The 288358-nt window shown below is 41.8% G+C and overlaps 4 protein-coding genes across 15 annotated transcripts; 1 reads left to right on the forward strand and 3 right to left on the reverse strand.

The window, feature by feature from the left end:
* Positions 1 to 389: 389 nt before the first annotated feature.
* On the forward strand, positions 390 to 200172 carry FOCAD (focadhesin). 4 transcript variants are annotated; one of them, XM_084627726.1, is made up of 44 exons: positions 390 to 503; positions 13082 to 13171; positions 16339 to 16413; positions 18879 to 19033; positions 25630 to 25734; positions 41804 to 41905; positions 46108 to 46312; positions 54728 to 54934; positions 56290 to 56377; positions 57111 to 57319; positions 62750 to 63007; positions 88484 to 88588; positions 89006 to 89107; positions 92006 to 92136; positions 94552 to 94678; positions 115533 to 115667; positions 118401 to 118451; positions 119056 to 119139; positions 121103 to 121232; positions 124959 to 125147; positions 125617 to 125738; positions 142757 to 142849; positions 146155 to 146243; positions 149034 to 149075; positions 152558 to 152666; positions 156505 to 156621; positions 158997 to 159235; positions 161042 to 161131; positions 167549 to 167696; positions 170525 to 170644; positions 174650 to 174772; positions 179201 to 179278; positions 179686 to 179757; positions 179948 to 180050; positions 182317 to 182397; positions 183345 to 183473; positions 187043 to 187158; positions 189116 to 189376; positions 190189 to 190278; positions 191664 to 191841; positions 194332 to 194429; positions 195968 to 196219; positions 198673 to 198748; positions 199742 to 200172. In XM_084627726.1, exons 2-44 carry the CDS (start codon positions 13115 to 13117, stop codon positions 199813 to 199815), a joined length of 5415 nt encoding a protein of 1804 aa, XP_084483852.1. In that variant the 5' UTR covers positions 390 to 503; positions 13082 to 13114; the 3' UTR covers positions 199816 to 200172. The 4 variants fall into 4 exon arrangements, with proteins under 4 accessions (XP_084483852.1, XP_084483854.1, XP_084483853.1 ...); XM_084627728.1 differs by having other exon boundaries at positions 391 to 503; positions 57111 to 57313; XM_084627727.1 differs by lacking the exon at positions 390 to 503 and adding an exon at positions 518 to 616.
* A 27-nt stretch (positions 200173 to 200199) lies between these two features.
* Positions 200200 to 225906, reverse strand: HACD4 (3-hydroxyacyl-CoA dehydratase 4). 9 transcript variants are annotated; one of them, XM_084627734.1, is made up of 10 exons: positions 225685 to 225873; positions 224172 to 224199; positions 220559 to 220736; positions 218239 to 218496; positions 216075 to 216178; positions 215184 to 215311; positions 210975 to 211084; positions 207056 to 207162; positions 206235 to 206366; positions 200200 to 204843 (listed from the first exon to the last, which is right to left on the reverse strand). In XM_084627734.1, exons 4-10 carry the CDS (start codon positions 218370 to 218372, stop codon positions 204761 to 204763), a joined length of 798 nt encoding a protein of 265 aa, XP_084483860.1. In that variant the 5' UTR covers positions 218373 to 218496; positions 220559 to 220736; positions 224172 to 224199; positions 225685 to 225873; the 3' UTR covers positions 200200 to 204760. The 9 variants fall into 9 exon arrangements, with proteins under 9 accessions (XP_084483860.1, XP_084483856.1, XP_084483863.1 ...); XM_084627730.1 differs by lacking the exon at positions 200200 to 204843 and having other exon boundaries at positions 204850 to 206366; positions 225685 to 225896; XM_084627737.1 differs by lacking the exons at positions 200200 to 204843; positions 218239 to 218496 and having other exon boundaries at positions 204850 to 206366; positions 225685 to 225900.
* A 4910-nt stretch (positions 225907 to 230816) lies between these two features.
* Positions 230817 to 231380, reverse strand: LOC311521316 (interferon kappa-like; the record flags this gene model as incomplete). The annotated part of the gene is made up of 1 exon (XM_084629603.1): positions 230817 to 231380. One exon carries the CDS (start codon positions 231378 to 231380, stop codon positions 230817 to 230819), a length of 564 nt encoding a protein of 187 aa, XP_084485729.1.
* A 50439-nt stretch (positions 231381 to 281819) lies between these two features.
* Positions 281820 to 282389, reverse strand: LOC311520591 (interferon epsilon-like; the record flags this gene model as incomplete). Its single annotated transcript, XM_084628145.1, has 1 exon — positions 281820 to 282389. The coding sequence occupies one exon, from the start codon at positions 282387 to 282389 to the stop codon at positions 281820 to 281822; it is 570 nt and encodes a 189-aa protein (XP_084484271.1).
* Positions 282390 to 288358: the final 5969 nt, after the last annotated feature.

A 288358-nucleotide genomic window follows, 5' to 3' on the forward strand; every position in this document is an offset into this window, starting at 1 on the left:
CTGGACCCAAACTTTATGGTCAGGCAGAGACTTATTTTTAGATTAGAGATGGACTAAATTCTATTCTTGGTAACACCTGTCAAATCCATCAAAAGCAGTGGGGTTGCAAGAGTGTGAACAACAGAAGTTGGCCCCGAACCTCTAATAACAACACAAGGCACACCGGTGGGGCAGTGCAGAGCACGGGACATGCCGCGTGCTCTGGGCTAGACCAGCTCTTGGTTTTGCTTTCAGCAGCAGTACAGAGACACACTGCCCTGGGCGCTGTCTCTTTTGCGCTGGATCAGAGGGTGAGGGCAGAGCGAGGGCAGCGGCTTCATGGCTGCAAGTGCGCATGTTGGGATCTCTGGTCGGCGGCCTCGCGCCCAGGGGAGCACAATCTCACGCTACAGTCTCTCCTTGGCCCGGCAGCTGGGGGAGGGAATTGACGCGGCTGCGTAACGCCCCGGTGGCACGTGGGCGGGGAACGTAGCTGCAGCTTGCGGGGCGGGTGGCTAAGTCAGGTAAGCGGCGCAGTGGGGTTTCCAGAATGCCGGGGGAACGGCTGCCCTCTCTCAGCCCGCTGGGCGGTGTCCGTTGGAGCGCCGGCGGCTGCAGCGTTCCTGAGGCCCGGCAGGTCAGCCGCGTAGGCCGGGGGGCCGCCAGGCTGCGCTGGGCAGGGCGGCGAGGCGCCTGGAACGGACGCATCGCCCCGCTTTCGAGCCCGTGATGCGGGCTGGGTCTGGGGCGTCCTCTGGGCTGTGCGAACGTCTGCCCTGGAAACAGAGCCCCGGAGGCGTCGCCGCGGGCGCAGAAGTGCTCGGTGTCAGGGATACGGCGGGTAGCTGCCCCCGCCGGCGGCTCGGACTGTGGGGGGCTGGAGAAGGACAGCGCCCCACCCCCGGCCCCCGTGCTGTGGGAGCGCCTTTGTAAACATCGAGGTGCACCAGCAGCAGGGCTGTTTTTCTCCCGTTAGGATTGGGGCGAGCCCCCCCCCCACACACACACACTTCGGGCGTGTGTGTGTGTATGTGCGGGTCTAAAAGCCTCTCGGGCTGCGGAGGATAGAGTTTGCTGCGTGCCGTCTTCCTCCTTCAGGTGGCCGCATCCGTAGACACCACTCAAGCAAGGGGGTTGCATCCGAGTGAGTGCCCTAGCCTGAACAGTTGCCTTGAGGCCTCAAGTCCTGTTGATTTCAGTGGGAGTTGAGAGTGAGCACCCCATCTCACAGGCCTGGGTTGCAAATCCGGTTTTTGCAAACTCTCTGTCACACGAATAATGCACATTCAGCCTAACAAGTAGAAAGTATTACTACTCCCTATGACTCTAGAGTTCCCAACTCTGCCTGAAGTTGTTCCGGGAGATTTTTTCCCCCAACATGACATAATGTCATTTTCTTTAAATATCCTATTAAAAACTCCTGGATTGCTTTCAGTAGTCACCGGGAGATCGATGCCAGTTCCAGGAGACTCCAGGCCAAACCTGGAGGGTTGACAACCCTACCTGTTCTCTAAGCCTTTCTGATGCTGTAGTCCTCTCTTCCCGCCCCACTGCCCTTTTCAGGGCAGGCTGTCAAAGTCAGGACTATTGTCAATCTAATAGCTGCTGTGGGAAACACAGTGAGCCATTAAAGACAGGTTTCAGAGTAACAGCCGTGTTAGTCTGTATTCACAAAAAGAAAAGGAGTACTTGTGGCACCTTAGAGACTAACCAATTTGTTGCATCCGATGAGTGAGCTGTAGTTCACGAAAGCTTATGCTCAAATAAATTGGTTAGTCTCTAAGGTGCCACAAGTACTCCTTTTCTTTGAGCCATTAAAAGCATTCTACAAATTTATAAATAAATCTGATCATTCACAATGTTTTCTGCATTTTTCCCTCTCAATTTGTATTGCTGTGGACATGGGACCTCTTTGTTTTTTGAAAAATTCACTTGTTCCTGTTACTTATTCTCCATCCTACTCTTGTATTTGTGATATAGTCATTTCCATAGCAATTCTGACATAGAATTGTGATTGTGACTTGGAGTGAGGAGTGGGTGGTAGGAGCAGATAAACTTTTAACCTCTGTATTCTAAGAGTATGTCTACACTACCCACATTACAGTGCAACCGCGGCAGTGTAGACATGCTTTATCGCTGGGAGAGAGCTTTCCTGGTGATTTAAAAAAAAACCCCAACACTCTGAACAAGGGGTGGTAGCTTTATCGCTCCCGGTGCTTTTCAGTGCTAAAACTTTTGTCACTCGGGTGTGTTTTTTCACACCCCTGAACACGACAGAAGTTTTAGTGCTGGAAGTGGCAGTGTAGACACAGCCTAAGAAGTCAACCTGTTAAATGGCTCTCAATAATGGGTCCCATTCAGCTGGAGTTGAAAATGCCTTAACTGAAGTGTAGACAGGATAAAAAAATATGTTCAGCACTGTGTGTGAAAGAAACCATGACTGAGACTTAAAGATGAATCCTCCACTGTGATCTGGCTGCTTTGTGCTCCTCTGCTGGTAAACCAGTTTAAACTAGCTACCTGGGGATTTCCCTAGTATGAGAATTCATCCCTGTCATAGAACTAGCATAGTGTCTCTACGCTCCTCACACCCACAGGCCCTTTAGCATAGGGAGTCTTCATACCGAAGAGGGATGTGGCTGGAACACACTTGCATTCTTGGGGAATTCCCACTTGCAATATTTTTTTAAAGCACTAATTTTTTTTAAAGCCTTAAACAGATGGGCACAATTTTGTACAGCCCTTGGCCACCCCTAGGATTGGGGATCAGTAAGAATGCTCTAAAGCCACCTTTGTGCTCCGCACTCTCCCCGCCCCCACCAGCTGGCCAAGTGTTTCCCTAGCATGTCTAAGGGTTGGATTTTTGGAGTGTGATAGTGTGACTGACACTAGTTCAGCTGTGAGGTATGGCCCTATACCAAGGGTAATCAATTATTTTTTGTCAAGGTCCAGATTTCTTGGACAAGATACAGTCAAGGTCCAAACTCCAGAGAAAATAATACAGAAATAATAACAATAATGATAATAAGTAAAAAAATAAAGATTTCGTGGTCCATTCAAAAGCATCTGATGGTCTGGATTTGGCCCGTGGTCCGCTTAATGACTACCCCTTCCCTATACTGTTAATGGCTAATGGAATGCTGCTTTAGCTCAACAAAGCATGATTCACTTTTTAACTGTGTAAAATGATTTTATTCTGCCTATATTGGTAATTAAAGGGATATTGTAAATTTACGAATCTTATTTATAACAAGAATAGGTTCACTTTTTCAAGAATCACCTGAGATCACTATAACTGCAAAGGATTAGGAAAGAGTCGTTTCTCTAATTTTTCTATTATGTTTATTTTGTGCATTTGATAACATGTAGTGTGTACAGTCATTTCTCCTGGTTTTCTTCGTGTGTGTGTGTGTGTTTTGGGGGGGATGAGATGTGGTCTTGCTCACAGGAACAGAAGATACAAGCACATTTTCCCATTTTTGAAATTTTTTCTAGGATCACAAATAGTCTGGAAGAACTCAGGTGCCTATGTAGTATCCAAAACTACTTTAAACTAATTTATTTTTAGATTGACTACTTTTCAGGTTGATGGTTTTGTCACTGACTCAGTGGAACAAATCATTGTCATTATTGTAGAGTAGACCTATAACTTCTTTGGAAGTAGGGTGACCAGATGTCCCGATTTTATAGGGACAATCATGATATAGGGGGTTTTGTCTTTTATAGGCCCCTATTATCCCCCCATCCTGATTTTTCACACTTGCTGTCTGGTCACCCTATCTGGAAGTCAAATTGGACTTCCTGTTGCTTAAAGAATGCAGGACTGAACCTTTAAGAAACAAAGACCTTGATTCTGATTTTATTCAAATGCTCCCAGTAAGTAGAAAGCAGTATGAGGAGTATAGGAACTACTATTGGAATGATCCAAATAGAATGTTTTCTGTGATGTCATTTAGTCTGGTTTAACTTATATACTGTGGTGGTTTTTTTACTTATTTTTCTGCAAACTGTCACAATACAAGTCCTAGGTCTGGATGGCAGAACTGTCCTTTCTGCTAGAATTGACCTAGTCTTGGCCATCCCTCACAGCTTTACCAATTTGTTGATGTATTATGTATCAGGATACTTCTCATGCAAGTTGGCGTTGTTAGGAAAAACAAATAGAGGAGTCTTTCCTATAGCTTGTGTTCTTTATTTATCCTTTGCTCTTGTGGGTTTTCTTTTTATTCTGCTCTTTAGCTGCTTGATGTGTGTAAAGTGCCTCTTCACCAATCAGACTAGGAAAAATCTTATTGTCCAGTAGCTGAGGACAAACAAAAACCCAGTCAGGACAATTGAAATTTAATTACTTACTGCTAACAAGGCAGGCTGCTGACCTACCACTTAGGAGGCTTGAGGGTGTATTTAGTGCCCCATGTGTCCAAACTGAGACAAACAATTTTGGGTCTAAACTTCTTTCCCTGCTTTTATTTAGTAAATGAATGTCAGTTATTTAAAATTACCTAGTATTATAATAGTATTAGGAAGGGGAATAATTGTCTTCCTGTGAAAAATATGATGGCACTTTTGCTTCTATTTTCTGGAAGAAAAGCATGGGGGGAAAATAACTTCCAGCTCAGTCTGAATTTTTATTGGGAGTGAAAAGAAAAGGAGTACTTGTGGCACCTTAGAGACTAACCAATTTATTTGAGCATAAGCTTTCGTGAGCTACAGCTCACTTCATCGGATGCATACTGTGGAAACTGCAGAAGACATTATATACACAGAGACAATAAAACAATACCTCCTCCCACCCCACTCTCCTGCTGGTAATAGCTTATCTAAAGTGATCACTCTCCTTACAATAAGAAAAGGAGTACTTGTGGCACCTTAGAGACTAACCAATTTATTTGAGCATGAGCTTTCGTGAGCTACAGCTCACTTCATCGGATGCATACCGTGGAAACTGCAGAAGACATTATATATACACAGACACCATGAAACAATACCTCCTCCTGCCCCACTGTCCTGCTGGTAATAGCTTATCTAAAGTGATCATCAAGTTGGGCCATTTCCAGCACAAATCCAGGTTTTCTCACCCTCCGCCCTTCCCCCCCAAACTCACTCTCCTGCTGGTAATAGCCCATCCAAAGTGACCACTCTCTATCATACACATTGTGAAATCAAGGTGGGCCATTTCCTGCACAAATCCAGGTTTTCTCACCCTCCGCCCCCCCCCCCCAAACTCACTCTCCTGCTGGTAATTAATTACCAGTGAGTTTGTGTGCGTGTGTGGTGGGGGGGGGGGGGCGGAGGGTGAGAAAACCTGGATTTGTGCTGGAAATGGCCCAACTTGATTATCATACACATTGTAAGGAGAGTGATCACTTTAGATAAGCTATTACCAGCAGGAGAGTGGGTTGGGAGGGGGTATTGTTTCATGGTCTCTGTGTATATAATGTCTTCTGCAGTTTCCACAGTATGCATCCGATGAAGTGAGCTGTAGCTCACGAAAGCTTATGCTCAAATAAATTGGTTAGTCTCTAAGGTGCCACAAGTACTCCTTTTCTTTTTGCGAATACAGACTAACACGGCTGTTACTCTGAAACCTACTGGGAGTGAGGTGGATTTGTTTTAAAGGACTACTGCTCTATTTTCTTTGGCATTTTATAAAATATTACCTATGCAAGAGTTCAGCATCTGATGTGGTGGGATAGTAAATTACATAGCATTCATGGCATTTTAAAGATTGAAACAACTTGATCATTTCTTATTTGTTTGAGGCCAAATCCTCCCCCCAGTGCACAGTCTGAGAACCTGGAATGTGTGTTAGGGCAGAGGTTCTTGAACTGTGTTTCATAGTGGTTTGCAAAGCACTTGTTGGTTCATAGAAACCTGACGGCTCACATGGTGCTGGCTCTCTAGCTGTGTTCTAATGTGGAAACAAGGAAAAATATATTAAATACTTTTCTAATGTTACTTGTCCATATAAGCAATTGCTATAGTTGCCATGTGGCTGTTACATTATTGGGAAAGGGGGAGGAAGTGCTCCGTATGCTCCAAAAGGGGAGGGGAGTTAGTCTATGAGTCAATCTTTCTGTGGAATAAGGTACATGCTATGAAAATGCTGATGAATCCCTGTGCTAAAGTGATGTGTGAGTGGGAGGAAATCCTTTCCCTAGGCCATGCAGTGGCAGTGCAACTGTTCTGTAGCTTGAGAGTTGCCATCACGCCCTGGCTGCAGTATGCCCTCTTGACTAGCAGGTGAGTATGCAAAATAACTCTGATGCACATAGTTGCTGCTTAACCACAAAGTACCTTGGGGTTCCCAGTTGGAATAAGGGACAACGTTGGCTTTGGCATCATAGAATAAGGCAGTGTTTGGGACAGTACAGTGTATTTTAGTGGCTGCATTTTTAAAATTATGTCAACAAATGGCTTTGAATTAAGTATTAAACTAAGGTTGTTTTGTAAACTGAAGTAGAAACACAACAAACATTGGTTCTTTTGACTTCTTTCTGATTGGCTCAGTTTTGACTCAACAGGTGCAATTTTCATGAAGTCAGTGCAGTTGGATAAGAAAATGACTGAAATGAAAACATACTTGAACTCAGCCTTGTGAATGGTAGCATGATTTCTTTTTCTCTTTTTTGCACACTAAGGGAAGGGACTTACAAGGACATTGTATATTTTTTCATGTTCATTGGCCCCTTGAGGTCAATGGTTTAGTTTGAATGACTGCAGTATTGGTAGATGACTTATTTTTAAGCAAAAAGTGCATAATAATGTTAGTGATCTATACGCAGAACGAAAGTATGTGTTTATATTGTATAAATTCCAGTATGAGGTCACCTACCTTTAGCAGTTAAACTGCTAGAAGCTCTGCTTCTGTTCCTAGACTTTGCCTTCACTCTCCATCCTTCTGTCTCATGTTGCATAGGCCCCAGAGAGGTCCATCAAATGATTGTCACAATGTTTCCACCATATGTGGCATTATCTGTACATGGGAAGACCAGAAATGGAATAAATTAACATACTGAAAGTCAGGATGTGAATGGGTTGGCTGCATGGTTGGAGGTTTGCCTGCATAAGGCTGTGCTTAGGCTCTCCTTTTAATGGGCCTTAACTTCAGTGACTGTTGTCTGAAACCTCTTCCACTCAACCTTCCCATGAGAGTAAAAGTTTAATAGAACTTCAGTAATGCTGTCTATAATACGTATTTAAACCAGTGTTAGGCCTGTAAATGTAAATAATGCTCCCGTCAGTTTAGTGTTCTGGGGATTAATAGTCTTCGTTCTGATGCACTTTGCATGGATGGGCAAATGTGAAAACATACTGCTGTGTGTTTGGAGAATATGAAGCTTTCCTCAAAACTGAATAGCCGTACATACGTGGCTAAGGGGAAGATAGTCAAAGCACAAATGGGACTTGAGCATATATCTAGATGCCCTTTGTGCCTTTGAAAAATCTCTCTTTGAGAATTTCTGACTGGAATATTTTATTTTACTTTTTCTATTTATAATACTATATTTAAGCTTTGCCAAAAAATGTTTCATCCTTACTATCAGATATTTCTATTTCTGGTATTTTTTTTAAGAGAAGAGCTCTTTTGCGCCTCTTTAAGTGCTTTGCTGAATTGGAAGGGACTTAAAGCGAAGCATGTGTTTATGTGCTTTGCTGAAATGAGATCTACATAGATGGCACTCATCTTTTCAAGTTATTACTGAACAGACGCTCTTAGCATCTTGCATAGGGGACTCTATTTCAGAAGGGTTATAAGTCAGATTGACCATTTCTACTTTTTGAAAATTTTTTGCAAGTTTAGGAGTGACAGATTGCTTTCATAACCAAATTCCAGGTGGAGAAGATAAATGCATATTTAGGAGACCAAAATGTAGTTTCTATCAGATATGAGATTGTTCCAATTCATCTGCACGATGAGTAGTTTTACTACGTGGTATTACACTGATCCTGCTTTCTGTCTCAGAGGAGGCTGCCTTTCAGTTGTAGGGAGTTGATTGCTGTATTTGTGCAACGCAAGGTATCATTGAAATTTAAGGTAGTATTATACTGTAATCTGGGTGCAGCTGCAGCAAAGTTGCTTTGATCTAGTTCAGTGGTGGGCAAACTGTGGCTCCTGGGGCACACATGAACCATCAGGGTAATCTGCTGGCAGACCACGAGACAGTTTGTTTACATTAGCACAGCCGCCCGCAGCTCTCAGTGGCCGCGGTTTGCCATTCCTGGACAATGGGAGCTGCGGGAAGCAGCGCGGGCCACAGGGACATGCTGGCCGCCACTTCCCGCAGCTCCCATTGACTGGGAAAGGCGAACCACGGCCATTGGGAGCTGTGGGCGGCCATGCCAATGTAAACAAACTGTCTCGCGGCCCGCCAGCAGATTACCCTGTTTGTTTACATTGGCACGGCCGTTCGCAGCTCCCAGTGGCCATGGTTCGCCATTCCCAGTCAATGGGAGCTGCGGGAAGTGGCGGCCAGCATGTCCCTGCGGCCCGCGCTGCTTTCCGCAGCTCACATTGTCCAGGAATGGCAAACCGCGGCCACTGAGAGGTTATTCACCACTGATCTAGTGGCTTGCTAGAACAAACTTCAAAACTGAATTAATGGAAGTATCTGTCCTTAACTGGAAAGAATGTTGCTTTCTACTTCATTCTAGTGTGGTGTTCAATTATCCCCTTGCATCGCTATTTGTATTCTGATAGTGCCCAGAATGTGCAAAGCACTGTTTACAGACACACATGAATAAGGAATCTGGGTCTCAGTGAGTTTATATTCAGGTCTAATTCCCTGATTCTGAAAAGCACTTAAGTGCATGCTTACATTTCACCTTTACTGCTGTAAAAGTTAATGCAGAGTGCATGAGGGGGAAATATTGCTGCCCTTGTTCTCATGACTCCCATTGAAGATGATGGATGAGCAATTTGACCTAAAATGTATAAATACTTGCCTAGTTCATACGTTGTACATTTAATGTCACTGATAGATTCACAAAATACTTACTACAGCGGAAGACATACTACGTTGGAGGGTTATTGTAGAAAAGGCAATAGTTGCTTACGTCAAATAATAGACTTCTGGTTTATCTATAAACTGGGACATCTGATTCCAGTTGTGTGTAGAAGATTCAACACTTTTAATGATCCTGTATTGTTACTTCTTTTTAACGTGAATAATAAAAAGTAGCTCACTGACAAGTTGTAGTCAGAAATGAATCTGTCTGCAAGACTAGTTCCTCTGTTGATCTGCCGTGTGAATGAATATCTGCTTTGTGCAATAAAATAAAATGTATTTTTATACAATAGGGATTTAATACTGGAAACGCTGATCTGAATAGTCCTTACTCTCACAATAGTTCCATTGAAGTTAATGAATTACTCTTGTGAGTAAGTTTGTAGAAATGTAACTCTCAAATACTGGGAGACATGACCCTGATTTTAGCTAACAGGGGTTTGGGTTAATTGAGGTTGTAACAATTATCCTGTGATTGGTGGATGTGATTCTCCTTCTATTGTGAGTTGTACCATAAGACATAACAGGCGCCAGGGCCTGATTCTGCTCCAGTCAAAATCAGTAGAGAAATTCTCATAGATTTCAGTAGAGGCAGGAATGGGCCATCCATGTGTCGTGAAGCACAGATCTGAAACATGTGCATATATATATTTTTTGTATGAGTGCTTTTGCACATGTAGAATTATTTTTTAAAATTTCAGTGCATACTAGATTTTTTTTTAATCTGTTCCTGTGTTACAAAGGACATATTATTAAACTGGATCCAAACTTATTGCTTGATATTTATACTGTTCACACTTCATTTTGAACGGTGAGCCAAGGCAAGTCAGATTCTAATTATTTTCAAGTTCTGGTTCTTGTGCACTGGCACAATGTTGCTATTGTGTTTGGGAGCTCAACCTGGCTTGGTCCATTCCAAAAACAAATCAAAATTATTTTTTAAGATATAAACAATTTCTTAAGAATATTTTATACATTTTTAAAACAAAATCTAAATGTGTCTGTCTTAGGTGAGAAATTATTTGAATTGTTTTTTCTTTTTAAATGTAAAAGGATGCTGTGAATAAATAGCCTATATTTGGAGAATTCAGAAAACAAATGTTCAAATAGCCATAAGTAACTATTCAATTTGGTTCATTCTGAGATGTCGCTTTTTGAAATCAACAGTGCATGGATTGATGATCCTGCAGCCAAACTTGTTATTTAAAGAAACGTTTGACCTTATGTTGTATTGTTGGGGCGCTACATCTTGACTTTAGTAAAGTTTTTGATATTGTCTCGCATGACCTTCTCATAAACAAACTAGGGAAATGCAACCTAGATGGAGCTACTAAAAGGTGGGTGCAAAATTGATTGGAAAACCATTCCCAGAGAGTAGTTATCAGTGGTTCACAGTCATATTGGAAGGGCATAAGAGTGGGGTCCTGCAGAGGTCAGTTCTGGGTCCGGTTCTGTTCAATATCTTCATCAGTGATTCAGATAATGGTATGGAGAATACCCTTACAAAGTTTGTGGACGATACCAAGCTGGGAGGGGTTGCAAGTGCTTTGGAGGATAGGATTAAAATTCAAAATGATCTGGACAAACTGGAGAACTGGTCTGAAGTAAATAGGATGAAATTCAATAAGGACAAATGCAAAGTACTCCACTTAGGAAGGAACAATCGGTTCCACACATACAAAATGGAAAATGACTGGCTAGGAAGGAGTACTGCGGAAAGAGATCTGGGTGTCATAGTGGACCACAAGCTAAATATGAGTCAACAGTGTCACACTGTTGTGCAAAAAAAAAAAAAAAAGCAAACATCTTTGGGATGTATTAGCAGGACTGTTGTAAGCAAGACATGAGAAGTAATTCTTCCGCTTTACTCTGTGCTGATTAGCCCTCAACTGGAGTATTGTGTCCAGTTCTGGGCTCCACATTTCAGGAAATATGTGGACAAATTGGAGAAAGTCCAGAGAAGAGCAACAAAAATGATTAAAGGTCTAGAAAACATGACCTCTGAGGGAAGATTGAAAAAATTGCGTTTGTTTAGTCTGGAAAAGAGAAGACAGAAGCTACGTCTACACTAGAAACTTCAAAGTGCTCCCATGGCAGCACTTTGAAGTGTGAGTGTGGTCACGTGTGAGCACTGGGAGAGAGGTCTCCCAGTGCTCCTGGTAATCCACCTCCACGAGGGGAATAGCTCCAAGCGCTGGAAGCGCGGCTCCCAGCACTCAGTCTGTCCACACTAGTGCTTTAAAGCGTTCAAACTTGCTGCGCTCAGGGGGGTGATTTTTCACAAGTTTGGTGTAACTGTTACCTTCAAAGTATGCAGTGACTGTACGGGGCAGTGTAGACAAGGCCTCATTTTGTTATTTCTGTATCTGCAGCTTGGCAGTGATTATAGTGCTGCATTCTTCTGTTGATTTTTCTAGTGTGCCCCTCCTTTCAGTTACTTTCCCTGCTTGGGGTCCTAAGATCACCAATGGGTTTTATACTCACATTTTGGAAAAAGAATACATTTTTTGGCAGTGTAGGATACTAGATCTCCACCCTTCACACGGGGTATTGTGAAGAAGAATACATTAAAAATTGTGAGGTACAGATACTACAGTAGTGGGAGCCATATAAGTATCTTCGACAGAAATTCACTTCACAGGCATGGCCTGATTCTGAGAGTTGCTGAGCAGCTACACTTCTCATTGCAAGAGTGGTAAGTGCTCAGCACTTCTCAGGGTCAGGACCTTTGGGGCTTTGCAACATGCAGATGCTTGTGATGATGACACATCAAGGATTAGTCTGCAGGTAACTACATTGTAGTTCATCCAGGGGATAGAGACCTGGGACATCTTGCCTCAGTTACTCACTCTATCCATTCATGTGACCTTGGGAAAGTTACTTAACCTTGTGCTGCTTCTTACCTCGTGTCAAATGAATAGAATCCGACCAAGTTCATGGTCCATTTTGGTCAATTTCACGGTCATAGGCTTTTAAAAATCCTCAATCTCATGGTTTGAGATATTTACATGTGAAATTTCACAGTGTTATAACTATGGGGGTCCCAGCCTAAAAGAGGATTGAGCGGGGTGGTGGTGTTGCAAGGCTATTGTAGAAGGGTTGTGGTATTACCACTCTTATTTCTGCACTGCTGCTGTTGGAAGTACTGTCTTCAGAGTTGGGCAACCGGAGAGCAGAAGGCAGTGCAGATATGAGGGTTTCATGGTATGGGGGGGTCATTACTTTTTGGGAAGGCGGGACTGGCCTCATGGGGGGCAATGGCAAGGGTGCCGGAACCTTTGTAGAAGTGGGGGGCCACCAGTGCCAGAACTGGGGAGACTGGGAGCCATGCCCCCTCTTTTTAACATGGGCAGCAGTTTGGGAGCCAGGGGCAGCATTGTCTCCCCCCCCCCCCCAAACTGCAAGCCTTGGGCAGCTGTGGAGCGGTGCCAGCTGGGGCTGCGCTTTGCAGTGGAGGAGCTGATAACAGTGCCCCCCACAGCGGTGGTATCCCTAGCTTCTGTTTGCCAGAAGCTGGGAATGAGTGACAGGGGATGGATCACTTTGTGATTACCTGTTCATTCCCTCTGGGGCACCTGGCATTGGCCACTGTCGGAAGACAGGATACTGGGCTAGATGGACCTTTGGTCTGACCTAGTAGGCCGTTCTTATGACCCCTCCTCCCGTGGCTGGGGAATGATGGGGCAGGAAACGTGGCGGGGTTGTGGAGCTGCCTGCAGCTGTGGGAGGTTCCCAGAGGTTGGGTTGAATTAGCCCCATGAGTGGCCCCTGCAGGGGAAGAGGAAATCACATCCCTCCCCAGCCATGCCAGGACTAGCAGCTGGAGTCTGGTGCATGGTAGGAGCCGTGGCTGGGGCGCCCTAGCCCTGCCCCTCACCAGCAGATTTCACAGGGCTCTGATGCATTTTTCACGGTCATGAATTTGATAGGGCCCTACAAATAAAGCTACTTATGGTCGATGCTTGTAATCCTAAGTGATCCTTAGATCTTGCTCTCTAAGTGCAATGTAATACATCTTTAGTACTGTTTATTCCTCGTGTGTAATATGCCTTCTTTCCTAGTCCTAAACAGCATATTTTTAATCTGTGTTGCAGAACCTAAATTAATATCATGTGAAAGAACCAGAAATGTCAGACGATATCAAGAAGCGGCTGGAATTTCCTAACACGCTTATTCAGTCACAGGTAATTAACTTTTTAATACTAACCTGGTGAATTGTCACATTCAGAACTTTTCATTTTATACACATACCTTTCCACAAAGCCTTCTGCACCCCTGCAGTAAAGAGACAAAAAGAACATTTCCCCCCCTCTGCCATTATAGCTGTAAAATCAAAGCCAGCAGAGCTTTCTCATATAATAAACATTGGCTAATCAGCCTGACTGCACAATCCAAACATCAAATCCATTCACCCACCGCTGCAAATAGCTCTCATCTTACTTTGCAGAATAGATCAACTGAATATGACAGGAACTCTCCAAGTCTGCAAACTCTAAATGAGGCCGGATGGCATTAACCACCCAACTGCCTTGACAGAGTTTGACCCTTGTGGATGCCTTGTAGCTCTGGAAGTCCTTGGGAATATTTAAGCTACCACCTACTAAAAACAGATCCTTGCTACACACACCTGGCAAGATGGAGCCAGTAGAGAGCAGCTGCACCCATCAGAGAATGGCTGAGGGTGCTGACTGTTGAAAGTTACATTCTGATTGGCTGGCTAAGCCTCTCTTATGATGTCACAGCCATAAACCAACTCACAGCGATAGAGTTGGAATCTCATCACGCAAATAAAAGTGTATCCCTACGCCCATTATTTTTAATGGGTCAGAGAAGAATAATAGAATATGGATAAAAATATGTCGTCCCTACACCTATGATTATTTTTCAGTCATTAAAAAAAAAAAAGAATATATCCATACTGTATTTAGCTGCACAGACCATTAAACCTATAACTAGCTTCCACCTTTCCCTTTGCTTTTCTCTTCTTCCTGCTGCTCTGCCTTAAAAATTGAAATGCCATGCAAAACTCATAATTTTTGTGGCAACCTTCTTCCTCAACAGGACAGGTCACTGTGAATGCAGTCTGTATAACTTGGAGCCTTTGCATTGCTTCCACATTTAGCCCCAGCTACACTGATTTACTAGTAAATCCTGTCTGTCGAAGATGTACGTAGAGCAGTGTGGCTAGATCCTTGTGTTGTGGGAATGGGTGGAGTTTCCAAAAAAGCTGGAGGTAGAAGGAAAGTATTTTTCATCACTGATGAAACCAGATCACTGAGACCGAATGAGAAGTCAAACAGGACCCTGACGCTTTGAACCACTTGATAAACCAGTATCAGATTCCTTCAGTGGAAAAGGACAGTATCCTGGCTAGTTCTTTGTAGCATTTACTCCTTTGAAACAGTGAGATTTGGCATTCTCTCCTGCTATCCATTGCCGTGGGTGGTTATCTTTTAAGGTCGCTAGTTTTGTGTTTGTGCTTTGATTACTCCACTAGCTCCCACTCCCCCCCCCCCCCCCTGAAATCTGCACTCTGGGACAATGTGGCTTACAAAGCTCAGGATAAAGATGTGAGGGCAATGTTCTTGGCCAAGGCGGTTTGCCTGTGAAATGATGTCCCAGAGGAGGCTAGGTTGATCCCAGAGTATTACCACCTTTATTGTACACTGCAAAGCCCTCTATTGATGAAGCTTTCCCACCCTAACCAGAGTGTCTGTAAGGATGGGGTTGTGAATGTATATCTGAAGAACAGCTGCTTATAATCAGGAAAGAGATGAACAGAAGGCTCACTGAAGTCCACCAGGACAGTGTCATGCAGATCTAAGCAGTTAACTAGTGTGGGGCTCTCCATAGAAAATCTTAGATATCTGACTTTTTGCCATTCTCTCTCTTGGTTTACATAATAACTAGACACACAGATAATAACCCATCTATTTTTTTCTTTTTTTGTTAAAACATGTTAAAATACTTAAAACAGTGAATTGAATAACCTCCTTCTTGTAATATTGGACAGAGTGAACTGGTTATAATTTGCGGTTGTGTTTTCTGGAAATGTGAACTGTTAACTAGAAGTATTATTGCTGGTTTACATTTATAAAATCATGGCATGCTATCAACTAGTGTCTGAAGGAAGATGTAATTAAACTATAAAAGGAGGAAGAGGGAGCTTGGAAATGTTTAAAACAATCTGCATTCCTGTTCCTTCATCATTTCTTTACACACTAATGAAATAGATGTGCTGTTTTTTCTTTTAGTTGGCATCCCAGTTTTTCCTCTCAGACACTAATGATCTGCCCTAGCCAGTGATAAATAAATTCGGCTGTTCTTTTGGATACAGTAATACTCCTAAGCATCTTTATATTTTTATTGTGAAAGGATCTCTCACAAAGGCTTTCTGTTTCGAGACAGCAACACAAATGAAACAAGAAAGAGCAAAGAATTAGATATGAGCCAAAACTGTGGCTCCAAACACCTGTACATGTGCAGTTATTTAAAATCTGAGCTGGAATTGAGAATTTCAAGCAGTCTAGGGGACTTCGACACATCTTCCATTAAATTAAAATCTCAACCCTCTTTCTAAATTTTACTAATGAACCTTATTATTGTAATGGATATAAACAAAATGCCAGATCTGAAAAATCCCTGAACTTCGGAGGTTTTTGAAATTCAGATATGAATTTGTTTCATGAGCCCATCTCTACAAAAGATACAAGTTAAGTTGAATACAAGGGTTAAAGATAACTAAGCATACTTGGCATTAACTACTCTGTGCAGTGTGGCTTTTAGAAGCAGTGGGCCTCATTTAGGGCTGGAAGTCAGGAGGCTATGGCCCTGTTCCCAGCTCTGCCACTAATTTGCTGTTTGACTTTGAGCAAGTCACTTAATTGCCCCTTGCCTCAGTTTCCTCACCTGTCTGGGTGGGGGCGTATAATGGTGTGTCTGTAAAACACTTCAAGATCTGTGGACAAACAGAGCTGTATACGTGTCTGTTGTTAGAGCTGATGTTCTAAAGTATCAACAACTTCTGCTTAGGCCTGATTAGGGTTTAGGTCTTAAACATGCAAGTTGTTCCATGTGGACGGACCCTCATGTCTATGCAGAACTCTACTGAGGGTAGTTTCTGATAGGATAATAGTACAAGGTGATATCGCTGGAGTTTGGTGGTTCTATGATATATTTCAACTTCTCTAACAAATTGTTGTTTGGCATCTCTTTTTATCCAGATGTTGCATTAACAAGTTCTTCGGCTGTCCTAGCAGTGCAGCTGCAGCTTTGATCTTGGTCTCCTTTTTAAACAATAGTGCAGAGTGCTTCTTTCGTTGCATATTTTAATTACTTCTGTCTTTTGTAGGCGGTGGGACATCTTATTGCTGCAGTGCTAAAAGAAAATGTTTTAGTCGACAAGATCAGTCAGTCTACTAACCAGGTCTGTATTTGTTTTCAGCTTCTCTCCTACATCAGATTCCAAGCTTCTTCTGTGGTCTCCCATATTCTCTGGTTCATGTTTAATAAAGTTGCAAATACTGTGTTATGTTTCAGAGCATACAGCTGGGGATAGTAAATCTCTGTGATCTGAAGGGTAACTTTTTTTTCCATTTTGAGACCTAGTGGCTAATAGTAACTGACAATAGAGTGATAATGTTTAACTGGCTGCTAGACTCAGGCTGATGACAGTTTTGTATTCTAAAATTTGCGTCACTGCAGACAAGAATTTCATTGATGCTAATGAACTGTTTGTATATTAAAATCTTGCAAGTTAGACCTCAGAGTTAAAATTGCAGGACATATTTAATTTCAAATCTCTGTAGCTAAATGTGTCCTTTTGTATTAGAAAATTAGGGTTCATATTTCCTTATGAGACAACGTGACTCAAGGCCATAATTTACTTTTCAGTTTGTCCAACCTTTGTTAGTTGAGTGGCGTAGAAAATGCCAGTCATGATGTGTGTCACAGAGCACTATAGGAGAGGGCTCAGGGTTGGCATTTCCTTTTCTCTAAAGGTGACCTGTAAAAGGGGAGAAGGAAGGAATGGTTTTGTGGCTTTGTTTGTTTTTGGATAGATAAAGACCTGAAAGATATAATTTAAAAAGGTGGGGTTTTATGTGTTTTCCTTTAAGATATCAGGCATACTAAGTCTTGTTTTTTTGTTTTGAAGTTCTTGAATGACTAAAATGTTTCAGAGTTTGTCTACACTGGCAATTAACAGTGCTGCAACTTTCTTGCTCGGGGTGTGAAAAAACACCCCCCTGAGCGCAGCAAGTTGCAGCACTATAAAGCGCCAGTGTAAACAGTGCCCCAGCGTGAGTACTGTGTGCTTGGCACTTCTTAGGAATGTGTATATATAATTTATGGATTACACCAAGGTGGGAGGAGTTACAAGCACTTTGGAGGACAGGATTAGAATTCAAAATGATGAATTGGTCTGAAATCAACGAGATGAAATGCAATAAAGGACACGCAGGAACGAAAAATCAAATGCCCAGCTACAAAACGGGGGATAGTTGTTTAGGCAGTAATACTGGTGAAAAGGATCTGGATCAGAAATTAAATATGAGTCAGCAATCTGATGCTGTTGTGAAAATGGCTAATATAATTCTGGGTTTATTAGCCAGGGTGTCATATGCAAGATATGGGAGGTAATTGTCCTGCTCTGCTTGGCACTGGTGAGGCCTCCTTTTATGAAAGATATGGACAAATTTGAGAGAGTCCAGAGGAGAGCAGCAGAAGTAACAAAAGGTTTAGAAAACCTGACCTATGAGGAAAGGTTGAAAAAACTGGGTATGTTTAATCCTGAGAAATGAAGACTGAGGGAGGACCTGGTAAGTCTTCAAATATGTTAAGGGCTATTACAGAGGATGGTGATTAGTTGTTCTCCAGGTCTGCTGAAGATAGGACGAGAAGCAGTGGATTTAATTTGCAGCAAGGGTTAAGTATTAGGAAAACTTTCTAACTATAAGGATAGTTCTAGTTACATATTCCGTGTTCTCATTGTAAAGGTTTCAGAGTGTTGATTTGTTAGAGTTTAAAAACATGTGTTATCCTTGTACCTCTGCTCACAAATCAAATAGTAAATCAACCAATTAACAGATGTGTAGCATGAAAATAACAAAGGGCCTGATCCATAACACAATGAAGTCAGTGGATTTTGGATCAAGCTTCCCTGTATTCACAACTCCAGGTTAAGAACACATTTTGCTTAAGGTTGAAAGAATTTTAAGTCACTTCAGTTCTACAGAGAGATTATTGCCTGTCTATAGCAAATTCAGGCATTTGGAAATGCAGCAATTCTTAAAGCAGTGGTCCCCAAACTTTTTCCATCATTTCCCCCCACTCCCTCCTTATCCATAATGGAACCTGTCCATGGCCCCCGCCTGGGAACCGAACTGAAACTTTTCATGGGAAAATATTGCTTCCAACAATAAATTTTGAACAGAGATTATTAATTTGAAATTTCTCATGGGAAAACAAACTGCATTGGTAGCAAAAAGTATCTCAGACTATCAAAACTTTCAGATTTAGTAATCTAAGGTAGTAGTAATAACGTAGGTAAGGAAAATGTTTAAGACATTAACATGACAATGTTGCTTTGAAGTTTGAAGTTTTTGTGTGTTTTTTAACAGAAAGTAAGAGATTTTTATAAATGACCTGCTTTGGCAGCTTCATTGGATAACAGAGGTTTGGTTGGTTTTGTCTTGCCTTTGTGTTTACTAAATACAGTAATGCCCAAAGAAAGCAGAGAACCTGATCTTAGTTTCACCTACTCTCTACTTTAAGCTACAGCTCTGGGAAAAGGATTTCAGGCAGGGTTTTGTCTAATAGAATACTTAGAGTGAACAGTATTTAACTTCTGTCAGCATCCTAAACGCTTGTTCCCCATGCTTTTTATTTCAGACTCCTGCTTTGAACTTGCTCTGGGAGAAGTGCTGCAGTGAGAATGTGGTTGTGCGGATGGCCTGCTGCGAAGGCCTGGTGGCCCTTGTTGCACAGGATTATGCAGAGTTCAGTTATGTTCTCAATACAGCTCTCAACCTGATTCCCTCTGCCAGGTAACATTCATTTACAGTATTTGGGGCCTTTTGTTTGTGAGTACTTTATGCACTTGAAGTAGTTGCACGGATTTATTGGGACTTCAGTGCATAAAGCTGAGCCCATAGTAACACTCTGCAGGTTTGGAGCCTTGCTTATTGATGTAAAAAGACTGATTTTTTTTTTAATCACCATCTAATTAAACATAGTACACATACTTTCCCCTCCCATTTCAGCTTTTATTCAACTGAATTTCAAATATAGAGAATCCGCATGTCTTGTAGCATTTTAATAAACAGATTAATTAAAAGTAGGAAAAACAATTGCAAAGACGTGATTTCTTGATGTGGGAACTACAAATCAGGATGAGGTCAAGGTAGGGTAGAAAACAAGGAAAGGGATATCTGACAGGTTTTTTCTTAGAGATGTCTAATGCAGCAGTTCTGCAAACAATAACGCTCCTATGTAATTTGACCCATGTGGGTAGTCCCATTTATTTCATGTATGAGAGTAATTTTGTGTATATGAATAGTCCCACTGGAATGTTTAGGATCTTGTCTGAAAATATTGATGGGGATGCAGGAGAGCTGGTTTCTGGTCCCAGTGCTGCTGCAGATTCACTGTGCAACTAAGGGCAAATCAATTAACCTCATTGTGTTACTTGCTCTGTAAAATGGGAATAATAACACTTAGCATCTCTCAAGGGTGTTCGGGGATAAATGTGTTGTGTAGTGCATAGATATTATACTGCTGAGCATCATAAAAAGCCTACACATAAAAACATCTGAATGTAGTCAAGTACATGAGTGTAATAATGTTTGAAGATGTATTTTGTTAGTCTTCTTACGAAGGAGACTAAAGTCGCATTGCCAAACTCAGTGAGATACTATTCTGTCTGCTGACTTATGGCAAGTGTTTGGTTTTTAGCACTAAACCTTTCTGCATAGAAAACACTAGTATATTTTCTTGCTCAGAGCTGCTAATTGATGCTACACCTGTGCTGTATTATGGGGTCATGGTAGTGACCCCATAGTCAAGGTTGCAGGAACTATGCCATTCAAAACATATTTGTAACTAACCCCTTCTAACTTTCACTAAATTAGGTCTAGGATGAAATTTCTTGTGCTTAACTTCAGCCAAAGGTGATTTTAAGTTCGTGTAAACTCAGCTGAACCATTTTTGAGTAATTCAGCTGATTTAAAAAAAATGCAGTTTTGTTTTTAAAAATTACATTTCAGTCATTCCCAGCAGATAATTCAAAATCAGATTACTCTGAAAACTTGCTACGAGGATGCCTGCTTTAGACCAGGTTTACAATATTTTGATTGGAATTCCCGGACAAAAGTATTGTAAATCTGTATTGCAGGAAACTGGCTAGTGTGTGCACATGTTGCCCTCTACAGGATAGAAGCAGAACAGTTCAGCTATGTGTCATAGCTAATAAGCCGTAGGTGTGCTTTTGGAGCATGAGGATCTCAGTCCTATCCCTGCTGCTGCTATGAAGTTTTCATTAGTTGTGGTTAGCAGGCTAGTGACAACTGTGAAATTCCTATATGGCTGTGAGTTTGCTACAGTACTAATAATTTAAGGAGAATATAATTGTAATCAAATTTTGTACTTTAGAAAATGTGTGTAAACCAGGACATTCAAAGTCAAGGTTAACGTTAAAAACAAATGTGTGAGAAAGTTGAGTTAGGGTATTTCAAACGACTTTAACTGTGCTATCGTTTTCACACCACTCTGTTCACCCTGCCTGTGAAACAGATCCATGCCTGTGACTTGTATCTCAGATGATTGATATGTTAACCACTGGCTATGTTGGCAGTTTACCCATGAAACCCATATAATATATAAAAATCTAGTATATTTTTACATTTTCCCTCTGACTCCAAGAATTCAAACCACATCCACTATGATTTGCAAAACAGTATATGTTTTGCCGAACCACAAGGGGTATATGGGTTTAAAATGTTTTCAGCCACAGGGAGTAATGACTGACTAACCTAGCCTTTTCATCCTGGTTCATTTTAACATTAATCTCTTTTTGACCCTCCCAGGACCATGGCAAGCCGTTCCTTCATCCTGTTCCCTGCCAGTTTTTTATTCAGATTTGTTGTGGGGCTTGAGTGCACTGTGTCTTTAAAGGCATGTAAATACGAAGTTGACCGTCAGTGGCAGCACAGCAGAAAGGTCATTAAAACTGCTGGGCTCCTTCCACTTCTGTTTAAAGCAGGTGTGTGTTGTGACAGTGGAGAAGACTACGTTCTGCCCTCAGCAACTCTCTGCATCTTCTACAACAGTGGTTCTCAAACTTTTGCATTGGTGACCCCTTTCACACAGAAAACCTCTCAGTGCGACCCCCCCTTAAAATTTTTTTTTTTTAATGTTTAACACTATTATAAATGCTGGAGACAAAGCGAGATTTGGGGGCATAAGCTGACAACTCGCGATCCCCCACATAATAACCTCGTGATTTCCTGAGGGGTAATGATCCCCAGTTCGAGAACCCCTGTTCTACAATGACCTTGGCGGGGGGTTTAGCATACCTGCTCATCTTTCTGCTGTGCTACCTATTTCATATGCCATGAAGGACAACCTGTATTCTGGGTTGGCACTCCAGAACTCACATGATTTAATATTTTGCATGTGACACCTAATCATTTCACATTCAAATTATCATCCTCGCTTCCCCATAAGTTTCCCTGTCAGTCAGTTTTAAAGCTCTGCTGATTTCCTCTGATCCTTTAAGACTACCTCCCTTACAGAATACTCCTATGGAATTTCATCTCATGGGGTTTTTTAACAGTACTTTTTACATAGAAATCTAAAACGGGCAGTTTTTTCTTTAGAAAACACTCTTGAGAGAGACTGATTAATGCTTCACAGAACAATCATTAGGAATTAGACCCTTTGATATTACATAGTACTATTTAGAAAAAGATAATATTTACTTCATGGACTGTCCTGAAGTATCTTTAACTTTCCTAAGAATATCACTCTTACAAGGAATATTTGTTATCGCAGGCTTCCATGCCCTGTTTCTCAGCATAAAGACAATGGCGCAGCTCCTTAACTGGTGCAAATTGTCATAGCTCCATTAACTTCAGTGGAGTTGCATTAATTTACACCATCTGAGGATCTGCCCCAATAATGGATGAAATTCGATGGCTTGTATAGTGCAGGAGGTCAGACTAGATGATCGTAATGGTCCCTTCTGGCCTTAAAGTCTATGAATCTTTGCCATTATTGTTACATATTTTGGAAATTATTGTAAATAAACACTTGTTTGCAGAGGAAAAGTCTTTTAAATGATTTTTCTCACATTAGGATTAATGCAGACAGTGAGAACAGAACCTTCCTCCTTGCATAATTTAGTGAGGAGATCTTTTGGCTTAGTTCATCAGTTACATACACACCTAACACACGTCCCTCCCCCAATTCCAGGTGGGAGCTAGGACTGGATATTGATATTTTGTTATGAAGAGTGAGGCTTGCTGTTTTGTTTTGCTCAATCACTTCATAGTTACTCTTCTTTGATTGAATGACATGCGTTAGACATGCGTTAGACACCAGAGGCTCGTTCACCTGCACATCTACCAATGTGATATATGCCATCATGTGCCAGCAATGCCCCTCTGCCATGTACATTGGCCAAACCGGACAGTCTCTACGCAAAAGAATAAATGGACACAAATCTGATATCAGGAATCCTAACATTCAAAAACCTGTAGGAGAACACTTCAACCTCTCTGGCCACTCAGTAAAAGATTTAAGGGTGGCAATTTTGCAATAGAAAAGCTTCAAAAACAGCTTCAAAAGCTTCCAGTGAGAAACTGCTGAGCTTGAATTAATATGCAAACTAGATACTATTAACTTGGGTTTGAATAGAGACTGGGAGTGGCTGGGTCATTCCACATATTGAATCTATTTCCCCATGTTAAGTATTGTCACACCTTATTGTCAACTGTCTAAATGGGCCATCTTGATTATCACTACAAAAGTTTTTTTTTCTTCTGCTGATAATAGCTCATCTTAATTAATTAGCCTCTTACAATTTGTATGGCAACTTCCTCGTTCTGTGTGTGTATGTATATATATATATATATACACACATACACACTTACTATATGTTCCATTCTATGCAGCTGATGAAGTGGGCTGTAGCCCACAAAAGCTTATGCTCTAATAAATTAGTTAGTCTCTAAGGTGCCACAAGTACTCCTGTTCTTTATGCGTTAGTAAGTTAACCATGCTGAATTTTCCCTAAGGCCAAACGTTCCAAAAATTGACCCTCCCTCCACCCCATATCTGCCAGCTAGTATACCAACTTCCAGAAGCCTACTGCAGTCATCTCTTTCTGTTGCCTGGCAACAGGATTGTGAATAAAGCTGTAACCTCTCCTATAGTAAGGTTTTCAATGTTTTGATGCTGAGGAGTCATGACAGCCTGTAATTTTAATGATTACAAACATCTTAGAACTGGACCATTTACTTTAAAAAAAAAACCAAACCAAACCAAAATACCTAGCAACAGCAGTCTATCAATAATGAACTGCGCAACGTTTAATAGTACCTTTTGCAGGAGTGCAGAAGACACATCTGTGGGAAGAGATGGACTACTCACTGTACTTTGCATCTTGGAGATCAGTGTAAATTCTTGGGTAAGGAATCCACTCTGGAGAGTCTGAAATTTTAGAACCTCATGCCAGTGACTCCCACCAATTGTTGTATAAACTTATGCTGAGCATTCATTTTGAAATGGTTGTCCGTGTTGATGAAAATAATAAAGATGTAGCAATCAAGTGATTTTGCATGTTTCTGATTTCTTCTTCGGAATGACATGGATTTAGGATTATTGCATTGTAGAGATGATGATAGTTTGTCCTTAATATAACTCCTTTTATTGATGAATCTCAAAGCCTTTGTATATATTAATCAAGCCCATAAATTCCCTGTAAGATAAGTTGTATTATCCCATCAGTGGAGGCTGATTATGTTTTGAGGTCTTGCCAACATGAGAAAGATGTACCGATTTAGTTAAATAGATAGCTATGTATGTTCAACTTTCTTGTGTACGCAAGTCCTGTGGGTGTCAATGAAACTGATGTGCAAAGGTCCATTAAGAGCCAATTTACAGTAGCAAGTGTAGAGCATAATGTTCCTTGTACAAGTCACTTCATGTTACTGTACCTCAGTTTCCACATCTGTAAAATAAGAATAGTAGTGTTTACTTGCCTTCTTCAAGGCACCTTTGAGAGCTATGCATGAGCACTGTATAAATGTGATCAGAATCAAATGAGGTAAATCTGCCTGATGATTAGGTGCTTCTACTGGTTCGTATTTCACAGACTGGGAAATTGAGATACAGATTAAGTGACTTGCTTAGATATACTGCTCCCAGTGAAAAAAGGAGAAAGACCATCATAAAATATGTGGCTGTTGGTTTTCTTTTCCTGCCCACCCCATTTGTTGTTTAAAGGAATTTCTCCCCATGTCTTAATGTCATTTTATTCCTTTTCTCTTTCTGTTAGGCTTTTCATTCATGTAATGAGTTGCTATCCCTTCTCTTTCTGCCAGTGGATATGTACTCATTTTGTAATAACTGAAATAAAGTTGGGGCAAACCCAATGCGAAGCTTTTAAGGTGTATTTAGAGCACCCTGAAGTGTTGCTTATTCATTTTTAAAAATAATGGCATCTTTTTCTCCTCTACTTTATTTTAACCAAGGACTTAAAATTCATGCTATTTACCTGAGGTGGAATCAGGTTGTTCCTAGTATGTTCTGGTTTTGGAAGCTCTGGAACAAAAAATTAATTACAAGGTATTAATTACAAAGAAGTAAACAAAACACTCAGGACTGCCCCTCTGCAGAACTCCGCCAATGGACTATTGAAATCATGGTCTAGCAAAAATTTCTGATTGCCCAGCCAGTGTATTTGTTTTTCCTCTGTCTGGACTGCAGTAGCTTCTGTTAGAGCCTCTCAAGAGGCTTTTGAAGATTATAGGGAATCCTATAAAACTTCCAGAAATCCTATTGCTGCTCCTAGGTTTTCATGAATAGTAAATGAGGTAAGGTGGGAAGAAGGAGATAAAGCAATTTCATGGAAGGGCCCCCTTTCTGCTCCAGTCAAAAGTCAGAAGAGCAAACCCATTGTCCTGAGATTCTCTTTGTAGTTAATTTTCAGTGTGGGGGATTTAGATGTATGACACTTGATAATCAGAGTTGCATGGTAAAATCTGTGCATATTTACCTTTTTTATTCTTGCAGTCAGGAACCTGTGTTGGTTTTAATATGATAAAAATACTGCATTAGAGTAAATTAGTAATAGTAAATTAGTGCATTTGGAAGGGTTTTCATCTTCAAACTGCTTCACAGACATGGATTGATCTGTTATCTGTTATTGATCTCGATTATAGGTAAGTAATATCTCTATTTTGCTCATAGGTTAAGTGACTTGCCTTCGAGGCAGTAACTGTCAGCTCAGGGAGTAGAACTCAGGAGATCTGAGATCTCAGTTTTGTGCTTGGATAACTAGATCATACTTCTCATGGAAGGGTCAATCAATCCACTGTCCTTTAGATGATGATAACGTTATATATTCATTGTGTTTCAACAGAAATGTACATGGTTTGGTAAAAATTATTGGGAAATTACTACAGATGCAGGCCATTACGGTGGGAAAAAGTGGAGATGAAGCTGTTCGGGATTTGTATGCAGTCAGGTGAGTTTCATGTGTGCGGAGTGTATGTGTTTTAATAATCATTGTTTTGAAATGACAAAAACTTGCACATATAAGTATTTACTAACCCTCTGATACAAAAAACAGTCATTCTGCCACTGGGGCTAAAGGAGAATTTACATTAGCTAATGAGTAGTAGTCATCCTAAAAGCAAAGGTTTCAACCCTTGGTCAAAATGTTTCAATAACATCAGCCCCTTCCTTTAAATGGAGAAAGCAGAATAGAAGACTTGACTGAGCTTAATGGAAGAAATGCATAGTAATCCCTGAAAGAATAGGAGGTACTTAAAAGAGGAGACATTGGATGCCTGGGAGAGAATCCTAGAGAGTTACTCATTTTATACTCACTAGTCCACAAAAGATATAGAGCTAGCATCTGTGTGCTGTAGTGCTTCCAGAACTGGGGATCTGTAGAGCCCCTGGAATATGGTCCCACAATAATAATAGTTGCATGCAGTTACTAGAGCCTTTACCAAGACTCAGCTTTTCTGATACATGCATAAAATGCTTGCTGCCATTAAGGTGTAATAATATGATTGACAAAAACTGGATTTTTTTTATGGTAACTATAGAGCTTTTGCCATTTGTTTAAATTCATATACAATGCTATTTATCAGGGTTATGTTATTTTGTTATATTTAATTTTGTAATAAGTGAATAATTGTTTTCCAGGCAACATAGTGCTCTCTTGGTGAGTTTTGCAACAATACTTTACATATATAGAGTCTTTCAGATTCCCAAAGCACTTTTAGTCTGCACCTTCCTCTTGACCAGAGGAAAATTTCCTTTCTTGCCAACATGTGACAGTGGTAGGATACGAAATGAAGAATGCTGTGAAATAGTTGAAATTACCGGGAAATCTAGGTTGGCAGAACGTAACTGTCTGAAGTGGTGATGAATCAGGATCCCAGTGGTAATGCCCATGTAACATAGCTATGGGGTACAGAAGAGCCCTATGCCATTTTAAATGTTAGTCATCAGATGACACTGATTCACTTAGACCACATAGATTTTCATACCTGGACTGTAGTTTACCTGTGAGAGAGAGAGAATAATTTTGAGGGTCCTTCTTACTACAAGAAAGATGTTTACCCAGTCCATCCAGTTGTACCACTGGAAGTTAGATTAGAAAAAATGGTCAGTACAGCTAAGAAGGAAGTGGTTCTGGGTGAAGCAACCAAAAGAAGTGTTGGAATTGATACCTTCCTCTCTGATACCTGCCTTTTGTTACTCACGTTTGCAGTCTAGGGCAGTGGTCCTCAAAGCTGGTTCGCCGCTTGTTCAGGGAAAGCCCCTGGCGGGCCGGACCAGTTTGTTTACCTGCCGCTTCTGCAGGTTCGGCCGATCGCGGCTCCCACTGGTTGCGGTTCGCCGCTCCAGGCCAATGGGGGCTGCGGGAAGGGCGGCCAGCGTGTCCCCTGGCCCACACCGCTTCCCACAGCTCCCATTGGCCTGGAGCGGCGAATCGCGGCCAGTGGGAGCCGTGATCGGCTGAACCTGCGGACACGGCAGGTAAACAAACCAGTCCGGCCCGCCAGGGGCTTTCCCTGAACAAGCGGCGGACCGGTTTTGAGAACCACTGGTTTAGGGGACCTGTTGGTTCATCAGCTGTTCCAGATGGTCTAGATAGCAGCAATACTAGAGTGATTTTTGTTGTTGTTCTGCACTTTCATATAGCCAGAATATTGAAATGTTATCACAGTCATAACACAGTTGTCACTTATTGGTTGGCCTACTGCAGCGTATTTTTGTCTGGGTCTGATGGCAAAGGCTAGAAGCTGCATATGACAGGTTCCCCCCAGGGTTCCACCCGGAACTGGAGTACCGCTGAGCCTGCCTGACCCATCAGCCTGGGCTCCCTTTCCCACTGTGGTGCTGTGATAAGTTGCAAAGCTCTCCAGACTTGCTCTTTCACCAGCATACACATAGATAGGGACACACCCAGCTGCAGCTTCACACAGGTGCTGAGATCAGCTCTGCATGGGAAAGCTCAGCTAAGGCATCTCCCAGTTGCTAAGGCACGCTCCCCCCTCTGGAGTGTAAAACCAGAATTATACCATCTTGCACTGCACAAGGAATTGTACAGCGTAAGCTCATAAAATTCGCCCCCTCCCTCAATGTGGAGAGAGATATGCAACAGCTTTCTGCCGCAAGTTATAATTTCCACACACTGATTTTAGACAAAACAAAAGCAAATTTATTAAATACAAAAGGATAGATTTTAAGTGATTATAAGTGATGGCAAACAGATCAAAGCAGATTACCTTAGTAAATAAACAAAACCGCAAACTGAGCTCAACACACTAGATAGGTAGGATATGAATTAGCAAATTCTCACCCTGTGTGACAAACAGGCTGGCAGTTTCCTAAGGCACAAGCTGCCTTGGCTCTGCAGCTTGGGTTTTCCAGGTTTTCATACACAGGCTAGAAATCCCTCTAGCCTGGGACCATCACTTCCCACAGTTCAGTCCTTGCCCCTCAGGTGTTTCCAGGTGTGTTGTTGTAGGGAGAGTGAAGTCCCATCATGATGTCATTGTCCCCCTTTTATGTCTTTTTTCCACTTGCTAGAAAGCTCTTTTGCTGTGACCTGGGTCAAACAGTTCCCATTGTGTAGTGCTATCTCTGAGAGGTTTCTGTTGTACACATTTCCTGGGCTAATCCTTGTGCTTGTGTGCATTTCCTCGATAAGCCATTAACATTGTTTGGCCTTTTTACTGTTGTACCTGAAAGGCTGCTTGTGGGTGTTTTCAGCCTCACAACATGTTTCAGTAACACATACATAGCCAAACTTCATAGCTTCACATACGATGATAGCACATACAATCCAATGAGATATTACTGTCTAGCAGATCAAGACATTTAGAATGATACCTCACAAGGCATACGTTGTACAAAACGTATCCTAATTGACAGTGGTGAGTATTGGGGTCTGAGGGTATCACACTGCAGTTGATATATTACATAACATCTCATCTCATCAGTAGGGCATATAAACAAGTTTATGGCTTCAGTGCTCAGCAGTCTTCAGTAGCTCCTAATATAATTCTGGAATTATTTCAAGGTCTTGGTGATGATATTTTAAAACCTTGAATATGCTAGAAGTGGAATATCTCTCAGCCCATCTCTCTCTCCATGACATGTCACAACAACTACAATCAACAGAGATGGTGAAGCTGAGACTGATCATCTTAGGGGAAACTCCAGTTAACCTGGGACTGGGCATTTTTGATGGAAGCTCCTAGGTCATGGAATCACTTACCACTGGAGATCTGTGACCAAGTCTTGCTGCTTTTAGAATACAGTGTCAAGCCTTCTTTGCGCAGGACTTCCCTTAGTAGTAGAACTGAACTGTGGCTGGCCAGGCATTGGGCTCTTTGAAGTCTATCATCAAACTGATCCCACCTAGGAAAACATATCAAGAACGCAGTGTGGGGAGCATTTTGGTCCTAATTTGTGTGTGTGAATACACTGAAACTTTATTATGCACCTGGATACTATGGTGAGATCCCCTTTAGTGATGATTAGCTGAATACAAACTAGATGGCCTTTCTCTCACTTGTGACCCTAAACCGCTGGACACAGCTTTGTTTTTTCTATCTAATTATGTTTCCTTTCTATCTCCTTCTCTTGATAAATTGGGTGTCACATAAAAATAGTCCATATGTCCCCAAAATTACTACACAGAGGTATCTGCAATGCTGTAATATTAGCACAGGGAAATGCTTTAAGATTTCAGCTAGCTCTATAGTAACACTGAGTAAATGTTGACTTGCTAGTGGCCACCACTATATCTGCTTTCCCAGACATGGATCTTGGTCTTGTAAAATCCCATAATACTACGGAAACTCCTTTTTATGACCAAGAAAGAAAACTGTTGACATAGTAGTTTTCATCAGGAGAGAGCTATATAGGGATAGATGTGGCTGAACTTTGGAAAATTAATTAGCAGCTTAGCAGTAGTTAGGATTTTTGTATGCAGATGGAGAACACTTAATTCCCAGTTTCTTTGTCCCTAGCCAGCTATAGTGGTGTTGTCCAGCTCTGAAACCTCTTTGGCTAAAATTATGATGATGTAAATTAGTGTGAGATGGGATGGTTAGAACTGCTACAAGAATGTAGAGCTTCCCTCTCCTCAGGGGAGAGAAGGACTTCCAAAGAATTATAGGTGCTGACAGAGTGTGGAAGGTGATGTTTAACAGTAATTTTAAAGCTGTTTAAACTAATTAAGAACTGAAACTAGGCATCATGACAAATCAAGTCTTGTAGACTCAGCCAGTGTATTGCAGCAGGCTTTTGTTGCTGCTGGTTAATTTCTTGAAGAGGTAGATTCAAATGGAAAAAAATGGATCTAAATTTTGAATACATAGGAGTTCAGTGTGTTGAGATTCTGGGTTTTGGCTTAAAGCCCTTCTGTACATGAGGAACGAACGCTTTTTAAAAAAAATTCAAAGACTTGTCAGTTTTTAGTTTACATTTTTAGTTGCACAATTTTATCAACTCCTATACTATATTTCCAGCTTGTAACTACTGTGTTGCACTTGAGGTTAATGTGAAACTGTCACAAGACTTTCTTTCCTAAAGAAAAGTGAGAGTGTATCCAATAACTCCTGGTGGGTAACCTTATTTTAACAATACTCATGTAGTGCGCTGTCAGGTATGCAAAAATGTTCAATGCAAAAATCATTGGAGGATTGATGAAGCACCAAAATGTGAAATAAACAATTATTGTCATCTTTTCTGGCATCTTTTAAAAATTATAGTACAGGTTAAATAAACTTTAGGGCTTAGTGATATTTTCTATTGACTAAAACCAACTTATTATGGCCTATCTATTGTGGTAACATCACACTATGAAGAATTCTTAGAAGGAAATTGAAGATCCTGATGTCTTGCAATTGTTTTTGTTTTTTGTTTCTTTAACGTTTGACACTCTCACCAATTATTTCTTTGTCTCCAATTTTGTCGTCTTTTGAGGAAAATTATTAGGGAGGTTGTGGCAATGTAGCTATGGCTCTATTAATTTCCTATAGTCTAGTCTACTGCTATAAACTAATCAGCCTGTTTCTCCTGAAACAGATGAAAGAAAAATGAATGAGATTTTTCTGTTTTTAAATCATAGAATCCTAGACATGTAGGGTTGGAAGGGACCTCAAGAAATCATCTAGTCCCCCTTCTCCCCTAACCCGCCCTGTGCTGAGGCAGGATTAGGTATGCTGCACTGTCCTTAACATCTGTATTCTGACAGATGCATAAAAGCTGTTCATTTGATCTCCATGATAATATGTAAGTACTTACATTTTTATACCCTACCCTTCCCTCTGGTATTGGAGTTAGGAGTTCCTTGACCCTTTTCAGTATGGTTTTAAACATGATTATGTAGACTTCACTAGTCTCTTTGGTCAATGAAGTCCTTCTGATGATGGTTAAAGACCAAAGCAAAGATTTTTTTTTTTAAAGGTGCTTAAAGTTCATTGTCCATATTTAAAATGCTTAAGTATGTGTTTTGACTTTAAAATCAGTTGGCGCTTCAGGATGCTCAGCACTGTTCAACAGTTCATAAATTGGAATCGGCTTTGGCACTTTAGTTGGATGTCCTAGATTGGCATGTCCATGGTCTGGGATCAGGCATTCCCCGAGGAGGGCCTTCAATTCTGAAACAGAGCCTGGTTTTGATGACTTTCAGGTCATATTGTAAAACCTATATGTTAACTCAGGCCTGAATGGATGAATTTTAGTGGCAGGTGAGGATTTTTTGGGGCAGCGTTGTAGACGTTGTCAATGTGGATCAGTGGTCTCCAACCTTTTTACCCCCAAGATCACTTTTTTGAATTTAAGGGCAACCCAGGATCTACCCCGCTCCTTCCATGAGACCCCGCCCCGCTCACTCCATCCCCCCGCCTCTGTCGCTTACTCTCCCCCCCTCACTCACTTTCACCGTGCTGGGGCAGGAGGTTGGGGTTTGGGAGGGGTTGCGGGCTCTGGTCTGTGTCAGAGGGTTGTGGTGCAGGACGGGGTGAGGCAAGTAGACTCTGGGAGGGAGATTGGGTGCAGGAGGGGACTCTGGGCTGGGGCGGAGTGTTAGGATGCAGGAGGGGGGTATGGGGTGCTGGCTCTGAGATGGTCAGGGCTGGGGCAGGAGGTATGGAGTGAAGGAAGGGGTATGGGATGCCGGCTCCAGGACGGGGGTTGGAGTGAGGGCTTCTGCCAGGCGGCACTTACCTTGGGCAGCTCCCAGTTGGTGGTGCAGTGGGGCTAAGGCAGGCTTCCTGCCTGCCCCAGCCCCATGCTGCTCCTGGAAGGGGCCAAAGTCTCCCTGTGGCCCTTGGGGGGGGGCACGTGGCTCCTCGCACTGCCCCCGGAGCTCCCATTGGCCACAGTTCCCCGTTCCCAGCCAATGGGAGCTGCGGGGGAGGTGCTCGCAGAGAGGAACAGCGCACGGAGACCTCTACTCCTCCCACGGGGCATGCTGGCTGCTTCTGGTTATGGTGTGGGGCTGGGGCAGGCCCTGCTGCACCACCAGAGATTGCGATTGACTTGGAGAGTCTCCAGGATCGACCAGTCGATCATGATTGACTAGTTGGTGACCACTGATTTAGATAGAAATACATCTTTCCCATGTATCTGATGACTGATTACATCCCTATTTGTGAATGTTTCACTGTAAGTGCAAATGTACATCAGAATCTAAGATATATATTCTTTGGAATAGCTTACAACAAAATTTAAGTGTTTCATGTTTTTGTTATGGAAATGAACAATTTGTATTTCTGTATTGGTAACCTGTATGATAAAGCTAGGATATATAAATGCATGAAGGGTGTATTTAAGAGTAATTTTATTATTCTTGGGATTGAGAGAACACCTGTGGTGATAACACATTTTGAAAGTTTATCAAGCTTTATATATTGTGCATCTCATATTGCAGCCAGATGGCTTACTGGCCCGAGTTTATATAGCTTATCTTGGATGGATGTATACAGTCTAGTTTTCTGACCACTAAATAAACTAGAATAAATAAACAAACACAAATAAAATTTTTTTCATTGTGGGTTTATTCTGTTTGATTTATATTTCACCAGATCGCTGCTAAACCTTATGAGACTGGGAAAAGTGCAGTAGTAGTAAGGGTGTTCAATATTAAAGGGTGTTCAATATAAAAAGAATATTTTAAAATTAAGTGGAACAGAATTTCAGCAACAAAGTCAACAGAATAGAGGAAAGAAATTGGCTATAAAATTTTGAGATCAATGTCACTTTTGCAAGTCGTCTTAAAAAGCCTGGGGTGGAAACAACGAAAGAGCTTATTTATCGTTGTATGTGTCAGTACTTTCTGATATGTTAATTTTTTTTCCTCCTTAGCCTCCTTAATTTCTTTTCAGTGAATGATTTGACTCTTCTGTATTTTCCATAACTATTCACCATTTTTGTTTTTATTGTGTTAAAATGTTGAAAAGCTGTTCCCCCCCATCCCTTCCAATCAGCAGTCTGAAATAAAAATTCAGAACAGGTAGAAAAAAGCTTTTAAAATGCATATTTGATGTAGTAAAGTGCTGTGCTTTGTTTCTGAAAGAGTCAGAATCACAGCTGCATACATGTCAATTCATGGTGAATGCAACATTGTTTCCTCGAACAGAAAAAGCAATCTGTCCGTCACTGAATTTATGACGTAAATTGAATTGTAGATCTCCTATGTTCAAAGATGTAACAAAAGGGTTGAGGTGACCTAAAGGTTACAAATAACTTTTGATTTCATTGTTGCCTACCATAAGACTAATCTTTGATTGTCTTTAGATGGATGTATTTACACTTGGATAGTTGGAGCTGGTTGCATGTCTTGCCTTATCCTAGGTTCCTCCCAATAGGATCAAGAACATTGCATTTTCATTTTTTCAGTTAAAGTGCAGATGTTACAGCACTTTGCTAGCAAAGCTGAATTTAAGATTGAAAAGAGATTTCCACCCGCAACCTGTCTTTTCTACTATTTATAACTTTTCCAAGTTGAATTATTTGGGGCTGAATCTTTTCATGTTTCATTTTAAAATCACTCTGATTGACCACAATATTTTATTCTGTTTTTAATTTGATGAAATTTGGTCCAGATGTCTGACCTTTAAGAGCCCACAGAATCAGAATCCTTCTAAATTTAAAATGTTTTCTGTGTTCTGACTTGAAACCAGCTTAACTTTATAACCTGATGCCTGGCATACCATTAGTCCTTGAGGGCCCCATTGGCTTCAGTATAGAAACAAGACCTGGTAGAAGCAAGATCAGGAACTTAACGAAGACTAATTATTTTACCTAATTAGAAGAAAATGTATTTAAAATATAATTGAATATGCAGCTGCCTTAGGCCAGAATGTACACAGCCCTGCTTTTTCAGAGGCTCCACATCATGTAAATCATACACCTAATCTGACAGTGAGAGAGTCATCTCATATTCCCGGGTTTGTGATCCTGTCTGATTAATGCCAGCATAGGGAATTAATTTCTAACTCGCCTTTCACACTACCCTTTGGAAACTTGCATTTCAGCACTGTATTTTGCCCTCCCAGTCCATCTAAGGAAGTCACTGGGACCAAAGCTTCACTAAAAGGGGGTGCAGGAAGGAAGGAGTTAGACAGGGTGGGTGTATTGTGGGTCTGCACAGGGATGTGTGTGTATGGGAAACAGTTACAGGCAAGGAAGGGAGAGGGTGGAGTTATGCCCTTTACTTCTATTAGGTCCCTAAAAATCTGGGGCCAAACCTGGGCAAGGCATGTACCATTGGTCATTTTTCATTACATCCATATCAATAGGAATTCTCTGAACATCCTACAAATATCCCATCACATCAGCCAGCTTGACATTTGAACAGCTGTCATTTTTGATAGTGAAGAAACTTTGTTTTCCCCACTGTTCTGTATATTCATGAGAATTGCTTTCGATGGCATAGTAGGGAAACCTATTTTGTTCAGTTGACTTGAGATTTACAAGGCTAGTACGAGGGTTTTTTCCTTCTGGTATCTGTATGCATGACAGTTAATGTCCTGGAAGTTGGTTGCTTTACAGCCATGGATGTAGAAAGATCCTGAGGAAACTTATACAAAACCGACAGTAGAGAAATGGAAATGTCACTCGTGGTGAACACTGATTACTACCCCTGTCCAGCCATTATGTAACTTGATAATAAAACTTTACATTTACCTAATGCCTCCATCTGAGGAACAAAACATGCTCAGTCATTACAAACGTTAATTAATCTAGCATCCTGCTAAGTGGATATTACTTCTGTTTTATTGATGAAGAAACTGAGGCACATAGAATCATAGAATATCACGGTTGGAAGGGACCTCAGGAGTCATCTAGTCCAACCTCCTGCTCAAAGCAGGACCAATCCCCAACTAAATCATCCCAGCCAGGGCTTTGTCAAGCCTGACCTTAAAAACCTCAAAGGAGGGAGATTCCAGCACCTCCCTTGGTAATGCATTCCAGTGTTTCACCACCCTCCTAGTGAAAAAACTTTTCCTAATATCCAACCTAAACCTCCCCCACTGCAACTTGAGACCATTACTCCTCATTCTGTCATCTGGTACCACTGAGAACAGTCTAGATCCATCCTCTTTGGAACCCCCTTTCAGGTTGAAAGCAGCTGTCAAATCCCCCCTCATTCTTCTCTTTCGCAGACTAAACAATCCCAGTTCCCTCAGCCTCTCCTCCTAAGTCATGTGTTCCAGGCCAGTAATCATTTTTGTTGCCCTCCGCTGGACACTTTCCAGTTTTTCCACATCCTTCTTGTAGTGTGGGGCCCAAAACTGGACACAGTACTCCGGATGAGGCCTCACCAGTGTCCAATAGAGGGGAACGATCACGTCCCTTGATCTGCTGGCAATGCCCTTATTTATACAGCCCAAAATGCCGTTTGCCTTCTTGGCAACAGGGGCACACTGTTGACTCGTATCCAGTTTCTTGTCCACTGTAACCCCTAGGTCCTTTTCTGCCAAACTGCTGCCGAGCCATTCGGTCCCTAGTCTGTAGCGGTGCATGGGATTCTTCCGTCCTAAGTGCAGGACTCTGCACTTGTCCTTGTTGAACTTCATCAGATTTCTTTTGGCCCAATCCTCTAATTTGTCTAGGTCCCTCTGTATCCTATCCCTATCCTCCAGCGTATCTACCACTCCTCCCAGTTTAGTGTCATCTGCAAACTAGCTGAGGGTGCAATCCACGCCATCCTCCAGATCATTAATGAAGATACTGAACAAAACCGGCCCCAGGACTGACCCTTGGGGCACTCCACTTGATACCGACTGCCAACTAGACATGGAGCCATTGATCACTACCTGTTGAGCCTGACGATCTAGCCAGCTTTCTATTCACCTTATAGTCCATTCATCCAGCCGATACTACTTTAACTTGCTGGCAAGAATACTGTGGGAGATCGTATGAAAAGCTTTGCTAAAGTCAAGGAATAACATGTCCACTGTTTTCCCCTCATCCACAGAGCCAGTTATCTCATCATAGAAGGCAATTAGATTAGTCAGGCATGACTTGCCCTTGGTGAATCCATGCTGACTGTTCTTGATCACTTTCTTCTCCTCTAAGTGCTTCAGAATTGATTCCTTGAGGACCTACTCCCTGATTTTTCCAGGGACTGAGGTGAGGCTGACTGACCTGTAGTTCCCAGGATCCTCCTCCTTCCCTTTTTTAAAGATGAGCACTACATTAGCCTTTTTCCAGTCGTCCGGGACCTCCCCCAAGAGACTTAGTGACTTGGCCATGACATAGACTTTCTCTGTGACATTGATCTCCTGATGCAGATCTCCTGACTTTTGGTCCCACATGCCTTTCTATCTGCTTGTTAAATTTCATTTGTCCTCCAATTACAAAACTGACAGTAAATCAAACCAAAATAAGTAGTGGATGGATAAGTACATTCTAAGATGAATTAGGGATGCAAGGGTAGCAGCTTTATTTCAAAGTTGTATTGGGTGTTGCAGTTAAAGCAGGACTAAAATCCCTCTGTTTTAGTTGTTGAGTTTCTCCTCCAAATATAACACACCAACTGTCATAGTTTGCTGGCTGTAAGTCTTAGTTTGCCTAACACACGATAGCAATAGAACCTTTGATGTTTTTGGTTTGCTGTTCTGTACGCAGTCCAATTCTAGGATTACTGTACTGTTGAGTAAGATGAGACTCTTGAGACCAGATGGTGGAATTGTCATGGTCTTTTTAACATGAACTTCCTTGCTCCAAAGAGACTTGTCACTGTTGATTATTTCTTGAGCCCACTCTGTTTTTACAGCTGAACTCAGGGCAATAGAACAACAAAGGAGCCTGGCATGCAAGGTGTACAGGGTCTGTTGCTCTCTGTAAGACATGTTTTCTAATCCTTTGCTCATTCTTGTGGCTCTTCTCTGACCCCAATCCAATTTTTCAACATCCTTCTTGGATTGAGGAGAGCTGAATGCAGTAGTCCAGTAGTGGTTGTACCTGTGCCACATACTGTATATTTCAGAGTTAAGTGGTACTTAGATAAAGTTTCTGATTTTAGAGATATAATGGCAGTAAGTTACTATCTGCAATTCTAAATTTTTCCAGAGAAGCCCATCATATTTGTTTAAAGAGGAAAATTGTCTTCATGTCCAAATGCAATGGAGGGTATTGCAGCCTCCTTACACCTTTTTTAACATGTACTCCCAGGCTTAGCAGCCTGGTTCTATCTATCTGCAGAAGCAAGCAAGCACTAACTTTTTGGGGGCACCCTAAAGAACGTTAACAAAATGCAAGTAATTTATGATGATGATAAAATTATTAATCTGACATTTATACAGCTGCATCACAAACACTCTTATATAGCAAATAGTGCTCACAAGTCAGATCAGGATCCATTTTCTTGGCAAGAAACAATACACTGGAACTTGCTTTCACTTTAGATGCCACAGAATTTTTATTAAGAGTAGGATATTGCAGATCTTAAAAACCCTGCAGTTATGCAGTATGAGCTGAACTCCAAGCCTGCAGAGTTCAGGGAGTCGTGTTCCACTGTAACCTCTTACTAGAGTAGAGACAATAATATTTGCAATTTTCTTGGCTGTTAGCTTTCCTCTGACAAACTCCTAAAGAAACAAGGAGCATTAGGTATGAAAGATCATTCTGCAGTCAGCTTATGTAACCCATCAGCCATTTCATTTGGATAATGGTGACATTTATTACTCTTTAAGTAAACTGAAATCCAGTCAGTTACCCAGTATTCTAATAAGGTCAGAGAGAATGAAGTACCATAATATGGAGCACCTCCTTTTGTTTTAAGAAAATGTATCTTTTAGTTTATTTTTCAGAAATGTGTTACTGGGCACAGCATTTTTGTATTCAGGGTCATATTTACAGCATATGGGTATGGTCTCACTAGTTCAATGACAGCCTGAAGGCACCGTCATACTATTTAGTCAAACTATGATGTATAATAGAGAAAAGAAATTATACCTTGTTTTTTCAAAGTGCAGAACTCCTGCATATACCATGGGCTGCATTTGGAGCTGGGATTACTCAGCACTGCTGAAAATCAGGCCATAAATATTTCTGTGTAATGTGAAATAATGTAAGAATGTCTGAATTTGTTTATATTTTTAGTGTTTTACAATGAGAGACCATCCCAGGCTTGGGCTCTCCTAACAATATTTATTTAAAAAAAGAATACAGACTCCATCTAATATCCTGGTAAACAGACTCCATCAAATACCCTGACAACAGAAATACAACTTAATTTAAATTTCCTAACAGTGTCTCCATCAGAGTCCACCATGCACTGCTAGCCAGCTTTGCCCGTCACCAGTCTCCTTATGGGCCAGAGAGGAAAGATGTTTAGAAGTTTAGAAAACTTTGGGCAATTATGTGGAAAGGGGGTTGGCTAGTGAATTCAGAAGGTATAATGGAACTCCAGCTCAGGCGCCCCCACTGACTATGGCATTATCTCCTGGGCAGAGAGGTGGCCTCTTAGCTTGGTAGGTCTCAGGTTATTTAGTGCTTTATAGCTCAAAACCAGCACTCTAAGATCCACCTAGGAACAATTGGCAGCCAGTGCCGATGTTGGAGCATAGACTTGATGTGCTTGTGAAGAGAAACACTTTAACAAACTGAGGGCAGAATTCTGGACCAGTTGCAAGTTTCCAGAATTAAGATGTAGTCCTATCAAGACTGCTAAGTGTCATGTATTGGATGTGCACTCCCACATTCCCTGCTTCTCATTCATTTCTGCAGCCCTGTTTAAATCTCATGTTTCCAGCAGGACTTTTCCTGCAACTTCCCTTGTTGGTCACTGGGGGGAAATTATGGCACCAGGTGTCAATATTGAGGTCAGGGAGACAGTCCTGTGTTCTTAATGTGCCCCTTGCTGGCAGCAGTGGCACCAGTCTGTCTTGTTTGCAGTCGGTGAGGAGCAGAATGGGGTTTGGATGGGCCTGGTGAGAGCAGGGTGGAAGGAGCAAGGGCAGGCACCGGAAACAGAAACTGGAAAGGGCTGGTTAAGAACAGAAGGGGCAGCAGGTAGTGGTGAGCTGGGGCAGGATTGGGGAGCTGCACTCCACTTCCAACAACTGTCATCATAACAAGCTCCCCGCCACCAAAATTCCGCAGGTGGATTTCATGTTTAGGCTCCCATTCCTTTCCCCTCTCCACAAACAAGCTCCCATGCCACATTTTTTCATACTCCCTCCAATAACGTTTGTCCCCCCTGGCTTATCCAGGCTCCCAGTGCTCACCAAAGCTGGTTTTGATTTTGCTTCTGCAGGGTGCAAGGGATAGGCTTCAGTCTCCAATCCCTCCCCCGGTTCACACACCTGTCCACTGCTGAGGGGCACCCTAGGGAGAAATCCATGACTATTTTTCCCTGGTGAGAAATGTGTCACGTGGAGTATCACAAAACTTACCTGTTGTAGATATATCCCAGTGTATTGTAATAGTTTAGTTCTGGTGGCAAAGGTGTTGACTAGAGGGCTGCATCAGAACGAAACAGTTGCAACCTCTTGGCTGTGTAAATGTGGCTTAGCTACAGTAGCAATCCAGACACTTGTAATGAAAGTAGACCTGCCCTGTTCTAAAATATCACCCGTGCACTCATGTTCCTCTCGTGGTGTCCTCCTCAACCACTATATGGCAGTTATCTACCCTGATAGTTGTTTCCATACTCTTGTTTCCTTGTGTGTAGTCCGAGAGAGGGTGCAGGAGAACACATACTGAACATGATATGCAGGCCCCTCCTCTTGCAGCTGGACCCACTTCTCCTTCATGGAGATGAAAGCTGATTTCTCTTTGATTCCTGATTCCAAGCTGGTTTAGTGATGTGTGCTGGCCTTGGACCACAATTAAAATCCCCTTGCTTGGCATTGGGAACACTTCAGCATCCACGAAGCACATGGAATAAAGAGGAGAGCCTGGAAGTGGGGAAGGATGGTGGTGGTGCATGAATGTCCCACAGGGAACTAAATTTATAAAAGCTAGTAATGGGAGGGGGAGAAAGAAGTGGAGCAGACCAACAACAGAGCCAGTGCAGGGGTGACTCCATGGAGACAGCTGCATGAGGAACTGCTTCTGTTCCAGACAGACTGGAGATAGAGTATATGCAACCTGCAGTAGGTGAAGGCACACCTCCAAAAAGCAAACACTTCTGCAAAAGAGCCATTTCAAGGGCTGGCCACCTTTGGGAAGCTTAGGTGGGCTCTGGGTGTTTTGGTTTTTGCTGGGAATGGGTGGCTGTAAAATCATTGGTTTCAGAGTAGCAGCCGTGTTAGTCTGTATTCGCAAAAAGAAAAGGAGTACTTGTGGCACCTTAGAGATAAATTGGTTAGTCTCTAAGGTGCCACAAGTACTCCTTTTCTTTTTGTAAAATCATTTACTCTCCAGCCATCAAAGGCCCTTTGAAAAGCTACAACTGACCCTGTTATGGGCTGGAGAAAAAAGAAAAATATTAATACACTAATAGTCATCCGGTCTGGTAATATGTCAAACAGCAAAAGTGGTGGCAGACTTTAAAGACCAGGTTTGAGAAGCTGCAACTTCTGCTTCAGTGGACCAGCCACTATGGGCAGCTTCTCCCGCTGAAGAGATGTATCTGTAGTTGAAAGACTCCAAAGAGTTGGGTGATGTGCAGATCAGAACTTTTGTCTGGGTACTACTTATAAGCTAATAGGTATAGGTTATGTGCTTTATACCTCCTCTCCTCCTTTTTTTTTGTTGTCTTTAAATAATTATTCCAAAGATTTTTCCCCTCCTATTTGTGTTAAGTGATTTATGTTTTCTTCTTTAATAATTAGTCTTGTCATCTGTAGCTTATTGAGGTACCTGAAGCATTTCAGAGTATTTTGGGCTAGTATCTTAATTTTGGGGAGGCCTCCCCTTAATTGGGGAGAGGTTTAATACCCCCCATACATTGTGAGCTCCTTTGTTTTATTTGGTAATAAAATATGTTTTAATATTCTGCGGTATGTGTGATGCTTATTGTTGAGCAGATAATGGCTCCTTTTATGGGTTAATCAGTTGATGCACTTCTGGTATCCAAGTCCATTGCTTTAGACAGTGTTTAAGAATCCCTTAAGTATGAAAGGTGCTCTATGACAATAAAGACGAAGCATTTAAAATATGAGATCCTAAAGACAAGATTGTGGAGGGAGACTTTCAAAGACACAAAGGGCAGTTCGGCATCCAACTTCCACTGAACAGCAATGAGTGTTAGGCACCTAACATACCTGTGTGTTTCTGAAAATCTCCCCATCTGTCTGTATTTAAATAAATTACGTGATTTTTAGGCACCTATTTATGGGCATATTAATTTAACTATAAGCACTCTGTGGAAAAAGTCTTTGCCTAAATCTGTATCTAAAAACAGTTCATTTGAATATTGTTTCCAGGGGATCCCAAAAATTATACTAGTTCGATGTATAGTATCTTGATGAAACTCGTGAAGGAAGTTGGTAAAGGCAGGGGTTAAATTTTGTACATCTACAGCTGTTATCTTGAAGATAGTTACCTCACATGTTTGCCTCCTGCATTACAGATCCAAACACGATTTCTCTGTGTTTCAGGTATCCTCCTCATCCACTGATCACTGTACTTGAAAACAGACCTGATTGCTGGCCAGTTCTCTTGCAGCAGATAACAGTATTTTTCCAGCAATGTCCAGAGAGGTAAAAAACAAATACAGTTCAGTTGTTTGTTTATATCTGTAGAACACGTACTAATTCCACAAAGAAGTGCTTGCTGAAGTTACAGGGTAAAGTATGTGGTTGTATGTTTTTAAAAAAGAACAGCAAAACCCTCTTAGGGTATGTTTAAACAGCAAAGAAAATCCCTATGGGGTGGAGGGTTCCCAGAGCCCAGGCTCCAGCCCGAGGCTGGAATTTTACACAGCAATGAAACAGCCCCGCGAGCCTGAGCTGGCTGGCATGGGCCAGCTGCAGGTTTTTCTTTGCTGTGTAGACATACTCTTACATTTCTTCAAATAATACATACTGTCAGTTAGAGCTGGTTGAAAAAATGGTTATTTTTTAGCCAAAAATTGTATTTCAAAGTTTTTTTGTTTCCGAGTGTTGGAAAATTTCTAAATATCTAAAATTGCTAAAGTTCTTAATCAAAATAGTTATTGTAAAAGTTATTCAAAATGCTGTGGAAATGGTATCTGAATTTTTGATAACAATTTTGATGTTTTAGATGATGCCTTTGATTTGAAAAAGTCACTAATTTTTCATTAAAAATGTAGTTTCTGAAAAAAGGTCATTGTTGGATGAAAACTTTGAATTCAAAAATTTAATTCTCTTTTGTTATAGACCATGTAGTTATGAAACCAAATATTAAATATAACTTTGGAAGATTGTCACAGAAATGGTCTAGCCCAGGCAGAAAATCCACTACAGTGAGGATGTTAATGGAAACACTAACCGTTCACTAAACCAACCAAAAAATTATTTCCCTGTGTTAATTGGCCAGTTGGCTTTTGAATGGATACAAAATTTGCATTTTGGAGGATTGGGACTGCTTAGTTTGGAAAGGAGACAAGCTGGGACGTCAGTTAAACGAAATAGTGAATGATTTAGAGAAGGTAAACCAGAAGTTCCTATGTACCTTTCTCATAACATAAGCACAGGAGGATGTTCAGTTCATTCACATTTAAATCTGATCATAGCAATTATGTTTTTGTTTTACACAACACATAATAAATCTGTGGAACTTGCTGTCCATGACATTGTCATTGAGTCCAAGAGCTCAGGCAGACTTAGAAAAAGAGTAGCTATTTACATGGGCAATGAGAAAATCCTCTATGTTAAATACCTAAGTAAAAAGTCGGAGTATTAACCCTTAAGCCACCTGCCCAATAATGAGGCATGAATACATATGGGCAGGTTACTCTGTTATTGTCCACGGTGGGTTTCAGGTACTTTCCTTTGAGGCGTCTGGTACTGTTGCTGTTAGACAGGATACTGGAATAGATGGACAGTTGGTGTGTTCTGGTGTGGCAATTCATGTGTTTCTAGGAGTTTTCTGCTTTCTTCAGTGTTGATATTTTTCTTACTACAACTCTGTTCTTTTGGGAAAGACTATGCTGAACAGAAGGCCATTTAAAAGTCAACATTTGCAAAGCATTACCACAGAAGTATCAGAGGTGCCTGCTAATATGTGGCTGGGGAAACTGTGTTAATCTCAAATGTCACTGTGTGATAACTTGGCAATTGCTGACATTTTAATGGCTAAAGCTGTATAATAGCACAGTCTGTCCAATGACAAGGTCCATGAATATCTTTTATACAACATGACTTCATTGCAGGTAAAATGAGAGCTTTTCTTCTGGGATTGTGCAGCAACCTAGTACCATAGCTACAAGCCATTTTTCCTGTTAAGTTTAAATGATAGCGATTTTAAATGGTGGCTTTTGAAGATGCTTGTTTTTTTATTTAAAAAATTGAATTGCAAAGCCGCCGCCTTTATAAAAATTGTCTGTTTAAAAAAACAGACCCATACCATTTACGTATACATGAAGAGCTAAAAGGTCACTGTCAAATAGAAATCTAATCTTGAGAAATGAGTTTAAAGCACTATCAAGTATTATACCAGCCACTGCGCTACTGATCATTAGTTTTACAGAACATATTTCCCTATATTTTTAAAAATGTCTTTTCTCTGTTGTTTTGTGAAAGACTCACAAACAGGGGAACTGACTGTAGTAATACAGTGAAATTAACTACATATATAGTGCTCTGTTTCATAAAGTAGACAACTGGGGTAAGAGAAATATTTTTCAATATAAATATTTTTCTCTTTATTCTCTTTATGAATTTAGGTGTTACTTGTAATGATAGAAGTTAAGGAATCTTCAAACAGAAGTTTGAGTTTTAAGTTGATGTCAAATTAAAAAAGGTAGATTCATTTTAAAACAAAATATTAGAAAGACAGATCCTCCAGTCACTTTACAATTCTGGAATTCACTATTCATAAAGAATTCTGTCATAAGTGGATGTGATATAATCTGTTGTTGAATGGGCAGCAGAAAAAGTGTGAAACCTTGACCTTATTGAAGTCTATGGCAAAACTCCCATTGACTTCAGTGGGACCAGGATTTCACTCTTAAGGTATAAGGCCTGTCTTTTTCCTTAAGCGTGATCCTGCATACACTTACTGAAGTCAGCAGGACTAGTCACATACATAAAGTTGAGTAGATGAATAAGAGTTTGCAGAATCAGGGTCTTAGTGTTTTGTTTTAGTTGTTTTTCCCCCCCCCTCTCAGGGGATGACCTGATGGTGATGTGGGTGTGACTGGAGGAGATAGTATGGCTGTTTGGGAATTGTTATTGATCTATTAAAATGTTAATGACCGTTGTTATTCAAGGAGCTCAGAAAACAGGGAGGCATTGTGAAAATTTGACATTACGTTTTTCTGTTTTTCATGGGAAAGTTTTTATTTGAAATTTTCTGAACTACTGTAATAACACCTAGAGCTGGAGCTAGAGATTTATAATGAGTTAAAATAAAAAAATTTGTTTCTTGCAGATAACTACAGAAGATTTTAAAATGTATTTCATTTTTGGTCTAATCCCACAATCTTTACTGAGGCAAAACTCTCACTGAAGTCAATGAGTAATGCCTGAGTAATGAATGTGTTCTGTCACGAATACATGCATTCTCCAGTACTGAAATCATAATAGAGTATTTTAAAATGTATGCAGAAGGGGAAAGCCACAGATAGCTTTTCATAACCTCTCAGGGAGTTGAGTCCTGATTCAAATTACTTGGAAGTCAGTGGAGAAATTCTGATTAACTTCAGTAGGGTTTAGATTGAATGCATAATTATTATGGCCCTGATCCTCCCACTGAAATCAATGATAAAATTTGCAGCGACATTGGAGGGTGCCAGAAAAACTTTATTTTATATGGTATTTAGTATATATTTAGGTGTATAGTAGGTATTTTGTGTGATGAATGGGAATATGAAGCGACAACTGGTTAATTTTTTTTTTGAAAATAGCTGCATTCTTTGGAAGAACCCACTTATCCTGTTGTTCTTCCTGCCACTTTTTATCCAAAGGCTTTTATAGCATAAAATCCTAGATCTAGAATATAGTGATCCAGATGTATTACTGATTTTTTTAAGACATGAATGGGAGAAGATGAAAGGTTTCTGGAGGTACTTAATTATTTAACAATATCTGGGCATTGTAACCAGTATTGTGATTCCCAGTTTTGAGACCATGAGTCATAAATGGATCAACAATTGGATATTTTTTTAAAATGTGTAGTTGTGAGTTTCTAGCAAAGTGAATCCAATAAAACAGTACAGTGATACACTCTTTGCCCGGCAGCAACCCTTGTTGAAGCAGTACTTTGTTTTGATCACTGTTGGTGTGGTAACTTTCAAACAATAAGTTATTTTGTGTTTGATTTATAGTGATGGACAGTCAGATTTTATAATTGTATTTCTGAACAACATTATCCAGATACCACATAATTTGGTACAACAATATCTATGATGACATTTAGCACAGAAAACAGCTTTCTAAATTGTTGAGGAAAAAAATCAAATATAAAATGCCATTGCAATATCTAAGAGTATAAAGTGAGGTGTTATTCATGCAGCAGTACAGAGTAAGTATATTGGCAATGCACTTTAATTGCACCTTTACTATACAAGAGCTCATTATATTGTTCTGTGCCAGTAAATCAAATTGTTACTGCTTATTGTGAGATTTAGCAATGACTGTCATGGTGTCTTCTCATAATTAGTATACATCCTGCACAATGTTGATACCTATAGAGGCTGTGAATGTTATGTTGTTTGGGTTTCACTGTTCGCTGACTTTTACTAGTAAGTGGTCTCAGAAAACTTATTTTTGAAATGCAGGGCACAGAGTTCATGCGTCTGTATAATGACCCCATTTTTAAGATACCTGTATTGTGAACCGTCCCAATTGGGGGAGAATGCGGAACTGCGAATGGGTCTACTTAAAATCTTACTTCAGCCACATGGTCCTGAGAACAAAGAGGCACCTTCTACACTAGAACACCTTATTCTTCAGCTGCTTTGTGACTTGATTCCACATTTTCAGGTAAAAGTTAATTTAGTGCTTGGCGCTGCCTTCTGCAAATAAACTTAGTTAAAGCAGCTTTGTTATTGTATTACTCTTTTGTATGTTCACATGCAGTGCTGCATTCCAACTCCCACAAACTAGATTTGATCAGCAGCTTGGAAATCCAGAACTGATATGTCTGGTTTTCTTGGGGAAGGTAATATAATTTTTTTAAGAGATCAAATCTGACCATGCAAGGTCTAACTGGAAACAAGCGTTGTGTGTGATAGTAACTAATGATGCTGATGGCCTTATATACAGTTTAAGCTGGGAGAGCAGCATGTGAGAGACAGAATGTTATTGTCCCGAACCAATCACAATCTGCTGTTCTTCTTCGAGTGTTTGCTCATGTCGATTCCATCTAGGTGTGCATGTGTCCACGTGCACGTCCGTCAGAGATATTTGCCTTAGCGGTACCCGTAGGGCTGGCTGTCGCATCCTCTGGAGTGCCACGCTCATTAGGCGGTATATCAGGCACCACCGGCCCTGTGTCCTCTCAGTTCCTTCTTACTGCCCGTGGTGGTCGGTCGGAGCGCCTTTATTGCTTAGCAAGCGCTAGCAGTTTCTACCATTCTGAACTTCACGCCTTAGAGCCATTGTACATAGTTTGCATTTGATAGTTAAGTGTTAGTTAGCAGTTAGGGTCCAAGTGGGACTTTGCCCCAGGCAGAGCATGCCCTGGTCTCCCAGGTTTAAGCCCTGCTCAGACTGCAGCAGGCCTATGCCTGCGAGTGACCCCAATGGCAGCTGCCTTAAGTTCTTCGGGGAGTCAAGTGTTAAGGAGTGGTGCTGGATCTGCAAAAACTTTCAGCCCTGCACCCAAAAGGAGCAGGATGTCGGTCTCAGGGCTATCCTAATGGAGTCCGCCCTCTGCCCGGCTTCTAAGCCATCCAGACAAGTTGCACCGAGTGCCTCAGCCTCCATGCACAGTGCTTCACTGGCACCAAGCTCCTCCTGGCATTGTTCGTTGTGGCTGAAGAAGAAGCCAAGAAGTGCTCCCTGGCACTGAACAAGAAGGCCCTGGGGTCATTTGGCAAGGGACCTGGGCCTGCCAGTCAGGCTACTCCGGGGCCACGTGATCATGCCTCCCCAGCTGGGGCTCCGAGCCCTCTTAAAGATCCGCCACCGACTCCTGGGAGCAGTATGGGACCCACACTCCTGCCTGCATCTTCATCGTCCCAGGCTCCCCAGGCACAGAGAGAGCACAGGTCTCCACCTGCTCCGATGAAGACCCCGGTGCTGCAGAACCCGGCTAAGGTTTCCCACGAGGGCAAGCCCCCCCTTAAAACCCCTCAGGAGCAGGAGAACAATGCTCGTTGCCGGACAGAAGATGTTCTCCGCTGTGTCTGGAATCCAGGGGCAGATCCCAGTCGCATTGTTGATTGCCCAGGCAAACTTCCAGATCCCCTCGGCGCTACTCACCGGCACGGGGTTGATGCTCCCCTTACTATTCCTGGCACTGCTCACTCTCTTGATGATCATCCTCTAGGCATCAGGCCCGATCACCAACACAGTGGGAAAGTTCCCCGTCCTGGTACTGGTCTCTGCAGCACGGGTCTCCCCAGCACCGGAACCGCTCTCCACGGTACAGTTATTGTTCAGTTACACCTGTGCAATGGTCGTTGGTAGCCACGACCCACAGTAAACAAACACAGGCATTGTCGGATCCTCCCTGGTCTTCAGAAGGTGGTTCCTCTGGTACGGAGGGCCAGTTCAGCCCATCGTCAAGGTCTCATCGGTGTGATTGGGCACTGGAGCCCACTCCCTTGTCTCCGGCACCAGAATGGCAACACGGCCAGTGGCCTTATTGAAGCGCATGAGGCATACTGGTTGTGACGATGCCTCCTTTGCAGCACTCCTTGGTGGCTGTGGTGGAGCATTGGTTGGTGGCCCCACTGGCACTGGGCCCGGTACTGAAAGCCGGGGTGGAGGAACCTGTGCCCACCCCAAAGCCACCTTCTATGACGGTGGTTGAGACCTCAGCACTCCCACCGGCAGTCCAGTCTTCCTTGTCATCCCCAGACAAGGCAGTCTTGGGACCTTCCAGAGCTAGCCCGCTGGATGACTTTAGGGAACATCAAGCCCTTCTCTGGCATATGGCCGAGAACTTGGGGCTCGAGGTATAGGAAATGGCAGAGCAGGAGGACGCTCTCTTCAACGTCCTCTCGGCCTTCACGCCTGCCAGGGTTGCCTTGCCTGTACATGATCCTCGAGATAGCCACGGCCTTGTGGCAGACTCCGCCCTCTTCATTCCGCTCACCTCAAAACGGGCTGAGAAAAAGTGCTTTGTGCAGGCCAAAGGTTTTGAATACCTTTATACCCACCCACCCTGAGGTTCTCTGGTTGTATCTGCCACCAATGAAAAAGACAAACAGGTCCCCACCTCCTCGACTCCCAAAAACAAAGAGGCTAAGAAACTATTTATTTATTCAACCGCCAGCCTGCAATTTTGGGTGGCGAACCATCAGGCCCTGCTGGGCTGGTACAGTTTTAATCTCTAGGACGGCTGCAGAAAGTCCCAGGAATCCGTCCCTCTGAGACTGGCCCAAGAGTTTGGCACTGTGGTGGAGGAGGGTACTGCGGCAGCCAGATGTTCTCTGCAAATGGCATAGGATGCGTCAGACTCGGCAGCAAGGGTGGTCACATCGGCGGTGGTCATGCGAAGCAGCTCCTGGCTCCAGACAGCAAGCCTCTCCGAGGAGATGCAGGCCTCGATCCAGGACCTCCCCTTTGATGGAGTTGGTCTGTTCTCGGATCTGACGGATGCCAGGCTGCATGGGTTGAAGGACACGAGGGCTACCCTTCGCTCGTTGGGCATGCACACGCCACAATCAGCCAGAAAGCCCTTCCGACCACTGCCACTGCCAAGACCCTGCCAGCCTCGTCCGGGATCTATGAGAAGAGATGCTAATTTTGGTCATCATCACCCTTCTTCCTTATGTTTACCAGCCCAGCCTGGGGCCGCCAAGCACCCAGGGGGCCAGAAGCGATGCCCCGCTCAGTTGACCGGATCCTACCCACCTTTTCCTCAGCCGCCTCTCTCCCTACCGCTTGGCCTGGTTGCGGGTTATGTCGGACCGCTGGGTCCTGGACCTAGTGACTTGGAATTATACCCTGCAGTTCTTGGGCACCCCTTCTTCCTGCCCCCACACCTTCATTCCCTCATTTCCCTATCCCTCTTCAGGGACCCTTCTCAAGAGCAATCGTTCAAGAGGTCAAGAAGCTCCTGGGCTTGGGGGCTGTGGAGGATGTTCCTTGGGACATGGAAGAAAAAGGATTCTACTCCCGCTACTTCCTAATCCCGAAGGCCAAAGGGGGCCTCAGACCCATCCTGGACCTGTGTGGCCTCAACAAGTCTCTCAAGAAGTTGAAGTTCCTCATGGTCTCCCTGGCCTCCATCATTCCTTCCCTGGATCCGGGGGATTGGTACACCACTCTCAACTTAAAGGACACTTACTTTCATGTCTCCATACTGCCGGGCCACATGCGTTTCCTGTGTTTCATAGTGGCTGGGCATCACTTCCAATTCACGGCGCTACCCTTTGGCCTGTCCTCGGCCACCAGGGTCTTCACAAAATGTATGGCACTGGTCGCGGCTTACCTGAGATGTCGGAGGGTCCCGATCTTCCCATATCTCGATGACTGGCTTAAAAAGGGCAGGTCTCGGGAGCAGGTGCAACATAGACTCAATCTGGTGCGGTCCATCTGTCCAACGAGCTGGACATGTTAACACCAGTCCAATGTATAGAGTTTATCGGAGCATTTCTCAACTCCATGCGAGGTGGGGCCTTCCTTCCAAAAGTGCGCTTCCAGGCCATGTCAGACTTGATTGCTCACATAAAGAGCCATCCGCTCACCACAACCCATGCGTGCCTTTGACTAATGGACCATATGGCCACGTGCACGTACGCGATCATCCATGCCTGACTTCATCTACGGCCTCTGCAGGCGTGGCTTGTCCTGGTCTATATCCCCACCAGGCACGCCCTAGCCCGAGTGGTCATGGTGCTGAGCTACATCCTCTTGGACTGGTGGCTGGATCCCGAGTCAGTGCTCCAGGGGGTTCCCTTTGTGACCCCATCTCCGTCACTTACCCTGGTCTCAGATGTGTCGGACCTGGGCTGGGGAGCCCATCTGGGCGAGCTCAACACCCAGGTTCACCGGCTACCCAGTGATCTGGCTCTTCATATGAACGTCATGGAGCTCAGAGCAGATTTCCTGGCCTACCAGGCGTTCTTGCCCCACTTGGCAGGAAGGTTCAAGTCCTGAGGGACAGTACAGCCGTGATGTATTACATCAACAGGCAGGGTGATGCTAGGTTTTTGGTCGTTTGTCAGGAGACGCTCAGCCTCTGGGACTTTTGTGTGTAGCATGCCATTTATCTGGTGGCCGCCCACCTGCCTAGAACTAGGAACTTCCTGGCAGATCACCTCAGCAGGTCCTTCTTGTATCACCACGAATGGTCGCTTCCTCCGGCGGTGGTCTGCTTGATCTTTCGCAGGTGGGGGACTCCCAGGGTGGACCTATTTACGTCCAGGCATAACAGAAAGTGTCACCTGTTCTGTTGTCTGTGGGGCAGGGACAAGGGTTCCCTGTTGGATGCCTTCCTGATTCTGTGGTCGGGAGCGCTGATGTACGCCTTCTCGCCCGTACCATTGATCCACAAGGTATTGCTGAAGGTGAAACAAGACAGAACGTCTGTTATCCTCATAGCCCCAGCGTGGCCTTGTCAACACTGGTTCGCCATGCTGCTGAGTCTCTCAGCAGCCACCCCATTGCAGCTACCTCTTTGGCCAGATCTGCTGTCCCACAACCATGGCAACCTGCTGCACCTGAACTTGGCACCGTTGCACTTGACGGCTTGGCTGCTGCATGGCTAAGTATGAATGAACAGGAGTGTTCCACTGGTGTCCAACAGGTTTTGCTGGGCAGCAGAAAACCATCCACCATGGCTACCTATGTGGCAAAGTGGAAGCGGTTCACATGTTGGGCCTCGGACCGACACATTCGTGTGGAAGAGGCCCAGCTGCAGGACATCTGGGACTATTTATTGCACCTTAAGCTTCAGGGTCTGTCACCATCTTTGATCAAGGTACACCTAGAGACCATTACGGCATTCCACCCTTGGTTTCAAGGCCACTTGGTCTTCTCCCATCCCATGATAGCGCACTTCTTAAAAGGTCTAGCGTGCCTTTACCCGCATGTCCAGGACCTGGTCCTCTCTTGGGACCTGAATCTTGTGCTGTCGAGGCTCACGGGTCCTCCCTTGGAACCCTTCCAGCCACCAGTCCAAGAGGATGTAGCTTCCTGCTGCCTTTCTCCTGGAAGGTCTCCTTCTTGGTCGCTATAACTTCAACCTGTGGAGTGTCCGAGATCAGGACGCTAATGTTGGAACCACCCAATATGGTCTTCAATAAGGACAAGTATAGCTGCATCTGCACCCTACCTTTCTGCCCAAGGTCATCTCCCAGTTCCACACTGGTCAAGACATTTACTTACCAGTCCTTTATCCAAAGCCTGCTGTCACTGACAGGATGAAAGGTTGCCCAGTGTCAGCCCAGAGAATCTCATCTTGGATCACGGCCTATATCTGCTTTTGCTATGAGCTGGCAAAGGTGTCCCCACCGGCGATCGTGACAGCTCATTCAACTAGGATGCAGGCATTATCATCAGCCTTCCTGGCGCAGGTGCTGATCCAAGAGATCTGTCGGGCCACGACCTGGTCGTCCGTCTACACTTTCGCGTCTCACTATGCAGTGACTCAGCAGGGTCAAGATGATGCTGGCTTTGGCAGAGCAGTGCTGCAAGCTGCAAGACTGTGAACTCCGAGCCCACCTCCATTGATTCTGCTTGTGAGTCACCTAGAATGGAATCGACATGAGCAAGTATTCGAAGAAGAAAAAATGGTTACCTACCTTTCGTAACTGTTATTCTTCGAGATGTGTTGCTCATGATCATTCCATTTCCCGCCCTCCTGCCCCTCCGTAGGAGTTGTCAGCAAGAAGGAACAGAGAGGGTGTAGGGCTGGCGGTGCTTGATATTCCGAGGCATGAGTGCAGTACTCCACGGGGCGCCACAGCCGGCCCTACTGGTACCGCTAAGGCAGAAATCTCAGACGGCTGCACACGTGGGCACACATATATCTAGAGTGTAATGAACATGAGCAAAACATCTTGAAGAATAACAGTTATGAAAGGTAGGTAACCGTTTTTTACAGCCAGTTCTTAACATCACAAACTGTCTTGAGAAAACTCGTAACACTTGAAATTGGATGGGTTGGTTTTAAAGTGTGAAATGGGGTATACAAAGTTCTTGTGTTTTAATAAGAACACAAATTCTCCCCTTACGTGAATAAGTGTGACATTCTCTGAAGCCAGTGGGACTGTGTACTGGAAGGCACAACTGTACTCTGTGTAGGCTGGGATTGTCAGAGGGGCCTACCTCTCACTGAAATTCAGTGCAAAGTAGGGTGCCTAATTGTCTTGGGCCTCTTTCAAAATCTCAGCCATAGCTCATTGAGGAGAAGAGGGGAAGAATGGTCCAGTGTTTAGGTTGCAAGCCTGAGACTCAGGCGATGCGGGAGGGACTTCCCTGCTTCATCACAGACTTCCTGGGAGAGCTTTGGCAACTCCCTTAGGTCTGGTCTGTGCTTCATGGTTAGGTCAACGTAAGCTGCCTTGCATCGACCTAGCTGTGGAAGTGTTTTCTTGTAAATTTGGATCCCACCCATGTAAGTGCCTCTCTGTGCCTACGTAGTAACACCCCCTCCCCGAGTGGTGTAGAGTCACTGTCAATATAATTGGATTGACACTGTGTCAGTGTAGACACTGCATTGTTTATGTTGACTGTTACCGGTTTTCAGGAGCCATCCCATAATCCCCAGACTGACAATACAATTGATACAAGTGCTCCTCGTGAGGACACGCACCACTAACACAAGGAGCCAAGTGGGTACACACAATAATTTAATAACTGTGGTGACTGTATGATGACATAAATAATTTTGTAGTGTAGACATGGCCGTAGCCTCTTTCTGCCTTAGTTTCCTGTCTGCAAAATGGGAATATTAGGTGTAGTGAAGATAAACACATTAAAGATTGTAGGATGGTAATAGACTTCAAAAGGGACACAGAAAACTTCTCAGAAAAATAGTTATGAACCTGCTTTATTCCCCCAAAACCAAAACACACAACTATAGGAGTAAACTCTGTTTTGCTAGAAATCACTTATATTTTCTTAAATGTATACTAAGCTTAACATTCTTTTCACTGTCCCCTTGTCCACAGTGTGTCTTTCACTGCAGCTAGGAAAATCTTTGGCCCAAGAACTCATAAGCTTGTTTTCATAACCTGTCCTTTCTTCCTTCTACGATCCCCAAGCCCTTTTTATCCTTTCTTTATCTAGCCCCTCGTTTAGTCCTGCTACTGTGTATTGCATAAATGCTGAAAGCTTAGTAATCATTTTGTTGTCTTATGGTGGCAACCACTGGTGAAGGGTTCAGCTGGTCACCTGCAGACTTTCCTTTTGATGAATTCAGCAGACACAAGGCTCCTGATTAGAGCAGATGGTTCATTGTTCTTAATCCTTTGCAATAAATGCCAATGTGGGTGAGATCAAAACCTTATTCATAACAGCAGCTCCAGAATTTTGATTAGAACAGCTGGGTTTGGTTGGAATTGGAATTTGCAAGAGCAGAACATCTTTCCTATCTAACACATTAACCTATTGAGAAACCCTGCCATTTGAATCCTCTTCTGCACTGCTTCCAAATATAGAATGACACTTTTGGTCAAGACACTAGAATACAATTTTTTTCTGTAGATAAACTTACTTGGTGCTTCAGGGGAATAAGATACTGACTTGCTACCTCTGGAGACTGAAGTTGGAATCAAGATTAGATAATAAGAAAAGTGATGGGGGGGGGGGAGAATCTCAATAATAAGAAAATTTCAGCATTAGAAAACCTCTGCACCACTTGTTCTATTTGGCAATCACTAACCCAGAGAAGCTCAGGAACTGAATTGCATGCAGTAGCAAATCAGGAATGAAGGACCCAAAACCAAGGATGTCTGCCTGTTGTCCCTCTTAAGGAAAAGGGCAGTGCTTGTTAATTCTTTAAGTTTCTGTCTGATTTTACTGCTGAGTTTCAAACTGCAGATAGGCTTGTCTGTTCCAAGGCTGATCCTGCCATCAGGCATAGAATGTTTGGGTTGGTAGTTTATCTCTGAATATGTTTTTTGCAAGGTTCTTAGAAAAGTTTGCAATGAAAAAGTTATACAACTCTTAGAGCCAGCTATAGAAATTGAAACTCTTTCACACATCATGTAAGGGAGAAGGAAAATAAATAAAAAAGTGTGTGTGTATGTGTTGTAAGCTATCTCTTTTTCTCGACAGATAAAGGACTTGCCACAAATAACGGAAGCATTGTTCTTTCTAGAAGAATTATTCTGCAGTCTGCTTCGGTACCCTGTTTTTTGGAAAGTCCAGTTATCCCAGCTTTGTCTGCAGATTCTGTGCTTCTGTGAGATTTGTCTGAATGTGACAGGGGAATGTTCATCTACAATTTGCTTAATAGAGCAAAATGTTGAGCTCTTGCAAGAGGTAAGACTGGGAGAAGATACAAAAAGCTACATTAAATGGAAAGATTGTTGCCATTTTAAAGGTGGTCTTTCAAAGTGGGTCTATATATGCAGTTATTTTTTTCTTGCTAAGAATCTTTGTTTAAAATGCTCATCTGTGCTGAAAAAGTCAATCGAAGGTTCTCATTATCCTCCCTGTGAGACCAACACAAAGTTAATAGAAAATTCATAAGCAAATAGCATGTCCTGTATTTGCAACAAGCACCATCTTCCAATATATTGAATTTTTACAAGTTAAGAAATCTGAAATGTTTTGATCAGGCTGTAATCCTCAATCAGGGTTTGCAGTTTCAAATCACTGGGACTTGTGCTCCTAAGTTGTATAGGTGTTTTTTAAATCTCAGCCTTCGGTGTCTAAATATAGCCTTAGGAGCCTAATGCATTTTTGAAAAGATTGGGCTATATGTCTAAAACAGTTCACAATAACTTTTAGCGTATTGGAAGTCTAAATAACTTTTCATTATTAATGTTGAAGTAGCTTTATTTTGAAGTGACAAAAGTTTTTTGCTACCTAGAGAAAATCGCTCCACCCTATTAGAAACATGATCTAGGAGCAGAGTTTGACCATTGTAGAGTTCAGATTGCCGCTGTCTGTGAATTTCACTGCTTCAGGCCCAGTATTTTCACAGAAATTTGTATATTATGGATAAAATTGCCAGCACAGGTTTTTAAAAAATGCAGATTACCCAGAAGATCCTACTGACACCAACAGAGGATGCTTAGCACTTTAGACATCCAGGTACTTATTTAGGTCCCTAGAATATGGTTTTAGGAGCCTAATTTTAGGCACCCATTTTTGAAGATTTCTAGGCCTATGTCGAGTACATAGACATTGAACTGTTTTATCTAAACTAATAAGGCTTTTACCATAGTGTTTGCTTATGGTAGATATATGAAGCCTGGGTTTAATTTTGTTGTTATTGTTTCTTCGCTGCAAAACTAAAAAGCCAGAAAATTTAAAATTATGAAGTCCCCATATCTCAACTACTATGTTTTAGTGCTGACTGGTTAGATTCAATGTAGACTGTTGTGTAGGGAGCTGGCCAGTATAGGTTAAACCAAATTATAGAGAAACTAATCAGAATCTTGTGGCTATTTAATAAAAGGCTTGAATTGTATTGGACCTCATGCTTCCAGTTGATTACCTTTATTGAAAGGTTGCTGCTTTTAAATTGCAAGGTTTGAACAGGTACACTGTGTTCAGTATATACTGTGTGCATAAAAAAGGCATGCAATATTGACATGTTTGTTTATTTCACACCCAATCTGGCTCAAAACTGAAGTCTTCAAACAACACTTTTTTTTCTGCCTCTTCAGGACTTTCCAGTTGAACAGGCCATAATTGGATTAGGTTTACTTCTGCTACAGTCTCCAGCGTGTCAGCAGAAACCTATCTTAAACCTAGGTAAAGTTCTACTTGGAATATCCAGTTTCCAAGATCATGGTTTCCTGTTTGTTTTGTTTCCTTAAATTTAAGACATTTTCTTTTTGTAGTCAGTCTTCTTTGAAGTTAGATGCAGTGATTGGAATGCTCATTGTATTAAGCTGTAATTTTTTGTTGTTAAAAAATAAAAGTTTGATCTGGTGGAGCCAAAGGCGAAAACAGATTTTTTTCTCCCCTCCTTTTTCCTGTCATGGATGTTAGCATCTGCTGGCTTGTTCTTCCTTTGTATTGGGGTTTAAATTTTTCTAGCCAGCAGCAGGATAGCCTTAGCACAGGGTTCAGGCCTCCTGAACCTGTTACTTCTGACAGTTCTTCTGATCTCACATTTGACAATCTTGAGGGCACAGCGTATAGCTTATTTGTTTGGCTGGGCTTTTGACTTATTGGTTTAGTAATAGAGAATAGACTTTTCCTGCTGATACATTAACAAGCAGGGGTTTCTGTTCTATTCCATTTCTGTGTTTATTAATGTAAGGTGCTCAGGTGGCTTGGTATAAAGGGCATGAAATGTAAATTTGGTGATGTGGTCCTTATCAGGAAAGTAGTTTGCACTGTGGCAGTATAATGTATATATATTGCAACTCTTTTGGGGACTGTTACTGTGCTTGACCAGAGTGTTTGCTAGAAAATATGTATGTCATACTGAAACGTATAACTCTCTTTTCCACCTAATTTTTTTCTCTTGCTCAAATAGCTTGCAAGCTCCTTTCCTGTACAGAAACTCAGAAAATTCCAGCCACAGCCATCATCTTGGTGATGCCTGTGTTGCAGATCTTATCTTCAACAGCAGTTGAGGACTGCATATCGGAGGAAGATTCTGACCCCACTAGGCAACAGCTGGCTATAAATCTTTTGGAAATGGTACAGCAGGAGGGCATAAAGGATAAAAAGAAATTGGTAAAGGTTTAATTGAGGCTTTTCCCTCCTTTTGGGGCAGATTGGGTTAGGGGGAATATAACAGTTTCTCTGCGTTGTTACATGCAGTAATTTACATTCGAGACTTCTAAAGGTGATGTGTGTGTTTGTGTTCTTTTTAAACTTGACATGGAAACTGTCAACACGTGTATTAAAGATGAGTAAAATGGGAAGTACTGGGAAGGCAGCAAAAACTAATTTTGCTCTTGGGCATCACTTCTACCTGTATGGTTGTTTGTTTGTTTTTACAGCCTTATATCAGCTCATACAGATGTAAAGGTATAAATACATCTTCATCCTGTGCTGTTAGCCAAATAGCAGCGCTCAATAGAACGCAAAACTTTTGCCTCCTTCAGACTCTTGCTTATGGTACTCTTATTCATCCCTTTCCTTGTAACAGTATAGTCTCATCAACCACTATTCTTTTCTTCTCTTTCCACTTTGTTGGGGAAGGGAGGGAGAACAAAGGCAAAGGGGGCATAAAAGTACCACCTATTATGGTGTCAACTGATCATCTTGGAATCTTTTTGTACGTACTTGTTGCTCCCCTCTTATTTACTGATACATGATCTTGAGCCTGAGAACTCTCCCTCCCTCCCACACAGAATCATAGAAATGTAGGTCTGGAAGGGACCTTGAGAAGTTATCAAGTTCAGCCTCCTGCACTGAGACAGGACCAAGTAAACCTAGATCGTCCCTGACAAGTATTTGTCCAGCCTGTTCTTAAAAACTTCCAGTGCTGAGGATTTCCACCATCTCCCTTGGAAACCTATTCCAGTGCTTAGCTACTCTTATAGCTAGAAAGTTTTTCCTGATATTTAACCTAAAGCTCCCTTCCTGTAGATTAAGCCTATTACTTCTTGTCCTACCTTCAGTGGACATGGAGGGCAACTGACCACCATCCTCTTTATAATAGCCCTTAACAGACCTGATTGCTGTTTTCAGGTTCACCCTCAGTATTCTTTTGTCAAGACTAAACATGCCTGTTTCTTTTAACCTTTCCTCATGAGTCAGGTTTTCAAAATCCTTTGTCATTATTGTTGCTCTCCTCTAGACTCCATCCATATGTTCATAGAATCATAGGGTTAGAAGGGACCACAAAGGTCATCAAGTCTAACCCCCTGCCAAGATGCAGGATTTGTTGTCTAAATCATCCGAGACAGATGACTATCCAGCCTTCTTTTGAAAATCTCCATCCAAATGTTCTGCGGATAGGTGAGAGCTGCCTGCCACATCCTTAGCACTGTAGAAGTTAGGCTCCATTTGCCTCTTTACAGCTGTTTTCAACTGTTTCTGGAGATTAGTCAGGTTGGTGGTGCATTTGAGACAGCAAAACGTACCATTTCTTCTGGTTTCTGCATCTAATATCCATTTATCCTAGAGGATAGCTCCCTAGATATTCCTAGGGGACATGTTTTAAGGACTTGTATCCCAGATTTTCTCCTCAAGGCTCCAGAAACCTTGTTACTGTACTGGCTGATGAGCTATGGAGATGTGTGATAACCTGTAGCTTTTAAAAACCATAAGAATGGCCCTACTGAGTCAGACCAATGGTCCATCTAGCCCAGTATCCTGTCTTCTGACAGTGGCCAGTGCCAGATGCTTCAAAGGAAATGAACAGAACAGGGCAATTATCAAGTAATCCATCCCCCCGCCCCCCCCAATCCCAGCCTCTGGTTTTCAGAGGCTTAGGAACATCCAGAGCATAGGGTTGCTAATGGCCATTGATAGGTCTATCGTCCATGAACTTGTCCCATTCTTTTTAGAACCCATGTATAGTTCTGACCTTCACAACATCCCCTGGTAACAGGTTCCACTGGTTGACTGTGTTGTGTGCAGAAGCACTACTTTCTTGTTTGTTTTAAAGTTGCTGCCTGTTAATTTCATTGGATCAACCCTGGTTCTTGTGTTATGTCAAGGGGTAAATAACACTTACTTTCTCCACACTATTCATGATTCTATAGTCCTCTATCATATTCCCCCCTAGTCATCTCTTTTGTAAGCTGAACAGTCCAGTCTTTTTAATCTCTCCTCATATGGAAGCTAATCATTTTTGTTGCCCTTCTCTGTACCTTTTCCATTTCTACTATATCTTTTTTGAGATGGGATGACCAGAACTGTGTGCAGTATTCAAGGTGTAGATGTACTATGGACTTAAATAGTGTCATGATGATATGATATTCCTTAACTTTAGGACCAGAAATGTAGATTTTTTTAGTGTTCCCACATGCTTGGTGAATTTGTGCACCAGGGTCAAATCTCTAACAGAATATAATCTTCAATGGACTTTCCACATGTGTACTTTTTCATGCTTTATGCTCTGTTCCTACAGGGAAAACCCTTATCAGTGTCATCTTCATCTCTTGCCTCAACTTCTCTAATTTGCTAGGTCTCTGAGCTTCTAATTTGTGTCCTCCAGCCCACCCAGAATGTTTGTGTGAATAGCATTTTCCCTTTCAGATCACATCCCATCCCCTCTTTGATCCTTAACTGGCAACCGTCACCTCTTGTATCAGTGAGGTTCCTAGTACAGGCCCTCAAGGCTTTACTTAACTCTGCTCGTGCCTGATATTCTGCTCTCCTTTCTTCCTGTGATTTAAAAAACGGACTGCCCTAATACTCAGAGATCCCAATAAGAATTAGAACTTCACTGTGGCAGATGCTGTATAAAAATAACAGTCCCTGCCTCCAGGGCTTGCAATCAGAGAATCCCCCTTTCCTCTGCCCAACTTTACCAGCTCCATTTATCTTTCTCTCGTGTGCCTCTTTGAGTCTTTTTCTGGGTTGTCCCCTCTGAACCAGAATCCTCTCTCCATTCATACTCCTATAAATTCTCTCTTTCAGTGAAGCCTCAGTAATGAGCCACTGCAGACACAATTTTTCAATCAATCAATACTAAACATAAAAAAAGATTCTTTGCCCACCTAGTATATTGTAACCAGTTTGTGGGCACTTACAGCTACTTGACTTCTGCTTTGCTGCTCACAAATCTTAGCAACATGGGGTTACAACTTGAATCCTCCTTCTCTGACAGCACAAGCCTTTACCACTTAAGACAGAAGAATCTTCATTAGTTATGTCCTTCACTACTATGACATACAACTGAACAGTTACTTCATTTAGTAAAAGGCACTGGCACATGTATGCTGTGTCTGTACTGTCTGTCTAAATGAGATTGTAAACCCTTGGGACAGGCATCCCATCATAGTCTTTGCACAGTGCAACATGGAACACATTGTCAGACCTCAATATACATTGTCAGAGCGCAGTAAACAAATACTGAGCTGCTGAATGTTAATGCTAGCCATGACTAAACTTTGCTGGCAAATTTTCTGTGAATAAACAGTGTTCTCCTGCACTCCCAAAAAATGTGGAGAGGAAAGGGACATGATTCTCTAGAGGGGAGGAGAATCATGGTAACATAAAGTGCTGTAAGGGCTTGTATTTTTCCAGCTCCACAGCATATAGTTATTATGAAGAAATTATTACCGCCACAGTTCATTGTTCATTTCAGAAATTGTTCCGGTTAAATGCTGAGACTCCCTCCCCTCTCTTCCCAAGAGAGCAATGTGTCAGAAAGGGAGTAAGTCATTGGGAGAGAATGTTATACGCCTGTCTAGGTTACTACTGTTCCTGCTGTTTAATGGTAAGGAAAACAAACATATCTCCAGAGAACGGTATCTGAATCACCGGATTCAGTAGAAAACATTCCTGAACTATGGTTTTGTTTTTTGTTTTTTCAAATATTTTGAAAAATGCAACAACAAAACTGATCGGCCTCTGCCAGTAAGGGGTATATTTTCTGTTAGGGCTGGCACAGTTCCAGTGGAAGTTGCCCAGCTAGATTTCTGTCCAGGGCAGTCCTCAGACTGGAATGGCAGTGATTATATATTTTTCCTTTCTAAACCACAAAGCACTTAGGGTGTTCCAGCTTTTTTAAAGCATTTATTTTCCTTTATTCAGCTTGCAGTAGTGAGAAATTTGAGGTGTGGGTATAACCACCTATACCCCTCAATTCTAGTATTGGTTTCAGCTATGGTGAAATTACCTCTTAGGGACTGATCCTGATTTCCAGATGCCTGAGGGAGCTGAATAAGCTGATATCCTGCTGGATCAAGCCCCTAACAATAGAACCTACTGATCCTGAACTTCCTCATCAGGCCACATTCTGATCTTAAATCAGCCTTTGTGACAACAGCTGAAGTAAATGGGAGACCCCTGGGTGCATCTGAGGGGAGAATTTGGCTTTAAGTAATCTCATCCGAGAAAGGGACAGTGGGTTGCAGGTTGTTGAATTTTTCGCATACAATAACTGATGGAATAACTATTGGAGTAAGAGTTAATTCTAATTTAAATGCTATTATAAAAAGGTCATTTAAAGTACAGGGATATTATAGTTCTCATTAATCAAAATAAATTTACATTATGTTAAACAATGTGATTAAAGTTAAGGTGTGAAGATTTATGTAGAACTGCTATGGCTGCTCATACAGAATATCTCTTTCACTTCGAAATTCAAGGGTGAACAGGTCCTGTCCCTGACTGAGTCTGAATTATGGGTCAATTTCTAGTTTCCAGCTGGAAACCTCCTTTCAAATTCCTTCCTTCATATATAAAATGTATTGCATCTAAATGCTTCCTCCCCTAAGGCTGCCTCTCAGTTATAATCTAGATTTGGGTGTGGAAGACCACTTGGAAAACATTTCCTTTTATAAGAGAATCCAGTTTTAATAAAAAATGTTAGGTAGTTTAGGTTCTGAATTAGCGTTGTCTTTTAATTAACTCTAATATGCATTGAAACTTTTCAGTGATTTAAAAAAAGAAATATCTAACAGATTCTTCTTGGGATTGTAATCTTTCTCTGTTATTTCCAACCCAAATATTACACAACCACACCTGTGCTGGAACATGAGAACTAAAAAATAACAGTGTTTAGTTTAGTATTATTGTCCAAAGCTGGATGAAATGCTAAAAAGCAAACCAAAGCATAACAGGTCACGAGTAATTTACATTTTCTCTTTCAATTCATAACCTGGCAGTTTAAAGCAACATGAGGCAGTCTCCAAAATGGCAGGCACTTTGTCAGAAAAAGGTACTTTTAATATACTCCAGTTTCATTTTCTCCACTTCAGTTGGGAAATAGAACCATAATTACCAGCAGGAATAGTGATGATTGCTGCTAAGCAGGGAGGGGAACTTCAGAACAGTGAATTTGAATCATGTTGCTCTTTAGTGACAGAACCCATGGACAAGCAAGTAAAGAGAGATTTAGTGATGATTTAATTTAATTTTTTTTCTTTAAGGAATAGGGTATCTCAAATGAAAAGTTTAGGCGGGCAAAATTTGGATTTGTTACTTTTTTGTTTTTCAAGATTTGGACTTAACCATTCATAATGCTTATTTGTTTGTGTTTTCCAGTCATCCTGCAAGGTCATCTTTCCTATAACCAGTACGTACAATTTATTGTATACAACCTGGAGGATCCTAGAGCACATGAAAGAGAAGTCTGCAGTGTCTGCCTGGTTGTCTTCCATTAAATCACTGCTACCTATTATGAATCAAGTCCCCACTCACGTTTTCCTTCTACTTGCTTACCTCCTGGTTCAAGAAAATGGAGAGAGTCTTCGTGGAGTACTGAGTGCTACTGTGGACATAGCCAAGGCAGATTCCTCTCAGGTAAAATCTGACCATTAATGGATTGCTCTGTTGTGTTTCCACCAGCAGTGTTCATTGAGTGCATATGGGTGGTGTGCTTAAAGTGCTCTTTGTATCTGTGTAAAATCTCTCACTAGCCTTTTTTATTTAATGTTGGTGAAGAGAGAGATCTTTTACTGCTGTGCAGTAACTGAAGAGTTTTTAGTTTTTCGGGAATGTTTTTCAGGGTGTGGAATGCAATAAAATAAGGTTTTTAAAAAATAAACCAAAATAGCCTCTTTCCAAGAATGAGTTCTGAGAGTTGTGACTTTTTCATTCTGGTGGCTGCATAGTGGTGGTAGTCTTGAATCTGCCGTTTATAAGTAGTGAATCACTGGAACTATAAAAGCATTGTTATTAAAGTGTTACGGTGTTGGAAGTGGTGTTATGCCAGTCTAATATTGGTGTGACATAATGGAGAATTAAGCCCTTTGTTTTCACTGGTTTAATATTTCGAGCATATCATGAGGACGTGGGAGATATGTCTTCTGTTCCTGGTTCTGTCATCAACTTGCTGTGTGAATTTGGGCCAGTAGTGCTGCAATTTTTCCAGTCTGTAAAAGAGGGCTAATCTCTCAGGGGAAGTAGTAAGGATTAACTGAAGTTTGTGAAACATTGTGAGACCTTTAATAGGAACTGTTATGAAAGTGCAAAGTAGTAGTATATGCTTTTAGCTATATGTCTATTTGAATGTTCTGGGGACTAAGTCCAAAATGGTGTTGAGCATATTCTTGTGATAACTTTGGAAACTTCAATTAGAAAAAGGTTTTTCAAACTATAAGGTGTTTATGCTTCAGCACATTCACTTTTTTGTAATGATCTCCCTTTTTAGATTATTTTTCTCTTCTTTTTTTAGTTGTAAGCTGTGCAAGGTTAGAAAAATGACTTTTATTTGTAGTCTTACCCAATATATACGAAGAATACAATGCAAGAAAATTGAGAAAAGTCTACTAAGCCATTTCGGGCTTGTTGTGACCTCCTAAATCACAGCCCTCTTGTGGTTACTATGATGATCTCAGAGTCCCTTGATGTCTGTAGACTTACATTTCAAAATTACCTGAATAGTCTGTGCTATCTTTTTATCTGCTTCACTCCCTCTAAATTCAAGCCAGGTTTTTCACAATATCCGTATACATATCTGCATAAGTTGAAAGACAAAAATAGATACTAGGCTTTATAATTTAGCAATCATAACAGCAGATTGTCTTATGTATGTATTATTTAAATCAGGGTTATTATACTAAGACAATACAGTAGATTATAAAATATTCATATTTTTATGTTGGACAACGTAGATCACTTCTGCTGTCTTGGCTCAATTCTTACCAGTTCACTTAACCTTGATAGGGAACTTGATGCTAAAATCAGCAAAGCTTAAGTTACCTTTGGCAAACTTACCTCATGTCTTTGTAACAACAAGTTGCTAACCCTGAACAAAAAGGTGTCTGTTTATCAGGCTTGTGTCCTTAGTACCCTCCTTCACAGTTGTGAAATCTGGGTTGCGTACTCCAAGCAGGAGCAGAGATTGAACAGTTTCCACCTCTGCTGTCTTAGAAAAATGCTTGGAGTTACTTGGCACCAATGAATCACTAATAATGAGATCCTTGACAGAACTGGCCTACAGTCTATGCAGACTATGCTGGACACTCACAGATGTTGCTGGTTGGGAGACATGGAGTGCGTGCCTCACGATCATCTCCTGAAGGCTGTGCTCTATGGACAACTTAAGAACTGCACACAACGTGGAGGAACGCCAAAACTCTGTTACGGTGACAAGGTCAAGCAAAGCCTCAAGAAATTCAGTGTTCTCACTGACCAATGGGAAAATCCTGCCCACAGGAGTTCAGTTTGGAGAAGCCGGGTTTAGACTGGTGCAGTCACTGCAGAGAGTCATCAGAGGCTGAGGCCCACAGGCGAGCTAGGAAGTAGAATACGCTTCAACTTCAATCTGTAGTGTGGGAAGATTTGCCACTCGCACATTGGGCTCTTTTCTGATATCATTGTTAAGCACCACTGACAGACCGACTTTGTCACATCTCCTTTCATCTGTCAAGATGTTGGATGGCGATATATTGTTGGAAAGCAAGAGAGAGTCCTTTAAAAGTTCGAGATGTTCCTGTAACATAAAGGCCAGCTTTATTTGTCTATTTCTTAAATGGACTTTTGTTTCAAATGTTAGTTTGCACGTCCTTCAGAGCAGGATTTGGCAACATGTGGCTTGAGGAGTATGGGTTTGTTTCTGTAGGATGCTGGGTGCTCTGGTCCTGATGCAGTGAAGCGTTTAGTCACATTGAATTGAATGGGACTACTTGAGTGCTAACATTTGAGCACATGCTTAAGTGCTTTCCTTGATCAGGGCCATCATGCAGTGCCTTCAGAGGTAACTGTACCTCTGGTACTGGTACTAGCACTGTGTTGCCTATTGAACTCCTACTATTCATCTTCCTTTCTTTTTCTCTTCTCAGTGCTCTTTGTGCTTATGTCTTTTTTCTTTTTCTCTTTCTCTTATTCTGTGTTTGTGTGTGTGTGTGTCTGTCAGGTGGAGGGGGCTGCATATGCAATGGGTTTGGAGGGCATATGAAATTTTTTTTGTTTTTTGTTGGATTTTTTTATTCTTTTGAGTTTGGTATTTTTCTTTTGCTCATGTCTTTTTTCCCCCTTGTAGCTTTGTATTTGTGTTTGGCCATGTTTTTTGAGATTTTTCCTTTGTTTTTAATTTTCCTATCCCTTTTTTTGAAATATATATATTTTAAAAACACATCACTTCAAACCCCCATTTTTAAACATTCCTTGTATTTATATTTTTTGGCAGATTTAAAAGTATTGGGCCTCAAATATGCTGGCCAGGTCACATGGAAATATTAGCTGACCCCTTTCATTCTCAGACGTATGACAACAGATTTAAAAAAAAATATGGCTTTCAGTCTGGAAAAGATTGCAAACTCCTGTTCTGGAGTTACTCATCAAGTTTATGAGCATTGTGTGGGCATGGAAGAATCTGTAGAATGTGTTAATTTACATGAACTGCAAGCTTGCTACTGTGAAAAAAGAATAAAATGTATTATTTATGTGTAAATCAACAAAAAGGCCTTTGGATGCATGGCTCTGCAATGTAGTTAAGGTTCCAGGAATTGGATAACCATCTGAAGTCATTTTACTCATGGTTTCTCTCAGACTACCAAGAGGGAACCCACACGTACAGTGCTTTGAAAAAGATCTATGTGCATATGGAGGGGTAGTTTGCTGCCACTTCTATGTCCATAAGGCTGATTAAGTCTGGAAGTAAACGATGTGTGTAATACATTAGCAAGAAACATGGCAATAAAGAGAAGTAGACAAAATTGCAAACCAAAGTTAAGGGTTATATCCACCTCAGTCTGTAGCAAACTCATCTAGTGTGCATTCCAAACTCCATGTAGCTATCAGTGGGAGTGGAAAGAAGTTATATGATATTTCACCCTTGTAGTATTTCCATGCATTTGTGTGAATTAAACAGGGAGGTGCTATGTTTTGTTCATTTTATTATCATTTGAAGTTCTTAAGTCGTGCTGTGCACAAAATTTATTCAGCTATCATTGAGCTATCATTGTCTCATTCTAGAGAGTTCCAGGTAGTTGTAGATTCAAATTAACACTATTTGCACAGAGACTGGACAGCAATTGGTATTTGCAGAGTTCCCAGAATAAGCTGTGTAGTCTGCAGGCTAGCTCTGACTAAGCAGTGTTAGGAAAATTTTAACATGAAGCAGTTATGCCAACCGACAGCATTCCTTTGGACAAGGATTTGATTCTTTGATTTGATAATTATTTTTATTATTTGTTCAGTGTGCTGTGTGCTATATTGAACAGATATTAGAACACAGGCTGCCCCAAGGAGCTTACAGTCTAAGGCCCCAATCCTGTAAAGATTTATGCATGTTCTTAACTTTCAGCACCAGAGTAGTCCCATTGAGAGAAAGAGAAACATAGAAAACAAAGCACCATTCTTTCTTTCCCAGCTATCGTGCTCCACCCTAACTGATTGCTTTGTTAATCATTCGTAGTCTCTTACTGTAGTTTTGCATGCCAGTGACTCCCGCCCCTTGCACCACAACAGGTTCGTAGTCCTTCTCAACTGTTATATCTATCCCTCTCTGCCTTCTAGAGAGCAGCTGCATATCACAGAGTAAAGATAAAAAGGACGTAAGCTAGTCAGAACTTTACACTAGTGGTGTTAGACAAAAGGGGGCTCCTCAGATTGCTGTGGCAAGAGGGTCTGCTGGAATCTGCCTCTGTTGTGCCACGTGGCTCTGGACTCCCATTGCTTCCCTCACCTGCACTCTCCAATCCTAAAAGATATCCTTGTCTAACAATTCAGTGTAAAATACCCTTGCTTTTTTGTTTTTTCAGATATCACCCTTAGATTGTGTCATACCTGGTTGCAAAGACCTTGAGTATACAGAGGAAGGAAAACAATCACTTGGAAATCCTACCCCTAGACCAGGGGTGGGCAAACTTTTTGGCCTGAGGGCCACATCGGGGTTGCAAAACTGTATGGAGGACCGGGGTAGGGAAGGCTGTGCTTCCACAAACAGTCTGGCCCCTCCCCCCATCTGACCCCTCCCACTTCTTGTCACCTTACTGCCCCCCCCCCCCGGGACCCCAACCCCTATTGAACTCCCCCTGCTCCCTGTCGCCTGACTGCCCAGATCCCATCCACATCTCCGCCGCTGACAAGTCCCCTGGCACTCCCATGCCTTTCCAACCTCCCCGTCCCCTGACTGACCCCCAGGACCCCCTGCCCCTTATGGAAACCCCCCCCCCTTACCAAGTCACTCAGAGTGGCAGGAGGTTGCTGCCCAGCAGGAGCACCGGACCAGAGCGCTGGTGGTGCGGCAGGGCTGCGGGGGAGGGGGGATAGCGAGGGAGGGACCGGGGGCTAGCCTCCCTGGCCGAGAGCTCAGGGGCCAAGCAGGACAGTCCTGCGGGCCATAGTTTGCCCACCTCTGCCCAAGACTTATTTTCCTGATAAGTCTTTTGCACCCGAAAAACATCAACTTGCGACACAAAAGCCCAAAGTGACTCTAACTAGACAATTTCCACCACCATGGTGGTGGTGCTGCTTGGTGGGAATTGCAGTCTGCAGGTGTCTCTTTGAGGAAGGTTTATACTGTAAACTGTACTGTTTATACTTAATTCAATACAGATAAATGTAAACTATTTTGGGGAAGAGTGGGAACTTTGGGAATTTTTTAAACCTTCCTTCTCAAATGGCTTCGCATGCCTTTGCTTGAGGTCTTCAGTTGGGAATAAAAATTGCTTTTGAGGCTGAGTAATGGGAAATACAAAGATTTGTACTGTAATGTGCACTGTGCCAGTGGCAGTCTGTTATAAATTATTCGCATAGTCATGGCTCAGAATATGGGATAAACCCAGGTCATCGTATTTGCTGCTATAAAAATGCATTTTGGATTTGAAAAACTCAGGTATTTCAATTGTAAAGTGCTTCATTGTTGAATTTATTATTAGCAGAAGGTCTCTGTTTTTTATCACAGAATCTTTCTTTTAATCTAAAAATGTGAGCTATAATGGATTCAGAATTTTTATATGAAATACATTGTCAGCTAAAAGACCTTTATTGATAACTAGGGTTCAGATGGTTCTTTATCTTCCATGGTCAATTCTTATGCTTGAGAGGCAAACCTCATTCCTCTGTGGCTCGTATGAGCTATCAGTTACAGGAGAGATGGGGCAAATATTTTTACTTTATTCACACAATAAAACTTTGATGTATTAACCAGAATCAGGCCACATTTAAAACAAAAAAAAATCTAATGCTTCACTCCAGGAAGCATACATGTGGTTTTAAAACTGGCATGCTAGGAACAGCACAAAAGCACTGACCAATAATATTGGGATAGTGTACATTGCATATAAAACTGTAATATAAGTGAGGGGAGAATGGCTGATCAAAATGATAACAGTGGCAGAGTGTAAAACTTATAGGCAACAGAAGTTGGTGGCCAGACACAATATTGTGGTCTCAAGCCAGCGGTGATGGATAAGTTTATAGGACATTCTATTTGGGTATGTTTCTTAAGGCAGTTGCATTATTTTGCTTAGCAGAGGAGGGGGTTATATTGCTGACGTCTGCTTCCTTGACATAACTCTCTTGGCAACAGTTGTCTAATAAATGGAAATCCATTTCCAAAGTAGGTCTTCAGTTAAATCAGAAATATGTAACCAGATTGAAGGAGCAGGCTAAGCAAAAGCAAACTAAACTTAAAGCAGTATTGTACCTGAAGGTGAAACTGAGCTGATTGAAATACACTACATTCCTCCTTATAGTAATTAACTCTGTTTTCTTCTTGCAAGGCAATTCATGGGTTAAGTTTTAGCATTTAAAACAAACCCTAATAGCATATAATCCTCTCTCTGATTGGTACATGTGTTTACTAACAAATTTAAATATAGGGCACATGACATAGCAGCAGATTGAATTAGATGCTCTGTAGCTGAGCTGTGTGTGTGATAAATAATAGTACGTTCCACAGCTTGAAACAGTGAATGTTAATGCCTCACTTTCTAACCTTTTAATATGGTTGTTCAAAATTCAATAAAGAAATAATTTAAAAAGAAAGAGAGAGAATATTAACCTACAGAAATCTGCAGACTGCAATACCTAACCAGAATGAGTTGAGTTGAAAGTCTATGGACAGATTCTGCTCTCAGTGATTCTGGTGTAATTCTGGAGTAACTTCACTGACTTCAATTTAACAGATTCCGAGAGAAATTTAAATGCAAGTCAGTGGAGTTACACCGGATTCATAGAGGTGTGGCAGAGCAGAATTTGACCCAGACTGTAACTTCTAATATGAAGTGTCTTGCAATTGCTTACTGTATGACGAAACCTTAAGGATAGGCTTTTGTGTGCTAATATAGTAAAGATTGACAGAGGCAGCATCAAACATTAGATTAGGTGGTCTGTCTTCACTGTAAGTAGGAGGGCCCTCCTGGCTAGGGGAATAACCTCTGCTAATATTGTGGAATATTTGGATACAAGTAGTTCCAGTGACCTATCACAATGATGAAGCGAAGTTTAAAATTACATTAGCTTTTGGTGGGTCCAAATGGATTGGGAATTACTACATAAAACCTGAAACTCAAACCATAACTATTTGTTGTTCTCTAATTGGGTCAGATTTGGTCTGCAAACAGGCACTGTGCAGACAGTGACTTTTTGTTTTAGATTATTGTAAATTTTAAAATGCTATTCTGCAAAGAATGTAAAATATCTTACTTCAAGTATCTTCTTACAAGTATCGCATAATAGTATTACAGTTGTCATTCTTGTAGGTAATCTTTTAAAACTTGGAACAAGTAGTATACTGTGGTGTTTAATTTTGTGGGGATGTATCCCCTGTTGGTCTCTAGACGAGTGCTGCCAGGGAGCTGCGAATGCTTTGTATGGAGGGTTGCATAATAATACCATTGTACATTTATATAGCACTTTTCATCCCAAAAGATCCCAAGGCCTTTTACAGACTGTGGGCCAGATTGTTTGGTCTGGCTGAGCTGTGCAGAGTGCAAGCTAGAGGTGGCGCTGGGGGAGTGAAGCAAAGATGGAACTAAACCACCACTGCGCCTCCCCAGTCCTGGGGCCATCTTCCTCCGGGCCAGTGCCTGGCATAAATTAGAGCAGTCCTGAGGCAGTTCTCATTTATGCTGGCTGCTCATTGTGCCAAAGGGACATGGGGGTCACCATGACAAGGAATATTTTAGCCATAGCCCCTTTTCAGTTGCCAAGGGCCAGAAGGGGAGACTAGCTAGGAGCTGCTACAGCATCTTCATGGAATGGTTCAAAGCAGGTTGACTGGACCAAACAGTCCATCCTATGCATCTACAACACTGGAATCATGTTCCCAGTGTGTTACTAGTGCTTCTAGGGTTGAGCGTGGAAGCGAGGTAGTCATCTGGTGTATAGCAACTAATCCATTTTGCATTCCTAAATAAAAATCAGTTCTCCCCATCCATTAAGTAGTTTTGCATTCCCAAGTAAAATAATCCCTGAACTTTCGTACTACATCAGTTAATCAAATCTGCCAACTCTACCTTCCAAACATCAAAACCAATTCTGATATGTACACCCCACATAATCTCCCAGTTAGTAAATCCTGGGCTCTTTCCTAGTTAATGAATTCTATGCTCTCCCTTCCCCCTCCAATTTCCCCTCCCCCTCCAGGGCTTTCTTCTGTCCTGCCCAGGTAAATGAATCTTCAGTCCCTATCTCTTTTTTTATAAAGGGCTGTGCTTCTTCCACTGGTGCTTTCCTGGATGTGCGGGAGATTAGCACCACTGGCTACCTGGCTCCACTTGCCCAGTTAAAATTTCTGCTTGCCCTGAGTGTTTGAATAGGTGGGATTTTTAAGTGCTCTGTATAGGCAGTCTTGATAAGTGATACCTGAAGGGAAGAAGAAAGAATTTGGGTTTTGGGTTTAATAATTAGGAAATTTGGAAATGGAAATTGCTAAATTAAAATATAGCCATTTTTCTTTCACAGGAAAGTAGTTAACAAAGAACTTTCTGGACTACCTATATTGGTGGGGGGAAAGGCAGGTATATGAATACAAACAAGCTTTTACGAAGAATGCGTACCAGTAACTTAGAATATCTTTAGGGAAACTAAGTGGCTTTGGGGATAGCTATTCTATGTGTCTTCATAAATGTATATGGTAGTTTACAGTAGGTGAAGAATATAACCAGCAAAATGGTGTGTAGAGGTTTGGTGCCTTTATTCTAGGGGTGGGGAGATTTTTTCTTCATTATGGCAAATCGCAAAGGCATGTGGCTTCCTTGATGTAGAGAACCATCTGGATTGACCTCTGGCAAGGTGCTTAAGGTGGTCCAGCTGTACATTCATTTTACGTCCATGATTGATAATTTTGTTGCGCCAATGAAGCTTTTGGTGCACACCTGATCTCCGGATGTATAGTGACATTCTTTGGTATACGTAGATCAGAATTTGTTGGTCTTCCATTCTAATATGTCCATACTAAGAAAGTCACTGAAACCAAAGCAGTGCTGATGGAGGCAGTTGCTGGGTTCAACTTTGAATATCCTCAGATCTGATCTTGTCCCGCCACTTGATATGGCGGAGCCAATGAAGTCAATGAGAACTGAAAATGTCATTTTGATGTTTTTGAGTCTTCCTCCATACCCATGTTTCACTTCCATACAATAGTTAGTATATCTGTGATCCTATAGATCTGCAGCCTCATGGCAAATTCTGAAGGGCCCAAAGTGTGGCAGCAGATGCTGCTATCCAAGTATCCACATCTTTTGAGCATCTTCCAGTACCTTCTGTGGTGCTATTCATATATTTGACAGTTGCCATCTGCTCACTGTCCTATCCGGATAGGTTAATACTGAGTTGTTTGCAATCTGGGACTGGAGACTGCTAAATGAAAATGGCCAGGGACTTAGTTTTATCCAGATTAATAACCAGATCAATGTGCACTGCTTCTTGTCTGACCAGATCGGCCACCATCCACTGTGATTTACCAAAATGAGCTAACAAGACAATGCTTCAGTGGCTTTAAGCAATTCAGAATAGAAAGCCATCTGATAGCTTGATTGTAATAAAATATGTTGGTTGAATTGGACTAATTTTGGCCTATTAACTGTCTGTCTTCAAAGTTGGTGGCACATTTTTGTTAGCAGAAGCCAGTGGTCAGTGTGAATTTCAGTACCAGTACCTCAGCATACTAATACTGTTGATCTCCAATGAGGACATGATCGACAACAGCCTTAGGGAAACCATTGGGGCTGTATCAGGTCTGCTTGTGAAGAGTGAGTCAGGCATCACCATGACATGTGGCAGACTCAAATTCCAGTGGTCACTACCCATTCCTGTTTTTCTGCCTAATACCAAACTTCCAAAGAGTATTTGCTCACGTATCCTTGTTTCCTACCTGCGGTTTGAAGTAACGCAGGGTCATATCTTTTTCTTAGTGTCATTACAGATTGACTGTAGCTGCTGGTTTAAAAAAATAAATTATCTGCAGCCATATCATTGGCCTTGGTGTTTGTGGGTCTGCACACTTGGATGGAAGTAAGATGCCCATAGCTGGTATGGAATCAGATGCTGATAAGTTGCTCATTAATCTCTTGCCAACCCTGCAATGCTCATTGAGCATTAGGCAAAAATACATCCCATCAGCAACCTGACACTCCAGCCTCGACAAAACGTATGGTCCTTAACTTTCTTTTCACCATGTCCTGGCCAGCGCACTTCAGATAAAGTGCAGATGTCCATACTCCAGCTTTTCAACAGCTTGACAAGGGCGACAGCTTTAGTTGTTTTGGACAATGGTCGAACATTCCAGGCATTGATCTTGCATTTGCCTCCAAAACATAGGATATCAGAATGGCCTTTTTGCAGGGTTCCATTAGTCATTTTCAACTCAGTGGCAGGGGGGCATAGATCAGCGTTCATATTGCACTCCCCGTTGGTACCTGGCCCAAGCCACGGAGACTAAGGATCCAACCAACAGACCAAATTTGGTGGTGATTCCTGGTCATGTGCCACCTGAGGCATGTTGCGCATACACTAAGAAGAACCTCAGTGGCAGATAAACCCTTGGTTGTTTTAGCTACAGGGAAAATTGACCAGATTGTCACAGGTGGCTGGTTTCAGTATAAACTGATCTCAGAGGGCAGGAGTAGGGAAAAGGCTTATCACAAAAAAAAAATTGCTAAAGCACAGAAGTAGAATGTCCATGCATTCTCCTCTTCTCTTCTCAAAAACTCTGAAGGAGACAGAGGAAGTTGGCACACAGTGCATTAATTAGAGGCTATTCCCAAGTAAGGGAGGTATAAGAGCAGCCTGTCCCTTTAAAAGCCAGAGGCCTGGGGCCAATCTGCTCTGTTCAGTTATCAGATCCAGCTGGGAAGAGGTTAGTTGTTTCCTCTAAAGGGCTAAAACAGCTCAGTTGAAGAGGGCTGCAGAAAGGAACTTTGGCTCCTGTGACTACCCCTGGAGCAGAGTGAAAGGCTCCTAAGTCCTAGCAGCCTCTACTAACAGCGCTTTTAGTGTTACTTTGGAGTTTTGTTTTAGCTTCTCAAAATGGTGTCCAGGAAGAAGGGCCTGAAAGGCTCTGGAGAATGGCAGTGAGTCCTTAATGGGTTGGGGTGACCAGCACCTCACGCATGGTGGAGAGAGCAGGAAGGCGACTGGCCCCTGAGTGAGGTAGCAGCTAGTCTGAAGCCAGACCACCGGGGCAGTGTTTCATAGTACAGGGTGAATCTGAATGCAGGGTAAGTTGAATAAGTGGAACTTTAATAAATCGTGAAGACTGCTCTGTCCAATTGGCTGCATTGCTTCCTGCCCACTCCTCACATTCTGTGTTTTCCTAGTGTTTCCTCAGTAATACTCCCCCACCTGCCCCGGGAACATGGATCCTCTGACTGATCACGATACAGGTGGTGCTGCAATAGGAGGAGGCACGACAGTCTGAAAGTTATGAGTGGGAGTAGGAGACAAAAGCTCTAGTACACTAGGGACATTTTCCAAAATTTTGCAACCATTACTAACACTCTTCAGCTCCGCTGATGTTAGAAACATTTAGATGACTACTATAGATAGGTGACAGGCTGCTGCTGCTGCTGATCTTAGCATCATGTCGTTGTAACCCTGATCTGAACAGGTCTAAGTGAGCTTTGACAAGACTTAGGATTCAGAAGAGAGAGTGATTGGTGTATAGGTAGAATTGAATGAAGAGATGCAGAATGGAGCAAAGTGGTGGGATACTCTTGACATAGAAGAGTTTGTGGAGGTGCTCAAATGCCATGGTGATGAATACAGTATAAAAAGCTAGCTAGCTGTAAGAAAAGATACAGGAGGAATTTTGTGCAGTCCGTTTTAGTATTCACAATAATCAGTGGTTCTACTGCTGATGTAATTCCACTGCTTTGTGGTGCTGGTGATTAGTGCAAAGCTAGAGATACTTCATGATTCAGGTCTAGTCTGTATGTGGCAGTGATGTGCTGCAAGATGGAAGAGGATCAGGGAGAGGATTCTGAGTAGAATCCTATCTTTATTGCTTGAATTTAGCTGCATAGACTTTACATCTCTTCCTTAGGTTTTGCATTTATTTTAACTCTACTTCATGAGAGTGACTGGGGCTCAAAAACAGGTCTTCCATTTCAATCTTGAAATACCTTTTGACACTGACACTACAGTATATATAATAAATTAATGGAGCATTGCAGAAATTTTCATAGTAAAAATGATTGCAATAACCAGTTTTGCAATAACCACTCTCTTTTCCACCTCTCTTTTCATAATGTCTATGGATCACTTTTTTCTTTGCTTTTTCTGTTTTTTCTCCTACCCTAGTGCAGAAGCCTGAAAGCCTGTTTTATTGTTCGAGATGAGTGATTATATCTGATCAGTTTTTAGATATCTTACCAGCTGAAAAGTGTTGAAGTAATGTTCTGAAACATTCTGGAAGAAAGTCCAGAAATGGTTCTGTGGATGAAGGGAAAGCAGTGGATGTATTGTTTCTTGACTTTAGCAAAGCTTTTGACACGGTCTCCCACAGTATTCTTGTCAGCAAGTTAAGGAAGTATGGGCTGGATGAATGCACTATAAGGTGGGTAGAAAGCTGGCTAGATTGTTGGGCTCAACGGGTAGTGATCAATGGCTCTATGTCTAGTTGGCAGCCGGTATCAAGTGGAGTGCCCCAAGGGTCGGTCCTGGGGCCGGTTTTGTTCAATATCTTCATAAATGATCTGGAGGATGGTGTGGATTGCACTCTCAGAAAATTTGCGGATGATACTAAACTGGGAGGAGTGCTAGATACGCTGGAGGGGAGGGATAGGATACAGAAGGACCTAGACAAATTAGAGGATTGGGCCAAAAGAAATCTGATGAGGTTCAATAAGGATAAGTGCAGGGTCCTGCACTTAGGACGGAAGAACCCAATGCACCGCTACAGACTAGGGACCGAATGGCTAGGCAGCAGTTCTGCGGAAAAGGACCTAGGGGTGACAGTGGACGAGAAGCTGGATATGAGTCAGCAGTGTGCCCTTGTTGCCAAGAAGGCCAATGGCATTTTGGGATGTATAAGTAGGGGCATAGCGAGCAGATTGAGGGACGTGATCGTTCCCCTCTATTCGACATTGGTGAGGCCTCATCCGGAGTACTGTGTCCAGTTTTGGGCCCCACACTACAAGAAGGATGTGGATAAATTGGAGAGCGTCCAGCGAAGGGCAACAAAAATGATTAGGGGTCTAGAACACATGACTTATGAGGAGAGGCTGAGGGAGCTGGGATTGTTTAGCCTGCAGAAGAGAAGAATGAGGGGGGATTTGATAGCTGCTTTCAACTACCTGAAAGGGGGTTCCAAAGAGGATGGCTCTAGACTGTTCTCAATGGTAGCAGATGACAGAACGAGGAGTAATGGTCTCAAGTTGCAGTGGGGGAGGTTTAGATTGGATATTAGGAAAAACTTTTTCACTAAGAGGGTGGTGAAACACTGGAATGCGTTACCTAGGGAGGTGGTAGAATCTCCTTCCTTAGAGGTTTTTAAGGTCAGGCTTGACAAAGCCCTGGCTGGGATGATTTAACTGGAATTGGTCCTGCTTCGAGCAGGGGGTTGGACTAGATGACCTTCTGGGGTCCCTTCCAACCCTGATATTCTATGATTCTATGATTATATGAAATCTTTTTAAAAGGCCAAAGAATGAATAGCGGTGCATATATTATCAGGCTGTCTTAAATCAAATCATTACTGAGCTGCACTGACACATGCTGTTCATGAACGACTTTATACAGTCCTTTTAATCAGATGAATTGTCTTGTTGTGCAAAAACTGTTATTACATTGTGTGTGAAACCAACCAATCGTCTGACTGAGAGGTCACTTGTGAATAATAACACAAGATCTATTACCGTTATTAGGGGATTATGAGGCTCTAGAGGACATTCACTCTTTTATGGTTTTCAACTGCTGGAATGAAATATTTTAGTGGTAAATGACACCCTTCTGGGAAATTCATCTAACGATGCATTATTGCCTGTCTTTCGGAGGGGGAAAAAAGTGGGGGTGAAAGGGGGAAGATGACCAAAAGCAAAATATGTTCTCCTTATTCATCTAGAAACTATGTGTAAAAATCCATTGAACTTGATGTGGCTGTCTGAAAAGTGTCTTAAGTAATACTCGATGGCACTATTCTAAGTCTGCTGCTAATAGCAGAGCATGGCTTTAGGGAAATTGACATATTACAATACATTCTGTGGACAGAATCTTGGAGGGATGTTTGCTACAAGTTTATTGGGATGCTGAAGCACATGCAGTTTATATGGACCAGATTCTCATAAGTGTTCAGAACCACATGGGCCCAAATATTAAAAAGCCCCACTCATGTGGGCACCCAAATGAAGTAACCAGATTTCCAAGAGTGCTCAGCATTCAGCAGCTCTCACTGTTCTCGCTGGAAACTGCTCCGTGCTGAACTTTCAAAAACTGGCCGTTTCATTTAGATGCCTACATGGGAAATGTTGGAGTGTGAACTCTGGAAAAGCTAGTCCTATGAACCCAGTGTTGTAAACTTTTGAAGTAAAACCTAGAAAACTCATTGCAGTTCCATTTGCTTTTTGTCTGCAGTGATGAGAGGATCTTACTCTCGCTAATACTGTATGATTAAGGTAGATGAATTCTGCCATGCAATCTGTATTTAGGTTAAGAAAGTGAGGCATGAATGAAGAGCCATTGATACGAGGTCAATGTTCTACAACCAGGTTGTTAAATTGAGAATTGGATTTTTTTAATTGTGGATCATAATCCTTGTAAAGTGTTGTTTTGTTTGGGTATAGTTTTTTTTATTGTGCTAATCTCAGGAGAATTTTATTGGCAGCTGTAGCAAAGGAGCTGTTTGTGGAAAAAATCCATTAAAAAATTCAGATAGGGAGAAAGGAAAGGGGGAATAATGGATTCTGTTTCCCCCCCACCTTCCTCCAGTCAATCAAAGCATCATTTTTTAAAGAGGCTAATTGTTTTGTAGCTTAAAAATAAATCACCAAATTGCAGAGGACATGTGAATGTGCACATAAATCCTGTTGGTTTGGGGAATAGCAGCTTTTGCTACAGTTAGATCTTTGTGTAGCATATTTAAACTTCTTATTAAAAGAGGTTCTGTTGGGATGCTTGAACATCTTTTTCAAACAGAATAATTAAAACAAACCCAAAATAAACAAACATAACAAAACCCTGGAAACCCTTGTTGGGTTGCTAATGAGAGGCTTGACCCAACTGCTCCATCTTTGGGGATGATGAGGGATGTAAAATGCACTGTTGCTAGGCAACACATTTATCGCCTTCTGAGCATGTTCATATGCACTAAGAGCTAATGAATCTTCATGTTGGCTTTTTGAAACTGTTCAACAACTGATGAAGAGATATTTATTTATCTTTGACGGTTACCCAGGCCATTCTTGTTTATCCATTAAATTAGGGGAGAGGGGTTGTGATACTAAAGCATTTTGTTTTTCTAAACTCTCAATGTATAGTGAAGTTGTTTTTTAACTGTAAAAAGTTCGAAAGGAAATACCAATAGAGGATTGTGTAACTGATACTAGCAAGTGCTTAATGTTTCTCATAGAGCTTCAGACAATATTTCAACAGCTACTAACAAAAAAATCATTTACTATGGGGGACAATAATTGTTACAGAACACCATGCAGTCTTCTCGAATTCAGACCACACAGATAATGAGCTGATATTGAACACATCAGATAATGAGGTAATACAGACCCTTGATCTCGAAGTCAGCTTCTGCTAACCACTGCAGAGAGAGGATGGGACTGAGGAAATGTCCGTTCTGAATTTCCTTTTTTCAGTTTTTCATAGCTTTCCCAAACAAATCCCTTTGTGGCTGAAATTGTCCAGGCCTGGTATCATCCCAAAGATTAATTTTCACAAACACTTTCTGTGGCACGCCTGCAGAGTCAATAGATGAAATCCTGGCCCCATTAAAGTCAAAGGGAGTTTTGCCACTAATGTCAGTGAAGGCAGGATTTCACTCTCAGCTCTGCAGGACTGCAATTTTTATCAAATCAAGGAGCTTTCAAGCTCTGTTGTCACAGCTAGTGGATCTTGTAAACTCTCAAGGCCACGGGACCTAGGATCTTTCTCTCTAATTTTTTTCTTCTTTACATAACAGGAAAATTAAATGCAAAAAAGTCTAGTTTTGATGGAATTTTCTGGTTACAAAATTAAACTGTCAAAAGTCAAGACATTCCAAAAAGTTAACACTGGAAATGTAACTCATCCACACTGTGTATGTATATAATGTCCCTTCTTCTTCATTTCCTTGCTACATGTAATCTTTAGATTATCACATATGTGAAAAGGATAGGATATGTGTTGTGACCCAATTAATCATGTGGAAGCAGTCTAATTTCTAGAGTAACCTATCTTTTCATTGCTTGTTTTTTCTTATAATTGAGGTAGTAATACATTTGCTGCTTTTAATTGATCACAAAGCTAAGACATCTTAAGACCAAAAAGAAATGAAGGGGTGGAGGAGAGGCATGATTGGCTTAAAGAATGCTGCATTTTCAAGCAGTGATATACACTAGTCATTAATTTCACCTAAGAGGGCCAAAACTATGAAAAAATCATTGTTAGAAACCCAGACAAATTTTTGACTTTGAAGAATTTTTCAGTCCCCCCCTCCAAAAAAAAAAAATATGTAGATTGTCTGATCACTAGAAGTGAATATCTTATTATTATTGTCTAGAAAACAGGATCTGTAAGTGTAAGGTGATAAGAGATAAACGGTCCTATTAGAGTGCGGCTTAGTTTATAAACTTCATTTTTCATAGAATCATAGAAATGTAGGACTGGAAGGGACCTGAAGAGTTCATCTAATTCAGCCCCCTGCACTGAAATGGGACCAAGTATATTTAGTATACCACGACAGGTATTTGTTGAACCTTTTTTTAAAAAACCTGCAATAACAGGGATTCCACAACCTCTCTTGGAAACATATTTCAGTGCTTAGCTCCACTTAGAAAGTTCTTCCTAATATCTAACTTAAATCTCCCGTGCTGCAGATTAAGGCCATTATTTCTTGTCTTACCTTCCATGGACATGGGGAACAATTGATCACTGTCATCTATGGAACAGCCCATAATATATTTGAGGACTTATCAGGTCTCCTCTGCTCCCTCAGTCTTCCTTTCTCAAGACTAAACATGCCCAGTTTTTTAAACCTTTCCTCACAGGTCAGGTTTTCTTTGATCATTTTTGTAGTTCTGCTCTGGACTCTCTCCAGTTTGTTCAAATCTTCCGTAAAGTGTGTTGCCCAAAACTGGACACACTGTTCCAGCTGAGGCCTCACCAGTCCAAGTAGAGTGGGAGAGTTACCTCCCATGTCTTGCATATGACAGTCGTGTTAAAAAACCCAAATAGAATCATATTAACCTTTTTTGCAACTACATCACTTTGTCTCATATTTAATTTGTTGATCCATTATAAACCTCAGATCCTTTTCAGCTGTACTACTGCCTAGTCAAGTATTCCCCATTTTATATATGTGCATTTGATTTTTCCTTCTTACGTGTAGTGCTTTGCACTTGCCTTTCTTGAATTTCATCTTGACAATTTCAGACCAATTCTCCAGTTTGTCAGGGTTGTTTTGAGTTCTAATTCTGTACTCCAAAATGCTAGCAAATCCTCTGACCTTAGTGTCTTGCTAATTGAGTAAGCACATTGTTTACTCTATTATCCACGTTAATGAAAATATTGAATGGTATCAGACCAAGAACAGACTTCTGTGGGACCCCATTAGATATGTCCTCCCAATTTGACAGCAAACCATTGATAAATACTCTGAGTATGGTTTTTCAACCAATTATGTGATCTTGGAACTGTTAACAATTATTTTCGACAACTCATGGAGGATGGTGAAATCCCAGAGGACTGAAGAAGGTTCAGGTTTTCTTGTTTTCACACTCCTAATTTTTTCTTACCTTAAGTTTTGTATTAATAAACTCTGAAAGCTGTTATGCTAAGAGAGAACCCTTTATCCAGATAAGTAAAATTTTAGTTCTCAATTTTTTGCCAGTAAAAAGACTATTTTAAGAAATGCTGAGAAAATGAATGAATGGAAGTATGAGTGATGTAAGAAATAATAATGATCTTTGTAGGTCATTGATCACATCCAAAATTTGTAGTGATTTAGAGGAATTGTTCCATCTGTACCCCCACAGAGAAGGGGGGCCAAAACTGCACCCGTGGAGTGATCTCTTGTTGTTCACATGAGCTTCACATTTTTGGAGTATGTGTGTTGCAGTTTGGTGAGATATATTGTTACAAGTCTGCCAGTAAGAGAGAGAGAGGATTTACTAGGCTGGCCAAACATCAAGCTTGTTCACTCTCAATCTGGATTGGACTGTGAGACTTGTGGTCCCCTGATTTTCTCAGAAGGCTTCCAGGAGTGAACTGGATTACAACCTTAAAGATCCAGGTAAATATGCAAGAAGGTGCAATTCTTCCAGGGCACCACAATACCAAGAAGGGCTTCTGCCTCTCCTTCCCCTAGGAAGGAGGAGACCAAGACTACAATAGAGCCATCCTGTTCTCAAAGTAACCTTTTCCCCCCTCTTTTTTTTGGTAATCTATCTGGCAGGGATGCCTGATTTTTTCCCCCTCTAGCACTGTGTGTGTGTGTGTGTGAGAGAGAGAGAGAGAGAGAGAGAGAGAGGTGCGGGGTGTGTGTGCGCGAGCTTGTGAGTGTTTAAGAAATAGCACAGGCTTGTTCAAGTTTTGAGTAAATACTATCCTAAATCACTTTGTGTCACCATGGGTTATAAAAGAATGTTTCCAGAAACTACTCTGTCCTAAAAAGGAATGTTAGATGTGGTTAGTCACACTGTATCACAGTTCTAGATACATTGGGGAGGGAGGGGAAGTTAATCCTAGATGTCACCTTGTAATAGCGACCTTGAAGGAGTTTAAGTACTGCTTTATAAGGCTGAGAAGTAGACTTTGCCTCCTCCTTAGGTCTTCAGGTTTAATATGTGTAGGAATTGATTACATGTTATGTTAACGTCATGATTTAAATCTTGATTGGGGTCATCCAATGATTTAGTCAGTTGCGGATTTTATCCCATATTGTCAGCTTGATTTGTTAACTCAATTCCAGTTGTTATAGTTATAGTTGTACTGTTTTATCCTTAATTAGTTAGTAAGATATGTAATAGTTAGTTTTAGCTAGAATATTAATTGATTTTAAGTTTGTCTTTTCATTAATTTGTAATAAAACCAATAAAAATCATAAGGCTGGGTTTTCTTTCAAAATTACAAGGGTCACAAAACTCTTCCCAAGGTCCTGGGCTATTTAGCTGCCTACGAGCTACTTAGGTCTATCCCTAAATTAGTATTTGTCTCTCACAACAACCATATTTTTATAATAAAAAATTGGGACACTTGCACAACATGTTTATAAGGTTGTGAACTAATCATATAAAAAGACAAAAGTGCACTTTAAAAATTATATATGTATGCATGTATGCAAGTGCTGGTGTTACTACCTCCAGTTTCTGACTCAGCGGTGGCTCATGCATATTTCTTTATTTTGAACAAAAGAACAGCTTTGATAATATCTGCTCATTTGACTTTTCTCTCCAAATTTTGTTCATTACACTGAACAGTTGTTCCATGGGACTTTTTATTCCTGCTATACATGGAGCAAGTTCTGATCACTATAATATGATGCCCTGAACAAACATTTTGTAATTTCAAAACCAAAATCAGGGTGTTTCATGATGATATGAGAAGCCAGGACTATATTGGTAAAGTTGGGATTTATAGTCCCCTTATATAAGAAGTAATGAATATTTCATGTCTGAATTAGAAGTGAAATAAATTTGTTTGATGCCTTGGTCTTAATCTGCAAAGCTATCAAGGGATCAGGACTGTACTACATCAGATTCCATTTATGACTCTTCTGGGCAGCTGCACTCTTCCAGATCAGTGCAGCTAACTAGGTCAAAGTTTTCTGAGTACTGGAGATAGAGCATTTTTGCCTAAGGACTCAACTTTTGGAATGAATATCAAATGAAACCAAAGTCTTGCTGTTTATGGAGTGCACTACAAGGCTCATTGATTTTTCAAAGCCTTTCATCTATAACTGTTAGGGACTGGCACGTCTGCGTCTGTGCCTAATGCTTGGTGTGGGAGTCAAGCCTAGTACTGTCAGCAGATGTCGGGAACCCCCACTCAGAAGCCAGGTGCCAAAGCCAAGGGTCAAAAGTCAGGAATCTCAACTGGGTTACCTGGAGTGAGACAAGGCAGGAACACAGGGTGGGACCAATGCTGGGAATGAGCAGGTGCAAGAGCTATCTCAGCAGTGGGCAAATGCTTTGAGCAGCCAGTGCCCTGCTGCTGATTTTAAGAGAAGAGCTGCTAATCCTCTCAACCAGTCAGGCATCTTGGCCAATCAAGAGGCTCAAACAGGGCCCAACGGCACTTGTTAGACTGCCTGGGGTTAAGCTAGCAGATACGCAGGCTAGAAGTTAGTCCTTACTTCTGATCATAACATAACGGGGTTATTAATATAGGGAGAGGAGGAAAAAACCCTAGAAGAACACCTAAGAAAGGCAAAGAGCTGAATCCACTTTGAAGTCTGCCATGGAGAGGAGTTTGCAAATCTAAATTATCTGTTCAGAACCCAGATGCTATGGTGATAAGCATGATAGTAATAACTTAGATAAATAAATTGTCGCATTGAAACGTTTTAAAAAGCATTAAACATTTCTATTGATATCTTTTGTAATTGCTAGTTTTATAAATCCTCTGTTTTGGGCTTCATCATCGTCACGGGAATTCCCAAAGTGATGTAGCCTCCTTGCAGATTATGCACCACCCAGATCAATCTCTAGTTAGATCTTCAAGGGGTCTAGCTGGATATTCAAGCTTTTGGAGACCACATGATCGCCAGCCATTTAGCAGCAAACATGTTTCACGCTTCATTGGTCTTCCATCCTAATATGTCTTTACCAGGAACACCACTGAAACTGAACCAGTGATGATGGAGGCAGTTGTTGGGTTATGTTTCAATTATCCTCATTTCTGATCTTCTCCTGCCATTTGATATGGAGCAGCTGATGAAGACAAGAATCAAAAATGTCACTGTGGTGCACTTCAGTCTTCCTCAACACTCGTGTTTCACTGACTTACATTAGAGTTGGTATAACTGTGTGGATCTATGGATCCACAGCTTTGTAGCAAGCTTATTGTCACGACATCCCCACTGAAGCTGCTGAAGGGCCCAAAACACAACAACTGCTGCTATACAAGTGTCCATATCTTTCAGGCATCCTCCAGCCTGTGATGCTACCCCATTATTTGACAGTTGCCATCTGCTTGATGTCCCATCCAGACAGGTTAATACTGAGTTGGTTGTAATCTGGAGCTGGAGGCTGCTTGGTGGCAGGGACTTAGTTTTATCTGGATTGTAATGGACCCTTGCTCTCCCGCTCGGAGGGAGGCCACTCATTCAGGTTTCCTTTGGGCTTGTCTGGCCAAGGCAGGAAGCTGCAGAACAGTCTAGGGCCCTTGTCTCCCCACCAGCTACAGGGAGCTGGCTTCGGCCAGGCAGGGCTCTGGCCGCCAGCAAGGCAATCACAGTCTATGGAGCTGGTGCAGGCTTGGGCTTGAGGAGGCTCAGACTGCCTGCAAACAAACAGTCTCAAGGCTGGCTTTAGCCTGGGCGGGGCTCAGGCAGCCAGCAAAGCAACAGTCTATAAGGGAGCTGATAGGGGAGGCTCTTTCTTCAGAGCGGGAGCTTCCCTGCACAGTGTAGGGAGTTGGCCACCCCGGGGTAAGGTGGCAGGGGGAAGCGGGTCCACCCTACTCCACCATGTCCCGGACCAGGGCCCTGGCAGAGGCAGGATTGGCTGCTCCTGTGTCAGTGGGGATACGGCCGCAACACGCCGACTGAGCCACACCTGGCTCCGGAACCAGCTGCTCCGTGGCTGCCCCGGGCCACTTCCTGCTTCTCCAGGTTTGGTACCTCTCACTTCCCGGGTTCCTTGTGGTACACCGCGGCCACTCCTCATCGGGGTCTCCCACTTCTGTGGCTATGGGACAGCTGGGGGTAGGTTCCCCTCCTGGGCACGGCAGTACAGCAGGAGTGTCCTCCTCTGGGGATTCTGCCCCAACTGTGCTACATGGCCTTCCTCTTATACTTTTGGCCCTGCCCCAGCACTTCTGGCGAGAGGGACAGGGCAGGCTAGGCCCTGCCCACCAAGGGGAGTATAGTGGGCCCTCCCTCTTCCCCTCGGAGGGAGGCCACTCAGCCTCACTACATGGATTAGTAACCAGACTGATGTGCTGTTTCTTGCCCAGTCAGATCAGCCACAGTGATTCACCAGCTGAGATAACAAGCCATCTAACAGCATCTCTTAATGTATCCAGCCCTCTAATTTTGTATATGTAGTAGGTCCTATATTGTTTTAAAGGGTTGCGGCCAGGACGTTGTAAACTAATCCATTACCACATTGTTATTCTATTTGCAATTATTTAGTAGATTCATCTGTGTCTTAAAATTTAAAAGTAAAATTTAATATTTAAACATTTGGGTAAAAATTAACCTAAAGTACCAGATTTTCAAGATATAGCCCATATAGAGTCTTGTTTACAGAAGAAATTATCATGCATGTTAAATGGGAGGATGTGAAAATGGAGCCTAAAGAATTAGTTTGTCCCAAATCAACACAGTTCAAGCTTGATATCTGCCTGACTTCCTCCCTCTGCCTGTTCCTTTTTCCTTTCTGGCTTCATTCTTCCCTGCCATCCTCTTCATAGATTAAAATATTTTTTTATTAAAAACACAATTCCTACAAAAATGAAGAGCTCTCCAATTTCTTTATTAATTCTACAGAAGATTGAAAGCACAGAACAAGGAGCGAGGAAAAAAGGACACTTTCAGATTGACATAGCAATCAGAAAGAGAACTGTGTACTATGAAACTTGCATTAAAAATGCCTCTTTGGGTGAAATTCTACTCTTAACGTGCATTTTCTTAAATTTTCAGACTCCTTTATAGTTTCTGCTACATGATAGCATCACAAACCCTTTGTTACATTCACAGCAGAGCTATTGTTATCTCTTAACTTATCTAAGAGTTGCTTTCTTTATTGGTGGTGGGTCATCTTCTTGAAAAGTAGGGGGACAGAAATAATAGTAAAAACTTTGTGAGAGAAAAATCTTAACAAAAGGGACTATTTTTGCTAAGGGATTCCAAATAACTAATTTGAAAGCCTACAAGAGATGTTTTTCAATTTAAATTAAGTTTATAAATATTAAGTCTAGGCCCCCAGATGAAAAATTTGGAGCTGGCTTTAAAATTCTTTAAAATTTGCGGAAGTACAGATCTGTGGCTTGGTTTGATCCATTTATAAAGATAGTGGCAATTTGCAAAACAAATTGCTGGATTTTTTGTTTGGGACCATCTCTGATAATACATAGATATTTGCAACCTGAAGATTATAAAATCCCAGTGCTCACTAGAGAATCTTTTTCCCATTACAAGATCAATGGCTTTCATTTGCTGGGACGGGTCTTTTGTATGCTGTGAGATTTTATCATGTTGTGGAACACTGTGGGATGTAGATAGGTACCAGGAGAAAACTACTGCAGTATTCTGCAGTCATAGTACAGAACACTACATCTTGAATGCATAAAGTGTTGGCCAAACCATACTGAATTTTTTTCAGAGAGGTTTGGGATCTGTTTGACTTACTACTACTTTGAGGGATTTAGGGTTAGGGCTGCTCTGTCTTTTATCTGAGCCTATTTACCCATTGCTAATAAGTATAGGTTTTGGTTTCAGGTTATCCTCATGTTTCCGGCCAACAAAATTGTCCAATCTTGGGTTCATTGAAAAAGTTCTGAGGTTACAGTAATTTTAGGTAAAAGAGAAAATTTGGAACAGTGATCCACTCAAGAAGCAAATACTAAGACCGAAATGGAGAGCTCTGTGTACTCCAGTGACAGTATAATGAAAATAATTGTTTAAAAGCCAAAAGACTTGGAAATAATCAAATCCACATATTACAAAATACTGAATTTCCTAACGTGCCTTACTGCTCTAGGAGAATGATGGGATCCCCTGATGCAGGTTGTTTCATGAAAGGCTAACTCCTATGGTTAAATATAAGACAGTATTTTATTTGATATCTGAAGGAAAGGGGAATTTAGGGTTAAGTAACATTCCTTTTTCTTCATTGTCACTTTGTGGGGGCAATATTTAGAGAATGCTACCAGACATTTGAAAATGCAGTAAATCATGTTGTAAACTCATACATGCTGAGAGTTGTGATACAGGGTCATGGGTCATGAGAATTCTGGTAAAATGACGGAATCAAATTTCAGTTTTTTCTTCATTGACATGGTATGTGGATTTTTCTGATGTATCTTCTGTTTCTTTCAATGGAAGTTTGGAATGAAAGTTTCAAACTAAAATCAATTTGTTATTCAAGCTAGATAAAGAGAAATTGAGAACTTTTCTATGGGTTCCACTAGATCTGTGCACTCAAGAGGTTGAGGCCATTTTATTGTAAGCAAACAATGAGAATACTTTAAATTTTTACTTGTGCCCAACAAGACTGAAAATTTGTGTTAATTGTTATGAAAACAATGAAATATAAACTGGTGACCCTTAAGCTTGCTAATTTTGATTTAAATAAATTGCTACCCTCACCTCCGTATTTTCGGTATTCCGTATACTTCTACGTTCTGAATATGAAGAATATTTTAAATACTCTGAGGCCTCAGCAAGTTTTCAAGACTGACCTGTGTGAAGTGTTGTACTATGCGGTATAACAAAGGTTATGCTTTCAACTAAGCTTTGCTTCTGGAAGTGAGGTGGTGTAGCTGAGGAGCATTCTTGTCCAATGGTTAGATCATGAGACTGGGAATTGAAATTTGGCTTTAGTTCTTGCTGCTTTCTTGCCATGTGACCGTGAGCATATAATTTAACCTCTCAGTAATTCAATTTTACCATCCGTAAAATTAGGCTAATCTACTACTTATTAACTCATCAACCTGTGTAAGTCTTTTTAAGATCTATGGATGAAAATGGCTGTGTAAGAGTTGCTTGTGATTCTTACTGTTTTTATTAGCCTAACATTTATTGCCAATAGTTTGATTTTTTTTCCCCATTAAGTCAGCTGAGGGTACAGGACTTGTAGGTTCCAAGAGGGCAACTAAAAAAAGCTCTAAATGAATCCTATGAAGAGTCAGTTTTTTAATTCCACTCCCCTTATTTTAATGCAAGAAGAGTGTTGGGGTGCATGTTTACTCGGATTTATTTTTGGTCTTTACATAGTCTGTTAACCATGTCATGACAATTGGCTTCTTTAATACAAATGGTGTTTGTATGTATTACATGTTCTCCATTTATTTTAGGTCCCAAATCTAATCCCAGTTCTGATGTTTAAGTTGGGAAGGCCACTGGAGCCTTTTTTGTACCGGGATATTTTATATACTTTGCCTTCTCTGGGTGTACACAAGGTCAGTATGAATAGAAATCATACTTCATCCAAAAATGATTTTTAATAAAGGGAATTTTGTATTAGTAAGTCACTAGTTACATTGAATGAGTGAATGTAGACATGGATATGCATAACTTGCTTAAAATTATAAGTGATTTGTGAGTTTCTGCATAACTTGTTACTTAATATTTATGATGGGAATATGACAACTAATTTTAAGGGATGAATTATGTATTGTGCTTTAACTATCTATAGTGTATTTGTATATCTCATGAAAATGTTTTTTAGGATCATTATGCACCAAAATCTGTTAGAAAATGACTCCCCATTTCTTTTTGATGCTGCCGTGGCCTTTGAGATATTTGACACAAATGAAGCATCTCCTTGTTCATCGATATTAAAATAACAAATGCATGTGGTGAAAAATCTCTTTCAGGTCTGCATCGCTCAGATTCTGCATGTGATACAGGTGCTGGGGAGCACGCCAAAGCTTAGACCTATTACTTTACGCTTGATGACGTCCTTATGGGAGAAACAGGTTAGAAAAAAGTTGTGCAGTCTGTAATGTTTTGGAAATCATCCATACCAATAAAGGGTTCTTTCACTGTCTGCCTTATAAGTTTGGGTGCTTAATGCCATGCTGCTATGGCTCAGAGCCTTGACACCAGTAGCCAGCCTGTAAACATAAAAGCCTCACTCTGGCTTCCGCCAGCCTAGTTATTCCTTGCATGGTGACCTCAACAACACTTCTGGTCCCAAGTCTCCCTAAGTTTATCTACCCCTAGTTCTTAACTACCAGACACTTGGATTTTCCCCCTCTGGTTTTCACCCCCAAAGGAGTGAAACCCTCCCCAGTTATCCAGATTTGGTACATACACAACACACAGTTTACACAATAGAGATCTGCTTGGGGTAAAAATAAACAAAAGGTTAATTTCATAGAAAAATCACGGACTCAAGATGAAATAGCAAGGTAAACAAACACACATAAGTTACATAGAAAATAAACATAAAGATGCAACTTCAAGATTTGCACTTCTATATTAGATAAATTCCCCTTTCTAATAAGTGTTACCTATTGCCTTCTAACAGCTTCTCAGCATGCCCCTGTCATAGAGGGGATCCAGCACTCAAAGGACTGCACCTCGTGTAGATACTGGCGTTCAGTTTCTGGATGTCAAACCTCCGACACAAGCTTGCTTTAAAAAGGCCTGTTGTTTTCTCTCTTGTTCGTCAGAGTGGGGGAAACTGCTTCCTTTCATACTTTTCCAAGGCTGGGGTTTTCTTTCAGTTTCAATGCTTTTCCATTAATTTTAATGGTCTATCATTTGCCTTTTCCTGGGTTGTATAATGTTTGGTGCTTGGAGCAAATCTTGTCTGGTTGGGGAGGCAGCCCCTCCCTGCCTGTTGTGAGGAAGCGCTGAATGTTGCAGCACAAATTATGAGCATAGTTTTTTTATCTACACAACTACATAAATTCATTACTACAGTTTATATGCATATCTCATAATGACCATCATGTTCAGAACATTACAAGCTTTCATAAAAGACCGTACCTGACACATTTTATAATCAATAACATTGTATCCAACCAGTTGATGCTATTGTTTATTCTTTGGGGGTTCAACACCCTCTCCCCGTTGAGAGATGTTGTCACATTTCAGGGTACAATCCACACCAGTGAGGGGTTGTCACTGCCTGCTCTGCAACCTGGGGTGCCACACAATGCTTTCCTGGTGTAGCTCCAAGCCTGGGCTGCTCACAAACAGCCTACCAGCATGGGTCACATCCTGAGTATCTGTGTATAGCTATAGCTTTGGTCCAGCAACTCTTACTCCAGCAGCCTGTCAGCAACACACCAGCCAAAATCTGCCTTCCACCAGCCTTGGTTACTACTTCCAGGGTGACCACAACATCCTCCCAGTCCCGAATTTTGGCAAAAACATGTGTTCAGCTCTGTCCAGCTCCCTCCTGGGTAGCTCAGATATTATAGGTTCATTGCCCTTGTAAAGGGTCAATATTTGACAGTTCTGCTACATTAAATGGAGTTACCAAGCAATTTAGTTTAAACACAGCACTGGATTAGTTTATATTAAAAAAACAAGTTTATTTAATGACAGAGATTTTAAATGAGCACAAGTATAATGTATTAAAGTCAGAAATGGTTACAAGAGAACTAAAGGTAAAATGCTTTCTGGTTGCTAAAACTTAACAAGCTAGGCTTGATTCAAGGTAAAATCCTTACCACAGGTTCTCAGCAACATTGCTGATCAAGTTCTCAGGTCAGGAGCTCCCCCAAACTCAAAGGGCTGGTTCCTTTGTCCCCTTAGGTGAAAGAGGGAGAGATAGAGGGAGAGATTGGGAAAGATGCCTTGGGGTATTTTTGCCCCTCACGTGGATGGGCCACTCACCCTTTGAAGTGGATTATTCTGAGGCTTACGCCTCAAAGCAAGTTTATTCAAACGGTAAAGAAGGCATCCTGGAGTCTGGTGGTGAAAGTGGCTCCATGCTCTTTCTTCTCCACTATGCTGAAATGCAGATTTGCCCTGTCTCCTGCCATTTACCCCTCTTGTTGTCTCAAAGACCCAGTTACTACTTGTGTAAATTGAGGTAAACACACATTCCTTTATTTAGGATCGACATTCTTAACAACTTTTGCCTAGTCAGGGCTGTGTGGTTTGAATATAGGGAAACATTATCATATAGGGGAATTTACCTATAATGTTGCTACATACATTTCATCATGATGATTTTGATGAGCAAGTTACTAGTTTTCAAATGATACTTCACAAGGCATATTTGCAGAAAGATTATTGCAGTGTTGGGTAGGGTGTGGATACAGGGCTGCTTTCGGTCACAGGTGTCTGGTTCCCGCTTGTCACACAGTCTCCCAAAGATAAACTACAGTGGATATTGTTTTACATGCTTTCCCCTAGTAGGGAAAGTACATCATTTTGAATGATTGATTATACTAGTGCCTGATTATTAGCTGTGGAAAGCAAATTGTGTCAGTGATGCATTTATTAATTCTGATGTATTGAACAGCATCTACAGTTGGTCTTTCATGGAGCCTGTTATGCATCTCATTGAGTCTTGGAATGAAATTATGAAATAATTTTGTTTATGAAAGATGTATTTATACTACTTTACTCTGATGCTTTCAATGCATTATGCAATGAGTGATAAGTCGTTTCTATTTGGTTGCATGTTAATAGATTACTTTTTAGTTTATGGGGAAAAATGTATAGATTCTGTGCAAAGAAGCCACTTAAATCACAGCACAGTATTCTTCTCCACTGATGAACCAAAATGCAATGTGATTTGCAATGTAAATGTTCCTTTAGAAGCTGTGTAAAGGCTTTAGCAGCATAAAATCATGTCACCAACTTTTAGAAACTTCTTTATATATTTTAAAGATTAAATGTTTTTTTTCTAGGATCGGGTTTACCCAGAACTGCAGAGGTTCATGGCAATGTCCGATATGCCCTCTTTGTCCATTGGGAAGGATACTCTGTGGGAAAAGGTGATAGCTAAAGCTGCTTCCATCAGAGATATATGCAGGCAGAGGTAAGAATGAGTGTTCGTTATCCAACTTAGAGAAGGTGCAGGGTGTTTAAAGGAAAGCTGTGCTGGTCACTTCTGATGAACCTGTTATCTTAATTGAGGGGCTTATGGTTTTTGATGGGGGCTGTAATAAATACACATTGTCTTAGGCAATACTTCAGAAGCTAGTAAGTATAATGTGTATACATGTATTTTTAATATGAACAGAATGGGACTATATGAAGGCCTGATAGGAAGCACATATAAATAAAACACAGTGCTTCCTATCAGGGTTTACAAAGGAATTCTGCTTTTTCAGGCCTTTCTGTGACAGAGTTTAAGTGAGACATCCCATTTGTGCAAAATTTACTTGGCGTCCACAATGGAAGAGCCAGAATCATACCACATGGATTCAACTTTGTGTTTTGTCCACCGTTAATATGCTGATATAGAAACACTGTTTGAATGTTGTCTTAGATATGGAAATGAATGAGCCATGCAGCTAGCTGACACCCCAACTGTCCTCTTGGACATCGGGGGTTATGTCTACACAGCATATTAAGGCCAGGCTCCATCTCAGGTTTGACCCCAACCTCCCCTTCCATCCACACACAAATCAGTCTGACTTGTTGAGCTTACTCTGAGGACCATAACTTCTGCATTTCCTGATTGAGTGGACAAAATTATAATCCTAACATATTAATGTAAGTTTTTGTATTTAATTTGTTATTTTTTCTAAAGGAAAAAACCCTCTGTTCTAATTTCACTGTATACTTTAATGTCTGCATAATCAGCGCTGTACATGGGAGTTATGTACTGAAGAGTGACTATATTAAAAAGGCTCCTTCTTATTCATTCCTACTCCATATGTAAATTTTGAGACATAGCTGCTTACTTTATTGACTGAAAAAAGTTTTTAGTACTTCTGATTCTTGGTTGCACTGAAGAGCCAGCACATCTCTGGAGGGTGAGATGGATTTTATTTTGGCTCATGCATTGTCAATCAAATAATGAACTAAATTCTGATTGTAGAATCTTTAGCTTGGTGTTTCATCATAAGCCAGAGGGATCCCATTTTTACTGTCAGGTTCCAGGTTTTGATGGCAGGGCTGACAGTTTTTAATTTGTAAATTGAGACCATTTGATGTAGAGTTATTGAGATACAAACATAGAACCTCCACAATGCCATTTTTATAAAGTCACATTTCAGAGCAGAACCACTTTCTCTGTTCAGATTCTTAAACCATGTGAAATTCAGTCTACACATTTAAAGTAGCAGAGAAAGGCATAACAAGAACTGATGGCTGGAAACTAAAGCCAGACAAATTCAGATTAGAAATAAGGCATGCATTTTTAACAGGGAGGGAGATTAACCATTGGAACAAACTACCAAGTGAATTTTAGGTTCCCTTGATGTCTTCAGTCCAAGACCAGATGCCTTTCTGGAAAATATGCTTTAGTCAAACACAAGTTATTGGGCTCAGAACAGGGGTAACCAGGCGTATGTCTACCTGAGCACAGACCCAGGGTGGGCTTGGACTCAGGTGGCTAGCCTATGCCACTGCTGCGTTTTCCATGGTGCTATTTTTAGTGTGCCAGCTCAAGCTGACCTAGTGCACATCTGTCTACCTGCGATGGGAATCACACCTCTCCGCTGCAGTGTAGACATACCCCGGGTGAAATTCTGTGGCCTGTGTTATGCTGGAGATCAGACTAGATGAGCTAATGGCTTGTGTCCTTAAAATCCATGAACATTAGTGTTATATAGTTACATTATTCCATACTCCTAAAAATATTGTCTTTAAACCTAAAGTAGTTTTTCCCTTGTTCATGCAAAACTAGTTTTTTCAGTTGCTTGTAAGTGTTGTGGGGTCTTTTCTCCCACTTCCACTTACCTACCTGGAGACTAGTCTTGTGTGAAGACCACATACCTGGGATGATTCATACCTCTTGTGACATTCAGTACTGTCTGAGTTATGAAGGCACAGAAAAAAACCATACTCTTTTTAGAGTAGAAAAATGTGTGATTTATTTTGATCATGGTTTATTTCAGCCAAAAGAATTTTTTTGGGGAAGTTACGAGCATCTGAAACCTGGGTTATAAAAGAAGTCTCAATGTAACTGTAATATTCGCTGCCAAGTGAATGCTATAATTAGAGTTGAAAGTTTAAATGGGATTTGTGATAGCACAGTGGAAATGATTTAGAGGCTAGAGAAAGAAAACTTAGAAAGCCTAAACATGCTGTACTTACATCATCCAGTCAGATGATTTATTTATCCAAGTTGCTTAAAGAAATAGTCATTAAGTGTTAAATAGGAAGCAGTCCTGTGTAGAAGAATATGTGCTTGGAAATATTTCTCTACATGTCAAGAAGCTTTGAGGGGTGGAACTGAATTTTTTAAAGTACTCTGCCTTCATGTAATATTGTTTTCCACTAGGCCATATCAACATGGAGCTGATATGTTGGCTGCAATTTCCCAGGTATTGAATGAATGCACAAAACCTGATCAAGCCACACCTGCTGCTTTAGTGTTACAAGGTCTTCATGCACTTTGCCAAGCTGAGGTAAGGTTAATTTGGACTGTCCTTTTTTTGAGTACTGCTCTTCATTGCACGTTTCCATTTTCTAGCAGGCGTTGCTGTAGAATAGTACCATGTTTCCTTCTGTTAAATTAAACTTTTATCTTTTCCTATTTATTAATTATTCACTGGGAAATTTAATCTGAGTGTTTCCCTGATCAGTTGCTGTGATATCCCTCCAACAAGGAGCCAGGAATTTTAAGTCCTTCACAGCTCTTTTGTCTATCAACAGGCAGATGTCGCCTCAAGGATTTTTCCTTCACATTTTAGATGTGGCTTGGTCCTAATTGGCTAAGAAGTGCACACATCCTATTATTGTTGTTACCCTGTGTCTCTAAACCTGGTCCCTTTGACTGTCTCATGCACGTATGTCTTTCATTATGTTGTTATGACTGTAAGCTCTTTTGGACTGAGACTGTCAGTTCCTATGTGCTTGTACTAAGCCTAGCACAATGGAACCCTGATCTGGTTGAAGATTCTAAGCACTACCACAATATGTACATGTTAAATAATAATGTCAGCAGCCTGCAATTTAATTAATAAACACCTTTATAAAACAACAGACTCCACGCTGCTGCTAAGAACCAACATCTGGTTAAAGAGAAAATGATCACTGAGTTTTCTTTTAAAAAGAAAAGGAGGACTTGTGGCACCTTAGAGACTAACCAATTTATCTGAGCATGAGCTTTCGTGAGCTACAGCTCACTTCATCGGATGCATACTGTGGAAAGTGTGCATCCGATGAAGTGAGCTGTAGCTCACGAAAGCTTATGCTCAAATAAATTGGTTAGTCTCTAAGGTGCCACAAGTCCTCCTTTTCTTTTTGCAAATACAGACTAACATGGCTGTTACTCTGAAACTTTTCTTTTAAAGTGGGGTATCATCCTTTTTGACTTTATCAATGCGTTTTCAACATTAGACTAAATTACTTTTTAAACAAGCTTGCCCCGTACTAGCATTTTTAGATTGTATTTTCTCTCTTATGATTTGGAGGCAGGGGCTATGAATACTGCTAGGCCATGCAGGATAGAGAGTCTCAAAACAATGCCCAAGCTGCGACTCTGTATGTGAGATGTGTTCCCCCCGCCCCATACAGGCTGTCCCAAAGAGCTGCTTTGGGAAGAAGGAAGCACTCCTGATGTTATGCCACTGGTGAGAGATGGTAGGCCAAGGTACCACCAGGTACTTGAAAGTGAGCGCCTTATTTTCCTGGAAGGAAATAAGCATTGTGTGGCACACTAAAATCTTCCTCTCACCGCTGTTCTAATTTTGCTTCAAGTCCTGACACTTAGGCTATGTCTACACTACCACTTACGTTGGAAGAAATTATGTCACTCAGGGGTGTGGATAAGCCACCCCCCCGAGTGACATAAGTTACACTGATCTAAGCACCGGTGTGGATAGCGCTATGTTGACGGAGAGCTTCTCCTGCTGACATAGCTGCTGCTGCTCATTGGGGGTGGGTTAATTAAGTTGGCAGCAGAGCTCTCCCATCAGCTTAGAGTGGCTATACTAGAGAGATTACAGCAGTGCAGCTGCCCCGATGCAAGCTCTCTAGTGTAGCCATAGCCTTAGTGTGCCTGATTTACTACTTTGTTTCATCAACTTCACACGAGTGTCATGGCTTAGGGAACCAGGCCTGCTATCACATTATTCTGTGCCTTGGGCATATCATAGAAAATTCTTGTATGGGTTAGTGGTATGGACAACCATTTTTTGGAATGAGGGTAAAACAGTTTTTTCCCAAATTAGTATTTAAACGTCGGTCTCCAGAGCAAAACTTGAGACACAGCATGCAATTTAATTAATAAACACCTTTATAAAACAACAGACTCCAAGCTGCTGCTAAGAACCAACATCTGGTTAAATATTTGGTGGTTAGTCAGAGTTTCTTGGTTCTTCCCTCATTCTGCCACTGACTAAAAGTGTGATTTTGGGCAAGTGACTTAACCTCTCTGTGTCCCAACTTTTCGATCCGTAGTCCTGAGATAGGTGGAGATTGTGACCTGTCCTGTGTGCCCTTGCAGGAGAGGCATAAGGCACACTCAGAATCTGCTTCCTAGTCTGCACTTGAGCCAATGGCACAACTATGTATGTGGGCTTTTGGCGCAAAACATTGTTGAGTCCTTAAGAAGGTGGTCTGATCTTTAATGAATGTTTGTAAAGCCTTTTGAGATGCTCAAGTGAAAGTTCCTGTATAAGTGAATTTATAATAAAACTTGCGGTAGTACTAATATTTTGGTCTAAAAATTGCAGAAGAATAGTTTTCAGTTGAGTTGGATGTAATAATTGTTTGGTATGCCATGTATACATAAAGTAGGTACCACTGTACATGAATTTTTTACATGAATTTTTAGAGCATTGGGTTTGCATTTGGGTGATTTATGAAGAAGGCTAAATCTTCCTTTTTGCTTTTGTGTAACAGAGACCTTTAAATGAATCTATAGTATGCACTGACTTGCATGTCAAAATTATAAAATATACAAAGTAGTTCTTGCCAGGCCACATTTACTAATTGTGGGCGAATCTTTTGTTTTTTTTGCCAGCATGATTTCAACAGAAGCCCGCATACTTCTGAGAGGCTGTCTATCCTGGTTTCTAATTGATTTCATGTGTAAAGTGTTGTAGGCAGGCCAAGAAAGATTCAAGAATGAAAATGCTAAGCATAGTTGTTGTTTTTTAAAAACCTCTTCCAGGCTGTTTCTGGAAGTGGTTTCTTGCTGTTTGCTTTGCAAGTCCACATTTATCGTCTGTCTTTGACCAAAAAAAGGAAACTGGCAAAGTGGAGCAGTATAGTGAAATAAAAATTATGCAGATGATAAATTATGCTAACCAGTGAATTGGATGTTTAGTGGAAATTGCAATGTTGGACAGTCTTAAAACAGTGTGCATTAATAACTTGGCTATTAAAACTAAGGTTAAACATTTTTTACTCTTAATACATGGAGAAACTAAGATTGTGGTTTGAATTTTTTCCCCTTGGGTTAAGATTTCCCTTGTGTCCTTTATTGAGTCCTGTTGATTCATCATCACCACTCAGGTATTTTTCTTAGTCTTGTGTTCCTAGCTACTGATGTTTTAGTTATGTTCAGCTCCTTCAGCCAGGAGTACAGATGCTATTCTTTAATTGTCCAGAAGGGTTGCTAGTGAGAGATGCAAGGTGCATTCTCCTCCTTACTCCAATTGCAGCCCTCCCAGGGCAGTGTGCTCTATCCACAGCATTCCTATCACTCTCAGAATGAGTAAGCAAGAGTGTGGGACTGGAAATCCTACCTGCCTATGTCTCCCGAGTAGTATGGAGAACTTTGATTCATCTGGTTGGTGGGAATTGGAGACTTTTTGAAAGGTTAAAGAGGTGCTTGACAGCCTCCATTCTGCATTCATCTGCTACTCCCACCAATGTCTCTCTGCTTTGTGCAAGCCCACTACCTTCTCCTCATTCAACTCACATACCAAAAAGTATGTAAAAATATAGTCATTGAGGTTGAAAAGTCAAGCACTTCAAGGTTAGGAATTACCAGAATTAAGTTAGTATGGCCAACCTTAATTCATCTTTGTTATGTGTGTACATTATGCTACAGTCTCAAATTAATGATCACACACTCTTTTGTCCCTAAGATCCCTACTTCTTTCACTGTTAGGCGACCTAAAGATTTGGTTCATTGTTACTTCCCCTATGATAGTTTTCACCATGCTTTGCACTAGCTTTTGTTGAGTAACTGCACAGTCTTATTGGTGTAACCCTGTTTTTTTGCCCCATTCATCCTTTTCCTAACCCTGTTATTCTGTTACTCTTTTTGTCACATCATATCTGAATTTATTTTGTAATTTCCTAAGGACAGCAATGAAGACTGACCATATCTTCTTTATACTTCAAGGCAGCTAGTACACTTATGGTCTCTATAATATAATAAGTAGTAATAAAAATATAGTTAGCTTCAATTTGACTTTTAATTCAACAGTGTGCTTTAAATGGGGAGTCCATTTTTTTATGAAAGTTTTTTTTTCTTAAACTCCATTAGTTCTTGGGCTTAACATTTTTTCAGAACAAAGGTAAATATTAAACTGTATTTCTTTAAATATTATTTGCAACAAACTTGGCTTTTTATTTGGAAAAAGGTTCTATACATTTTCAATTTCTATTCACGCAACAGTGTGCTAAGTTTTCTATATTCATATAGTAAGACAAATGTTAACAGCCCCTGTAGATTGTAAGAGCTCTTAAGAACTCATAGACTAAATAGAAAACAGTCTAAGTAGTCAACAAAGAGTCTTCTCTGACATGCAAATATAGGACTTTCAGTTTATGAGACTAGTGAGGCACCTGCTGTATCATGAAGGCGAACATAGCCATAATGGTCTGAAACTCTGTTGTGAGAGACTGAACCTCCCCTACAATGGCAGTTACGATCGAGTGTGATCTTGCTCCCAAGACTTCTGCCTTTGTACTTGAACCTCTTGGTGGTTCACCAAAGCCCAAGTTTTTGGCTCACTTTTGGGCATTGTGCAAAGTGTATTTTGTTGGTTTTGTTTACGTTATTCTTGCAGCTTAGCTGTCCACAAATTTTATATAGCAGCAGTGGTCATTTTTATTATGCACAATGCATTGTGAGTTCATATACAGTTTTATTTTCGCAAATAGCTCTTAGTTGCTACAGCTGTAAATACTTTCTAAATTACTGAATGACTATACCACTTTGAAATGGAGGGTAAGTCTGATGGGTTTTGCTGTAGTTGCGTGTTCTAGAAAAAGTTCTAATAGGAGCTGTAGTTTAGTGCATAATCTGAATATTTCAGATGGTGACTGTGATGGATGTAGAGCTGCTCTGTAATAACCTATGAAGGCTAATGCTATATGTTGACTTGGTTATTGGGATGTTTACCGTATGAATATGTCGGTTTTGTTTAATAGTAGCCTGTATGGAAAAACAAGCAGGCAGGGGAGAAAAATAACTTAAGATATGCCATGCCTCAGCAAACACTTGAGGGTTGTTCCAACGAGTTTGCCTTGACCTCCTGCTGAGCCTACTGGGGCAAAAGCTTGGGAACTGAGAAGAACAAAGAGATTCTGTCTGGATTAAAAGAGTCTCTCTCTCCTTAGGGGAAGCAGACTGACACATGCTTCTGCTGTGGTGTCTGAAGAAGCTAGGCCTTCCTAGCTAACTATCACATGATGGTAGGGCTGTAGGCAAGGTAGATGTGCATATAGACTGTTGTTTTAAAATCCTTTTTCTCTTTTGCTTCACTCCTACTGTGAGAATAAACAACAGTTTGGTTTAAGAAGGCTGTCTGGTCACTGTATCCATCACTGCTCACAGGCTCCTGAAGGGAAGAACTGCAGGTGCCAAACCCACTTCGTTTAGTTGGTATCTTACCTAAAGCCCTGCCATACTGGTGACCTAGGCAGGCCTAGCATCTTCAGACACCCCAGTGGGTGCCTGTGTCAGTCTGGTTTTCCCAAACAACTACCTCCCCTTCCTCCCTCCCTCTTTTGAGAGAGAGCATGAGAGCAAGCGTACCCCTTTTAATCCATCCAGAGTCCCTTTGTTTTTGTAAATTCTCAGACTTTTTACCTTATTAAAACCATTTTGGTAGGTTAAGTAGGAGGTCAAGGCAGATTCCTCTGAGCCTATGGCTCTGCCATTGTCCTGTAACAACCCTCAAGTGTTCGCTGAGGCATGGCTTATCTTTAGCTATTCTTCTCCCCTTCTTTCTGGATAAGCATAGTTGATATACAGGTACTGTGCCACCAGGCCTGGTCTAAGAGTGGGAAGAATTGTGGAATTCCATCCCAGGATGCGTAAAAGCATGAGGCCAGAGTTTGGGGGGTGCATTCAGAGAAATGGAGGGGGGACAGAGATACAACCCTCCAACTGTTCATTCTTATAACCACATTACTACTGATTGTGCCAGCAGCCACATGAGGTCTCACGATAAATGGATGTGTTATTTGTCTCAGGGAGTAAATTTACTTAAAATGCCATCCTCTCTTCTCCCACTCCCTACCCCCAGTTCAGTACAGAAAGTTAATTAAAATATGCTCTCACAGTGCTGCTCCTCTCCTTGTGATCAGTAGGTCTAAATAACTAAAACTTTCCTTTCCAGCAAATTTATTTCCAGGCAGTGTTCTGTCCAGCAGTGAGATATGCATTTTAAAACTAAAAAAAGCAAAGACAAAACTGACTTGACCAGAAATCCTGAAAGCCCATAAATTATAAAGGTTGCTAATTTTTCAAGATGGAAATGATCTGTCAATCTAAACAAAAACAGAACCAACGAGTATAAAGACAAAAACAAATGTTCAAAGAATTTGCACCAAAAGCCTTTAGATTAGAGAGTCTGGATTTATGAACATGCTTTTTCTAATCGGCAACAATTCTGCTGCGGCAAAAATTAATAGGCGCCTCGGCATCATGAAGAAAAGCTCTTTCATCTCGCTCAGTTCCTAGAGGGTGTTGTTTTTTCAAAGAGAAGCATTGTACACTTGAGCAATAACTATTGAGGCACAGGGCATTTCCTGGGGATTCATGACCGGCAGAGAGAGTTCACCTCAGGCTGTTTATCACAGTCAGCTATTCCTCCGGAAATGCGCCATGCCAAGGTTGTTATTGCTATTATAACCACTTATTTATTTAGTTTTTAAAAATGAAGTGTTTGGAGAGCAAAGTACTTCTTCCTTCTCTTCGCACCCACCATTGTTTCTTCACAACACTACGGGGTGGATGATTTTCAGTGGGGCTGCTGCTGTGTCGGACAATTCTAGAGAATTATTTCCTTGTAAAAGGAGCCAATCAGAATTCTAGATTTTAACATTTTTAAGGGTTATAAAAATAATTTATTATGGAATTTTGAAGGCGTAGCTGGAAGCCCATAAATGGCTGGCCAGAGTGCACAGCTGTGTACTGTAAGGTTTTTTAGTAGACTGTAGCTTCTATATTTATTACATTCCAGAGATCTTTTAATAGTGTGGTTCAACAGTGTTACTTTTTTAGATCTATTCATATGTTTTATTTGGTGCCATTTCCCAATCAGAAAATTCACTGCATCATCTTTTCCTCAAGCAGAAGTCTGGGGCAAGGAGTATTTGTGAACAGACAAGACCTATTCTAAATTCTAGTCTGACTCAAAACAAAGCAGTAATTTGTAAGCTGTGAAGTCTTCTTCCAATGTACTCTTCTTTTGTAGAACCTGCGTGACTTATTTTCATCAAAGAATTTGCCTCTCTCCATTATTCTTAAGTTATATATGGATACAACTCATGTAGGGCTCTAAATTGTCTCCTATTTTTTATTGCATTATTGTGACATACACATCATATTTATTGTACGCTTGCTAGCAGCAAGAAGTTTAAACCAGGAAAAAAGTCACTTCTTGTAAGTCCTAGAACAATCTGAACTGTGGAAACAGGCTATTAAGTGCGCATGTATGCAATATGTTGTTTATATGTGAAGCATGCAAAGTAGAGCGTTTCTTTGCCTTGTTTGTCTTTTTTATCTTGTTGGGGGGGGGATAAAAATCATTGTTGCTACACGGATTATTTTTTTAAAAGTATATCAAGGGAAAATCATATAAAATACCCAGCAGTAAATGTTTAAGGTTAGTTGCTTTTGATGTCTAGTACATTTATTAGACTGTTTCCTTAAATGTTATAGCTCTTGAAATATTACAATACTACATGAGCTTTGGAAATAGTATCATGATTTTCAGATTTTCCTCCCCCATCCCCACCTCCTCTCCACAGAGAGCGAGATTTTCAAATGTGTGTACAAAAGTGGCTCCTGTATTTTGGGTTATAGAATGGCAAAATGGACACTTTTCATACTTGAGCTGATATGATTAGTTCAATGGGCTAATAGATTGGTGCCTTATTGGAGCATCTGCTTTAAATTAGAAAACTCCATTGCGGGTGTTCTGTGTCAGAATACAAGCACTGTTCTGGATAGTGTGGGTGAATTGCAGGATCTCAGTGAAGCTCTGAGGGATCTTTAAAAGATCAAATCAGACACTGGGAAGGTTTTAATTTTGTCAGTTAGCAGCAGAGGAGCCTGGCTCAATGGCTGCAAAGCATGATAATCTGAATTAACACCACTGGGCTGGAAAGAATATCATGACTCGGACTATGATAATTGTTTGTGCAACTATGCTATTTCAGTGAATAAAGAGTATTTATATAGGTTTATGCCTTTCCTTGGGTTGCCATGTTACTTTGAATTTGGAATGGTGCTTGAATTCAGCACATGTGCCCAAATGGAATGGTCATGGGAGCCCTATAACTGAGTCATATTTCAAGATATAGTGTTTTAATTAGTTATTGGATGTGATACCTCTGAGCCTGCCTAAACCAGATGAGTCATCCCTGAGCCAGAGCATGTGATAAGTATCAGAGGCAATTACCTGCAGGTCTTGTGATAGGCCCCATGCCATTAACGAGGGTTCAGGCCATCCACAGGCAGGATCCCATTCAGGTGATCCTACTGGGATCTGGGAAGTGGATGGGCAAAGCCCACCCACTGCTAAAGGATCCCCCCCACCCAGCCTAAGAGGGGGATCCACAGGACCTGGACACCAAATAAATCCGGGGGACAACTAATGAAATAACAGGGACAGGAGTGTGGTCAAAGGGTCAAACGAAGGGAACCGGACCCATTCAGGTGATCACAGGGCAGGTAGTCAGTCTCCTAAGTGAAGCAGTCTCTCCAGTCTGTTCAACATCACTACCTGCCCAGGAACACTCCCATTGCCAGTATTTTCAATGACTGGCCATGATGCAGCCTACTAAGGCTCCAGCTACCCTTGCTCCAGACTTCTCCTGTTCTAACTGTGCCTGTTTCCATGCTAGCCAGCCCCTGCTCTGTCCTGCATCTGCTCCTGCCTCAGATGGCTGCCTGGTGACTCTGACATTAGAGTAGTATGTGCTTTTCTAATTTTGGAAAACATTGGCAATAGAAAATTCCATTGACATTTAAGATGTGGTATTTAGTTGCATACATGGCTAGTTAACTGAGCCACTGAAAGGAATCCAGTATTTAGCAGAACTCCCAAGTGCCACATGCTGAGGAAGGGAGAGCCTCTCCATCAAAGGCAAGAGCATCCTTGTTCTGTGTCTCAAGGATGAGAGCGCTTGTGCCACTCAGTCCTGTTGACATTTCTGAGTTCAGCGGGACTTGAAGTTTCTGTCTTGCTGAGCTTATAAGCTGCATAAGAGTAGAGCTATGTAGCCAGCAGACTCTGGGAAGCTAACTGATTTATAATAACACGGGTGTTGGCCCAGTAGCTGGCTGGTACCTGTGTGCCCATTATCCAAATCTTTAATTATCTAAAAGTTATGGGTGTCCCCTCAACTTGCAGGTAGTTGGGGTTGTATTACGTGGGTTAAAGGAAGCTCCAAGCTCCACTAGCAAAACTGCCTTTAGAGGCTTTTTTTGGTTTGTCCCCTAACCCCTTTGTTTCTTTTAAAAATCCTAGGAAATTGAATATAAAAATATCTGTGAATGTGAAGGTAAGTGCTTAGAAGACAAGTTTCACTAAAGCCAAGATTGAACACAACCTTATCTTGACACATTTGTCCTAAGCAGTATGATACTGCTTTCAGTTATGTGTCCTTATTTCTCAAACTATTCCTTAATACAACTTTTCTGGTGACTCTGCACGTATGTATATGGAGCTGTGTGTTGTGCAAGCCATAACATTCCATTACAATATTCAGTTACATGAATACTACACACTAAAGCCCTGATTCAACAAGATACTTAAACTTCTCTGTAACTCTTAGCATGTGAGTAGCCCTATTGACTTTAAGAGTAGCTATAGTTAAAAGCATTATAAGCTGGCACATGTGAGTTGACAAGTAAAATATTTCAATAACTGTCAGTATCAATGAGGCTCAGTTAATAAATCTTACTGTAAGTACACTATACCTATATAGTGCAATCAAATACTTAGCCCCAGGAAACCCAAAGCATTTTTATGTCAGCCTGTGGAAAAAATCAGTTTCCAGTTGACTTGTGTCTATGACGTTAGACATAAAACAATATATTTCAGATTAGTGGTGTACAAATGTAAATTCTATGCACGGTATTCTTGTGCAAAACTGAAGGTACAGATTCACAGTATTGTAAAGACGGTATGACACTAATATTTGGTGAAAGTAAGAAGTAAATATCCCTTTTAAATTAAACATACATGTGTAGTTGGTGATAATACAATTAAAATACAGAATAGTTGAAGTCAAACAAGGTCAAAGTTAGATGATACTTGGGTATTTATGACAATGAAATTACTGTAGTGTACGAGATCGTGTCTCTAAAAGTGTCGCAAACATTACATGTATTGTATTGTTTGATAAATGATTTGATCATGTAATTAAAGATTGTATTTATCATGCATATGTACATGAGCAGGTGCTAGTTTCCTTGGTATCCAAACAACTATTCACTGAGCATGTATAAGTTTTATGGTTAGGTTGGTTTCCTACATTTTCTTCACCTGTATTTAGTGGTGTATACTTCTCTTTTACCTTTATTACAAACTGTGCAGCACAGCTTGCATATTTTTCATTAATGGCCGTATTCAGTTGAGCAGAGTAGATTTTGATTTTTGCAATGTGTGTTAGAGATGCTTACAAAATTTAGAAGTTGTGTGGTTGGTATGTGGTTAGAAAACTGTAATAGAACTGAAATAATATGCACTTACGAGTATTTTAAAAAATACTCTACAAATGTTAATGAAATAATTCCTTTATGGTCACATTGTGTTTGCAATAGATGTAACCCTCAACTTCAACCAGAAGAAGGGCTTTTAAAATCCATTTTTCATAATGGGTTGAATACATAGAGCTAATACATGAATCAACAATTGATAGGTGTGTTTTTTTTAAGAAAGGACAGTAATATTTAATCCATGAAGATAGGTAAAGAATGTTTTGCTACACAGATGCAGAGCACAGGATTCAGAGCTCCAGCAAAACAGCTCTGTGTTAAATTTCTCCTGAGTAATTGCATCGTGTCAAACACAAACTATCATCAACTGCTATGGAAAACTTTTCAGCCTCAGACCACTTGTCCCTGTGAGCACATTCCCTCAGGTATCAGGCCTTGTTTCTGTCTCAAGGTGGAATTTTGCAAATATGCCAGTCACAGACTGAGCTCTGAACTATGGTACCCTGTGTATCAACCATTATTACACCACAGGACTGACTGAGTTTGGGCAGCTGTGGCTCTTTCCTTTGAGAGCTTGTGACCAGTGGTATACAATGATTCAACAATCTCTTTAAAACAAAAGTATTATTATTTTAGCAATAGAGCAAAGCATGGCTATCTTACCTCAAGGCTTACTATTCTCTGCTCATGACCTAGGCAGGCCTAACTTCTTTAGATACATCCATGGGGGTCCTGGTGTTTCAGTCTGGTTCCTCCGATCAACCACCATCTCTCTTTATAGTCCCTATCTCTGTAGCTCTTTTGTTCTTCTCTGTTCCTGGGCTTTGTCCTTTCTGTAGACTCAGCAGGAGGCTAAGCCAGAGTCCTAAGGGTCTGTGGTACTGATATTGTCCCTGAACAACTGTCAGGTGCTTTCTGAGGGGTGGCTTTTTTTGTGCCATTCTTTTGTGCCATTTTTTTTCCAAATGTTGTTGTTGAGATAACCCAATAAATTCATCCCTCCAAAACCAAGCCAACATACAATATTGCAAATTGTCACAAGACGGTTCTAAATCAGTCATACCACCCATCCTCTATCACGTTGTCTTCTGACTACCCAGTATGGTTTGGCTTCACATTCTGGGTGCTAGGCCATTAGCATTCCCTTTTTGTCAGCTGTTTGTAAGACTAGAAGCTCACTGGAGTTCAACAAATAAAAGTATGCTGATGTTAGCTGCTAACTACTCAAGAATAATTGCCTTTTTTAAAAAATACATGTAGACAATGAGCTTTAAAGCTATGGTTGCCAGGTGTCCAGTTTTCGACCAGAACACCCAGTCAAAAAGGGATCCTGGTGGCTCCAGTCAGCACCACTGCCTGGGCTGTTAAAAGTCCGGTTGGTTGGGCTGGCAGGCTCCCTACCTGGCTCCATGCGGCTCCTGGAAGCGGCGACATGTCCCTCTGGCTCCTAGGCAGAGGGATGAGCTGGGGGGGGCGGGCTCTGCGCACTGGCCCGTGTGCCAGCCCCGCAGCTCCCATTGGTCAGGAACCACAGCCAGTGGGAGCTGCGGGGGCGGCACCTGCAGGTGGAGGCAGCGCGCACTGCACAGAGCCGCCTGGCCGCTCGTATGCCTAGGAGCCAAGGAACATGTTGCTGCTTCTGGGGAGCCTCCCTGAGGTAAACGCCACCCAGAGCTCACTCCCAGCACCCCCTCCTGTGCTTCAACCCCCTTCCCCAACTTTGAGCACCCTCCTGCATCCCTTCCCACATCCCTATCCCAGCCTGGAGACCCCTCCCATACCCAAACTCCCTCCTGGAGCCTGCACCCCACACACCACCTCCCACACCCCAACCTTCTGCCCCAGCCCAGAGCCCCCTCTTGCACCCTGAACCCTTCATTTCTGGCCTCACCCCAGAACCCACACCCCTAGCCCAGAGCCCATACCCCCTCCGGAGCCCTTTCCCACACTCCGAACCCCTTGGCTTTACCCCCCCAGCCTGGAGCCCCCTCCTGCACTCTGGCCCCAGACCAGAACCTGAACCCCACAGCCAGAGCCCTCACCCCCTCCTGCACCCCAACCCTCTTCCCCAGCCCGGTGAAAATGAGCGAGTGAATAAGGGTGGGGGAGAGTGAGTGACCGGGGAGGGGGCCGGATTGATGGGGGGGCCTTGGGATGGGGCGGGAGCTCAGAGAAGGGGTGGAGCAGGGGGTGGGGCAAGGGTGTTCAATTTTGTGCAATTAGGAAGTTGGCAACCCTATTTAAAGCCCATGAATGGGTGCATCTGCACTAGAAAAATGGGTTGAGTGTCTTTGTTGACTAACCCGGACTAAACCACCTTTTTGCCAGTGTAGGCACTTTGCAACACCTTTTCACTTTAGCAGGTCAAAGTATATATCAGTTAACACAGCCTGATCTAAGCTTGGGCTTGTCTACATTACAAGAGTGATTCAAAGTGTATCAGCAGTGGCTGTTAACCCCTTCTGTGGATTCCAGTCTCAGATATTTATTCTGATAAAATTATTGGGGTCATAGCTTTACATATTTTGATACAGTAAAAATAGCTGCACAAGTAATTACATTTGTCCTGGCACTAGTGGTAAACGGATGTCCGAGGAATAGACTGCAGACATTCTGCAGAAAGGTGGAAGATGGATGCAGCAGGAGTTAATGGTACTTATAAGTAATTCAAATGATTCTGAAATGTAGCAAGACTTTCCTTCTTTCTGCCCTTGAGGATCTCCATTTAGGGGAGATTTGAAACACAACTCAGTCTGTTCTCCAGGATAGACATCTTTTTTAGTTTGCAGAACTTCAGATTTCTTAATTTAGAATATGGAGATGCCATCCTGCTTCAAGATCTGTATCCTGAATCTCTTTATCTTGCAGTGTTGTTCTCTGTTATATGCAGCTTGCTTGTTCTCTGATATATGCTAAGATTACCTGCTCAAGACCCAGCCTTCTATGAACTGTCTGCAGATTTCCCTTCCAAATCCCTCACAAGTGGGCTAGATTATATATTCCATCCTATTTATCCTGTGTGCCACTTTTTTCATACAGAATAAAACAGATCCTCTTTGTAAATGAAGGAAAGGAGATATAACTTAACTTTCCTCACATCTTCCTCTCTATCTCTTCAGTCACCAAGAAAACTCAAACAGAAAAAACATGAACAAAGATTAAAAACAAAACTGAGAAAGCTGAATGATACTTGAAAGTATTTTTGACTATATGGAGTTCAGAAAACTAGCCATCATTCTGCATGCACCTTCAACCCTTTTATGTTATATTTTTACTGAGAGGAAATGTTCATTATGTTCTGCTATCTCAAGGTGTATTTTGGTAGCTATGCTAATGCTGAGAGGGCATTTACTCTAAGCTACTTATTTACCGTACTTATTGCAAACCATTATGGTCTGTCTGGTAAATCTGTCCTGGGAGAATCATGCAGAAGTATAGTGTTGCTATTAGAGTCCTTATGCGAATCCATACAAATCCTCCTTTGTTTTTGTGATTTTAGTCCTGGCAGAACTGTTCCAAAGGAAATACCAAAAGTGTCATGTTAATCCAAACAGGATTTTCAGTTTGCTTTTAATTCTTATCTTGTTTTCATATTGATTTTTGGGTTTGACATTCTCTTATGAACCCTTCTATCGCTGGTACAGGGCATCAGAACACAAGTCAGTATGAAATAAACTGATCCCAGGTAGCATGGTGTGGACCATATTTTATTAATATTTTTCTAGGAAGCAAGTTAAGCATGCATGGCATTGCTCTGTCTTCTGTGGGATTACTACAATATAGGGTATTGTTTCACAGCTAATATTGGTATCATGGCTATGCTGTAGAATAAGTGATACTGTAGACCTCAAGCTTCCTGATTAACTTGTATTTCAGAGGCTTTTATGCATGTTTAATGTGAGCTAGTACTATATGGAGGGCTACAACACACAGTTTCAGGTAAACAGCAAAGAAGCAATATATACCCTCAAAAAAAATAATCCACTTGGTTGATAGAGGAAGACATTTGTTATATATTGTAGTTCTTTCAGTCTTTGCTGCCTTGTTCTGTCTTGAAGTTCAATAAACAACATAAATAACGTCTGGTCATTCCATGTGATCTGCCATTGGACATGAATGTGACTCAATTATATGCTAAATTGAAGCTGCTTTCAGAGTACTGTCCCTGTTATGGTTTACTGGAGTTGGAGAGCTTAAATGATTCATAGGAAAGTCAACATGAAAGTGTACTTTGCTGCACTTACTAGTTTTGTGCTTTTCCTGGACTACAGTACTTGAGGAGACTCCACAATGTATATTTGTTTTTCTCCACATGATAAATCAAGATGCCTCATTTCCTAAATGACCAGCACATAAAGTTGTACCTCTTCAAATCCTAGAAGATTTCTCTGTCTTTTTGAACACTGAAGTAGAATTGGTCTTTCTAATTCTCGAGAATGGTGTTTTTGAAAATGGGGATAGAGGGTTGTCATTTTCACTCAACATGTAGTGAGATTACTTTTCGGTAGCTGTCAATGTTAGTTACCATAAAAACATATTTGTGGATATGCCTGTTCCTAAAATGGACTTAATAGGCATTCATAAAAGCTTCATCTTTACAGATTTGAAATTGTTCTCTAAAGTGTTTTCACAGTCACTGAAATAACTGCTTAATTCAGCAATTGCTTCTGAAAAAAACAAATACTACGCTTACCTAACAGACGGGAACCGCATTCTCTGTGTGTGCGCACATTGGAGAGAGCTGGACATCAAGAATTTTTGGGTTCAGTGGAGCAGTGCCAGTTTTCTCATTTTTATGCCATCACTTGCAGCCTTCAAAGCACATTCTCTGTTTATCTTATTTGTAAAGTACTATGTCCACTGCACAAACGAAAAATAAATGTGTGCATTTAGCTCTGATAAAATTACATAGCAATAATACATTTCACTTCTAGAGTGTTTTCCATCTGAAGAGCTCAAATTGCTTTATAAATATTGGCTAAGCTGTGCAACGCACCTGTGAGGCAGGTAAGAATTACTCTTTTTTACAGTTGGGAAAAACTGAAGCATGGAAAGGTTTATTTGCTCAACGTCTCAAATGAGACAGAACCCAGGTATCTCCTAATTCCCAGACCTGTCCTGTAACCTAGGAGATCATCCTTCCTCTTTTAACTGTAAAATTATATGCAAATTCTGTGCAACTCTTGGCAAGTTATCAACACAGGCCAGGTTTGCACCACTGACTTTAGTTCTTTAATTGTGAAAGCAGTTTTCTAGCTCTTATTAGGAAAAGATCAGATAGCTCTGTTTTCATAGCACAAAGCTTTCATAAAATTCTTCCTTTGTTGGATTGAGCATTGGATGAAATTTAAAAAAAAAAAAAAAAAAAAAAAAAAGGACGTCTCCTGAATTTCTGGAAGTAGATTTGAAAGTACCATGATAATTATTGGCAAATTATTTAGGAACTGGATTTCTTTCCCTGTAGGAACAAAACCATACCTAGAGCTGTCTGTGAATCCAAGCCAAGGAAACATTCATGGCCGCCTTATTTAGAAAGTCTGCATTAAATATTCTTTATGAAAGCTGTATGCTCAAATTTTAAATCAACCTGAATACTACACCGTTCTCATAGTTTCCTTTCATACATGGTGGTATAACGTAAAAGTTTTATTAGCATGAGTTTGAGATGCACCCATTAACTAAACAGATGCAGTTTAAAATCTATTTTTAATGAATTAGGTAACTAATAGTGCCTTACAAATCTAAATCTGAAATCTGTTTTAAAACCATCATGTATAATTTTAAGTTTATAAGTTGTCATGTATTCAGTGAGACTGCTCACATACTTAAAGTTCAACATAAGCCTAAAAACCTTGTTGAATCTGGGCCTAAATGTTTTTGGAGTGAAGTATAAAAAGTTTCCAAAGCCAATCTTCCAAACAATTCCCCTGAGATATTTAACAATCTATTGATTTGATAAATTGAGTTAATAATCTCATGTCTAGTAATACAGTGGTTGGTCTAAATATATTTTTAAATACACTGAATTCTTGTTTTTATTGGATTTAATTCTTGTAACCATCAAGAGACACATCTGATAAGGGCAAAAAAAATCAACATTTTCACTTTAATCATGAAACAGTAAATTTGAGAGGGATGAAATGAAAATAGCACTTTGGAACTAGTAATACCATTCAAGTGTAAAGAAATATATTGTAAGATAATGTCATATTATTGTCTCCCAGGTTACAAAAATCTTGTTTGGGTCCTGGCTATCAGATAGGGATTCTGTGATTCTTGCACTTTCTCATATGTTGGTTGAATTTGTGCTCATTGGTATACTGTATGTAACATTTCTCCTTTCAAACTGGCTTTACTTTAAGATCCATTTTTAAGGCCTCATATAAAACTTTTCCTTGTTATTCTCTTGTTTTTTCTTGAGAAATACCTTGAACTCGTATGTCAGGGATCCTAGAAGCAGCCTTCCCTGGTCTCCCACAGAGACTGTTGTGAGGGGAAATCCAAGCCCTTGTGCTCTGGATCCCCTGGGATATGTTAAGCTTCTGGATCCTCAGCAGGCTGCAGAACTGGTTCTGCCATTGGCCTCTCTGGCACACTGCCAGGGCACTGACTGTCGTCTACCACTTCTTGGAAATGGGGCTCCTCAGCCCACCTGCCCTAGGACTGGGACCAGCGCTGATCCCTGAGATACCTGAGTTACTTAAACACACTCTTGTGCCAGAACTCTGTACCAAAAATGTGAAGATTCTGGTTTCAGTATAACTCTCTCAGGGGTGTACAGCAGTTGTGAAGCTGTCAACACACGTACACTTTGCACAGACAAACACTTTTATGCTCTTATACTTAATCATTTAAAGCTCAGATCATACAAAACTATAAATGCTAAACACATACCAGGGTATAATCTAGACTAATGAGCAGCTGTGTCACGCCTGCCCTGCAACCTTGGGTACCTTACATGCCTTGCTGAAGTGGTTTCCCCAGGGCTGCTCACAGACAGCCTTCCAGCATGCAAGCCACACCCTCAATGTCTGTGTGTGACTGCAGCCTGCCAGCCACACTTGGGTTACACTCTGGCTCTCACCAACTTTGGTTATACTTCAGGGTGACCCAAGCACACGGCCAATCTGAGATTCTTCCCTCAGAAATGTATGTCCTGTACAGCCTAGTCCTCTCCTGCACAATACAAGTTAGAATGCCATCTTATTACAAATAGTTATTCAGATACTTCAGTTTAAATACATTTGAATAGATAAAACAAGTGTATTAACTACAAAGAGACTTTTAGTGAGTACAAGTAATGAGGCATCAAAGTCAGAAATGGTTACAAGAAAAATGAAGATATAATGCTACTCGTGCCTTACTTAACAAAGGATACTAAATTCAAAGCAAAGTTTACTCACCACATACTCCAGATGTATTACTGACCACATTTCTAAGGTCACAATCCCTCCCTCAGTGCAACAGCTACTTCCTTGGTCCATTAGGTATAGTGAATCGAAGGGGGGCCGGGGGGCGAAAGGGTCCTTTGGGTGTCGTCCCTTCTTATTGTAGTCCTGTCTCCTCTTTGAGAAGCATTTCCAAGTGGGAGCAAGGCGACAGGCAGTCTGTGTGGAAGGGAACTCCATGCTGTTACTTTGCTGTGATGTAGTTTTTTTTGCCCCTGCCATCTTTCCTGCCAAAGAATGGCCACTTCGCAGGTAATGGTCCATCAGCCTTGTTTACACCTGGTTACTGTGTCAGTTTATGGTTTGTCTCTGTGGGCCTGGTTTGGCCATTCCCCAAACTTTTCTGGAAAACATACTTTTAGTCATGATCTGAGCTTAAATTTATAATTTCACATTTTCCATGGTAATACTGATCAGCAAATTTGGTTTTTAAATGATATCTTACAAGGCATACTTTGTATAAAGATTATTACAGTAGTGTGTGGGGTCTGAACACACGGGTGTATTCTGTCACAGCATGCCCCTGCCTCTGTTTGCTCACCACTCCAGGACATTCTTTGGGCTGCGGTCCGAGTCCCATAGTTGTCCAGAGTCCATGGGGCCATGTGGTCTCAGGAAAGTAGGCAGAACTCCCCTGCCCCATGAGGCTGCTACATACTGGGAACCTCTCCCTCCTGGAACTCTTTACCCAGCCTCTGTAAGAGAGTTTGTTCTCTCTTGCCCTATGCTTCCTCTTCCTGCCTGGCTCCTGTTCCTGTGTGTTTCTTTATTTAAATCCCTCCTGGTCACATGGTCTCTTTCTACTCCTAGTAAGTTTCCACTATTCCTACCTTCCCCCCTCCCTTCAGAAGAATCAGCTGCTAAACTGATTTTCTAAAGAGGTAGCTCACCCATTGTCCTGAGATGTTTGCACCTGAATAGGTTCAGTAAGTCCAGAGAAGCATTCTGTTGTATTGTCAGGGCTTCTACAGGGCTTGTCAGATGTTTGCACCTGAATAGGTTCAGTAAGTCCAGAGAAGCATTCTGTTGTATTGTCAGGGCTTCTACAGGGCTTGTCAGCAATGGTGGATCCACATACATATAGGCACTCATAATACGGCAGTTTTTCGTAATACAACTTCACAACATCATTCTGAATTTACAAGTTGTATAGACACAGCCCCAATTCATTACAAAATACATTTCAGAATCTAACTTAATTCTCAGGCATTTCTTTTTTTCTTTCTGCAGACATTAGATTGGGTCAGGATCTTTTTTGTTAAAGTGTTATTGCCCTCGTTGGCTTGTATTTGGTTTTCAGTGATTTCTGATCTCTTTTCAAAAGTGCTGACCTTTGAATCCAGGTGCCCTATCCTGTAAGTTGCTGTAAGCTTTCAACTTCCATTCACATTCACTGGGGTTGAGAGGTGCTTGTTATCTTGCCACCCCCTCCACTCCCCCGTTAGTTAACTAAATGGACATGTATTCCAGTATATTTTCTATTCCTTACATAAAAAGAAAAGGAGTACTTGTGGCACTTTAGAGACTAACCAATTTATTTGAGCATGAGCTTTCGTGAGCTACAGCTCACTTCTCATGCTCAAATAAATTGGTTAGTCTCTACGGTGCCACAAGTACTCCTTTTCTTTTTGCGAATACAGACTAACACGGCTGTTACTCTGAAACCTATTCCTTACATGGCACAGAAGCCTGCAGTTTATTTTATTTAGTTAACAATGTTGCCAAATCACAATATTTGGTGTTTCTCTGAAAGCCACAGTGATCAGAATCAAGAGATTGCATGAGAATCTCTTACTTTTTTTTTTTTTTAAATGAAAGTTTCCAGCCCTGTTGGTTGCAGAGAAAAGTTTTTGAAAAGGTGAAGCAAGTTCATCCTAAGGACTCAGAAGCCAGAAAGCATATACTCTTCCTCCTCATCCCCCAAATTTATTATTTAAAAGAAATCCCATGATTTTTAAGCCAATCTCAGATTTTTTGGGTACTTGACTCTCATGATTTTTGAAAGCTTGCAGTTGGAAATACTGTTGGTACTGTCTCATAAAGCAGAGTTAGTGTTGTTTTTCAGGGTTCTGGCCTGCTCTCTATTTCACTGGAGCAAGTTGGTTCTGAGAAGTTTATCTGTACTGTGGTGTGGCTCAAAAAAACTTTTTAATGCTTATTTTGCCTTGATACTTTAGGTTTTTGAAAGATTTTAGGCCCCAGCAGTATTTTCTCTTCCCTTCTGTCTGTTCGGCAAACTTCTCAAGCTTTGGTTGGCTTTAGTGATTAAAAAGCATTCGGTTGTGCATAGCTCTGATGGAGTGTGGCTGCCCCTGCTTGCAGCCTGCTAGCAGCACTCCCACATTCAGCTTGATTTTAAGCTAACTAAAACAAATGAAGTAGGGTAGTTGTGATACATCCTGCAATTTGCTGGTTCATGTGCACCAGCATGATCTCTTCCTGCTTGTCCAGGGTGCTCTGGAAAGCAAAAGTTATTTTTTGCCTTCCCTCCATAAAGATAACACATTTCAAACAGCTGCATTATCTGGAGAGATGTTATTTACTGTTACATGACGTTGCTTAATGTACTGTGAGACTGTTAATTAGTGAAGTCTTAACATGTTTGCCATATTTATAATGTGTCCTGTATTAATTACTGCTTCAGCATAGATCGGCAGAAAAGTGCTGAAATTAATATTGTGAAATGTAAGTTGAGACCTCCAGTGTTAATGATGCATTCCTATCCCCTTGCAGGTAGTTTGTATTCGCTCTACGTGGAATGCACTCTCACCAAAGTTGAGCTGTGACACCCGTCCACTCATTTTAAAAACACTGAACGAATTGTTCGCCCTGGTTCCTTCATTAAAAGTGAATACAAATGAGTATGAGGTATGTGTCCCAGGTCTAAAGTGTATTTCTTCTCTTAGTGGCAGCTTTAAATGTGTCTGATCATTTAGGGATGTTTCAAGTCACTCTCCTGACTAATAATTAGCTGTATCGTTATATTTAAATAGCACTTTGTTTTTGAAGGGCTTTACAAGTATTAGCTACTTAATCCTGTGAGGAAGGTAAGTACATACCTGTTAGCTTCCCACCACTTCAGTGCTGAACAGAGGCTCAGAGTCCTGGACACGTAGTCAAGGATAGGAGTACTTGTGGCACCTTAGAGACTAACAAATTTATTAGAGCATAAGCTTTCGTGAGCTACAGCCGGCTGTAGCTCACGAAAGCTTATGCTCTAATAACTTTGTTAGTCTCCAAGGTGCCACAAGTACTCCTTTTCTTTTTATGGATACAGACTAACATGGCTGCTACTCTGAAAGTAGTCGAGTATGTTCTCTTTATGGTACAAATAAAATTTTGGGGCTTTTTTGAAGTAATGTTTTCAATTGCTTCGTCGTCCTGCTTTTCCCCCAAGGTGACGAATGAATGAATGTGGGGTTGGCAGCCATATCCCTCTGGTAATTGCGTGACACAAGGGGTGGTTTTGTCTTATGGCGGCTACAGACTTAAGAATTAATGAAGGGTTGGGCTTTTGTCCAGATGCATGTGTGCCTCTTTGCTCATCCTGATTTTTTGTGACAGGGCGTGGAGAAGAACAGGATAGCCATAGAGATCCACTGAGGATTGAATATGGGGTGTAGTATCAACTGCAGTTGGATACAAATGTGATAGGTGCCCTAGGAATACCTCAGAGAAATCAGTATGTTGATGATATACAGTTGTGTACCTCTTGCCCTACAAACCTTGTTAGCGCCGTCTACCCCAGAACAGTGCTTTGGTTCTGCCACTGAGCTGTATCCGCTGCACAGCCCTGGGAAAACAGATGTCTCAGTAGTGGGTATAGCTTGTCTGTAAGAGATGGCTCTCATTTCCTTCGTAGAAGCATAATTCCCAGGCAGGTTGCCAGATTAAGTGTTTTGACATTTTATTTTCAACCACTCAGCAGTGTATGGAAAGCCACCTGTGCTTTTGTAACTACTCAGCCCTTTTAACTAAGCTTTTATCAGAACTTTTCCTTTGCTTCTATCTCTTTCCAAATGCAGAAGTTCCACCGTTATGCCTTATATTGGCAAGTTACTGCACTGTTGCTGTTGTGGCCTCTAGACAATAGAACTCTCATCCCTTTGATATCTGTTTAATTCTTTCTCTTCCTACTTTTCTTTTTCACTGTTAGCCATTGCATAGAGAACCTTTCCACTTTTTCTCCTACTTTGGAGTATCCACTGTGTTTGGCTTTGGTTTTGAGGTTGGAGGGTGGTTTTTTTTAATTATACTATTACTTTCATTGTGTTTGATCATGGTTTTTTTCCTTGTATTAACTTTTACATCCCATCAAAACAAGTCTGAGTGCACTTTGAGCCATGTAATAGGCTAATGTAGGGGTAGGCAAACTACGCTGCATCCGGCCCTTCAGACGTTTTAATCTGGTCCTCAAGCTCCCGCTGGGTAACGGGATCTGGGGCTCACCTCACTCCGGCGCTCCAGCCAGGGAGCGGGGTTGGGGGCTTGCCCCGCTCTGTGTGTGCCGTGGCTCTGTGTAGCTCCCGGAAGCAGCAGCATGTCCCCCCTCCGGCTCTTACACATAGAGGCAGCCAGGGGGCTCCGCATGCTACCCCTGCACCAAGCACCACCCCCATAGCTCCCGTTGGCTGGGAACTGAGGCCAATGGGAGCTGTGGGGGTGACTCCTGTGGATGGGGAAGCACGCAGAGCTGCCTGGCCGTGCCTCCACATAGGAGCCAGACGGGGGACATGGCACTGCTTCCAGGGAGCTGTTTGAGGTAAGCGCTGCACGAGGCCTGGACCCCTGCCCCCCTCCAACACCCCAGCCCCCTGTCCCAGCCCAGATCCCCCTCCAAACCCATCAGTCCCAGCCTGGAGTACCCTCCTGCACCCCCAACCCCTCATACCCAGCCACACCCCAGAGCCCACACCCCCAGCTGGAGCCCGCACCCCAATCCCCTGCCCCAGTCTGGAGCCCCCTCCCGCACTCTGAAAATTTCGGGTCCCACCCCAGAGCCTATACCCCCAGCCGTAGCCCTCACCCCTCCCGCACCCCAACCCCCAATTTTGTAAGAATTCATGGCCCACCATACAATTTTCATACCCAGATGTGGCCCTTGGGCCAAAAAGTTTGCCCACCCCATGGCTAATAAATCAAAGGATAGGTGTGAAAATACACCCTGAGTCTCCTGCAGTGACATTTTTTGCTAAACTATTTTTGCTTGCGCACACACTCCCTTTCTCTGTTTGCTTTTCCATGTAGACGGACTTTAAAAGATGAGAGCCCCCATCCTGCAAATGCAGGCATTGAATTCACTGGCACTACATACTGGAGCCTTGGCCTGTATTTTTATAGAATAGTTTCTACCACCTGAAGTATTATAAAGATGGAGCTAATCTAACCTATAGTATCTAGGTGTTTTTACTGCAGCCATCTCCATGGTATCTAAGTGCCTCACTGTGAAAAATCCATAATGCTGAATGTACAGTATATTTTCAGTTGCTGATAACTGCTCATAACTCCTTATATCAGTTTTGTCCATATTACTTAATGAAATAGGTACATGGGGCTATTCAGTTGCTATCTATAACTAAATATTTGTTTTTAATTTAATAGAAATTTAAAGCCCAAGTTGTCAGCTCACTTTGGAGCCACACTCAGAGCAAGGTAAGTGAGATGCCAGGAGAATGTTAATTAAGGTGGGTAGTGGGCACACGTTAAGGATTCCCCTCGTCCTCCTTTGAAAATATTGGTATCAGTGTCATTTATTTATTTTCTGCAATATTTCCTTGCCTGTCAGTGCTGAGTTCGTTCTCTCTCTCTCTCTCTCTGTCTGAGGGAGGTAAACTGACAACCTTGGGGACAGATTTTTTTCTGCTTCTCCTCAGAGCCAGGACAGTGCAGTCAAGACCAGTTGAAGCTTCCCCACATTGCCTGTGCTTCCCCTATATGTCTCAGCCTTGGCCTGGTTGGGTCCACTCTTAGAGCAGGAGGGTTTCCATTAATAATAGACCTCTCTGTTGAGACTACCAACAAGGGTGTCGATTTTGATAGTGGATTTCTCCCAATTGTGCTTTATTGCGTACAGAAAATAACGGATTGAGTATACGCTTCACAGGAGACTTTGTTACATATAACAAAGACATTCATAAAACAGTTCAGCATTCAACTGTTAGTGGATAAACTCCCTTAGCTTAGTGGATAACCAAATGAGTTCTGTCTCCACTATGCAGAAATAATGCCTTCTATGCTTGTGATATTTTCTTCCTAGGATTCCATTGTAGCAATTTCAGCATATAAATCTCTGTCAGAATTTGGTTCAGAAGAGCACACCATCCTTCATCTTCCCGAACAGGTAGACATTTTGTACTTTAAAGGGTGAGAGTATGTGCCACTTCCTTAGAAATGAATGGAAAAGTAAAGAGCAAAGCCACATGAAAAGAGGGGAATACTTGTTTGCTATCCCAGATTAAGTAATAAACAGCAGAATCAGAGGCAAAATGACCTAGGGATGTAGCTGGTTGTTTCTCCTCAGTAAAAGGCACAGCTACCAGGAGAGTGCTGGATAAGCTCCTAAGAGGGAGAATGCTAACTGAACAGTTCAGTGATGCCTATGTGATCAGAGAGAAGGCAGCTTTTATTACTTCATTAATTAGTAAGTGGAGCTACACAGGTGAGAGAGAGAGCGCTCTTGATTTGTATCTTTTGTTATTCTGAGAGCGTTTTGGACCAGGCTTTGTATTATAGGGAAGTAGTTAGAGAGAGAGACTCTGTTGGAAGTTGTATCTCAAAGTAATAATCCCCTGAGCTCATGGTTAATGCTTCAATTTTTGAGACAAACTTGTCCATTTAGGTACTAGGTGTTTGTTTTGAATCAAGATAAAATCTTGCCTTCCTGTGTTCCATATACTTTTAAGGTACTTTGCCTCCTTTTTGGGGGAGGCAGGTGGAAAGAAAATTATTTGTTTCATGGTTTTATGTACATGTAAAGGACTGTTTCCTCTTATATTTTACCTTGAAAAATTCCTGACTCGATACACATACACAGTGGAAGAGTACATGTAAGGTCATCTATATGAGAGTGTAGGCAGTAATGGGTAATCACTGCTACTTTATGGTTCTGGTAAATACTTCTGTATGTTTTGATTTCCTACAATATTACAAAATTGGCTCCATATGGTGCTATGGCTGTATATCATGAAAATGTTATAAACAGATTTTTTTAAAAGAGCCCATACTTTATGGAAACTTGTGAAGAAAAGTCCAGTGAATACCTGATGAAGTGCTCTGTGTAAGCTCGAAAGCTTGTCTCTCTCACAAGCAGAAGTTGGTCCAAAAAGAGAGATTACCTCACCCACCTTGTCTCAGGGGTAGTCTACACTACCGCGCTACATCCGCGCAGTTGCATCGTGTCCAGTGAAGACACGCTATACCGATGGGAGAGCACATTTCTGTTGGCATAATTACTCCACCTCAATGAGAGGCAGGAGCCAAGTTGTCAGGAGAGCGTCTCCTGCAGACATACCATGGTATGGACACTGCTTTAAGTTGATGTAATTTATGTCACTCGTTTTCACACCCCTTAGCGGCATAACTTACATCAACTTAAGCGGTAGTGGAGACAAGCCCTTAGCGAACACCTACAAATGAAAAGGGAAGGCATTTTGTCACAAAAGAAGAAGATACAAATTAAGGACAAATCTCTAAATGCTAGAGTGATAATAAATAAATCTCTGAGTGCTGGCACATAGGCAATATCCTGGTAATTGAACCTGGTATAATGTTGCATCAGAAAATGTAGAAGATTAGTAGGTTTGTTTATTTAAAGGCTTAATCAGCTAGAAATATGTTGCAGATTTTAGTGTAATGAAAAGAAGAAAAAATACTTGTTACTATTAGAAATGTGCTTTATAGGTTGAATATCAATACAAAAATAAAACATTTTATTTTCCTGAATTGTTACAGAAGGGTCAGAAAAGAGTCAAGTTCAAGGCCCAGTAGTACTACAAGTACTGCCATTCAGTCCACAAATGCCTTGATTATTTTTACCACTAGTGATATCTTGGAATTTATATGGCTCACTGCTTTTATAAGCCTATTGTGATCTACATACACTCTTCAGCCTGGTAGAAGAAAGACGTTCAGTTGATCAGTTTCAGGACTTAAATTCATTAAACTGGAGGGCATTCCTTACTGAAATAGTGATCCTTATCTTTGTCACACTGGACCTTGAATCTAAACATGGATTAAGAGGCAATGTTTATTTCTATATTTATTTATTTTTGTTTTGTTTCACTGCTGCCTTTGTCCTCCTTCAGGCAAGACCAGAAGTTGGTCCATCAGAAGAGATGGACATAAATGAAGAGGAGGAGAAGGAGGTGGACCTTTCTGTTCCTGGCTCTTCATATATCAAACTGTTGTCTCTAACTCTTCCTTCTGTTTTGCCAGGTAGAGCACTTTCATAAGGGGAAGCTACTATACAGCTTTAGAATCTGATTGACTCTGTATGGGTATAGAGTTCTACCTACATGAAGAAACTTATGGGGTTGGGACCTTACTTTGTTTATCTTCCATAAAAATTATATCCTAAAACACTTCACCAATTTAAATAATAGTAACATTAAGAGCTCCTGGCAGTGAATAAAGGTGTTTTCAAGGATGTTAATTGAGAATTCTTCTTGTAAATGCTATTCATATTTTCTCTCTTCTGTAGTTATATAATTGGTTACAAGTTACTATATTTCAAATACTTGTTCGCTAATTATGATTTAGGCCTAACGTAGAGAACTGAAGGACAACATTTTAAGGCAATTCTGAATTTTGAATGAAAATAAAACAGCAGGAAATACAAAGTTACAGGATTTATACATGTATTTGCTTTATGTAAGTAATTATACTCTTTGATATTTTTTTCAGGTAATGTATTTGCGAAGAGGGTGCATAGTGCTCTGAATAACAGTCAAATAATTAAGTAAACAATGTTAAGATATTATGCAGTATAAAACATAATTAATAAAGGTGTGAATATGAAAAATAAGAGTAACAATAAGCATTAGTGAGACTTAAATAGGTATAAAGAGATATTCCCATGGCTGACAGGTTCATTTTGAGACCTGTACAACTGATTCATCTTAAAAAAACATTTATTTTTAAAATGTTCACTTGATTATAGTTTTAATGCTAGCTGTCCACTAAAGTCAGCAGTGCAACAGTCACTGGACCGTAAGCTCCTCAGGACAGGGACTGTCTCTTATGTGTTTGTACAGTTCCTAGCACAGTGGGGTCCTAGTATATGAATATGGTCCCTAGATGCTAGCATAGTATAAATAATAATGAATCTCTCTGTAATATTTCTTTCATGGGAACTTCTCCTACATGCATCTGGGGAAGGATACCATCGTCTGGTCCTCAGGTCCTTTCACCAGGGTTGACTTGGGACCTGTGTGGACTCTCCAGGAGGTATCAGAGTGGAGGATATATGCTGCTTCCATGTGGGGAAGCACTTTTCACACTCTGAATGTAAGGCATTCGTCCACTTAGGAAACTTCACAGGGAAACCCCAAGTAAGCCATTTAAACAAAGGAGAGTAGTGTCTGCTGTCAGAGACACAAAGCTGGGCAAGTGCACCCTGAGTGACATTGTTTAGCTTAACAGGAAGCTAGGAAAACTGAAAGTAAGAATTTGTAGAAAAGGGCTATTTGTAGAATAGTCAGGGTTATTGACGTGGATGAACAACTCTTGTAATGGAGTAAGATATTGGGCTCTCAAAGCAATGATAATCTTTCAGAGACCACTGAATCTTGTGTATGGGTGAGGCTGTGGAACTGGTCTAATTGAACAGCTGTTAGATGTTACCAAGATCATTCACAGTTTCCTTGCTGCTGGCTAAGATGCAACCCATGGGAAGGTTTAGACCAACAGTCCCTATTTTCCCTGATGTCCTTGCTAATGGGTATCATGTTGACTGGAGCTTCCAGAGGATGATTTTTATGAGCTCTGGCTGAGACCTCTAGTCTCCTTGGGCTTCTCTGGATGATTCCCTTAACTCAGAGCTTTCTCTTCTCACCTTCCTCTCCCCGCTCCCCTTATTCGTGGGGAAAATTCTTTCCTAGCCTCCATATGCTACTTCTGGAAGAGATGAATTCTTATTCCTATGGTAACTGGAGCTAAAATCCAGAGTTCCAATCAAAAGGCAGTTTCTCTTGTGGAGTTCGTGCTGAATGTGGGATTATCTTTCCATAAGCCTTCCTCTGCTCTGGAGGGCAAAACTGTCTTTGCTCACAAATAAATCCACGTGGGTTACCTCAGCTACACAGCTGAAAGGAAAAATACTAATAAACCCATAGAGTTTCTGAAACAGAAGCACACCACACTTCCCGTTTACTCTCTTAGCATCTACGTTTGTGTGAGCCAAAGGAAACAGAAATTGGGAAAACTTCTCTGAGCTCCTTAGGGGCCCAGCAACACTGTCAATTTCAGCTGCTAAGCTGTATTCTCTCTCTACTCCCATTGCTGGCTCTGTTTCTGTGAGGACAGAAACAGAGCCAGCAATGGGAGTAGAAAGAGAATACAGTTGCACACACAAAGCATCCATATTTTCAGTAAACCCATTTAATCCTTGATTGTTATTTGGTGGGTGTCATATGCAGTCTAGAAATGAGTACCTTTAAAAAAGAAAAAAAAGTTCATCCCATACGACACAATGTGATATATGTGCATTTTAAAGGACAGCAGTTGAATCCCTTTTTTTCTTATTCAGTGGTAGATGGATATACAGAAGATAGGTCAGTATTTTGGTTCATAATACCTTCAGTGGTGGTTGCCTGTTTTTCTTCAGATTTGTACCAGCCCTTAAAGTATGATGCATTATCATTTGCTTCAGAATCAGGTGGTCTTTCATGAAGTTCAGCTAGGTTTCCCTGTTTGGTTTATGCCTGGCATTCTGGATCATTAGGTGCATTTATTTGCCATTGTGATTAGAAATAGTGAACTCATTGATAGGCATTTTGAAAGCAACAAGTTGTTATAACCAGTTTTTTTTTAAAAAGCTTGGAATTTAAAGAAATCTATGGGGAGACATTGCAATAATGATTAGACTGTGTAGCCATGGACAGACACCCAGCTGCAGATGCCTAGGTACATATTTATCTCTAAAACAGGGCTCTCTTTTATGACATTTTGCAGTCTTTTTCTCATGTTTATACTGTTAATGAAATAAGAAATTAAAAAGAAGGAAATGCTGCTAAAATAATGGGTACTAACTGAAAATGACCAAAGTAAGGAAGTTCCAGGATAAGATGTCTTTCCATTAACTTGTTCCAAGGTACCTCAGGTATTGCCAGGATCTCAGAAGAGTGGGTAAATGCTCTTTCCACCCATATGTGCACCAATTTCTAGGAAACCAGCATTGCATCTGGTTTGGGAACTTATACGCCAGAGTTTCAAGAGTAATGTGAAACAGTTGTTATAAATCTTTAAAACTTGGTCATATAATGAAAGCACTAACAGACTCTTAAATCTATCAGCATTGCCAGGTGCTGGTCTAATGTTGGCTTCATGTTGGGAAGCAGTAACATTGCACACATCTACCATAAGGGCTACTGTAATCTAACTTCACAACCAAGCAATAGCATTACTACTTTACACTGTTGAACCCAGATAAACCATAAAAAGCCCAAGTTTGAGAGCATACCACCATATAAACAGTACCTACAACTGTGTTTAGAGAAATTATAGTACCAGTTGTTTATTTTTTATGGTGAAAAAGCCTATAAGGAAAAAAACTCATTTACGAGGAACATTTTATTTACATTGACAAATGTAAATGTCAGTTTAGTTTCTGACTGTCCGTTCTTTCAGTTTCATTGTGTCATTGGCATAACAAAGACCACATTGATCAACAGCACTGAGAACAGTTCAGGCTATTTTTCTTCTGAGTTTGAGCATCTGACATCACTTATTCAGAGCTTCCTGAGCTGCAGTTTGAGTGGAGGTGAACATAGAGTCAGGAAGACTTGCCAGGCGTTCTAAATCCCTGACCTTGGAGCTTTCATCTGAACGTGTAGTTGCTAGTTTTGTTAAGCATAACTGCCCTGAAGCTGTGGTTTTGGGTTTGTTGGGATTTTTTGGCCTCTCTTCAGCCCCTGACTTTTTTCTTCTACCCACTTCCTCCAGCATTTGAAGAGTTTGTGGCGTCACTTGTGAAACAGGAGATGGCCAACATGCCCCGCGGAGTGTATCATTCTGCACTGAGAGGAGGGGCCACGCGCTCGGATCAAGGAAAGACCGTAGCAGGGGTTGCCAACTTCATGCTGAAAATGTATGAGAGGAACAAGCAGCCAGGCCTGAAGCCTGGCCTTGCAGGTGAGCTTCTCCTACCATTGGTCACATCACTCCCTGGACTAATGTTTCAAAATGTATGGTAGTTTTTCTCTGAATGTGGTGTTGGCCCTGATTCAGAAAAGCTTGTCAGGACGTGCTTAAGTCCAACTTTTTCAGGACAGGATTTTAGTACATGCATTTTAGCGGGCCGCATGTCAGGACATGCTTAAGTCCAAACTTTTTCAGGACAGCATTTTAGCAGGCCGCATGTTTGAGACCCCTGCTGTAAGTGATGAGTCCTAATACCCAGCAGCATTGGAAGTATGAATCATTAAGTGACTCCAGAATATTCTTCCCTGCTGGCCAGCATCACTCTTATTTTAAAATGTAACTTTAAAAACATAATATGATCTTTCTTAAAATTTGCATTCAGCTGTTGTGCATGAAACTCTTTCTTTTGCCCTATTTAGCAGTATTTTATCTTGATGCATTTATATGGGTTTTTTTTAAGGTGGCATGTTGTTATGTTATGACCTTCCAATCCACATGGGCAAAGATGGCAAACCTATCAGTCGTTTTCTGGCTAGCAGAGGGCGCAATTTCCAACAGATGTTAATAGCTCTCATTCATGAGGTAAGTATTCTCGGCTTTTCTTCCCTTTTCAGAAATGTTGTGCTGCTTTCTCCTCCCTGCTCCCCACAGAGTCACATTTGCTTATTTTAATTAGGAAATACTAGTTACAAGCTATGTGATGTTTTAATGCACCATAATTAACTAAAGTTGCTGTGAGGGACAATTAACATGAATAGAACGTGTAAATACATTTAATAAAATGCTCTCTTTGCTGAAATGCTCCCTCTGAAAATCGTTGGTGTAAATTGAAACTGACACTCTCCTTTTGCCCCTTCTCTCAATAGTGGTGTCTAATCAGGCTACAGTGCTCTAGTATTTTGGTGTGTCTGAACAACAATTATGGGATTCCACCATAGGGAGTAACCTCCGCCTCCTCGTTAGAGTAGTAATAACACAGCATATCTTTTAATTGTTTCCAACTCCCTGGAATATTATGCTAATGTGGCTGATCCTATGCAGTGAACTTTGGTAAACTGGAGCTGTAACATCTAAATTTGTGTGGTTTTGGAAAAGGTACAAGAAATGAACATCCAATTAATCATTACAGAAAATAAGAAAGAGCTTGTTATCAAATCTTACAGGGAGTTTAGAATTATGGCATTACAGTTGATACGAAAACTGATCTTTGGAAACTGCAGAGACTGGGAAAACAAATAAGTAGCTAGACAGGAGCTTGGGAAATGAACGTTTGTTTCCCATTTTTCATGTCAGTTTGAGCATTACTAGCACAAGCAGACATGTGTTAGAGTCTCTCTGAGTTCATAAAAGAAAGAAGAGTTAATATGATCAATTTGCATTCCTGGGGAGATTTATTATGTGCTTCTTAGGGTGAAGATTCTCTTCACAGGTCGTAAATGAGAATGTCAGAATTATACAAATCTATTCTGTCATGTGTTAGACAAGCAGGAGAGCATACATGATTATAAAAATATCTTTTGTAAAAAATCTAAGTCTGGGCCCAGAATAGCTCCTCTAGGAATGATAACAATATAGTGATAGGTGTACATTTTAAAAGTGCCTTCAGAACAATGCCAAAAACTATTTCTTTATTCATGCAACCACAAAATAAAGGTTCAGAAGACAGAACTGCCATGCTTGTTCCCTCTGTCCCTTGTACTGGCAGTAGCCATTCTCCCTCATAAAAATAACTGGAAGTTATAATTATAGGTGAAGTTGGTAGCTCCACCTATAGTTAAGGCTGATCAACACTCTCTGTTACAAGAACATGTTTTCGGTTGTTTATAACTTTACCAAATTTCATCTCTTTTGGCTGAAATTTTCCATACCAGGTGTTTGTGTCAGGCTGATTTTTTTTTTTTTTTTTTTTAAGTTTCAGCTAAAATTGTTTCTAAAGAATGAGATTGGGGGAAAAAAATGTGCTCATATTTTAAAGAATGCTTAAACTGTTTGTTGAGCAGATCTAGCTCCTCCATGTTTGGAGGCAGGGCTTGCAGTTTGGCTGGGGGTGTTGCCAATTGGTCAGGGACATTCCATAAAAAATTGACCAAGTTTTAAGGCTCTGAAGAATCTCAGTTCACACATAGAAAGCTGCTAGTTTGGCAGCTAAATTCTCCAAAAAGCCACGTGCACTGAGCATGCTCCAGCCTGAGTTGCAGGAGCAGAACAGTATTACCAAGCTGTGGCCCAGGGGCAATACAAGACCCACCAGAGCATTTCGTAAGGCCCGTGGCCTGCTTCAACACAGTATACTAATGGCCGATTCTTTAGCATTTTGTCGTCATGTTTACATCATTTTAGTTTACACAACTGTGTAAATAAAGAATAGCGTACATAGAAACATCTCTAAATACATACAAAACAAGCTGAACTTAAAATATAAATCAATAGTGGTGACTTTAAAATATTATTAAAATAAGTAGAATGTGTGTGGCCCACACAAGGTTGTGCTTAGGTTTATGTGGCCCTCCTGTGTAATAAGGTTGGTCACCACTGAGTTACTCCATTAGCTCAAGCGTCAGACATCTGCTCAGTGGATCTAACTGGTCCAAACCTGCTGATGACCCCTGTGGATGTCAGTGTGATGTCACATGATAGATTTTGGTTTTTTCAGTTTGTTTTAGTAAAAAACCTTATGAAATCATCCATAAAAAAGTACTTTAAAAACATTAAGGTTGAAAAATTAAGCACTCAAAAGTTAGGCAATGCCTAATTAAGGTAGTTCTTCGAGAGCTGTTCCTGTGGGTGTTCCACTTCAGGTGTTGGTGCGTCCCAGCACTGCTGATCGGAGATTTACAACAGGAGTGACTGCGCAGGTCACCTTGCAGTGCTGCATGTAACATGCGCACGACCCAAGCCCTCCAGTTCCTTCTCAACTGTCCTCGGCTGAAGACTGAGCTCTGGGGCAGTGTTAGTTAGATAAAAAGTTATAGTTAGCGTTAGTGTTAGTTTATTTGAAAAAAAAAAAGTTTTATTTCATTAACTACTTCCTCTCAGGGGATGGTTACCCGTTAAGATGCCTGGTTCTCCAGGCTTCAAATGGTGCGGCTCCTGCCTCAAAGCTATGCCTGTTTCAGACAGGCACTCGTATGTAAGCTGTCTGGGTGAGGGGCATATCCCCCCAAAATGCCCCTACTGCAGCAGTTTGAAAGCCAGAGCCTGACGGGAAAGGGATCTGCGGCTAAAAATGATTTTAATGGAAAAATCCCTCCAACCAGAGTCAGACAAGCAGACTGCCTCTCTGGGAACTCCACCAAATGGGAAAGGAGACAGACCCTCTGAAAGACCAAAAAAGACTTTTCTCCTCAGAGAGCACTGAGGAAACAAAGGCAATCTCCTACCAGATCACTACCCCCGGTGCCAACATATGCTCAGGTGAGCACCTATGATGCTCTAGCACCTGTGGCACCGCTGAGGTCTGAGTGAAGGAGACTGAGTCCAGGCACAGACAAAGACGTGCCTCCTCCATGGCACCAAGTTCACTGGCACGGGACTCGGCACCGAGCATCTCCTGACAGCGCAGTCGGCATGGGTGGACAAAAACAAGTCAGCACCAACTAAACATTCACAGCATCGGATGGCACCAATGCCAGCACTGGTGAGAGCTGACCCTGCAGCACCGGTGGCCCAGACATCGGCACCGACACAGTCTCTGCTACACCAGAAAGACTTGGTGATATCGTTGGCACTGCACTCCCCGATATTTGGTACCGAGGGCTGCCCAACAGGTTACAGAGAAGATCCTAACAGCTCTCATGACATTGCACAATCTTCCAGCAAAGACGAGGAGGAGGTGTAGGAGCAAAACACCGTCTCACCACACCACTCCTCACCAAAAGCACACTGAACACCGTGGAGCCATATGGGACCAAGATACCACCAGACGACTCAACCATGGTGCGGATCACAGTGGATGTACCCCCCATGGTCTTCTCCATGACATGGGCACATTAGGAACCCTGGGCATCTTACAGGAGTCCACATTCCAGGCCTTCCACAGCGCACAGACGCAAACTTTGCTCTAACCCTATGTCTCCCACACCGCAGCCCATAGAAGCTCAGGATGTAGGAGAGGACACAGGAACTGGCACAGACCAAGAAACCACGTCTCCTGATCACAATCCTCCTTCCTCTCCAGATGAGGCTATTATGCCCCCACCACCAGCTTCGGCGGACAATTTCAAGCAATTTCAGGACTGTTTAAGCAGGTCGCTCACAGCCAGGACATCCAGCTAGAGGAGGTGCAGACAAAACAGCACGTCCTGATACAAATACTACAACCATCATCTACCTCCAAAATCGCTCTTCCCATCAGCGATGCCATCTTGGATCCTGCAGAGACTGTTTGGCAGACACCAGCCTCAATACTGCCAATGTGCAAAAGAGTGGATAGAAAGTACTACGTACCCTCAAAAGGGGCAGACTTTCTCTTTGCACATTCGCCCCCCAACTCCTTAAATCAAAACCACAAGAGAAAGAGCACAAGACCTGTTTGGATGTAAAGTGTACTCTTCAGGCATCCTACAATTCAGAGTGGCCAATTATTCTGCATTGTTAGCAAAATATGACTATGATAACTACAGCAAATGTAGCTTGTTCGCAGCAGAGCTCCCAGAGGAGAAACAGGCACAATTTCAAGCCATCATCAATGAGGGTCATCTGATAGCCAAAACAGTCCTACAGGCGTCACTAGACACCATGGATATGGCAGCCAGAACCACGGCCACAGTGGTAGTAATGTGCTGGGCATCCTGGCTACAGGCCGCGGGTATACCCAAGGAACTCCAAACAAAAGTAGAAGACCTACCTTTTGATCGAGAAAAGCTTTTCTCAAAAAAAATTATGAGGTGTTTCATTCGATGAAGGACTCTGGGGCCACACTCCACACTTTGGGGATTTATATCCCACCTATGAAGAGAAGGAGGTACCAGCTGTATCAGAGACTCAGAGGATCATCTAGCAATCTGCAACGACATCAGCCTTACAACAGTCAACGGCAATGCTCACAGTGTCAACAAACACCCCAGTCACAGGCACCCACTTCCCAATTGGCTCCTCCAAAACCACAATTTTGAAAAGTTGGTCAAGGGTTTGACTTCCCTCACAAGACAGCACCTATGCCTGACCCATCTCCAATTTTTGGTCATCAGCTTCACCCTTTTTATCACATCTGGGCCTCAATAACATCGGACTAATGTGTTTTAGAAGTAGGTCGGGATATACCATCCCCTTTACCTCCCGACCACCTACCCTACCCTCTTCTCTGTCCTCCTTCAGGGGCCATTCTCACGATCACCTGTTACGACAAGAAGTCGATCATCTTCTACAACTAGTGGCTGTGGAACGAGTTCCATCACAATTCAAAGGGAAGGGATTCTACTCCCATTATTTCCTGACCCAGAAGAAGAATGGGGGATGGAGACCTATCCTGGACCCAAGGAAGCTCAACAGGTTTGTACGCTCCCAAAAGTTCAAAATCGTCACATTGGGCACGATTCTCCCAGCACTGCAACAGGGGGACAGGTTTTCAGCCCTCCACCTCCAAGATGCTTATTTCCATATCACCATTCATCCTGCTCACAGGAAATTTCTGCATTTCATGGTAGGACAGGAACACTTCCAGTACAGAGTACTACAATTCGGCCTATCCACTCCACCAAGAGTTTTCTCCAAAAGCCTAGCTGTGGTAGCGGCACATCTACTCCAACAGGGAATTATGAACTTCCCCTACTTGGACAATCGCCTTCTCAAAGGCCCAACTCTACAAGAAACAATGGACACAGTCCAGACCACTATTACACTCTTCCAGGAGCTAGGGTTACAAATAAACGAATGGAAATCGACTGTAATCCCGGTTGAACAACTGGACTTGATGGGGGCACACCTCAATGCCATGGAAGCCAAGGCATCCCTGCCCCCAGCCGGATTCACAACTCTCACAAACCTTATCTCCAAGGTATGAGCCAGCCCCCAAATATAGGCTTGTACTGTCCTGCAACTACTAGGACACATGGCAGCTACAACGTTCGTGGTATGATACACAAGACTACATATGCGGTGCCTACAAGGCTGGTTAAGCATGGTATACATACCCAGCAAATACAGCCTACACAAATGACTCACAGTATCACCCAGTGTCCTGGACTCTTTACAATGGTGGACAAGACCACAAAACGTTTGTATGGGCATCCCATTTCAAAAGGAACCCCCATCGATTGTGATCACCACAAGTGCCTCACTGATAGGTTGGGGCACACATATGAATCAACACACGATTCAAGGCAAATGGTCTCCGGTGGAGACTCAGTTACACATCAACTTACTAACGCTACATGCAGTCCACAATGCCTGCAGCCATTTCCTACCTCCTATAAAGAACAAGTCCATTTGCATGCTGACTGACTATATTGAATGCATGTTTTACATCAGCCACCAAGGAGGAGCTTGTTCACGCTCGCTATGCACCGAAGCTATGGAACTGGTGCATACAACACAACATAAACATCTCGGCATCCTACCTACCCAGCCATCAGAATGCGATGGCGGACACACTCAGCAGGTACTTCTCCCAAGACCACAAATGGTACATGAATGGCAAGGTTCTGAGATCAATCTTCAATGGGGCATTCCCATTATTGACTTGTTTGCATCCCCGACGAACCGCACGTGCGCAGCGTTCTGTACGCGAGCGGGACTGGGACTACGATCACTGGGGGACGCCTTCCTCATCAAATGGGAGGCGCAACTCGTGTGCATTTCCACTGATTCTGCTGATATCACGTGTGATACACAAGATGCGAACAGACAGGGCCAAGGTTATCCTCATAGTCTTGACATGGCCCAGACAAGCATGGTACCCTTACCCGATGCACATGGCAATATGCGCTCTGTGAGCTCTCGCTCATCATCTGGATCTGCTGTCTCAGCACAACAGTCCCTCAAGAGTCTCCTTAACGTTTACCCAGAAGTTTGGGGTTGTACCCCGGCATGGGACCTCAACCTGGTTCTGAAATACCTCACCAGACCACCGTTTGAACCATTAGCCACCTGCTCCTTGCTACATTTATCTATGAAAGTGGCTTTTCTGGTCACTATTACTTCTGCCAGCTGGGTGAGCGAGATTGGGGCGCACATAGCTGATCCTCCAAACACAGTATTCTTCAAAGACAAGGTCATACTACATCCACACCCTAAATTCCTAAAAAAAGTAACTTCAACTTTGTATATGAACCAACCAATCCATCTCCCTACATTCTACCCTAAACCTCATGGGACTCCAACAGAGGCCACCGTGCACACATTGGACGTTAGGCATGTGCTGGCGTTTTACCTTGAAAGGACTTTCTGGAAATCCCCTAGACTTTTCATCTCTACTACTGAGCGCTTGGAAGGAGACGCTATATCCACTCAGATTGTCTAAATGGATCTCCACATGCATTCAGATGTGCTATTGTATCCGGAATACAGAACCACCTGAACACATTAGAGCACATTCTACTTGATCAGTTTCAACTTCAATAGCATTCCTAAATAATGTTGCAATACTAGAGATTTGTAAAGTGGTCCCTTGAGCCTTCATCCACATGTTTGCTGAGCACTATGCAATCACTCATGTCTCCAGGGCTGACACCACAGTGGGCCTCTCAGTGCTTACTTCAATGACTCAAAAGAACCTGAAGTCCCCCTATCTCTCTGAAAGGCCCTGCTCTACAGTCACCTGAATTGGAGCACCCACAGGGACAGCACTCGAAGAAGGGAAAGTTACTCACCTTGTGCAGTAACCGAGGTTCTTCGAGATGTGTGTCCCCGCGGATGCTCCACTACCCGCCCTCCTCTCCTCTGCTTCAGAGGTCTCAGTAGGGACTCTGCGGTATAAAAGGAACTGGAGGGCTCGGATTGTGTGCACTACATGCGGCACCAACAGCACCGTGAGACCCGTGCTACATAAATCTGTGATCAGCAGCGCTGGGACGCACCGACACGTGAAGTGGAGCATCCACATGGACACACATCTCGAAGATCCTCTGTTACTGTACAAGGTGAGTAACCTTCCCTTGCCTGTGCAAACTTAAGGCCCCTTTGTGCGTATGCATTATGATACAGTCTTTAATTAGATTATCAGATACTATTTTTTCTGCCTCGTTCACTGCAAAGGATGGACCATACCTTAGGGACCAATATGTATAATACATGCACACAATGAAAGTGAGGTGCCATTTGTCACTTTTCAAAATCTAAGCCATATCATTTGTGTGTATGTGCATACTATAATTATTGTTTTGTGTGTATTATGGTAGTGCCCAGGGGCCAAGCAAGAACAGGGAAACATTATGTTAGGGACTGTACAAACCCAGAGTAATAGACAGTCTCTTCCCTGGAGAGCATACAGTATATACATAGAGCCCTGCATGGATACAAAATTAGTATCTGCAGATATAAAGTGGATATTTGGGAAGCTGCAGGACTCTACCAGGAACTTTCTCTGTTTTCTCTATGTCATGTGACTCTCTTATTCAAAATAACTGTAGTATTTTACTAAAGCAAGTGCTTAGAGTCTAAGCATGCTACTCACATTATAGAACCTCCAAGGACACAGCCCTTAGCTAACATTATTGAAAAGACTTAAAATCAGGGTTAATTTGGAGGCAGCAAATACTAATTTATTTGATCCTTTATTGAAAAGATGAACCAAAGAGCACCCTGTGGTCATCTAATTGATTAAGGATTAGAGATTATCAGTGTAATGACCACAATGGCACACTCAGGTTTGTCACTTTCTAGGGACTTATTCTGGGCTCACCACTGTGAATATTTACTTGGGGGATTGCAGTGATTGTATGTGGAAAATAAGTTGTGTAATTACATTTGTATTTTTGCATGTGTGTTTTTTTGAAAACCAAGCTCCGAATTTGTGATGAAAAGTGGGGCTTGAGGCCACCAAGTTTGTAGTGAGACTTATCCAATGTATAGATTAAAGAGGTTCTGCTCTGTGTGTGTGTGTGTGCATATCTGAGAAAAAGGTATAGGCTGTGTATCCGAGGAGGAGGAATATTATGTAAATCGTTCCATGTGCTCAAGTATCTATAAAACAAAAACAAGTTTAAAAAAAAAACAACTGTTTTTAGCTGCAGTTTAAATGTCACTATAACAATAGCACAATGGTAATTTCCTATTAAATCTTAAGGGACTAGGCTGTTATTGTTTGTCTCCTAGATGCTATCCTAGCTAAGGCATTGGATGCAGGTATAATATCTGTCAACAAGAATAGATTAAGATGCAGGGGTATTTTTTTCCCGCACATTATTTGAGCTGGTTTCTCATGGGAAGCAGAACATGCCTTCAATAAACAGTGGCGTGTTTGAAGTATCGTATTGCCCTTTACTGGTCGCTAGTGACTTGAAGGAGCAGCTTGTCTCTCCCCCCGCAAGTGTTTGAGCACTGTTTTATTGTTTGGTAAAGGAAGCTTGGCAGTGTGCCTTTGAAAGAACATTTGAGTTACTGTAGTCACGTTGGTCAAAGGTCACTTAAATCATGTGTGTCTACTTTATTATTTTTAAAGGGCCCACCTCACCATGCATCTGGGCTTGTATTGTGCAAGAAATCTCTTAAAGTTTATCGCTATCACTTGGGCTAGACTGGCCAATAATTACCTGCTACTGTTTCAGCAGTTTGGAGTCATTATCTATGATGGGCTTACAGGGAATAATCCCTTTTAGGCTTCACTTGTCTTTATTATGAAAATGAATCCGTAGGAATAGTCACATATGTTCACATCATGGCCCATATGTTTTGATGGTTCTGTAAATGTATGCTTTGGGTTAGATGCATTAAAGCTGTTAAGCATTTACCCAGCTACTGTTCTTTTATTTCCTTAATGGAGATGAAGTGGACTGTGTTTGTTACATATAAATGGTATCTAAAGCAGTCTTCTTTTGGTACAAAAGTATAGTGAACAGTGACATCTTAATTCCTGATTGCTGGAGTGTCTTTAAAACAAAGAAGGCCTATTAGAACCAAATTCTTTAGCATTATTATCTATTATTATGATTATTTGTATTGTGATATTGCTACAAGTTGCAGTGAGGATTGGGGCCCCACTTAGATTGTAAGTTCTTTGAAGCAGGGACCACCTTTCGGTTGTGTTTGTACAGCACCTAGCACAATGAGGTCCTGGTCCATGACTGGGGCTCCTAGATCGAGCCCTGTGCGGGACTACTGTGGAGCCCTGCAGCAGGACTAGGATCCTACAGGTCCTGCAGGACTCACTGCCATAATAGCGGGAGTGGATGAGAGCGGGATTTTAAAAAGTCCCACACCGGACTCTACCCCTAGGCACCATCACAATACAGATACTAAATGATGATGATGCTTTAGGCACCATGCACAGACACATAATGACAAACAGTCCCTACTCCAAAAAATTTACAATCTAAGTAAGCTCTTCAGTTGTACCATGATGAAATGTGTCTTTGTGAAACACAGGGAAGATCACCCTGTGCTCATTTTTGTGCTGGTTTTGTTTTAGTATAATCACATAATTAAAAGGGTGTATGCAGCCTAATGTCCTGTAACATTAGGAGTTATATTTTGGATATATAAAGGTGGGAAAATTCATAACAATAGCCCAAACTAGTTCTCGTGTGCCCTTTTGTGCCTAGACATTGTGCCATTTATGTGCTTTTTAGTCCCTGTTCCTACAGTTGGACTAAGCTGCATGGGACCCATTTCTGCAGCAATATTCAGTAATCTGCATTATGGATGGCGTTGCAGCCTTACCTTTGGATGTTTATTTCCAAATATAATATGTAGAAAGAAAAAGAGAGAGAGTTCTACCTAGGAATAATAGAGTCCCTATTTTACTGATGGAGAAACTGGGCCACAAAACAGTTAAGGCCTTAGTTCAGTAAAGCATTAAAATATTTATGTAGGTCCCCATGAGTTCAGTTGGATTTAAGAACGTTCTTATGTATGTTCTTATTCAGAAAAGCAGTTAGTCTCTGATTCAGGAAAGTATCCACATTCAGGAAGGACACTTAAGCATGTGCTTAAAGCTAGGCATGGGGTCATGTTCTTTGTTAAACTAAGGCCTAGGTGACTTGCTCAAGGTCACACACACAACCTGTGGTACCCATGATTCCTGACTCCCAAATCTCTGCTAAGCTTAATTTCTATCGAGGTAAACAGGATCCCTAATATTTTCTTTAAAGTGACATGATCACAGTTTTAGGCCTCAAATTAGCCATTGTAACAGTATTATCCTAAGAAGGAATGAGGATTACTTGTGGCACCTTAGAGACTAACAAATTTATTTGAGCATAAGCTTTTCTGGGCTAAAGCCCACTTCATCAGATGCATGCAGTGGAAAATACAGTAGGAAGATAGATAGATAGATAGATAGATACGAGACCAATTGATTAAAGTGGGCTATTATCAGCAGGAGAAAAAAAACTTTTGTAGTGATAATAAGGATGGCCCATTTCAAACAGTTGACAAGAAGGTGTGAGTAACAATAGGGGGAAAATTATCATGGGGAAATAGTTTTTAGTTAGTGTAATGACTCATCCACTCCCGGTCTTTATTCAAGCCTAATTTAATGGTGTCCAGTTTGCAGATTAATTCCAGTTCTGCTGTTTCTCATTTGAGTCTGTTTTTGAAGTTATTTTGTTGAATAGTTGCGAATTGTAGGTCTGTAATTGAGTGTCTAGGGAGGTTGAAGTGTTCTCCAACTGGTTTTTGAACGTTATAATTCTTGACGTCTGATTTGTGTCCATTTATTCTTTTGCGTAGAGACTGTTTGGTTTGGCCAATGTACATGGCAGAGGGGCATTGCTGGCACATGATGGCCTATATCACATTGGTATATGTGCAGGTGAACGAGCCTCTGATAGTGTGGCTGATGTGATTAGGCCCTATGTTGGTGTCCCTCGAAGAGATATGTGGACAGAGTTGGCAATGGGCTTTGTTGCAAGGATAGATTCCTGGATTAGTGGTTCTGTTGTGTGGTGTGTGGTTGCTGGTGAGTATTTTCTTCAGGTTGGGGGGCTGTCTGTAAGCAAGGACTGGCCTGTCTCCCAAGATCTGTGAGAGTGAGGGATCGTCCTTCAGGATAGGTTGTAGATCTTTGATGCACTAGAGAGGTTTTAGTTGGGGGGCTGAAGGTGACGGCTAGTGGCATTCTGTTACTTTCCTTGTTGGGCCTGTCCTGTAGGTGACTTCTGGGTACTCTTCTGGCTCTGTTAATCTGTTTCTTCTCTTCAGCAGGTGGGTATTGTAATTGTAAGAACGCTTGATAGAGATCTTGTAGGTGTTTGTGTTTGTCTGAGTGCATATCCTAAGTGCATAATGCCAAGAAATGTACAAAATTAATAGGGTTTATTTTGCTATTCTCATAAAATGTCACGTGTGCTCTCTGCTGCCTATGTATTTGCAGTGGATGAACGAACACTGTTGACAAAGGATTGCCCATAGCAGGGTGAAGGCAAATGCTGAGAGAGAAAATGTATCCAAATCCCCTCTCTGGCTTGGGTTTTATTTTATGACTTCTGGTTTTACCCAAATTGACACCAGTTTTACGGAATTCTGTAGCTGCATTCTTGCCTCTCACTTTTACAAATATTTAACTAAAAAAATACAAACCCAGAAAAGTACAAATCCATAGAGAGTAGCTCCTCCTGTATTTTCCCAGAGCTCCTTGCACAACCTCTTTGTGTCTCATCTGACAGAAAAAACACCCTTATTTTAAGGTGTTAAGCCTAAATAGACTGAGCTGCATGTAGTTAGCTATCTCCCTGCTGGTAGTGTCTACCTTAGCTCCTGCTGAATCTAAGCTTGGAATTCTCCTCCAAAACATCAGGCTGCCTGGCTTGGCAGACCTTCTCCTAAGAACACCACTGGGGCAGGATGTGGCAGAGCTCCATGATCTCTTGCAGGGGCTCCAAAAGACCTGTTCCATGGTCGAATACAAAAATTACATATTCACAAAGAATTTGCTAGTATTGGGGCTCTAGTTTGATCCAACATCATCCAGGCCTGTTAGTACTTATAAATACACAATGTTTCAGAGGTCATCAGGATTGTACATCCAATGTTGAGTGTATTAAATCCACCGGGGCTCTTCATAAAAAGCTATGGTCATCAAGCGAGGGAACAGAAACAAAGCCATTTGACTTGAGTGTCCAACTTCTGAGCAAGAGTAAAGAACATCAGCCCTGACTCTCTTGCAGATTCTTAACAGAGATTGAGAGTTATTCAAAGTAATGTATACTGAATATTTTTAAATACAGAATATAGCCACAAAGCAAAGACAGCTTCACGGATTTTTTTGCAAAAAATCCAGTATATGGTGGGTTTTTTTCACTGAATACTCTTCAAGCAACTTTATTCAGAAAACTCTGATGACATGATGCTGATGCAGAAAGATGATTTATGGTTGCAAGGCACTATATTCTGCTGATTAATTCTGTATGCTTCAGTAGTGCTTTTGATTCAAACATATCAAAGCACATTACGAACAGCATTCCTGTTCCTCCTCCATGAAGACATGGAAATTTATAAAGGCCTGCTCTTACTCTCATTTAAGTCAGTTTGGATTTCCCCTTTTGCTTCGATCAGCACAGGATCAAGCAGGCCTAAATAAGCTGATTTCTACACTAGAAGACAAGGTGGAAGGACTGCTGTTGAAATTAGGGGGAACCAGGGAAGTTGAACAGGATAAATCACAAAGATGCAGCAGACTGAGACCACTAATGAGATCAAGGTGGAGGAAGATGATGGAAGAAAATATTAACATGGAAGGAAATAGCTGTTCTCTCTTTCTGTATGAAGAATTTGAAGGGGATCATATTGAAAAGAGACTAAAGACAGACATCAGCTAAGCCAGAACTCAAAATAAATAATTATTTAAAGAGAGCCACTGGAGAAGAAAAGATAAACTAGACTGATTGGTGATCCTCTGATTAGGAAGGGACAAGATCAGAGATGTGACAATACAGGCAAACAGCATCTTTATTAATACTGAGGTAGGACATTGTTTTTTGATAGGGTTTGGGGGAAGAATGAGGGTATGTTTTGGGGGTCAGAGGCTTTTCTGGAGTTTTTCCTCTTTTGTTATCTCCATTTGGTTATTTAAAACTGCTGGCTGTTGGTGTTAATTTATTTGTGTTTTAATATTAATTTTGCCAGTGGTTACTGTAAGTCTGATTATTGGCAAGACACTCAGCTTTTGTGTGGGCATTGTTTTTAATGATCTAAAAAAGAAATAAAAATGAAGAATAACATCCCCTTTTTGTAGTCCATGAGGGAACTAATGACATAAGACAAGGGAGATACAAAAGAATCAAGGATAACTTCAGGGACGCGAGAAGAAAAGTGGTGATGATGTTGAACTCAGGTACTTACCTCGGTTATGCTTTCCATACCAAAGGCAAGGAGAAGACCAATGGATGTGCTAATAGTAGAAAGGAGGTGTTTGGGTTCATAGAGCTTTGGAATGCTTTTCATGTTGAGCAGTGGCTACAGTCTGTAAGCAGAAAGAGTAGCAATAACCTTCTGGGATTAAGCCTCACAGCGTTGTTTACTGTAGGTAAGCCTTAGACTAGGTATGACGAGAGTGGTGTTGGTATGTGTAACAGAGAATCTGGCATGTTCTTTTAATTTAAAAGTGAAAAGTATAGACCTTAAAAAGTGGATATGGAAATATATCCCGTCTCACCCAACCTGACATGTTTCTTTTTCCTTTATTAAAAATGTATTACCCTGGAAACCTTTGATATTAAATAATTTGTTTCCAGTGGACTCCAATGGCTGTCATGACAGTTTTTTATGTTTTTGGTAAAGGCAGACAGTAGACATAATTGGACACTAGCAACAACAAAAATTAATTTTTTCTGACCACCATGGAATATTGAGAGATATAACAATGCACAGCAGTCATTTAAATTACAGAGCTTGCTTTTGTTGTGGGCCTGAAAATACTGCTGTTGAAAAGGGGGTAGTGAGGGAATCAAACTGTGAGCCTCCATCTTCTTTTAATAAAATGTTGTTATAATTAAGGTGCTAAACAGAGAGAGAAAAATATTTAGTTTTTAGTATTTTATCTGCTTGTTTAGTAAACTCATTTCTATAAACCTGTAAATTGTAACAAACCAAAATTTCTTTAACGTTCATTTTTATTAAAAATGTCATTCAAAGGAGTCTAAGGGTCTTGATGATTGGGTATGTAGGATGGGAAACTGAGTCACAAGTAAACCCAATTTAGGCTTAATTAATTTTTGCCTTTATTTATACAATTTCAGACATAATTATTATTCCTTAGTGTTTGGACATAAATTTAAGACAGACAAATAATGACAGACAAGACAGAATAGGTAAATGGGCCCAAGTTACCACATTAAAGAGCACTGAGAAGTCCTTCCATGATGGCCGTCATCGCCTCCCCTGATCTCCTTGTCTGGTCCTTCAGTCCCATCCTTCAGTTTCTGGTGCAGTGCTTCTCCAGTTTGAGCCCATGTTCACTTGGATCCTTATAAATCTTCATATTACAAATTATTTAATCTTTATCCAGCTGGCTTTTAGCATATCATCACTTGTTTTTTTTTTTTTTAAATGTAACCCTTACATTACTCATGTCCAAGCTTCAGTTATGCAACTTCTGCATTTTTCCCGTTGGTTTTGATGTTTCTGGGTCATGTTATCCTGTGTAATCCAGAAAAAGGTGGGAGGGTTAATTATCATTACTTGTATGAGTACTTCTTACTTACTACTTCCAATATGATACATTATTTCTCTTGCCAGCAACAATACAAATTTAAACAAATCAGCAATCTGTATCAAAAAGAATTGGCAAAAACACACTCAGGTCAGGCAAAGTCTTGACTAAATGTTACCTGAACTATACTCATTTACTATCCATAATTAGAATCTCTTAAAAAAAAAAAAAAAAAGCTTTCAAAGCTCTTAATCTTATAATTAACAATCCTTCATTTTTATTTCTCTTCGTGTTTGTGTATGTATGTGTTACTCTTTTCTACCATTTAATCTATTGAGGGGTGGGCTGGAGGGCACTCTGATTCTTTAACGTTAACATTTCTTTATCTTCTGCAAGCATACATTTGTCAGGGGATTTTTTATTACTCAAACTCCAGAACCTTGTATTTGTGTATTGCAAAACCTTGTCAGGTTTTTTTTTCTGTTACAGATTTTGAGGTCCTTGTGGATTTTGGGTCTTGATATTTAGTTGCTTTCAGTGATAACCCAACGTAATTAAATTATTTCAGTTTCTTTGGCAAGAATTTTTCTTTGCTATATTTCACCTATGGTTGGAGCTCATGATTCTGTAAATTTAGGCCCTGATCCATCAAAGCACTTAGGCATACGCTTAGTTCTAAACACTTGAGCAGTCCCATTACAGTGTAGCTTGCTACTTTCTGGTGCAGTACAACAGCTTTAGTAAATAAACTGTTGTTAAACTGCATGAATGGTTAACAGAGGCAGGCTCTGTGGAGATGAACAGCCGGATAACAATTTACCAATGGGTAGAAAATGAAGATGTTGTTGTTAAGACCACTTATCTTGTCTTGATTTCAGCTGTGAAATTTACAGTCTGCGTTTAAAGCTAGAATATTTCATAGATACATTCCTTTGTTTAAAAAAATGCTTGTCCATAAAAATTGGGTCCAAATCTACTCTGTTGCCCCAATGCAGCTATCTTGACTAATAACCCCACCTTCCATCCCTCTTTAAAACTCACTACTTTGATTAACCTGACACAACTAATCTCCGTTTTTGTCATTTACTTTTGTTCTTGTGTGTAACATAGCTCTTCTAAAATAGAACTTGAATTTAAAGAAAAAAACAAATTTGGAACTGTCAAGCCAAACTACAATTGCAAATAAAGACAAACTAAATCACACTCTTTTCTGTTGCATCCCCTGTTTGTTATGTGTTTAGTTTAGGGCCCAAACCTGCCAACGCTACTAAGTGTAGTGCTTCCTACTGTGAATAATGCACTGACCTCACTGGGATCAATTTATCAATTCAGTAGCATTTGAATATTGAAATAGCATCCATCAGCGTAGTATCTAAGTGCTGCTGTAAACTAATCATAGCAGTGAGCATTGTACTTGGCTGTTTGTAGGATCAACTCATTAATTTGTAAACTCTTCTGAGCATAAGGATATTGTCTTATGCTTGTAAAGCATTGTAATTGAATTCAGTGGCATTTCAGTTATGTGGTTGAAAGCAGAGTTTGACCCATTAAACTTAATACCATTCTATTCAAAAACTTTCAAATACCCTTTCAGTTAGATAGATTGTCTTTAGCTTTAGTGTTTTATTTTTCTTCGGACAGTTAAGTACAGTACAAAAAAAATCATATGTCTTTATTCTTAAAATACTAGTGATGGATATGTTTTAGAGTAGCAGCCGTGTTAGTCTGTATTCGCAAAAAGAAAAGGAGTACTTGTGGCACCTTAGAGACTAACAAATTTATTTGAGCATAATAAATCACATTCTTGTTAAATTAATTCTAATATAACTTAAGTCCTGTTTGGTATGTCATGCAGGTTAGCATCCAGCCTTCTGAATGGCACCGCTCTCTCCTTCTTCCTCAGTGCTGGCTGGGATTTATGAGTAGAACGTACCATGCAGTTTTACAGGTAATTTGAGTTGTTTGGTGTTTAGTGTATTTTGAGTTTTACCATCAAGGACTTTCCTGCAAATATCAACTTTTTTAAAAAAGACTCTGCATTTTAACTTGAATGCAAGAAAATTAAATAAACGTAAGGCAAGTCTTCAAGTTAAAGGTTGATAAGAGTTCAGCCACAGCCAGTGTCTGATGAAGGCAAATTTCACACAGGTCTGGTTCTTGCTCAAGAATTGACACTCCTATCCTTAACTCCTGTTCAGAGTCCCACTGGAGTCAATGGTTCAGACTGTGTGTCACTTTTAGAATTTGGGCTCTGACCTTGAATTTTAATCAATTATTCATTACTGAAAGGAATTGTATGAAAATACTGGAGAGTGGAGCAATGTGGTGGATAGAAAAAAACCTGAGCTCCCCCTCCAAAAAAAAAAAAAAATGTTTCATATAAGTCTTTTTTCTCCACACACACACCCCCCCCCCTTTCTCTTTGTACTCCCTTGTTTCAGTCAGGACTAGAAAGAGAAATGCTGTCATACAAAAAGAGAGAGAATATACTGGCAGTATTTCTGACCCACCCCAAAGCAGGAAGTACTGGAAATTTGACCAGAGAATCTGTTCCAGTGAGATTACGCAGCCTGATTTCCAGACCACAGAGGTTCCAATCTATAAAATTGTAGCAATAAATAGCTTCTCTGTCAAAAGCAATGTATGGTTGGCTTTGTCCTGCTATCAGGGATGATTCATGTTTTCTCCCCATGTATGTCAAGTGATACTGGACACTTTCACAGTCTGAGCAAAAAAAAAAAAAGGTTTCATGGAAGTATCCTCTTTGGGGAGATAATGTAACAGAATTTATACACGATGAGAGACCACTAGAGATACCATTTTCAAAGCAAATCACTTTTTAGTGAGCAGCAAAATGTCAGATTTAAACACAGCTTTGTTACAAAACAGAACTAGCAAACCTACTTTTTAAATAGTAATTTAGGTCTTAACGATAGAGAGTGGTACTTGTTGCCTATATTTTGTTATCCTCCTCTTTCATCCGTCTACCTTGAACACTAAGATTTCGTGAGAAGAACAGCTTTTACCAGCTCTGCTTCTGAAATCCTCTCTAGGATTTTCTGTCATTTACTAGAGCACTGAAGCATATCATTGTACCTTTGAAGTCTGCTCCCATGTATTTACTTGCTCCTCTTTTCAGATACTAGAATAATAATTATACCTTATGCTTCTGTAGCACTTTTCATCTGATGATGTCAAAGTTCTTTACAAATATAAGTTAGTTAGGTCACACAAATAAGTAGTTCAGTATGCCTATGAGTAAGTGAGGGAGTTATATACCCATTTTACAGATTGAGGACTGAGGCAAAGAGAGCCTAAAGGCTCAGTCCTGCAAGGTGCTGAGCACTCTATACCCAATCTAGCAAAACACTTAAGTATGTGTTTTACTTTAAGTACCTGAAAGTCCTATTGATTTCATTGAGAGTATGTAGGGAGGGATAGCTCAGTGGTTTGAGCATTGGCCTGCTAAACCCAGGGTTGAGAGTTCAGTCCTTGAGGGGGCCATTTAGGGATCTGGGGCAAAAATTGGGGATTGGTCCTGCTTTGAGCAGGGCGTTGGAGTAGATGGCCTCCTGAGGTCCCTTCCAACCCTGATATTCTATGATTCTTTGTACATGCTTAAGTGCCTTGCAGGGTTGAGCCTTAAAGGTATATCTACCCTGTAGCTGGGAGCGCACCTTCCAGCCCAGGCAGACAATCTTCTACTAGCAGACTAGTGTGCTAAAAATAGCAGTGTGAACGTTGCTGCGCTGGCGGAGACTCAGGCTAGCCACCCAAGCTCGGACCCAGGGGGTCAGGTGAGCTTGCACTCGAGTGGCTAGCCTGAGCCTCCATTGGTGCAGCAATGTCCATTTCACTATTTTCAGTACATTGGCTCAAGCCCCACTAGTTCGAGTCTATTTATTGGGGCTGGGAGGCACGCTCACAGCTGCAGTGTAGATATACCCACCATGACTACGGTCATACAGGCCTGAACTTAGCAATGTGTACAAACACATGCTTAGGTGCCTTGTGAAATTGGAATGGGCTTAAGAACGTGCTTAAAGTTAAGGATGTGTTTAGATGCTCTACTGAATCTGGGTCATAGAGAATCAGTGGCAGAGCTGAGAATGGAACATAGGAGTCCTGGTCCTGTCTCTAACTACTATGATGAGATTTCTTTATTTGGGCTTAGTGCTTGTGTGTATCGAGTTTTAGTGCATAGTAAGACAGAATGTGAATCTACAGCAAACTAGCTGGCCATGTGACCTTGCTGCCACACACTAACAATTTCACAGTGTTCTTGAAATGGAAGTGGGTCAGAACATATTATGGACTCTGTTGTTGTGCACTAGAAGTTCCATGGTGTGCTTTGATGTACTCCCCTTTTAAGCTCACTGTGGAAGTTCTAGTGCGCAGCAGCAGCAGAGTCCACATGGTCAGTTAGTATGTGGCAAGCTAGTGCACTGAAGAGTCACACTGTGGCTTGCCATGCACTAACTCTTTGTGTAGACAAGCCCTGATTCACATTTTGTGAATGACATTTGGATTTTGCAGAGATTACTCTCTTGTATTCTCAAGCTTTCATGATTATCCCACGTAAAGATGTTGAATGTTTGAAAAACAGTGCTTGTGCTCATATTTTTCCATCAAGACTTAATAAAATCAGTGGTTGCCTTGGGGGTAGAAGCTAAACCTAGACCCCCATTCTCAGTCTCCTACTAAACAGATTTGCTTAACACCTTCCAATCAGTCCTTCTCAGATCACAAAAGCATCCCATAAACCACTGTGGTGAGTTCAACAGCACATCCTTTGAGGCACAGGTAGAACTGGCATAAAGGATTGCAAAGAGGACAGTCATAGCAAGTAAAAGGTTGAGAAATTCTGCTTTAAATGATGCATTAAGAAAACAATAGGTTTTGCTGCGATTGTACCTTTGAGGTAGTTGGTTTCCAAATCTTCTTCCCTGTGGGATACAAGTTTGTCAATCCTTCTTTGTTACAAGGGAATAAGATTCCTTCCATCATTAGGAAGCTGGAGCGATTATTTCCATCTGTAGTAACCACTCCACTCTTCCCAGAATCAAAAATTGCAGTTCTTTCACTTAAGACCTTGTATATTACAATGGGATATAGTATCAAGAACAATTAGGTCCAGTCATGATATGGATCTCAAGGGAGAGTTTACATTTGTTACCCAAGTGTTCCCCCACAGAAATCTCAGGATTATTACCCATGCAAGATCTCCTTCTGATTTATGTTGTGATTCTGCAGGGGAGACAGGCAGAGCTGGAGATGCAGTTAAAACATGGAAAAGAGGATCCTGAAGAGGTGCAGTACAAACAATTTACAGCCTGGCTCTGGTAAGAGAATGACTGTCTGCTCCTCATCACTTGTAACTGCAAGTGAGGGGCCAAAAGGGCGGGGATACTTCAAAGGCTTTAATGTTGCAAGTTTAATCATCAGTATGAGTGCTAATGAGAAAAAACAGATATGATCTCTAATTTTACAGATATGAGCTCTAATTTTTTAAAAGATGGAGAGAAGAGAGTGTAGGTAAGGCTGCTTATATTTACAGGTAGCTAACCCTTTGCAGTTTATGGAATCCAGTAGTGACAGTAGCTGGAAGGAATTGAAAACTGCAATTATTTTATATCCTGTTATATGAAAACCTTTTGCTCAGTGCATAATTGAATAACAGGGACAAAAATTATGCTGTCTTTATTGAGTATGACTTTATATCATGTCAAGGCTTACATTCACAGGTTTCAGAGTAGCAGCTGTGTTAGTCTGTATCCGAAAAAAGAAAAGGAGTACTTGTGGCACCTTAGAGTCTAACAAATTTATTTGAGCATAAGTTTTCGTGAGCTACAGCTCACTTCATCGGATGCATGCAGTGGAAAATACAGTGGGGAGATTTTATATACACAGAGAACATGAAACAATGGGTGTTACCATATACACTGTAAGGAGAGTGATCAGGTAAGGTGAGCTATTACCAGCAGGGGAGAGAAAAACAAACAGCACCACCTTTTGTAGTGATAATCAAGGTAGGCCATTTTCAGCAGTTGACAAGAACTTGTGCTCATCAGCTGCTGGAAATGGCCCACCTTGATTATCACTACAAAAGGTAACACCCATTGTTTCATGTTCTCTGTGTACATAAAATCTCCCCACTGTATTTTCCACTGCATGCATCCAGTGAAGTGAGCTGTAGCTCACGAAAGCTTATGCTCAAATAAATTTGTTCGTCTCTAAGGTGCCACAAGTACTTAATTTCTTGTAAAGACAGTCTTGGAGAAGGGAGATTGGGGGTGCATTCTCAGATACTGTGATGATGGGTACGTTATAAAACTTAAGGATGTGTTTTTGTGTGTGTGTGTGTGTGTGTGTGTTTTTAAAGATGTGTACTCTCATCCAGATCTTCAGCTGGTGTATATTAGTTTAGTTCCATTGAAGTCAATGGAGCTATGTTGCTTTTACAACAGAAGATTTAGTCATGTATGTTTATTATAGATGTCTCTATTTCTCTCTCTCTCTCTGTATTTTATATGTTTTTGTACACATTCACATACACACAGTCAGGATGATCCTTAAAATAAATTAAACGTTGAGTTGGTATAAAGTCATATTCAATAAGGAAAATGTAATTTCTCAGTTATTTTATTCAACTAAGCACTGAGTATATGGTAGGTAAAATAGGCCTGATTCCCTCTTCTCTTGAAGGAGATTTTTGCCAATGGCACTGTATTTGATCCTCTGTATCCCAATAGGTATAAAGAGAAAAGCGTCTGCTCTCCTAGAACTTCTGAGTTAGGGTGGAAGTAGAAGACATTCTTGCAAAATTGCTTTTTAGGTCAGAGGACCAACAAAATCTGCCTTAGCCTCCTCTCCCCAATGTTTGTAATTGCTCAACTGTTAAATTAAACAATTTTTTAAAAACTGATTTAAATTTGTGCAGATGTAAGTGCTAAGTCAGCAAAGGAAGTGGGTGCCCAGTTGTAAGGTTAAGAGTCTCTCCAGGCCCTTCCTCATGGGCTCAGTCCTGCAAGGTGCTGAATACCCTCAGTTCCCATTGACTTAAAAGGGATTTGAGGGTGCTGTGCACCTTACAGGATCAGGTTAGGATAAAAGGAGGGGCCAACACTCAGAGGACCTATTAGGTATTTATCAGTATTGCCCATCCTGAAATCTAACCTTGACGTTTGCTACAGTGGAGAGGTCAATACAGAATTTTACTGTTTTAATGCATTTTTGCACCATTATATTGAAGTTTTCCATTAATGGTTATGCCATTCAGTGTAAATGCTTTCAACTTAGGTGGGTTTTTTTAGTGACTGTGCAAAAACAAATATTGTGCTTAAAATGAAACATTGATTTTATTTTTTAAAGTATGAGTGACCTGTACACTTTGTTTTATAGCTATAATTTCAAACATTTTATTATGTGTTGTAGAAATTTCATTGAAGGATAGATATCTTTTTGGGTTGGATGACAGTCCTAGATAAGATTTACTACTTCATATTTTAAATTGTGGTGTATGGGATTTATATATTAAAAAAAACTTGTCAGTATAAAAGATTTATGGCAGCTCATCCTCTGGATATGAATGCAAAACTAAACAAATGAAGTCAAATAATGTGTTGTAAATTGAACACAGTAACATAGAATGTATTCTAAATGACCCTGTAGCTTTCATTTCAATACATTTAGACTATTGCACCACCTGATAGCTTAACCACACATAGTTATGTTCTGAAGTATAATAAATGTTGGATAAATTGTTATAGTTCTCCATTGTAGAATATTTACATTTTATTAGGCTGGGGCATAGAACAGCAACCTGGAAAGCTATCTGCAATAGCTAGATGATCAGATTTATGGCTGTTGCATGAACTTGTATTTTCCACAATGTGGTATAAAATCAGATAAGAGCCTTTTTAGAGGACAGCTTTAATGGATTTAAGGATGTGAAAAATGTAAGATGGTATGTGACAGTTTTTACTAGTTTACACTAAGTTTTATAAAATAAGTATTGGATGTGATGTTTGCTAACATAGAGTGGTCAATTGGAGGACTAGAGGGAAAATGGCCAAGTTCATGCTGCAATGTAAAGTATAATGTGCTAACTTTACTTTTTGTCTCTCCTGCAGGGTTAGAGACATGCTGACTGATGTTATCAAGGGTGCTTCAAAGTAAGAATTGTTCCTTTATTAGAGGCTAGAGAGTTATTTCCTCTGGATTTTTTTCACTGTGGATGATACAAGCCAATATTACCTATTAATGTGATTTCAACTCATAGCCACAAGTATAAGGATAGGAGCTTTCCCTCCATGTACTGCATTGTACAGTTGGCTAGGTGTATTATCCGAAGCATTAGGCATAGGCTGCTCAAAAGGCAGAATACCACTTTATGCACTAGTGGTCCAATCTTGTATGGCAGATGATTTTACTTAAGTCATTCTTTTTATCATTTTATTCCTCTCAGCTGTCTCAAGGGTGGAGCATCACCTCTTCAAAGCTAACCCACTGTCTCTCACTCTTAAGGGTTCCTGCTTGTGTCCAGACCCCTCTCCCTCCTGAAGGTAGATGCAGATATGTTTTCAGACTGAAGTGAGCTGTAGCTCACGAAAGCTCATGCTCAAATAAATTGGTTAGTCTCTAAAGTGCCACAAGTACTCCTTTTCTTTTTGCGAATACAGACTAACACGGCTGTTACTCTGAAGACTGACATTGGCATGTTAGCTCATGGCATTGGGTTAGCAATGAACACTCTGGTCCCACCCTCAAACACCACTGAAAGGCTTTAGGGATGGTTGCTAGTGGCTTGATTTCTTCCCTGCATACACGTACTTCATTGATGGATATCACTTCACTGTGCCCTCCAGTTGGTTAACCTGGATAACAGCTTCTTGTGCTCTACCAGACAGAAGTGCCAAAAGCCACTAATCTGGATAAAAATAACTCTTAAAATCATAGGCTCTGTCATGGAGATTGCAGCAGTGATAGAACCACAGTGCTATTTATCATAGGCTGATTCAGTGGGTGGTACCTGCTGGAGCTGCAGAGAAGATTAGTTTTAAATATATTGGGAAATTCAAAGTTCTGGCAGTTCTAGATATTCAAAATTTCTGTAAAGTTTTTGAAGGTTTTTGCCTCTTTAACCATGCAGCTATTCTTGGTGAATGCTGCTGTTAGAAATGTTCACATCCATATGTTTCCCTCCAATCCACCTTCAGGTGGTTCACTCCTGGATGGAGGATGGGATGAAGAAGAGGAACTGATTAAAATTGAACTCTATATTTTAGCTACTCATTAAATGCCTATGAAAAGTTAGAGAACTAAAGGTTGAAATCCTTTGTGTAACTACTATAAAGAGCAAGATACAATACAGAGAAGCATAATGAACTCTCAGAATGTCATTTCCTGGCTCTAAGTAACAAGAGCCAATTTCTTGAAAAAGAATGTACAAGGTTTTTGTTATGAAAATAGTTCACTGGTCAAATTAGTTCGTTAGGTAACTTTTCACTGTTGGTTCCTAGGGTTACACTCTCTTCATGGCTAGCTTCCAGGGATTCCCATGGACAGACCATGCCGCTGGAGCTTTTGCTATGTTTTGTGTTTTTTTCTAGTCTAACTTCAATAAATTCCAGGATAGAATGGTCTAGTTTTTGAAACATTTTTGTTTTTTCTCATAGAACCTACTGGTTTGGGGGTCTGTGGTGTTGGTCTTTATGCTGACAGGCTGATATTTTGTTCTATGACAGTGGATTGTTTTTTATGAATTTAAGGCACCCAGGTGAGGTGGGGATAATTTAAAAGTGTCTAACAGCTGAGGCATTTTAGAGTGCAACCACTGTCACTAGCAGTAGACATAAAAATAAATGACTCCATCAGTAAATTCAGAAGTGATTTAAGGTAACATAAGAAGAATACTCTGAGAAATGAACTAGCCACCTAATAAAAATTATTTTAACTATCTTTGATCCAGAATGGTCTGGACTTAGTGTCCCAGAGCTGAAAAGTCAGTGACATTCCATTAAGACGCTCATCTGCCTTATCAAAAAAACTATTTTCAGATGCAAAAAGAAATCTCTAAAGAAAGGAGAATGGGTTTGAGCTTTCAGAGTAGTACATATTTATAGTAGTAGTTGAGCAGTCTTTCTGGATATGCAATACAGTGATGCAGTGTGTAAAAACAGAAACTGAAATGTAGAATACTTCATCTAACCATTACTGTACATTATATCAACATCCAGTATGATGGTATTTCACATATTCTATTCTACATAATACCTAAAAGGTAGACTACAGGATGACAGAGAAGTACTTGGAGCCTATCTTTGCAGTCCCTTTTCTGGACATAAACTGAACGCCAGTGTCTTTGTTTTAGGAAAATCTTAAGAAAAAGCATCTAAAAGAATTTAGCAGGAAAGGCTCACAAGAGTACCTGTTCCCTAGCAATTTTCAAAATCAAGAGGATAGCAATCTAAATTTTAATTGATGGGAAAACTTGGATATGAAAACCCAGTTTTCTTCTTCCTCATTTCCACCACATACACAAGCACAGAGCATAGATCAAAAAGTGCCTAACAGTGACTTTAGTGCATAATTCATATTTAAAAGAGTCAGTGCTGGTCATAATTCCAGTTGCACCTGATGTCTCACAAGGTAAAAGACTTGGTGCTGGTTTTCTCCCTGTAATTTCATTGGCACTTAGGAATCTTTTATGCGTTTTAACCTTGCAGACATGATTACTGCTTCACTGCCTGATCCGTATATGTTGAAAGAGTATGGCTAAGCCACTCGTGCACCTAAACTCCACAGCTATTGGAAACTGATATGTTTATAAACAAGAAACTTTAAAATAACAAAATACTGAGGGAGCGTACATTTGTCCAGCATTGTCAGCAATTCCTGTGCACAGCTGTGAGAGTGTTCCAATCTTCCAGGGAAGAGTTGCATTTCTGTGCTAGCACATATTGGAACTTTTCTTTATTACATTTGTATGAAATCTTAATGCTCTGTGGTAAGAATGCCACACAACACTTAGCTGCATAAAGGTTTATAGCCAGGTGAGACTGAGACCTGTTTTGTGGCTGTGTACGTGTTATGTGTGTTTACATGCCGCTGCTGCTGCTACTATAATAAGCACCTACCTCTCCAATCATTGCATGCTTTTGAAAGAGTGTGGCTGCTAGACTCAGCCATGTTAAGATTTTTGCAAGATAAGTACCATCATCAGACAAATGATTCTGTAGAAAGAATTTTATCTTTTCAGCAAAAGCAAAATATATAAATGGTGTGAGGAAGACTATTTAGCTTCTACAGACTTTCTTTAGTAACTTGAATGCAACAATAGTCTCTCTCTCTCTCTCTCATATACATATACACACGTTTGTGTTAGGCTTCGGATGACAAAGAGGGAAAAAAGAAAACTATTGAAACAGTAAGCTTAGTTTCCTCTCCCATCTCACTGTGATGTGAGGGTGAGATGTGGGGCACTTCCATTGGGTCAGTGAACCATCTGAGATAGTTGTTAGCTTTGAGAATCTCGCTGAAAGGTTGGTATTTGCTATGTAGGACTCTGGTGGCATGTGCTTTCCCAATTATTACAGTGTGTTTCATTTTCTGGATCTCTTGTGTCTTGTTAATTACTGTTTATTCTTTTCAATAGGGACAGCCCAGTGGTGAAAGGAAACTCTATCTTAGCTTTAACTGGCCTTGCAGTTGCTGTGACAAAATATGAAAATAGCCTTTCTTCAGACACTGAAGTAGGACCAGAGGTGAGTTAAAGCTTAGAAACACTATTTTGTCATCTTAATGTGACTTACAATCAAAACAAAAGCACTGGGAGGTTGCATGGCTGGGAGAGCTGATAAAGGAATGCAGAACCCCTCACTCTCTCAGCCGTTCATATCCAGTCCTGCTCAGTAGAGACCATCTGCTAGCTCTGCTCTGTGCGCAGTGAGTTTGGTGGTCTCAATCTGACCGTGTCCTCCTCACACACAAAGTCACAATTGACACATTTGTTGTCAGTATTGTCAGAGCAGAGAAAGATCCAGTGGATAGTGAGGCTCCCCCTCCTGCTTTCTCCAGATCAGATTTAATAAAATGTTTTGAGAGAGGTTGCATTGCCACTGTCTGTGCTCTACCTGTACTGCAGCTCAATAGAGGACTTCACTTTCTGGGACTGGCAATCTGGCACTGGCCATGAGCTCTAAATTCACACATGGAAAATATCATTTGTTTTAGAAATAGATATATCCACAGTATGTGTGATTTGTGTATATAAATAATTACACACACAACTTTTGTCATTGTGTCCTCTGCCGCAGAGTATGGGCATTGGCATTCTTCTTATGTTGACCTCAAATCCTTAACCTTGGTTCATTATTTGGTCAGGAAAGGAGAACACTCGTTCTGCTTGAAGATCATTATTAACATGGATTTATTTTTCAGCTGGTAAAGTGATGACAAGTTGCTGGTATTTCCCAGTATAACAATAGTACAAATTTATAGATAGTATGGCTCAAGAAGCTGCTTTATATACCCGAAAATATAACCAGGAGGAGAGGGAAATGTGGACTGTAGCTAAATGTGAAAAGTAGGATTATTATGCCCAACTTTTCAGTGTAATAGAAATACCACAAACTAGTAGTCTGAATCTGTTTTATGTTAATTACCTTCCCACTGGATCTGCATGGATTGGAAGAGCTGTAAAGGGCCCCAGCAGCTGGGAATGCCACACACCGTTCTCCACTGACCACTCTGTCGAGGGCAGTAACAGTTTTGACAGGCTCTGGAGGGACAGTAATTCAGCCTTTTTATTGATGAAAAACAGGGTCATGATGCAAAGCCTTAAGGAGGTTAAAGTGGAATATATATATATCTTTAAGAGTGAGAGGAATGAAGATTTACTTGGTACATTGTGGTCTCCCAGTATTCTTGCCCCAGTGCCAGAAAACTCTGCCTGTTTTCTCCACCATGTACCTGGTTTTCAACTTGTTGACTTCCTGAAGATTCTTCTGAAAACCAGTCTCCATTAGGTTACTGTGGTATCCTGCTGCTAGGTCAATCTTTGTCACAGTTATTTGGCCTCACTGTTAATATTTGTTTCATTCTTGCATTTTTAGTGTTTTTACTTTGGTTAATAGCATCTGTCAGAACAGGGTGGGGCATTTTACAGTAGTGTGTGTTTGAGATTTTGCTTGTGTGGCCAAAGTGTTGAAGACCCTACATGTGTAAGTGCCAAAGAAGGCTGGAACTTGAATTTGATTTAATCAACTTATGTTTCCAGAAAGTAAGCCTTATTCTCAGAGGTGTGACATTAGCACTTATTAGGGACCTGAGGACACAGCTAAAGAGCTATAGAGCCTTTTCAGTTATGGGTCACCAGTTTGACTCTAGACCAGCTCAGTGGCAGTTAAAAGTTGTTCCTACCTAATGGAATCATAGAATCATAGACTTTAAGGTCAGAAGGGACCATAATGATCGTCGAGTCTGAACTCCTGCACAATGCAGGTCACGGAATCTCACCTACCAACTCCTGTAACAACCCTCTAACTTATGTCTGAGCTATTGAAGTCCTCAAATCGTGGTTTAAAGTCTTCAAGGTGCAGAGAATCCTCCAGCAAGTGACCCGTGCCCCACGCTGCCGAGGAAGGTGAAAAACCCCCAGGGTCTCTGCCTTGGAGGAAGTTTTGGTAGTTTCTGTATGAGGGGTGTGGAGTGCGTCCCACTCCAGGTTCCATATCACAAACTCATTCCCATCTCTTTTCACTAGATTTTAAGCTCTTTGGGGCAAGGGCAGTCTCTTATGAATGTGTTTGTGCAGTGCCGAGCACGATGGCTGGTTGGATTCTCTAGCAAGATCTCATAAAACAGGGACAAAAATTGCATTGTGTGTGATTAATTTGTAAGAATTAGCAACACTGTAAATTGCCACAGATAATTATGGGTAGGAAGAGTTCAGAAATAAGAAAACAGACCCCAAAACCGTGATTTTATCATTTCACAGTGTTTTCACTCTTTGGGTTGGCAATACTGAATTTTTGATATGAGTGACCTTCAGGAGCCTGTCCAGTCAGTTCTACCAGGATACCAAGTAGGGAAGCATTAGTAAATAGCCCCCTTAGAAAACTGACTTCTGAATTGTGGGGGAAACTACCTCTGTATCTCAGTATGTTTGTTCAGCGATGGTTTTAAACACATCTTATCAAGCTAATGAGCAAAAAATATGATGACATATATTCTGTCTGCAAGTTCCTGGGTCATGTTAGTAGAAATAGTGCTGCTGGGAAATGGAATGAAGTTCTTCTCCATAAGGGGTGCCAGAGAACAAATTCAATCAAGCGAATTCATAAAATATTTGTATCCTGAACACCCACAACTACTATTCACTTACACCTACTAAATTAACTTGTTACAACATGGTATATAGAAATAGGGCCATGTGATTTCCTATGCCAAACGGTAGGTTTTTTCATCTTTTCTCAAGTGGAATAATAATCTTTGTTCTGCCCTGGGTGCTATTTCTAGCTCTGTCATAGTCTTTAGGGGACGTTGGGCAAGTTTCAGTCTATCTGAGCCCGTTTCTTTGGTTGTACAGTGTCCCAGACATATTTTAAGGCTGGATTTGTTCATTTTGTAAAGCACCTTGAGAGACCCAGGTGGCAAGCACTACATAAGCACACAATATTTGTTATTACTATTTTGCTAACAATGTTATGACTGAGGCACATACTGCCTCCTGTTTCTGAGAAAATTGTCTGTTACCCATTTTATTTCTGTCTCAAGGGGAAAAGGTCTTTTTAGGACTGATTTCCAGCCTGCTACTGAGGGTATGGGGTCAGGGGACTGCATTGTTAGAGGTACCATCCATACATGGCACACGTTAATCCAAGCATAATTTATTGCACTGGTAAATTGCACTTCCTGTGTCACTACACCTCAGTTTACTGTTTATTTTGTGTGTGCATGTTCTGTTTGTGCATCTGTTGTTTTAATACATTCTATTCTTGTTACAGCACAAACCATTAAACAAAATATGAAAAGACGCCCTTTGACTGAGACACAAGTTGTGGTCCTGTCTGCCCATATATAGTGGCTATCCATGTAAAATTAAAGATCCCATGTCATTTTTCAAGAGAGCAAAATATTTAACCATAGTGTCCTTGGAGAATATCATGCTGTTCATTCAGGCTGAAATTTTTCAAGTTTTCATCCATGATTTTTGTTTCCACATTTAATTTATGCCTTGCTCTAGGAGAATTGATACAGCCAGTTACTTGCTCATATTGAGCCATAACAGTTTAGGGCTGTGGGTTTTTTCCCCTACTGCTGCTAGTTTGAGGCCTGATTCAGCCATCTTTGCTGTCATTGAATAATACCTTATTCTGCCAACTTCATGGAATGATTTGTGGGAATAAAATGTGCTACTCGTGAGTAAGAGTGGCAGAATTAGACCCTTGTTGAGTAGCTAAATACTTCATAGCTGGCACCTCAGCTGCTGAATCTGTCTTCTGTCCTTGAATGTGGCCTGGTTTAAGAATAGAAATGAATTAATATTTGGAAGCTGTTATTTAATGTTTATTGGCTTATGTCATTTTTCATTTCCTGTAGACCGAACCTGATTTTCTTCCCACAAAACACTGGATTTCTATGGTGATAGAAACACTCCTTAGTATTGTGAACAGTCGCTATCGTGCTAAAGGTCAAGTTTTCCCATGGTTCTACCAGGTACATCTAGAAGTATAAAAACATATAGAGAACGAGGTTAAATCAGTAACTATTATGGGCAAGAGAATAGATATTTGGATTTAGTGATCTTAATGTCGATGACTGTATGAAATAATTGTTTAATCTTGGTTTTTATTGATGCTATTAATTCTTGCAAAAAGACGTGTGGGAGGATGAGAAGGCTTTATTTTATTTTTTAGCAAATTTGCTTCTTATTTGTATATTTTTTCTCTGATTTTTTTCCTTCAACTCTCTCTTGAATTTTCTTCTCTGTTTGAGTTTCAGCAGTTATTGGTATCTATTTTATTATTATTATTATTACTATTATTTTGCAGTTTAAATAAACAACAACCCTAAGCTCCATAACATTTCTACCTGCATGTAGAAAACTTAACAATAAAACGTTAGCATATCAACCTAAATAGATTCTCATACCACACCACAAATCAAAATTCTGAGTTTGAGTAAAAACATGGCTCTTAAATCATGCTCTGTAGGTTGTGTAACTCTGACTCTGAATGGGGAGTTATGCAGTCAAGGTCCTTCCCCTGAAAATGCTTTGTTCAACTCTCATATCTAGGGACCATTAGCAGAAACATCCTTTCTGATTTCAAACTGATAACTAGAACCTAAAGTATGAACCTGAACCCCTTGAATAGCATCTGGAGGTGAACTGCAAGCCAGTGTAGTCTTCATGAAACAGGTGTCATATGTTCTGTGCAGATACCACTGCTAAGTACACTGCAGCTGTGTTCTGAATTAGCTAAAGCTTCCTTTCTAGTTTCTCTTCAAAATGGTATACTTGTGTAGAACACCTTGTAGGAGGAGCCTTCAAGGGCACTGAATGACAGTGAGCATTATTGATAAAGGGTGAGCAAACTCCTTTCCCATGGAAGACACCACTTCTGTCCCTCTCTAAGTTCTTCCATCTACCTAATAATATCAAGTTGATCTGAGCTTCAACCACCTCGTCATTATCTATGTTTCTGTCTTGGCCAGTCTGCAGGAAAAGCAAAGAAACCACACAGCTTGGGTTAGATGAGAGGAACATAGAGTGGGGTATAAGCCATGTGATGGAACCGCAGCTCCAGCCCTCTCACCGTCTCCCCTAGTGGCCTCACATAGACTGAACAGAAGGGGCGTAATAGAATGGTTCCTGTGAGAGGTCCCTCATGCAAGAGGTGGCTCATGGTGAATGAGCATTTGTACACAAACTCTCTCTGTAATCTTTCTTAAGGAACTGATCCATAAAAGGCGGTTGCATCTAGCCACATCAACAAAACATCAAGGGCAACAGTACTGAAGACTGATAGATCTAAAAGAGTTAATATCAACCCTAGACCTCTGTCATTACCGGGGGAGGGCCCAGACAACCAAAATCAGTGCAATATTAACACCACTTGCAAATATAATGCCAGACTGCCAAGGTCAAAGGAAATCCAGGGACTCAGTTGGTACTAGAGTTAATATGTTGCAGTCTTCCAAACCATCTGCCTCCAGAAGTGGTACAATTTAAAAATACATTGTATTTTTGAGACAGATCCCAGGGACTTCATTCACAGCAGTTCCCTCTTCCAAAAATACAATATATTTTAAAATATGTTTTTACTTTCTCAGTCTGTAAATTTCAAAGGACAAAGCCTCCTGTAGAAATCACTGCTCTACAGGATACCTGGCATTCTGATTTGAGTAGTTTTCTTTTTCTTCCCATAATTATATATAAGCTAATACACGTATAGTAGGCTATTGCGTATAATCAGCTTTTATTTATAGCTTTGTAAATAGAGGCAGTTACAGGGATTTCAGCTTTTAAAATGAAAAGGAATTTAAAGCCTTTGTGATGAATAATCTATCTCCTGGGAAGCTTTTCCACCAAAAATTTTGCAGGATCTGCTGATGTTCCTCCACCCTGGACTTGATGTTTCCCTGCCGCTAAAGCAGCTTTTTTTTTTTCTTGATAAATTCCTGGCTTTGTGTAATTACAGAATCGCATGCCTGTTTTTATTGACACATACATGAGTTGGATCACTTTGCTGAATATTTTAGTAAGAAAGCTGACTATGAAAACAGATAAATGTATTTATACTCAGACCAGCTATTGAATTCCTATTTCCCTCACACACTTTGTTTTTAATTCCATATTTACTCATCCTATTTTCATTCTAGAATGTATATTTTCAATTACCATATTATTAAACTGGTTATGAGGGGAAAAGAAATGTTGCTGGAGGCAAAGCCATGAAATACTATATGCTCCCAAATAGAAATGCAATTACAGTACTGTATGCGGTATACTTTTATATTCCTAAAATACTGTTTTCCCTCGCAAATTGGAAAAAAGAACAAAAATATCTTTTTTTTTTAATGTGTCCTAGAAATCCTATTCTGGTGAAAACACAGCCAGTGCTATTGCTCGCTCCTGTGCAGCCACTGCTTTGTCTCTCTTGGTGCCAGTTTTCATTGTATCCTGCAAGGAGAAGGTTGAGGAAGTCCTGAGTGTACTGACTGCCAGGTTACCTGGGAAACCAAATGCTGATGAGTCTCAAGCTGTTCAAATCCACATAGGCCTTGCTTTGGGGATGTTTATCTCACGTTTGTGTGAAGAAAAAGTCAGGTATGGATTACAGTCTACAGCAGGTGTGTAAATAACTAACTTCCTCCCCTTCCCGTAATGTGGTATTTAAGTTCTGCAGAATAAAGTGTTTACATTTTGTAGTCTAATGATTCCCAAGGTCTTTTGCAAGATTACTTAAAACATCTTTTTTATTTCTTGATTAATCTCTTCTTCTTCCCCTCCTCTGTTATTGTTGCCATACTATGCTAGGTGTGCTTGTTTAAATACAGCATGACACCCTCAAGATTAATGATGCGTTTTAGTTTTCATAATTGTGTAGGTGTGAAGATGCTCGTGTGACTCACTTCAGTGATACAGCCACAAAAAGAATGTTAAGGGGATTAGCTTCCCTTATTTATATCATTGTGTGGTGGTATTCACAATTGTAAGAATATGATTGTCACTGTTTGTGTTAAGCTATATGCTGCAGAAGTATGACATACAACAAGAATGTCTGGTTTCTTGCACCTGATACTAAACCTCTTGGCTGCATCATGAAACACACCACTTTCTAAAAGCTGTGTGTATCCAGTATAACGGACCTTCTTGAAAGTGTATCATTACTCTGTGGGGTGACGACAGCATTCTCAGGGACTGTTTGGTAGAAGTTACCTTACAGCATATCTGTGCAAGGTTGAAAGGAGACTCTCCGAGATGATTGCCACAGATTCCTGAATGTTGCCAAGAAATTCAGGCACTCAGCTTAAGCTATGGATGTTTTTAACTTCATGACTTTTAGGGTTTGTGTTTGCTTATACCCATAGTAAAATACAGGTACTTGATTTAGGTCTTGCTGGCATAGCTATTATTTTTATCCCTTCAAGCTGAGGGTTTCTAAAGCAACTCCCTTGGCTAAAATGCATTTTGCATTCATGCGCTACCCTGATATTCAGTACTAAGGGGATAATGGGAAAATAAGATTGCCCTGCTTTTTAAAAACCTACAGCAAAGTTTGAGGATACATTGCCTCTTGATAATTAGTCAGTAGTGACAACTGAGCTACAGATAAGCCATAAAAGCCTTCTGAGAAAACAGGATTAGATCATCCCACTGTACCAGGGGACCTGAACTATAGTTTGACTTTTTTTTTTTTTTAAAGGAGAATAGCAAGAGGACATTTTTTAAAAATTCCTTGCATATTAAGGCAGGTCGGTTTTTGCTTTTTTGCCACCAAATTTTCTCGCTTGTCATAGTATTAAATTCAGCTACCAAACTCTGACTTAGGAAACTATTCAAGTTGAACCTAGAGATAATTTACACCAAAGCCTTCCTACTCTTTAAGAGGATTTTCAGCACATTCTGTAAGCAAGAAATCCTTTGGGGGTTAGTTCAGGATGTTCAGGCCTCTTTCTCCAAATAAGATCCAAGGATTTTGCTTTTCATTTGTGGTGCCGGTGGTGAGGGAGCAACTTTTCAAGAGTGAGCCACAAAATTAAGTCTCTGAAAACATTAAGCCTGTGAAAAATTAAAGGTGCAGCTGCAGCCAAGTTTTATGGGCCATGTACTACTGTGGTTTTCTTCCTTTTTGGTGTTAGCAGTAAAGGTCTCAGGCTTCTGTGTGAGTGCTGCCTCATTACAACTGAGCCAGTTAGAAACAGTGGTGAGTGCTGAAGTGGATTCGTGGACTTCAGCTGTACATGTGTTTGTGTGAAAGCACAAAAAATGAACAATCATGCACTTACGTAGTATGAAATCTATTTTTTTAGCAAATAAAAAACAGTGTTGAATGGCAAGTTCATTCTTACCAATATCACAAGCAGCTTGAGGAGCTGAACAGTATCTTTTCTATTTTTTTTTTTCCTGTAGTGATGTATCTGGCCAACAGATGAATTTACTTCTAATGAAGTCCCTTGATGCATTGGAAGATTGCTGCTTTGACACTAGTCTGGAGTACAAGTAGGTTTATTCCATTACTGATGTCAGTGTTTACTATGATTTTTACCATTCTTATAGTCCATTAGGGCTTCAACCCACAAATTCTGAATTTAGGACCCCAAACCTGTTGCTATGAGGAGACTGATCCTGTCCGTCCTTGAATACTTCTACCTGTCTTGTGTCTTTTAAATCCCTTGCCGTGCTCATTTTAACATACATGTTAGGATTAAAAATTCAATTATCTTGTTCATTGGCGATGGAGCAGCAGGCAGTGGCAGCAATTTGAGGTGGAGCATTGTTGCGCACCTTACCTGCACATGTTCGTTAATGAAAGACACTTTTGAAAGTGCCCCTCTGTGTTCTTCGATAGCTGCCAAGATGTTCAATGGAGTCTAGTTGCTGCTGCTGCTCTGGAGCCTATTACTGGAATGTGCATGTGTGCACAATATAGTCTGAGCCATAGGAGCAGCTGCCTCTCATGGCTCCTTTATCTGGGAGAGCCAGTCTGTTCAATTAACAGCTGTGGATGGCATGAAGAATATGAAGGGAGGCAAATGTGTGTCATATGCTGCGGGTTCCTTGAAGGGAGCAGCAGTATGTCAGCAGGGCAAGACATTGTTGAAGAATATTCATAGTTACCAACATAGGCAAGCCCAAAAGTATCCGCATACTGGATTTCCTGTATATTAGTTGCCACTTAACAATCAACATGTACCACAGAATGGCATCTCAGATATGATAGTTACTTTCTATTCTAGGAACAGAGAAATATCTGCAATATCTCAGGTATCACTGTAGGTAAATGTTAACTTTGTAATGATGACCACTTGTGTTGATTCTTCTGTTACCAAAGGCATCAGAGCAACAATTTCTGTTCTTCCCCTCCCCCTTTGTACTTCTTCAAAAGCCCAGGAGGGGTCACAGCTGTACTTCATTGGGCTCTGAAGTTGGAAAGATTAGTTTGGATTCTGATTTGAGTTTCTCTGCCCTTGGCTGGCATAGAATGCACAGGGAGTTGTATCAGCTGCATCACATTGTTATACCCACCGCTGCTTAAGATAAAAGCTTCACAGTAACAGCCAAAATAGTCCCTCCCCTCCCCCGCACCTGCCAGCGAGAGGCGGACAGAAGAACACAAAACTGGAGAAGAGAAGAGGAAAGATTAAAGCCTTTTTTCCCCTGTTTGATATAAGTGTAAAGCGAGTGGGGGGGTGGAGGGGGAAAGAGTGTTAAGCTAGTTATAAAATTGGTGTGCAGTGTGAATCCTTAACTTGAAACTGAGCAAGGAAGTATTTTTAGGCTTTAGTTGCTATTGATTCTTGTCCAGCTAAAACAATAGCTGTTTTTAAAGTGGGTTCCTTTAGCCTTTATATTTTGCACCATAGACACTCCTGCCTATGTGACTTCAGTAGTATGTTTATTTCATTTGGCCTTCATCTGCTGGAGATTGTCTGAAGATACTCTGGTGTTCTGTTCCATCAAAAATATGCTACAAACTGTCTGCAAATAGATATAATATGTTACATAAATAAGGAAAAAGTTCAGTTTTACACCCAACATATGTTCCCTCTAAATGTGGTTGGAATAAAGTTGCTTCTATTTAATATGTTTCTGGGAGAGTTGCTTCTGGTGATATAAGTCACCAAGAGCAAATTCATCATGCTGGCCTGATTTAAAAGGTGTGTAGCTTTTATTGAGAGATCTCTAGCTGCTTGGAGCTGCCATGTGCTTGGAGAGGATATGTCTTATATCTTACTGCCATCTAGTGGAAAAGACATCACTTACTACCATATTTTTTCACTGTTGCACAGTAGATCTTTTGGTTTGTATAAATTTTTTTGCAAACTAGTGGCTCAGTACTGCCACTAATACATGATATGCACCATTTAGGAGATGCAGTGAGACATCCTATGTATCAAAGAGCATTACAGATTTTTTCCTTGTGTGCCTATTTAATAGAAAAATTCAGTGCAGTGTGTACTGCATACACTGGAGTTAACATAACACTGTACACTTTTGACTGATACGTTGACTGTTTATGTTGATAATAGTGTTGTTCACGTTAGTGATGTTCAGTTTAATTAGGATAATTCTCTCTTGCATTTTTTGTTAGTGTACTAATTCTTTAGTATTTTAAGGCAAAAAACCAAAAGATAGGGAGCTATTTCAAATAAGCAATAAATATTATAATAAGCAACAAGATTACATGAATATTATAAAACATCTGTTCAACTAAACCAACAAATGATTGTTTACACCATCATATTGTACTATTACAGAGCTGCAAGTCTGCGTAAATTACAGAAAAAATACTTAAAATCTTGCAAAACCGTTCTCTTCCAATAGGCCACCATAAGAATGACACAGTATTGACACTCCCTCTTACCCAAAAACCCAAACAACCAACCAAACATACAAAAAATCCTACCCTGAAACAAATTAGCCTTAAGGGGGGAAGAACCCTAATAACATTTTAGAAAACCAAAAACTTTACTCCCCCGGCCCCCTAAAAAGAGACATGTCAGACACTCCAAGCAATCAGATAGGGACTTTGGTATTGCTATTGATTTTACATGGAAGATGCTCAGATGCTACAGTGATGTGTGGTGGTATAAAACCCTAAGATAGAGAATTAAATAAATACTATTTAGAAACCTATATTCACACACATTACTGTTGAGTATATGTGTATGTGTAAATATATATAAAATGGGGGATTTTGACAAATAACTCAATGATTAAGTCACTAGTAGAGTCATTAGGCTCTCTCTCTCAACATTATTGACACACAGAAGGTTCACTATGTGTTTGCATTCATAGTTATATAATGCCTTTTTATGTTGTTGTTCAAATTTACATTGAATATATTATCTCTCTAAACAAATTCAGTTCTACAAGGATCACAGAGAAAGCAAGGTGAAAAGAACCAATCCAAAGAGAACATCCAGTTTCATCCAATTGTTACAACACAATATGCAGATAGCGAATATATTGAACAACATATCGTCCTTGTTTTATTACGTATTGGCTTGGGAATTTTTTTCCTTTTCAACCTAAGAAAAACAGTGTGTGTTGAAGATGGGGTTAACTTTGACCTCTCTTTGGTTTATGTATGCTCCAAATGTTGAAGTATGCCAAGATAAGTCACAAATAAGTGGTAGTATTTGTGGCTTACCAAATATATATTTTCCTTCCTTAAGGTATATTTTTATAGAGCCTTTCAAATGTTTGGTTACTATATTGATCTATGGTATAGCTGAACTAGTCTACAACTACTTGAAGAACAAACAAGATAGGACAAAAAAGTTTGATTGTGGGCAAAAGATGAATGTTAATGCTTATCTGTTCAGTATATGTGCAATAATGAGCCTGATAAATCTGAAATTTTCAAGGCATTAAATGGCCTCCATTCAAATAATCATCTAACATCTGTGCACAATAAATTGATTTGCCTCTGCAAAATGTTTAATATGATCAAATATCTGCTTGACAGCAGTACAGGGTAAGTTTCAAACATTTTCGGTACAGCGCTCCATCATTAAACCTTCTTATAGATTGCTGGTCCAACTGTAGTCAATGGCAAAAATTCCTGTTACCATCAGTGGTTTCAGGATTTAGCCCTTATGCATAATATTGGCCCTTTTAACTTTTATTTTTGTATTAATTATTTGTGAAGCACTTTGTGGAGCAATATATTCCTCAGTACTATATATGGTTGAATTATTCTGCTAGGAAGAGAAAATACCATTATTGTCATTATGTCAGAAATATTACAGTAAGATCCCATAGAGCATGCTGTGGCACTTTCACTGGTATGTTTTTAATGACCGTATAGACACAATTTAAAAAGAGAGAAGTAAGAATTATCACTCATAAATTCACTGTTTTCCTCACAAAACTTTATTCCTCTTACACTCTCCTATGAAATGTAAATAATTTTTAAAGCATTGTTACACTGGAAATTGTTGTGATTGGAAATCTAACTATGTCTAACACATTTTTTCTTTTAGCCAAACTTTGTCTCTAATTTTTGCATATTTTATGGATAAATTATAATATAAAATTTATATATGATAACTTGCGATAATTCTAAATATTTAATTTTCCAATTGTTCATTAGTTCATATATCCCAGTGATATTTAGGAGTATCTGTTGCTGAGGGTTATCTTCATTGTCCTCTGAGGCATAGATAGAGACTGGGAAAAAATGTCTCTGATCCTTATAGCCACTGCCAATTGCTGTTGGAAAGTGTTAAATATTTAAAGATAATACCAAAGTATTTCTTGAAGTTATTTTTTAAACAGGATATCCTAAGTTTTAACAAGAGTCCCCAGAACTCCTGCCCTCCTTGTTTCACATTGCATTGACTGTTCACTTTAACAGTTAATATTGCTAGTGACATCAGTATAGTATATTATGTGCATAAGAGCTGGGAGTGCTCCATCTCTAGAGGCAATGAACTCTTATCTGTGTGTCTGTGAGGAAGAGAGAGAGAGCAGTCCTTTAAGGAGATTAGGTATCAGTCATAGTAGTAGTATCTATGCAGTTGAAATGCCATATAGGTTCAAATTGAGTTTCTACAGCTCAGTATCCTGAGTAGTATTGAAAAATAGATCCAGAAGGAGCCTAGGCTTCCTTAACTCTTCCCAATCCATCGGTGATCTTCTTGAAAACACCATCCTGGCCACTATGGATGTAGAAGCCCTCTACACCAACATTCCACACAAAGACTACAAGCTGTCAGGAACAGTATCCCCGATAATGTCACTGCAAACCTGGTAGCTGAACTTTGTGACTTTGTCCTCACCCATAACTATTTCACATTTGGGGACAATGTATACCTTCAAATCAGCAGTGCTGCTATGGGTACCGCATGGCCCCACAGTATGCCAACATTTTCATGGCTGACTTAGAACAACGTTTCCTCAGCTCTCGTCCCCTAATGCCCCTACTCTACTTGCGCTATATTGATGACATCTTCATCATCTGGACCCCTGGAAAAGAAGCCCTTGAGGAATTCCACCATGATTTCAACAATTTCCATCCCACCATCAACCTCAACCTGGACCAGTCCACATAAGAGATCCACTTCCTGGACACTACGGTGCTAATAAGCGATGGTCACATAAACACCACCTTATACCGGAAACCTACTGAACGCTATTCCTATCTACATGCCTCCAGCTTTCATCCAGACCACACCATATGATCCATTGTCTACAGCCAAGCTCTACGTTACAACCGCATTTGCTCCAACTCCTCAGATAGAGACAAACACCTACAAGATCTCTGTCAAGCATTCTTACAACTACAATACCCACCTGCTGAAGTGAAGAAACAGATTGACAGAGCCAGAAGAGTACCCAGAAGTCACCTACTACAGGACGGGCCCAACAAAGAAAATAACAGAACGCTCCTAGCCATCACCTTTAGCCCCCAACTAAAACCTCTCCAATGCATCGTCAGGGATCTACAACCTATCCTGAAGGACGACCCATCACTTTCACAGATCTTGGGAGACAGGCCAGTCCTTGCTTACAGACAGCCTCCCAACCTGAAGCAAATACTCACCAGCAACCACACACCACACCACAGAACCACTAACCCAGGAACCTATCCTTGCAACAAAGCCTGTTGCCAGCTGTGCCCACATATCTATTCAGGGGACACCATCACAGGGCCTAATCACATCAGCCACACTATCAGAAGCTCGTTCACCTGCATATCTACAAATGTGATACATGCCATCATGTGCCAGCAATGCCCCTCTGCCATGTACATTGGTCAAACTGGACAGTCTCTACGTAAAAGAATAAATGGACACAAATCAGACATCAAGAATGATAACATTCAAAAACCAGTTGGAAAACACTTCAATCTCTCTTGTCACTCGATTACACCTAAAAGTGGCAATTCTTCAACAAAAAAACTTCAAAAACAGACTCCAACAAGAGACTGCTGAATTGGAATTAATTTGCAAACTGGATACAATTAACTTAGGCTTGAATAGCGACTGGAGTGGATGGGTCATTACACAAAGTAAAACTATTTCTCCATGTTTATTCCCCCCCCAACCCCCCACTATTTCTCAGACGTTCTTGTCAACTGCTTGAAATGGCCCACCTTGATTATCACTACAAAATTCCTCCCCACCCCCCCCGCTCTCCTACTGGTAACAGCTCACCTTAAGTGATCACTCTCTTGTTACAGTGTGTATGGTAACACCCATTGTTTCGTGTTTTCTATGTATGTAAATCTCCCCACTGTATTTTCCACTGCATGCATCTGATGAAGTGAGCTGTAGCTCACGAAAGCTTATGCTCAAATAAATTTGTTTGTCTCTAAGGTGCCACAAGTAGTCCTTTTCTTTTTGTGAATACAGACTAACAGCTGCTACTCTGAAACCTAACCCTTTTATGTTTTCTCTTCTTTTTAAGCACTGGATGCATCTTGGGTGTAGGACTGGTTCTTTCATTTATGAGTCACAGCAGCCAAACAGAATCACGGGTTCATGTCTCTGCCTCTCTGAGGAAACTCTGTAACTACCTGGATGACAGTGAAGAGCAAAGCAGAACGTTCCAGGAGGTAGGACTCTTTTTTTTTAATCATAACTTTCTATCCCCTCCACCTTTCCTTTGTCCCCACCCGTAACACTGATTTTTACTGAAGACATAGCCATACATCCCAGACTAATGATACACAATTCCAAGGTATGTTTCTTTTATGCATGAACCTTTGCCCTCTAGTTTTTCTTTTATCATAACATTCTAGCTTTATATTTATTAAACAAAGCTTATTTGAGATTCTGTGTTTTTTATTTAATACAGCACCGGCACAAAAAAATAATGCATCAAACTATTTTTAGATAGAAACCTTGTCTCTTCTTAGGTAGAATCCTTGCTGCAAGGGATAGTCTCCCAGAAAGCACAAAGCAAGTTACTGATAAACGAGGATAACCCTTCCTTTAAAGTGGTCTCTGCTCCTTTCTTTGAAAGTTCGTTTTGCTTGCTCCTGTGATTGTAGCACTAAGGAATGCTACTGTGGCTGAGAGTTTGTCAGCATTTCCCATTATAACAGTTTTCAAGTGTTTTAAAACTCAGATGAGTGGGGTTTAAGCATAACATTATTTATATAGTGCCAAAATGCATGACACTTAACAGACAAATGAGATGTCATCCCTTCCCCAAAGAGTTTACAATTCAAGTTGAGATGTAACTTGATTAGTGAGGCTGACAAAACTGGGGAAACCGTAATGGAGACTGAGAGAGAGAGCAAATTAGAGCATGTGCTTATATTTAAAAAAAGCCTGTTCCTGTCACATTTAAGCCCATTGCATGCTGAATAGTTGAATTACATAATCCCCTGTTTTTCTAAGGGATTTATAAGCCATCAGTACAGAGTTCTACTTTTTTTGTACAGCACTAAAACTTGTTTCTTTTCTTTTTTAAAATAAAGGTATATTTTTATATAGTTCAGTTTTTGCTGGCAGTCAATATATGTTGTGGATTAGCCTTCTATAGTTCTTGGATTTTGCAATGAAGTGTTTTATAGCTATAAAGTAATGTTTCATCCCCATTGATTCTAGAGTGCTTTACTGAACCTTAACTGATGTACAAATTTTACACAGGGTTCAGTGCAGCAACTGCTGGAGTGACATGCAGCAGCTGTTTAACATTACAAAAGACTTTGGGATAAGAAGTAAAGCATACTTCTTTTCAATTTGAAACTCCATAGGGAATTTAGGGAGAAGGTATGTAATTATGCCAGTTACAGTTTGCCCAGGATACTGGGACATGACTACACTTACAAAAAAAGCCATGGAATCTTTGATGACCAGAAGTGGTTGGGACCGTAGCTTACCATTTGTGTTTGTGAGGAAGGTTTCTGCACTCCCTGTCTTATTCCTGTCCAATATGTTCAACATTCCACACCTGCATCATACAGGGTTAATCCCTGACTCATCAGTATTGTATCCTGTTGCACTAGTGTGTTCTTTGGAGGTCTCCCATCCAAGTACTGACCTGGTCCAACCTTGCTGCATCTGAGAGCTGATGGGATCACAGCACATTGTGGTATAACCTCAAAGTATTTTCTTTCATTGTGTGATCTCCTGATTACACGTACTGAAAAATGTGACTCTGTGTGTAGAAGGTCAAACAAAATTTTACCAAAATATTTTTAAGCATGTAGTTTTGGACTTAAGCACGAAAAATATCAGTCCAGAGGATGAATCTTTCTAGGAAATTAAAAACAGCTGAAAATAAGGCTTATAATTGTAAAAAAACTTCTTTACCGTAACTATAATTATGCCAGAACAGCACCGCATGTTTTTAAATACGTAAGCCATCAGCATCCTGCATTGCCTGGGACCAGGGGTTCTCAACTTTTTACTTTCTGAGATCCCCCACAACATGCTATAAAAACTTCCTGGCCCACAACTGTTTTTCTGCATATCCAGTAGATTAAAAACCAGGGCAGGCATTAGGGAGTAGCAAGCAAGGCAGTTGCCCTAGGCACCACACAACAGGGGCCCCACAAAGCTAAGTTACTCAGACTTTGGCTTCAGCTCTAGGTGGTGGGGCTTCTGACCCACACAGTGGGGCTTTAACTTTCCACCCTGAGTTCTAGCAAGTCTAGCAACCCTGCTTGACAGACCCCCTGAAACCTGCTTGCGGCCCCCCCGGGGGGCCCTAGACTCCCATCTCTTATAATCTTACGTAAAGTTTCTGTTCACAACACTGAAGAATTTAGGATGCTCTTTAAATGTCACAACTCTGTCTCCAGACGGACAATAAATACAAGCATTGTGCTAACACTGGATTGAATAAAATATACAAAGGCAAAGGAGACCAGAGTTAAGGCAGCAATTACAATTTACTGCTTTGGTTTAGATATAGGAATTCATAAACATTTCAAAATACTAGGTACGTCTCTTACTATCTGTAGTACCTGGGCACAAAAGTTTGGGTTGAGGGCGTATGTTTAGCTCTCAACATTAGATTTCCTTTGGTTTGGAGTATCAGTTAGTAGTGTAATTTTAATGTTTGATTGTTTGTCCGTTAATGGCCAGATACGGTAAATTTGAGTGTTATCACAATCCTGACATGTAGCATGCAGCAACATTGGATACCACATGGAAAGCTTGTATTGGTCTGGTTATTTTACAGTGGACTTATTCCTATACTAAATGACTGTATCCACAATTTATTTCACTTGTTTCCTAGAATTAGGTATCCTTGAATACATTTGGGGTGGGTTACTCATTATCTGGGGTGGGGTGGGGGAATGAGGTGCCTTGGTGTATATCTACAGTATTCATTAAAAGGTGTTTCCTATGTGTTCCCACCCTGGGAAATGTTAACCTGTCTTTTTTTTTTTTTTAACCTGTATTTTCCCCCTTTCCCTTTATTCAGATCCTTGCCTACTCCATTGCCTGTTCCTGCGTGTGTGCTTTCAGCATGAAAATCATAGAGGCAGTGGAGGCTGAAGAGATCATGAACAAGTTGCGGACATTAGCGGAAAATAATCAGCAGGTTATATCCACAGTTTGGACTGCTTTCTTTCATTATATTAGTTTCTTTTCCTATGTATCTTTAACACTGCACCCATGTCAGCATAAGATGGAAATTCCTTGATTTCTTGGGTATTTGTTTGAAAGTGTGTGATTTGAGGAGTGTACAATGAAGGCCAGTTGTTTGATATGTATATTCCCTATAACTGTTCATGACCAAAGGGTGAGACAAAAACTGAATTTATATATGCTGACCATGTTTAAGGGAAAAGCTTACATTTTGATTTCAGGGTGTCTCAGCACCTTGAACCTCCCAATTAATATCTTCTTCCTAGTTCTGTTCTTGAGACCTTCTCTCACTGGGGAAATAGCCTTTCTCTGGGTTCTCTTGAATTATAGGTAAGGCTACAGTTTTGTCACGGAGGTCGAGGAAGTCACAGAATCCATGACTTCCAAAGAACTCTCTGACTTCAGCCCTGGGGGCTGGGAGCTGCAGGGTCCCATCACCTGCAGTGGCAGGGAGCTGTAAGGTACCCACTGCCTCCTGAAGCAGTGAGCCCCCAAGCTCTCAGCTGCCATGTGCAGTGGAGGTACCCCGCAACTCCTTGCCAGCCACAGCGGCAGGGGAGACCCCCAGTAGCTCCCCGGCTGCTGCGGCAGGGCAGGGGGGCTGCTGCAGGAGGATAAGGGGAGCCCTGCAGCTCCCCTGCTGCCACAGGGGGCAAGGGGCCCCCAGCAGTGCTCCCCTGCTGTCATGGAGGGCAGGGGGATCCCCACAGTGCTCCCTGTCACTGGGAAGGGGACCATACAGCTCCCCTCTGCCACTGGTGGCAGAGGGTCCTGGAACTCTGAGTCCCCACCACTGGTGGGGACCCCAGAGATCCCAGCCACCTCGCAGCTGCCCAGTCCCTTCTCATTTTATCATGGATATTTTTAATAAAAGTCAGGACAGGTCAGGGGCTTTTTTTCTTGATTTTTCTTTATTGCCCATGACCTGTCCATGACTGTTACTAAAAATATCCATGATAAAATCTTAGCCTTAATTATATTTCTACTCTTTCTGTAGACTCCATACTGCTGATCACAAACACAATCCTAATAGCTTGGTGTCTCAACCACAACTTCTTCTAGGGTTTCCCTTTCCACACAGTCAGTGTTCTAGGACAGCGATTCTCAAACTGTGGGTCATGACCCCATTTTCATGGGGTTGCCAGGGTTGGCTTAGACTTGCTGGGGCCCGGGGCCCGAGTGCTTCAGCCCTGGGCAGCAAGGCTCAGGTTACAGGCCCACTGCCTGGGGCTGAAGCCCTTGGGCTTAGGCTTGGGCTTTGGCTTTGGCTTTGGTCCCCCGGCCTGGGGAGATGGGGCTTTCGCTTTACTCCCACCCATGCCCTGGGCTGGCAGGGCTTGGTTGGGCTCAGGCTTTGATCCCCCTTCCTGGGGTCCTGTAGTAATTTTTGTTGTCAGAAAGGGGTCATGGTGCAATGAAGTTTGAGAATCCCTGTTCTAGGATCTCCATCTAACAGATGATCAAAACAGCATTCTTTTGTTACTTCAGCATCCCTTGACTGCCCTTCTGTCACAGTTTGACTCCCTTCGCTCCAACAGCCTTGTTTCAGCACTGCTTCTTTCTCCTCGTCGAGCCAATCTCTACCAATGGGAAAAGAGAAGTTCTGTCACCGAGAGGAAATGCTGACAGGACTGTTCACAATAATCAGCAGACTAGTAAATGTATCTGGAAATGGGAGACAAATCAACATTTACTTTTGTAATCCTTTTTCTTCACATCAGAAAACCATCCTCGAAAACAGAGACTCCTGCATCTTGGTCCCTGGGGCACTTGCTGGTGGTCTGCAAACAGCTTGCTGGTCATATGATACTAGTCATATGATATTCATATAACTAGTTTCATATTCATACTAGTCATGATACTATGATACTAACTTGCCAGCAAGTTAAAGTAGTATGGACTGGATGAATGGACTATAAGGTGGATAGAAAGCTGGCTAGATCATCGGGCTCAACGGGTAGTGATCAATGGCTCCATGTCTAGTTGGCAGCCAGTATCAAGCAGAGCGCCCCAAGGGTCGGTTCTGGGGCTAGTTTTGTTCAATATCTTCAATAACCATCTGAAGGATGGCGTAGATTGCACACTCTGCAAGTTTGCAGATGACAGTAAACTGGGAGGAGTGGTAGATATGCTGGAAGGTAGGGACAGGATACAGAGGGACCTAGACAAATTGGAGGATTGGGCCAAAAGAAATCTGATGAAGTTCAACAAGGACAAGTGCAGAGTCCTGCACTTAGGACGGAAGAATCCCATGCACTGCTACAGACTAGGGACCGAGTAGCTAGGCAGCAGTTCTGCAGAAAAGGACCTAGGGGTTACAGTGGACAAGAAGCTGGATATGAGTCAACGGTGTGCCCTTGTTGCCAAGAAGGCTAATGGCATTTTGGGCTGTATAAGTAGGAGCATTGCCAGCAGATCGAGGGACGTGATCTTTCCCTCTATTCGACATTGGTGAGACCTCATCTTGAATACTATGTCCAATTTTGGGCCCCACTCTACAAGAAGGATGTGGAAAAATTGGAAAGAGTCCAGTGGAGGGCAACAAAAATGATTAGGGGGCTGGAACACATGACTTATGAGGAGAGGCTGAGGGAACTGGGATTATTTAGTCTGCAGAAGAGAAGAATGAGGGGGGATTTGATAGCTGCTTTCAACTACCAGAAAGGGGGTTCCAAAGAGGATGGATCTAGACTGTTCTCAGTGGTACCAGATGACAGAATGAGGAGTAATGGTCTCCAGTTGCAGTGGGGGAGGTTTAGGTTGGATATTAGGAAAAACTTTTTCACTGGGAGCGTGGTGAAGCACTGTCACGGGTTACCTAGGGAGGTGGTGGAATCTGCTTCCTTAGAGGTTTCTAATGTCAGGCTTGACAAAGCCCTGGCTGGGATGATTTAGTTGGGGATTGGTTCTGCTTTGAGCAGGGGGTTGGACTAGATGACCCTTCCAACCCTAATATTCTATGATTCTGTGATTCTAGTTCCTTCTTTTTTCCAGCTGCTAAATCACATTAAAGAAGCTACAAATACATCATGCTGTTGCCTAATGTCACTGTTTCATGTAAACAATTGCTGCAGTTGCAACAAGGGTGTTGTGTAATTGTGAAGTAGGTATTCTGTCAATGGGAGGGGATTTGGTCTAGGAGACAATGTTGATATTAAAATATGATCCATACTGAAGAAGGTTGAGAATTCCCTGCCTTAAAGCACGGACTTTGTCCCACAGAATCAAGGAGTAGAAACTTGTAATGAGAATCCACTCTGATCATGATGAGTGTCTATACAGGTGCTGATGTCCTAATAATTGCATTATTAACTAATTTGCATTCCACTAGTTCCTTCCTTGTCACCAGGTTAAGGCAAAGGAGGCCTTGATGTTGTCTGGTATAGTTACAAATATATATGTTGCAAATAACGCACACAGTTACGTACATGCTTAATTTTAAGTACACGCGTAATGCCATTGACTTAAGCAGGTGCTTAAGCTTTTGCTGATGGTGGCCTAAATATCTCTCTGAACTACAACACTTGTTCTTCAGCTCTCAAAAAACAGGTATCTGTCACTTGACCTAAAGAAGTCCGTTGACTGATAGCAGTAGCAGTCTCTATCCTTTTTTCAAGCCAGTCATTAGAGGGCAACGTCATTCCCTGATATGTATACATAGACACGCACAAAACTGGTAGATTACAACATGACAGGGCTCAACATCGTAAAACTGGATGCTTCATATAATTCGATTTCCTGAAATTGATACCTGTAGTTTTGTCTTTGTTTCAGTCAACTATTGGTTTTAAAAGCACCTGCTATTTTGAATGATGATGTAGCTTGTGTTAATGAACATATCAGTAGGAAGTACTGCATCTGGAGAATGCGGGATGTTTTTCTTTTAAAAAAGGAATACATGGGCTTTTGTGAAAGCTGTTTTATAATCTGTGTTTTTGACATCTTGTGTTTCCTGCAGACATCCGGTTTTGCTTTGGCATTGGGTAGCATAGTTCACGGTTTGTCAGTCTGTGGACATGGGAAAGCAGAAGATTTGAGTAACAGACTGCTTCCTGCCTGGATGAAAATTGTGCTTGCAGAGGTAGAGGAGCTGTCTGTCTGTCCTTTTAAAAAAAAATTACTAATGAGCTTATTTCATTAAGGAGAAGGAAATAGTTAAGAATAGTTTTAATTATTTGAGCGGGCAATTAGATTCACATTTAGAAGCAAGAATCTCTCTGCAGTCTGTTTAAAGAAAAAGCAAAATTTTCTTCTTTGCATGCTTGCGCATGTCCATTCCACGATAGCTGTGCGTGCACTGTGTGCACCGTCACTGGAGACTTTTTCCTCAGTGGTATCCATCAGGCCGGCTCTAGTGCCCTGTGCTGTTGTGTGCTCATGCACCAATATAAGGAGCCTGCTGTCCCTGCATCCTTTCAGAACCTTCTTACCGCCCATGACGGTTGCTGGAACAGCTCCTCCTGCTTTGACAAACTCTTACTCAGTGCTCTTAGTTTAGTCCTTTTTCCTTGTTTCTCTATCTTAGTTCTTTATTTTCTCAGTTTAGACTGTTGTAGATTAGTTGTATGTAGTTAGTTGGTGCTTCTCACCCTGTTAGTGGAGTTTCGTCTGGTGCTGGGGCATGCCTCAGTCCCCAGGTTCGAAACCCTGTGCCTCCTGCAGCCAACCCATGCCTGTGAGTGACCAGCACTCCAGTTGTCGGAAGTGCCTGGGAGAGACTCATCAGGGACCTCTGTCGGAAATTCAAGTCCCATACAAAGAAGAACAAGGAGGCCAGGTTGAAGTCCCTCCTGATGGAGGCAGCACTTAGTCCCTCATTGGAGCCGAGAAGGTCCCACTCAGCACCCAGTACCTCAGAGTTGGTGCGGAGTGCTCCTCCCACTGTGGGAGTCTCTTGGCACCATTCTCCTTCACCTGTGCCAAAGAAAAAACATAAGATTCAGCTGGCCAAGAGGGGACTCTGAAGAGAGCCAACCATGGGGAGCACAGTGGAGTGCGGCCTGAGTGAGGCCACTCCTCTGCCCGCGCTAAGAGGGGGGCACCATTGAGTTGGCCTCATATGCAGGCTCCATTGAGTCCAGTCCCAGACAATCCCTCGGCATCAGAGGGGCAATACAGCACCAGTGGGATCACGGTACTGTCTACTCTGGAGGCATTCATTGCAGCCAGGGACCTTCTGGCACTATCGGTAAGGCTGCATTTGTGTCACGGAGGTCATGGAAGTCACAGAATCAGAATCCATGACTTCCAGAGACCTCCATGACATTCTCTGCTTCAGCCCCAGGGCTGCAGGACTCTGGAGCTGACAGCCAGTGGCAGGGTTCCAGTGACAGGTGCTAGCAGCAAGAAGCGACAAGGGGGACCCTGCAAAGTTCCAGTGACAAGTGACAGACTCCTGAGGGGGCCCTCCTCAGGGTACAAGCAGTGGGTGACAGCCTCGCATCGGGGGATGGGGATGCCTCGGGTAAGCGGCTCGGATGTCCCATTTTCTCTTTGGGAAATACGGTCACCCTACAGCTCCCAGCCACTGTGGGTGGAGGGGGAACCCCACAGATCCCAGCCACTAAGGTGGTGGGGGGAAACCATGGAGCCGCAACAGTAAAAGTCACAGATAGGTCACGGCTTCTGTGAATTTTTGTTTATTGCCTGTGACCTGTCCGTAACTTTTACTAAAAGTAATCATGACAAAAACTTAGCCTTAGCTATTGGTACTGCTTTTGCCTGCAGTACAAGAGTCGGTGGTTTCACTGCTGGGGAGCAAAAGGGAGCACGTGGCCACTACTAGAGCGACTTACCCCGCCAAATGGAAGCGTTTTCTCCATGTGGTCTTCCCAACGAGACCTCTGACCTGCTAGATCACCTCTCCAGTCAATGCTGCTTCTTCTGAAACAGCAGGGCCTAGCCATTTCATCTATTTAAGGTACACCTAGCAGCCATCGCAGCCTTCCACCCTCTGGTGGAGGATAGTTGTTTTTTTTTGTCACAAAATGTCCATTTCCTTCTTCAAGGGCTTAGAGAGATTATACCTGCAAATTCGTGAACCCATTCCCCCGTGGGACCTAAACCTGGTCCTGTCAAGACCTCTTGTCCCTTGTCATATCGTGCCCCTTGTCATACCTATCGTGCCCCTTGTCATACCTCTCCTGGAAGGTTGTGACCTGGTCGTCAGTGCATACTTTTTCATCCTATTATGCTGTTAGGGGGCTTATTCCTTCATGCACTTACTTCCCTGGTCCTTCTCGCATGAACAGAGAGCAACAATACTCAAAGTCCAAAGATGCAAACAATTCGATGTTTATTGGGGTGAACTTCCAGCAAGGATGATTCCAGTTTCCTTTCTTAGTGTCCCCCTTCCCAGCTCTGACACCACAGAACCTTACCTGTGTCCCTGTTCCCATTCCCCCCCGTTAGCAAAACATGATTCCAGTTTCCCCACCCCCATTCCCTGTTCCCATTCCCCCCCCGTTTACTTCCTGATTGACAGCAGACTATATAGTAAAACTTGAGTTCTGCTTAGCTATACCTTAACCTATCATTTTACTGAAGTTTAACTAGCCAATCCTAACATATTGTAACATGATTATTTAACCAATTATATCCCACCACCTTAATTAGTTTACACCCAGCAAAATTCATTATACAGCAGACAGAAACAATCACAGAACCAGGCAGAGTTATACAGACAAACAATAGGGAAATGGGGACTACAATGATAGAACAACACAGAAATGAGGATTTCACATCCCAGCTATTGATAAGTGAGTTCTTGCCAGACAGGATGCTATCAGCCTAAGTTTCCTTTTACATTTTCTAGGCACTTCCCTTTCTCTGGAGGTGATAGGCACTATCAGGACAGGATTGTATTCCTAACAGCCCAATAGCACCTTATTTCAATTATACTAGTTTTGAATGTGAGGATGTGACCGTTGGCTTCCCAGCTTCTGGCTGCCTCTGCTGCTTAGCCAAAGGCCTTAGCCTAAGAACAGGGCCTCAGACTGTCACAGTAAGAGAAGGCCCTTACACTGGCAGACAGTGATTTTGATTCTTTCTTTTTTACCTCTATAACTAGCTAAGTGATCAGAATACACCTAAATTCTTAGAGTATAGGCCTTTACAGACAGGCCTGCATATCTATATCCTAACATATGCCATCACCCAGCAGGCTAGAGATGATGCTGGGTTTGGTAGAGCAGTATTGCAATCTGCATGTCCATGAACTGTAAGCCTAACTCCTAAGCTATTGCTTGGGAGGCACCTAATGTGGAATGGACATGAGCAAGCATTCAAAGAAGAAAAAATGGTTAATAACTTTTCTGTAACTGTTGTTCTTTGAGATATGTTGGTCATGTCCATTCCACGACCCACCCTCCTGCCCCTCTGTCAGAGTTAGCCGGCAAGAGGTAACTCAGAGGTTGTGGAGCTGGCTTGGCTCCTTATACTGGTGCACCAGAGGGCGCTAGAGCCAGCCCGATGGATACCACTGAGGGAAAAATCTCTGGTGACTGTGCACCCAGCGTGCTCATACCTAACGTGGTATGGACATCTTGAAGAACATCAGTTACAGAAAGGTTATTAACTGTTGGGTTTTTTTTATAAGCAACAAGGTAATGTAAGACAGCTCTCTACCAAAAATATTCCAGATAGTCTGTGAGAGCTCAACTGCATTCTTTACTCACATTGAGTAGTATCTTAGTCCATGAGTAGTCACACTAACATTGAGATTACTTATGAAGTAAGGTGGTACTTAACAAAAATTAGACTGGCAAATGGAATTGTTGTGTTTTGCTGTTCACTGTAAGTTTACCCTAAGCGCATATTTCATTAAATAATAAATGGCTTTAGCTCTACTTTTATCAGCCTGTAAATTGCCATCTGTATGCCCAGTGAATACTGAAGCTACGCTGTGATGCTTAGATTGCATTTAGTGTAGTAGGTGGAGCTGAACAATTCTAGGCCTACTGAAGGCAACATTAATCACTGTCATTTAACTGAATAGAAAATTGAGTGAAATGTATTCATTTATTATGCTTACAATTCCGTAGTAATGATTTATCCCATTGTGCCAAAAAATTACATATGAAATGTAATTTTAAAAGCAGATCCTAAATGAATTCTCCAAGATGGGATTTGAAGGTAAATATTAATAACAGCAACACAAAATTTTGACAGTCCGTATAAAGACTCTGTCATCTCAGCATGTTCTTATGGGTGATGCACTTCAAAGATGTTAGACTGGAACATGCTGTAGTGGGAGATGCTACATCAATGAGAAATATACTGTTGTTTGAGAAAAGGAGCAAGTCCCAGAAATGCTATGTATTTCAGAACCTTGGTAACATAGTTGGGTCTCACACTCAGAGGCGAGCATATGAGTGTGTTGGGGAAGAGGTATGTCTGTATAGTTCAGAATTAAAATGAAAGTCTTTTCTTGGAGGAAAATGCCTTTGCTGTTCAGTGTTTTGCCACCTTCCACCCCTTTGTCATGTGTTGGTTTTGCTTGGATTTATAGGGGTCTCCCACAATGCAGCGTCTGGCTGCTGTCAATGGACTGGTCGCATTGGTGGGTTCTGAAGCATCCATGATACAGGTAAAAAGACATAAGCACATGATACTTGTGTTTCCTTTAGAAACAAAGTTAAAGATTCAGGCTGGAAAAGAATGGGATGACATCTCTATGAGCACCTATAACATCAGAATGGATTTTTTTTTTGGTGGGGGGGGGGAGGTGGTGTTTAATACATTGAATAATTAAATAACTAGGCTTACTTAATAGCAAAACATTCAGTTTGCTGCAGAGTTTTGAATTAATTGTACAAACATTTATTTCCTCTGTCAGAATAATATCTTTGAAAAGAAAATTTGGTCCTTAGGTTGCTTTCAACAATTTTTGTTGGGTATGAGAGCTAAACCTGTTCCTCCACCATCAATTATGCATTTCATTGTTTTGCTTTTCCTTCAGATGTTCACATAGTTTTGCTTATTTTTTCCTGGCAGCTGAAATCTGAGGCTATCCAGTCCTCCCAGTTTCAAAATAAACTTAATGAAATCATCAGAACCCTGACGCAGGTGAGAGGATCATGTCTGTCTCCAATAATGTGTGATGTGAACTGTACTACAGTACCTTGTGTGGAGGATCCAGATTTAATTTAAAAAAAAAAAAGTACCATTGTTTTTGTGTCCAGCTTGCTGTTGCAGCATGGAGTGAAGAGATAATGAGACTAGCCTACAAATTCATGTCCAATGATTGCCTTCACAGATAGTCAGTTTTTCTGGGGTGATTGGTCTTCAAACAAATGCAGCTTGGCTTTTAGGACACCTTCATCAATCCAGTTTGTCCTCCACCCAGAACAGAACGTCCGGTAAGATGCTTCCGTTGTTGTTGTTTAAGAATAGATGACAGGCTTTAGGGGGAGGCCCTTGTGCTAGAACACTGCAGCCACGTAAAATGAAAAGACAATCTTTGGCTCTAAAAGCTCACAATCCAAGGCATGAACTTGGAAGTTGTAACATGCAATCAGATCCTTATACCCATGCAGAGCCTCATTAAAGTCAGTGAAAAGAACAGGAGTACTTGTGGCACCTTAGAGACTAAGAAATTTATTAGAGCATAAGCTTTCGTGGGCTACAGCCCACTTCATTGGATGCATAGAATGGAACATATAGTAAGAAGATATATATATATATACACATACAGAGAAGGTGGAAGTTGCCATACAAACTGTAAGAGGCTAATTAATTAAGATGAGCTATTATCAGAAGGAGAAAAAAACTTTTGTAGTGATAATCAAGATGGCAAATACTCTCCAGCAACCACACAACAAAAACACTAACGCAGGAGCCTATCCTTGCAACAAAGCCCAATGTCAGCTCTGTCCACATATTTGTTCAAGTGGCACCATCATAGGACCTAATCACATTAGCTCCATGAAGGGCTCGTTCACCTGCAGATCTACCAATGTGATACATGCCATCATGTGCCAGCAATGCCCCTCTGCCATGTACATTGGCCAAACCGGACAGTCTCTATGCAAAAGAATAAATGGACACAAATCTGACATCAGTAATCATAACATTCAAAAACCGGTAGGAGAACACTTCAACCTCTCTGGCCACTCAGTAAAAGACTTAAGGGTGGCAATTTTGCAACAGACAAGCTTCAAAAACAGACTCTAGTGAGAAACTGCTGAGCTTGAATTAATATGCAAACTAGATACCATTAACTTGGGTTTGAATAGAGACTGGGAGTGACTGGGTCATTACACATATTGATTCTATTTCCCCATGTTAAGTATCCTCACACCTTCTTGTCAACTGTCTAAATGGGCGATCCTGATTATCACTACAAAAGTTTTTTTTCTCCCGCTGATAATAGCGGATACAGACTAACACAGCTGCTACTCTGAAACCTGTCATTAAAGTCAGTGGTGTTGAGTGCAAGGGTCTCTTCCCATGTTTCTGCTTGCAGAATCAGAGTGTAAGAGCTCGCGAGCTAAACTTTTCCAGTCCAATCTGTATTTTAAAATTAATTTAAAAAATTCTGTGTTGTAAATTCAAAACTAGAAAATAATTCATAATTGTTTTAAAATTAGATTTGTGTAGGAGGACCTTGAACTGTGTTTTGCAACTGAAATATTTATACTGTGCTCTGAGAGCTAATTGGATTTTCAGTTTTGCTGACTTCTTATTTCAGCATCTTTTCCCCTTAAATATTTTAAACGTTTAAAAACCAACAAATACAAAGAAAGGACAATAAATGAGATTAATTTTTCATAACTGTACTCCTACAGGTGAGCTATTCTCTGATTAGCTAAAAGGCACAACTAATCTGTCTTCATAAGCAGTCCAGTACAGCTATTCACGAAGGATGAAATTAATCTCTGTGCAGAGGGTCAGCATGAGGGCTATGCATCACTTAAGTCCCACTTAAGCCTATAAAAGAGCATAAGTGGGATTTAAATGGTACATAAACTCTTTACTGGCCCTCAGTGCAGGTGTGAATTTCTCCTAATGGTTTGGAGTGACCAATTATAACTGCACCAGTAATCCACCAGGTAAATGATTGCAGGGCAAGGTGACTGATGAAATATAATTCAATAGAGGGAGCTAAATATATAGGCCATTAGTTTTAATCTGACTCAAATTGTAAATGAGTCAGTAGCATCAAGAAGGGACACATGGCCACACCACAAAAACAACCCTCAATCCTCTTGGTGGCAGTCTTGGCAGAGAGGCCAAGGACTTAGTGGGTATGGAGTGTAACCTGTGTTGTTATCCTTCGCAGTGTTCCCTACAGGTTAGGGTAAAGCCCTATAAACTGAGGTGTGGGGAGAAGTTTACACACCACAATAGCTTTTTAGTGGACAAATGAATGAATCTGTTCCTCATTGCTGGCAGTCCAGCATCTTTCATCAACACTAAATTCACATGGAAAGAAAGATGGGTGGGGCGGAAGCCAGTGATAACATCTGCATCAGTCTTTTGATCTAATAGAAATAGTCACTATCAGTGTGTTAACCGAGTATCAGTTCATAAATACCTCATTTTGCCTTTGAATGTATAGGGAGTTGGAAATTATTATTTGTCCTGCCAAATTGCTGGCTTATTTCATAATTTTTGTCTTCACAGTTCCTCCAGACTTCAGCTACTTGCCTGAAAACAGCTTTATCAGGGCAGCTATTGACTTTGCCATTGAAGGAGGAAAGAAAGGTGAGATGGAGCAAATTCCATAATGATGTGAAAATGTGCTGCTTCTGTCAAATGTGATTTGACCTATGTTTTTACCTGTCAAAACCTATAAAAAATCACTAATGAATTATATTAAAAATAAAAATTTCAGTGAAGAATATTTTAATATAAACCATGTTGGAACCTTGTTAAATTTGTGTAGAAAATCAGAGTGAAGATAAGGTAGTTTTTTCTACAGAATAGCTAGTTGAGGCCAGCCCTTTACTCCAGTCGGACTTTATATTGAGTTAGCTATCTTGACATTTAAAAAAACAACCCCCACCTTCTTTGCAGTAAAGACAAAGCCTTCGACTTGGGCTTGGGTAGAAGTTAAATGACGGCTAGAATTTGCATTGTAGATGTCTGTTGGATGGAACTAGGGTAACTGGTGGCAGAAAGCTTTGCTCTGTTCCGAATTCTGGTGCTGATTTCCTGTGTGAATATGGATAAATCATGCAATCTCTCTGCATCAGTTTCCCTGCCTGTAAAATGAAGACAATAATAACTGACCTCAGAGAAGTGGTGTAAGGCTTAATTTATTAATGTGTGTAAAGTGCTTTGAGAGTTTCGGATGGAAGTTGCTGTAGAAATACAAATTATTTTAAAGTATTTTTATTTCTAAAATTAATTTTAGACTAGCTCCCCTTCAGCAGAGACAGAAGAAGACTTCTTTAGCAGACCGTTCTTTGTATAATCCAACAACTGCATTCCAAAAAGTTTGCAGCATATTCAGCCAATTGCAGTCAATACAAACGACAGAATATTTTTAGGTGCTTTTATAATGTCTTCGTCTTTCATTACAAATTGTTTTTCAGTCCAGTATGTAATACTGTAAATTCATGTCTTATGCTTTTATATTCCTTGTTTTGGTTATTTTACCCAATTTGCTCATCGTGAAATTCAAGTGATAGTTGGTTGTTCTGTTGCAGGCCCTGAATCCATTCCCCCTCACTTGGTGAAAGTAGCTTTGGCACCTGTAGCTTTAGTTGGAGAAAGCTACCAGTATCCACCTGTCAACTGGGCTTCAGTTCTTTCTCCTTTGATGAGACTAAACTTTGGTAAGTTTAATGATTTTATGAGTCCTTTGGATCATTTTCATGTGACTTGTGTTCAAAAGATCATACTGTAAAACTCGAGTTCTTTCAAGAGTGTAGAGCATTTAATACACCCTGAAGTATGATTTTTTTGTTTCTGAGCTTATGTTTGCAAACGTTCCCATGGGGACATTGGAATTCCAATACTGGAACAAATTAGAGAAGAATCAGAGCCACAAAGTTCAGATCTAGATCTGAAATTCCCCAGAATTCAGGAGTTTCTGGATCAGATTTGGGATTTGGCCCATTTTAGTAATAGGAGCCAACTGCAACATTGGGACCTGGACCTAAACTTGTCAGTGTCCACGGTAAGGGAGAAGCTGGAAGTTGCCATAAAAATTGCTCTTGGATTTAGATTGTGTGGCTTTGGAGGGCTCAGTAATAGCGAGGCTGCACTTATTTCTTGCTGTTAGCCATTTTATTTATTTACAAGGTGCTCTTAAATCCAAAATTCTGGAAATTATGAAACTGATATTGTGGAAAGCAAAGCCCTTGCCAGATGTAGAAAGATCATAGGAGGTTTTGTTGATATTTTTGCCTGATGATGTGTTCTTTCAATGAATTCTCTTATGTTATATAAGAGAAATTTGCAAGAGTATTTCTCATATTGAACCAAATTGTCCATATTGCTCTAATATCTGAATGGTGCTTTGAATGTGGAAACTTGTTTAACACACTGGGAAAAATTGTGTGTCCTCTTTTACCGAAGAAAGAGGAGTTTCGTGTTATTGTAAACCACAGAAGTTCCAGAAGAAACAGTGCATCCGTTTAGTTCCTTTGTTTTAATTCGAAGGAACAGTGCATCCGTTTCATTCCTTCGTTTGAGACTGCTTGGTCTTTGACGTATAAACTCTTGTCATTGTACCTGAGTAGAATTATGGAAGTTAAATATATGCATGAAGAAGTGAATAGATACCCCTTTGTATTAGTAGTGGGTGGTTCGTGAGCAGTGCTGATGTTGGGCTACAGAAGCAGAAAGCAGAGCAATTGTATTTTAGCCTGACATCCAAACTGGAAATGTGAAACCCTGAAGTAATTTTCGAGAAACATGATCATGAATATTTTTGTGATACATACTGAGTTCAGTCATAATAATAGTTATTCATGAATATTTGGATGAGGGATGGGTATTTGTGAATATGGTTATGAATCCTGAAAGTTTCACATGTTCTAACATGAATGATTTATTCATCCATAAACTGATAACAAAAGCAGATTATTTTCCTGTTTTAAAAAGTTCAGTGCTGCATTCGTGGAGCAGAAACAACACTATGTGATTTAGGATAGGCATACCTCACAACTACTGAATAACAAATAGCTTGGGTGAACAGTTTGCAAACAATTGACAGTCTGTAAATTATTAATCCAAACTATTTGGTGAATGCTTACAAATGACAAATACTTTTTTAACAATCTGGATTGGGTACCAAACAATATGCTAAAGAAAAAGGCTAAATTTCTATGTCAGATTCTCAAAATCACGAGCATAATGTTAGGCTCCTAAATCCATATTTAGACATTGAAGTGAATAACCTTATTTCAGAAGTAAAACTACTCAACAGCATCCATTACAGTGAACTTTAGGCTCCCATTTCTGAAAATTTTGGCCCAAATAAATAAGATTAATAACAAATGGTTCCACTTTCAAGTATTCTGGAAATGTATATAAAGCAAAGTTGAATTAAGACTAAGCTTGATAAATTTATGGAGGGGATGGTATGATGGGACTGCCTAAAATGGCATGTGGCCCATCAGTGACTGCCAGTAGCAAAAATTCCCAACGGCTGGTGATGGGACACTAGATGGGGAGGGCTCTGAGTTACTACAGAGAATTCTTTCCTAGGTATCTGCCTGGTGGGTCTTTCCCATAAGCTCAGGGTCTAACTGATTGCCATATTTGGGGTCAGGAAGGAATTTTCTCCTGGGTCAGATTGGCAGAGACTCTGGGGGGGTTTCGCCTTCCTCTGCAGCATGGGGCACAAGTCACTTCCAGGTTTAAACTAGCATAAATGGTGAATTCTCTGTAACTTGAAGTATTAAAAGCATGATTTGAGGACTTTAGTAACTCAGCCAGAGGGTAGGGGTCTATTTCAGGAGTGGGTGGGTGAGGTTCTGTGGCCTGCAATGTGCAGGAGGGCAGACTATATGATCACCATGTTCCCTTCTGATCTTAAATCTATGAGTCTAACTTTAAATGTCAGTATTAAATTTGAAATCCCTGTCCTTCGTGTGCAGCTACAATAGAATGAACTGTTATGAAAGCCATTCCATTGTGCAAAGCAAACTCTTTTCAGATTTGTATGGTTATCTTTATCAAGAGACGGACAATTTCAGATTTTTGGGGAGCCTGAACAGGACCCACTAATTACGAATTCAATAACTAACATAAGAACTCTATTCTTTAGAAAGATCCCCTACACCCAGACCAGAAGAATGTCTGTGCCCATGCTCCAACAGCAATAACAATGATTCACCTGTAGTTCTGTGAAGTTGACATTTACACTGGTGCACAGCATGCTGAATGTAAATGGAGCAGAACAGGCTGAGCTTAGCAAAAAAGGAATATCAATCCTTGGTTCCCCTTCATGGGGTTCTTTAATAGTTTGATTATTCTCTCCATTTAGCAAAGAACATTGATTCTTTTAATTCTCCATGTTCACATTTTAATGCTTTTCTTCTCAATTAAATTTGAGTGAATGCCACATGCTTGGATTCTGGACACATCCAAGGGTAATGAAGTTACATAAATAGAGAGAGAGGTCTGCTCTAAATGTTACCAGTGGTGTCACAAAAAATACAACATATTTCTGAAAAAAGAAAAGGAGTACTTGTGGCACCTTAGAGACTAACCAATTTATTTGAGCATGAGCTTTCGTGAGCTACAGCTCACTTCATCGGATGCATACCGTGGAAACTGCAGCAGACTTTATATATACACAGAGAATATGAAACAATACCTCCTCCCACCCCACTGTCCTGCTGGTAATAGCTTATCTAAAGTGATCATCAGGTTGGGCCATTTCCAGCACAAATCCAGGTTTTCTCACCCTCCACCCCCCCTCACAAATTCACTCTCCTGCTGGTGATAGCCCATCCAAAGTGACAACTCTTTACAGAGTGAATTTGTGTGGGGGGGGTGGAGGGTGAGAAAACCTGGATTTGTGCTGGAAATGGCCCAACCTGATGATCACTTTAGGTAAGCTATTACCAGCAGGACAGTGGGGTGGGAGGAGGTATTGGTTCATATTCTCTGTGTATATATAAAGTCTGCTGCAGTTTCCACGGTATGCATCCGATGAAGTGAGCTGTAGCTCACGAAAGCTCATGCTCAAATAAATTGGTTAGTCTCTAAGGTGCCACAAGTCCTCCTTTTCTTTTTGCGAATACAGACTAACACGGCTGTTACTCTGAAACATATTTCTGCTAGAATAAAAACGTTTACCTTCATTTTTATTTTTTCAGCATTATGGGCTGAGAACAAATTGAAAGTTAAAAGAATTGCATTGTAAACCATTCACTTTCTTCTCCTTTAGGGGAAGAGATTCAGCAACTTTGTATTGAACTTGCGGTGACCCAGGCTCAGTCATCTCAGAATGCTGCAATGCTCTTGGGGATGTGGGTAGTACCACCTCTAGTCTACAGTCTTAGCGTATGTATATCAGCGTTGCGCTCCAGAAGGCTTATGAATACTCTGTGTCCTCTTTTCTGTGTACAAGCTTCCTTACACAGGAAAGCACATCTTAATCCTGCGCACCTACATGCTTACTATTCCAGCCCTGCATTTCATCCAAACACAAAGTGACATTTGTGCAGAATTTTCTAAAAGTTTTGTTAGATCAGCAAATGGCTTTTAATGGCTCTCTGAAATTACTTATAACAGAGACTTCAAACTCAAGGCAGACTTGAGACTTTCCATCACCTATCTATTTACTTATTTTCCACTGAATGCATCCGATGAAGTGAGCTGTAGCTCACGAAAGCTTATGCGCAAATCAATTTGTTAGTCTCTAAGGTGCCACAAGTCCTCCTTTTCTTTTTGAGGATACAGACTAACATGGCTGCTACTCTGAAACCTGTTATTTATGTCAGTTATTCATCTTGCTTTCCTTCCTTTCTGTTCCTCTAAATTAGTCTTTATACAGTTGAAAGGGTAATCTATGTTAGCATCAAAATTCATGCTATCCTCAGATGAAAAGTGGGAATGAAGTTCTGGAAATTCAGTATGGGCGCTACAAGGCCCCCAGCAACACATAAAATTAGTGCTTTAGAAATCCTGCAAACTTCCACATCAACCATAGCTAGGATCAATAATGTCGCTCTGATGACTTCAGTGGAGCTGAACTGAGCTGAGAAGCTGGCCCAGAATCATTAGAAGAAAATCCTGCTCATTTTAGTCTATGATCCTCCAGTTCTCCATGGTTTAGTGAATTGGTAATCCATTTGAGTTGGTAAAGATGTTAAAAGTTTTGGGATTTGATAAGGGGTTTGTCATTGGCAAGGAGAAGACTCGAGTTTGAGCCTCTCATTTCTCAACACAGCAGAGTCTGCAGGCCACAAGGGCAGTGCATTCAGCTCCACGAAGTGGAGAATTTAGCCTCATCCTGAAAATTGAGAAGCAATCTTCAAGAGGTTTGAAGTACACTGCTTCTGCACTTCTCTGCCAAAGAATTGTACTGAGTTGTGCATTTTGCGTTGCATGGGTCAAGAGTTCTGCTGGAAGGCCCAAGTTGTAGTCTATCTGATAGGACACAATCCTCAGTATGTGAGAGAACCTGAGGAAAACTTAACAGATCACAAGGGATTAAATTACTGCTTCAACTAGTGTTCCTAAGCACTATGGTAATACAAATAATAAATAATAATAATAAAGAAGTGGGAGAAGCATCTATAGTTATTTGGGATGAAAAAAATTCAAAAGTGCCTCAAGTCCCAGTGACTTCGGCACTTTTGAAAATTTTACCCTTTGTCTATAGCTGAGGGACAATGGAGGTTTTGATCTAAAACTAAGAGCAGGTGGAGTCCAAATTTTTTAGCACAGAAGAAGAAAGAAACTATTTGAGTCACTGGTAAATCTCTTCTACTTTCTGCTGTAAATCATACTGGAAGATTAAGTTCTGTGTTCTGGGTACTGTACTCTAGAGCCATTTAAAACTTGCCAATTTTGCCTCTAATAATTAGTTAATGTTACCTCAATATTATTAAAAAGAAAAGGAGGACTTGTGGCACCTTAGAGACTAACAAATTTATTTGAGCATAAGCTTTCGTGAGTTACAGTTCACTTCATTGGATACTCACGAAAGCTTATGCTCAAATAAATTTGTTAGTATGTCAAATGCATTCAAAATATTTTGTAGTGGACAGTGGCTGATGAGGATAATGAAATATAGAGCTTTCCAACTCCAGGTGCCACAAGTCCTCCTTTTCTTTTTGCGGATACAGACTAACACGGCTGCTACTCTGAAACCTGTCAATATTAGTAATATTCCCTATACTTAATAAAAGGAATCACCTTAGGAATAGTGAGATAATGGTATTAATTATCTCAGGTAGTAGGAAAGACTTTGAGCAAAACCAATGTCCAGTAATGCCCTGTATTTGCCCTTCAGATGAAAACCAGGAAATATCTTTTTACTACTTTGCCCCTGTGGATGAAACACGTTGCAGAAGACAAACTACAGACTTTTATTGAAGTGTTTTTAGTACAGCATTTTGAAACGAAGAAGCACCCAAAAAATCCTGAGCTTTGCCAGAGCATCTTACAAGGACTCAGCCAGGCTATGAAACTTCCAAGCCCTGCCCAATACTGCTGGAGCCTTCTGTGCCAGGCTGCAGAGAAAATATTTGAGCTTTTGCCAGAAAAGATTCAGGTAAGAGAATTAAATATTCACATTCTAGTACAGAATTTTAAGGTTTTGGTTTTTTAGGGTAGGGAAGGTTTAGGGAGCAAGGCTGGATGGAGAGATAAAAAAGCCACTATAAGATGTTTACCTGAGTTTTCTACTGTTGGCAAAAACTTTTTTTTTTTTTTTTCATGAGATCTGCACTGAGCCATTAGATTTAAAATTCGAAGCAGGCGTTTTGGGTAAATAATCTAATACCATTCCGGTGAAAATTTCTTCAGATACTCTTTAGATTATGCAAAAAGAAAAGGAGTACTTGTGGCACCTTAGAGACTAACCAATTAGTCTCTAAGGTGCCACAAGTACTCCTTTTCTTTTTGCGAATACAGACTAACACGGCTGTTACTCTGAAACCTGTCTTTAGATTATGGTAATTTGTAGTGGACTTTGCCTCACAAATAATTAGGCAATTTAAAAAAAATAAAGAATTTGTACTGAGGTAAAATAATTGTTGAAATGGAAGCAGAGAATAATCATGGGAAAAAAAACAATTTTAGACAGAAAATTTCTCACAGTGGCAAATTTCTTGAGGACAACAAACAGAAAATACACAAAAGGAAAAGCACTTTTCTTTAGAAGTTTTCAACTTCTTGTTTTTGTTAAACAGTCAAATTAAATACATTCAAGTCCAGCATAAATGCAAAATAAGTGATATATTTTCCAGCTTCATTTTACTTAGAAACTTTATTAAATGATCCCAATGAATAACAAGGCCCTTAGTGTCTTCATTACTTTAATGATATTAAAATACAGTTATCCACGTTTTTTTCTTTTTCCAGAGAAGTGAAATGGAGATGTATATTGAGGTAGCAAAATGCCTCTCAGAAATGGCCGATGCAGAGGTTGACCGGATTGCCCAGTTCTCCAAGGTAATCGTGTTTCATTCCAGGCTTCTAGAACTCTCCCCAACACTTGTTTATGTATGGGATGAAGACTCACCTGTACAGTTTTATACATCATCTAGAATATTTTAACACCTCTCAAATATTGATTAATGTATCCTCACATCAACCCTGTGTGGTAATGTCATTGTCCTCAATTTACAAATGGGAAACTGAGGTAATGGGAAAAACTCCTATTGACTTCAGTGGGCTTTGAATCAAACCCTAAATGACTTCCCAAATTCAGACGAGTCTGTAGCAGGGTCAGTAACAGAAACTAGGTCTCCTAAATTCCAGTCTAGTGGTTTAACCACAAGACCAACCCCTTCTATACACTGGCCATCTGATTCTTTAAACATACTAAATACAATGTTGTAACCCACTGTGTCTGAGTTGATGTATCCTGGACACTGTTGCAAAATTGAAAAAGTGTATTGCAATTTTTTGATTTCACACTTGCCGCTATTATAGATTTACCACACAGTATTTCAAATGCATTCAAAATATTTTATAGTGGACAGTATGGCTGAGGAGGATAATGAAATATAGAGCTTTTCAACTCCAGGTCACTTGCTCAAATAGAGTTGAGATTGATAGTGATCCAAAGTTAAGATCTGGTGATGAATTGACCTCTGTGGAATGAGTTGGTGATCTCAGATCAAGCCCCCTTATATGCGGGTGTCCATATCACATAACCACCATGGTACCCTTGCTGGCAGACTCTGAGAGCAGTCCAAAAATTTTAAACAGGCCTTTGAAACTGAACTATCCTCTCACTACGAGGTTAGTCCCTTGGGATCAGGATGAAGTCACACTGGAAAAGCAGTATGAGAAAATCTGCATTGCTACAGTCCATGTTATTCCTGTTTTGTGCAACTAAGACTTACACCAGGGTTGTCACATTGATCCCTTCCATAAGCACTAATCATTGTTTACAAGTGTAAGCAGGGTCTGATTGTACTGACTTACATGCATTTCATAGAATCATAGAATATCAGGGTTGGAAGGGACCTCAGGAGGTCATCTAGTCGAACCCCCTGCTCAAAGCAGGACCAATCCCCAATTTTTGCCCCAGAACCCTAAATGGCCCCATCAAGGAATGAACTCACAACCCTGAGTTTAACAAGCCAATGCTCAAACCACTGAGCTATCCCTCCCCACTTTCATGTGCTATTATATGACCCCACGTGATATGTATTATATACTGTATCCTGTCCAATTCATTTAACCTCCCCCACCCAAAAAAAAAAGAAATCAGCTGGCTTAATGATTGAAGGATTCCTCCCATCTCTATACAGAGACATGTAGTATCTTTTACTGTTCTCACCCAGGAAGAATGTTTTACTTTAATCAAGTTTTTGTTGCTTTTGCAGAACAATATAGAAAAGACCACTTTCATCAAAGTGTATTTAGTTTCTCAAGGCCGACTGTGTTTGTTGAGCTTGAATGATGTGATTGGTATTGCGGTAAGATGCCAGCAGAAAGAAACTATGGCATGGATGTTGTTTCATAGTTTCTACCATGCCCGAATTGTAAGCCATGAAAATACAGGTAAGGCCACACTGAAGGAAGAAGCGAAAAAGCTTAATGAATCTGCACGAATTATTTTAAATAAAAGTTTTGGTCCAATCAAGTCTTTCTAGGTGTGTTATGTATTACAGTTGACCCTCGCTAGAGCGCGGATTCACATATTGTGCGGTCATGACGATGGATCCCAAATTTAAATATTTAAATTGGGACCCATGGTAACGCACTCCTGCTATAATGCGATCCCCACATTAACATGGTACCCTGCATGGATCCCGAACCCCGCGATCTAGTGAGGGTCCGGTGTATTTCTGAAGTATTATAAATGGATGTGAGGATTTTTATCGACCAAAATACAAGGTCACTGCTCTCCAAAATTTAAAGCCTAACTTATACAAATACAAATGGATAGGAGTTTAAATGGAAAGGACTTCAGACGTATTCTGTGTTTGAAGGATTTGCAAGAGTGCTGTATTTGATTGAATAAGGGAGGTTACTTAATATGTAAGCAGTGAGATGCATGAAAGAAGACACAAAACTAAGAGTAGCAGGAGATGATAAAAGGAGCAACTAAGAGGCAACCTAGGAAGGAATGGAGTACACACCCAATTTGCGCGTGGAAAGTGGTTGGTGTTTTGTTTGGATAAAGAAGGCAGGACTGTGTTTTGGATTAGCCAGGTCTGACTGATTGATGAAAAGACTGTGATTGATCTTGGTAGCTCTGACAAAAACTCAGTGAGGCAGTTATAGGGAAGGAATCTTATAGTTATACTGAACAGTTATATGGTGGTATGCAGTGGTGAGCTGGAGCCGGTTTGCACCGGTTCGCGTGAACCGATTGTTAAATTTTGAAGCAGTTTTAGAACCGGTTGTTAACCCGCTTCCCTGCAGGGGGCGCTGAGGCTTTGATGGGCTCAGGCTGGGAAGTGATATAATTCCTCCTCTGGCTGCCGGGGGCGCTGCGCTGCAGGAGCCATGTGGGCTGCTGCCTGGCCCTGGGCATGAGCCCTGTTGCTGCTGCTGCTCCCCTGGCCCTGGGGCTCCCGATGCTGCCTGGTGGGTCCCCGGCTGCTCTGCTGGGCCTGGGCTGCGTCCTGCTGCTCTCCCCATGAGTACCCACCACCCTGCCCGCAACCAGCCCCTGTCGCACCCCCTGCCCTGCCTCCAGCCACCCCCGCATCCCCTGCTTGCAGCTAGCCCCTGTCTCCAGCCACCCCCGCACCAGCCCCTGCTGCACCCCCTGCCTGCAGCCAGCCCCTGCTGCACACACCCCCTGCCCTGCCCGCACCAGCCCGTCTCCAGCCACCCCCGCACCCCCTGCCCTGCCTGCACCAGCCCCTGTCTCCAGCCACCCCCGCACCCTCTGCCCTGCCCGCAGCCAGCCCTGCACCCCCTGCCTCCAGCTAGCCCTGCCCCATGCCCCTGTCTGCAGCTGGCCCCACATCCACTGGTGCCCTGCAGTTCCCAGGGCAGTAACCCTGCACACCTGCTTCAATGAGGGGGGCAGGGAGCAGCTGGGACCCACACATGTGCACACCCTAGGGTGACCAGACAGCAAGTGTGAAAAATCAGGACAGGGGGTGGGGGGTAATAGGAGCCTATATAAGAAAAAGACCCCAAAATCAGGACTGTCGCTATAAAATCGGGACATCTGGTCTCCCTAGCACACCCCCAGGGAGCGGCGGGGACCCACACATGTGAAACGGAGCTCATCTTCAGGCCCATCTTTTTAAAAAAGAACTTTAGGCAGGGTTAACATACATCCGTATTTTCCCGGACAGGTCAGGCTTCTTGGTTCTTAAATCGCCATCCGGGAGGAATTTTTAAAATACAGATGTATGGTAACCCTGTTGATACAAAAAATACATATTGGGGCACATCCCTTAAATCAGAACTTTTTATAGGGAACCCGTTGTTAAGATTTTGGCAGCTCACCACTGGTGGTATGCCCTTGGGTACTGGGAGGCTCCTTAAAGCACTAAGACTAGTTGATTAGGCATATAGCGACTGTATTAATTTTATTGATCAAATCTGCACTGGAAGAGGTTTTACACACCACTTCTTATACTCCCCAGATTCTTTCCCAACATGCACTGGACTCGACGCAAAGCCTAGATTTATTTGATTGGGGGGGTGATCTTCTGTGTTAGTGTTGGAACGTCATAATCAGGAATCTATATGGGATGTCCACAGAGCAGATCAATGATATCTGCAGGATGGAATTATTATGAAAGATTATTTTTTCATTATCTTTTTCAATGTATTGTTTTTAGTTTGCTAGCTTTAGGGATTGTTACAGTCACATTGTCTATGTTATAATGTGAGTTTCAGCTGTTATTATTAAGGTGCCTATATGCCTTTTGGCATGGGCACACAAAAATTAAATGTTATGATTGTTGCTATTATTCCTCCCCTGGCCTGCTGTTTGATTGCTATGGTGGTTCCTGGTACTTGCTTTTTAAAGAAGGAGCATTTGCTATCATTTTACATAAGACAATATTCTTGTTCTTACAGGAGTATTGAAAAGAATGGACTGGCTGTTAGAATTGATGGGCTATATCAGAAATGTTGCTTACAAGTCAATATCTATACAAAATGTGGATTTTAAAGAGGTACATCCTGTGAAAATAATATGTAGCTTTCAGAAAAAAATGGTTTCTAGTGTAATTTGTCCTTTCCAGGGAACAAGTATTCCCTCACTTTTTATCTTTTAGAATAATGTCCTGTTATCTCCATAAGGAAAATCACTGATCGTCCTCAAAAGGTTTTTAAAATAAGGGCATATATTTGAAGTCTTTTAAATAAGTAAGTCTAGCAACTAACCTGTGAGAACAATGACGGAGTATAAAAGGAACCTATATCATGTAGAACTCTATACACTTAGAACTGTTAAAAGGAAAAAGCTCCTTTACGGTATGTTAATTCATCTGTGGCATTCATTGTCCCAGTAGTTCAGAGTACTGCAGCTGCATTTTTTTTACAAGGGTTGGACAGTTTCAGGGCTACCAATATTATTCGTAGTTATGCTTACTAAGATACTTAAATCTCATGCTTTGGGGCATTGCTCGATTGCTGCAGAGCTCAGAAAGGATCCTCCTCCCTTGTTATACAGTATTCCAATACAGTATAGTACTATTGGCCATGTGCAGTATGGAGGTGAGCATGTGGCTAATCCTCCTAGAGCAGAGGAGGGCAAACTACGGCCTGGGGGCTGCATCCGGCCCTCCAGCTGGTTTAAACCGGCCCTTGAGCTCCTGCTGGGGAGTGGGGTCTGGGGCTTGCCCTGCTCCAGCCAGAGAACGGGGTCGGAGGCTGCTCCCGTGTGCTGAGGCTCCTGGAAGCAGCAGCATTTCCCCACTCTGGCTCCTATGTTCAGGGAAGCCAGGGGGCTCCCTGTGTTGTCCCCGCCCCAAGCACCACCCCACAACTCCCATTGGCCGGGAACTGCAGCTATTGGGAGCTGCAGGGGCAGTGTCTGCGGACAGGGCAGGGCGCAGAGCCACCTGCCGGACCTCCGCATAGGAGCCGGAGAAGGGACATGCCGCTGCTTCAGGTAAGCACTGCCTGGAGCCTGCACCCCTGACCACCTCCTGCACCCCAACCCACTGCCCCAGCCCGGAGCCTACTCCCACACCCTGAACTCATTTCTGGCCCCACCCCAGAGCCCTGACCCCCAGCCAAAGCCCTTACCCCCTCCTGCACCCCAACCCCAATTTCGTGAGCATTCATGGCCCACCATACAATTTCCATACCAAGATATGGCCCTCAGGCCAAAAAATTTGCCCACCCCTGTCCTTGAGCATCAGCTGTTGGTTGCTGCACGGAACAGGATGCCAGACTTATTGAAATGCCTGTCCATAAAGCATTATTTTCCAGTGTAGATAAAAAAAAATGAAGAAGTCCGTTGCTAAAGAAGTCTGGTTCAGAATTGTTTCCATTTGCTTCCCTTGCTTTAAGGATTGTAGTTTTTAAATACTGTTGTACTACTTTAAATTACAAAAGCCAGACCATTAAACTGCCTTTAGTCTTTCTCTTTTAAAGTTTGAGTATTCAGTTGCCTAGGATTTATCCTGGAGAATAAGATGTCGTAACACTTTTTTTCTTCTTTATTATTTAACTAATGAACCAAACTTGTCTGTTTCCTGTTTAGGCTGTAGACTTCCTGTTGTGGATATTTGCAGCTTCTGTGGTTGCCTGGGCTGACCATGCTACACCACTACTACTTGGCCTCAGTGCCAGCTGGTTGTCATGGAAACACAAAGAAGTATTGCCAGAATTGTCTGCAGATGATTTTGGCGAGCATCCAATTGAAAAGCTCTCTGTGCAGGAGACTCTTACTCTCCTTCCAAACAGTGTGCAGGTTTTGCTGGCTAAAGAGCCTTGGAAAGAACAAACGCAAAAGGTAAAGCTGCACATAATTTACTTTCTAAAGGCCTGATCATGCAAGATCAAGCACTTTCTGAGGGTGACAGATCACCCTCAGTTTTCAATGGAGTCAGCTCAGGTCTTATGTGAGGCTGCTGTTCTTTCCTCTGTATCTACTGTATCTGACTTGAGCTCTCATTTTTCTTTATCGCAGTCAGATATGACTTACTTAAAACATGCCCTTAAGATGCAAGTTGATAAGTGTTCTTTAAGGGTTGGTTGTTTAACATTAAGTAGGTTTACTTAGTGGGGAGGGGCGCATGCATGTGCGTACTTACTCCTGCCTATGGCTAGTTCGGCATGCAAACACTTAGGGGCAGATCCTCTGCTAGTGTAATTTACACCAGTGGACGATCTCTCCCTTCCCCCCACAGTTTATTGTGCACATCATTTACTTGCAAGCCTAAATTAGGTATGCACAAGTGTGTGCGTGAGATTATGTGCCTAATTCGGGAAATCTGACTTGAGTTTCCTGTAACGTATATAAATGGTGACCTCTGTACATTGACATTTAATTATTTTAAACAAACATGTATGCATTAAGGACTGGATCTTGCCTTCTTTGCATGTGCAAAACTCCCACTGAAGTGAGAGTTTGGAGGATGTGAAGAATGCAGAACTAGGCCATTAATGTGCAAATTTGTGATTAGGTTTTCGTAAAGCATTTGAGTCTGTGCCTTGAAAAAATAAACTACCCAGATATATCGGAAATATTGTATTCTCCTCTAGGCAACAGACATTACCAGAAAGGCAACAAAAATTGGAGGAAAGTAAAATAAATAAATAAAAACAAAAACTGATTAAAAATGATCTGGGTGCTGAAGGCATTGACTTTGGGAAGTCTGGCTAAGGGTATGTCTGTGCAAAAAAAACCCCAAAAACCCACAGAAGTTAGTCTCAGAGCCAGGTTCAACTGACTCTAGCTGGTTCAACTGGGCTAGCACTATGGGGCTAAAAAGAGCAATGTAGATGTTCTTGTGCAGGCTGGAGCCCAGTCTCTGAGATCCATTCCCTTTGCCAGGTTCCAGAGACCAGGCGCTGGCCCGAGTGAGAACATCTACACTGCTTCTTTTTAGCCATGTAGTGTGAGCCTTATGAGACTGAGTCAGTTGACCAAGGCTCTGAAATTCACTGCTGAGGTCTCTTTTTGCAATGTAGACATACCCTTACAGACTGATAAAGGAGGATGAGTGCAGATATTTAAAGGTGTAAACATCAAATATGGAGATGAATTATTTACTTTGCTTGCTATGCTACAAAGTAGTATAACTGGGGATAATGGGATGAAGGGAAATGTCCCCAGAAGGCAAAATTCAGACTGTCAGGCAAGATCTTGTGACAGTAAGTTGTACTAGGCTATATTAAACTGTGGAATATTCTTCCAAGGGAAATGGTGGTACTGCATTGCATGGAATATTTAAAATTAGACCGGACCAAATATTTGAATACTTACTAAGTGACCAATTCTGCATTGATGGGGAGATACACTGAGTGACCTAAAATGTGTTTTCCATCTCTTATTACTATGATTCTCCAACTCCTCTCAATCCACCGTAGTTCTGCAGTGTTTTGTTTTATTATTTTGCATGTCCACTGTTTTAGTTGGTGTTTTGCGTGAGTAAAGTTCAGAACTTTATTAACTGTTTTCTTTAGCAATTTTGTGTATTACAAACCACAGCGTCAGCATGCCTTGCAAACAAAATATCAAGTCAGCCAAATGGCTCACTGCTCCTTTTTTGCCCTAATGTCTGTCCCATCCTACCCAAGCCTGATGATTAAAAACTTAAGTAGCAGGTGTGCAAACAAATAGCCTTTGAAAAATAATTATAAAATCTAACATCAGACAGTAACTTTTGCCCTTTGACATGAAAGCTGGCTCTAAGCTGCAATCTAGTTCTAAATCTGTTTTACATCCATAACAATTTCTAATAGCTTAACAATGATTTTTGGAAAAAATATAAACATAGTGACTCTCATTTTCTATTTGATTTTTTTCTCTACACCACACCTTAGTTACTACTTTATAGATTTAATAGTAAGACACTGAATATTATATGTCTGTGCTAGGAATAAACAAGGTTCACCAGCAACCAAATAAATGATGTCTTGGGAATTCACTGATCAAAGATGAGTATCATCATAGAAATAGTCAACAGTAAGGGCTTGCCTCATTTTCATACTGCAGAAATAAATAACTTTGATAATCACTCAGATAATTCCTGTACTGTTGTGTTAAATGAAATACTAATGGACTGTTGTAATGCAGTGATGGGCAAACTCTAACGTGGGTGGATTTGCCATTCAGTCCGAATATACTGTAGCTAAACTTAAGTAGGGTGCATGTCTTAAGCCAGTCTGGTCCGACAGAATTTGTGGTGTTCTGATATGGACATTCTTTTAATTTACAACTGCTATTCATTTTAATCTTAGTTTATTGACTGGCTGTTTAATATAATGGAGAGCCCTAAAGAAGTGCTATCTGAATCCTCCAGAGACTTGTTGAAAGGTAATGTATTTCTGATATTGTTTATTCCTGTATTTCCTTCAGCAGAGGAAAACAGCATTAGTCTGTTAAAGAAGCAAAATGTTTGTAGGTTAACAACACGTTGATGACAGAATTACATATTGGCTTTAAGATAACCTCCACAGGCAAATAAACATTCTTCTCTTTTTAAATCCTTTTTCAGATTGTTTGATCCCTCCTTTTATCTCACTCACCAGGCAACTGAAAATCCAGACAGAATAATATTTTGCTCTCAGTTTTAGCATAAAATAGTGTCGAATGCTAAAAACTTTGTTAATGTCCAGTTAAGGTTACTGGCACACATCAATGGCTTGAGTACATGTTGTTATTTTTAAGGAAAGTTAGTTACAAAAAATATATATTTTTAAAAATTTCAAGTGTTAGTGCAAGCTTTCTTCTGCATTTCCTAGTGTGTCATTGTTGTGAGAAGACCAGTAATCCAATCAGTTAATGTCACCTTTAATCTTTGACAGCCAGTTTAAAATTATTTAACGGCTTCAGGACTAACCATTTTCCTAAACTTTTTCAGAGTGCATCCGGGGATGCTTTTGCAGGGACAGGGAAGTGTTTGTAGTGGCTATGAACAGGTTGGGTCCCCCGGGAGGAGCAAATTGTGATATGATCAACCTGCCCTTGCTAGAAATTATACACACTTCCTTAGCTAATCCCTTTCATGGTGTCCTGCCGTTCATATGGAAGCATCAAGGGGTTTGGGGAGTAACAGGGAAGAGCATGGAATGAGGTGAGATTATTAGCAAGAGGAGGAGATGGGAGAAAAGTTTATTTATTATTATTATTTTGTATTGTGGTTGCACCTGGAGACCCCGGCTCAAATACCATCCCCCTTGTACTAGCTTCTGCAGAACCCTGCAAACAGCCAATGAAAATAATATAGAAATAATTGTGATACAGGTGATTCTTGTCTTTTACTACACAGTCTGTACATAATCATGTGACTTGTCCTTGTTTTCTCAGCTACACTTCTGGCCTTGAGGTTTCTACCAGAGTTCAAGAAGAAAGCAGTATGGACTAAGGCTTATGGTTGGTAGCCACAAGACAGCATCATCATATCTGATAAAGAGATGGCCCTTAATACTGAGAGAAAAGTGAATAGAAGAAATGTTCAGTCATCAATAAGTGTCATTCCAGAGAAATTTTATACTATTGAGTATTAAGGGATTTTCTTCCCTGGGATTCAGAGAGAGGAAAAGTCATTTGGTTTGACTGGTCAGTAGGCCAGCTTCTATTGTGTGTGAGCTGTCTTGCCCTGGTATGAGGATAAGCTTTGGGCTACATTTTGAATGTGAGATAGAAATTTTAATTTTTTCAGAGGTATTTAAATAGTGTAGTGAAAGCTGCAGACAGCAGAAAGCTTTATATGAATAGGTGGAAAAATTAAAAACAAATCTTGCAAAATTGTTGTTTGACATAGTGTATTTATTAGAAGACATATTTCTTTATTCTGGCTTTTAAATTAGCTTTAATTTCAACTGACAAAATTTGTTAACATTATGATCCTGCCATATTATAGCATTCATCATCCATTGTTGTTATATCATGAACAACGCTATTTTTGTGATAGTAGCATAGTTGCTAACCTTGTAACAATTTTACCAGGGACACTTATCCAGGTAAGTGTGGGATCTGGGCATTGCTAGATACAGTTTGATGAATGTCAGGTTCATTTAAACATGAATATTCCAATTCAGGGCCTCAGAAAATTGGGATCTTGATCATTTTCCAGAAGCTTGGATACTTTTCAAAACCTAAGACGACCCCATCTCCCTTACATTCCAGAATGTTCCGTCTCCTCAAATCTCCCACTCCAACAACACCCTTTCCCTGCTACAGAGATAGCGTCAACTTTCAGCAAGGGGAGGACAGCAGGTCTTTTCTACCTTTGCCATTTTAAAAGGAAGATGGCAGGTCTGTTCTCTCCTTAGCATCTTAGTGTCTCTGAGAGGACATAGGACTTCTCCTTTCTTCCCAGCAAGAATATGGAGCTACTCTTATTGGGGAGTACATTTTCTCACCTCCCTCTAAGTGCCTTCATTTCTCCTGCTATTGAAATCTTATTTCCCTCTTCCTTTTTTCTAATGTTACCCTCCTGGCTCTGTGCCCTCCCATTTATAAGTCCCCTTTCTGAATCTTATTTTGGCCTGGTCCCTCTACTTACCTTTAACCCATGTGCCTCACAATTTAGCTGCCTATGTCTCCAACTTAAATAGGAAAAAATATACCCCAATGCAAGGGTCCACACAAGATGAGCTTAAAGAGCAGCTTAATTGGTGCTTAGGTTCTTGAAGAAGCCCCCTCTGCATTGGGGTAAACATCACCAGTAATTGACTGAGTAATCCCATACTGGTCCCTAGTGTCTACTGCAGTGACCTTAGTCTGAGCATGTATAATTTAGCTATCCTATATATGGTGGTTTTCTCAGTTAAGTATTCATCTTCATAATATGCCACACTAGAATATTTATTCTCTTATTACTATTCCCAGTTAAGTATTCTTAACAGCTGAAGTGAATGAATAAATCTTCTATGCCTGCTATTTGCCTCTTTTAACCAAGACCCTTTAAACAGTGAGAATCTGGTATGGTACTTGTGTATGCTTTATATTGCAGTAGACATATGCATTCTCAAGATGTGTGTTTTCATTTTGGCTGTGTCTATACTATGACCTCGGGGTGTGATTCCCAGCTCAAGTACACATACTCACATTAGGTCTCATCGAGCTAGTGCGAGTATAAATAGTAGTGTAGCTATGGCAGCATAAGCAATGGTGGCATAGCTCCACTACACTGTGTACATGTACCCGTGGGTTTCAAGCGGCTAAGCCATGCTGCCGTTCTCATTCTTATTGATGAGAGCTAATGCAAGTATATGTACATGAGCTGGAAATCACACCCCTAGGGCACAGTGTAGATGTAGCCTTTGTATTACCATTAACATGCCAGTAGTGATTCTTAAGAACCATCTAGACCAGTGGTTCTGATCCTGTTTATGTGGGCTGCATCCACACACACACTATATATCACACACACACACAACCTATATGGCCCTGAGGATGTCACATGGGGCACAGTTGTGTGCTGACTGGGCTACAAGCAGGCCACAGCTTGAGCACCACTGATCTAGATCATGAGCGCATGATTCATCAAATCAGCCTGTTAATTCTTTGAGTAGTTTGAGATTAACTAAACACACTTTTTTGCAGCTGCAAACGTAGTATGAGTTTGAACACCTGGCCCACGACATCTTCACCCTGCTAGTGCAGAATCAGTATTGACTGATATACACACTGTAAAAATGAAAGCCATTTACATGCTCCAGGTGCCCATGTGCGGATAAATGAGGTTTGGTAGTAACTTCCATATTTTCAACCAAAGATTTTTTTAAAATAGGTTTGCTATAATTCAAAATTAAAAAAATAATTGCACAGATTAAAAATAATGTTCACTAAGTAAATATGAATGTATCAAACTGCAATACGATATTAGTGGTGGGATTTTACACATAAGTATGGTTCAATGTAAAAACAGTCAATTAAATGGTAAAGCTAATTGCCAACACCAGCAACTACAATAGGTTTGTGGATCAGTAACTTTACACCAACGAACTTCAGCAAACAATTTCATTTTTGAATGCCTAAAGTTGGCTTAAGTTCAGATTTAGACCCCTATATAAGAATGGCTTGATTCTCAAAAGCAGTCAATACCTACAACTCCCTCTCTTCATTTGGTGGAGTGGGTGTAAAGTTCAGCTGAAAAATAAGCCAGTTGTTAGGGTGCTGAAACATAGACTTAAAGCGTCTTACTTTAGGAAGCTGAGTTTGAAAATTTTGACCAGACTATACCATGTAAACAGAATGGAAAATATCATAATTTTTCAACAAATGTTAGGGATCAGCCATCATTTTACTCTTTCAGGATATGCTTTATAAGGTGAGATTCTGGGCTGTGCTTCTAAGAGATACAGCACAGAGCTCCCAGCCTGTGGAATGGGTTGGCAGGGGTGTGCTAAGTTCATTTTGACCCACCTTTTCAGCCCTTGTGAAACTGAACTGCTCCAGAGGCTAAAGTGGCCTCAGGTGGGCTGTCAACATTCCAGCAGCATGTCCCCAGCTAGCTGTGCTGTCTGGACTCTCTGCTGGGTAACATGCTACAGCCCTGCCTCTGATACTCCCTTCCCACACCAGGCACAGCTGCTACCCAGGATTCTTAAGAGGGTCCTCTGTCTTCCTCAGATCCTACACTGAGAGAATTCTCCCCTGCTCAGATCCCATAAATCCATCCTTCAACAGATAACATGATCATTGTTAAAAACATCATGTTTGCTTTTGTAACTAAATAACATTACAATAATATTCACTCTATTTCCTAAATGCAGGCAACACCATATTTACCTCTTTTCTAAAGCGCTTTGAGATCTACTGACCAAAAGTGCTGTATGTTAGCCACATACACAATAATACCTAGATGCAAAAGCAAAGTGTTTAATGGTACCCAGTCTAGTATACTGCTCCCAGGTAACATACAAATATACTTGTCTAAGGCTATGTCTACAGTATGAGCTAGGAGTATGATTCCTTTAATCATGCACACGTACTCAAGCTAGTTCAAGCATCAATAGCAGCATAGCCGTGGTAGCACAGGTAGGGGCAGTTCAGATACAGCTGAGCTGCCTGACTGTGGCTCTGGACTTGTCCTAGAGCCACTAAATCATCAATTTGAAATGCTCTTCACTCATTGGTTATTTAAATGTTGTCTTAAGACAAAAGCCTACTTAAGTTTCACTTTTTCAGAGGCTTAAATAGGAAAGAGAATTTTCATAACCAGAAGTGTTTTCATTTCACTCTTTAATCCACTTCATTTTTTCAAGCCCAAAGGGTGGTGGGAAATAGTACCAATGCGGAACAAGTCAGCCTATGGTTATTTCCAAGTAACTTGTGCAGTCAGAAAAGTAATTTATCCCCCAGGAAAACCTATCCTATTTTCTTACTTCTCATATAAGTAGTTTCCCACCTCATGGGACCAAATCCTAATTACTTTTGTTGCACAAATAACCTCACTGACATCAGTGGGACAGTTCTCATGTGTGAAACAATTTGGATTTGGCCCACAGTTTATATAATCCATTGTCTTATTTTTAAAGGCAGAGTATTTCTTGGACTGACTATATCACACTTTGAGTTAAAGTAAGAGTGAGTGTCTGTCTGTCTTGTTTCTTCAATTCCAAAATAATCTGGATGTCACCGGTAAGAAAAACTGATTCTTCAATAGTGTCTACTGGAAATATATTAGAATCTTAACTTCTACTTCTGTACGTTAAATGCCCTCTAGGACTTGTATTGAATAGACACTGTAACTGCATGTGTCACTTACATTTACTTTAAGAATGTGGGGGCAAGTGGAGGAGGATGGGTTTTCTGTGAACAGTTTTACCTGTTGGTATTTGTGTGAATGTGGCAAAACGCAGAACCACCAGCTTCTGCTTCATAATCTGTTGCAGTTCCAGCAAATTTGATATTCATACATCTGATTTACATTGTATTATCATCTCACCTGTTAGACTAACAAAATACCATTGACATTTTACTTTAATATAAAATGCAGAATACATGCTACTGCTGCAATAGGAAACCATTATTAAAATATAGGAAATGCTGATATGATTTGACATTTTTTGCCACAGTTTGTAACCTGTCATTTTATGTTCGAAAAAGACAGAGTAACTTCTGAGGCCAAGACTTTAAAAAGTGACGGGAGATTTGAGGTGCTTATGTTTGAGTGCCCCATGTGAGATACCTTAAAAGGCCTCATTTTCAGAAAGTGTGGAGCACCTGCCCTCATAAATTGGGAACCTCTGAGGCGCTCCAAGTTGGGCACATAAGATCACTAATCACTTCTGAAAATCTCAGTCTAAATTTCCACACAATGTGCTAGCATAATAGTTCTAGAGAATTTTCCTCATTATGAGACAAGATATCAACTTAGCTCCTTTTCTCTTTCATGTAGCTGGCTCCTAGGTGAGCTTTCCTTTCTGAGCAGAGGTACCTGGTGATGAAGTACATACCTAAATTGAAACATAAAATGTAAGTGCAGGGAAGCAGACTCCAAAAGGGCCAGCATTCACCTAGAAAGAACAGTTGGACCTAGACCTGCACCGGAAAACCCTAATGGGATGAGTCCAATCGACCCAAATGGTCCTGTGGGTGGTCTCAATAAACCCACAGGAGTAAGGCTTTTCAGACAGGTTCTATATTCTTGTAGCTAACCACACTATATTTTTAGGTATCTGTCATTATATGAGATACAATGCCAGATCCAGGCAAGGTCTCTGTGCAGCCAACCAGTATTGCGGGGGCCTTCGTGACAGCCCTTTGTGCCGCAACACACATGACGCACATTGTCGATGAATGCCCGCTGACTAGCTTCAGCGGTGGCCTAGAACTGCATCATGCCACTGAAGATGCCTTCGCTTGGCTAGACGACTATGCACACACTAAATTATGAGACCTCAGTAAATAAATCTAGCCAATGCAGGTCCTGAAACATTTTCCTGGAACCCTTAAAGCACACCTACTATATATAGGGTAATTATAATACTGCAGTTATTGCCATTACATTGATGCATATGTACACAGATATTTTTTCAGATTAGCAGGTCCACCCCACAGCCACCATCATGACTAGTGTCCTCATTTTACTGGTCGAGGATTGAACAAGAATCCCTTATAAAACCAGCCAACGCTGTACTTCATCTAAAAGGATCAATGAGTTTTTTAAAAACAGATGGGCACATGCTACAAAAATTAGCACCCTTTACCCAAATGTGAGGGGGTTCAGATGCGGTCAGCCAGAAAGTTAGATGTAGACGCAAACTTCTCCAAAGCGCAGGCCTGTTTGGATCCAGGGTTTTGCTGCAACCCACAGTAACCGTAAGTGAGGGAACAAGCTATGAAGTTTGGATTTAGCTCCAAATCTCCTCCAGCCTTGAGGAGTTTTAGTACAGGATGTCAGACCTAGTTTAAAAGAACACACACTGTGGGCCTGATCTAATGCCCACTGGAAATAAGTGGAAAGGTTTCCATTGACTACAAATGGCAGCAGAATCAAAGCTTGACTCAGGACTTTATGTTGAATTAACATCTATAATGATGAAGGTGGCTCAAACACACTATATTCATTTTCCATCCACTTTTTTCTTAATAGTTCTTTTCCCCACACTCCCTCTCTCTAGAAACAGATAATTCACTTGCAAATGGGATGCTGGAATTCCAAGCAGTCAACTCCTGAGCAACATGAACTAGACTTCCCCTTAACACACAGGTGTCAATGCGGGAACTGACTAGGAGAAGGCACAGCTTACAAAGAATTTTCATTGATTCGATTTTTGCCACCTCAGGTTTGTGAACTCCAGCATAGTGGCATTAAGATCCTGCTCACAAGAGATGAAAATCTTACCTACAAACAGCATTGCCAGGTACATTTTTAGTATGTACGGGAAGCAGATCGATAAGGCAACTGGAAATGGCAGCTTGGTGGAGTATGTGCCGAAGGATTCAAAATAAGGCAGTGATTCATAGATGGCAAATGCTGCAAAATAATGTTTTGATGTTTTTTAAATCTGGAGTTATAGAGAAAGGCCATCTCTAAGAAAACTACATTTAAGGCATGAAAATGGGTCTTGGTCTACTGCCTTATCTTGAGAAATGTAATCTGTATGAAACACTATACTTGGCATGCATGCATGGCTTTACTTTTAATTCATTTTCTTGAGACTGAAGTTGTAATCATTTTGATAACTAGGATTAGCAAATATTTACTTAGTCCTCGTCGCTGCTGGGGTTTTCAGCTACAGGTATAGTGTGCACACCTAGTCTAGCTACAGTAAACTGCTATAAGCCACAATGGTACCATGCATAAGTTGGTTTCAAGTAGGGTCAGCTGCACCAGTGCATTTGCCAGCTTTGCGCTTTGCACTGGGTGCCTAGAGTTAAGCTACACGAAGGACTGCAGAAAAGTGTCGGCATCCTAGGTTGATGTTCTGTGGCTTTCGTTGCACTAACAAATTGTTAATTTTTCAGGAGAAAGGAACTGTCCTGTAGAAACCAAGGAACAAAGATAAAGAAACAGAGAAAGGGGAAAGAAGGATGAAAAAGTGTGTAGATAAGAGTAAAGGGGTTAAATGTGTCTTATTTCTCAAAAACACTGATCATCAAAATGATCAAATTCTACTGAGTGAGATTCAGAAAAAAGTAATTTGCCTACTCCCTCCCTTTTACCTTTAGCCAGAATTGACAGGGGATATACTGGAATCCATAGTGTGTAGTTCAGCCATGTCAAAGCTTCATAGTATGTTCCTGTCACTGATAACATGCAGTAAGTGTATCTGGAATTTAAAAAAGGCGGGGGGGAGAGGAGAACTTGTTTATTTTTCAAATTCTGATAAAATAGGAATGAATAAACATCTTACTCTTTAAAACAGTCACCTATTTTGAGAAACTGATGGATTCCAGATTCCTGTACTCTAATCGTTTTAGCCATTCAGGTGGAATGCTGGACATTTGTTAAAGAAAAATTGCACCCATTTTATTTCGTGTCAAACTCTCATCGGCACCCAGAGACAGCTAACTTGCTGAAAAGTTTTTATTTGTGACACTGGCATAGGGTGGGGAGATAAAAACAATAATAATATGGTGCATTCTATATTGTGCTTCTGGTCGTGAAGGCTCTCATGCAAACCAGTTTCCAATGTGCTTTCATATTGGTTTGTCAGAAAATGGGCTTCAGGTATGCATGTAACTTCAATGGGAGGCTCATACATGTAACGGACACTAGAATATAGTCCATTATAGTTGTTTTTAGATCATATATTATTATTGCTAAATTATTGAAGCAGGCTAGAAGTTGGATTACTGCCATGGTTACAGATGGCACTACTGTTCAGTAAGAGGGCAGCCCCCCATCATGGGGCCCAGAAATACACACTGGAATATTTCCCTTATCTTCACTGCAAAAAACTGAGGGTCAGAGTCAGTAACTACACAACATGGGTGTCGTCTAAAAAGTTTTGAGGTGGATATAGGGACTCAGGCGAACACCAAGGACCTAGCAGCCCTCTCAGAAAGGGCCATTGAATAAGTCTCCATATCCCAATTATGTACACCCTTGAATCCTCAGATGATTTTAGTAGGCGGTTAAAAAAAAGCCCCCAGGGCCCCTTGTGTCAAGAAATGCAGGCTAATGCTTCTTAGAGGACGAACTCTAAGAACATTTTGTTGCTCAGTCTGTGTCCCCCCCTTCAGTATGTCTCACTGTCTCTCCCCGGAGGGTCTGGGAGTAGGATTTGGCCATCTCAGAAGAGTAAAATGGTTTATGTACTAGCACAAGAATTCCAGAACACTGGTAGATTGTCAGTTAAGTGGAATGCCTGCTGCTTCATAATGGAGACTTCTTTCCTAGGGCTATATGGTAATTAGCCATTTCCTCTGAAATTGAACAGTCATCATGCATAAGGGGAATCCAGAACTCCTGGTTGTTAGACTCTCAAGGTGGTCTAATTCTTACCAGCTTCTTTGAACTGAGTGACCCAGTAACTTTCTGAAGATTTGAGACTGGTTTGATCACATTTTTGGTCAGTTGAAAGGCCTATGCTTACTGTAGATCGCTTTAAAAAAAGTGTTTAAGCCACCATCAGCTGGGACTGTTTCTGGCAGATAACACAGCCCTCAGCAAACTTCCTAGTGGCCCCCGTATTAACTTTCTGTGAAATCCTGGGTGGTACACCTGATGGAAAGGTAAAGAGGTTAGGGAAACCTGTGCTGTTCCTTCTCCTCTCTCCCTTTATTTTTCACCAGTTTTTTTTTTTTTTAAAGCAAACCTGCAATACAATAGAAAATGCAGACTGTGCACTTGGTAATAAGCAAGAAAGATCAGATGTGTAGGGGTAGGCAGAATTCACCCTCCCTGTGTCATTAGCTCTAACGCTCAGAAAACTTCCATCTCTTTTAAGAATGTATCTAGAACTGCTTGTTAAGGTATGAAAGAAGAGCCTCCTCCTGGCTGTATCACCAAAACATCCCCTTTTGCTGGTGTGATCTTCCCCACCCCACGCCCACTGGATCTACCAGTGCTATGACACAAAGCTACTATACCTCACTAGAAAATCTGCCACCGAATTCTGTAATTTCAAATAATGCTTTCTCAGATGCTCAACCCTAATCAGTAAATAAAGACAATGCAAGTATTCCCTAGAGGCTGGGAAACATTGAAAATAAATATAACCTTTGACAGCTGCTGTTTTTCTGGGGTTTGTCTCCAGTGAATTTTCTGTTGGTATGTTTTAAAATATAGTTGAAGGAAATTCTCTTCAGGAGCAAGTACTTCTCCTAAACAATCACCCCCCAAGGAAGTTGTGCCTCAAAGACATAACAGAACACTTAATGAGTCTAACACAATCAAGCAGACAGGGCTAATGTATCCATTACTGATGGCTGATTGTGATGCAAACCTGATTAAGTCTATATCTATCTATCTACACACACACACACCCCCATGGTGAACAAACGAAGGAAAGGGAACTAGACAGATATGTTCTCCATAGATAAGGAGGAACTATAAAGTAAACTAGATTCAAAATATTTCTAAATCAATACTAACAATTTACATTATTATTTGAACCGTACATTTATGCTGGAGACAATATTATGTAGGAGGTCTCATCCGTTTGCATACTCGATGGTTGCCGTTATTTTGACTGTAATAGTTGGTCTTTAAGGATTATAGTTAATTATATATTGACAATTCTATGCTGGAGCTTTTTGTTTCTGATGTTTTCTTTTTTGCATTAGCTGAAGAGTGCATTTTCATTGGGTTTTATTTTACTTTTGAATCTTTAAAAATTAAAAAAATGGGATATGAATAATTAAAACAAATTCACCTAGAACCCGAACAAACATCTTGATCCCATATGCCATTCATCTTCCTTCTCCAGCTCTCTTCATACCATACATCTTTTAACTATCTCTCCAGTGACATCAAGGTCATCTCAGTACAAATGAATGAATTTTAAATAATGGAACAAAAACGCATCCAAGGTGAAAATCATCCCTTTGCAGAGAACTGGTGCAAGGGCTATGCACTGCTTAAGTGCCACTAAAGCCTACATGTCTTCCTTGAAGTAAGTAAAAAAACAGAAATCCACAGAGGCACATTGTTCCTGCACAGGGTGAGTTTTATGTCCAATGCAAAAACTAACAGGGTGGGATTGTAAGTGACTTAACACACATTCCATTGAAAGTCACCTGTAACTTCATGCTGTGTAAATCTTTTTTCTATTCCTATGTTCTTTGCCTACTGCGATTTCTCCCTGTGTCATTTATATGCCCTATCTAGCCTAAACTTTCAGGTCACAGGGGCAAGAACTAGGTCTCTTTGCAGTCTGAAATGCATTGTCCACTTGATATAGAACGATCAAAATCTTAATGAATGGCCTGCAGTTGTGAGTTACTGTACTACAAGTCTTGTGTCTAAGGCTGTCTTCCCCCTGCTCACTTACATGTATTTGCAGTAGCTCTCATTGAGCTGGCATGAGTAAAAATAGCCGTGTATCCAAGGCCATGGGCAGCAGCAACAGAGGCATGGCTGACCCATGCACAGTATAAACCTGCCTGAAACTGGTGGGTGCGGGCTCAGCCATTCCTCTGCTGCTACTACAGTGGCACTGCTGCCGTTTCCACTCACGCTAGCCCAGGGACAGCGGCTGCGAGAACGTGTATGTGAGCAAGGGAATCACCCCCTAGCGTGTAGCGTAGACGTGGCCTACGTGAGCTGTAAAAAGGAGATGTTGCTTTTACCTCAAAGCAAAGGTATTGGAGATAGCATTCGGGAACGGCCTTCCTTAAAGGCTGGGCTGCTGTTCTCAACTGGTGTCAGAAAGGTCAAATCTTTTGAAATAGAAAACTTGAATGCAGGGGCTGACTCTTGTAATATGGTAATAGGTTTTCAGTTTGCCTAACTGATACACCAGTTATTCTAGAAACCCCAGGGTGCCTTATCAAATACGAACATTTGTGTAAAACGTAAAAATGTGTTTCTGCCGAGGTCAAAACAATGAAAAAAAATCAGATGGCATGCACTGGGTTTGGATAGCTCCATGTGACAAGCGCTTGCTTTACTTTTATGAGGTGACTGATTTCTTACCTGACCACATCCAGTAAATTCCAAAGGAAAAATAAAACGCACACAATATATTTCCCTTGAACTTCTTCTTGACTGCTGATAACAAATAAAATGATGATTCTCTCAGTTATCTGACAAGAAAAAAAATTACAGTAATAATGACCTTCTACTCATATGCATGGTTTGTGTATCTCTGACTTCTGGATCACTTCAGCAACAAGGATGTCATGACACTCTAGTGTGTATTACACTAAGTCTGGCATCCCTGTTCTTTCCTTCAGCTTAGGTCCCCAGGCTGCATTCATGCCTTTAGCAGTAACAAAAATCCTGAAGGCCTGTGTAATCCTCCCAAAAGCCTGACGTTAATCCACTCTGGATTATACTTGCATTGAAAGTTTAAAATATAGGGACAAATTCTCAGCTGGTGTAAACCAAGATAGCTACACTGATGTCATACCAGCTGAGCAAGTGACCCACACAATCTGTTCTGTTAACTCTTATAGATTTAAATTTAATGGGCAAATTATCTACCCACTTATGAAGTCATGAAAGGAACACTGCGTAACTAGAACAGAATGTCTGTACAACACTTTTTCTATATCTTATTTACCAGTTCCTGTGTGGAACTCTGGGCACAGACTATAATTTTAACAAACAACAAAGCTCTTCCACATCTGTCAGATACAGCAGAATGTCCACGCATTGTCTTATTCTTCATCAAACTGATGCGAGAACGGATTTCCTGTTGCCAGCCCCTAGTTATCTAGAAACAGAACACAACCCCCCCTGCTGGATCCAGTTCCTCCTCTTGAAAATCTTTAACGTATGCCACAGATTTTAAGCTTTGCTCTCTGGCCATATCTTTCCCTTCAGATGTTAACACAAAGTAAACTCTTAGAGGGGAGTGAATCAGACTCCAGTCTCAGCCAGGGAGCAAAGATGAAAGGGACTAACAGAGCAGCCTTCAGAAATTATTAAACTAAAAAGCTGCCAGCAACAACCCTGCTTAAGTCAATGGGGTTCCTCACAGGCTCTCAGGGATCTGTCAACACAGAGCAGCTGACAGAGTTTAGTACCTTAGTAAATTGGGAAGAAAGTAGGGGTTTTTTTTTGTTTGTTTAAAGAAAAAAAATTCTGCTTTGTGTGTAAATGAGGGTTTGCATGTGGCTTTGTGTTCTCGCTCTTACAATCCCTAATTGACTATGGTAAAGTATTTGCCCTGATACTCTTAAAAAAATTTCACTAGAAACCATGTCTTTTCATGTCCTTAAAAAGGGAAAAGGAAGCATGTGCAGTCATTTCACAAAATGTAAACAGTATGGTTTTGTTTTTCATTCGTCCTCATTCAGTACAAGAAGATCAAAGTGGAATTTCCTCTCTCTCACAGTTACCCCATCCCAGCATCCACTCAGTCCTGTACGCAAGCTCAAATTTCCACAGTACAATTTGACCATTTTAAAAGTAAGCAAGAAATCAGATTCAATCAGGACAAAATAGATTGCACAATCCCTCTTCGTAAACATTCAAATCTCTCCTTAAAATTCACCTCAGCTGTGCTGTGTAGAGAACAATGCACCATGGCCAGGCAACCAATGTGCTATGATCACTGCTTGTTACACTTCCCATAAACATTAACGGTTACCTTGTGCTCCCCCATCCATCTGTTTATATCCACTTGTCTTTCATCTTACATGGTAAGCTCTTTGGCACAGGGACCATGTGTGCATACATGAACACTGCCCTGGAGGAGGCCTTCAAATGTATGTCCTTAGTCGCAGAGTTAGCCTGGGTAATCAGTACCCAGGCTTAGCCTAATTCAGGTTAAGTGCATCCTCAGTAGTGCTGCACTCACCCATGAGTGGTGCTCGGACTTCTGGCAACATATCCCATGGTTCTTTGTGATCCACTCTGATTCTTTCAGAGTGAATTGTGGAGTAATTTGTCTGTCCTTCTGGGCACATGGGGGCAATTGTGGGAAGGCACTGGAGAACTGTATGAACACTTGAGTTATTTAACCTGTATCTTCACTGCAAAGTGGGCAGATTACCAGCTTGAGTGAAAGCAGCACCCAGGTTCTAACCCATACCCCCAACCACGCCAGCTTGCCTGGGGTGAAACTAACATCAAGTGAGCTGGGTTTTTTTTGTGTGGACAGGAGGAAGGAGCCTGGACTAACTCTGCAGTGAAGACATAACTTAAGTCCAACTACAATACAAATAATACCTGCTCATATCCTTTCCTGACCCATTCCTACCCAGTTCCAAGACCCCACCTGCAATCCTCTCCATGCTGCCCTGATGAGCACTGCAGTGATTCATATTGTGCAGCGGGTGCAGAGTTTTCTTGCATGGTCTCTCCATAGCTTGCCTAATTTGCACAGTGGAAACAGTAGTTTTACTGTAATTAGAGTCTTCTCCCCGACAGGATGGGGAGGGGGGAGTGCTGTGAAAGGCAGCCTTTGGCCCATTGTCTACAGAGGCTGTGGCAGCTCTCCAGTTGTCAGTTATTTCTTCCATGACTACCATCTAACCTGGTTTATCCACAGCAATTGTATTGTCATGGAATCGTGTCTTCAGGCTGGCTTTCCTGCTCTGAGCTTCCATAGTAAATTCCATTCATAATAAAGTCTATGTCAGTACTAGAGAACGTGTGAGCTCAGCCAAGACTGACCTCTGTGCAATAGTCTTAGCCTTAGCAGATAGCTGTTCTCTAAGAGATGAGGCATGTGTGCATTTGCCTCAGGATACATTGGACAGCACACTTGTGTGTGCGCGCATAGGAGCATGTGGACTTGTAAGAATTTGTATTTTCAATTTAAAAGTTAGCTGCATTTTGATTTTCTACATTTGACACCATGCCTGAGAATCAGCACTCAGGATAAAAATCTGTATTAGTCAATCCCTTTTTTAAAATGCAGATTTCAAAAGAGATACATCATCTATTCTGGGCATCATTCGAAAAGAGGGGGTTACCCAAAATACTAAAAACACAACTAAATGTGCTTGTCTTTGCACCACAGACAGTAGCACCAGTTTCATCAATATTCACCTATTAAGGAATCGGAGGTGTGGAGTTGCTGGCTTTTCAGTTCTTAGAGAGGAAGACCAAAAGCTCAAGTTTAAGTTAACTCCAAAGCAGAGAATAAGAGAGTTCCCAGGAGAACATAACACAAAATTCTCTTGTTCTCTGCCAGAGCACATAGTTCGGGTTTCTCCTCTTTCTTTGCTCCCACAACAAAAAGGTATGCACTTAAATTCCTATAAAATGTCATAACCCCTGGAGCCTTTTGTAAGTTGACTATATGTCTGGACATGTGATTGTGCTAACTTTTTGACCTTTAGTCAAAAAAAGGAACTGCTCTTTCCTCCTACCCAGCCCAGGTATAGCCCTTCCTCTCTCCCTGCCCACCCCTCTCTAAAAGAGATCCTCCCCTCAATGAGCACCAACAAACGGTGCCTCCTTCAGGCAGCTTGAGCCTGTTGAACTGCTGGGAAGGGTTTCTCAGCCACCACTTTGCAATCCAGTTGCTGTTCCTCCTCACACATGGTTATGTGTGTGGTGCCTCCCCATTGCTCATTCCTGCCTCAGGGAACTGGTTAGGAACTGGTAGCTAGGCAGGCTGAGCACAGCAAGGGGAAAGCAGAGCCAGTTGGAATTCACTAAAGGTGAGGTTTGTGCCCTGACTACCTCCCAATGGCCCAGCTCCTTTCTTTTCTCCTGACACAGTACCTCCTAGTGGTCCCTCAGAGCCTTAGACAGTAGCAGGTCCTCAAGCTGTTTAATACTTTGAATAAAAGAGTCTCTCATTGAAGTCAAGGAGATATACTTATCTTCCAGGACGGAAGTGGGGAGAATTCAACCCCTCAGAATTAGACAGTCTCCTACTGACTATAAACACTGCTCCAGAAAGCACTCAATTGTCCATGAAGGGAGTCTTCCCTTCATTCTGCTCTACTGGTCACCCAGTAGGTTATGTTGTGTTTGGTTTTCTTTTGCCATTATACATTTGGGGATTCTGATACCCAACATGCTGGTCTGCTGACGAGCATACACTTAACTGTAGGGAAGGGGCAAGGAAGCGAGTTAGAGCTGCTGGAAGTTACATTAGGAATTATGCTGGGGCATTCTGTCCTGTAAGTATCTCCTAGTCACCTACTGCAGCTCAGGTTAAATCTGTATGTCCAATCAGAAAGAGACAGGGATTCTTTGGTGCAGTATAAATTGACTTACCTGTAAAAACCTTGGGAGAAAAGAGTTTTTTTCGATGCCAACTAGAACGTGCAGGAGCTCTAATATGGACAACGACTGGCAAAGGCACATTACGAATCCTATAGAATAGAAGGTATCGGCCAAAGAATCTACAACCGCAGGGAAGAAGAAAAAACACAGTGCTATTATTTAAATCTCTGAATCCTTTCTATGCCAAGCCTCAGATAAGACCACTGAGGTGTCAAAAAGTAAAGTTCACATGCCACTGAGCTTTGGAAACAGACAAGCACAGAATGAATGTCTGGGAAGTAGTATACGTAGTGGGGAAGCTAAGAAGGGCATGGGATAGTCTACATCTGACACACTTTTTTTTTTAAGTGAAGTGGCTATAATGACCACTGAATAAATCTGGGCAGGACCTGGATATTTGGTTTCAAAAACATTCCTCTGCAATAGAGGAAGGTTTGATGTTTAATAAAATATCTGCTACCTGGACTTTATAGTTTATGTGTAAACCTTTGTCCTTTGTATTCCCAATATTTGTCATTTATTTTTAACTCTGAAGTCAGTTATTTTCTGTCCCTGAACTTCAGTCAACATAGGGCCAAATATAGCTCTTATCTTCCAAAATATTAAGGCAGGTCAGATCAAATACCATGGAATATTAATTGTCCTTAGCAGAAGAGACAGCATAGCAGCAAGAACTATAAAAATAGTGCAGATGTATTAGTATTGTTTTGTTCAACCAATCCAATGGTCATCTGCATTGAAAGATGCAGTATTTTATCAATCTAACAAATTATAACTTGACACAGTAACAAAGAGAGTCCTACATTTGTTCAAAGTTTGTTATGTCCAGTTTAGGGATTTTAAAGTAAAATGATAAAGCAATGTAAAATGAAGAAGTCTTACCTTTCCCAAATGACAAGAACCTGATGGTCATATTTGTAAATATCCAGGAATGTCCACAGAATTGGATTAAATAATAGATGAAGAGATAAGTGTACATTGTACAGCTGTAACGGCAGGAACAGTAAAGTAAAGATGCAAACCCACAATACATTACTTTGTATTATGTTACTATCTGTGCCAGTGTCCCAAAGCAAATTATACCCCGCCCACACACACAATACGTCTACCACTGCCAGGAAAAGGAGCTGAAACTTTAAAGAAGTGGGTCTATGTCAATAGCCAGAAAATCATGCTCCTTCCTTGTGGACATACATAAATCACTCCAAGGTGCTTTTAAGGCTGTCATCACTTCTGCATCCGAGTACCTCACAATCTTTCATGTATTTATCCTCACAGCACCCTAGTGAGGTAGGGGAATTCTGTTATTCTCATTTTACATGTGGGGAATTGAGAGAGAGAGATTTGGCTAGGTCTACACTGCAGCTGCGCCGCTGTAAAGTCTCCCGTGTAGCTGCTCTATGCCGGTGGGAGAAAGCTCTCCTGCTGGCATAATTAAACCACCCCCAGGAGTGGCGGTGGGTATGGCGGCAGGAGAGCGTCTCCCACCGACACAGTGCTGTCCATACAAGTTTAACTGACAAAAGTGCTGGCGTTTTTTCACACTCAGACCAACAAAAGTTTTATCAACAAAAGTGCAAGTGTAGACATAGCCTTGATATTTACCTAAGGTCACACAAAGTCCAAGGTAGAGCAGGGTCTTAAACTAAGTCTCCCCCGTCCTAAACTAGTTCATTACCTACTGGACCATCCATTATCTGGCATGGTGATCAACATATTCATGTCCTCCAGGCTTGATTATTGCAACTCATATCTAGGAATTAACCCTCACAGCCAGAATAAAGCTCCAACTGATATACAACGAATCAGCCCAACAGGCCACCATGAGAATATCACTCCAGTGTTTTGCTCTCCTTGCTATCTGCCCACGAGCTATCGAGTCCAAATCAGGCGCTCCCTCCTGATATACAAGGGATAAACCCTGGTTGCCTGGAAGATCTCTTCTCCAATCACCAGGGCCTTCCACAACGGTTATGTTTTACTGGAAGCATGTAAATGTCAACCAATAGTGGGATTTTTGTGAGCATGGGAGACCGAACTCTCACAGGAGCTGGACCTAGACTGTGGAATTTGCTCCTGCAACGTCTAAGGATGACCCAGACACTGAATGGCCGAGATCAGAATTAAGTGCAAACTCATCTCTTTGACATGACTTTCCCTTTGTAATGTCTGTCTTCCTCTCTCACGCATAACAGCCAATCAAGCTATTTCTCCCACAAGCCAGGAAGGAAGAAAGATAAATTGATTGTATTATTTCTATTTTCCAGTACTCTGAGGTGCTCCAGTGTTCTAGCCCCCATTGTCATATTACATACATTCGTACAAACACCTTATGGAAAAGTCCTATACTGTTTAATAGAGATTAAGCCAACAGGGATGTATAGATATCACTAAAACCCTACAGGATTTAATAGTGGCTGACATCCTCTGGGTTGTGTAGCTTACTGCACTAAGGAAAAAAAAGTCCTAAAACGGAAAAATAAGTTACACCGAACATGAACATTACTGTCAAGTACCATTAATAACCAGTAACTGGATCCATATATTATAACAATAGGAAAAGTATGAACAAGTTGTTAGATATTAAGAGGTTCTGGCAAGATCCTCCATTGCTTAGTCAAAAGCCACCACAGTTTAATGATAGTACCTGGGCTTTGCACTGTGTTTATATCCTTTTTAATTCATATATTCTCTCTCTCGTATGTACAATTTGTAGCATTTTCCTCAATATAGTTTGAAACTATTCCAAGAATTTTGGGATATTCCTCTGAACCTTTCATCAGCCAAATATCTGGCGCATGTGAACTCTTAAACCACTTATGTGAGAACAAATGGTAACCAAGAGGATGTTTATAAATACTAACTATGCGCTAGTGTTCTCCAATGTTTGGCCAATATACCTGTCGTTTTGTTTTAAAACTCATCCTGATGAGCCGTGTAAGTGTGTTAGGGACTATGTTGTAACTGGCATCAATACGTAATGTTAGGCACTAACTGCAGTACCCAAAAATAAGAGAGCTTAACATTATTTAAGTGAAGGGTTGACCTGGAGGATGGCATTCCACACTGTCTTATGAGGGACCACACTGGACTCTGGGGCTTTCCTACACCAGGCTGGCAGTGGCTAAGAACAGTGTAAGTAGCACATTTAGGCTGTTTGTTGGAAGTACTTTTCTTCATTCCACATGGACTTCTGGCACTACGCAAGAAGTGTCTTTGAGGAGCTCCAAAAGGAGTCTTACGCAGCCCTCTTCACCCATGGAAGGTTCCTACCATGCAGAGCCTTTGAGGGAAGAGGGGAAATCTGTTGAGGAAGAAAGAGGATTTAAATGGAATGAAAAATAATAAATTAGAAAGTCCAATTGTTTTGCTATGATATTTCCTATATGTGAGTTGCAGCATCTTTTATGTCTGAGGAGCAAAAATAAATGCTCTGAGAGGGAACCTGTTACACAGGCCTGAAGCAAAACTCCACTGTCATTGTTTCCACTTAAAGGGAAAATGTCAAAAGGTGTTTGGCTTTAATTAGATTTCTTGCTTTTTTTGGGCTGACAGCAGGAATCCATACACATTTACATTGGATTGCCTGATCCTGCAGCATTCTTAGGAGCATGGCCTACTGGATAAAGCACAGGATGGGATGTCTGGAGATAGCGGTTCTATTCCTACATCTGTCACACACACTCACTGTACCTTTCTTTCACCATGTGTATAATGGGGGTGACATACTTCTCTACTTCACAGGGGTGATCTAAGAATACATCCCTTAATATTGTCAACTGCTTTTAAGATCCTCAGATGAAAGGTTCTTTAGGAACATTATGCATTTCAATACCCTGCCTGTTTTGAGAATTGAATGGAACGGAGAGACAGAGTGATATGCATCACTGCAAACAAACCCAGCCCACTGAGTTCATTATGGACAGTGCTTTAGTTGTAATTTTTATAATGTTATAATTATTACTTTGCATAAATACATTGAAACCTCTATGATGCTGTGACCCAGTGGCGGATCCCAACTTGTTCAGAAGAAAAACTTTGCTTTTTCTTGCACACCCACAGGTCTGGGAAAGTGAGAGACTGCATTAGATAACAGATCTCTGTTTTCCCTCAGCATGCATAACTCGCAAAATGGGGGTGTCCTATTTCCTCCTAAAATATACAGGCAGATAGCATATACCTGCTTATGCTTTAGTTGTCCAGCCGAGAATGTGAGATGGTAACAGCTTTAGTTTGGAAAGTCAGATTTTTTCAGAAATAGGATGCTTACAGAACTACATATTACTACTACTCTTATTATCTAATAGTATTGTGTTTCTGTGATGACTGTCACCATTAGCACCTGGGTGTCTGCATCTGACAGTGGGCTTGTAAACCTCCACTGTACCCTCTAGAGCAGTGGTTCCCAAACATTAACAGCCTGCGAACCCCTTTGACTAAGCTGTGAAATCTCATGAACCCCCTCCTAAAAATGAATATTTCTGGGGATTTAAGTTTAAATTTCCTCTGCACTCCACAGGGCTCCTGCTGCTGGACCCTGTTGACAGCCCCGGCCAACTGAGATCAGGCTGCAGGTCCCACTGACCACCGAGGCTCAGGCTGCCAGCCCCAACTGCCCGGCCCCGCTCTCCCTGGGGCTTGGGCTGCCAGCCCTGTGCAGAGCACTGTGGTTTGGGCGGCTGGCTCACGGGGGCAGGGCTCGGGCTGCCAGCCCCAACTGCCTGGCCCCGCTCTCCCTGGGGCTTGGGCTACCAGCCCCGCGCAGAGCACTGTGGTTTGGGCGGCTGGCTCACGGGGGCAGGGCTCGGGCTGCCAGCCCCAATTGCCTGGCCCCACTCTCCCTGGGGCTTGGGCTGCCTGCCCTGCAACCGGGTCCCACCTGCTGCTTCCAATGCCCAGCCCCTGCTCTTAAGGCTTCTCTCCATTATGATACTAAATAGTACATCCAAAGGACAGAGATCATGACAACCTGTGTAGGTTTTGGCACAGACTGTGGCCAGGGTCACTTCCTGTTCCAAGGGAGGAATCTCCCAGAACAGCTTAAAGAGCTGAACAGTACCCCGTTAGTAGCTATACAGTTCCACACCACCCCCAAGGGAACACTTGCTACTTAATAAAATAGACACCGATGAAGCAATAGCTCATGGAAACCGAAGAGTGAGGATTTAAAAAAAGAAAAAAAAAATCTGGTAGAAAACCCCATCTGCTGCCCTGGTTTCCTTTGTCCTACTGATCTGAGCTTCTAGTTCAACTCTCCCCACCCCCCACAAGCGTTACAACTGAGGGAGGCAGGGAACGAGGACAAACAGCTGAAAACCAGCACAAAAGTATGTTTCCTCCTGCATGCATATCCCTTCCCCCTTTACCTTCCCCTCTTCTCTGCAGTTGAGTTGCTGGTTTTGCCTTTGCTCAAGAGTTACTAGTTGGTGTGGAGATGGTCACTGCTGCTGCATCTGTCTCTCCCTCTCTGGTCACAGCTGCAACAGCTGTTTTCTAGGAGGTTACCCCTCCTCCTTTCTCCCCCCAGCGTCACTGAAAGCAGCACTGCAAAGAAGTAGACACTTTCCTAGTAAAAAGGAAGGAACCACTAACTCAAGGGATCCTCATTCATTTTATCATTCTTCTGCAGGCACTACCTCAGGCCTGTTTTTTGCCTTATTACAAATAGTTCCTCTGGACTCAGTTCCACTAGTTTTTGCAGTTAGTCAGAAGAGGTATTTTCCAAGGCCAGTTGAGAGTAAGCATGCAAAATTAAACGCAGATTATTCTGGAGAAGAGCATAGGGTGATACAGAAGCCAGTTAAACAAGTATCCATAAGAAAAAGATAAAGTGATGGTATTTAATTTTCAGCAGACTCTAAGTGACTCCAAAGCAAATAAATATGCTACATAACGCTGTTTCTGTTACTTCACTGGAAATGGAAACTGCACTTTTTATGCCTATAGTATGGAAATGTACAAATGTTTGGTCAGATGCAATCCTGTATATACAAGATTTGCTGGGTGTGTGTTTGATTTATTTAATCCAGATGTTTGCATTTTAAATAATTTAGAAGATTAATATATTAAATAACTAGACATGACAAAATATATCAAAGTAGCAAGAATACACATAATGAGACACAGGACAAAGCAATCTACACTGTCACTGATGGAGTAGATTAATAGAGTGAATGTGTCCCCCATTAGACTATATTACTTATCACTTTAGAGGCCATCCAGAGGCATTGCAGAAGTTAAGATACCCGTATTTCATCTTGTTTGATATAATTTAATTTGTAGCTTATTACAATGCTTTACCCTGTATTTTTGTAATGTTTTAGCTGACTTATCCACTTATAAATATTGCAAAATTACAGCCAGATAAGCAAGAGGTAACAGGAGTGGTTGGGGCATGGAAATGCTCACAGATGTAGAGAGATTGTAAAGACAAACTGAGGAGACAAATCAGAGGGGAAACATAACAAAAAAAATATACAAAATATTTAATGGCCTACAGAAGGTAAGGAAGGAATGTGTGTTCCCCTCCCTCATAGTACAAGAGCAAGAGGATATTCAGTGACATTGTGACTCAAAATGTGGGGGAAGAGAATACAGATACTCCCTTGCCATTGCCCACAGAGTAGTTAATGAGGAAGTGAAGGGTGGAGAGTGGGAGGAACCATGGCTCATTTCCTCCATCCCCAATAAGAGTAGCTGACTGGCTGCACAGCAAAGAGTGAGCAAAACACTGGATGAAAAGGGGTGAAGTAACTTAGCTGCTCCCCAAGGCAGGAGTGGAATTGTGACTCATTATCTTGGCTGCTCCTGGAGCCATGCAGCTGTACGCTCTCCCTCACTCAGGAAAGATTATAAGGTTACAGTCTCGCTCAAAAGGAAGAGACACAGATCTCTATGTTGTGATTTTTAAATGCACTGTACAAACAACCACATCCCTAAAGCCCAAGAGCTGTGAGCAAAGTAATTGTTTAAAAATAAACTCTTTCCAAACTTTTATTTGACAAGTACTTTTGAATCTTAAAATACCTTCTATTTGGGGGCCTCATTCTTTTAATCTTTGTGAGAGTGATTATTTCAACCAGACATTGTACTAGGAAAGATAAAATTGATGTAGAGGAACAGGTAATAGAAAAAGTTAACTGGAATATTTAAAAGGTTTCTCTTGCTCTGGTCTTCTCTGCTTCTGCAGAGAGGGTTATCTGAGTTTTATGGCTTGGTATCTGGAGTCTAAAAAACGTGGTTGTCATAAGTCAGGGCAAAACAAATTACTATGGGCCAGATTGTGAGCCTCGTGTTTACGGTAGTGAGCAGTTACATGAGTAGTCCCACTTGATTTTTGTTGAACTACTTGTGTGAGTAACTGCTTACCAGTGTGGGCAAGAGGCTCACAGGCTAGCCCTAAACATTAAGAGCCCAGTCTGGCAAGGTGCTGAGTGCCACTCGCCAAGTCTTATGCACCTTCAACTCTCATTGACTTCTGACCATGGCAGGAGACTCTCAACCCTTTCCAGGATATGGCCCTAAATTAAAATGTTCACCATTTTAAAGCAAACTTTTTGAGTCTTTATGCTGGGCTGAAAGGTGCTGATGGCTGCCATGAAGGGAATCTTGGATTCAAAGACAATCATAGACCTCATTAAAGCCAATGGATGTGCCAACTGCTCTTACAGGCTCAATAGGAGTTGCAAAAAAGGAGGGGGGTGGGGGAGAGGCTACTGCCCAAGAAAATACCCTATATTTCAGGTAAGAGCTAAACCATGTGGACTGAGCTGTTTCCCTGATTGCAAAAGCAGGGGCCAGGATATTGGTTTGCACTCTGTGTTTGAGACAGAGGAAAGCCAGGGGAAGAAGTGAGCATGACTGTGAGAAGAAGCAGAGAGACAGGGCTTCTAAAGCAAAGAGCTCACTAAAGCAGTGATTGTGAGGATTTCCGAGCAAAGGAACTGCCTGCCGTTATGTTTCTACCATGTTCAGGAAAACAAGACAGTGTTCAGTTTTTGTAAATTAAAAAAAAAGTTACACTGAGAACATCCCTAACTCATAATCAATTTCTTATCCTAATGGAAACAATCCTGCAAGGCTGAATACCTGGGTGAAAGGGGAAAACACATCTAGAAATGTGTGTTTATTCATGTCCATGTGAAATAAAAAGACTATCAGAAGAGAAGTGGTGGCTGATGGAAGAGTCCTTGCCTGTACAGCTCAGGCGGAGCAGGGCTACCAGAAAGCTAGAGGAAGTTCAGGGGACCTGAAGCCAGGGAAGAGATTCTGGGAGCCAAACTCTCCAAAGGAATGATCTAGAGAAAACTCTAAGGGGTACCTCATGGAGTTAACCTTAACTTATCCGATGAAGTGAGCTGTAGCTCATGAAAGCTTATGCTCAAATAAATTTGTTAGTCTCTAAGGTGCCACAAGTACTCCTTTTCTTTTTACCCTCTCCTGTTGCTCTTTTTTCCCCAATGTGAGGAGGTGATTTGACCTTTACATTGCACTTTGCTACTCCCCCTCTGACACACAAATGCAAACACATTATGTTTTATTCATTGTGTAGGCATATGTGGATTTGGGGCGAAAAATTGGGGAAACATCACCTCAGACCACAGGATATTAATCAAGAACTTAACACCACACAGCCAAGTACTCCTACATTGGAATAAACACTAATCTTTTTCAATAATGGATCTTAATCCATGTATAAAAATCAGTGCTGCACAGAAGTTGCTTGAGTTTATGATGTAGTAAAGAACTGCTATCATTTGAGCTGACCACTATAAAGCATTGTTTATAATTGCTGTTTAAGAAGCTGAATCTAATATAAATTTCAACAGTTCATTTTTAAAATCAATAGAAAAATGTCAATTTGTATTTTTTTAAATGGAGCTTTTTTTAAAAAAATAAAATAAAAATCCAGTGTCTAACAGAGGACCCTTTAAATAGTATCTAATTTTTTTTTTTCCTTTTAAATTCCTTAACTCTTACCAGGGCTCTTTTGCTTCCCAGTGGATGCCTAGAAAAAAAAAAAAAAAAGTCTTTCAGCACAGCAAACCCTCTTTTAATGTGTGTGTGAAGCTGCAACAGGACTCAATCTCATCACTAAGGCAATGGTGTAAATTTTATTATGGAGCAGCAAAAGTGTATTTAAGATATTCAAAATAATAAAAAAATCTGCAAAAGAGCCAGTGGGAGTTTGCCCAGATAAGGAGTTCAGGGCTGTACCCAATGGTGGAGGTGGCTAAATGGAGAACATTGTGTATTAGGAAAGTAAATAAGTATTATTTTTTCAGTGAACCATTGGAAACAATTCTAGGTATTTTTAGCAGTTGAAAAAACATTTTTGTTTTAAACACAAAAAGTTTTCCAGATATTTCTTATCAAGGAAGACAAACTATAAACAGTCAGTATTCAAGCTATAGTACAAAGGAAGCAACACAGCCTCTGGCCTGCCAAGATAAGAAACCTTAGGACTACAATTGACAGTAAGAGCAAAAGCAAATGACTCAGAAGCAAGGCTGGATCTTTGTAAGTAATTGGCAGTATGAAGAAAAAATTTAACAAAGACAGAGGATAAGAGGAAGGTGAATGTAATGACACTGATAATGAAAATGTATGACCTGATTTTTCAGAGGTGCTGTGCATTCACCATGTCCTGTGGCTCTTTTAATGGGAGAGGGTGATCTGGTCCATAGATTCCACTTTGATTCTCACCCTTTTACACATATATGCAAAAACTATGCTCCATTCATTGTTTAGGCCTGTGGAGGTTTTGAATAAAGTTACCCCTGAAACATTTATCCACCAACCACCTCCCTGCAAGTGCTCAGCCCTTCTGGAACGCAAACTTTTGTTTTGTTAGAGGATTGAGGTTGCTAGTTATTTGGCCAGTTACACTCTGAAATCCAGTGGGGAAAAGTTTTGTTTTTTTTCTAAAATGGTTCCATCCCCCACCCTGCTCATGTATCAATATGCCATAGTTAACAGTCACCCCCTTCCCCAAAAGAGAGAGACCTAAAACCAAACTTTCCAAATTTCATCCAAGAACCCACTAACTCCTTTTGTTGCCCCATTCAAGCAACCGCGAATATCTTCCAATCAGAAAAGGAGACGGGGGATGGGGAAGGAACAACACTCGAGCCTGAAGTTAGGACTCAAAAATCCGTATTTAGGAAAAGAGCTTGCTCTTCAGAAGTGCTGAGCACCTACAAATATAAATGAGGTCTACAGGAATGGAGCCTATTCAGCACCCCTAAGAAGTCAGGCTACTTCTACTTATTTAAAATTTACTTTTAAATAGGGACACAGGAGCCTGACTTGAGGCACTCATGCTCTCAGACTGTCAGCCTGAGCGCACAGATTAGCCTTGCGGCACGTCCTGAAGGGCAATAACTTCAGCTTCCAGCAAAGCTAAGGCAGGAACTGGAATTCTACAGCGGCTCAGCAGCCCACGTAGCAAGAACACTGTTCCCGCAGATACACCTGGAGGTTATTCGCTCACGTGTCTTTGATGATCGACGGCACGAAGAAGGACGCTGATCTCCGAGCTCGTGAAGACCCCACCCTCTTTATATAGTCTTAAATCGCACCCGGAAACCAAGGAGCTTCCAGCCTGCGGCGTCCTGGGGCAGGGACTCCGGCGGGCACGTGTGCGCGGCGCAAACGCCCTCGCAGCCCCAGCGCGCAACTCAGCCGCAAAACCGCGCGCGGCGGAGTGGGTCTTTAAGGGGCGCATCTTTCCATCCCGCCCCCCCTGCCCCCAGAGGCTTTTCCAAGGGCCAATCAGCAGCCTCCTTTAGCTCTGTGGGTCCCGCACAAGCAGCCACGGTCTGGCACCCCGCTAAAGCGCACGGTCATTGGGGTTGCCTTAGGAGGTTCGCATTCAAAAACCGAGTTCCGGGGACACGAAGCGGGGTCTGGCTCTTCGAGAGCTTCCGGGCTGCGGGGGCATTTTACCGTCAGCGCTGTGGCTGGGTGATTATTGGCTTTTGCCATTTTCTGCAGGGTCTTTTACGTGGTCGTTCCTCGTTCTCCTCGGCTGGCTCTGGCCGATCCGGCGTAGGAAGCTATTTGTCTTGGCTCTCTTCGGCTGTCTGTGAACATCCAGCGTCCCTCCCACCAGCCCCCTTTTGGTTTTGTTCGGCTTCATCCACCAGACTTCCGCGCTGAAGCTGGTCTTACTCCCCGGGCAGGGCACCCAGAGGACCTCCCCCTCGCAGCGGGGACTTGCCCAGCTAAACCAGCGGGTGCCCTAATGTAGAAGAGCCTCCTGCATCCGGTGTCTCTCAAGGTTTCTTGCTTTCAGCGGGGTTAGCTGGACTTTAGCGGCAGACAGCAGCTTGCCCCCCCACCCCCACCCCCAGCATTGGTGACCGCCCCCATGGGGGTATTTGGAGGGAGTTCTCAGAATAGTGAACGCTAGTAAGAAGCGTTCACAACGCGGGGTTCCTTTGAACCAGCTGGACCTACGCGAGGTAAACTCAGCCCCCAGAGCAAGCGGAGGAATGGCGGGAGCTCCCAGACGCTTCCCTTTTATTGTTTCTTTTGGTTCCTGGTACACTCGCCCCCACCCCGGCGCCGAGCAGAAGGTTTCATGCAATTGCCCCTTTCCCCCGCCAGAGGCCGCTGTGCCCACGGTGCCGCCCGAAGAGAGGGCCGCTGCCTGAGGGGCGGGAGCCGCCAGAGGCGCAGCGCGCTGCTCCGGGGGCCAGGTGAGGAGAGGCGGGATATGGGGAGGGACAGAGCGGGGCACACGGGGCTGCTGCGCGGGGGGGCGGTGTCACGCAAACTGGGGTTCCGAAGGGCTATTGGGGGAACACTGGGCTGGGGCACAGGAGCTGGCAGGGGTGCTGAGAGCCATTGAATCAAGCTGTAAACCCTGATAGGATGGGAACCACTTCAAGCCAGGGGGTGACAGCATTGAGCCAGGGGCTGAATGGGAGTGAGGGGTGCAGGGCCGTGTGGGGACGGGGTGTGGAGGGGTGCAGCGACACATGAGGAGAGGGGCAGATGTGCCTGACTGAATGGGAGAGGCTAGGGGTCAGCCAGGGTCTGCATGAGGGAGGCTCCACAACTCCCTAACAATCTCCTCCCCCCCTGGCCAAAAAAACAAAAGAAGTTCCAGACTTCTCTCACCCACACTCAACAAACCCGCAGGTTCATTCCCTAGTACTTTCCCAACGATTACTTACCCTTCCCTCAGCTCCTCCATCACCCCGGTAAGTCTCCCAAACCTTTGCACTGCTACTCAGGGGGTGCCAGAAATTTCTCTGTCACACATACATACACGCAGTCTGCCCCACCCCTCCATCTATGAGGAAATTGCTGACTCCTTCTTACTGGGGTGAACATTAATCTAGGGAGCCTCCCCGTTGAAGTCTTATGGCTCCCACTATCGGTGCGCCCGAGCTGCGAAGGCTTATGCCTGTAAGTAGTTCTGTTATTGTCAATGGGTCAACTCAGGTGTGTAAGGTTCATCACACAGGCATGGGGGTTTGCAGGATTGGGCCTAAAATTTAGAGATTTTAGAAAACAGTGATGGCATAACAGGCTAAATTCTAAAACTCTTGGTCATGTCTGCTCAGGGAAATTGACTAGAATCGGTAACGCAAAATAAACTTCCTCCTATTCCCGTGTGATTCTTACTGCCTTAAAGGCACTGAACGATTTTACTGTGGCATTTGAGCTATAATCTTACTTTGCCCTCTAGTGCCCAATGTAACATAGTTTCTGCATTGTACAGTATAGCTTTGATTGAAATAATTTCCATACATTTGTAGTCAGCAGAGATTACATTGCAAAAAATAAGAGTGGTTGACTAGGAACTGAAAAGAGAAGCTTAATGAGCTGAGAGTTTATGGAATGATTAGAGGACCCTGTGCTAATATTCTGTCACTTCTCACCAGCTGAGAAAGGTTGGATTGGATTGATGCTTGAATGCGAAATCCTCGAAACAACCTCAGTGCTTTATAACATGATGTTCATGATGTCATAGATAACACTTCTATCAGAGGGCTCATTCCTGAAGTCCTTATGCATTCCCATTGATGTCAAAAGCAGTTTTGCCTGCTTAAGAACTACAAAATCAAGCTCCTGTACTGAGAATATGCACAGCAGGGTGCTGGGAAGTACTGTGGTGTGCAGTCTGTCATTAAAGATCCTATGCATCTTTTCTTGAGACTAAGTGTGTTAATGGACAAATTAATTTTGAAGTAATTCTTTTCAGCTTTCCTAAATTTCCCCCCAGTTTCAGTTGGATATTTACCGTATTCTTCACTTCCTTTCTTAAACTGTTGTGTAGTTTTATCATATGCTCTTTAATAATTACTGTGAGTTCCAACATTTAACATTTTAATGTAACTTTTACATTTCAATAAAATTTGCCATTGAGATGTCAACATACTATGTTGCAGCAGCATGCTAGTGTATCTGAAACAGAAAGTTAAACTGTCTAACTGATTTTCATAGTATAGGTTTCAAAAAGTACACAAAGTAGCCAAACAATAGAAATAAACATACATTTGTGTTTAAACATTCTTGCAGCTGTAATATTAAAGTGTATTGTTAGTAACATGAGCAAAGAAAGTTAATTTTATAAACCGTATTTTGACTTGTGTCTCATTAAAAAGAGGGTGGGTTTCTGTCTTCACTTTGTTTCCTCAATCTTTCTTTTTTGTTCTCCCAGATCCTGATTCCTTCTGTACTTCATTGCATTTGTGATGTTTCTGTTTCAGATCTGCTGTCCTTGGACCTTAGTCTTTTTAGCTGATTCTTGATTTTTTTGCTTTTATCCACAACTGGATATCAGGGACAAAAGTTAGTAGGTACATCCTGCAAAGAGACCTGTGACACCTGTACTGTCTTAATGGCTGTGGAGTATCATTGTCTTCATTGTTTTCCACTGAATGCATCTGATGAAGTGAGCTGTAGCTCACGAAAGCTTATGCTCAAATAAATTGGTTAGTCTCTAAGGTGCCACAAGTACTCCTTTTCTTTTTGCAGATACAGACTAACACAGCTCCTACTCTGAAAATTGTCTTCATTGTTATCCTTGATCTTTTATCAGATTGAATTTTACCATTACAACTTTGCATCCTGGTTTCTTGAACTGCTGAAGATGTGCTTTCCCCTAAATAACACACATCAAGTTATGAGGGGAAAACTAGGAGCTAAAGCTGATTGAATTATCAGTGAATATTTACACAAGGGTAAATTCTGGACCCATATAAGTCAATGGCAGATTTGTCATTGAGTTCAACAGAGCCCAGGATTTCACCCCTAGTAAGTTTAGCATTTTGAGGAACTCGTTTACTTTGTAATTATTATGTTCAGGACCATGCGGCTTTTGTGTAAAATATGTTGGAATCAATGTTCCCTCTAATTTTTGACAGGCCAGGTGCACAAAAAATTTCTTCTGTGCAAATTTTTGACAGGCCGTGTGTGCAAAAAAATTCATCTGTGCAAATTTTTGTGCATGCGGTGTTTCACATGTGCACGGGGTTTAGGATCTGTGTGCACACGCACACACGCACAGCTTAGAGGGAACAGTGGTTGGAATACCAAAGGCTAACTCTTGCCAGTGGTTGCACTTCCAAACAAAGGGTAAGGGACAGAAAATTTTAAGTAGTAATTAAACAGTGTGAGTAGCGGTGTGTGAGATTTCAGCAGCCAGCTTGAAGACACACACAGAGCACTAAGAGGTGTAGTTGGCTAACATCGCCCTAAGGTGTGTCTACACAGGGAAAATAAGGCAGGGTATGAATTTAAAACATGATAGGTGTGCTGGAATAGCTCCCCGTATCGACACTCATATGCTGCTCTGGTCAATTTCCCTCTGTAGACAAACACTTACAGGATAACTTGAACCACTTGAACAAAGCAAACATTGAAATTAATCAGACACAATATCAGATACAGCGGCAAAGAGTCCTGTGGCACCTTATAAACTAACAGATGTATTGGAGCATAAGCTTTCGTGGGTGAATAAATCCGACGAAGTGGGTATTCACCCACGAAAGCTTCTACTCCAATACGTCTGTTAGTCTCTGAGGTGCCACAGGACTCTTTGCTGCTTTTACGGATCCAGACTAACATGGCTACCCCTCTAATATCAGATACATTACTGGAAATAGCATATCTTGAAAGAGCGATGAATTATTTTAAACAAAAATATAATTTAAACAAATATAGCAGAAAAATACAATTATTTTATTTTTAATCCAAATAATTGATTTACATGATTCCTGGTCATGGCTTGGTGGTTGCTTCAGAATTAAGAGATCTTGTGTAGGCAGGTGAAATGGGAACGAAAATAAATAGCACACTTTTCTCAGAAGGGAACACTACAGCAATAATGTTAATTGCCACAAAATTACCACTTCCCTAAGCAGTCATAGTTTCTGAAAATTATGTGGGTTATTTTATGGTCAGTGTGCAATTATTTGTTTAATAAAGTTTTATTGTTTATGAATAAAATATTTCTTTGCAATAATTTAAATGCAACAATACATAATTGGCCAATATAAATAGTAATAGAAATCCAGTGAAATTTAACTAGAAGCATTTTCACAATGAAGGTAGATAAATGAATTCTTTTTTTTTTTTTTCTGATTCTCAGATCAAAATGTGTATACCTTAGTTTCTAAGCCTTCTTATAATTTTGTCAGTAAACTGAAGACATCTCCTCATTTCCAGGCGGATGATCTCCCAGGAACACAGGCTGTATTGTTTGTCTTTTAGAAAATTATCTATCTTTTGAAAGTACTTTTTCAGTTTCAGTCTAATGATTTCCTCACTCCTTGAGTAGGGTTGTTTCTTCTCCATCTTCTCTGTCAAACATGCTTCCAGATACTCAATTTGCTGATTAAGTCCATTTTGGAATCTTTCAAGAGCTCTTCCATCCCAGGCAGCTAAGGTTAGATTTTTGGTAAAGACATAGAAGGTCTGTTGCAGGATCTCCTGGATTTCCACCTTGGCATTCTCTTTCTGTCTCAGCTTTAGTAACTGCTCAGGGAACTTGAAGTGCATTTTCTCACTTTGACACTGCTCAGGAAATTGTTGACCCATTTTGTTCAGAAGGTGTAAATTCCCCTGGATCGCTTTGTTGTGCAGGAGGGGAAGAGTATTACAATCCAGAGTTGAGATTTTGGTGGTGGACAGCAGCACAAGGATAATTTGCAGCAAACAAAAAGTGGTCATGATAATGATGACGTCTTACACTTCTCAACTGAGTATAAATCCAGACAGACACACTGGAATGTTTTGAAGGTCTTTTGTAGATGCCTGACTTTCTTCCATAGCTATAAACTTAATTATTCGTTAGGAGAAGTTTTCTTTCATCATTTTTGGTTTTCAAGGATTTTCCCCAATGTTTTTGAAACTTACCACTTTCACTTTCTGCTTAATGACTTCATTGTCTTGTACCACTTTCCTTTTTCTTTTGATCAGAAAATTAAAATACGGTATCTCCCCTTAGGTCATCTAGTCCATACTCCTGCCAATTATCTATTGCAAATTTACTCCATATTGAAAGAGGTCTCAAAGAAGTGCCAGATCTGTTATGGAAATTTCATTAGTTTTTAATATTTTAGCACCAGAAGGGCTTGTTTAAATACATGTATAATGTTATCATTTCCCTGTGGGGACAGGAAAGTTTTTAACACTATTTAGCAGGACTTACTCTTCCTGAAATTCAGTTAAGCAGTCTCTGCCTCAGTTCCCCATCTGTAAAAATGGTATATTTCCGTTCTCCTTTGCTTTGTTTAATCTGATGTGAGGAAGTGTGAATAGAAAAGCAGAGAGGGCTGCTGTTTAGGAATTTGTATAGTAAGCTTGTGGCAATGTCATTGATATTAGGATCTTGATAAGTAATGCTCAATTTTAGGTTTCTTCTGCTGTTTTCCTTTCTTTCTGTTTTCTCCTGTGCTAGTTTCTGGTCACCTCTCACTAGCCAAACAGAGTTGGACTGGCTTGATTCTTGAATGAGGGAGAGTGCTCATCTTTCCCTCAAGCTTTCAAAGAACACTTCAGAGCTTCAGGAGTGGTATTTAATAACGCAAAAACGGACAGTCTTATCTGAAGGTCTGTTTCTGCAGGTAAATTCCCATTGACCTCAGTGGAAGTTTTGCCAGCTTAGGCCCTCTTGAGTAGGCCCTCAATGTGTTTTGAATCCATGCACAGCTTGCTGTCAGAGGGCAAGTTTTACATAAGATGTATTACACAGGTCTTTAGTATTCTCTATGTTAGAGAGCTGTATTTAAATGTTGTGGTGTTTTAATCTTGGAAACTATTTGGTTATAAAGCAAACAATCAAGAAGAGTGTCTTCTGAAACAGCCTGTCATTTCCCCTTGTTAAGGGAATATGACTATATTCTTTACAGAGAAAAATCTCAATTTTAAATCTACCCAAAGAATTATAGAAATATTCTTAATGGGAATGATTTCTCTTATAAGTACTCAATCTTCAGTTGTTTAACTTTAGTGGAAACATGTATAGTTAGGAAGTTTTTTACTTCTAACCTCATATTTCCACTTAAAAGCAAAAATCTTTGTTTATTCCTTTAAATGTTCGATATGGTATAGACTCACCTTGTGATGTTCATTTGCAAATGTTTTGTATTTAAATGAAAACATCTAAAATAACTTGCTGATATCATTATGTGAACAGTGAGATTTTATGTATCAATATAGAATCAAATTACCTGGTAATTGGCTAAGAAGTCACAAGTATAAAATTATTTATATTAACTGGGGAATTAGTTATCAGACACCGCTTAAATAACTTTCTCACCATGATCAAAGACAGAAAGCACCTCTCTTAAGAATTGTTAAGAGAAAGTGTCTTCTTTGATGATCATTTAAGTTTAAAGACTGTTTTAAAAATCTTTTAAGTTTAGAAAGACTTTTAAAGCTGAAAGGCTTTGTTTAGAAAAAGGAGTGATTTGAAACATATTTCAACTCCTATTAAATACTGAGGGAACTAAAGGAATATCTCAGCAAATGAGCTAAATAAAAGAGTTAAAATTCTAATGTCAATGATGTTCTGAGAATTTTCTTGTCACAAAGTCAAAAGGAAGATGACCATAAAATTAAAGATGATTTACAGTCCTGCTACATGTGCATTGGTAGATTGTGTATGAGCTGAAGAAGCTACCAGGACATTATAGTGTTGAATCAATGAAAAGGTGATAGCAGCTGATATTTCAATCCAGCCAAGCCCCTGAAAGAGTTGTCTTTTAACATCACATATAGACTGTGAAAAGAAAAAAGTGTAAATCTCTCTAAATCTAGCACTTCCTTTCACTATTCAGTGCATCTTGGTGTAACACAGTGAACACAACTGGAATGCATGCAGATAATTCTCAGTGGCTATTGCCAGCTTGAGGGAGGAAGAGTTAAGATTGCATTGTCATGTACCTTAATTGTGTATTTCCTGGTTTTCAGAAGTTTTGTAAGCCATGGCATTAAGGGTAGATGGGGTCTCCCAGGATCACAATAGGCATTTCAACTTCCCCTACGGTGATCTTCTTGTCCGGGAAGAAAGTCCCTGCTTGCAGCTTCCTGAACAGGCTAGTATTCTGAAAGATGTGTGCATCACGCACCTTTCCGGACCAGCCTGTGTTAATGTCTGTGAAACTCCCACGGTGATCTACAAGCGCCTGGAGAACCATAGAGAAATACCCTTTAATGTACTCGGTGGCTAGGTGGTCTGGTGCCAGAACTGGAATATGCGTGCCATCTTTCACCCCTCCACAGTTAGGGAAGCCCATTTGTGCAAAGCCATCCACAATGTCATGCACGTTGCCCAGAGTCACAGTCTTTTGGAGCAGGATGCGATTAATGGCCCTGCACACTTCCATCAACACAAGTCCACCAGTCGACTTTCACACTCCGAACTGGTTAGTGACCGATCGGTAGCAGTCTGGAGTAGCCAGCTTTCACAGGGCAATCACCATGCACTTCTCCAATGGCAGGGCAGCTCTCATTCTTGTGTCCTTGTGCCGCAGGGCTAGGGCGAGCTCCTCACACGGTCCCATTAATGTGGCTTTCCTCATCCAAAAGTTCTGCAGCCACTGCTCATCATCCCAGACATGCATGACGATGTGGTTCCAGCACTCAGTGCTTGTTTCCCGAGCCTAAAAGTGGGTTTCCACTGTGGTTAGCAACTCCGTGAATGCCACAAGCAATCTCGTGTCGTAGCTACTACACATGGCGAGATCAATGTCACACTCCTCTTGCCTTTGCAGTTTAAGGAATAACTCCACTGCCACTCGTGACGGGTTAGTCAGAGCAAACAGCATTCTGGTCAACAGTGTGGGATCCATTCCTGCAGACCAAAGAGGCAGAGCGTGCAGTACACAAACGGTTGAAAGATGGCACCAAATGTGGATGGAAGCACAGGGATTGCTGGGAAGCGAAGCAATGCATCATGGGGCATTGGGACAGGACCCAGGATGCTCCTTGACCCCCTCCACCTTCCCACAATGGGGCACCTTGACAGCAGAAAGGTGCGGTTCAACAACAGGTTGAGCAAGTGCAGAATGATTGTTGAGTGATATCTTGCTGCTGAGGGTGAGCAGGGAATCAAGGGAGGGTCTTCTCCAAGAAAGCAGCATCCGCCTTGGCCCTTGTGCGGCTCGCCTGTGTGCAGCAATGGTTCCCACCCCCATCCTCCAGTGATGGCAGAGTGGCACGGGAAAGTTACCCTTAATGGGGCAAGAAACAAAGCAGCTCTGCCAAAGAACCTGCACAGCGGATTGCCCAGTATCTCCGTGAGAGTTTCCTGCAGATCTCTGAGGCAGATTCCCATGAAGTGAGGGAGTCAATCAACACCCTATTCCGCCTCTCAGACCACGCATGTGATGGTATGTGCGTCATACAGACGCAAGCCGCTTTCTGCAACCTTTCTGCCCCCAAAAACTCGCTTCAGCGATTCCCAAAATCAAAGCCACTTACCAGGGGCCTCCTCTCCTGTTTGCACTTCGCCAAGCTCCGACAGCTGTGATTGGCTAGACTCCTCCAGGGTAGAGAAGAGCTCTGGGTTGCATGTACCTCTGATCTCTGAGTCATCCTCTGCCTCTGGGTCCCCCTCCCCCTCCTCGTCCCAAGATTTCCTCCTCCTGGCTTGGTTCACTCTCGACTGGCACGCAAGCCACTGAAGTATCCACAGTGGCCTTCACAGTGGAGGTGGGGTCACCACAGAGTATCACGTCCAGCTCTTTGTAGAACCAGCAGCTCGTGGGCACAGCACCAGAGCGGCGGTTTACCTCCTGTGCCTTGTGGTAGGCCTTCTGCAGCTCCTTCACTTTGACACTGCACTGTAGCGTGTCCCGGTCATGGCCCTTTTCTGTCATGTATCGTGAAATCTGTCTGACGGTATCATAATTCCTAGGGCTGGAGCGCAGTTGGGACTGGACGGCTGCCTCTCCCTAAGCGCCAGTGAGGTCCAGCAGCTCGGCATTGCTCCAAGCGAGGGATCGCCTGGTGCGTGGAGCAGGCCTGGCCACATGGAAAGATGCGTGGAGACCACTGCACGCATCACTGAGCAAACAGGAAGGTGACTTTCAAATTTGCAAAGGAGTTTACGGGTGGGGATGACAGTTGGTCGCCTGAGGGCAGGGCAGTAGATTCAAACTGATGACCAGAGAGGCGAGAACGGGCATTGTGGGACACCTCCTGCAGGCCAATTGCAGCGCTGTAATTGACAAGGGTGTCTTCACTGGCACCGCAGCGGTGTATCCCCCGCGCAGAAAGCTCTACACCTCTCGTCGGGGTGGGTTTTTTTTTACAGTGCTGCGACTGTGCAGTTTCTGCGCACTAAGCGGCTTGGCGGTGTGTTCGCCTCTGGAGTTATGCTGCAGAAAGCTGCTTTACTGCGCAGAAACTTGCCTGTGTAGACAAGGTCTAAGTCAAAGTGACACTGTTAAATACCAGGTTTGAACAGATTGTTTAGCATAAGTAGTTAATACATTTCAAGGGATCATTCAACGTGAAGTGGACTGTTATACCCCCTCCATTTGCCATGCACCAATCCTGAACTGGAAACCTTTTTAAAGTCACATTTTCAATGTCCCAAGAGCCATGCACTTGCTGGGTAAATGGTGAATGACTGGGATCGGTTGTGCAGTGGGGATGATCAGAGCCAGAGTTTGAGCCCCAATTCTGTGCACCAAAAAAAAAACAAGTTGAATGTGTCAGCTTTAAGAAATGCTGTATCTTTGGAACTCCCTTGCTTCGTTGACCCCCAAAGCCGGATCAGTAACCCTACCCGAGAAGACACCCCAAACATCAAGGCAGTCCACCTAAGCATGTAGAGTTTAGAATTGTCCTTTAAATAGGAACCTCTCAACCTTAGTTAGCAGAGGGTGGCATGGAGGAACATTCAGGAGAGCGTGGCAGGGCCTCGGTCAGCCCCCACAGGGGATGCAGGGGGAGTGCCACCCAGCCCTGCCATAAGCTGCATCCCCGCTGCACTCAGCCTTTACCTCAGCCCTGCTCCTGGCCCCAGCTCCAGCCTCTCACCCTGGCTCCGAGGAGGAGGGGCAGCACACAGATTACATTACGGGTAAGGGAGGGGGTGCACAACAAAAAAAAATAGTTTTGGGACCACCTTTCTAGCCTATACATTTTTAGTGTTCTTTGCAATAGTTTCTTGGTACTCAACACTGTTAGGATATAGGCCTGTCTGTAAAGGCCTATACTTTAAGAATTTAGCTATATGTTTATCACTTAGCTAGTTATAAAGGTATAAAAGAAAGAATTTGTGTAAGGACCTTCTCTCACTGTGACAGTCTGAGACCCTGTTTTTAAGCTAAGGCCTTTGGCTAAGCAGCAGAGGCAGCCATAAGCTGGGAAGCGCACGGTCACACTCTCGTAGTCCAAACTAGTCACATTGAAAGAAGGTGCTATTGGGCTGTTAGGCATTATCAGGACAGGATTGTATTCCTATCGCCTCCAGATAAAATGGTTAAAGAAAACTTAGTTTGATAGCATCCTGCCTGGCAAGAAATCACTTCTCAATAGCTGTGGTTGTGAAACCCCCATTTCTGTATGTTTTATCTCTATGGCCCCCACTTTTCTATTGTTAATCTGTCTGGTGCTCTAATTGTTTCTGTCTGATGTATAATTAATTTTGCTAGGTGTAAGTTAATTAAGGTAGTGGGATATAATTGGTTAGAGAATTATGTTACAGTATGTTAGGATTGGTTAGGCAGATTTCAGTAAAAGGATTGGTTAAGGTATAGCTGAGAATATTACTATTTAAATTAGGGGCAAACAGGAAGTAAGTTGGGATTCAAAAATAAGGAAAAAAGAACTTGGATTTAAGCTTGCTCAAAGTTCACCCCAATAAACATCAAATTGTTTGCACCTTCTCACTTTGGGTATTGTTGCTCTCTGTCATGCGAGAAGGACCAGGAAAGTGGGAGAGTGAAGGAATAAGCTCCCTAACATCTTGGTGCCATGACTTGGATGAATTGCATCGGATAGGTGATTGGCAGCCTGTAAGTCCCCCACCCCAACAGTCCACGCAGCTGCTTGGGGGGAGGGAGGGTATGGCGAATTCTCGTGATGGTAGTTGCGGGTTCTGGCAAGCTGAGGTAATGGATTTTTTGAACAAATGGATAAGGAAGAATCAGGACCCATACCAGGTGAAGGGGTTCACCTGGGATGAGATTGAGAAGGAGATGGGGGAGGTTTTAGGAGACCCCAAGGTAAAGGAGTGTAGGAAAAAGGGAATCGTATTACAAGGTTTATGTGCTGGGATGGCATACTGGGTAAAAAGGGAAGCCGATCTCCTCCAACACATTAAGGATTTGGAGGGGATTGTGGATCACCAATGGATTTTAACAGAAAAATCCATGTTGGTGGTAGAGGTAGCGGATTTGAAGGCACGGGATGATGCACGGACAGAGGAGTCTTGTGAGGCAATCCGGAGAGAGAGGGGTGAACTGCTGGGGAGAGTAGGAGACTTAGAGGAGGAATTGTATCAATGTAAACATGGGGGCAATGGACTAATGGAACTGAAGGAGACACCTTCACCACCCTACCCTGAAAAAACACTGTACGCACCACTGCCGGTGGACATTGTAAGCTGGCGATCCACACTTATAGTCCCTGCGAGAGAGGCTACCCGGGAGGAACTGCAGGAGGCAGGAATAGTGGCCCCGATTGCGGGGTCGGGGGAACATGCCCCACAAGTAGTAGAACAGGCAGAAATCCGCCCCTTGTCCCTGAAGGACCGGGAGGCAGTACTGGGCCATTTGGGAAAGGTACCCCGGGATGAATGGGATCAGTTTGTGCTGTGGCTAGTGGAGGTGGGCAGGGAGATAGAGGGTCTAACTCGTGAGGACCAGGTGATCATATGGCGTAGTCTTTTGGGACAGGGCACCTTAGGAATCAATGTGGCAGGATTGGTACACCCATTTCTAATCCCCGGACAGGTGGCAAAACAGTTGTTTGGGGTGTATTCTGCGGGGATGAATAAGATGAAGAGAATCCCTCGGGAAACAGGGTGGGATACACTTAATCACATGCAGGCATGGGCATGGTGCTGGGTGGATCCCCTGGATGGTCCATGAGTGATACCCCAGGCAGGGGCACCAGGACCTGGTGGGGGTGTGGAGCAGGGCAGGTGTGTGGAATTGCTGGAGAAATGGTTGGAGCTGAGCGATCCACAGTTTGTGGGGTATTTAAGGTTGCAGCACCCTGAACTTTCTCCCAATCAGCTACCCCAGTTTCTGGAACAGGCAGATGTGTGGAGGCAGATGCATCGGCGGGAGAGCCAGTCCATGTTATTACTGCGGGGGATCAGTACAAGGTGGAAAGGGGTGGGTCAGCCCGGAGGGGAGGATGTAGAGGGAGAGATTGTGGCTTTGGGGGTGGGGTAGGGTAGTCAAGGACAAGTGGGCAGCTATAGAGCAACAGATCCAGAGACTGCAGGCTAAACTTACTATCCAGGATCTTACCAGATCAGGGGGAAAGTGGCCCTGGAGGCCAGGGGACGGGGACTGCCTGAAATGCCAGGCACACAATTTTGCTTGGAGACAGGAATGTGTTCGGTGCCAGGACCCCCAGCCCCCACTGTGAACCAGTGGGAGGGACAGAGGTGGGTGCTGTGACTAAGGGGTTTCCTGTCCATGTTCTCAGTTTAGGACGGGACACATCTGGTCGCCCCATGCTCCAGGGATTGATTGAAGGGAGTCCCATGAGGGATTTTTTGATAGACACTGAAGCAGCCATCAGTTTAACCACATGGGGGCAGGGGAGACACTCAGAAGGAACTGTGACAATTGTAGGGGCAACGGGAGGGGAGACACAGTTAACCCTGAGGTGGGGACAGATTAAAGGAATTAAAGGGGAAGGGGAGATCATGTGGGGTTGTAATGATATGCTTAATCTGTTGGGGGAAGGAGATTTACACAAACTGGGATTTATACTGAATTTAGCCAATTGGGTGTGTTTACTGGGGCAGACACAGGACGGTCAGGGCTATACCATTCCCATGGGGATAGCCACTGTGACCATTAAAGCGGCACATGTCCTCCCAACACCCCCGGCAGGCACACACCCCTGTGTGGGATAAAGATAACCTGGATTGTGATAGGGACAGCATGGAGGTACTGCTAGAGGGAGGAGACCCTCCCCCACAGAAACAATATCCTGTTCCTCTGGAGGCATTGGCAGAGGTGGGGGCAATGATTGGGGAATTGGAACAGAGGGGATTGATTAGAGCGGTTGCATCCCCTTGTAATGCTGCTGTGTGGCCAGTGAGAAAGCCCAACAGTACATGGCACCTCACGGTTGATGACAGGGCACTAAATGCTCTGGCCAATTCACCAGCCTCAGTAGTGGCAGCGTACCCAGAAATGCAAGCCCGTATTGGACCTCAGTTCCGAATTTTCTCTGTTTTGGACATAGCTAATGGGTTTTGGTCTCTAACACTAGCTACCTCGTGTCAGTATAAAACTGCATTCACATGGGATGGCAGACAATTCTGTTGGACAGTCCTACCCCAGGGATATTGGAACTCCCCTGCAATTTTTCACAGATACATGAGACAGGCTCTGGAGGGGGTGGATTCAGCAAGGTGCATACAATATGTAGACAACCTGTTGCTAATGTCAGAGACAGAGGAGGAAGATAGGAAACTAACCAAGCAGATCCTGCAAGCTTTGGCAAGAGCAGGGTTGAAGGTCAATGGGAAAAAAGCTCAGATGGGACAGACAAGGGTGACCTACTTAGGAGTGGAAGTGTCCCAGATGGAAAGGGAAATTGATCCAGTCCCTGCTACTGCCTACGGATTTTAAAAGTTTGCAAAGTTTTCTGGGTCTAATTGGATTTTGCAGGGATTTTGTGGCCAATGAAGCAGAAATAGCCCAGCTTCTATTTGACCTAACCCGAGCCTCAACTTGGAAGTTGTCAGAAGAGTGTACTGAGGCAGTGAGAGTACTAAAGGAAAACCTGGTCAGTGCACCAGTGCTGGCCTCCCACAGATGGGGAGAAACTCTTTTATCTGTACCCTTTGGTATCGGACACTACCATTGATTGTGCGTTAACACAGGATTATGGAGCAAAGGACCGACCTGTGGCCTTTGCCTCTCGGCTTTTGAGTGCTATGGAACTGAAGTAGGGATGGTGTGAAAAGGTGCTGTTGTGCACCTACTGGGGGTAGGGAAATTCAAATACCTCCTGGGAATGCAGAAAGTAATCGTCCAATCTCATCATGACCCCCTGCGGCTGTTAAACAAGCACACTGTCTTACAGGGACCAGTGAGTGGGTAGCATATTGCCAAATGGTTGCTGGCTCTACAGGCAGAAAACATTAAAGCAGAAGTGTTAAAGGAACCCATAGTCTGGGTAGCCGGATTACGTCTGGCTGGCATCCCTCACCAATATGAAGTCAGCCCAGGTAAAACCCAACACCCAACAGGTAAAAAACATCACGTGGCTAACCCCAACCAGATAAAGGAGGGGACACTGGTATGGTTTTTGGATGGAAGTTGTAGGTATTGGGGGGACATAAAACTGCAGGCTTAGCTGTTGTGGGAATCAGAGGAAATGAGACAGTCAGCATCGTTGGTTTCTCACTAGAAGCAAGGTCAGCTCAGGAGGCAGAACTGTCAGCCTTGCTAACAGCTTTAAATGAAGTGGATTCCAAATTTGAGCCAGAATGTTGGGTGGTGGTAGATTCAGATTATGTATTTCGTGGGGCCACATTAATGCTGAGATGGTGGGTGGATAATCATGTCAGGGCAACAGACGGCTCCACAACCAAGCATGCTACCTGGTGGAAGCAAGTGGAGGAGCTCAGTCACCGTTTTACATGGATCAATGTGGTAAAGGTAAAGGCACATAAGAAAACAGGACCCCACAGCAAAGAAAATAATCTGGTTGATGCAGAGGCCAAGCAGGCTGCAACAGAGGCACCCCCATGGCCCTGGTAGCCAAAAGAGAGCGTTCTTGTAGCAGTGATAACAAGAAGTGGGCTGGATATAGATCACAGAGAGCGAATTTGAGAGTTGCAAAAATCTGATCCAGGACTGGAAGGCATCATGATACCCCGGGTTTGAGGAGGCAGTGGAAACTTTAAAAAGATTGTGCTGGTGGCCAGGAATGGCAGCTGATTTAAAATCACATCTGAAACGTTGTTTGGACTGTGCCAGGCACAACCCACTTCACAAGGTGTTAAGGGGAGAATTAATGAGAGCAGCCCCAAAGGGACCTTGGGAAAGAATACAACACCCCTTTCTACCCTACACTAGGGTATGTTAATTCTAGCACCTGAACAAATTAATTGTCAAATCCCCCGTGCAGTTTCCATTAGATACCAACACTAATTTCTTCTTCTAAATTGTTTTATAGTGTTGCTATATTCTTTAAAATTAGAGTTCTTTAAAATCCTAGCCATAGTTTCCTAGTTAGCTATGGCCTAATCCTAGCGATTTTATTTAAATGACTAGTCTCATTAAAATCCCTCATGGTTTAATGAGTGGGATTTGGCCCTTTTCATTTATTTTGACAGGATAGTAGCAAGAGATGAATCCCTGCCGTGTCCCCAGAATTCTAACAACTAGTAAATCAAGTGGGAATAAATCAAAGGCAATGATCACATGGGAACATGTTTGGTACACTCTTGCATTTAATTTCCTGGGTGTTCTAGGAATGCAGAATCAGAGTCACTGAACTTGCTGCAAGGTAACATGAATGTGTGATAAATACATAAATCAACAGGCGTCACTGCTGCTTTGGAGTAACTATCACAACTGCAGTAGTTTTCTATATTATAAAAATATTTATTTACAAATAGTGTGATAAGATTCAAACATAAATATGGCTACAAAGTGTTTTCAGTTTAGGAAACACAAGTAATAGTTTTAAAAACTCAACTGTTTAGATAATAACTTTGTATAAACTGTTTTGTTTGATCCAGGACCTGATCTTTATATCAGACTTTACTCAACATCATCAGAAGGCTTAAACAGATCATTTGTTTCTGTTTGGAGAATCTCAGGCATGCAGGCTGTATTGCTCACCTTTTGGGAAATAGGTCTTTGCAACGTTTTATTCCCCTTTCAGTGTCAGGGTAAAGCTTTAGATCCACAAACTTCCTGAATCTATTTTTTTGCCTCCAAATCTGCATCTGAACAGGTCTCCATGATGTTTATTTTGGCATGTCTTTATGGAATTACTGTTCCAGGCAATTTGGGTGAGATTTTTATTAAAGGCACTGAAGATCTGATGTGCGATCTCTTGGACTGTCATCTTAGCATTTGCAGTAGACACATAGCTGTCAAGATCATAGTATATATATAGTATTACACTCCTTGTCGGTTAATAAACTGCAGATTGTAAAGTCTTTTGCAGACTCAATATTTTTCATCCATGTCTCTGAATTGATTTATGTCCAAGTCTTAAAACTTTTTTTTTTAACAAAGTGGTTTCCCTGCTGCACCACCATCATTTTCCTTTTCCATGAATTTTAAATGAACAAAGCATTTCAAAATATCATGACAGTGACATTTGATAATACAGACAGAGGTGAAAGTAAGCCTGTCCGGCGTACCAGCAAGAGCCAGTACACCACACTGGACCAGACCAGCTTCCCCAGGCTGGCACTTTAAAGGGCCCCGGGCTCCACACAGCGGCCAGAGCCCTGGGCCCTTTAAAGCGCCCCCCCGAACCCTGCTGTCAGAGCCCCAGAGTAGTGGCAGCAGGGCTCCAGCCATGCTTTAAAGGGCTTGGGGCTCCAGCTGCTGCAGGGAGCCTCAGGCCCTTTAAAGTACCCCTGGGGCTCCCTGCAGCGGCTGGAGCCCCGGGCCCTTTAAAGCGCCACCTGAGCCCCGCTGCCGGAGCCCCGGGGTAGCAGTGGCAGGGCTCTGGCAGTGATTTAAAGAGCCCGGAGCTCCGCTGTGGTAGCAGCAGCCAGAGCCCGGGGCCTTTTAAATCAACCTTGAGCCCCGGGGCTCCCAGCTGCCTCTGCAGCTGGTAGCTCTGGGGGTGATTTAAAGTCCCCAGGGCTCCCAGCCGCAGCCAGAGCCCTGGGGCCTTCAAATCTTGATTTAAAGGGCCCAGGTATTTAAAGGCCTTGCCTCTTCTGGCCAAGGCCACGCCCCCTGTTCAGGACTCCATAAGTCCTTTAAGTTACTTTCACCCCTGAATACAGAACATGTGTAGAGTGCATGTTATCTCAGTCTGTTGCTTCGTTCAAAAGGCAGAAACTTTTCGCTTGGAAGAGGCAACTGAGATGTGAGATTCTGGTATACAATATTTCATTCAGTTGAATTTGTATCTGTAGCTGAAGTACTGATAATTCCAAGCTGGAATGAAGAGGGAAATAGTTCAAACACACAGTCCGTTTCTAAATGGATCTTTAACAAATGTTTTCAGAAATGTGCATCTATCTCAGGGGTTGGCAAACTGTGGCCCAGAGGCCACATCCGGCCCTTCTGATGTTTTAATCTGGCCCTCAATCTCCTGCCAGAGAGCAGGGTTGTGGGCTTGCCCTACTCAGTGTGTGCCGTGGCTCCCTAAAGCAGCTGCATGTCCCCCCTCCAGCTCCTATGCAGAGGTACAGCCGGAGCGGGGACATGCCACTGATTCCAGAAGCTGCTTGAGGTAAGCGCCGCCCAGATCCTGCACCCCTGAACCCTTCCCATGCTCCAATCCCCTGACCCAGCCCTGATCCGCTTCCTGCTCTCCTAACCCCTTGGTCCCAGCCTGGAGCACTCTCCTACACCCTCAACCCTCATCTGCAGTCCCATCCCAGAGCCTACACACACACACCTGCACCCCAACCCTCTGCCCCAGATTGGAGTCCCATCCCGCACCCTGAACTCCTCATTTCTGGCCACACCCCAGAGCCTGCACTCCCAGAGAGAGCCCTCACCCCTTCCCACACCCCAATCCCCAATTTTGTGAGCATTCATGGCCTGCCATACAATTACATACCCAGATGTAGCCCTTGGGCCAAAAAGTTTGCCCACCCTGATCTATTTTAAGATTAATGCAAGAAAGTTTGGAAGTTAAAGGTGCTCTTGTGTACAAACCAGAGCAAAGTAAGATTTATTGGCTCTGAATAGCATGAACAGAAAAATTCTGCTTGTCCCTTTCAGCCTGCCCCTCACTCCCTCTCTAACAGGAGTCACTTATTTAGTTATAATGCAATATGGGGATGGAATATTCACTCAAGATGACGCTTCTGTTTAGGACGGGGTGGTCAAACTTTTTGACCTGAGGGTCACATTGGGAAATATAAATTGTATGGCGGGCCATGAATGCTCACAAAATTGGGGTTGGGGTATGAGAGGAGGTGGGGGCTCTGGCTGGGATTGAGAAGTTTGGAGAGCAGGAGTGGGATCAGGGCTCCGAGCGGCGCTTACCTCAAGCAGCTCCTGGAAGCAGTGGCATATCCCTTCTCCAGCTCCTAGGCATGGCACGGCTCTGGATCCTAGGTGTCGTGTGGCCCCTGACCCGGCACCCCAGCAAGAGCTCGTGGGCTGGCTTTAAATGGCTTGCGGTATGGATCCAACCCATGGGCCGTAGTTTTCCCACCCTTGGTTTAGGGCAACAAAGTTGAGGAAGATGGAATGGAGAGGAGAAAATGCTCCCTCTAAACCTTCAACCTATAGGAAATAATTATATTCCTGGATATATAATGTGTGTGTGATTATATAAACAAAAAATATAAGTTGTCATAAATATAAAGGGAAGGGTAAACCCCTTTGAAATCCCTCCTGGCCAGGGGAAAGCTCCTCTCACCTGTAAAGGGTTAAGAAGCTAAAGGTAACCTCGCTGGCACCTGACCAAAATGACCAATGAGGAGACAAGATACTTTCAAAAGCTGGGAGGAGGGAGAGAAACAAAGGGTCTGTGTGTCTGTCTATAGTCTGTCTATATGCTGGTCTTTACCGGGGATAGACCAGGAATGGAGTCTTAGAACTTTTAGTAAGTAATCTAGCTAGGTATGTGTTAGATTATGATTTCTTTAAATGGCTGAGAAAAGAATTGTGCTGACTAGAATAACTATTTCTGTCTGTGTATCTTTTTTTGTAACTGAAGGTTTTGCCTAGAGGGGTTCTCTATGTTTTGAATCTAATTACCCTGTAAGATATCTACCATCCTGATTTTACAGGGGGGATTTCTTTATTTCTATTTACTTCTATTTTTATTAAAAGTCTTCTTGTAAGAAAACTGAATGCTTTTTCATTGTTCTCAGATCCAAGGGTTTGGGTCAGTGGTCACCTATGCAAATTGGTGAGGCTTTTTACCAAACCTTGTCCAGGAAGTGGGGTGCAAGTTTTTGGGAAGTATTTTGGGGGGAAGGACGTGTCCAAACAGCTCTTCCCTAGTAACCAGTATTAGTTTGGTGGTGGTAGGGGCCAGTCCAAGGACAACGGGTGGAATATTTTGTACCTTGGGGAAGTTTTGACCTAAGCTGGTAAAGATAAGCTTAGGAGGTTTTTCATGCAGGTCCCCACATCTGTACCCTAGCGTTCAGAGTGGGGGAGGAACCTTGACATGGTGGCATAGTGGTGGGATTAACCTGAAATCATTTTGAGATCCAGTTGAGATTTTCTGAACTAGAAATACAGATTTTAAAAAGGAATTTTTTTTTCGCTTTGGAAAGGAAGTCCAGAAAGCAGCTGAAACTGAAAGCAGCTTGTTTTTTCTCTGCTTTGTGGCCAAGCAGAGACAAAAGGGGATTATCTTTGTGAATTGCAGGTTTTCTTTGCCTGGAGGCAGGGTACTTAACTCCTGCAGGGAAATTCACAGTCTTCCAACCCAGAGGTTTTTTTTTCTTCCTAAAAGTAAATAGGGGGTGTGTGTTCTACCCATTTGCTTTTTCTTTGGGCTGGATAAGCAGGTTTCCAAGTAGTTGGAAGTTTTTTCTTTAATTTGGGCCCAGAGCAGAGACAAGGGAATTGTCTTTTTCTGTAGACTGACAATCACTATCAGAGAATAGATATTCTATTCCAGCACAGCAAAATTTTACAGCCAAGTTTTGTTTGTTTATTTCTAAACCTCGGGTGTAAAGTTAGTTAAAAACAGAGAGGTTAGAATGACCAAATCCTCAGCTCGACTACAGCTGGAATTAGCCAAATTTCAGGCTGAGGAAAAACAAAGGGAACATGAAAGACAGATAGAACTCATGCGGCTGGAGAAGGAGGTACAGGAGGCTGCCCACAAGAGGGAAATGGAGGCAAGGAAGCATGTGGAGGAGGAGAAGGAAAAAGAGGAAGCATGTGGAGGAGGTGGAGAGGATAAAGGCCCGGCAGAATATACCAACAAACCCTAGCAATCCTTCTCCAGGTACCACTTCCCATCCCAGAAAGTTCCCCACCTACAAGGCAGGTGATGATACTGAGGCCTTCTTAGAAAACTTCGAAAGGGCCTGCCTTGGGTACAACATTTCTACTGACCAATACATGGTAGAGCTGAGGCCGCAGCTCAGTGGACCTTTAGCTGAGGTGGCAGCTGAAATGCCTAAAGAACACATGAATAAGTATGAACTGTTTAAATCCAAGGCGAGAGTCAGAATGGGGATAACACCCGAGCAGTCTCGTCGGAGGTTCAGAGCCCTAAGGTGGAAACCAGACATGTCATTTACCCGACATGCCTACCACATTGTGAAACATTGGGATGCCTGGATATCAGGAGCAAGTGTTGAATCTCCAGTAAATTTGCCCTTCCTAATGCAAATGGAACAATTCTTAGAGGGTGTTCCTGAGGAAATAGAAAGATACATCCTAGATGGGAAACCCAAAACTGTAATTGAGGCAGGAGAGATTGGAGCCAGATGGGTGGAGGTGGCAAAGAAGAAGAAAACTGGTCGCAGTTGGAGCAGAGACCAGAAGGGACCACCCCAGACCACACCCTATTACCGGGGGCCGCCCAAAGCCCCACCTACCTCCCAAAGAACCCTCCAGACCCCTTATCGTCCCACCACCCCGTTCTCCAGCAACCCTCCTCGCCCCAGTGACCCGTCAGCTGGACGATGTTTTAAATGTAACGAGCTGGGGCATGTAAAGGCCAACTGCCCCAAGAACCCCAACAGATTACAGTTCATTGCACCGGAATCACACCAGAGGTCCACAGGCCCAGATACCTCCCAGATACCCTTGGAGCGGAGGGAAACTGTGAGTGTGGGCGGGAAGAAGGTCACCGCGTGGAGGGACACCGGAGCACAAGTGTCAGCTATCCATGCTTCCTTAGTGGACCCCAATTTAATCAACCCAGAGATCCAAGTGACGATTCAACCCTTCAAGTCCAACTCTTTCAATTTGCCTACAGCCAAGTTGCCTGTCCAGTACAAGGGCTGGTCAGGAATGTGGACTTTTGCAGTCTATGATGATTATCCCATCCCCATGCTGTTGGGGGAAGACTTGGCCAATCATGTGAAGCAGGCCAAGAGGGTGGGAACGGTCTCCCGCAGCCAGGCTAAACAAGCCGTGAGGCCTAGCTCTGTTCCGGAAACTTCTATCAGGACCCGGTCAGAGGTGATGGACCCAGACCCCAGGCCAATGTCTGCAACAGCAGTAGTGGATCCAGTTCCAGAGACCCAGACGGAACCAGTCCCAGAACCGGAACCAGCCGAACAACCAACACCAGACCCAGTGTCAGCACTGAATCCAATACTTGCAACCTCAACACCAGAGGGCCCCACCGACCCTGAACTGGCAGCAGCCGATAACCCGACCCAAGAGGCTCAGCCGGAGCCTGAATCCCAACATAGTGCACCAGCGGAGAGCAGTTCACAGTCAACAGAAACAGCTCCATCCCCTATATCGCTTCCAGAGGGACCAAGCCTAGGTCCACAATCCAATGAGGAACTGATGTCTCCAGCATCAAGGGAACAGTTCCAGACCGAACAGGAAGCAGATGAAAGCCTCCAGAGAGCTTGGACGGCGGCACGGAGCAACCCACCGCCTCTCAGCTCTTCTAATCGATCCAGGTTTGTTGTAGAAAGAGGACTTTTATACAAGGAAACTCTTTCTGGGGGACACCAGGAAGACTGGCATCCTCAGAGACAGTTGGTAGTTCCAACTAAATACTTGGCCAAGCTCTTGAGCTTAGCCCATGATCACCCTAGTGGCCATGCTGGGGTGAACAGGACCAAAGACCGTTTGGGGGGGTCATTCCACTGGGAGGGAATGGGCAAGGATGTTTCTACCTATGTCCAGTCTTGTGAGGTGTGCCAAAGAGTGGGAAAACCCCAAGACCAGGTCAAAGCCCCTCTCCAGCCACTCCCCATCATTGAAGTTCCATTTCAGCGAGTAGCTGTGGATATTCTGGGTCCTTTTCCGGAAAAGACACCCAGAGGAAAGCAGTACATACTGACTTTCATGGATTTTGCCACCCGATGGCCGGAAGCAGTAGCTCTAAGCAACACCAGGGCTAAAAGTGTGTGCCAGGCACTAGCAGGCATTTTTGCCAGGGTAGGTTGGCCCTCCGACATCCTCACAGATGCAGGGACTAATTTCCTGGCAGGAACTATGGAAAACCTTTGGGAAGCTCATGGGGTAAATCACTTGGTTGCCACTCCTTACCACCATCAAACAAATGGCATGGTGGAGAAGTTTAATGGAACTTTGGGGGCCATGATACGTAAATTTGTAAATGAGCACTCCAATGATTGGGACCTAGTGTTGCAGCAGTTGCTCTTTGCCTACAGAGCTGTACCACATCCCAGTTTAGGGTTTTCCCCATTTGAACTTGTATATGGCCGTGAGGTTAAGGGGCCATTGCAGTTGGTGAAGCAACAATGGGAGGGATTTACACCTTCTCCAGGAACTAACATTCTGGACTTTGTAACCAACCTACAAAACACCCTCCGAACCTCTTTAGCCCTTGCTAGAGAAAACTTACAGGATGCTCAAAAAGAGCAAAAAGCCTGGTATGATAAACATGCCAGAGAGCGTTCCTTCAAAGTAGGAGACCAGGTCATGGTCTTAAGGGCGCTCCAGGTCCATAAAATGGAAGCATCGTGGGAAGGGCCATTCACGGTCCAGGAGCGCCTGGGAGCTGTGAATTATCTCATAGCATTCCCCACCTCCAACCGAAAGCCTAAGGTGTACCATATTAATTCTCTAAAGCCCTTTTATTCCAGAGAATTAAAGGTTTGTCAGTTTACAGCCCACGGAGGAGACGACGCTGAGTGGCCCGAAGGTGTCTACTACGAAGGGAAATGTGGTGGTGGTGTGGAAGAGGTGAACCTCTCCATGACCCTTGGGCGTATGTAGCGACAGCAGATCCAGGAGCTGTGCACTAGCTACGCGCCAACGTTCTCAGCCACCCCAGGACTGACTGAACGGGCATACCACTCCATTGACACAGGTAATGCTCACCCAATTAGGGTCCAACCTTACCGGGTGTCTCCTCAAGCTAAAACTGCTCTAGAACGGGAGATCCAGGATATGTTACAGATGGGTGTAATCCGCCCCTCTGAAAGTGCATGGGCATCTCCAGTGGTTCTAGTTCCCAAACCAGATGGGGAAATACGTTTTTGCGTGGACTACCGTAAGCTAAATGCTGTAACTCGCCCAGACAACTATCCAATGCCACGCACAGATGAACTATTAGAGAAACTGGGACGGGCCCAGTTCATCTCTACCTTGGACTTAACCAAGGGGTACTGGCAGGTACCGCTAGATGAATCTGCCAAGGAAAGGTCAGCCTTCATCACACATCTCGGGCTGTATGAATTTAATGTACTCCCTTTCGGGCTGCGAAATGCACCCGCCACTTTCCAAAGACTTGTAGATGGTCTCCTAGCGGGATTAGGAGAATATGCAGTCGCCTACCTTGACGATGTGGCCATATTTTCGGATTCCTGGGCAGACCACCTGGAACATCTACAAAAAGTCCTTGAGCGCATAAGGGAGGCAGGACTAACTGTTAAGGCTAAGAAGTGCCAAATAGGCCTAAACAGAGTGACTTACCTTGGACACCAGGTGGGTCAAGGAACTATCAGCCCCCTACAGGCCAAAGTGGATGCTATCCAAAAGTGGCCTGTCCCAAAGTCAAAGAAACAAGTTCAAACCTTCTTAGGCTTGGCCGGTTATTACAGACGATTTGTACCGCACTACAGCCAAATCGCTGCCCCACTGACAGACCTAACCAAAAAGAAACAGCCAAATGCTGTTCAGTGGACCGGAAAGTGTCAGAAGGCCTTTAATAAGCTTAAAGCGACACTCATGTCTGACCCTGTACTAAGGGCCCCAGACTTTGACAAACCGTTCCTAGTAACCACAGATGCGTCCGAGCGTGGTGTGGGAGCAGTTTTAATGCAGAAAGGACCTGATCAAGAATTCCACCCTGTAGTGTTTCTCAGAAAAAAACTGTCTGAGAGGGAAAGCAACTGGTCAGTCACTGAAAAAGAATGTTACGCCATTGTCTACGCTCTGGAAAAGCTACGCCCATATGTTTGGGGACGGCGTTTCCACCTGCAAACCGACCATGCTGCACTGAAGTGGCTTCACACCGTCAAAGAAACTAACAAAAAACTTCTTCGGTGGAGTTTAGCTCTCCAAGATTTTGATTTCGACACCCAACACATCTCAGGAGCTTCTAACAAAGTGGCTGATGCACTCTCCCGTGAAAGTTTCCCAGAATCAACTGGTTAAAATCGTCCTTGAGATGTGGAAAATATTGTTAGTCTTTATGTACTTGGTAGTATATTTAGAGATGCATGTGTCTTATTAACTCTGTTTTCCTAGAGCTCCAGGAAGAAATCCCAGCCAGTGTTTCACCCTAGCTGAGATTTGGGGGGCGTGTCATAAATATAAAGGGAAGGGTAAACCCCTTTGAAATCCCTCCTGGCCAGGGGAAAGCTCCTCTCACCTGTAAAGGGTTAAGAAGCTAAAGGTAACCTCGCTGGCACCTGACCAAAATGACCAATGAGGAGACAAGATACTTTCAAAAGCTGGGAGGAGGGAGAGAAACAAAGGGTCTGTGTGTCTGTCTATAGTCTGTCTATATGCTGGTCTTTACCGGGGATAGACCAGGAATGGAGTCTTAGAACTTTTAGTAAGTAATCTAGCTAGGTATGTGTTAGATTATGATTTCTTTAAATGGCTGAGAAAAGAATTGTGCTGACTAGAATAACTATTTCTGTCTGTGTATCTTTTTTTGTAACTGAAGGTTTTGCCTAGAGGGGTTCTCTATGTTTTGAATCTAATTACCCTGTAAGATATCTACCATCCTGATTTTACAGGGGGGATTTCTTTATTTCTATTTACTTCTATTTTTATTAAAAGTCTTCTTGTAAGAAAACTGAATGCTTTTTCATTGTTCTCAGATCCAAGGGTTTGGGTCAGTGGTCACCTATGCAAATTGGTGAGGCTTTTTATCCAACATTTCCCAGGAAAGGGGGGTGCAAGTGTTGGGAGGATTGTTCGTTGTTCTTAAGATCCAAGGGTCTGGGTCTGTAGTCACCTAGGCAAATTGGTGAGGCTTTTTACCAAACCTTGTCCAGGAAGTGGGGTGCAAGTTTTTGGGAAGTATTTTGGGGGGAAGGACGTGTCCAAACAGCTCTTCCCCAGTAACCAGTATTAGTTTGGTGGTGGTAGCGGCCAGTCCAAGGACAACGGGTGGAATATTTTGTACCTTGGGGAAGTTTTGACCTAAGCTGGTAAAGATAAGCTTAGGAGGTTTTTCATGCAGGTCCCCACATCTGTACCCTAGAGTTCAGAGTGGAGGAGGAACCTTGACATAAGTGAAAAGGGATTTGTGCCTCCTGAGAGTGGCAAAGCTGTATAGAACACACAGAAAAACTTATGAACTTTGAAGTCTGTAAGGATTACTGAAAGTTCATCCTTTTTAATGGAAAAAGGAACACTTAGAATCTATTCTAGTCCCTCAGCGTTGGAAGCAAATGCTCGGTGCCACATTTGAAAACTTAGAATCTCCCTTTTCTGGTATAAAGGTTCTGTCCAGAAAGTGTCAAGCACCCAGTCTCTGAAAGTTGAGTCCTTTTAATGTCAAGGTGGGCACCAATCACTAGATACTTAAACAAAAGCTAAAACTCCCACACCTCTTGACTGAGTTTCTAGTTCTGATTGGTTGTATCATGTCTGACTTTAAAACGGTCACCTGTTCAGAACTGAAGGTTATTGCCTTGGGCTTCAAGCTATTGTATTTTGGGGGAGTGAGAGGGGAGAGTACACATTTGAGGGTGGAGGGGAAGGAAACATTTTTGGCAAGTTTTTAAAAATATGTAAAGGCAGCAGTTAGGGGTTTGCAATATTTGAACTATTACCAGCAGAGATGGATTAGTGGGCTGGGCTCAGGTGAGGCTATCAAGGGGACTGAAATACAATGTATCACCTAGATATTGTCACCCTATTGTTACATGGCATCTTATAAAGAGAAAAATAGACATACCATTACAAATCCAGTGGTATTAATTTACAGCACCTACACAGTAAAGGAAGGTAGTCATCTGATCTTGCTACTATTGAAGTCAAAGAGTTTAGCCAATGGTCTCTATGGGAAGAGAACCCTAAATACAGTAACTCCTCACTTAATGTTGTAGTTATGTTCCTGAAAAATGCTACTTTAAGTGAAATGTTGTTAAGCGAGTCCAAGTTCCCCATAATTAATGTAAATGGGGGGGGGGTTAGTTTGCAGGGAAATTTTTCCCAGACAAAAGACATTATGTGTGTGTACACACATACGCTACAAGTTTTAAACAATTTAATACTGTACACAGCAATGATGATTGTGAAGCTTGGTTGAGATGGTGGAGTCAGAGGGTGGAATATTTCCCAGGGAATGTCTCACTGCTAAATGATGAACTAGCAGTCCGTTGAGCCCTCAAAATTTAACACGTTGTTTATGTAGCCTCACATGCTACAAGGCAGCATGAATGGAGGGAGGAGAGACAGACTGGCAGAGAGACATAGACACACACCTTGTGTGTGTGTGTGTGTGTGTGTGTGTGTGTGTGTGTGTGTGTGTGTGTGTGTGAGTGAGTGAGAGAGATGCACATTGTCCCTTTAAGGACACTGACCCGACTCTAAGTACATTGTCTTTTTAATTAGATCAGCAAGTTGAGACAGCAGCTGCTGCCAGCTAACTCCCTCTCTCTTGTGTCCCCCTCTGTCCCAGCTCTGTGGATGGGGTAAAGGAGCATGGGGTGGGGGACACCCTGACATTAGCACCCCTCCCCTGCACAGCAAGAAGGAGGCTCCAGGGAGCAGCTCCAAGGCAGAGGGCAGGAGCAGCAGCACATGGCAGTGGGGGAGGGACAGTTGAACTGCCCGCAATTGGTAGCCTGCTGGGCAGCTGCCACACAGGGAACTTACGGGAGCGGGGAGCTGATGGGGGGGCTGCTGGTCCACCCTAGTTCCAAGCCTCCACCTGCTAGCTCCAACAGGCTGCTCTTTCTGCAAGCATTGGACAAAGCAGGCAGCTGCCAAACAATGTTATAAGGGAGCATTGTGCAACTTTAAACAAGCATGTTCCCTATTTGATCAGCAACGTAACAACATTATCTGGGACAACTTTTTTAAGTGAGGAGTTACTGTATATTAAATTCCACTACATGCCTTTTGGGTTGAAATAATTATTCTGAGGATAATATTTATACCTTACCTTAGTTTTGAAGCCTTATTATCAGCTGGTCAACAAAAAAAAAACATCTTCCCATTTCCAAGCGGATGGTCTCCCAGGCACACAAGCTATATTGTTTTTCTTTCAGGAAATCCCTGATTCTTCGGAAGTATTTCTTCAGTTTCAGCATGGGGAACAGGAGTTTCTCATTCTCCATCTCTGAATACAAACATGTCTCTAGCTGTTCAGTTTGCTGGTGAAGTCCATTTTGTAATGTCTCTACAGAACTCCTGTCCCAGGCAACTTGCGTGAGGTTTTTGCTGAAGATATTGAAGATCTGCTGGAGGATCTCCTGGATTACCACCTTGGCATTCTTCTCCTGGGACTCTCTAGGCCTGAGAGCTTTCTGGGGGAACCTGAAGTTCCTATTTTCATTTAGGCATTGTAGAGGAAATTGTCCACCCATTTTGCTCAGAAGCTCTAAGCTTTCCATGTTCACTTTATTTTGCTGGAAGTGAAGCATGTTACAGTCCAAAGAAGAGATTTCAATGGAGAACAGCAGCACAAGGCAAATGTGCAGCAAACACATGGTGGTCATGAGGTCTTCTTTTACTCTGCCTCTGTATGAAGTGTCCTGGAGACAGGAGCTTATGCAGTGTCTTTCAGAGAAGTATTTTTAATCCATGTCTGTGATTTAAATACACTGTAGGTGAAGTTCTTTCATCATTTTCTGCATCTCAAGTTTTCCCTTCTTGAGGCTTATTTGCACTTTGTCTAATTACTTTATTTTTGGTACTTTTTCTACTCTCCCTTTTTTATGGAAGTGAGTAAATTACAAAGATTGTAATATAAATGCATACATGTTTGTCATTAATTATATAAATGCTGTTATGTATAATGTACTAACTATGGCATTCTACACATTTCAGTCCTGAAATTATTCAATTAGACCTTTCATTTTTAGATACAATATCTGCTGGTATTCCAATATCTAGAGTTGAAGTGGGCCATATGTGTCACTGCACTTCAATTTAAAGCTACCTTGTGTAGTAACTGTCACTGCTGTACAAGTGTTATATATGAATAGAGGTATCCTTACTGTAATGGTTACTAATTCAATGAGCTAAGCAGACACAAACTGCTGTTTCTAAGTCAAGTGCCTCCTCAGAGGTTTCCCAAGGTTTATCTGCTTCTTCTAAAGATACAGTTAGTAGTTAAACCCACAACTATTTGTTCAGAAAAGAGTGAAAATGCAATCATTAGTCTCACTATTACACTAACTTGCTTTCAAAGTTATCTTTTTAATTTCATCTGGTTACCCAACAGCAAACACACGCAAGAGATGTAGGGAAATGTAATGGGCTCAGAGCAGGCTAATGGAGTGTTGTAATGGTGGGCACATGACAGCTAGAAAGGAAGCTTCTGAAATATTGTCTGTTCACCCTGAACTGACTGTTATTACTGGAGGGGAAAACCTTTACTGTGCTGAAAGACATTCCTTAACTAAAATGTATGCAGACAGACATGAGTAAACTGATTATACAACATAAAGTTAATGCCCCCTTATTTTCATGTCATACTGTGTAATAAAAGGGGGGTTACTTTTATGCTGTATAATCAGTTTACTCATGACTGTCTGCATTCATGCCATGTCTCTGGTCTTTGCACATTTGCACAGCAAACCTTAGCATTCCTTTAGCCTGTGGGCGTGCTGATGCCTCAAGTGCTCCTTGGCCTTTGTCTCTACTGGTTTTGGAGTTGGGATCTGCTGCGCTCTCGACCTCTCTGGCTGGAGAATTACCTCCCTTGTTCAGGAGGAATCTCCCTAATTGCTTCTTCATAGAAGAGTGCCCAGCCTTTCCACGCACAAAGCATTCAGGTCCATCCATCAGCATTTCTCCGCTCCTGGCCTGACCACAGCCAGGAATCAGGCTACCACCTGGGACATTCAAACTCTTTTTGTCCTGGTTTCCTACACTGGACACAGAAGCCCTGGGCATTACTCTTGCTGATGGTGGTGGGCCTCCTGTCACTGCTGCCGATTCTGCTGGGCTAACCACAGTATTTCTTACTGCCTCTGCTGATCCTGCTGGAGTTTCAAGAAGATAGTCGCACCAGGGACTGCAGTATCTCCTTCATCGTGCTCTCTGTTGCTGCACCGTTGGCCTTCTTGATGGAAGGGAGGGGATGTTACAGATCCTGCTGACAAGGCCTGTTGTCATAGAGCTGACCACTTCTTCATGGCCGAGGGTCACACTTTAGGCAGCCTGCCTCAGTTTCTCCTCTTCAGGGGCTTTTAAACTCCACTCCCCAGTCCAAGGTTAACTTAAAACATTGCCCTCCTAGAGTCCAATTCATTAGTCCTTACAGCATTTGGCCCTCACGGCCCAACCCCCATTTAATGTCTTTCTCCCCTTAGATTCAGAGACCTCAGCCCACCTTCCCAGAGCTGGGTTCCAATTCAATCACTGTTCCCAAGCCTTACCTGGGTGGAGATCAGATTTCTAGCTCTGACTTCCAAGCACCCCTGCTAGAATCTCTCTCACTCTTTGCCATTTCCTGAACTCACTATAACTTCCTGCTGCTCTTATAATAGAATCACCTGATCTCTCTCAGGTGTCTCTTCAATAATGAGGGTTGGCTGTCCCCATGCCTCTATCCCTTAAGGGACAAGCCACATAGTTACAATCATCTTACTGAAGAAATATGTAGCCTGTGTGTTGTCACATGTGCTCACCTTAGTACCATACATTTTCCTACCACTTTGTTACTATAACTCTTCAGAGTTAATCACAGCTATAAGAGCAAGCTGGATTTTATTCTGGCTTGTTTAACATCACTAAAATTGACCAGTTCTCAAGTGCAGGACTCAAGAAAGGAATGTTCTGGAACAATATGCCCTATGGAATCTTTTCACCCCAAAGGCTCCCAGACTGATTTTGCAGCACTGTCAATTGGGAAAACACATTTTATCTTTTAAACTGAGCACTTTGATATGGAGCCATTAAGGCATAACAAACATGGACTCACACAATGCCATTTTTACAGTAGCACTTTTCAGGGTAGTACTGCTTTTTAAACTGTAAAGGATTTTCTGGTTATATTATTGTGCAATCTATTGTAACATGTTATATCCTTCACTTCCATTACTACCTGTATTTGAGAGAGAGAGAGAGAGAAATAGGGATATATCAAGTGTGGTAATCCAATGAGTGACTCCTGTTTGTGGGGGAGGAAGCTTTGTCAGTGAATGAGTATTCCCTCCACTCCCACCTTCCAAAAAATATTAACCTCGAGAGATGCAGTTTCCAGCAAACTGAAAAGCACAGTTATAACTTGAGACGGAAGCAAGAAGCGATTTGCAGAGGACATTGAGAAACTGGAACATTCATCAATGCAATAGATGCCAGTCCTGAGAAATTTGTGTTCCTGAAGACCAGGTATAGTTGTAGAATATGAATTTGCTTTGCCTTTTGGCTAGTTTAAAATTTAGGAATCCAACAGATTAAATCACAATATAACCTCCATTCATCTGTGTGGGTCTTTTATTAGTATATTTAATAGATATAGAGGACTTTGTTGTGGTAAATCATACTGTCTATTTAAAAAAAATTACTTGTATTACTACTACATCCTTGATGATCAACACTAACCATTTTAAAGACCTAATTTACTTTTCTTTATTTATGCTGGATGTTTCAGTTTTACATTTCACACGTGTTGGACAGGGAAACTAGATCTGTTTGATTAGGCTCATTTCCTGGAGCTGTTTCACTTTCTGTTTTCATGTCCTAGCACAATGCTGATTTGTTGAAGTTTCCATCACTGAAGGGGAGGATTTTAATTTAAAAAAAAAGTATTTTGTTAAATTAATATTTTTATGTTAAATTAATTTCTGTTCATAAATGTTAATAAGTCTGTCTTGTTACATTTGTTAGTATTAATAAATCTTACCTATGGCTTATTTAAACAGTCTAAAATTGGGTACAAAGATATTTCACTGTATCTGATATATCAGGGACCCAACACAGTCTGTGGCTATACACCACAATCTCCCGTTATCTTCAGTGGTCACTCTGGGAGCATATCCCATGGATGGCTTAAGTGATATGTGCAGATAAAAAAAAATTAAAACAAATGAAGAAATGTAATGTCAACAAAAAACACCAATGTGGCAACTTAAACAAAGGCCAAATATATATATATATATATATATATATATATAAAATAAATAGGCATAGAAGTAACCTATTTCTTGAGGAAAATATTTATAGATATGGCTGATATTGCTAAGCTGCTGCAGTCATTCTTCACCAAATTAAAACTACCATCTCCTCAGAGGAGTTCACCACACTGTCAGGAAGCTTACCAAATGTTGTCTTTGGAGTCTCCTGTTCCCAGCAAACTTACAAAGGGCTTCTGTCCAAGCCAACTGCCAAAATCTTCTGCACAAGCAGGAGACTTTTGGGAGAAGGAGGGATACAGAAGAAAAACCTCTTTGGGAAAGAGGCCTAGTTATCTGAAGCATCAACACAAAGTACAGAGTGGTCCTCCAATTAAACACAAATACACAAGTATAGCAATTTTTTAGGGAGTGGAGAGGAATCTTTCAGCAACAGCAACTTTCCTAGGAGACGTTCCTCTTTATAAGGCCAAAGGGATCTGCCTACCTGAGACATTGCCTGTCTTTCCATGCCAAAGTAAAAGTGCTTGAGCTTGATCCCCTCACGACAATGGAAGGGGTACAGTAGGGCATTGGCCTTGAGGGCCCAATGGCTCTGGAACTCCCCTCTAGTCTGAAATAGCATCAATTTGTTGAATTTCAGGATTCATTACAAAAGCTATCATACATAACCTGGGGAGGGGTTCTGGAGTGAAATGTAATATTTACTGGCTACTATGATGGGAGACCATGTCCTCTTTTGGTTCCTGAGGGGCATGGGAATACCACAGGACCCTAGGAGAATATCCTCTCAGTTATAACTTCAAGGTAGAGACTGCTTGAGGAAACACTACAATTAAAGACTACCTGTAACCAATGAGGCACTAGCTCACATCACATGCTCCCCTTGTTCTGCCTTCATGTATCATCATGGTTCATGGACAGACTCCACCAAATGAAGTACAAAACAGAACATTTGAAGAAACATGGTGAAAGAATTCACTTTTCATGGACAATAACATCACAAGGCTCAGCATCAGTTATATATCACATTGACAGAGGCCCAAAAAACCTTCTCAATTGCAAAAGCACCACCAAGTAACCCAAAAGAGCTGTTGTAGACACTGAACTGCATGATCAACCTAAATAGGAGGTGAAAATTGACTCTCAGGGTATGTCTTCGCTACAGAGTTAGCCCAGGTGTGTGCAGCCATGCTGTAAAGCCACACACAAATTATTGTCTCCTCATTGGTGCTAAATTCCACCCTATGTATTTCTAGGATTCCTGGGGAAATATCCCATGATTCTTTATGCTTCAGTAAGATGAACAGTTCTATGATGCTTTCCTAGTGAATTGTGAGAGAACTTGGCTGTCCTGGGCACTGTGACAAAACTCTGTCCTTGCCTCCATGGGTCCCGCATTTTCTGGCAGATTTCGCTAGCCTCAGAGGCTCACCGTGACCCTGCACATAACCCTTCTCTCTCTAGAGACAAGGGTCACAGTCTACTGAGCCATTTTCATCATAAGCCAGTGAGGGAGGTGAGGAGAAGTTATCCTTCCTTGCACAGTCTCTGTTGTCTCCCAGTCTCAGTGATTAATCAGGGGGCAAAGGTGGGGGGGGGGAGCCCAGGCCCACCCTCTACTCCAGGCTGCAGCCCAGGGCCCCTAATAGTATCAGCTATGGTAGCTGACCTTTTAGAAACATGACATGTACAATTCCCTGGGCTACTCCCCCCACAGCAGCCCTCACTTCCTCAAGCTCCACTTCACCCTTACCTCAGGGCCTCCTTCCTTGTGCCTGATATGGTGTGTACTACTCAGTCTCTCCAACAGCACAACTTCCTCCCACAGCTCCTGACATGCACACCCACCTGACTGACTGGGAGGCTGTTAACTAGTTTCAGCCAGCCCCTGATTGGCTTCAGGTGTCCCAATCAACCTAGCATTCTCCCTGCCTTCTGGAAAATTCTTAATTGGCCCCAGGTGTCTTAATTGACCTGGAGCAGCTGCCATTTCACTTATCCTGGTACCAGGGATTTGTTTAGCCTGGAGCTAATACATCTATCTCCCACTACTTTTCTATAGCCATCTGGCCTTGCCCCGTCTCAGCACATAGGGGAAATTGTAGGAAGGCACTGGAGGACTAGCAATACTTTAGTGATTTAGCCTGCATCCTCACTGCAAAGTGGGTAGGTTATCAGCCTGAGTAAAGGTGGAACCTGGGATCTACCCAGGAACCACACCCCTAGCTAGGTCAGCTAACTCAGGTTGAAAGTACTACTAAACTTGGGTGAAAGGGTTCTCTGTGTGGATGGATAGATTGGAGTTGGGGGTGGTGAGGGGTCACTTTGGTTAAAAGCCTGGGCTAACTCTTGAGGAAGACATCCCACAGCTTGCCTGGACAAATAAGAAGAACTGCAGTTAACGCTGTGAATGGTGACCAGGGTAGGTCACAGAAGGATCTGAGCTCATTAGGAGAATGCAAGTTGGTTCCCTTTCATTCCTGTAATTTAAGAGGAACACAAGAATAGCCACACAGTGTCGGAGCAAAGGTCCATCTAGCCCAATATCCTGTCTTCCAACACTGGCCAATGCCAGGTGCCCCAGAGAGAATGAACAGAACAGGTAATCATCAAGTGATCCATCCCCTGTCACCCATTCCCAGCTTCTGGCAAACAGAGGCTATAGACACCATCCCTGCCCATCCTGGCTAATAGCCACTGATGGACCTATCCTCCATGAATTTATCTAGTTCTTCTTTGAACCCTGTTATAGTCATGACCTTCACAACATCATCTGGCAAGGAGTTCCACAGATTGACTGTGCATTGTGTGAAAACTTATCTAATTTAGCTTGAAGGGTAGGGTAGGATTGTATGATATTAGGTATGTGTGATGGCTCTTAGCTGTTTTTAAAATCCTCTTTTTCTCTAATGTTTTATTACAACTGCTACATACAAATATTTTGTCTTAAGAAGGCTGTTGGTCAATATCACTGTTCACAGGTTCCTGAAGGGAGGAAATACAGATGTCCAAAAGCCATTTGGACCTACAGGGTGATAAGTGATTGGTATGCATAGGGTAGTGTATGTGGGTCCTGATCTAAGTGGAAGCCAGATTCCACCCTGAGACAGGTTAAGGGAAGAGGCAGAACACTTGAGGGGGATGTACTCAGAAAGACCAGAAAGGGGGAAGAGGTACAACTTGCCCTGCAACCACCCTTCAGAATCACAGTATCTGCGTTTGTACAAGTTTAGCAGCGATAAAATCAATAGTGCAGTTATGAGAAGATAACGCTATGGACCTATTTATGGATTCTTTGCATAAAATTCAAAATCAACAGGAGTTTGGGGGTGTGAAACGGAATACAGGATTAGATTCTTTTCCCTGAGCAGTCACAATGCATTTATTGCAAGAAAATGTGATCATTTTGTGGTAATTTACATGGTGAGACCCCAGTCCTGCAAGTTTTTACACATGTGCTTAATTTTGAGAATATCTTTAGTATAATTTAGTTCAGTGGACTGCTTATGTGTTTAAAGTTTAGGATTGGGGCCTAAATGTGTAATTAACTCAAGTAACTGTTTTGTCTCAGGTTAAATTAGTAATTAATCCAAGTCACTTATGTAGTAGACATCTGTTTTTATGAAGAAATACTTTATTACATATGTGACATTCTAAACCTGTAACCCCCATATTCCTCATTTACATATAATTGTGATATTGCATATAAAGCATGCCTTGTAAGGTATCATGGGAAAGGTTATGATCTGTTGAAACCCACTGTTCCATCTAAATATGTACATCATTAATGCATATGAAGTGATGAGATTGTGTTTTATGGTTGTCAGTAAAACATGCTGTAAGTTGGGGAATCGGCCAGCTATTAGCTCCCCAGAGACAACAGCAAGAAAAGTAACCAGTGCCCGGGTGGGTGTCAAACAAGCATCAACAGCCATTGTCCAGCAAGGGAGTTACAATTCAATGACTCACCTGCATAAGGCCACACCAGGGGAATTGCTTAACCTTGCCTGGTGACTCAGCAATGCCCACCAGACATGCCTGGACTTGTGTTCTCCAAGCACATGACTATGGGTATAAAAAAGAACACAAGGGCCCCATGCTGGGCCTTTTCTCCTTCCTCCACTTATGCTGCAAGCAGCAAGGACACTCAGAAGACCGAAGACTCCAACAGAGGAGACTGGCCCAGGTTTCAAGGGTGAATCCTGGGTACTCTGAACTGCAATATCCAGTGGGGTGAGAAAAACTGCTTAATCTAGATGTTGCCCAGTCTAATGGAGTTGAGAATTTAGACTCCATGCTTATGTTTTATTATCTTTTGGTAACCACTTTGACTTTTTGCCTATCACTTATAATCACATAAAACCTATCTTTTGTAGTCAATAAACTTGCTCAAGAAACTCCCTGAAAAAGCACAAGATCAAATCTGCACAGAAACACCCCTGGAACCCCGACCTGGGATATTCTATCTACTACCCAAGATCCATAAACCTGGAAATCCTGGGCGCCCCATCATTTCAGGCATTGGCACCCTGACAGCAGGATTGTCTGGCTATGTAGACTCCCTCCTCAGGCCCTACGCTACCAGCACTCCCAGCTATCTTTGAGACACCACTGACTTCCTGAGGAAACTACAATCCATTGGTGATCTTCCTGAAAATACCATCCTGGCCACTATGGATGTACAAGACCTCTACACCAACATTCCACACAAAGATGGACTACAAGCCATCAGGAACACTATCCCCGATAGTGTCACGGCAAACCTGGTGGCTGAACTTTGTGACTTTGTCCTCACCCATAACTATTTCACATTTGGGGACAATGTATACTTTCAAATCAGCGGCACTGCTATGGGTACTCGCATGGCCCCACAGCATGCCAACATTTTTATGGCTGACTTAGAACAACGCTTCCTCAGCTCTCGTCCCCTAATACCCCTACTCTACTTGTGCTATATTGATGACATCTTCATCATCTGGACCCCTGGAAAAGAAGCCCTTGAGGAATTCCACCATGATTTCAACAATTTCCATCCCACCATCAACCTCAGCCTGGACCAGTCCACACAAGAGATCCACTTCCTGGACACTACAGTGCTAATAAGCGATGGTCACATAAACACCACCCTATACTGGAAACCTACTGAACGCTATTCCTACCTACATGCCTCCAGCTTTCACCCAGACCACTCCACACGGTCCATTGTCTACAGCCAAGCTCTAAGATACAACCGCATTTGCTCCAACCCCTCAGACTGAGACAAACACCTACAAGATCTCTGTCAAGCATTCTTACAACTACAATACCCACCTGCTGAAGTGAAGAAACAGATTGACAGAGCCAGAAGAGTACCCAGAAGTCACCTACTACAGGACAGGCCTAACAAAGAAAATAACAGAACGCCACTAGCCGTCACCCTCAGCCCCCAACTAAAACTTCTCCAACGCATTATCAAGGATCTACAACCTATCCTGAAGGACGACCCATCACTCTCACAAATCTTGGGAGACAGGCCAGTCCTTGCTTACAGACAGCCCCCCATCCTGAAGCAAATACTCACCAGCAACAAAATACCACACAACAGAACCGCTAACCCAGGAACCTATCCTTGCAACAAAGCCCGTTGCCAACTGTGCCCACATATCTATTCAGGGGACACCATCACAGGGCCTAATAACATCAGCCACACTGTCAGAGGCTCGTTCACCTGCACATCTACCAGTGTGATATATGCCATCATGTGCAAGCAATGCCCCTCTGCCATGTACATTGGTCAAACTGGACAGTCTCTACGTAAAAGAATAAATGGACACAAATCAGATGTCAAGAATTATAACATTCATAAACCAGTCGGAGAACACTTCAATCTCTGGTCATGTGATTACAGACATGAAAGTTGCGATATTACAACAGAAAAACTTCAAAACCAGACTCCAGCGAGAGACTGCTGAATTGGAATTCATTTGCAAGTTGGATACAATTAACTTAGGCTTGAATAGAGACTGGGAGTGGCTAAGTCATTATGCAAGGTAACCTATTTCCCCTTGTTTTTTCCTACACCCCCTCTCCCCCGTTCCTCAGACATTCTTGTTAAACCCTGGATTTGTGCTGGAAATGGCCCACCTTGATTATCATACACATTGTAAGGAGAGTGATCACTTTAGGTAAGCTATTACCAGCAGGAGAGTGGGGTGGGGGGAGAGAAAACCTTTTAAAGTGAAAAACACCCATGTTTTCATGGTCTGTGTGTATAAAAACATCCTCACTGCATTTTCCACTTTTATGCGTCTGATGAAGTGAGCTGTAGCTCACGAATGCTTATGCTCAAATAAATTGGTTAGTCTCTAAGGTGCCACAAGTACTCCTTTTCTTTTACTGTTTATCTTTACCCGTGATTTTGCCTGAAATGTTGGTAAATCTGCTCAGGTTTGCAAAGGCTGCTGTATATCCACTTTCCATTGATGAAGTGGTGAACCGATTAATAAAATTGCACTTCTCATCTTGAGCAGTGCAAGACAGTGCATTCCTGAGGTACAAGGCTGGGAGCTGGGGGGATCTGGCTGGTGCCTTTCCCTGTGTGATTCATGAGTGGCTCTGGGAGCATTCATGCACTCTAGCTGGGTGTGGGGCTCAACACGCTGTTGTGCTATGTGACAATAGTGCCTGGAGGGGTTTGTTGCTTGTCACTAGCAAAGCATTGTGAGAGACAACCCAGGCCGGAGAGATAAGGGGGCACAGTTGTTCCACAGTCCCAGGCTGCACCCCAGTGATCCTGTCACAACATAAGACAATTGTTTGTTTGATATTATAAATAAAGGTTGACTAGTCTGATAAATAGTGCTACAGATCCAGTGAAATGACCTGAAAATAGTTTGACAATGCACTTAAAGATTATGTACTAACAATGCTTACTAACAGTACTAACAATTATAATCTACCTTTAGAACAGCTTTAGGCATAAAAGGTTATTGCTTGTTTCATTTATGTCTGGACAAAATGTTTGTTTGCCTTAGTTTTAAGCCTCCTGTGAGTTTGTTAATAAATAGAAAGTATCGTATTTCTACTCAAATTGTCATTCAGGAACAGGGTCTGTATTGCTTTTATTTTGGAAATAGTTCATTCTTTGGAAATCTTATTTTTCTGGTGAGCTGGAGGCCCTTGCTTCTTAAGTAGGTTGTCTCCTTCTCCATCTCTTTACTCAAACATGCCCACAGCTGATCAGTTTACTGGGTGAAGTCCATTTTTGAATGTCTGTTGTGAACTCCAATCCCAGGCAGCTTGGGAGAGATTCTTCCTCTAGATGTTCCAGATGAGTTCAAGGATTTCTTGGATTGCCACTTTAACATTCTCTTTCTGGGACTATTCAAGCTTTAGAACCTCATGAGAGAACATGGAGTTTGTCATTCTGTTTAGATATTGCTGAGAAAATCCCACCCATTTTAAAATTATCAGAATTTGAGAGCAGTCTTGGTTCACATTGTCTTGCTGGAAACGAAAGGTTACAGTCTGGAGATGAGATTTCAGTGGGGAAAAGTAGCATATGGCTAACTTTCAGCAAACACACAGTTGCTGAAATGATCAAGATGTCTTACAGTTCTTGTCTTTGTGAATAACTGTAAAGGTTGGAGCTTGTTAAATCTTTCATAGACTCTGTTGTTTTTCTTTGATGTTTCTTCATTGATTTATATTTATGAGGCTTATTACTTTGCCCTTCTGTTTAGTAACTTGTTTTCTAGCACTTTTTCACCAACATCCTTCTTATTTAATTTTAATAAACTAGGCAAAGCAATACAGTAATATAACATGCAGATGGCATTTTCATAGCACAGTGATACTATTGTGTAATTCAAGGTATAACATTTTAGCTTGATGGAAATAATTATGGGAAGAAGCAACTGAAAAACAAGCGCATCCAGTGCCCACATCAGTTTCATTTCACTGTTTTCATTGAATCAGAAATAGAAGCATAAATGAAAAAGAGGAAATATTTTAAAACTCAAATGGTCAATTTCTGAGTAGTTCCCTATTAAATGTTTTCTAAAGTATGCTTGAGAAAATAAATCCTAATCCTTCTTGCATTAATTTTACTCCAGTTAGTCCTGTTAGAAATGATTTTACCAAAACATTTTAAGCTAAACAAAACCAATAATTTCAAAATAAGGCCTCAGCAGAAGCTATCACCTTAAATATAATGCAGATTTTTAAAAGGCATAGAATATTCTCTCAAGTTTCTGGGATCCTGACTGGAATGGTATCTTGACTGGAGACTGTTTAAAAGGGTTCATCTTTGTTCTCATCCATACCCCATCAAAATATTAGGCCAAATTACATCCTGGGATATCTGTTTTTATAAGGTGTTTCTATTACTGTTGAAAACCATTTAAAGGCATTGGTTTGGAATAACTGCATGATTCACAAGTGGTGAAACAATGTACACCTCAGAGTACGAGAAGAAAAGATAACATACACATTTTTAACAACTCAAAAATTAAGTATTTTATCTATAAAAATATCACAGTTCTAAAATTCAATATGTCTATTCCTGTCCTGGTTAAAAATAAGTGCTGAGTGTCCCACTGGAGAACTGGGGATCTGTTTTCTGGTAAAATGCTTCTTTTTCTTTCTTGAGCTATCTGACATTAAAATTGTCACTGACTCTGGAATATTCCAATCTGTGTTACTCTTCTTCAGTTAACTCAGAACTATCTATCTGCAGATGTCACTCTAAGGCAGGTAGGAATGTCTGCTACCGCAACAGAAGCTTCCTTCTGACAAAGTTATGACATTATGTGTAGGGAAAATGGTTGTAATATTGCAGATCTCATTTCTCTATATAGTCATAAAATGTCCTGACAGCATCAAAATGATGATGTGGTCTTTCTTGTCTGTGTGACCATGACATTGTCTATATTCTTTGAGGAATTTTAAAAGTGTAGATTGTGGGGAAACACTTCTGTAGGAGAATCAAGAGAGTATTGACAGATAATACTGGAAAACTTGCTCATATATCTAGGACTAATCCTGAAAAAAAGTCCTATACCCAAAGAACAGTTACATTTGGAGGATGTGGAGGTCTTGAACTGCTCATCAGTTCTGTGTAATTTTCCTTGATGAAAAATGGTACATGGGGAGTAATTCATAAAACGGATTATGCAATTATCAATAAATGTTGAGGAGGGAGAGAACCCCATGCCCTTTAAAACATACCTTGATTGGCAAAATGTGTGTTTCAGCTGTTATCTCAATAGAGTTAGTTTAATATGACTGAAGAGTTCTGTCAAGATGGAGAGTAGTGCATTTGAAACAGTGTTAACTGGCTTTGCATTAGCAGAGTCTCCCCCACTAGATTTAAAAAAAAAAAAAAAAAACCAACCCAAACAGCTAAAACAGCTTCAAATGTTAGCCTGTGTCTTGACTGGGTTTTTAAATCATGTTAAGCTAAACTGAGTGCAGCTAACACATTTGAAAAACACCCGTTTTGCCTGTCCAGACACAGGGCCTTTTATAATATGTTTAAAAGGAAATAATTATAAAATCATATTGTGTATATATTTAAAACCTTAAATACATTACCACTGTTACCCTAGATTATTAACATTTAGATATTTTAATAAACTACTTTGACTTTTACCATTTATACTATATTAGTGACGTTATTGTTTTGTTTTATTTTAACACTTTGGATTTTACTTGGTTTGGACAGAGAAACTGGACTGGTCTGTTTTAATCTGCTTCCTGCTGTCAAATTTCATTTTCTGATTTTCATGCTCTAACACCAGTCTGGTATGTTGGAGTTTAATCATTTCAGGGGGCAGAGAGACCTTTTAATTGAAGAAAAAAAGAAAACATTTCCCCACAAAATTAAGAAAGCAAAAAGGCATGAACAAAACGTGACAACCTTTCTATTCATATTAGTTTGGGTAATTCCCCCAGGCTCACAATGCACTTTCCTTTATCAGAAACTAAAGACAGCCCTAAATTAGTGTCTCTTTAAAGAAAATAAATCTGCTTATGTTCATGAAACAATATGAGTCACTGTGATTGGCTCTGCACTGAAATCTTCCATTAGTAGTTATTCTGGTTGTTTATCATATGTCAGGATGGAGTTGCAAGAGAGGATGACTAAGATAAACAAACAAATTAAGAAGTAAAAATACTAACGGGAAAGGCTAAAGTATCAGATAAAAATGGTTCAAAGAAGTAAAAGCACACTCTTTGAATAAATCAGAATGTTAACAGCAAGCAGACGCAGAAGTTACCCTGCTCACTGGCAAATGTTAGTTAGAGAACCATTTTGCCTTCAAGACCCATAGATCCTTAATTTCCAGAACCCTGTGGATTGTTCTTTATGGGACTGGGATCAGAGTTAGTGCAGGTCCTGAGGTAGGTATGTGGGGGTGGGGTCAGACAGTCACAGGGCAAATCCTTGGAGCTGTATCTTTCCTTCATCAGCTCCATGCAGATTTCACTTAAAGATAGGCCTTAGGGATAGTTAGAGGAGACTGTGGATGTAACAGAGCTATTCTACCAGGGATCTGGAAGAGGGACAGAGCATCAAATGGTTCCCCAGAACTGACTCTTTTAGGCCTGGTCTACACTAGGAGTTGAGGTCGAATTTAGCAGCATTAAATCGATTTAACCCTGCACCCGTCCACATGACGAAGCCCTTTTTTTCGACTTAAAGGGCTCTTAAAATCGATTTCTTTACTCCACCCCCGACAAGGGGATTAACACTGAAATCGGCCTTGCCGGGTCAAATTTGGGGTAGTGTGGACGCAATTCGACAGTATTGGCCTCTGGGAGCTATCCCAGAGTGCTCCATTGCGACCGCTCTGGACAGCACTCTCAACTCAGATGCACTGGCCAGGTAGATAGGAAAAGGCCCGCGAACTTTTGAATCTCATTTCCTGTTTGGCCAGCGTGGCAAGCTGCAGGTGATTGCAGAGCTCATCAGCAGAGGTGACCATGATGGAGTCCCAGAATTGCAAAAGAGCTCCAGCATGGACCAAATGGGAGGTACGGGATCTAATCGCTGTATGGGGAGATGGATCCGTGCTATCAGAACTCCATTCCAGTTTTCGAAATGCCAAAACATTTGTCAAAATCTCCCAGGGCATGAAGGACGGAGGCCATAATAGGGTCCCGAAGCAGTGCCTCATGAAACTTAAGGAGCTGAGGCAAGTCTACCAGAAAACCAGAGAGGCAAATGGCCACTCCAGGTCAGAGCCCCAAACACACCACTTCTATGATGAGCTGCATGCCATTTTAGGGTGTTCAGCCACCACTACCCCAACCCCGTGCTTTGACTCCTCAATGGAAATGGAGGCAACATGCAAGCAGGTTTTGGGGGCGAGGAAGATAGGTCACAGCAAGCAAGTGGAGAAACCAGTTTTCCCGACAGCCAGGAACTGGTTCTCACACTGAACCTGGAGCCAGTACCCCCCAGGCCCACCCAAGGCTGCCTCCCGGACCCGCCAGGCGGAGAAGGGACCTCTGGTGAGTGTACCTTTTTAAATGGTATACATGGTTTAAAAGCAAGCATGCTTAATGATTAATTTGCCCTGGCATTCACGGCCAGTACAGCTACTGGAAAAGTCTGTTAACGTGTCTGGGGATGGAGCGGAAATCCTCCAGGGACATCTCCGTATAGCTCTCCTGGATGTACTCCCAAAGCCTTTGCAAAAGTTTTCTGGGGAGGGTAGCCTTATTCCGTCCACCATGGTAGGACACTTTACCACGCCAGGCCAGTAGCACGTAGTCGACAATCATTGCAGAACAAAGCATTGCAGCGTATGTTTGCTGGCATTCAAACAACATCCGTTCTTTATCTCTCTGTGTTATCCTCAGGAGACTGATATCATTCATGGTCACCTGGTTGAAATAGGGTGCTTTTCTTAAGGGGACATTCAGAGGTGCCCGGTCTTGCTGGGCTGTTTGCCTGTGGCTGAACAGAAATGTTCCCCGCTGTTAGCCATGTGGTGGGGGGAGGGGGGAGGGGTTAGCCACACAGTGGGGGGAGGCAAAATGTGACCTTGTAACGAAAGCACATGTGCTATGTATGTAATGTTAACAGCAAGGTTTACCATGAAAGAGTGTACAAATTGTTCTATAAAATGTGTCTTTTTAAATATCACTGTCCCTTTTTCTTCCTCCATCAGCTACATGTATTTCAAGGATCACAGTATCTTCTCCTTCCCAGAGGCTAGCGAAGATTAGAAGGCGAAAAAAACGCAGTCGTGATGAAATGTTCTCTGAGCTCATGCTGTCCTCCCACACTGCAGAGCACAGATGAATGCATGGAGGCAGACAATGTCAGAGTGCAAGAAAGCACAAAATGAATGTGAGGAGAGGTGGCGGGCTGAAGAGAGGGCTGAAGCTGACAGGTGGCAGCAGTGTGATGACAGGAGGCAGGATTCAAAGCTGAGGCTGCTGGAGGAGCAAACTAATATGGTCCAGCATATGGTTGAGCTGCAGGAAAGGCAGCTGGAGCACAGACCGCTGCTACAGCCCCTGTGTAACCAACCACCCTCCTCCCCAAGTTCCATAGCCTCCTCACCCAGACACCCAAGAACATGGTGGGGGGGCTTCCGGCCACCCAGCCACTCCACCCCAGAGGATTGCCCAAGCAACAGAAGGCTGGCATTCAATAAGTTTTAAAGTGCTGGCCTTGTCCTTCCCTCCTCCACCACCCCTCCTGGTGCTTCTCTCCTGCACCACCCCTCCCGGGCAACCTTGGCAGTTATCCCCCTATTTGTGTGATGAATTAATAAAGAATGCATGAATGTGAAGCAACATTTACTTTATTCCCTCTGAAAGCTGTGATTGAAGCGGGGAGAGGAGGGTGGTTAGCTTGCAGGGAAGTAGAGCGAACCAAGGGGGGAGGTTTCATCAAGGAAAAACAAACAGAACTTTCACACTGTAGCCTGGCCAGTCATGAAACTGGTTTTCAAAGCTTCTCTGATGCGCACCGCGCCCTCCTGTGCTCTTCTAACTACCCTGGTGTCTGGCTGCGCGTAACCAGCGGCCAGGCGATTTGCCTCAACCTCCCCCTCACCATAAACGTCTCCATCTTACTCTCACAGATACTGTGGAGCGCACAGCAAGCAGTAATAACAATGGGAATATTGGTTTCACTGAGGTCTAAGAGAGTCAGTAAACTGCGCCAGCGCGCCTTTAAATGTCCAAATGCACATTCTACCACCATTCTGCACTTGCTCAGCCTGTAGTTGAACAGCTCCTGACTACTGTCCAGGCTGCCTGTGTACGGCTTCATGAGCCATGGCATTAAGGGGTAGGCAGGGTCCCCAAGGATAACTATAGGCATTTCAACATCCCCAATGGTTATTTTCTGGTCTGGGAAGGAAGTCCCTTCCTGCAGCTTTTGAAACAGACCAGAGTTCCTGAAGATGCAAGCGTCATGTACCTTTCCCGGCCATCCCATGTTGATGCTGGTGAAACGTCCCTTTTGATCCACCAGTGCTTGCAGCACTATTGAAAAGTACCCCTTGTGGTTTATGTACTCGCTGGCTTGGTGCTCCGGTGCCAAGATAGGGATATGGGTTCCATCTGTGGCCCCACCACAGTTAGGGAATCCCATTGCAGCAAAGCCATCCACTATGACCTGCACATTTCCCAGGGTCACTACCCTTGATATCAGCAGATCTTTGATTGCGTTGGCTACTTGCATCACAGCAGCCCCCACAGTAGATTTGCCCACTCCAAACTGATTCCCGACTGACCGGTAGCTGCCTGGCGTTGCAAGCTTCCACAGGGCTGTCGCAACTCGCTTTTCAAATGTGAGGGCTGCTCTCATCTTGGTATTCATGCGCTTCAGGGCAGGGGAAAGCAAGTCACAAAGTTCCATGAAAGTGCCCTTATGCATGTGAAAGTTTTGCAGCCACTGGGATTCGTCCCAGACCTGCAACACTATGCGGTCCCATCAGTCTGTGCTTGTTTCCCGGGCCCAGAATCAGCATTCCACGGCATGAACCTGCCCCATTACCACCATGATGCCCAAATTGCCAGGGCCTGTGCTTTGAGAGAAGTCTGTGTCCATGTCCTCATCACTCTCATCGCTGCTCTGGTGTCGCCTACTCACCCGGTTTCGCTTTGGCAGGATCTGGTGCTGCATATACTGCTGGATAATGCATGTGGTGTTTAATGTGCTCCTAATTGCCAAAGTGATCTGAGCAGGCTCCATGCTTGCCGTGGTATGGTGTCTGCGTGGAAAAAAGGCGCAGAACGATTGTCTGCCGTTGCCCTGATGGAGGGGCTACTGACGACATGGCTTACAGGGTTGGCTTACAGGGAATTAAAATCAACAAAGCGGGTGTTGATCATCAAGGAGAAACAAAATCAACTGTCACGCAGAATGGCCCCCCCAAGGATTGAACTCAAAACCCTGGGTTTAGCAGGCCAATGCTCAACCCACTGAGCTATCCTTCCCCCTGGTATTCCAGGCAGGATTTTTCAAGGTGCCCCTGACAGACCTCACCGAAACAATTGTCGGCCGTTGATTTCACAGAGGGAGAGAGGGAGAGAAGGGGGAGCAAATGAATACAAAACAAATCTGGTCTACTTCTTGTTTTGATGTACTCCATCTATCTTTTACATCTTTGGCTGGCAGCAGACGGTGCAGTAGGACTGCTAGCCATCCTCATCTCGTGGCTGCTCGGCAGAAGATGGCAATATGACTGCCAGCAGGACTAAAGAAAATGACCTGGTCGAGTCACTCCTATTTATGTCTCTGTGCCCATGTCTGCCCAGGCGCTCCTGACTGACCCCCCCGAGGCAGCCAAGAGCACCTAGGACATGATGACGATGATTATCGGGCCTATTGCACCGTCTGCTGCCACAAGGCAATGAGCTGCTGCTGTGTAACCATGCAGTAGTGCATCTGCCAGCACCAAGGAGACATACGGTGACAGTGAGCTGAGCGGGCTCCATGCTTGCCGTGGTATGGCATCTGCACAGGTAACCCTGGAAAAAAGGCGCGAAACGATTGTCTGCCATTGCTTTCATGGAAGGAGGGAGGCAGGGAGAGAGGGCCTGATGACATGTACCCAGAACCGCCCGCAACAATGTTTTTGCCCCTTAAGGCATTGGGATCTCAACCCAGAATTTCAATGGGCGGCGGAGATTGCGGGAACTGTGGGATAGCTACCCACAGTGCAACGCTCCAGAAGTCGACGCTAGCCTCGATACTGTGGAAGCACTCCGCCGAGTTAATGCACTTAATGCACTTAGAGCATTTTGTGTGGGGACACACACAATCAACTATTTAAAAATGATTTCTAAAAAACCGACTTCTATACATTTGACCTAATTTCGTAGTGTAGACATACCCTTACTCAATCTGCAGAGAGACTCTGTAGATCCTCTGTGACTTATTCAGATAGCAGGGGATCCACAAGTACGGGGATGGACTTGTCCCTGCAATGACAGAACAATTTGGGATGAGCTGAGTGAGGGGTCCTGGCAGAGTATTTCTTTCCTTTTTTTCTCCCACTTATGGATTTTTTTCCGAAGGAGAGTCTGGTCTGCCCAAAATATGAGTGATATCGCCAAAGAGCTAAATGAATTTTTCAACTTTATCTTTTTTAAAGAAAGGCAGAAACTAGTGTAGAAGCTCCTAAACTGGACTATGTGCTTTTTAGAAGAAAACAGAATGAATATTGATATGTTTTGCCCCCTGCACTGGAAGGGATAATGAGGTAGACAGACACTCAGGAGGAATCAGTCCCAACTGAATTGCATCTTGTAACTCTGAACAAAGTAACAAAGTAAACAGGAACCAGCTCAGCAAAGTTATTTTGCAGACAGGAATCAAGACTCCCCATAATGGTAAAGGGTGTTTGGAGGAAAGAGTGTAGATTCCATGATAAAGAAAGGAAGAAGAGCGCGTCCAATATACTGCAGGCCTATAAATCTGTAGTTGCTGAGCTCTCCCATGACTTCCCTTTTGCTGATGTCTCCAAATCTTCAGGAACATTGATTCTTGTTTTCCAGACTCTTGCATCTCTGTAAGTATATCAGCTGTATTCCACTTCATTGTAACTCTGTCTGATTGGGTAGCAGCCCTCTTGGCTTTTGAGGAAATCCTCCTGGATCAGCATTTCTCCGTTCTAGATTTTGCCTTTTCAGGTATGCATATGGTATGGGGGATACAGTCACTGAGGTTCAGGCAACCAGGGCCCAGAATCTATGAGCAGTATGTGTCAGAACTCACTTCTTCCCTCAGTAGCATGGGACAGCATTGGCTCAGTGCCCAGCTGGCCTCTATGTAGGATTTTTTGGGAGCAGGGTTGCTAGGAAATATAGACAGCAGCCCATTTGTCATCATGGTCTCTGGGAAGCACCCTGGTTTTATCTACTCCCTTATATCCCAGATTCCCCCCCACATCCAGGAAGAGCAGGAAGGAGGCTGGTTAAGATGATGAGCTTTTTTCCTGAAAATGTACCCAACTTAACCCATTTGTCTTAGTTTATTTTGCCTATAATTGTTTTAAAGGCAAACGCCTCTAAGCAGGATCTGCACCAGTTTCTAAAAAGAGTGTGGATAGTTGGGAGTGACTTGCTGGGGCAAACTGAAACAAAGCTCCTAACAGGGTAAATATATTTTGAAGTCCAAAGGCCTGGCTTTATTTGTCTGTTCTTTGGCCTGCCACAGAGATATCAGGAATACTTCTAAGGGGTCAAGACTACATTTAGATTCATACACATTCAGAAAATGACACCATCTTTCAGATGGCAACATAACTTTTTATGTTGTTAATGTTTTGTAAAGCATGTTGAGATTTCTGATGGAAGATCTTACATAAATGCAAATTACTATAACCATGGGAGAAATCCTGGCCTTATTGGAGTTAATGACAGTTTTGCTATTGACTTCAAAGGGGCCAGAGTTTCACTCTGTGTCTTTATTTGACTAAAAGGACAAACTTGGATTTTGCCACATAAAACAGCAAAGACACATCACATGACAGTGGTGTGAGATGACTTTTCATACAGCCTGAAAGTTACTTCAAGACTATGAAATATTCTACTAGCTGGGCAGGGATGGATCACATCGCTACTACTGTACATGACTGCCACTTCCCCTGACCTTCCAAAGAGCACCTAAAATCTTCAGGAAGTAGTGTTTGTAATGTGGCAGATGGCAATTTGTGTGGAGCTATTCCTACAGTCTATGAGCCTGATGGAAAGCCCAGTGGAGTTAACGGAAAAATTTCCATTAACTTCAATTGACTTTGGATCAGGCACTATAAATGGCTTTATCCGTCATTGACTTTAGTAAGAGTTTTACTTGCTTAAGTGCTGCAGCAGTAGGCCCCATGTCATTATGGAATGCCTGTCTATCTTGGTGTTGGGGTACTGTGGTGCTGAATGGTGCCGTTTTCTTTTATGTAAGTAAAACAAAGACCGTGAGCAGTGTGGTCATTGAAGACACCTGGAAATTTTTTCTGAATTTTAGGAGTGTTAATTCCAGTTTCCTGGCTGAATTCCAACTTCGTTATTCATATTCCAGTACAATTATGTTCTTCTTGCAGTTTCATATAGATACAGAATTTTTCTCCACTTCCTCTTGTGCACTAATTTCTAGTGTTGCTGCATGCTACTAAACAAATGAGTATTCCCTCATGAAAGTAGCTAATTTGGGGGGGTGGCAAAATCCTCCTTTCATATCCCTTTCTTACTTGGTAGGGCCAAATCCTTTTGTCTTTATCTTGTTTGTTTGCTTGTGTGTGTATAATCTGTGTGCAGCAGCTACATACGAGAATTAATTTAGTCAGAGATTTATACATTAACAGATTTTTATTGGTGATATGCACAATTTCTGGAAAGAACTGCACCAGAACTAACTATAAGCATTTCTCTAAAGAACCAGCTCCTTGTAAATGCAGCTATAACAGTGATTCACATGCTGTAGTCTCTGGATCACCAGCACTTATGGTCTGTAGAATGTTTGATGGCAGGCCCTGAAGAACTGTCAGGTGAGATTGTCCTGGAGCTCCTTGTTTCTGTATGGTCTAGAATATTACAAACAGTTAAAAATACATGCTATCCTAATTTTACTTGGCAATATAAACATCTTCTGTAGTTGCCACAGGGATATTATACTATTACCCATTTTTGACCCAAAAGGTTAGCAGAAATTCTGGGTCCTGTGGGTTGTTTAGGTTAGGAGGAGAAATTGATGATGAAAGCAGGTATTTTTGATGCAGTTCTGCTTATTTACAAAGAATGTACAAAGTGCGGTTTTCCTGAACACAACAGGAGTCAAACAGCAAGATACAGTTTCTTTGCTAACAGGTCCAAGTTCCTTTCTAGCCAGCACTTAGTTTTTCAAGCTTTTTTCTTGGGGCCAAGCTCCCAGTGCCTCTGTGGCTGTTTCTGGTGCTTCCATGGTGACATCTACCTCAGCTTTTTTTGACTTTGTGCCTTTCTTTCACAGACACACAGACCTTCACAAAACAATGTCCAGTTAAACCCATCTTCCCGCATGCTTTACATGAGTCTTTATTTTGGACGGTCCCTGTGTTTTAGATGGAGGCTGCTCTTTCAGCTATCTGGTTGCATAAAAGAGCTTAGCTGTTTCTTACATTTTTCCCAAATGAAGGATGGCTGATACACCCACCAGTGTCAATGAAATTTAGCCCAACCCATAATATGGATGCCTCTCCCCAGATCCTGTTGTGGATTTGCAGACAGTGGACAGCATTTCCCCATAATAGAAAACCAGATTGGAGGGACCATCCAATGTGAGAGGTGCCTACTGGTAAAATTCTCAGGAGGCAGGTCAGAGAGCTACAGGGGCAAGTGGGAGAGCTAGAGGAGGCGGTGGCTAGGCTGAGGAGCATCCATGCACAGGAGGAAATCATTAAAAACATGCATATGTAGCCCTCCAAGTTTGAAGAAAAAATCCAGCTGGAGAGCACTGTACTTGCAGGGGAGAAGGAAACTGCTCCTTCACAGGGAGGAAACTGGCTGCTGGTTACTTCTGGCAGCAGGCAGTACTCCACGCTATTCCCAATCCACCATGCACAGAGATTAAAAAAATCTGCCCTGGCAATGAGGGATGAGAAATCACCCCCAGAGGTGAAGGAGGAGAAACCATGTGCCTCCAAGGTTGGAAGGATCGCAGCCACCACTCCCAAGAGGAAACAAAAGGTGGTGGTAGTTGGTGACTCCCTTCTAAGGGCCTGACCTGGCATCCTGGGAGGCATGCTGCCTGCCTGAGGCTCGTATCCAAGATGCTACTGAAATATTGCTGAGGATTGTCTTGCCCTCTGACTACTACCTCATGCTGCTTATCCATGTAGGCACTAATTGCAAGGTATGACCCTGAGAAGATCAGAAGTGACTACAGGTCTCTGGGAGTGAGGGTGAAGGAGCAGGGGGTGCAGGTGGGGTTCTCATTGACCACCTGCAGGTCAAGGGAAGTGGTCTGGGCCAAGACAGACACATTCTGCAGGTAAATACATGGCTGCATGAATGGTGTTGCCAGCAGGGCTTTGGCTTCCTCAACTATGGGATCCTGTTTCGGGAAGAAGGACTGCTGAGTCGGCAGTCATGTGAAGTATTCCACCAAGTTTCTGGGATGCCAGTTATGTCATATTTGTGATTATTCACTACTATTTCTAGTTCTTCCTGTTTATTCCCCATACTTGCATTAGTATACAGACATCTAGGATGTTTGTTAGATTTCCCCTCTATATGCCCTCTTGTCTCTCCCAGCTTATGCCGCAATTTCCCATGTTCCCCCCAGATTCCGACCCTTCACCCAGGTCTCCATGTTTGGACTTACTTATGGGCTTTTGTCTCCTGCCCCCATCGAACGTGGTTTAAAGCCTGCCTCACTAGATTAGCCAGTCTATATCCAAAGATGCTCTTCCCATTCCTTGATACGTGAACCAGAAACTTGGTGGAATACTTCACATGACTGGAATATTGGTACAGAAGGATACAGCTTGTTCAGAAGGAAAGGCAGGGGAAAAGAGAGGGAGCATTGCCTTGTATATAAAATATGTATACACTTTGCACTGAGGTTGAGAGAGAAGGGGGAGGCAGACCTGTTGAACTTCTCTGAGTAAGGTAAAAGGGGAAAAAAACCAAGGGTGATGTCATTGTAGGGGTCTTCTATAGACCACCTAACACAGAAGAAGAGGCAAAGGAGACTATTTTTGAACACCTAACAAAATCATCAAAAACACAGGACTTAGTGGTGACGAGGGATTTCAACTACCCAGATATCTGTTGGGAAAATAATACAGGATTTGGATAACGGCATAGAGAGTACACTTTTAAAATTTGCAGATGTTACCAAGATGGGAGGGGTTGCAAGTGCTTTGGAGGACAGGATTAGAATTAAAAATGATCTTGACAAACTGGAGAAATGGTCTGAATTCAATGGTATGAAATTCAATAAGGACAAATGCAAAGTATTACACTTAGGAAGGAACAATCAATTGCACAAATACAAAATGGGAAATGACTGTCTAGGAAGGAATACTACAGAAAAGAATCTGGGGGTTATAGTGGATCACAAACTAAAGATGAGTCAACAAGAGCAAAAAAAGTGAGCATCATTCTGGGTTGTATTAGCAGGACTGTTTTATGCAAGACATGAGAAATAATTCTTCCACTTTGCTCAGCACTGATAAGGGCTCAACTGGAGTATTGTGTCCAGTTCTGGACACCACTTTTCAGGAAAGATGTGGACAAATTAGAGAAAGCCCAGAGGAGAGCAACAAAAGTGGTCTAGAAAACATGAGCTATGAGGGAAGATAGAAAAAAATGGGTTTGTTTAGTCTGGAGAAGAAAAGACTGAGAGGGGACCTGATAACAGTTTTCAAGTACGTGAAAAGTTTTTATGAGGAGCAGGAAGAAAAAATTGTTCCTCTTAACCTCTGAGGATCGGACAAGAAGCAATGGGCTTAAATGGCAGCAAGGGAGATTTAGGCTGGACATCAGGAAAAACCTTCCTAACTGGCAGGGTGGTTAAGCACTGGCACAAGTCGCTGAGGCTGTTGCTGCACTACGCAGCGTACAGGGGCGTAGCTGCGTTGCTGTAGCACCGATGCTCTACACCAGCGGGAGAGAGCTGTCCTGTCCACTTAACTACTCCAGCCACCGCGAGCGGCAGTCGTTATGTCGCCGCTTCAGTCGGCATAATTTACGTAGCGCAGGGCAGTGGCTTCCTCCCACCCCCGAGCGACATAACTTATACTGACTTAAACTGTCATGTTTACATAGCCCGAAGGAGGCTGTGGAATCTCTGTCGTTTGTGGTGTTTAAGAACAGGTTAGACAAACACCTGCCAGGGGTGGTCTAGATCAGGGGTCCCCCATGTGGTGCCTGTGGGTGCAGTGGCACCCGCCAGGGAAGTTGTGGGCACCCGCAGGACACCGCACCACCGCAGTGCCACCGCCGAAGAACCACGTGCCGAAATGCCGCCAAGAAGCGTTGCTGTTTCTCTGAAGCATTTTGGCGGCTGCGCTTCTCGCCGCTGCCGCTTCTCGGCGGCATTTCGGCGGTGGGGTGTCTGGCGCCCGCCACTGTCTTCTGGGAATAGGAATATGCTATTCACAAAGAAAGGTTGGAGACCACTGGTCTAGATAATACTTAGTCTTGCCTCAATGCGGGGGACTGAACTAGATGACCTATTGTGGCCCCCTCCACTCCTACATTTCTATGATTTCTGTGAATATGATCACTAATGGCAGGGAAGCTGGTCCCTGAAACAATCATTGTCATAATGTACAAAACATCTCAATAGTATGAAACACCCTCTTCCACACTATAAAAATGGCTGAGAATGCCTGAGAGCCCAAGGAGAGGCAAGTCTGTCTTCAATAATGCCATCTGGTGACTTGTTCCCACCTCACTGAAGTAATTCACTTTGGATTTTGTTTTAATGGAAATACTATCATGAATAAAGGCATAAGGATTTGGTTATAAAATGCTCTGACATCTGCTCTATATAAGTTCAAGGTATGAATAGCAATAATTTATATGAATATTTTATCCTTATTACATCATCTTCATTTAAGAAATATTTTATTATTATATGAAATGCAGGCTTGATTTTGAAAGGATCTCAGAAAAAAAAACTAGTCTTATTGGACTCTTCAGAATCACAGTGTCTGATGTGTACAGGTAGAGTGGGAATAAATTCAGTAAATATCAGGAGATAACAATGAGGGTCTGGTCCTGCGCTCCTGGTCCTGAACATCTAAGACGTCAATTCCTGGCAATAGTAGTTTGGAAGTACAAGGGATGCACATTCATGCCATATAATGGAAAGATTGATTACCACACAAGTAGTGGTATTTTCTAGGGAATTGTGAACTTAAAGTAAACCACTTCTGAGGTAAATGTTATGGTAAATATGTAAATATTTTAAGATACCATCATTTTAATGGAATTAACTCAGACCATTTCTGTAATAGATTTATAGTTCAAATAAAATAATTTTATTTATAAATATAAATAAAGGCAATAAGTACATGTATAAATAAATAAATAAATGTTGGCCTGTGGATAAATTATGACCATTCCAGAAAAATGATCTGAAAATATTTTCACAGTAGAGAAAGAGAGTAAATGAAAGCAGTTTGATGCATCCCACTTATTGCATTTTAAAAAGTGAGCAAAACATTAAGGTAAGAAAACCTAATATATAAAATATATCTGGGTGAGTTGGCTGCTTAATTCAAGGTACAAACTTTTAACTTGGTAAAAGTAACTATTAGAAGAAGCAACTGAGACAGAAAAGATTCCAGCATAGGGTGCAGTTTCATTCAGCTGATTTCATTACTTCAGTAGTAAAAGTGCCCACCATCACGAGCTGCAATGAAAGAGGAAAATGGTTCAAACACAGACAGCACTTCAATAGTGAAATATTTAGAAAATGATGGTGACTCTGTATCATAAGTCCTAAGCTGTCTTCCAGTAAGCCTAAGAAAGAAACTCTTTTTACAAAAGGTTTTTACCAGAACTGTTAAACTTTATAGGTGAACAGAGCCAGTGAAAGCAGATAGGGAATTCTGCCTGTCCTCCCCTGCAGAAGACCTTGATCTAAAGATAGCATGGGATAAAAAGGGACGGATTTTGTGGTGTTCTGAGTGGAAAGTTATCTTGATTGGTATTTGTTTAGGGCAGGCCAGTTTTTATTCCCCTGTCCATTTCATCAATCTATTGAACAAAGTCATATCCCTGGATATATTATATGAGGTGCATATATCACTTTTGTATATCAGCAGTATAAACAGGATATTCTCTAATAAAGGATACAACAGAACCTATAGAATAGTTTCTAAATGAAAGCATAGCATGTTTTACCTGTTTTTCCCCAAAACTATTATTTCAGTTACTCTAGAAAAAGTGTTTTGTAAAATACCTTAGTTTTTAAGCCTTTTTGTGAGTTGGTCAATAAACAGAAAACATCTTCTCATTTCCTCACGGATGATCTCAGAGGCACACAGGCTGTATTGCTTTTCTTTCAGGAAATTGTCTATCACACAAAAATATTTCTTCACTTTCAGTCTGGTGAAGTCCTCATTTTGTGGGTAGGTGGTCTCCATCTTTTTTTCTCCATTGAACCATGTCTTCAGCAGCTCAATTTGATGGTGAAGTCCATTTTGGAATGCAACCATGGAACTCCTATCCCAGGCAGTTTGGAGTTGACTTTTGCTGAAGATGTTGAAGATTTGTTGGAGGATCTCCTGGAGTGCCACAATGACATTCTCCTTCTGGAACTCTCTGAAGCTGAGAACATTCTGGAGGGATATGAAGTTTGAATTTTCATTTAGACATTGCACAGGAAATTGTCCTCCCATTTTTTCCAGAAGCTGTAAACTAGCTTGGTTCACTTTGTTTTGCTTGAAGTGAAGCATGTTACTGTCCACAGATGAGGTTTTGGTGGAGAAGAGCAGGACAAGGCAAATGTGCAGGAAACTCAGGGTGATCATGCTGATGATGACTTAGATTCCTTGTTTGTGTGTAGAGACTGGAAGACTGGAGGTTGTGCAATGACTTTCATAGGCTGGTGTGTTGTATTTTTACCCATGTCTCTGAATTTAAGTATTCTGTAGTTTTTCTTTTGTCACTTTCTGCATCTCAAGGTTCCCATTCACTAATTAGGACTTTTTATTTTCACTTTTCTGGTTTTTTTTAAATACTTTTTTGTTAGTTGGTACTTTTCAGCATTTCTTTCCTTTTTAAAAGAAAGTGAGCAAATTATTAAAAGCATAACAAGTTGCCTAATATCTGGTATTATTTGTGTTATTGTTATAGCAAATTTCCATTTGATCTGAAACATTTCCCAAACTGTAAATAGATCAGTTAGCTGTACTAAGACATGAAAATCCCTTGTAAAAGGGCCATCTGTCCCCACCCCTTCCTAACCGTAATTCAGAACTCCTTTTAATGTTTACTAATCAAAGTAGTTTAATGAGTACATAAACTGATAATGGAAGAGTAAACACACTTGGAGAGGTTTTGGGCCAGATCTCGAGGACTAGTCCTTTGCTGGCCAGAATGACTCAGAAGGCTTATGCATAAATGTGGCAGAACAGTGTGTTCTTAATATTGTTCCTTTTTTCTATCCATCCCCATCGCCTCCTCCACTGCATGCTACACCTATGCATAGAGCACATAGACACACAGAAAACTGTCTTCTGTAGCACAATAACAGCAAGTCTAAGAGAAACAAAAATCCTCTTTCCATATAATATTCATGATATATCCTATAGAACACCTAATCTCGGCGTGCTCCTGTGGACTTGTCTGTGAGTCTCTGCCAATACTTACATTAGTCAATAATATTTTCTTTTCTTCTTCACACTGGTTTAACTAATCATGTTTCTAAATTACTTAGGAACCTCTTTTAATTGTAAAGTTAATTTTTTTCCATTGGGGATAATTACAATTTACAACAGTCCAGACTTAGAAAGTTTCTTTACACTAGTTAAAATTTCCACTTTTGAGTAATTGCGATGCAACAAATAATTATAATTGTCAAAGTTATGTGAATTCTAGTGACCAAAATTAGACTTTTATTCCTAATAGTCTTGCAGAGACTCAGCTTCTACAGGAGGAAGTGGGTGGGGCAGCTGGCTATTATATTCTTTTCCGTTGCTGGATGTTAAGACATTTTTTCTATTTGAAAATTGAGAGTGTTGGAGATGGAGTCAGATACACTAAACATGGAACCCGTCCTGCTTTTTGTTTAAAAAATGATTTAGTTTTCAGAGTAAAACCTCACTTAAAACTGTATGTGGATTTGTAAAAGAAAGGAAGACCCATATGGTTGGGTCGGATGAATTTTCTATGTTGGCTAGAAGTGGGTTTTCATGATAAAATGTTTATTTTCCTTTCACTTTCTTATTAACAACCTATATTACGAAAAAGGACATTATTTTAAAAATCTAATTGACTTTGCACCATATATGCTTTTTATCATTGGTTTTCAACTTTTTCATTTCACTCAGCAAGGACTGGTAAAGTAGACTGGTCTAGTTAATTGAATTAAATTCCTTTGGTCAGCTTCACTTTCTTCTCCGTATGTCACAGGCTGAGGCTGGTGCATTGGAGTTTCCATCTCTAAAGGATAGTGGTTTGGTTATTGTAATCTAAAAAAGAAAGCTATTTTCACTGAAATGAAAAAAGGAAAAAAACCTCATGACCACATGTATATTTATTGGTTTGGGTAAATCCCCTGGGAGCAATATGCACATTCTTTTCACATAATCTATATTTGAAGCCTTAAGTGTTTGGCAATGTGTCTTTCAAGACATGAAAGCATTGGAGTATGCATCTAAATTATCAGATTTCCAGTGTTGCCATGAATTTATGTACCTTATTCTCTCACAGTCTTCAGTGGGACTTCTGGAAGCATAGCATATCCCATAGTAGGATCAAGCCCCAAAGGAGGATGATTAAAAGAGAGAAACCAATTAAGAAGGATGAATGTTTAGAAACTCTTAGTAACAAATTAAAGTCATGCAAGTAAAGAGAAATCTCTTTTAATAAATCTGTATATTAAAAGCGAGTAAACATATAGGTAGTTTTCAGAGTAGCAGCCGTGTTAGTCTGTATTCGCAAAAAGAAAAGGAGTACTTGTGGCACCTTAGAGACTAACAAATTTATTTGAGCATAAGCTTTCATGAGCTACAGCTCACTTCATCGGATGCATTCAGTGGAAAATACAGTGGGGAGATTTATATACATAGAGAACATGAAATAATGGGTGTTACCATACACACTGTAACAAGAGAGTGATCACTTAAGGTGAGCTATTACCAGCAGGAGAGTGGGGATGGGGGGGAAACTTTTGTAATGATAATCAAAGTGGGCCATTTCCAGCAGTTGACAAGAACAGTCTGAGGAACAGTGGCGGGTGGAGGGGGGAATAAACTTGGGGAAATAGTTTTAATTTGTGTAATGACCCATCCACTCCCAGTCTCTATTCAAGCTGTATCCAGTTTGCAAATTAATTCCAATTCAGCAGTCTCTCATTGGAGTCTGTTTTTGAAGTTTTTTTGTTGAAGAATTGCAACTTTTAGGTCTGTAATCGAGTGACCAAAGAGATTGAAGTGTTCTCCATCTGGTTTTTGAATGTTATAATTCTTGATGTCTGATTTGTGTCCATTTATTCTTTTACGTAGAGACTGTCCAGTCTGACCAATGTACATGGCAGAGGGGTATTGCTGGCACATGATGGCATATATCACACTGGTAGATGTGCAGGTGAACGAGCCTCTGACAGTGTGGCTGATGTTATTAGGCCCTGTGATGGTGTCCCCTGAATAGATATGTGGACACAGTTGGCAACGGGCTTTGTTGCAAGGATAGGTTCCTGGGTTAGCAGTTCTGTGGTGTGGTGTGTGGTTGCTGGTGAGTATTTGCTTCAGGTTGGGAGGCTGTCTGTAAGCAAGGTCTGGCCTGTCTCCCAAGATTTGTGAGAGTGATGGGTTGTCCTTCAGGATAGGTTGTAGATCCTTGATGATGCGTTGGAGAGGTTTTAGTTGGGGGCTGAAGGTGATGGCTAGTGGCATTCTGTTATTTTCTTTGTTGGGCCCGTCCTGTAGTAGGTGACTTCTGGGTACTCTTCTGGCTCTGTCAATCTGTTTCTTCACTTCAGCAGGTGGGTATTGTAGTTGTAAGAATGCTTGATAGAGCTCTTGTAGGTGTTTGTCTCTGTTTGAGGGGTTGGAGCAAATGCGGTTGTATCGTAGAGCTTGGCTGTAGACAATGGATCGTGTGGTGTGGTCTGGATGAAAGCTGGAGGCATGTAGCAGTCAGTAGGTTTCCTGTATAGGGTGGTGTTTGTGTGACCATCGCTTATTAGCACCGTAGTGTCCAGGAAGTAGATTTCTTGTGTGGACTGGTCCAGGCTGAGGTTGATGGTGGGATGGAAATTGTTGAAATCATGGTGGAATTCCTCAAGGGCTTCTTTTCCATGGGTCCAGATGATGATGATGTCATCAATGTAGCGCAAGTAGAGTAGGGGCATTAGGGGACGAGAGCTGAGGAAGCGTTGTTCTAAGTCAGCCATAAAAATGTTGGCATACTGTGGGGCCATGTGGGTACCCATAGCAGTGCCGCTGATTTGAAGGTATACATTTTCCCCAAATGTGAAATAGTTATGGGTGAGGACAAAGTCACAAAGTTCAGTCACCAGGTTTGCCGTGACATTATCGGGGATAGTGTTCTTGACGGCTTGTAGTCCATCTTTGTGTGGAACGTTGGTTATCACTACAAAAGGTTCCCCCTCCCCAACCCCGCTCTCCTGCTGGTAATAGCTCACCTTAAGTGATCACTCTCTTGTTACAGTGTGTATGGTAACACCCATTGTTTCATGTTCTCTATGTATATAAATCTCCCCACTGTATTTTCCACTGAATACATCCGATGAAGTGAGCTGTAGCTCACGAAAGCTGATGCTCAAATAAATTTGTTAGTCTCTAAGGTGCCACAAGTACTCCTTTTCTTTTTGCATATCGGTAGTGTGGTTCCATGGGGAAAATTAGTTAGTTATAAAGCCCTCAGCTCTTGCTTCCAAGATCCATACTTGGCGGGGGTGTTGTGGCAGTGCCTTTGATCTGTCCTGGGGTGGGGGTGGGGGAGTGGGAGAGAATATGTGTGTGGGAATATTGGCATATGGAGTTGGCTGCCTTCGAGCATCATTCTCTCCTTTCCTGGGTTGCAGAAATTGTTCTGCATGGAATTAGAAATATGGAGGTTAGGGGGGAAGGGACTAGGCTGGACTGTGGTGAGGGTGGATCCTATGGGCTACATCGCCCTTCCACCAGCCTGACATAGATTATTCTTCAATGGAAATCCCAGGAGAATCTGTCACCTGATGGAACCCTAGTAGTGTGGCTGTCATGGAGCTAAGCTACTAGAGACCAGCAGAGGCTCTTGTGCTCCTGAAAAGTGGCAAAAGCAAAGAGCACCTGTGCAGAGATCCTGAACATTCCCTGCATTCTACACAGAAACCAGAGAGTTTTCTGAATTTGGGAAAAGAAGCTGGTTCCATGGGAAATGGGGCAAACCTCTCCACCACCCCAATCCTGATGGAACAATTTGAGTGGAACTGTGTGAGGAATGCTGGTGGAGTATTCCTCTCTTTTTGATCCCCTATGATGTGTTTTCTCACAGGAGGGGCCAACTGAGCCAAGAGATGAGTGATGTCCCCAGGAAGGAAGAAGCTAGTGTAGCATCTTGCACAGTGGGGTATATACTGTTCACTGAACAATTGAATGAGTGGGAATAGGGTCCCCTTGCACAGATGTTGATAATGAAACAGTTAGACATTATGAAGAATCAGTCCCAGATTAATTCTCATAAGTAACAAGGTAAATGGGAACCTGCACAGCAAAGTTGTTTCATAATTAAAAGCCAAGATTTTATCATAAAAATTGGAGTAGTGGTATGGAATACATGATAAAGAAAGGAACAAGAAACCCTCCATTCAGGGAAATCCTTCCAGGCCTATACATTTGGAACTGTTTGGTAGTTTTACATCTTCCCTTTTGAAGGTAAAATTCATGTAATGTGATTTCTGGTTGTTTTCAAGGCTATTGCATCTCTCTGTCAGTATATTTGCCCTTTTCTATTTCATTGTAACTTTTTTCTGTTGAGTAAGACATTAGTAAAGTATGTAGCAGCCCCGCCCAGTATAAAACATTTATAATTGTATAATAAAGATATCCAGCATGGTTGATTTAGATTGAAAGCCTAGCCTCAGGGATTCTGAGTTCTAATTCTGGCTGTCACTCTACAAATCAGTTAAACTTTCAGAGCCACAGTTTATCTATAAGATGGGAACAGTAATATTTGACATAAGTCATAGATAAGTTAGCAAAGGGCTTAGAGATTCCCAGATATAAGGTTTTATCTAAATCAGAGGTTCTCAAACTGAGGGGAGCACCCCCTGCGGAGGTATGGAATATATTCTGGGGGGCGTGAGAAGCTTTAGGGAAAAAAACAATTTAGTGGGCACATTTTACCCACACCGATGAATAACGAGCAAAGCTGATTCCTCCAGACATATCAGATCTTCAAATGGCGCTGTGCATTTGACTCGAGCTGGCGCTGTGCATTTAGGTGGATTTCTGTTAAGCTTGCACAGCATTATACAAAGTCATTGCCATCTGTACATTAATCCGTTTGCTACGATGTGGTGTGCACATGTAATTGTAAGCGTGGACCACAATCACAGTTTTGCTTTTGCTCTTATTACAATCCATCGTTGGCTCATTTGTGCAATTTGTGGAATTTCTCTGCTCCAAAAAACAGGCACACCCGTCACACTAGTAACAACAGTGTAATGCCAGTAAGCAGTATCTCACTTAAAATGGACATTACTACATACTTAAATGGCTCTGTTTGAATCAATGACTTACTGTTTTAATATTAGTGAGAGTTGCATGTT

This window comes from Lepidochelys olivacea, assembly GCF_965140295.1.
Source record: "Lepidochelys olivacea isolate rLepOli2 genome assembly, chromosome: 5".
Taxonomy (NCBI): Eukaryota; Metazoa; Chordata; order Testudines; family Cheloniidae; genus Lepidochelys; species Lepidochelys olivacea.

Excerpts from the sequence above, each read along its gene's own strand:
- FOCAD (XM_084627726.1), top strand. The coding sequence starts at position 13,115 with ATGTCAGACGATATCAAGAAGCGGCTGGAATTTCCTAACACGCTTATT. Across the intron at positions 152,667-156,504 it reads ACACTGAAGTAGGACCAGAG|ACCGAACCTGATTTTCTTCC; the intron begins GTGAGTTAAAGC and ends CATTTCCTGTAG. Across the intron at positions 161,132-167,548 it reads GACACTAGTCTGGAGTACAA|CACTGGATGCATCTTGGGTG; the intron begins GTAGGTTTATTC and ends CTTCTTTTTAAG.
- HACD4 (XM_084627733.1), bottom strand. The coding sequence starts at position 218,372 with ATGAAGAAAAGTACTTCCAACAAACAGCCTAAATGTGCTACTTACACT. Across the intron at positions 215,312-216,074 it reads GTTCTTGTCATTTGGGAAAG|ATTCTTTGGCCGATACCTTC; the intron begins GTAAGACTTCTT and ends CTGCGGTTGTAG. Across the intron at positions 206,367-207,055 it reads CCTGTCAATTCTGGCTAAAG|CATTTGCCATCTATGAATCA; the intron begins GTAAAAGGGAGG and ends ATTATTTTGCAG.